At 42.2% G+C, this 288,358-nt stretch overlaps 1 protein-coding gene across 1 annotated transcript; it reads left to right on the plus strand.

Annotated features, from left to right (window-relative positions):
• Positions 1-14,608: 14,608 nt before the first annotated feature.
• Positions 14,609-190,329, plus strand: grin2aa (glutamate receptor, ionotropic, N-methyl D-aspartate 2A, a). The gene is made up of 13 exons (XM_068003756.1): positions 14,609-14,671; positions 16,410-16,826; positions 91,357-91,949; positions 106,119-106,233; positions 132,466-132,671; positions 137,400-137,568; positions 137,733-137,886; positions 142,239-142,364; positions 145,193-145,422; positions 150,515-150,675; positions 165,042-165,229; positions 174,901-175,139; positions 186,900-190,329. Exons 1-13 carry the CDS (start codon positions 14,609-14,611, stop codon positions 188,700-188,702), a joined length of 4,464 nt encoding a protein of 1,487 aa, XP_067859857.1. The 3' UTR covers positions 188,703-190,329.
• Positions 190,330-288,358: the final 98,029 nt, after the last annotated feature.

Below are 288,358 nucleotides of genomic sequence, written 5' to 3' on the forward strand. Positions count from 1 at the left end.
AACAGAAACATCAATGCAGCCAGGAAGACTGTGCACCAGGTACTCATCCAAGATAAATTCAAGTGCCTAGGCTGTCCCTTTAAGGAACCCTTCTGTCCACATGTAACTAAAAAAAGTGACTCAAAGTGAGGCCTTCAGTTTTACCTTCCCCTACTCCCTCAATACTCCTGTTCCCAATGATGTCTAGGGCTTGTAGTTAAGGGCATGTAGTGTTGGACCAGTTCCGCTCTATTCCCTTCTATTATATCTAATCTTGCCCTGCAAGCAGCCTTAAGATTTTGTAAGTTTGGGCAGCATATACAGTGACATATATCTACCATCTTGCAATTCACTGACCCCGATATTCATCTTCATTGCACCTCAAGAACGATCAGTTACCATGTGCTGGAGAAAATGGAGCAGAGACTTGTTATGTCAGGTCTTCAACCCCTTTAAGTTGTTCCGGATTTTTGGGGCTTCTGATCCTGTGCCTGCACAGGCAATGGACAAAGATAAACACAGAGATGAAGAAATCCTGACCCACCCATCTCCATTTCCTCCTTCTGCAATGGAAGGACGCCCATTTTGAGGAACACCTATGTTAGGCCTTGTGCCTGAGCCCCCTCAGATCAAAGGATCTGAGGGAGCAGCCAATGAGGCAAGGGGGAGCCTGAGAAGGTATGTGCAATCTTCCTTTAAAGCCTCCTCTATGATCTTTGGCACTGGAGACCTTCAAGGCCCCCATGCTGGTGGTAGTCCCATACCTTCTCAGGCTTGCAGCTGCACCTATATTCCTGCCACTGTTTCCAGGTACTAAGTCCTGCCAGAGGTGGGCCTGTACTGTGGGTGTGACCGGGCAATGCAAATGGCTTCGTTCACCAAATATGAGCATTCTGAGGTCTGGGCTGTGGCAGTGTACATTGGGCCTGCTATGCCAGTCCAGTGCCTAGACAAAGGTTGGAGGGGCACGGAAGAATATTGAGGCCATTCTATCTGATAGAAAATGATGCATGCATCATGCAGCTAAGTTGACTAACAGGAATTTCCTGTGTCACTTCATTTCTAAGTTGCTGCTCGCACTTATCCCATGCTCCAATATGGCCATGCATGATCAGCATTCAGTGGATGGTTTCATTCCTGGCAGACTTCACAGAATAAGTTTTTATGAACATTTAGGATTAGGAAGTACTAAATGAGTTGCAAGTTATAAGGGTAGACTTTGTGGCGTGCATAATTGGAGCAGATACTAGGCATAGAAAGCTGTTCTGTAGCCTTACATTGGCAGCTTACTTCAGGTCAGTCATCATCTTTGTGACCTATATGTAATTCTGCTGGGTTGTGTTGTTACATTGACCCTATCTACTATCTGCTGCCAGGCTTGATGCGCCAATTGCTTAACTTCCCTCCCTTACAGGACAGTGCTTCTTTCTTGCAATTCCTGTGTTATTACAGAATCATCAAAATGATTGATTTTCACTTTATAGGCCCCCATTTTCCAGAAATACTAACCCCCACCTTCCTTTCCCCTGCAAAAATGAATCATAAGAACATGAGAAATAAGAGCAGGAGTAGGCTGTATGGCCCCACGAGCCTGCTCCGCCATTCAATCAGATCATGGCTGATCTTCGACCTCAACTCCACTTTCCCGCTCAATCCCCATATCCCTTGTTTCCCCTAGAGTCCAAAAATCTATCTATCTCAGCCTTGAATATATTCAATGTCTCAGCATCCACAGCCCTCTGGTATAGAGAATTCCAAAGATTCACAACCCTCTGCGTGAAGAAATTCCTCCTCATCTCAGTCTTGAATGACTGATTCCTTAACCTGCAACTATGGCCCCCTAGTTCTAAACTCTCTAGCCAGGGGAAACAATCTCTCAGCATCTACGCTATCAAGCCTGTCAAGTCAGTTTAAACAGAAAGAAAGAAAGAACTTGCATTTTATATAGCACCTTGCACATCCTCAGGATGCTCCAAAGTGCTTTACAGCCACTGAATTACTGTTCTCATATAGGGAAACGCAGCTGCCAATATACGCTCAGTAAGGCCCCACAAACAGCAATGAGATGAATGATAAGACAATCTGATTTTGGTGTTTCTAATTGAGGGATAAATATTAGGCAGGACACCAGGAAAACTGCAGCTTTAAAAAAAATAATGCCATGGGATCTTTTGCATCCACCTAAGAGGACAGATGGCCTCGGTTTAACATCTCACCTGAAAGGCAGCATTTTTTTTTACTATATCCATTCTCGGGATGTGAGTATCGCTGTCAAGGCCGGTATTTATTGCACATCTCTAATTGCCCTTGAGAAGATGGTGGGGAGCCTTCTTCTTGAACTGCTGCAGTCTATGTGGTGAAGGTACTCCCACAGTGCTGTTAGGTAGGGAGTTGCAAGAATTTGACCCAGTGACAATGAAGGAATGGTGATATATGTCCAAGTCAGGCTGGCGTGTGACTTGGAGAGGAACGTGGAGGTCGTGCTGTTTCCATGCATCTGCTGTCCTTGTCTTTCTAGATGGTGGAGATTGTGGTTCTGGGAGGTGCTGCCGAAGAAGCTGTGGTGAGTTGCTGCAGTGCATCCTATGGGTAGGATACACTGCAGTCACGGTGCACCGGTGGTGGAGGGAGTGGATGTTTAAACTAGTGGATGGGGTGCCAATCAAGTGGACTGCTTTGTCTTGGATGGTGTCAAGCTTCTTGAGTGTTGTTGCAGCTGCGCTCATCCAGGCAAGTGGAGAGTATTCCTTCACATTCCTGAATTGTGCCTTGTAGGTGATGAAGAGGTTTTGGGGAGTCAGGAGGTGAATCACTCGCTGCAGAATATCCAGCCTCTGACCTGCTCTAGTACCCTCAGCATTTATGTGGCTGGTCCAGTTGAGTTTCTGGTCAATTGTGATCATCAGCATGTTGATAGAGGGGGACTCGGTGATGGTAACTGAATGTCAAGGAGAAGTGGTTAGCGTCTTGTTGGAGATGATCAATGCCTCGCACTTGTATGGCACTAATATTATTTTCCACTTATCAGTCCAAGGCTGGATGTTGTCCAGGTCTCGCTGCATGCAGGCATGGACTGCTTCATTATCTGAGAAATTGCGAATGGGGCTGAACACTGTGCAATCATCTGAAAACAGCCCACTTTTGACTTTATGATGGAGGGAAGATCATTGATGAAACAGCTGAAGATAGTTTGGCCTAGGACACTGCCTTGAACTCCTGCAGCGATGTCCTGAGACTGAGATGATTGGCTTTCAACAACCACAACCATCTTCCTTTGTGCCAGGTATGACTCCAGCTACTGCAGAGTTTTCCTCCTGATCCCCATTGACTAGGGCTCCTTGGTGCCACACTTGGTCGAATGCTGCCTAGATGTCAAGGACAGTCACTCTCACCTCACCTCTGGAATTCAACTCTTGTGTCCATGTTTGGATCAAGACTGTAATGAGTTATGGAGCCAAGAAGTTCTGGTGGAACCCAGACTGAGCAGCAGTGAGCAGGTTATTGGTGAGTAAGTGCCACTTGATCGCACCATTGACGACTCCTTTTATCACTTTACTGATAATTGGGAGTAGGCTGATAGGGCGGTAATTGGCAGGGTTGGATATGCCCTGCTTTCTGTGGACAAGACATACCTGGGAAATTTTCCAAATTATTGGAAAAATGCCAGTGTTATAACTGTACTGAAACAGCTTAGCTAGGGGTGCGGTTAGTTCTGGAGTACAGGTCTTCAGCACTACAGCCGCAATGTTGTCAGGGCCCTTAGCCTTTGCTGTGTCCAGTGCACTCAGCCATTTTTTGATGTCATGTGGAGTGAATTGAATTGGCTGAAGACAGGCATCTGTGATGGTGGGGACCTCAGGGGGAGGCCAAGAAAGATCATCCACTCGGCACTTCTGGTGAAGATGGTTGCAAATGCTTCAGCCTTGTCTTTTGCACTTGTGCTGGGCTCTGCCGTCATTCAGGATGGGGATGTTCATGGAGCCTCCTGTTCCCGTTAGTTGCATAATTGTCTACGACCAATCTGTTAGTTGGTCGTAGACAATTATGCATTCACAACATGTTCTGACAGTGGGACACTCCCTCAGTACTACACTGAAGTAACAGCCTATGTTATGTGCTCAAGTCCCTAGAGCATGGCTTGAACCTACAACTTCCTGACTTAGAAGTGAGTGCTATCATGGAGCCAGAGTAAACACAAATTGCTGTTTTATAGGTGCAAATGCTTCACTGGCCAGCTCGCCATGCAGGCATGCAGGAGCTTGCATGATTTACATATGATTGAGTAAGCAATATGGGGCTAACAGGCAGGGGAACATTCTCTTGAAAACCTCATGAATGCACTTTAAATCTCCCATTAGCACAGGTACAGCAGTCTTGAAGGTTTATATCAGACAATTAGGGTTTAGATGGCTGGTCTGAATTTGATGTTAAACCTGAGATTATACTATGCAATTGACGTTATAAATAGTAGACTGAATAAGTAGGATAAGATTTCTTTTAGGAAATTACCTTAAGCAGGATTGGTCTTTCATATTGTTAATCTTGAAGGTGCTGTGCTGCACTTGGTACTTTCAAACAAGCAATACTAGTTTAGGATTTTGGTCCTTTTGTGCTATTGAATACCACATTCTTCCGCCGTTCAATTTTAAAAAAACAGAATGGATGAGAGTTATTTCAAATGCATCTTAATAAACCCTACAAGGTTCAAAATGTATAGAAGCTTTAAAACAAGCTTAGCACAACACATGGCTTTCACAGGTGAAATACTGGGGTAGAGATTACGCCAGTAATATCAGCGCAATCCGGGCAGAATCGGCCGGACCAGTGCAAAAGATCGTGGAATTTTAAATGTGAGTTATGCCCAAAACCACTTATGTTCGTGTTTTCTGCGCTCTTTTACGCTGGTTTAAGATTCAATTTGCCGGATCAGGCCCCACCCGCAAAACTTGCCACGTCCCCAGGTCGAAATTGTTGGATTCCGCCAATTGCATTGGTTAGGAAAGGCTCTTTAAATTGCACTCATTTTCTTAGGCGCACGGGCACTATTAGGCACATTTTTAAAGTTTTTCAGATCAAAAAGTATTTAATTTACTAAGAAACTGACCAAATGAAACTAGTAAATGGTCCAGTATAGTTTTTTAAAGTCATTTCAGTGATTTTAAATAAGGTCACTCACAGGTGGAGGACTGAACGCTCTTATTAAAAATGCTTATTTTTGGTGATAAACCCGTTTTCAGCTGTATTAATAAAACTGCACTAGGTTACCACTCTTAAATACATCAAGGAATACTTTTTAATGAAAAAAAAGAAACAATTATGATTACGCTCGCTCATTGAAGGTTTTATGTTTGTGATTGTGCAAGTGAATTTTGGCAGAAAGCTGAACTGTAACCTAACCAGTGCAATTATGAGTGCAATTTGGGTGCAATTTCCCGATTGTGCCCAAAGCGGAAACTCTACCCCACTATCTACAATGCCAGATATTAACTAAGAACAGGTTTTATTTGCACTGCTGATACATTGTTATTAACCGCTCTTGTTCTAATGTGATTGTTAAGTTAAAAATCCTATCGTTTGTTTACAGAAACAAGGGGGCTCAATATGACATCTATTGTGCAGGTGTTATCACCAACGTTAAGATAAATAATTTGTGGCGACCAGCCAAGATAAGGGTCGGAGCCTCCACAGGGCAATAATTTAACTCCCCTTGCCACTTAGGTTAGCAGCAAAAAATCATGAATCGGTGTGGGATTTTTAGGCACCTATTAAGTGCCTTAATAAACTTAATAATTGTAATAAAAAGCAGCTGTGACTGTTGACACAGCTGTATAGCGTGACCGAACAGGAGAGATTATGGCTGCTAACTGAACAAAGAAAGTGCAATTTACTGACTGCACTATGGCTATCTTATAGATGAAGCGCTGGCTCACCAGCAGCAAATTTTTGGGCCATTAAGGTCTGTTGACTTGTACATGGGCGTGTCAATGGTATGTTGGCAATCAGGAGTGATATCAAGGAACTGCGGAAGAAATTTGAAAAACCACTAAGGTAAGTGATTGCAAATTGTACTCTGTACTGTAGAGCATTGTATTTTGTTCAGGGTTAGAAAAATCCCGTTGCTACAGCAACAGCTGGCAAATATATGCCGTAAGAGAAAAAAGATGAATGAGGCTGTCATCTCAAAGCAAACCATATAGAGATGGGTTCAGCATTTGTGAATGAATGAACCAATAAAGGCTAGGTGAACCTGCAAACTTGGTGCATATAATGGGAAGACAATGTAATATTAAAATTGGTGAAGGCCTCCAAATCCCTTCATTCCTGTGTGCAATGTACACAGTTGTAAATGGCAAACAGAAATCATATGAGCAGTTGCAGCACAGTTAGACCAAATAGCACACAAGATAGAAATACATGCAAAATGTAATCTTGTGTGCCATAATATGTGTTGTAATGATGTTGATGCCATTCTGCTGTTGAGGCCATGGAAGGAACTGGTAATGGCCATTTCTTTATAAAACCGCTGCACCCTTGGTAAGAGCACATGGTTGAATTTAATGGATAAGCGATGCCCACTGCAGATTGATCCCAGATGTGGAGACGGATCGGCAATCACTAAAGGGTATGTCTGTGTAGCAATGGTGTCTGATAAGAGGACAGTAGGCCTGCCCAGCCTTCAAAAGCACAAAGGTCTGCTTTCCATGGTATTGCATCAACTACAAGTACTTAGTATGCTACATTTTATTTTTGCCCTGTGTTTTCACAACAGCTGAAGTTAGTGCCCCGGTAGTACAGGAGGCACAGAACTGACCAGTCAGGCACATCCACGCACCCACAGTCACAATCGAAACACAAGGTGTTGTTGTTGCACTGCACTACCATCACTGGGTGAAGTGTGCTCTTGCTGACAGGTGCTAATGCTCCAAGAATGAAAGGAAGCGCTGTGTGAAAGTCCATGGGTCTCATTACAATAATAGCGACAAAGATGCGAGCACCATTCAGGCACCCCTACACAAATGGGAGTGGGGTGAGTGCAGGCCGACAACGGCCCGCAGTTTTGCTGTAGAGCCAGGAGGAGCACTCCTGTTCCCGTTGGCTGCACATCAAAGTGAGTAAAAATGGAAAACACTACCTTTTCATCTGCAGCCTCCAGCTGTCCCTTTTAAAGACTGTTGGTTAGGCCGCAGCATAACTGGAAAAATTAGTCTGAACAAGCACTACGCAAGCTCCACCTCGTTTTTCACAAGTATTGCAGAAGGGTCCTGAAACAGGCACAGACCCCTTCTTTGCATATTTAAATTGGGCCAACATTGCTTTCAGGTGGCGAACAGGGATGCCTAAAAACGAGAACCATGCTCCTAGTGTAAATTGGGCGCAGAACCTCGAGCCCAATAATTGGTATAAATTGTGCCTGTTTTACACTTGAAAATGAGTGTAATGCATATGAAATTCCCCCACATTGAAGCTGGAGGACAAAAACATGTGGCTGGGGAGGGGGATGAGTCAGTGACAAGGGAGTGGAGTTTGTAACAGGGGCTGAAGATTATTTGCCTTCCCAATGCAAGTTCACCCCACTCCCATTTGTGTAGGGGTGCCTGAATGGTGCTCGCATCTTTGGACCCAAGACAGCCTACAGAGAGGACAGCAGGCTGTTTGTAGAGATTCATGTCACCTGTTGGCACTCCTGTGTTACCTAGAGATGGAGACCTCTGTGCAGATCCATTGGAACAGATGATGCTACGACATGTTGTATGCATAGAAAAGTCACTTGACTTCATGGATCACAATTTGAGTGGAAGTATTAGTACTTTGCAGGACTGCCTGACCCAGATAGCCAGTATAGGCCAACTAGCTATGAAATTGGATCACGGTTCTTCCAGGCACATACTGACATGGTACACTTTGCATCTGGAATCTCTAAAGTTGCATACGCAGCTGTTTTGGATCTATACATGTCAGAATACAAGAATCTTTCTGGCTTTGATTCTTTGGAAGAAAACGTGAAGAGCCTCAGGAAAGGAATGCATGAACTAGTGCAGCTACAATGATCCCTGCTAATATAAGTCCAAGCACTGTCTGAGCCCCTTTTCTCTAGTTTGCAGAGCACACAGCATGTCATGATTGGCATGTCTGTTGGTGAACCTCCTGAAAAGCCGCAAAGTTCTGGACAGCTGCTTAGTTTACACAACTCCAAATCCTTGCAAGGAGATGCAACAGCCGGCGTTAGACTGGTGTAAGGCCTTTCCGGTTGCTTACGCTCAGAGGCGACAGATCTTCTTTGTCCAGCTTCCTTAGATGCCCCCTAGGGCAAAGAAGTACTTCGAGATGGAGCTAATGGAACACTTATAAGATGAAATACATGTTACAGATCATGAGGAGAGGGTGACCGTGCAGATGAGGGAGACTTTCTGGCCATCCATCACATCCTTCCACAGAATAGTATGATCCTCTATCACAGAATCTAACTGCCTCTTAAATAGCTCTAGAGGTTTTGCCCTTATTACGCTATCTCCACTGCTTCAATCTCTTCACATTGAAGGCACTGTAACTTAAGCACTTGATGACTTAAACACAATGTAACACCTGCACTTCCTGTATTGGCAGCATGCAGTAAACGCTGCAAACTAGTTTTGTGCATGAAATAGATAAGCACGTTGACCCTTTCAAACACCAGCATGGATAGCCTCTTGGAACGAGATCAGTGGCATCCCATGGAAATGTTGGGAAACACTTGGCAACTATCAGCTCTAGAGAAAGACCATACCTCTTCCATAAATTACAAGCCTGCGTCAACGGTGAAAAGAGTGAGCAGAAGTGACAGTCATCATTGTCTTACGACATTTCAACAGTAACAGTGGTGGACCTCAGCTGAAAACTATTGCAGTGATCTGCTGACTCTGCTAGCTGCTTGACAATAACGTATCATTGACAACCTTGAGTCCCTATTCATCCTGGGAGACAGCAGTCCGTGGGTCGCCTACATGCTGATGACTGCTAATGATATTATGGACCATACAACATACAATCATGATTTGGGGAATAATTCAAGGAGCCACCTGTCCCCAGTGATCTAGGAATTATTACTTCAAGACCCCAAAACACTGCTCAATGAATACCCTGTTGTTGGCTTGAACTTTACCATAGCCTTGTCACAGTGACTTGTGTCATCAGCCAAGATTAAACATCGCCTAGGGGCCACCTATCCAGCCTGCTATCTGCCCAGAACAGATCGTGAATGTTGAAATATTGCAGTATGTCGAACTCATGGCAGCTCCTAGGATACCTGGCGTTAACGCGGAGGATGCTCAGAGTGACATCACACACTATATGGACATTAAGTAATGTCTTTTTCATTTTTGTATGGTATAGTTTGGCCTGATGGAGCCCATTTGGGCTCATGCGTTCAATCAGTGATGCTCTGCATCCTTGGCAAACTGCCAATAACAAAAAAAAAACATTGCATAGAAATTCGTGAACGGTGGAATGCGCCGTTAAAGGCTTGAGCAGGTTCCTAACATGTGGCTTCATCTTGGTGGCGCATTCCAGCTTATCTGAGTAAAATAACACGTTGCAAATCAGACAACGCATAATCTTCAGTAATGAACAAGGCCAAGGCGGCAACAGCATTATTTTAACAGACTATTTGCTTTCGATTTTATTCAAACAGTAGGACTGTTGTCAAAATAATGAAGCGCTTATTCTTGAACGGGATATAATTAATTCCGTTAAATAAATCAATAACTGCAACCTTTAGCAGTGCTGCATTTGATAGAAACAAAGATTATATATTAACACTGATTGTAATTTGTAATTTAAGATTAGAACAGCAACACACCTTTATGGGTGAAGATTTGTATTACCACATAGCAAATGATTGTTTTACATTCAGTCCACGTTTTGCGATGTGTTGTCATTTGTCACAAGAGGAAAGCTGGTGGTGCTGAAAGTGACAGCGCCGAAAGCCGGCTCGGGCAATTTGTTCTGGTCTTAAAGAAACTATGTCGCTTTGGGGGGAAAAAAACGTACGAATGGCAGAATCGGTTTGGCTGCGTGTCCAATACATGGTGACTCACATCGAGTCTACCACAGTGCTCGTAATAATTTTTGAACATTTTCAAAAATATCACTGCGCCCCGATACTGCATCTCTGGGTCCACTTACAATCACTCATTTCCATTTGTATTCTCATTTACAACCTCCTCCCCCCCCCCCCACTCCTCCCGAAGATATGGCGTCTTGTACCTTTGATTTTGGCGTCCGTGTTTGGTGTTTAAAACTTCTTTAATACCCTCAGTGCCAGGGGAGAACTGCGGATTTAGGTGCGATTTCGTTCTAGGCACAGTGTACCAAGAGGAGGACCCACCCTGATCCGGACTGTAAACTGGAGAAAGCCGTTAAACTTTTCAGTCACACATCTTTGTGCGAGCCACAAAGAATTTCAGTGAGCATGAATCAAAGACCACACCCACACCCTTTGTGTATTATATTCTGTCTAATACATTACGATTGACTACCGCTTGATCCGATATTTCAGATAAAACTTTTTCCACTCAGCCTGGTAATGAGGGCACATTATATACTGTATTCCTAATGTACAGACCTGTGCTATTATATTGTGATGTGTGTGTGTGTGTGTGTACAGGGAAATTTAGACAGTTGACGCATTTTAAAACGGCACCTCTATATTTTATTCGGATTACTTCTGAGAGTTATGGACGAGTGACAAATTCCTTTAACTGAACATCAGAAAGACGGAAACCATTGCTTTCACCCCTCACCATAAACTTTACTGCCTTACTATTGACTCCATGCTCGTCACCGGCCACTAGCTCAGTCTGAACCTGACCATGTGCAAGTTTGGGTCTTGTTGGACGTAGAAGTGAGTTTTTTTTAAATATCCCGCTTAGATCACAAAGACCACTTCCATTTCCACCTGCATACAGTGTCTGCCTCCACTTCCACCTCAGCTCTCGCCGCTCAAATTCGTATCCCTATTTTTGTCACCTCCATTATTGTTAATTCAATGCCCTGACCTCCCGATCTCTATCCTCCATAAGCTCCGAGCTGTCAAAACTCAACCACCCATAATCTGTCCCACACCATGGCATGCTCACCCATCAACTCCCAACCTTTCTGACCTATCTCCAATTAACTTTAAGATCCTCATTCTTGTCTTCAAATCCCTCCATGACCTCACTTGGCCCTATCTCTGCAAGCTCCGCCAACTTTACTTCTCCTCCCACATCTTTAGTTCTCTGGCCTTATGTGCATTCCCCCTCCCTTCAGACCACCAATGGTGTCCAAGCCTTCAGCTGCCTCTGCCCTTCTCTCTGGAATTCCCTTCCTAAAACCTCTCCGCTTCTCTCTCCACCGTTAAAAAATCTTCTCAACTTTTTTTGACCAAGTAATTATTTCGATCCTCCCTCCTTAGCTCCGTATCTGTTCGATATATTTCCATTTCTGAAGCGCCTTGGGATGTTTAACAAGCCGAAGGCCTATATAAAGGTCTTTGTTGATATAGCACTCTGATACAGTTCCTTTGAAAAGGTATTAGTTTAATTCAATGGACAGAGTTGTATATTATTTCGCTGCGGGCTGCCGACTCTGAATATCTCTGCGGATTCTATTATAGGTTGCCCTATGATCATTTAACCCGGGGCCATTTTCTGTACGTAAACAGATTTTTCAAAGGTGTCTCTCAGACAACCACAATATAAATTAGTATTAAAATCTATGAAACAAGTGAAAGTGGTGAAGTGCATTGCAGTCTGCTTTACTGGAGTTCACCCCCCGCCGCCCGCACACTCAAGTTATTTTAAGTTGTATTATGAGCTGTCCCCTGACAGTGCACTTGGAAATCACAAGTACATAGGAATCACTGGTTCCTATGAAACTGACCTGAAATCACTAGATCAACCATGGAAAAACGGGACTTGAAAGGTTTCGCTTCCATGCCTCTGCTTTGCATTGCTGCTTTTTTTGTATTCCTGCGATACCTCCCTGTGACTTTTCACGCTCGAATGCATTAAGGCACTGGCAGAATTAAAATAAATAAATCTGTTTGCAATGCAACAGACGACTGTAGATTGGATGGGGCGCATTGCACCCTATCGTAGAAAGTTACGGCACGGAAGGAGGCCATTCGGCCCATCAGCCGAAAAACAGCTATTCAGCGTAATCCCACTTTCCAGCACTTTGTCCGTAGCCCTGTAGGTTACAGCACTTCAACTGCACATCCAAGTACTTTTTAAATAAGTTGAGGGTTTCTGCCTCTACCACCCTTTCAGGCAGTGAGTTCCAGACCCCCGCCACCCTCTGGGTGAAAACATTTCTCCTCAGCTCCCATCTAATCCTTCTACCAATTACTTTAAATCTATGCCCCCTGGTCACTGACCCCTCTGCTAAGGGAAATGAGTCCTCCCTATCCACTCTATCTAGTCCCGTCATAATTGTATACACCTCAATTAAATCTCCCCTCAGCCGCCTTTGTTCCAAAGAAAACAACCCCAGCCTTTCCAATCTTTTCTCATAGCTAAAATTCTCCAGCCCTGGAAACATCCTCGTAAATCTCCACTGTACCCTCTCTAGTGCAATCACATCTTTCTTGTAATGTGGTGACCAGAACTGTACGCCTAACCAATGGTTTATACAGTTCTAGCATAACCTCCCTGCTCTTATATTCTATGCCTGGGCTAATAAAGGAAAAATGTCCAACAAAGACAGTTATCCTTTCACAGAAACACATCTTCCCGTTGTAGGAAGGGGACTGCGGGCTTTAGACAGTCATGATCCATAAATATATCAGTGCTGTGCACACATAGTATTGCAGCATGCTACTGAGCTAGTTGTGGGGCTAGAATTCATTCTCAGCGCGTATAACTAACTTGTAACCATCCTTTCCCGCAGTCCCAACTCACTTCCTGCCAACCTGGGAATGTTGTAATTGGATTTAGGAAATGTTGAAATGCATGATTTTTTTTTAAAAATTGCATTTCTTGATTGAGCATTACGCAATAAATAAAACCCATTGACAAAGGTGGGGGGATATAAAATGACTTGTGTTACACGAAAAATTTCGTAGGAAATCTGGAAATAATACATTAACCGATCACTTACACTCTCGGCTGCATTAATGATTGATTCGTGTTTTTATATATATTATATAATATATGAAAGGAAACGACTACACGAGACGCCCACGGTACGAAGGGGATTGAATGAATGAGATAAGCGGTACCACAATATGAGAATCCGTCAGCCGCAGCCAAAAAAAGAACTAGCATATTGTTTTCAAGGGAGAAATTCCGAGGTACGTGAGCAGCGTTGTAATATGTCAGGAAAAGGAAACGACGTGTTTTAAATGCTTCAGGGTCCCCTTTTCAAACTGACATTGGTGACAAACTGCCATTTAAATCGAGCCACCGAGGGATCTCTTGTCTTGTGTTGAATTGGGGAAAAAAATAAAAGCAAAGCCCATCCGTTGAGATCACTGGTTGGTTGATTTTAAATGGTGTGAAACCGACAAGCTGCATTCGCCTATTATCGGCGAGAACGTGGATTTTGGTGAAATCAAACGAATGCTTTTAATGTCGGTCTTTGGATTTGAGACCAGGTTTTGTGAGCCCACTAACGTCCGCCTTGGCATTTCATTTCATAAATTCTCCAAGAGTCTATCAGATCTCCCCAAAAAATAGTGGTCCCGATGTTTCCTCTTGTTTTCACGAAACCTTATTGTGCCACCCTCGGTGGCGCCGGCATCGCACCTGCGCTTACCCGCTCAGTAAAGTCCACTCTCATCGTTTAACCAATGAATGTCCTTTCTTTTGCGAAAAGGGTTTGAAAGAAGTCGGAATCTGATCTGATGCAGTTAACAACACTCTAGTTCTAGCGGTTGATTAGGTTTTAGTAGTTGGTTCCCAATCTATGCGGTTGTCAGGAGTATCACAGTTGAAGGGGATACCTGCAATTTCAATGTTGATCTGAACTACGGCGGAGCGATCTCTATCTCGATTCTATTTCCTTCTGGATTCTAGTCAATTGATACAACGTGTTGTTCATTCCAGTGGGAACGTTGGGCTAAACTGTCCTTTGTTTCTGAAGTTGAGATACCCCCAAGAATTTGGAAACAGATTTGTTACGTGAAGTGATTTGATGTACGTCAAGCAAGCCGTTTTTATCGTAACTTTTCAGTAAATGGGACTTTGAAGTCTCTCTCTCTCTCACACACACACACACACACACAGTCTTTCACACACATGCTGTAATTCACATTGTCTCCATAAGGATGTGTTGTTGACTGATTTCTCAAACAGAGAACCCAGGAACCTTTGAGTATTGCAGTCTCTACAGAGGCAGACTGGAGGATTTAGGCAGAAGCTCCTGTGTACGGCACCGTAAAATATAAGAGTTCAGCTAGTGTGATTGGTTTTACTGCTGTTTCAAGATTCATTCTCCAAGGTAGCTCTAACAAATTCTTCGCCTCTAATGGGAGTCATCTGCACGTTCACATTTCTACAATGAAAGCCAATGGTTTCGCAGCATATTTTAGGAGAATGTTACATGGATGCATTAACAGGCGAGTCGATCACAGAAATATTCGTTGGCGTTGTTCCGGTGGGCTTCAGTACAAATGGGCTATCTTGCAACCTCGTTTTTAAGCATACGCGCTGCAGCTATGTGGAAGAATGATGCTGTAAGTATGTTTGCTGCTTTTCTTGTGTGTGTGGTCACCCATCTCTTGTTGCAGTTGTTATACTTTGCTCTTTACAGCAATTACTCCGAAGCATAAGATACGTTCATATGATTTCATTTTCTACGTTGCAGGTTTTTGCTTGCACAATATACCATCTACTGGGTCTAAGTCACGCTATGTTGAAACTGAGGTCCATTTGTCCTTGTGTACAAATCAGCTTTTCTCATTCCTCCGAACGTATGCACTGCTAAATGCAAATAATTGATCTAAAACCACATCGATAATTGGGAATTTGCATTATTGGTTTGACGAAACTAAAAAAAAAAATGGTGCAAAAAGATTGAAGGCACGTTTATTTTTTTTTAATCGGGCTTACTGCATTTTATGCCCACTGTAGAGCAACTTTGCATACTTTCATACTTCGTTAGTTCCTGGTACAAGAGCCGCTGCTGAATGCAAAGGAGATAAGCTGGAGCTTAAAGTGGCATTCTGTGGAGATGCAGGGATCCACAAAATAACCCTTGGCGTTGAGAGCCAAGACATGCAAACCCTTCCAACATGCCAGCAAGGAAATGCATTTCGTGATATTCAAGGTATGTCACATATATACGTCTCATGCATCATGCTTAAACCTGCCTATAACAATTGCAACTGCAGGGGGCGCTGCAGCTTTCTCCTCTCAAACGACACCAATGCAGTTCATGTGAAAGAATTTGGCTTTAGAATGAACTTCATCCCGATTTATTTCATGTAGCTTATCGGTTCACTTAACTCATCAGTTTTAATGTCTATCCTACCTTCTACGTGTCTGTCGAGAAACCTTCGAATTAAGTAGCAAAAAGACTGCATATATGCTCATTATTAAAACATTATGTTGTGTTAAAAAATGTCTTTTACGTTCGTTAAGATTTGATTTAAAGTGTTTCAATGAGATTAATAATAAATAAATTCATGGCAGTTAATTTAAAAAAAAAATCAACATGGAATAGACCACAACCCAAAACGATTCATCCGTTTAACATTGCTATCGCCCGTTCGGTCGAATGCTGTATTTCGCGACTTCAAACAGTTACTAAAATAGTTCCTCATTTGCCGTCGAATAAGTTGATATTCCGTTACTACCGATGCAAATCAGCCTGGCACTCGGCGGGAACGTACATATTTTACTAAACCCCCCCTCCCGGCACGTTAAGTGAAACGTGCTTTCTTAAATTACTACCGAACCATATGGTGCATTGTTAAAATATGACCAATTTTTGCATCTATATGTTGCATTGAATGTCAGATTGAAAGAGACAAGTTAGCAAACCTTCCAGTCGCACAGTAAAATGCATCAAAAACCCCAGTGGCGAGCAATCATGATTGATAGTGGCACAGGATACGATGTCTTTGTGAGATAGAAGCAAAAAAAAACCCCAGATGATTTAGCAAAACTAGCCACTAATTATTTGTGACCGAGGGTAAGGGAAAGATATTCTTATAGAACCTGTCCTGAATACTCAGTAGTATGTAAATTAGGTCAGATGCCTTTTTTGGGTCTTCGTGACGAGAGAAAAAAAAAACCTCTCGGAATATGCGGAGACTGCGGTTTCCTTTGCCCTTATTTGGTGAATAGGTGAACTTTTCCATGTTGATGCCTTGTAGATGCTTTAAAAAAAAATCTAAGAGGGGAGAGGGAAAGAAAAAAACTGTTTGTTTCGGTGCAATCTGCAGATTTTGGTAATCTTCACCTTTGCAGGGGATGGAGCTTCCAAAAATGGGACGCCTCGGCTTTCTTGCGGTGGTGGTACTCGACCTCCTCATCTTCCACTTGGATCTAATCGGAGCGCAGCGGGGTTACCCGACCCTGAACATCGCCATCATTTTGGGCAGGAGCCCCGACAGCACGGGCTTTAGGGATGTGTGGATCAAGGAAGACGCCCCCGACTTTCCCATTGATGTCAATGTGGTGACCGTGGCGGTGAACCAGACCGACCCGAAGAGTATCATCACCCACGTGTGTGACCTGATGTCAGGCACCAAGATCCACGGCGTGGTGTTTGGAGATGACACGGACCAGGAGGCGATCGCTCAGATTTTGGATTTTATTTCCTCCCAGACTTTTATCCCTATCCTGGGAATACACGGCGGCTCTTCCATGATCATGGCAGATAAAGTAAGTGCGGTGGGACTGTTTCTCGTGAGATTCTTTTTTTACAGGAGTAATGGTCGTTTTCTTACCAATTGAAAAGTTCCTTCAAAGACAGAGAAATAAATGAATGTTGATATCCTGAGGAGGTTGTGGACAGGTAAGGCGATGGCACAAGACCAAAGAATCATCGCAGCCTCTTCCAATTTAAATGTGTTCAAATTTCTATTTTACCTGGGATACATTTTCCTGTCGTGGCTGGTATTGTTTTATATGTACGCGTGTGAGAGTGGCACGTTTAAAACTCACCCACAGGTTCTAAATAATCAGCAGTGCAATCCCAATTGTACTCGGGTCATTTTCTACTTTGGAAGCAATCGATTTAAACAGACAGTGGGTACCGATGCCATATTCTCGACTTCGCCATGTGTTCCGATACTTAAAATTGCCAACCATTTATCGTTGTACCACTTTAAACGAATGAGCCAGTCGAATTTCGAGAGTGTTGCTGTGGTCCTGAGAGTGAGGGGGCGCAGTGGAGTTACATTTCACTGAATTCATTCATGCACTCAAGTGAGTCAGTCCCGGATTTGCAAACGAATCAACTTCAAACTACTATGGTTGCCAGACGGCATTTTAAGGCAGCAATTCAAATAAATTATACAAGAACCAAGGATTAGCAGCAAAGATTTTTATTTAAAAAGGTGGATTGTTGAGAAGCAAAGTAATCTCATTTGGACCACAAGTCAATTACCATTTGTCGAAATGGTTCCAGATTAAAGGGGACTGTTGGCTAAAGTCCCAAATTACAGAACGATTTACATTCAAAAGTTAATGTTCTCATCATCCAAATGTTACCTCATCCTTAGTTGGATAGGAACAAATACGGTGGCAGAAATTCAAATCCATTTTGACCTTTGCCATAATGTTTGGCGAGTTTAATTTTAGTTTATTTGAACTTTTGTAATAATCACACATTCTCAGCGATTTATTCAGCACTGCTAGTAAACTTTGTGGACTAATGTCAGCAGAAATACATTACAAAACATTTGACATAAGGGAATGAAGGATACTGGTCATGTAACTGGTGGAAGAGTATTAAACATAATTGGGAGTGAGCAATAAGCTGTAAATTAATCTCAGACCAGAAATGATATAAAATACAGGAACATGAGAATCTGCATTAAAAACAGAAAATGCTGGAAATACTCAGCAAGCCAGGCAGCATCCGTGGAGAAAGAAACAAGAGGCAACGTTTCAGGTCGACGTTCCTTCGTCAGAACAGGAGTCCGTTCCACAGAGGCCACCTGACTTGCTGAGTATTTCCAGCATTTTCTGTTTTAATTTCAGATTTCCAGTATCTGCAGTATTTTGCTTTTGATGAGAATCTGCATGACTGGAAAAGACAATTTAAACCCATCTAGCTGCCCCCAGAATCAAACCCCCCATAATACATGGGTCATTAACCATATCCCTCAATTGATTTTTCTCACCAAATACCTGACCATTTGAACAAAGTTTGAATAGTTCATTATGGATGTTGTTTGATCCTGAGATTAAATTATGGCATTTTATTCGCTGTTATCTATAACGTGTACAATGTATCACTTCAGTAAAATCAAGATATTGTTCTTCATATTTAGAAGAGATGAAACAATATTGAATTAGAGTTGTGAAAGATTGTTTCTATGACATCAATGCAGAATGATGAATCACATAGGGACAGCAGTAGGCCATCCAACCCCTTGAGCCTGTTCCGCCATTCAATCAGATCATGGCTGATCTGTATCTCAAGTCCATTTATCCACCTTGGATACATATGCTTTAATAACCTTACCTAACATGACAGAGGAAGGTGCAATTAAGGAATTATTTTACGTTTATAATCTGGAATTGTCAGGGAATTAAGAGTGTGGCCTACATTAAAATGTCATTTGCTGTCAAATATAAGGATAATTATAATTATGAAGTTTGGAGGAAAGTAAAGGAACAAATTCAAATGAATATTTCTTGAGGACACTATTATCTATATCCTTAAAGGTTTTGTGTCTGGTGTTTGTCTGTCAGGTGCAAGTCAGACTTTTTGCCTCCAATTTCACATTCAAAATTGTATTAAAGATACAAGACAAGTATATACAAAGGGGGGAAAAAGTGAAAGATAACCAAGCAGACAACAAAATGAATTAAATTAAATTTGAAATTACAAAGTCTTTGGGGAAAAAAGGGAAGAGATGAACTGTGAAAGGAAAATAGGAAACCATTAAAACACAGTAAAGGAGGAGGTAGTAGAGATATTGGATAGGATAAAGAGGTACTTAAAAGGTTGGCAGTACTCAAAGTAGAAAAGTCACCCAGTCTGGATGGGATGCATCCTAGGTTACTGAGGGAAGTAAGGGTGGCCACAATCATCCAATCCTCACTATATATGGGAGTGGCGCCAAAGGACTGGAGGTTTGCAAATGTTACACCCCTGTTCAAAAAAAGGAGAGGGATAAACCCGGCAACTACAGGCCAGTCAGTCCAATGTTGGTGGGAGGGAAACTTTGAGACAATAATCCCGGACAAAATTAATTGGCACTTGGAAAAGTATGGGTTAATAAATGAAAGCCAGCATGGATTTTTTTTAAAGGGAAATCATGTTTGACTAACTTGAGTTCTTTGAAGTAACGGAGAGGGTTGAAGAGGGTAGTGTGGTTGATGTGTAAATGGACTTTCAAAAGGCATTTGATAAAGTACCACATAATAGACTTGTTAGCAAGATTGAAGCCCATGGAATTAAAGGGACAGTGACAGCGTGGATACGAAATTGGCTAAGGGACAGAAAGTAGAGAGTAATGGTGAACCATTGTTTTTCAAACTGGAGGGAGGTATACAGCGAAGTTCCCCAGGGGTCAGTATTAGGACAGCTACTCTTTTTGATATATATTAATGACCTGGACTTGGGTATACAGGGTATAATTTCAAAGTTTGTAGCTGACACAAAACTCAAAGGTAGTAAACAATGAAGAGGATAGTAACAGACTTCAGCAGGACATAGACAGATTGGTGAATGGGCAGACACATGGCAGATGAAATTTAACACAGAGAAGCGTGAAGTGATACATTTTGGTAGGAAGAATGAAGGGAGGCAATATAAGCTAAATGGTACAATTTTGAAGGGGGTGCAGGAACAGAGACCTGAGTGTTTATGTACACAAATCTTTGAAGGTGGCAGGACAAGTTGAGAAGGCTGTTAAAAAGCATATGGGATCCTTGGCTTTATAAATAGAGGCATAGAGTACAAAAGCAAGGAAGTTATGCTACACCTTAATAAAACACTGGTTAGGCCCCAGCTGGAGTATTGTGTCTGACTCTGGGCACCACACTTTAGAAAGGCCTTAGAGGGTGCAGAAGAGATTTACTAGAATGGTACCAGGGATGAGGGACTTTAGTTACGTGGAGATACTGGAGAATCATAGAATAGCTACAGCACGGAAGGAGGCCATTTGGCCCATCGAGTCCATGCTGGCTGTCTGCAAGAGCAATCCAGCTAGTCCCACTCCTCCGCCCTTTTCCCGTAGCCCTGCAAATTTTTTCCCTTCAAGTACTTAACCAATTCCCTTTTGAAAGCCATGATTGAATCTGCCTCCACCACCCCCTCAGGCTGTGCATTCCAGATCTTAACCACTTGCTGTGTTTAAAAAAAAAGTTTTTTCCTCATGTCACCTTTTGGTTCTTTTGCCAATCACTTTAATTCTATGTCCTTTGGTTCTTGACCCTTCTGTATCTACTCTGTGTCTAGACCCTTCATGATTTTTGAATACCTCTATCAAATCTCCTCTCAACTTTCTCTGCTCTAAGGAGAACAACCCCAGCTTCTCCAGTCTATCCACATAACTGAAGTCCCTCATCCCTGGAACCATTCTAGTAAATCTCTTCTGCACCCTATCTAAGGCTTTCACATCCTTCTGAAAGTGTGGTGCCCAGAACTGGACACAATACTCCAGTTGTGGCCAAACCAGTGTTTTATAAAGGCTCATCATAACATCCTTGCTTTTGTACTCTATGCCTCTATTTATAAAGCCCAGGATCCCGTATGCTTTCTCAACCTGCCCTGCCACCTTCAAAGATTTGTGCACATATACCCTCAGATCTCTCTGTTCCTGCACCTCTTTTAGAATTGTACCCTTTAGTTTATATTGCCTCTCCTCGTTCTTCCTAACCAAAAGTATAAAAGGCATGACAAAGTTAGAAAAGTTTAAGCTCTTCAATCTAGAAAGAATACGCTAAGAGGGGATCTCTTTAGTTTTTTTTTCCTTGACTGAGTTACCTCTCAGAAATATGTACCAGTTAATTTCCTTCAGTGCACTCCTCATTTCGCTGAAGCTTTTTTTAAATGACATTCAATATTTCTGTCCTGGTCCTCAATGATACTGTTTGCTAGATGATCTTAAAGTTGAATAAATCATGGTCGCTCACCTCCACAGGTTTTAGTACTTTTGTATTATGGATACTATTGTAATTACTTGCAAAACCAGGTATTGTGTGAGTTCCCCATAAGGGGTCCAAGACACATTGTGACAAGAATCAGTTTTGTACCACATTTTCTAGTGGTAAAAAATAAGTACCAATAGTAAATGTGGTACAAAACTGTTTTGTCACCACACTTCCACCGAGACATTCCCAGTTTATATTTGGTTGGTTGAAGTCACCTGTTATTACAACATATTATCTGCACTGACCCTTCTTATCATGTAATTTAAGATGCTGTTATCTTCCTTTACTTGTCCTGGATTCCTCAGTTACTAACCCTTTCCATGGGCTGCTTTTCTGCTCTTTCCAGACTGAGATAGCTTTTCAATTTCCTTGTCTATAGAGGGAATGGTACTGTAGTAGTTATGTTAATGGACTAGTAATCCAGAGGACTAGACTAATAATCCAGTGAGTGAGTTCACAATGCCATCATGGTAGTTTGAGAATTTGAATTCAATTTCCTTGACTTCCAAATAATCCTAAACATCGAAAGCTATCCTACCCCCTTATCTCTCTGCATGTTAAATTCTCTGGTGTGATCGATGGTTTCAAAATATATTTACTCTCTGCTACATATGCTCTCAGTTCCAGCATTTATTCCTAATGTTTCTACCAATCAAGGAAAAGCTTTAATTAAGTTTTGTTTTTACTTATGTCTCAGATGTCGTAGTCTCTGTTTGTTTACTATGCCTAAATTTATTTAGGCTTTCTTATTTTGTATATACACAATGGGCCAAATGGCCACCTTCTGTACTGTATCATTCTATGAATCTATGTATAGTTACAGTCCCCCCCCTCCACCTTCCATACCTAGCTGTGTAGATCCTTAAGTCTGTATTATTCGTTAGCTGCCTTGTTCCAATTTAGAGACAGCTCATCTCTCTTGCATGAAACAAGCTTGTCTGCAAAACAGTTAGTTGTAAAACCAACACCACTTAATATGTCTCAAATAACCAGCCCTCATTTAGTCCTATAACGTTTCTCACAAACTCAGTATCTCTTCCACACACAAGCAATAACCTGGAGAGCACAAGGTTATATTCTTTATCCTGTATTTTCCAGACAATATATATATAAAGTCACTTTTGAATGCCTCTGACTCCTCCCCCTCTGTCAGGCTGCTCTAGTTATTCCACCCTCTCCTGTATATCCCCAAACTTAGCCTTCAGAAGACTAATCAGAGGGCTGTTTGCTTTATTCTCACTGAAAAAGTAACTGTTCACAAATCTCACCATTGAATCCCTTTTTCTCCCTACAGATCTTATTTTTGTTTCGAACTTTCTCCTTTCCCTTCCTGTGTATTCCTCCCAGTGCTATTCACTGCCTGAAACCTATTTATTACTCTTCCTAACTAACCCAGACAGACAGAGGGAGAGAAAAATAACTAATTAAACATAAAGAATGAGAGTGGAGACAGTGACATGAGAAAGAGACACAAATTTTCTTTTTCTTTTTGTCCATGAGCTAGTATATTGAAAACTGAATGTTTTAATTAAGTTTTGGAAATGCATTACACTCATTCTATGAGATTTAAAGCTTCTCGTATGACAATTCAGATTCAGAATGGAAAATGCAACTTTGTTACTGAAGTTATTTGCCTATATTGTACTGGATGAAAAGATATGTGTGAGACAAAAACGGAAGACATTCAACCCCAGACTGAAAGACTAAATCAGCCTAATTCAGTCATTTCTGCCGACGTATATGAAATGATTCTCATCTCAGTCCATTACATCCACTCTGTCACACTGTTAGAATGTGTTGTATCTAGGTGCCTGAAGGGCAAATACATTATGGGTAATCTCTATGTGTGACAGTGTCACTTTTCAGCTATGTTTAACAAGCAAACATGCAAATATGAGGCTCTCCCAGATGTCGTTTTCCCAGGTATATGGAGAGCCTCATTAATCATTGATTGTCAAACCCATCACTTAATCAATTTTTTTAATACAAACTTTTTTGTTGCAATTTTAGTTGTTTCCCTTGATTCCTACGCCCCCAAAATGGAAAAAAACAAAGCTGCTGGATCCTTGCTCACTGAAATAAGATGGCACAATCTCTACAAACTCTGTTAGGAATCATACTGAAAGGAATTGGGAAGCAATCTTTGTTTGAGTAGTTTTCCCTGACCTGGTAGAGTCTGGCAAATTCATTCCTCTAATGTGACATTATAATGTAATATTTTACATTGTTACCATTCCGATTGTGCACCTCACAAGCACCAAATATGAAGCATGATGCTGCTGATTTCCTAGAGATCTGAAAAATAGTCCTGGATTCAGCTGCAGTATAACAACGTGACATTAGAAAAAATTATCCCAATGACACACACCACGCAGCACCCATTGGCATCACAAATACAATACATGTGCACATGCTTATACGTGCATGTAACGTTGAGTGTCCAAGCATTTATGCAGAGGACCTGGGCCTGCAGTCTTCAACTCCCACCAAACAGTGCCAGTGGAAGTATAACTGCACTATCTGACCACACTTTTCTGAGATGGACCGGTACCAACTGTATGAGAGAAACCCAAGTGGAAACCGCATTGAAAATTGGGGTCAAATTCAGATTTCTCAATTATTGAATGTCCACTGCTCTAGTGTTATAGTGACTGGGTCACTCACTCAATTTCTCTTTAAAGGTACAGCAGCTTTTCTCCTGGGTCCTAGGGGCATTGTAGGGGTTATTCTACAATGTGGTGTCCCCAGTGCAGCGTGGCACCCACAAAAAGTGTATGTCAGGGAATTGAGTGACTTTTCTGAATCGCATTGAGTGCCACTTCCTGCTGAGAGTGTCATACCATGGACTCATCTCTTATAATAACATTAAAGGAATACTGTATACTTTTATATAGCACCTTATCACATCATTCAGAACTCCTTGCTCTTTACGAAATAGTGCCATGGGATTGTTAATGTCTACCTGAACGACCAGGAAGGTTTAATGTCTTATCCAAAGAACTTTACCTCCAACAATGCGATACTGCCTCAGTACTGCACTAGGGTGTGAGCCTAGATTATGTGCTGAAGTCAAGGAATGGGGCTTTAACATGCAATCTACAGGCTCAGAGGTGAGTGATTGTGGAAATACTGCCTTCCTTTTGAACTGTCAGAGCTAATTACTGCACCACTGTGAGTTGTGTTTCATTTTATGGAACGTATATTTTAGGTAAAATTCAGAATACTTCAGCCTTCCTACTGAGGTGTGCAGAAGCATGTTAATAACGAAAACCCATTCTGTATAACAGAAGATAATGGCGTCTTAAAGGACATAGTAACTCTGATTTACATGCACTCTTTCATTATTGTGCACATACCTAGGGGGATGTAGGGCATAGCCCTAGAAAATTGTTTTTTTATATTAAAAATGGTTCATTTTGATTAATTTTAGAACTCTTTTACTTCACAGTTGATAGATTTTTAATTTTTAAAAAAAGCACTGATTGAATTTATGTATGGTTGATAACTACAGTACCTTGAATGAGACATTCAGAGTTATGAAGGCAGAGGGCAATTTTGTTAATGGCTGACAATGGCAGGAATGTAAGCTGCTATAGACACAGTGGGGTAAATTTTCATCTTCACCATCTGAGCAGTAATCTGGTGGAGCGGGTCGCCCGCCCATTATGAACCCTTCCGATTTTCATTCCATTGACATCGGACAGGTTCTATAACAGGCAGGTGATCCGCTCTGCCAGATTATTGCTCATGTGGTGAAGACAAAAAAAATCCCAGTAAGTATGGAATCAATGACTGAGACTATTTGAAATTTGCTTGAACAGTAACATCGGAAAAACATTGATTATATTAAAGTGCTGATGGCATTTCAAATGAAATTCCAATTCTAGAAGGGGTGCTGTTTTATCAGGAAGGAATTAATCTACATATAGACTGGACAAATCAAATTGGCAAAAGTAGTCTGGAGGACGAGTTCATGGAATGCATTCGAGACAGTTTCCTAGAGCATTACGTCATGGAACCAAGCAGGGAACAGGCTATTTTAGATCTTATGCTGTGTAATGAGACAGGGTTAATTAGTAATCTCACAGTAAAGGATCCCCTGGGGAAGAGTGATCAGAATACGTTAGAATTTCACATTGAGTTTGAGAGTGACGTACTTAAGCCAGAAACTAGAGTCTTAAACTTAAATAAAGCCAATTACATAGGTATGAGGGACGAGTTGGCAAAGGTTAGATTGGGAAATTAGATTAAATGTTTGCCATTGCTTATCTACTATCATGCCCTTTAAAGAAATATTTCAATATTCTCAACGAATACACATTGCACTGAGAAATAAAAACTCCATGGGAAAAGTGATTCATCCATGGCTAACTAAAGAAGTTAAGAATAGTATTAGATTAAAAGAGGTCTATAATGTTGCCAAGAAAAGTAGTAAGCCTGAGGAGTGGGAGAGTTTTAGAAACCAGCAAAGGATTACCAAAAAAATTGCTAAAAAGGGAGAAAATGGAATATGAAAGTAAACTAGCAAGAAATATAAAAATGGATTGGAACAGCTTCTACAAGTATGTAAAAAGGAAGGGAGTAGCAAAAGTAAACATTGGTCCCTTAGAGGCTGAGACAGGAGAAATTATAATGGGGAATAAGGAAATGGCAGATGTTAAACAAATATTTTGTATCTGTCTTCATAGTAGAAGACACAAAAAGCATACCAGAAATAATGGGGAACCAAGGGGCTAACGAGAGTAAGGAACTTAAAGTAATTAATATCTGTAGAGAAAAAGTATTGGAGAAACTAATGGGACTAAAAGCTGATAAATCTCCTGGACCTGATGGCCTACATCTGAGGGTTCTAAAAGAGGTGGCTGCAGAGATAGTGGATGCATTGGTTATGATCTTCCAAAATTCCCTAGATTCTAGAAGGGTCCCAGCAGATTGGAAGGCAGCAAATGTAACCCCGTTATTTAAGAAAGGAGGTAGAGAGAAAACAGGGAACTATGGACCAGTTAGCCTGACATCAGTCATCAGGAAAATGCTGGAATCTACTATTAAGGATGTGGTAACAGGGCACTTAGAACATCATATGATTAGACAGAATCAACACGGTTTTATGAAAGGGAAATGATGATTGCCAAATTTATTAGTTTTTTTGAGGATGTAACTAGCAGAATAGATAAAGGGGAACCAATGGATGTAGTATATTTGGATTTTCAAAAGGTATTCGATACGGTGCAGCATAAAAGGTTGCTACGCAAGACAAGGGCTCATGGGGTTGGGGGTAATATATTAGCATGGATAGAGGATTGGTTAACGGACAAAACAGAGAGTAGGAATAAACGGGTCATTTTCAGGTTGGCAGGCTGTAACTAGTGAGGTGCCGCAAGGATCAGTGCTTGGGCCTCAGCTATTTATAATCTATATTAATGACTTAGATGAAGGGACTGAGTGTAATGTATCCAAGTTTGCTGACAATAGGTGGAAAAGTAAGCTGTGAGGAGGACACAGCCTACAAAGGGATATAGACAGGTTAAGTGAGGTGGACAAGAAGTTGGCAGATGAAGTATAACGTGGGGAAATGTGAGGCTATTCACTTTGGTAGGAAGAATAGAAAAACAGAACATTTTTTAAATGGTGAGAAACTATTAAATGTTGTTCAGAGGGATTTTTTTTTATTCGTTCATGGGATGTGGGTGTCGCTGGCAAGGCCAGCATTTATTGCCCATCCCTAATTGCCCTGGAGAAGGTGGTGGTGAGCCGCCTTCTTGAACCGCTGCAGTCCGTCTGGTGAAGGTTCTTCCACAGTGCTGTTAGGAAGGGAATTCCAGGATTTTGATCCAGTGACGATGAAGGAACGGCGATATATTTCCAAGTCTGGATGGTGCGTGACTTGGAGGGGAACGTGCAGGTGGTGTTGTTCCCATGTGCCTGCTGCTCTTGTCTTTCTAGGTGGTAGAGGTCGTGGGTTTGGGAGGTGCTGTCGTAGAAGCCTCGGCGAGTTGCTGCAGTGCATCCTGTGGATGGTACACACTGCAGCCACTGTGCGCCGGTGGTGAAGGGAGTGAATGTTTAGGGTGGTGGATGGGCCAATCAAGCGGACTGCTTTGTCCTGGATGGTGTCGAGCTTCTTGAGTGTTGTTGGAGCTGCACTCATCCAAGCAAGTGGAGAGTATTCCATCACACTCCTGACTTGTGCCTTGTAGATGGTGGAAAGGCTTTGGGGAGTCAGGAGGTGAGTCACTCGCCGCAGAATACCCAGCCTCTGACTTGCTCTTGTAGCCACAGTATTTATATGGCTGGTCCAGTTAAGTTTCTGGTCAATGGTGAACCTGAGGATGTTAATGGTGGGGGATTTGGCGATGGTAATGCCGTTGAATGTCAAGGGGAGGTGGTTAGACTCTCTCTTGTTGGAGATGGTCATTGTCTGGCGCGAATGTTACTTGCCACATATCAGCCCAAGCCTGGATGTTGTCCAGGTCGTGCTGCATGCGGGCTCGGACTGCTTCATTATCTGAGGGGTTGCGAATGGAACTGAACACTGTGCAATCATCAGCAAACATCCCCATTTCTGACCTTATGATGGAGGGAAGGTCGTTGATGAACCAGCTGAAGATGGTTGGGCCAAGGACACTGCCCTGAGGAACTCCTGCAGCAATGACCTGGGGCTGAGATGATTGGCCTCCAACAACCATTACCATCTTCCTTTGTGCTCGGTATGACTCCAGCCACTGGAGGGTTTTCCCCCTGAAAATCAGGACTGATGTCAAAGCAGTCTTAAGTCAGCAATTTGGGGTCCTTGTCCACAAAACACAGAAAGTTAACATGCAGGTACAGCAAGCAATTAGGAAGGCAAATGGTATGTTGGCCTTTATTGCATGGAGGTTGGAGTACAAGAGTAAGGAAGTATTACTACAACTGTACAGGGCTTTGGTGAGACCTCACCTGGAGTACTGTGTACAGTTTTGGTCACCTTATCTAAGGAAGGATATACTTACCTTGGAGGCAATGGATCGAAGGTTCATTAGATTGATTCCTGGGATGAGGGTTGTCCTATGAGGAGAGATTGAGTAGAATGGGCCTATATTCTCTGAAGCTTAGAAGAATGAGAGGTGATCTCATTGAAACATACAAGATTCTGAGGGGGCTTGACAGGGTAGATGCTGAGAGGTTGTTACCCATAGCTGGAGAGTCTAGAACTAGGGGACATAGACTCAGGATAAGGGGTTGGCTATTTAAGACTTGGATGAGGAGGCATTTCTTCACTGGGTGTTGTGAATCTTTGGAATTCTCTACCCCAGAGGGTTGTGGATGCTGAGTCGTTGAGTATATTCAAGGCTGAGATAGATAGATAGATTTTTGGACTCTAGGCGAATTAAGGGATATGGGGATCGTGCTGGAAAGTAGAGTTGAGGTCGACGATCAGCCATGATCTTACTGAATGGTGGAGCAGGCTCGAGGGGCCGTAATGCCTACTCCTGCTCCTATTTCTTATGTTTTTATGTTATCAGATGAAAAGTGAATCAGCAAATGGGTACAATGCTCCTGCTACTAAGGGGCACAAAATATTTTAGTAGACTAGAAACAAGAGGTCCCTGCAGCAAAAAAGAGAAACAGAAATAGAGGCATTCTACTAATTTTCTGCTATATTAATTGGTGAAAGGGGATTCAAACTCATTTGATCTTGGATACCCTTAAAAGTTGAATTCCTGATTTTCCATTTTAAAAGTCAACATAAAGGGATAAATTGAAATAAATTCGGTGGTTTATTATGTTTCTCCACAAAATTTATAAATTACTAATTCCAAGTGGCCATATTGCTACAATTGGGCCTGCAGTATCTTAAAGGGGAGGTGTATTTTTCATCAGGAACAGAAACAGGCAACACTGTGGAATGGCAGGTAATACCATAAGACCTACAGCAACTACTACATAAGATCTGTTAAGGTGGAAAACACACAGGCGGCAACCAGAAAAATGTCTCCAAAAGCTCCATCCAACTTTAATGGACAGCAGCTGAGGATCCCTTTTAGCTGGAAATGGCCGCCTCCTGTCTTATTTTTTTTTTATATATTCGTTCACGGGATGTGAGCGTCGCTGGCAAGGCCGGCATTTATTGCCCATCCCTAATTGCCCTCGAGAAGGTGGTGGTGAGCCGCCTTCTTGAACCGCTGCAGTCCGTGTGGTGACGGTTCTCCCACAGTGCTGTTAGGAAGGGAGTTCCAGGATTTTGACCCATGGTTGGTGGGTGGGAGCAGGAACTGGCGGTCGTCAGGCGGGCAGAGATGAAAATGGCATTGGGGTATAAATGACTTATTTGCAATTATTCATGAGGCTACCGCCTGTTTCCAATGGGAGCTCTGGCTGCCAGGATGTATTTCTGCCTGAAAATCAGGACGGATATCAAAGCAGTCTAAGTCGGTGGCACCCCATACTTCAGTTAAGTTCAACTGATAGCATTTAAAGACACAGGGAAGCTTTTGAGGACTATGATTCAGAATTATTTGGGTGCAATGTTAAGTGATGACCCTTATTGCACTTTGAAGTCCATAAACCTGGAGATTCTACTCCACTGAAGGCTGGGGTCTTTAGAGGGCCTCGAGTAGACTGATGTCAGATCTCCACTGGTGTGAGTTCCGCTGAGGTACTTCAAGGTGTAATGGCAGGAATTTCACAGACAAACCTAGATACTCCCCCCCAACACGCCCTTTGATGTAGGGAAGGCAAGCTAAAGATCCTCCCATGGCCCTTCCCAACAGGTACAGAGCAGATCGCTTCTCAGAGCGATAATGTGACTGCTGTGCAATAGCACTCCTTCTATTTCTCAAATTTCCTTTATATTTCCTTCTCTCTCCTACTATCCCTTCAATTCATACTATTCTGCATAGCTGGAAAGGCTGAGTGGCCTGAACCACAGCATTGTCACAAGTCTATCATTGCTGCTCCCTGGTTAATATGCTCAGAGGCAGTCTTCAGTAATATTGGTGAGGACAGTATCCTGTGCCCTCCCAGCCCCTACAACAACTGTGATTTCTCTACCTGCCTTTTCTGATCTGCTCTGGCCAAGAATGGCAATCTCACCCTCTATAAAGGGAAGTCCAAGCATGAAGATTAGTTTAAAAATGCACCACTTTATTTGGAAAGTGAATAATTGCAAATCCATCCCACAAAACTCTGCATATCCATGAAAGCTATGTACTTGAGCGGTTGTTGTCTGTCGTCTTATTGGCCCAGAATTGCTGGAGCGGGGCATCTCGTGGCATGCCCTGTGAGTTGGATTTCTTTCCTTTCCTTTCAGCTCAAAATTTTTGCGCCCCAAATTGCTGGAAATGTGAGCTGGTAACGGGCATCTGGGACCTTGGTGAACGACGGGACCAACAGCCTATCTCCTTAACCAATGAGATTTGAGGATTGAGAAAGAATCAGAGGAATGACGGAGAAGGAAATAGGGTGAATTAGAATAAATTGTGGTGCAGAAAAAGAAATAGAGAGGGAAAGACAGATTGGATTAAGAGAGCGAGAGAAAAAAGAGACGAAGGAAAAGTAAGACATTTTAAAATTTAAAACTCTCCAGGAACAACTTACTACCTGCAAGAATGAGATTGCACAGTTTCAATTGTTCCCTCTCTGGGCCGGAGAGGTTGAGTGGCATTGCAGGAACAAAATCTTGTCATTAAAAGAGTCCTTATGCTGTTAAGTACCATCCCTAATTTTCTGCGGTGAGTTTAATTGGCAATTAATGCGCAAATACAGCAATTTCTTGAAACTCACGGGGAGGTTGAGTGCGTGCTGCTGTTTTGGCGAGGCTAAAGGCAGAGTAGCGCAAATCATCCAGCAACTTGGGGCAATTCGTAATTCACGGAGTGTCTCTTCCTCGCCACAAGTTGCTGGACGATTTACAAACTAATAACGGTGAGTGCCGTTAAACTCGCCATTATTTTGCTAGCAAATTCTGGCCCATTGTCTGTAGTGTGTCTTTGTGCAAGGTTGCCAATAAATATTGGGGGCAATTCTAACTACCCACTGGCTGGAAACTGCCACAACCAACAAGGTAAGTTTTAAAAATATACTTAATACATTAAAAGTACGCTGGCCATTGTCAGCTGCACCCCCCCGCCCCCCCCGCCGATCACTGCTCCGCCACCCCCCAATCGCTGCTGCTCTGTTACCCCCCCCCCCCGCAATCGCTGCTCTACACTCTGCCAATCGCTGCAACCCCCATCTCTGCTGATTGCCGTTCTGCGCCCCCCCCCCCCGATCGCCGCTGCACCCTTTGTTCACCGCTGTTGCTCCATTTTCCCCCCCCTGACCTTGCACCCCCTTCCTCACTTATCTGAGGGCCGTAGCAACACCAGCAGCGGCCCGATCTTCAATCACCCCACGCCGACGAGATTCCTGCTACTCTATGCAGCCCACCGGCTCGATGGAAATGAGGCCCGAGGCCCAGTACCGGGGTGCCTCAGGCCTTACCGATACCCGCGCCCAAGTTTCTAGACCTATTTCTCTGGGGGGTTTTGCCAATCTTCCACTGATGTTATGGTTGGAGATTGGGAGAACTCCTGTAGAAATTCCACCCCAGTGTCCGTTACCTGATCCATGCTAATTGTCCTTTAACATGTTATGCTTTTATGAGCATTCACTAGACCTCAATCATTTTCAAGACTTTCCCTACGGCAAATGTTATGGTCCATAGTTGCCAGGTGCATTTCCTACGTTATGCAGGAAAACACAATGTATTTTACTACTACATTTAAATAGAGGAATAACAAAATGAGGCAGTGTGTTACAATTTATTAACATATTCCAGGCAATGTTACATATTTAATGTCATTTTACAATGCTGTTATGCATCTGGCTGTGGCACACTGTGCTGCAGTCACAACTGAGCAATCAAATAAACTTTATAGCCTACTGTCCTTTGAATTAAACCATGGTAAAATAGTAATTCTAAACTCGGTGACTATATCTAACTCATGAATTTAACCCCAGTCTGATATTTTCTGACTGACTAGTAATTGAATGACGTTGGCAGAGTAAAATTGATGTTCTCATTGGTAGTATTACAAACTTTAAATCGCAAATAATAAATAAGCACAAAATGTACAAAACTGATTTATTCTTTTAATATGCCCAGTTTAAACAAAATAAAAATGAATGGAGCCATACCTGTCCCTGTGCCAGGCCCATCTTGGAGCATAGCCAACACAGGTAGATGTGACTGCAGCCTCCTCTCCCCCATGCCTGACCTAGTTTCTTTATTAACAGAGACAGATGTGGGAAGGTTCCTACTGGGTCTGTTGCCTTACCTGTGTATATAGGAGCACAAATGCTGCACACTTGAGGGTTCACTCCTAATTAAAGAAACCACAATTAAAATCAAATGATCTGTTTAGGAGCAAATTACGTTGGACAACTGCTTTTAATATTGAAATTTACCTTTTTTCTTTCTATAGCACTAAGTTTAATAGTACTTAGATGTAGGTTGCTTGATTTGGTGGGATTCTCACAGAGCTCACAAGATTTCAGATTGAAGTCTTTCTTGGGGGATAATAGCTTTTAGATAACCTTGTTACCCATTGGGTCATTAGGGCTCATTGCACTGCTGGAGATGTTGAACTTCAATTTGAAATCTCCAGCAGTGCAATTGTCAAATGGGGCAGCAAATGGGGCACCTTATTGCTGCCCCATTTGACAATTCCTAACTCCGACAGTACTCCCAGATTAAACCTAGGATCTTCCCATCTGCATGGCTTAGTAGTCCACTGGGTGGTACCTTTTTACTCTTCAAATGTACAGTATTTAATAAATTTACAAATGGCTGCTACTGGACCTGATGGACAGTAAGATTCGATTGACCATTCCTGAGCCTCAGGAGCCCATCACACATGAGGTGTGGCATTCATTCAACTACCCTGCTCAAGTTTGTATTTTGTTCCCCATGCAGTTTGTCCTTTCCTCTCCTGAGGTTTGGTTCCATGGGGTTTGGTCATCCTGCGGATGAGTCAAGTAGACATTCTTCATATGTGAGCCCAGGCAACAAGTGTTGGCAGGCTGTGGGATGTAGTGTCCTCACAGCTGGGTCCAATCATGTCCTCAACATGTATGTACTTTCCAGTAGGGGTCACTGAATAACAATCAGGAACATGAATCTTGGCTGATTTGCCCCCTGCCTAGCCCAACGGCACTGAAGTCAATCATAGCACCTTATTGCTGCCCCATTTGACAATTCCTAACTCCGACAGTACCCCCAGATTAAACCTAGGATCTTCCCATCTGCATGGCTTAGTAGTCCACTGCGTGGTACCTTTTTACTCTTCAAATGTACAGTATTTAATAAATTTACAAACAGTAATCCTTTCCAAAGGTACAGTTATTTTATCACATCAAACCATATCCATTATCATTCCTAAAATAACAGCATTAAAATCTTATGCGCAAGTTGCTTTCAGTCTTGCAGGTTTTGCGTCTTGTAGAGGGCATGGTACTGTGTGGTTATGTTAATGGACTAGTAATCCAGACGCCTGGACTAATAATCCAGAGAGTGTGAGCTCAAATCCCATCATGGTAGTTTGAGAATTTGAGTTCAATTTCCTTGACTTCCAAATAATCCTGAAGATCTAAAGTTATCTTTCCCCTTTATCATCTTCCTGCATGCTAAGTTATGCCGATAGGGTTAGATGAAGATGGATGGGAGGAGGCTCATGTGGAGCACAAACACCGGTATAGATCAGTTGGGCTGAATGGTTTGTTTCTGTGGTGTACATTCTATATAATTCTATGTTTGCAACAGTGTGTACAATCTTTTGCTGCTAGCTTATGTAATTTTTTAACAATAGATCAAAAGTACTCATGCTGATTATTGAAAGAGTTTGGTGAAATTCAGATTAATTTCAATATCTAACACTAATCTAGTAAAATGGATTTTGTGTCTTTAGTCTACTGTCACAGCTCTTACTGTGGCTTCTTTGCAGAAGCTAATTGTTTGCTATTTGTATGGCCAGTGAACATAAGCATTAAAGTCATCTTAGTTAACCACAGTGGCTGGATGATCACACGATGCTGGATAAATTGCCAGTGTGTCCTGATAAATATTCTTGGTTGCTGTTGTTAAAGACCTATTTATAATGTTTTCCACAAGAAAGCATTAATTTGCATAGAAATGGTCATCGATCTGTACAGGACGATCCGTTTTAATACCCTCCTGAGACAAATCACCAAACTATTATTGCTAAAGTCGAAACAGGCATAAGAAATCTGAAGTTAGACAAAATGGCTTCGTGAAAATGACCTTCACGCTGCAGTATGTTATTGCTGCATTAATTCACTCCAAGTGAATCGAGAGGGAGCGAGACTCAATTCATTTGAAAGTGATAGATCAGGCCAACTCTGATTGTTTTAGTAGAATTGTGAATAGAAGAGAATAAGTATAACAGATGGTGTTAGTGAGAACAACAGACGGTGAAGTCAGCCTTATACCGTGTGATGAATTTCTTAGTGTTTCAATTGGAAAAGCACAAGGCATTTACAGTAGTTTATTGCTTAAAGAAACAGTTATTCTAATGTCATGCAGCAATATTTGTGTATAAAACTGAACAGTGAACATGGCTGGATTCATATTAGAACTACACTGTGTCATTCATTGATTACTGAAGGATTACATTACAGGATTCATAAAATTATTATTTTAAAACTGACCAAAAAAGTATTCATTTCTGTGGCATAGCTTCTGAAAATCCCCACCTCATTTTAACTTTTCTCTTTTTCTGATTCATTACCTTACAGCAAATATTCAAAACTTGTCTGCAGTTGTGGCATTTCCAAGCAGTTAAGAGAACTTCATTTGTAGTTTTGATAAACCACCTAAAGTAAATGCCTTTTGAGTTTATAACAGTGCAACATTTCAAATAGATCATATCAGCTTGGTCTAGTAGAGGCAATCTCATCTTATGGCTGAGTCTGTCAATATTTGCAGGCTGTCTTCCACAGGAAAGCTTGAAAACAAGGTAGAAATTCATCCATGCCCGGTTTCAGGCACAAAGGCAGCTTTGCGCCTGCAACGCACTCCCGAACCTGGAGGCCCAAGGCTGGCCCGAAATTGGGCCACATCCAAATAATCTGGGTAAGGTGTCAGGGCCAGTTGCACCTCCACAGACAGCTTGCCCTTCCGCATGAACAAATTTTGAGCCAACTGCCTCACCGGCAGCTTCCTCAGGAAAGTCCCGGGGCAGGGGGGAGGAGGAGGAGGAGGAGGAGGAGGACGACGACGACAGTGGAAGGGGAGCGACCGTGGCTGGCAGCAGCCATGAGGAGTGCTGTAAAGCCAGGAGGAGCACTCCTGTTCCATATCAATATTTAATAAAAAACATTTTTATAACTTACCTTTTTGGTGGTTGCTGTTTGCTAGGTTGCATCCAAGCCAGCAAAATGAGGCCTTAGGGGAGCCCTAAATTAAGCATTAGGCCCCTCATTAACTTAGACAAGAGGCCTAACGCCTGCTTTAGACGGCCACCCCAGATGCCTGAAAAAGTACCGACCCGATAGTCAGGTTACCTTGGCGCGCAGGTCGTTGGTCCTCGAAATTGGTCCTTGTGCCCGTTTTATGCCCATAAAGGAAGTCCAGTTTCTAGGCCCAACTGTCTTAGCATGTGCAATTCGATAGAGATCTGTGCGTTTAATTTCCTCTGTGGGCTGCTTTTTGCACACAGATGAAATTTAACATGTTTGGATAAATTCTTATCGGTGCTATTTTAGCATAATTATTAAATTATTTATTTTAAATGCGTTAACGATTTCATTAAATAGCACAGACAGCAATTTATCTGAATGTGTTAAGACGTGTGCAAAGAATACCACATGGGAAAATTAAACCCAGTAGTGGCAACAAAAGTGTCGTTTACATGAAAGGAAATGAAATTATGGCTTGATAGGTGAACTTTCAGTCTGTAACATCTGCACTATACATTAAACAAGTGAAAGGGCTGAAGTGCCATCATTAATGTAGTCCTGTTTCACAGCTCTTCATTATATAAAAGGGACACCATGGGGCCGATATTAGGAGGGCGGTGGGTTGGCAGCGGGGGGTCGACTGGGCGTGTGGATAACGCCCCCAGTGAAATCGGGGTGCTCTGCACGTGTTTGCAGCTTGATTGAAGGTACTTACCTTTGCTTTCGGGTTTTGCGCTGGAAAGCTGCGCAGCGGGCGGACTGTGCACCCGCAACATGGGCTGTCAGCTGGAGGAGCCCTATTTAAAGGGGCAGTCCTCCACTGACTGATGCTGCAGAAAATAGGAAAAATTACAGCATGGAGCAGCCCAGGTGGAAGGCTACTCCCAGGTTTAATGATGCCTCACTCCAGGTCTTATTGGATGGGGTGAGGAGGAGGGGGAGGACAGAGATCTTCTCCCCAGCAGGCGGGAGGAAGTGGCCTGCCTCTGCCACCAAGAAGGCCTGGCTCAAGGTGGCAGAGGAGGTCACCTGCACCACCAACATATCGCGCATCTGCATACAGTGCAGGAGGCGCTTCAATGACCTAAGTAGGTCAGCCGAAGTGAGTACACTTACTCATTCCCCTACACTCCGTCTGCCACATCACCTCCCCCACCCCACATCTCCTTTTGCACTGCCAACACTACTCTATCATGTCACTCCTCACACCCACTCAAAGCTCATCCTCATCTTACCTGCACTTACTCACCTCGCCAGTACTCATCCCACCACTACCACTCAACCCAATCCTCATACAATCTCATGGCTCTATCTCATACTCACCCTCTCATGCATCTCTTTCACGGTCAGCCTCACTCAACCTGCCACTACCTGTGCTGCAGCCACAGGGCATGCATCACATATGTGCAGTAGGCAGCGTAAGGCAAACGTGTCGTGAGCATGAAGGGGATGCACAAGGGTGTTTGAGGGTTTGTCATGGTTTTTACTTATATTTAATTTCTGAGCAACTCACATTACATATTATATTGTCACCACTACTGCCACGTCTTTGCGAATCTTGTCTGGTTTGTGCAATAATGCCCTTTCCTGAGGATCACAATGAAGACCCACAACTGATGCCACCCATTGTGTCACTGCAGAGTGGGCGTAGGTGTATTTGCAGGGCTCTTTTGTGCAGACGACTGAGAGATGTCGGCGATGTCCCCAGTGGCACCCTGGAAGGATGCGAAGGAGAAGTTGTTGAGGGCAGTGGTGACTTTGACAGTGACAGGTAAGAAGATGGTGCTCGGGCCAGCCGGGAGCAGCTCGGCATGAAGGAGGCTGCAGATGTGCACGACTACATGTCGAGTGACTCTGAGCCTCCATGTGCACTGCTATTCAGAGAGGTCCAGGAAGCTGAGCCTTGGTCTGTGGACCCTGTGGCGAGGGTAGTGCCTTCTGCAACGCATCTCTCTCGGCCGTTGCCCTCCCTCCTGCTGTACAGGTGGATGTGTCACAGCACTGTGTTGTGGAGCTCCACGTGTCAGAGGTGAACAGCGTGGATGGCGAGGCTGGTGATGCTGTTCGTCCTCCGAGGAGGTCATGACTGCAGCTACGGCGGCCCCCATCCGGAAGATGTACATTTGAGGGGGTCCGCAAGGTAGGTAAATGTGTCTGGACAACGGGGTAAGTGTGCAAGTTTGTGAATTTTATTGTTAGGAGGAGGGTGGTGGAGGCCAAACTTTGTCCAAAGTGACAGAGTGGCCTCCTGCAATGAGTGAAGGTCCCACCCCTCCCCCCCCACCCACCTGTCAAATGGACCTTTGCAGCTGCCACAGGCTGATGGCTGCAACACGTCCATTTGAACTGGGAGTGTTTTCCCCAGTACGGGAAACAGTCCCAGTTGACTTGAAAATCCCACCCCTCCTAAAATATGAGATCAATCAGGTCTGCAAACGACCTGAAGTACCTGGTTAATTACTTCAAGTGGCATCCTGCCGGCTTTAATTGCAGGTGCTGCGCGCGCATGTCAGCGCGTCACTGGGGAACCTGGAAGTGGGCGGGTTGGAGCCGGGCTCCGGACCCGACCCGGGAATCCCCGATTTTTGCAGGCCCCCCGCCACGAACGCACCCGTTCGGGAGTGCGAAAATCGAGCCCCATGACTTCCAATTCTTCAAATTGTTGTAGCTCAAGTTTTAACTTGGAGAATTAACCTAGATACCCCTAATTCAACAAGTGACCTAGCAAAACCGTGAACACTTTATTCATCCACCTCTTCTTTTTTTAATCATAAATAAGAGATTTTATTTAGAAAGTTCATCTTGTACTTCAAAATAGAACTATAATACATCTGAAAGATATATTTGGCCTTAACTTAACCTTTTTAGGTACCATTATGATTTTTTTTCTTTGTCAGCATTAATGCTTACATTAGTTTTATTTTGCAACATGTAGAAATGTCATTCTTGTATTTGTACCTTGCTGGCTATCAATAACACCAACAACTTGCATTTATATAGCACCTTTAATGTAGTAAAACGTCCCAAGCTGCTTCACAGGAGTGATTATCAAACAAAATTTGATACCAAGCCATTTCGAGATATTAGAACAGGTGACCAAAAGCTTGGTCAAAGAGGTAGGTTTTAAGGATTGTCTTAAAGGAGAAGAGAGAGGTGGAGAGGTTTAGGGAGGGCATTCCAGAGCTTAGGACTTAAGTAGGCACAGCTGCCAATGGTGGAGTGTAGAAAATCGGGGATGCGCATGAGGCCAGAATTGGAGGAGCGCAGAAATTTCGGAGGGTTGTAGGGCTGGGGAGGTTACAGAGATAGTATAACTCGTATCTAGAATCTTTCCTTGGAAAAATGGCCAAGGAATTCTGAAATATCTTTATAAAGGAAGGGCTACCATTATGAATGAAATTACATTTGAGAAGACAAGCAAATCTTCAGAAAAACATGTGTGCTTTAGTCCTAGATATAACCTAATGTGTGACAGCCTTGATGGTAAATCTGGCCCCAGTTTCCTCTGTGGCTGTTTGAAGGTGGTTAAGTCTGTAATTCTAAGAATAGGAGCAGGTCCTATGGCATACTAGAAACTTTTTCAATATGCTCTTCATACTCTTAAAGATCAAGGGATTGCTGGGAATAGGCTTCTATGTTATAAAACTAAATTGACTAAATCCAATGATCGCAAACTAGAAAAACAGTGGACCTGTAATTCCACCAGAGTTCTCCTGGATTCCCACTGTAACTGGGAAACCCATGGGGAAACGACATCAATGGCCGTTTTCAGCCATTTACATCATTTCATTGGGGTTCTGCTGGAGTCCTGCAACAGTTATGGCAGGAGACTGGGAGAACCCTATAGAAGTTCAAGGACACTGTTTAGTTCAGTCGTGTGATTCCCCAAGCTATTCATGCCTTGTTGCTTGGTTTCCAATTTCCCTATGTTCTGTTACAAGAAGTATGCTTTATTGCAACACCCTATTGCTAGAGGTCAGCAAACACAAGTGTTTGTTGGGCATATATGCCATATTCTGCTGTACTTATCAGTAACACTAAAGAAATGTTCTGTACTGAAACAAGATCTGGTACAAGTTCCTTTTGCTCCCTGATGCATTGTGTAGTTGTCCATATGGGAAAGATAGCTAATGGTATGAAGTACAAAATTTTTCAGTTTTTACTTTGAGTGGATTGGCATTCAAGATTTTCCTCCACATTATATATATACATATACAGAAGAAAATGAAGGCAGTCAATTGACAGAAAACCAAACTTAGCAAATATTTCCTCCACTCATGTACATATTAACTCCTTAGATCATATCATGAGAGATACCATTCCAGGAATCTTGGTTCTGCTGTTCCTGACCTACTGTTAATATCCTAGATTGATAAATTATTGGATAAATCTTTCCTTCCTTGTCATCTTTTGTCATTTAATGATAAAATAGGGACAATCTCATTGAATTCATCACTGACTTGCTTCAATTAGTAGACTGTTTATGATACAGTTTTCTTCCTGGCACATAGAAAATTTTGAAGCTGTTTTACCATTGGTTAGAAAAATGTTTCTGTGATCTTGAATTGTGATTGGAAAACTTTGCCCAAGAAGAAGCGTCATAAAATATACCTCAGTTGAATAAACCTTGTTGGAAATTTATAGCAGTTGTACTGATTCCTAAGAATAATACTCAATAATTTTCTTTGTGTTTGCCTTAATGATTTATTTACGTCTCAGCCAATGTGGATCATATATTTCACCACCTTGGGTTAGCTCAGTTAGCTTTGTCCAATATATCCATTTTCCAATTAAATGTCCTTCATCCAACTCTTTTTTCTAGCAAATAATCTCTCTTCTCTTGCCCTCAGTTAGAAACTCTATGTTCTATACCTTCATTGATCTAATCTTGTATTCAAGTCTATACACAACATTTATACCAGCATTTGGGTTCACTCGCTTCACACTCCAGTAATATTTTCACCAGTGATTGACTACCACAATCTATTATTTCCATGTTAACCATAACATTTTAATTAAATTTTCTTCAGTACTCTGAATTTCCTACTGAGTAGCATAATCTATCATTAACTACTGACAATTTTTTCAACATGGTTCTTTAATCACAGGATTGCTCTTTAGCTCCAGATGCAATCTGTCTCCCCCTCCAGCAGAAATCTTAATGCAGCTGAACTTATCATAGCATGTGATATTTTGGTTTAATCACAGAATACCTCTACCGAAAAATTATAACCTCCCTGGACAGGTTGTCGCTTCATCTTATATTTTCAGTTCCCTTCTGATCCTGCCTTCATTAGACTCGCCCAAAATTCACCTGGCATCGTGTAGAATCCAGCTGCCAATCACAGTATCTCTCTTGCGCAAATGCCGAACAGAGTCCCGCTCTCCCACTCATCTCTTCACCTCACTTTCTTGACACAACTATGCTTGTCTAAATTTCTGTGGATTTGCTTTAATTTCTTAAGAACATACCTCAAACTTATTGAGTGTATGTGGACTCAGCGTGCAATTCCAACCATCTTAAAACACTGTCATCACCGATGTGCAAAACTCGTAGGCCATCAGGTAATTTAGTTAGTGGGCATGATTCAACAACGTGGGACATGGTTTGTATTTGTCTGCAAGGACATTTGTCATCGTCATGAAGGCTCCATAGGTGAAAATTTGAGGTGCATTGTCCCTGTCCAGTTCGAAAGTGGTTGAGAAACGCCGAACTACAGTGCGACCAGTTGAATCCTGGTTGATGGTCTGAGGGTCGAAGATGAAATGATTTATGGGAGCATCTACTGTCCACTATTCATACCAGCGAGTTGGTAAGGAAAAGTCAAAGGAATCAAGAAAGGTTGACCATATTGAATGTCTCAAAGAGACCCAAGCTGCTGGTGGTTAGAACAAATCAATGAATTGGCAACATGATTTACCTCAAATTACCCCCATCCTCCCCGATCTCCACTGGCTCTCCATCCCCTAGTGCATTGATTTCAAACATCTCATCCTTATTTACAAATCCCTCCTTGGGCTCATCCCCTCCTACTTCTGAAAATTTTTCCTGCCATATATTCCACCTCTCACTTTCCTTCCTTCATTTTCCTACTCTGCGCAAACTTGAACCATGTGTAAAATCTATTGAATGTTCATGTGACTGCACTTTCAAAAGGTAAGGTGCAGCAAGTCCTCTAACTTCACTTGGACTTAGTAATATAAGTTCAATGCCACAGTGCATTCTTATACATATTTAGCATGTTTGCTGTGTCTTAGTTACCTTCTGAAATTCCACCCATTTTAAAATAGAGTGGCTCTTATACAGGGAGGAAAACTATTATTGCTGCTTTTATATTGATCTTTGACCGCTGGCTTGACTAGCCCGGGTCTTCCTCAGATGCTGGTTGGATGGACAGTAAAACAGGCAGATTTTGTTAGGTGGCCAGGAAGACCTACTTTTTTTCCTTAGTGCCGGTCACTGGCGTAACTGTGGGTAGTAAAGATGCTGTACCAGCAGCAGTGTTATTTGAAACGAAACGTCCCACCCATCCCCTGTACATGCATTTTAAACACATTAGCACATGCCTGCCTGCCTGTCTCGTGATGGTGCCATGACATAATGGACTGACTTTGTGACACATTAACAATTTACCCGGGCAGTGGCCAATTTGTCAAGACCAACCTGTGCATTTGCTACCGGTCTCCCTGTGACTTGTGTAAATTTAAGAGAACAGTTATCAAGCCATTAAGTAAATGCAATAACATTTGAAGACTGTAGCAAATGTCATGTGACCGAATGGCATATGGCAGAATGTCTTGTCACCAAACCTCCAGGAATAGACTCAACCAGAGTTGGCAACCCTACTTAAATTCCAAGTGTAGTGTCAGTACAAAGTGGTTTCGTCTTCACGCTGGCACTAAACTTGTGGACTGTGAATTCACCCTTACAGTCTCAGGTCTGAACTAAGGTGGGAAAGTTCACAGTTTATTCAATGGGAAGCCAAGAGTGGCATTGATTAGTTACAAAAACCTCCTTCACAAGTGAAATAACTGCCATTATCAGTATCAATCCTGTAATTAACTAGTGCAGCATTATAAGACCCTGGAATAATAATCCAGCATGTTTGTTTTTGAATGTTAGCTCTGCTCTCAAGGACGCCTTTGCGTAACCTTCTGCTATAATGACTTTTATTTAAGATGCGCTTCACACTTGTTACCTCTGTGGTTAGACATTTAGATAGCTTTTAAAGATTTAGGGCCCGATGTTACCAGGGCTGCGGGTTCTCGGCGGGGGGGACTATCGGGCGCGTGGGTAACGCACCCGGCGAAATCAGTCAGCTCCCCGCGCGATCGTAGCATAATTGGATCCACTTACCTGGTCCTCTGGGTTCCCCACTGCTGATCTGCGCGTCGGGCGGGCTGCGCATGCGCAGTAAGATCTGTCAGCTGGAGGAGCTCTATTTAAAGGGGCAGTCCTCCACTGACAGATGCTGCAACAAACAGAAAAAATTACAGCATGGAGCAGCCCAGGGGGAAGGCTGCTCCCAGTTTAATGATGCCTCACTCCAGGTATCAATACACGGGGTGAGGAGGAGGGGGAGGACGGAGATCTTCTCCCCGGCGGGCGGGAGGAAGCGGCCTGCCTCTGCCACCAGGAAGTCGTGGCTCGAGGTGGCAGAGGAGGTCACCTGCACCACCAACATATCGCCCACCTGCATACAATGCAGGAGGCGCTCCAATGACCTCAGTAGGTCAGCCGAAGTGAGTACACTTACTCTTTCCCCAACACTCCGTCTGCCACATCACCGCCCCCACCCCACATCTCCTTCTGCATTGCCAACACTACTCTGTCACATCACCCCTCATACCCACTCAAAGCTCATCCTCATCTTACCTGCACCTACTCACCTCCCCAGTACTCATCCCGCCACTACCACTCAACCCAATCCTCATACAATCTCATGGCTCTATCTCATACTCACCCTCTCGTGCATCTCTTTCACGGTCAGCCTCACTCAACCTGCCACTACCCGTGCTGCAGCCACAGGGCATGCAGTATGTGCAGTAGGCAGTGTAAGGCAAACGTGTCGTGAGCATGAAGGGGATGCACAAGGGTGTTTGAGGGTTTGTCACGGTTGTTACTTATATTTAATTTCTGAGCAACTCACATCACATATTACATTGTCACCACTACTGCCACGTCTTTGCGAATCTTGTCTGGTTTGTGCAATAATGCCCTTTCCTGAGGATCACTATGAAGACCCACAACTGATGCCACCCATTGTGTCACTGCAGAGTAGGTGTAGGTGTATTTGCAGGGCTCTTTTGTGCAGACGGCTGAGAGACATCGGCGATGTCCCCGGTTGCACCCTGGAAGGATGCGGAGGAGAAGTTGTTGAGGGCAGTGGTGACTTTGACAGCGACAGGTAAGAAGATGGTGCTCGGGCCAGCCGGGAGCAGCTTGGCATGAAGGAGGCTGCAGATGTGCACAACTACATGTCGAGTGACTCTGAGCCTCTGTGTGCACTGCTGCTCAGAGAGGTCCAGGAAGCTGAGCCTCGGTCTGTAGACCCTGTGGCGAGGGTAGTGCCCTCTGCGATGCATTTCTCTCTGCGGTAGCCCTCCCTCCTGCTGTACAGGTGGATGTGTCACAGCGCTCTGTTGTGGAGCTCCACGTGTCAGAGGTGGACGGCGTGGATGGCGAGGCTGGTGAGGCTGGTGATGCTGTTCGCCCTCCGAGGAGGTCATGACTGCAGCTACGGCGGCCCCCATCTGGAAGATGTACATCTGAGGGGGTCCGCAAGGTAGGTACATATCTCTGGACCCCGGGGTAAGTGTGCAATTTGGTGACTTTGACTGTCAGGAGGAGGGTGGTGGAGGCCAAACTTTGTCCCAAGTGACAGAGTGGCCTCCTGCAATGAGTGAGGGTCTCCCCCCCCAACCTGTCAAATGGACCTTTTCAGCTGCCACAGGCTGACCGCTGCAACAGGTCCATTTGAACTGGGAGTGTTTCCCCCAGTGTGGGAAACAGTCCCAGTTTGCTTTAAAATCCCACCCTCCTCACATAATCCCTTAATCAGGTCAGTTAATGACCTGAACAAGCAAAATAAATATGTTCAATTGGCATCCCGCTGGCTTTAATTGCCTGCGGGATTCCCACCAGCGGGGGCTGTGCGCGCACGCCGCCGCATCAGTGGGGAACCTGGAAGTGCGCGGGTTCGAGACAGGCTCCGGTGCCGCTCCGGGATTTCCCGATTTTCGGGGCCCCCCCCGGCAGGAACGCACCCGATAGCGGGTGCTAAAATGCTGCCCTTAGTTTGTAAATTGGTGAGTTGATTTTTTTTCTTACAAACTACTGAAACAGGTACAGAATCTAATGGCAGAATTGTGCAGAAAGCATGGGGGTGATTTTAACCTAACCCACCCAGCGGGAAACTGAAGGGATCTGATTGGCCGCCTGTTTTGCACCCTGCCCGATTTTACTTTCCATCGAAGTCAGCAGAAAGTAAAATGGGGCGGGGTGCAGAAGGGGCAGTTGTTTGGATCCTGGCAGGTGGGTTATTTAATCCCCTTTGGACTGTTCCCATTTCAACACTGAAACTGGTATTGTGTAATCTTCATTGTCATTAGTAACATTGTTTGGCCATGGTTCTCCGCAGAAAATAGATAGCAGGACGATTAAGTAGGCACACAGCTGTTTCTTACACATCTGATGAGTGCACTATGAAGAAACCAAAGGAGTAACTTTATAGCTTTGCATTCGATTCCTCATTATGCATTCTTTCAATCAGTCTAGAAATGCTTATCAAATACTTTCAGATTGTGTGATCCCTTTTAGGCACAGATTGCAGGATCAATGCATTGACTTTAGAGATCATTGATCAGAATTTTAAACATTGATATCCACAGAGAATTCAGAAAAGCAGATCAGCAGGGATAACTATTTAAATGAGTGTTTGCGCTAAATTAGACTGTTTCAATAACCTTATCTCCACAATAACAATTAAAAAACAATTAGAAAATGTTATTCATTCAAGAATTCACAGCTTTGTTTAGCAAATCAAATTGTATAGTTGTCCCAGAAGACTAATCTTCCTGTCTGGATTAATTTAAATCCCAGTGAGGGTAAAAAAACTAGCCAATATAATTAAATGAATGCCAAAAGCAAATTGTGTTCTCCAAGTCATTTGATACTTTTAGAGGAGAATGCAGCTCCTCATAGAAAGCAGTAAATTTTAACAGCCTACTCAAACACAATGTGGAGAAATGGGGACAAAATACTTTTTTGGTGAAAGGAAAAGTTCCAAACAATTTAACTGGCTGCAGCTTGCACCAATGGCCTCTCGTACCGAAGGTGGAGCTTCACTTTGGAAACCACAGAGAAATGGGGAGAAAATTTATTGTGGACCATTTTTGGGCCCATTCCTGATGGCGTATTTCAGGCATCTTTGAGGCATGGGACATAACCCGTCAAAATTGGTCCTGGAAAACGGGCGCAATGAGGTCTAATTTCTATCCTAGATCTTTATTGCAATTAGTAGCCCAAGTGAATAATACATAAGGAATAAAGTGAGTTGGGCAACAATAAGTCAAAATCTCTAGTGTGCATTAGAGCTTGCATCCATGGAAGTGGATTTGCATTGTTTCTATGACATGCCACCAAGCTGGTATAACTCAAGTTTGCATATCACATCTGTCACCAGGCAACTCTCCTCACTGTCTTTGAAATTGCACTATAACAATGACTCTTTGGTGCCAAATTAGTACATTCTCTTGTTTAAATCATTTACTACTGGAACTGGAGTTGGAGGGGTGATTTTCCCAGAACAGGCATGAAATAGGCAGGGCATCCCCTATGCCCGCCTGAACCCTTGCCATTTTGAGAAACCTACGTCCTTTCCATAATAAGGGTGAGTTGTTGGTGCTACTCGTGCTTATAATTGACAGCTTTCTGGGGCTCCTGCAACCTAAAGGCAGACTGCACCTCTTAAACTGAGGTGCCATTTATGAATAGTGAATGATAGAACTGCTGCTGCAAGCAAAGTGTCTGCGTCGTCTCTCGGGACAGTACCATGGAGGTAATGGTGGAGGAGGTGGCCAGAAGGAAGGAGATGCCATTCCCTGCAGATGGGCACAGAATGCCCTGCCAGGTAGCCCAGCAAAAGTGGGCAATGGTAGCAGAGCATGTGACTGCCAGTAGTTTGACACCATAGACTTGGCAGCAATGCAGGAAAAAATGTAATGAGCTGACCAAAGCTGCTATGGTAAGATTCCCATTCATAGCTTTCTTATAATCTGTACCACTCTATAGCCCCAGCACTAACAAGCCTTGCCACCTCTGCTTTCCATCTCTCACATCTCTTCCATCATAGCAAGACACATCAATGTACCTCCTTCTGCTTCCACTTGCACATTCTATACCTACGAATGCCCTCACAATAACTGGGCCCTCTTACCCACACCTGCTTCTTCTTTCTCTTACCATGTAAACTATGGTAAACTCAGAGAGCAATCTGTTATGGACGCTCCACTCAGTAAAACCTGCTGGAGCAGATTCAGAAGCCCCAAAAGGTTAAGTACAAAACTTATCTTTATGGGGCCAGGAGGAGCACGAGTGCTTCTCTGGACTCCGTAAGGAAAGTTGGGCTCCTGCTGCCCAGGGGTCCCCTACACCACACCTACCAAAAACCGTCCTGAACGCACCCACCAGCGACTTACCTGAGTTCTGGAGGCCTCCCGATCTTCGTGGCGGAGCAGCAATTTTTTATGCCCTTTTCATATGGGCAATGTTAGCCTCCAATAGCAACTCCTGGATGGGAAGTCCAGCGCCTCTCCCAAGCTCGCTGCCCGGGAGTTAAAATCCCCGGTGCAAACGACTCCTGACAACTGCAATTGCAGTTGGTATTTTGAAGCAAACCGAGTGGCTTTACTGGTGTGAGCACAGTGTCATATTTTGAAAGACTTAGGATACATTTATATTGCACCAAACAAATTGAAAGCAAATCACTTCTGAAAGTTGAGTTACACATGGTTCTCCCACAAACCAGTAACACTGTGGGTTTAAAACGGCATGAAAACTTTACTGCGTGTGATGTGTGCATGATGACTCGCGCACACGACGATTAGTTACATTTATTAGCAATGATAAACCTTTCCTGCAGTATCCTCGAGGGACAACCAGTTGCTTGAAGAGTTTTCCTTTGCAATTTTAACTGCAAAGTTGCAGCCATACCCTCTCTCTACTCTGCACTTTTGAATGCAAACTGCAAAATATTGCTTTCACACCGTGCTTTGGGATCTGTAGCTCAGGTGTGAAGCCATCAGCTCCTGATGGGGTTCACCTTGGCATCTCCAGTGCGACCCACTGAGATTGCTGGATCATTTCAGGATCACAGCACAAGAGAAACCACTTCACTACAATGCTGAAGCTGATGTGTAAATGCATCCCAAAACTAATTTTGATAAGAATCAAAAAAATGTGACCGATTAAGTTTCAATGTCGGTGAGGTTGAAATTGTTGGTATGAGTTGAAAGACATTTTCAGAGGAATCTGGGGGGCACAGAGAGTTAAGCCCCAATGTTTGTGGGGAGGGGTCATAGCGGCCGGGAAGCCCAGAAACACCCGAATTTAATGGCAGGACCTCATTTAAATCTTTTGTTTCCCGGCCGGCATCCAGCCAGATTGAGAGGCTGGCTGGCTGTTGGGCGGGAAGGCCCATGGCACCAGGCCCCAGCGGGGGAGCGGAGAGGAGGGAGGGAGGGAGAGATCAGAAAAGCCGAGTGGGTGAGGGTCAATCGGAAAGGCCTTGGGGAGATCGGATCGTGGGCAGTGGGGGGGGTCGGCTGATCATAGGGAGAGAAGTAGGTTTGCTTGCTGGGCCGGGGGGTGGGGGAGTAGTCCTGCTTCTCCTGGCCCACAAGCAGTGCTGAAAAGGCATTTACCTGTTGGATCCGGCAGTTCTCACCTCCATCCAGCTGCCGGGTTTCCTGAACCTTCGGAAACCCGGCCCACAGGCGTTAACTTTAAAAGCCTGCTAAAATTTGAGGCACGCAGCCTCATTAAAATATTTAAATTACGGATCTGCCTCTCGAGAGCAGGTTTGTCGCCTGCCCCCCTAACCCACCTCCCCTAAAACCGGAAGTGGGTGCGCTGGAGGCGGGTTGGGGCTGTGTTTCCCATTTTTGAAATTTTAACCCCCCCTCCGCCCCTCTCCCGTCCTGGGGGGTTAAAATTCCCGCCTAGTATCCTATCCTTTCATCAATTGCACCTGGGTGGAAATTTGGTCCAAGCTGTTCCAATTTGAGTCTCTGCTCTCTGAGCTCTGAGGGTTCCAAGTAAAATGGATTTTGAGGATCTCAACCAAAATCTTATTGTGCACAGGTCAATGCCCTGAATTGACAATAAAAATAGAGAATACTCCGCATATATTTCCATATCTTTTGCTGTAGACTGTAAGGGAGATGTACTACTGCAGTTGGACGTGCACCATTGGGGTTATGGATTTTGCTGGGACACGGTATCAGGAGCCTTACTCTGCACTTGATCTGTGCTATAAGCTTACTTAAGATTACAAGATGCCAAAAGTGGAAAAATGTTCCATTTTCAACACAAAATTCCATAAGAATGAGAAATATATTTAAAAGATAGTATGGAAATGTAAAAAAAATAATTGAATCAGGTAGGGGACAGATGTGTTCATATATTTCCACTGGTGATGATTACCCAGTCATTAGTCACATTTACACTGGGGAACTGATTTGATTATTAAGCCATTTAGGTAAACATATCACAATTAACCAGATATTAGTTGTGACCCAGTCTCAGTGTGCCAGTTTCAGACTACCATATCTGCAGTGTAAATTGGAAAGCAGATCAACAATGACAGATGTGGCCCATAAGGCTGCTAACCAGTAGATTTTTGCATTAAAATATAAAAATCATGGCAAGAATTCTAATATTTTAAAAATGTTTTTATGCACGCACATATAAACTGCATGCTAGGAGATCACTTAGCTATTTCTCTTGTGGTGCAATATGCAATAAATGGGATGGCTTATAGTTAAATTGACCAGGATCTGCTGTTAGCTGTGCTCTAGCTCTCAGTATAAACGATTACGCTAATCACAAATGAAATAACTGCTGCTTTCCCTCCCTAAAGGAGTGAAGTTAAGGGAGCAGACAAAAAACATTGTGCCTCATAGTCAAACCTAGCATCCTCATCTAATCTTAATTTTGTGGTTCACACAGTAAAGATAGTATCCAACAGTAAGGTTATTTCCAGGATTGAATACTCCCATTGGGTCAAGCACCAACATGCATCACGAAAGCGTTGAGGGAAATTGGAGCTGACCCTTCATGTATAGTTAAAACAAAAAGGTGGCAGGCTAATTAGGAAAGATCGACTGCATTATTTAAAAACTTCAATTAAGCTGAGTCTAATTGCTCATTTAAAATGCTATATAATGTCAGTATTACTACGCTCAGTCTCCATTAAATTTTAAAATCCAAACAGAACTACTTATAGCAAATATCAAATAATTAATTTAGGCACAATGAAGCATTATCTTCTCAAAAGGTGTTCATGAGAGATGCAGCAATGTTTACATGTGAGTCAACTCAAACAGTAAAGTAATTTTAGTGCCTAAAGCTATAAAAATAGAATTACATTTTCTGTGTCAGCAATCTGCCTATTGAATAATATGATGTATTAATAGATTATTTTAAAACTTTAGTTCTTACTGCACCCTCAAAAGTAATGAAAAGAGTAAATTATCTTGTATTCGATTGCAGTAAGTCTTTGAACTGTTGAGAACCATAATAAATGGAGTCACAAAATTACAGGAGAGATTTAAAAAATGCACATAAGTTGACAGTGATGCATTGACAGGAATTATGCTCTCCACTGACTGTAACATAAGAATGTGTGTAAGTGAAAATTCAACTCTTTTTTGCACTTTTTAAAAATTAGAAAATACATTTACACAAATGCAGCTCTTTAAATTATTGGTGCTGCTTTACTTTAAAGCTTATGCTCTCAAATTGCCCCATCATCTAATATGATATTAAAAGGAGTATCCACTTACTTACTGGTTCCTTTCAGATACCCTTTATCAACTTAAATTGTTGATCAGAGACAACCTGGAAGCAGACACTTTGGTGGGGGGACGGGGGGAATTTTAACTGTTAGCTGGTTTCCAGCAGAAAACATCAGGTTCCTGTTAGCCTCATTCTGCACAGGCAGGCAAGAATCTATGGTGATTTTACCCATCGGGCCTCATTAACATGCCACTTTCCGACTTCCCGGCTGTTCTAGGATGCTTCTTGCATCCTGACCCATACTAAGCCTTGCTCGCCTATGATTGCTATGTTCACTGACCGATATTGGATCCCAGTTCCCCAATGATCAAATTCAAAACCCTCATCCTCATTTACAAATTCCTCCACTCTAAATCTGCAGTCTTTACCAGCCTTAACACCCTTGCAAATCCTCTGGTCCTTTCACTATGGCCTTCACTTTTCAGCTGCCTCAGTCCTACTCTTTGCAACTCCTGATCCTCTGCACCTCTCTACTTACCTCCCCACCTTTATAAGTCTTCTGAAAAGTCCTCTTCAATTTTGGCCATATCACCTAACCCTTCCCCAAACAACACTATGGGGGCAATTTTAACCTAACATGTCTGGCGGAAAAATGATGAGATCAGATCAGCCACTCATTTTACAATCAACTGAATTTAAAATTTCAATGGATAGGAAAATCGGACAGTGTGTATAATGTGCAGCTAATGCGATATTGCCCCTTTTACACCAGATGCTGCCGACTGTTTCTACGGAAATGTTGAGCTTGCACATATGTAGGGATGACAATGGGCAGCTGTGGCCTAAAACATGGCTGTATCTTCTTGCAGGTGTGCAGAGTGCTGACCTATGGGATGGTGCTGGTGGAGTGGTACAGAGGAAAGCTCTCCTCTCAAGTGTCTCATGCAGCGTCACTTTGACTTCACCAGCCATCAAAGAGTGCTGGGTTGTATCATCTGCAGACTCATGCCTGCACCTCCGGGTCCCTTTGCCTTCATCCTGGCCTGCCACTTTTTAACTCCATGCCCCTTCAGCCTTGGCAACTGCTGCTGATGGGTTGAGATGCCTTTAATGATTTACCCTAAACTTTTGTCCGCCTCCTTGTGACACCCCCTTTAATTGTCCCCATTTTGTTAAGTTTGCAATTGCATGCAATTTTTCTCTCCTACCAGTGGTGGCATCCCTAGACCCACCTGAGTTTGCACCTGGAATTGTGAATAATTATGCAAATAAGCTTAAACTGGAAAATTGAATGCTATTAGCAATTGGGATTCTGGTGGGTCTTAAAGTAGTGCAAACCAAATTAGAACTGGTTTGCACCTGAAGATGAAAATTGCCCCATTATCTTTTCTTTTTCGAGATGCTGAAGGACCTGCATTCTTTTTCCTCTTTTTATTTGCCCATCATATGAACAGGTATCAGTTTTTAGCTAAATTGCCATTTATTGGGGCTGATTTTCCTCATCTGGTGCTAATCATGTCTAAAAGGTTAAGAAATAGTGCTAAATCTGCATGGGTGGTAGGGGGTGAATTTCCACGTGATGAAATGTGCTGCTGTTACACCAATGGAAAAAGGTTTTGTCTGCTGGTGGTCAGGTATTTGCACAAGGGTTTCCCAGGTCAGCTCATTTCCATACCCATTAGCGTAATGACTGACCTGAATCCAGTGTCAGATGGTGTAATCTGCTGGGGTGCATGGAAATCAAAACTATCAAGCTGCCTTTAAAAAGACAGTTGAGCCTGAACACTTCAGTAGAAGATTAGGGACAACCAAGTAAGGAAGGAGCAGTACGTGGCTCACTCACTTCACTCTCAGATAATTTCACTGCATGTCTCATCAATCTTTTTATCATACTTTTCAAGAATGTCTACAGGAGGAACCACTGGAACAAGCAGCCAATCAAGGCAGCAGTGCAAGGCACCCATGCTTAGAAGAAGAACCTAAAATCTTACAGACTCGGACCTCCAAGCCCTCCTGGAGGACATTGAATTAATGAGACACAGGTTCCTGGGTGTCAGTGCCAGCAAGCTTGCCAGGAATGTCACTCGAACCACCTGGAGGGAGGTGGCACTGGCACTGAGTGCCAATTCTCTCATCCAAAGGGCTGCCAACCAATGCTGCGAGAAGTTCAACAACCTCACCAGGGCAGGCAAGGTAACACTCTCCCTTTTCTGCCTTCTCCACCCTGGGCATCAGCACACTCTTCAACCTCTTAAAGCAACACTAAAGCGGGTGAGCTGGCATAGGCATGATAGGCTGCATGGCCTCCTTCTGTGCTGTATGATTCTATGATCCTGTCAGAAGCAGTGAGAAATAAGTCCAGGACTATATAGGCCAAATGGCAAAACAAATTATTGCAAAAAAATGTTTTCCAGTTGCAAAAATTGCTAGTCAAACTCTTCGGATGCTTCAGGATCAGAAAGTCCTCACTTCCTTCTATCTCAGCTGATCCTCGCAGTAATTGTTCTTTATAAATCTCAGTCTAAGCTCCCTCTTTGTGAACGACGTATCTGTTGCTTCCCTTTACCACCACCCACCACCCCCCCCCCCCCACCGTTCTCTTTTTTAGTCTTACTAAAATGACTGCTCATCTTCAGTGTTCAGTTCTGATGAAGAGGTACGCAACCAAAAGGTTAATCTGTCCTTTCTCTTTACAGATGCTGACTGACCTACTGTGTATTTTCAGATTTCCAACATTTGCAGTTTTTTTAACTTATACTCTTTACCAGGCTAGTGTGCATGTGTACATATCCATTATGTGGGGATCGATTTTTGTTAGTAATTTTGGAACAAATGTAACACTTAATTTACGCAGATGACATTTCAGAAATGTTTATATTAAAAAAAACAGCAGTGAATTTTCTTGAGGCTACATTTTATGTTCGAAGTGCTGTAAATGGCAAGAATATCAGATGCATTTTGAAACTAAATTATGTTACAGGCCAGGAGCTAATTACAAGGTTTTCTACTCTGGTGTTGCACTCTACTGCAAAATGTCATGATCTAAATTTGAGTATTTTTATACATAAGTGAATAAATATGAACCATTTCACCTTTTCTTGCCTGAAACCATGTTGATAATGACTTTAAAACCATTTTATTTTGCAAACAGTTTGCAAAGGAACAGATGACTACCCCAAGCTCCAAAGTGCCATTTAGTACATAAAATATTTTTTCATTATCTAGTCTCTAATACCAATGTATTTTTCTAGTATTTCATTTGCATGATATTAAAGGAAAACAAATTTCAAATGATATCCACATAGAGTTAATCGGTTAGTGGAATTGATGATGGATATTTTGCATTCTAGTGAACAACCACTAACCAAGAGGTGTTCTAGTAGAGAAATTACTGACTAAGAATATCGCAGCATACTCATTGGAAATAAAACCCATCTATATGCAAATTTAATAGAGAAAATATTAAATATTTACTGTCCTTGACATTGAGCTTTTTTAAGCTAATGTTTAGCAGTTTGCTGCAATGTTGTTGAATAATTTGTCGATTTGTACATGTTTCTTTAGCTCTGCTATAGCATTAAAGTAAAATATTAACATTATATGATTAAAAGAATTTTTTATCTTTGATCTTTTCCTCTTTTCTCCTCTGTGGTCACCTCACTTGGCTGAGAAGAAAGGCTTGTAGTCTCCTCCAAAGTACCTGCAAGTGATGCTTTGTTATCAGCCTTTAGCAGGTGCAGGAGAATAGGTGTCTGAGAAAGAAAGAGATGGAGTAGATTCCTCATCCATGTAAGGTCGCACCTGGCCTCCACTTACTGCATTCCTACAACAGCAAATCAGAAATCTGGAACTCTGCATGTGGAAAATCATAAGGTTGATCCTGGATCCTTTCACTTCTTGGCAAAGCATACTGTAGTCTCAATGCACTGCTGCTCTACTCTATTTTATCCTACATTCTTTTGTAGAAACTAGTAGAAGTAGTATGACTGAATGCAGAAAAGGAAAGCAGAAAAGTCTCTCTACCGTCTCGTTCACACTGAAACGCTTCACTCTGATTTGCAGAAAAATCCTACCACCCACTAGCCATCCGAGTGGACCTTAAAATGGCCGACCATTCTCCCGCTCGAAAAGGCAGGAACCTTCTTTTAAATATTTAAATCAAGGTTTTATGCAGGTGTAGGAGCCGATGGATTTTTCAGGTACCAATGGGTGGACCATGCGCTGCACACACTTCATCCCGTGGTACCGGATGTTGAGTGGTTTAACCAGCAGTCCTTAAAGGAACCACTGCCATTCTTTCTGAAAATGGTGCAAAAGCCTGTATGCCACATGATTTTTATAGGGCCCGAAGGACCATGAAAGATCTTCTGGTCCGACAAAAATCTTTTCACCCACCGCTGGCCGCTCATTGCCTCCTCGGGATTGTCTCCCCACCCCTTTTAAGGTTTAAGTTCTGGCTTGGCTCTGTGGAGGAATTGCTGGATTTTCCAGATAGGTGACATACATGTCAGAGCAAGTTGAATGTTTACAGCTCATGAACAAATTCAAATGAGGTGACCATGAAAATGGTTCGGGCCTCTTGTTAGTGCCATCGGGTGGGCAGTGCGATAGCTTTAGCCATCGCCCATGTGTTGTACATTATAATTAAATATTGGCTCCCACATATTTTCCAATGAGGACCCATGAGTCCTCATTTCTGTATTGGTATCTGGATTAACTCTTTTAGACATGTCCGCCTCAGGTTCTGCAGTGAAATAACTTGAAACATTCAGGGAAATTTAGTATGGTGTCTCTAGCAAAAAAGACCAGGAGGATGATGTGAAGCAGCACATAGAATGGTGGGGGGAAAGAGAGGAATGGAAGGCAAATCTGACCAGGTCAGTCTGGATTACTAGAAGACCAAATCTCGCCCAACTAGAAGCAAAAGGTACAAAGGCTGTATAAAATATTGGGGTAAAAATTGTGTGCCTTTATTTGGTTAAATAGAGTCTTTGAGTTAGTCTGTACATGATTAAATTTTCCATGCAGCCAACAAATTGTGGAGTCTTTAATGATACTAGAAATATTTGACTCATTTTACCTATCAGACACTGTGGCAGTTGAATGACTTCCAGCTTGGCCAAAGAAGAATCATCATCATCCTTGAATGAGGTTGGCATGTATATTGATGGTGTTGTCTTTATCTTGGCTTCTTGGCATAACTTTTATAGTGTGTGGCTATTGATTTCTAGCCATATAATTATAGGCAGTCTTTTCATTCCCAGTCATCTTTGCTCTATCATTTTTTGTATCACTTTATTACTCATTTTTAACACAATCTTTGGCGACATCATTGGTTGAAAGCACCTAGCCCAAGTGCTGTTAGTATCTGCATCTTGTTCCAATATAAAAATTTCACTGTTCAGAGCAATTCACGATTTTATTTTTACCTTCAATGCACGAAGGATTTTAAAAAAACAGCCACGTTATCAATCCTGTTTTTTTAAATAAATAGTTTGACCTTGTCTCTTAGTCAATAAGAGACTGATGTTTATTCAACGTATATTAATATGGTTATTGTGCAGACTAGCTGTTGGCGCCGGCAACAGAGATTTAATAAGGTTATTACTTTGGTTCTCTGCTGGAAAATAAGACCCAATCATGTGCCTGTTCTACAGCTATTAATAAATAATGCAGTCTGATGCATGGTCCCTTTAAGAATTCTTGCAAGATTTCTTCAAATTACATTAATTCTTAAAACTTGGGTCTCTACGTGGATGGGGGATTGATATCTGTTCAATCAGATCACACTATTTTAATGAATTTATGCACTGATGGTTTTTAAAGTTACTTGTAAATAGCACTGAAGATACAAATGGTAACCCACAGGCAATTAAATTGAAGTCAGTGGATTGACAATGGCTGGTTGCTTCTGCTGGTACTAATGAACTCCCATTAGGCAACTACAAACTTTTCACTCATGTTTATTAGCTGTACACAAAAAGAATGCGAAGCACTCCAGGGAATGTAAAAACCTCAATAATTTGATTGCATGCACATGAGATGTTTCATGCGCGAATGAGTCAAAAGATGCTGAAAGTCCACAACTGATGTCTGTTTGGTAATATAAAAGATGTAGCGAGCAGCTATTTCCCACAGATATTTTAGGTTTGGCTATTGAAATATTCCACTGCATTCACACGATACTCTCAAGGCTCGGTTTGCACATCTGTTGAAGAATCATTTCTTGTGAGCTCGAACAGTCATGAATGAAAAGTCTTTTGTTTTTGTCCTGAGTCAAAATATAAGGCTGTAGCTATGAGCAACAACTATGCAGGATGCATAGATGGAAATCTGGAAACATTTCTACTGTATGCAACATGAGTTTGAAAGCAGACATGAAAAGACAGAGATGTAACCTTTCAGAAGAAATGGTCAAATAGTGTTTTAATGAGATGTTTTATCTGACTGAGCTGTCTAAAATTCACCAACTAAGAGCACGACCTCTTCAGATTTAATGACTGAGGGGGAACACAAAATTATTTGTCGGTGGGTGGGAAATGAAACATTAGATGAAGCTCGCTATTTTGAGTAAGAGCAATCGTGAACAGCATGGAGTCTGCTTCTCAAATCTTCTGGCTTAAATTTGGGCTTATCAAACTGTCACTTTAAAATGACATTCCTACACAATTTTATACAGGTGCCCTCCTCTTACTCGTGCTGACCTTCTGTGAGAAAATCCTCTTGCAGTGTAACTATCTACTGCTCAATTTAATGATGAATATGGAAGAAAACAAGGCAGTGACGGATATGTTATTACATGGTTTGAGATGACTTTAAAGGTTGCTAATTTCTTTGCCCTTTAAAAGAAATCCCACAGGAAACGCCAATGGAATTATTTTTATTACTTTGAGTGCAATTAGTTTAGACCTTAATAATATGCTCGCTGGGCAATAGACGTTCTAAAGAGGTTCCAAGGGTGAAGTTCAACTCAGGGCCGCCATCAATTGAAAATCAGGGGGGGAAGGTTTCACAGCTGCCCCTTTGACACCCAAAGCTCACCTGAAGCGATATTCATCAGTACTTACACCGTGCAGGCTCCCCAATTGTACCAGACATTGAGCGGCCTTACCAGTGGTTCTTAAAGGGACCATTGCAGGCTGCTCAAAAAATGGCCAAAGAAATTCTTCATTTTTATTTTTGTGGGTACAGGTCAAGCAAGAGTGCACTGAGCCCACATAAAAACTCCAGCCCACTGCCAGTGCTTTCGAAGCCGCTCTCTGAATCCCCTCCCTCCAGTCCCAACCTGCCACTGGCAACGGGTGAGCCGGGTGACTTTCTGCCTTCCCCGACTGACGAGCTACAGTGGGTATCCTTTTGGCGCCCACAGCTCACTAGCAACATTTAAATGAGGTTCAAAGCCCAATTTGGCTGCCCGGGGTTGCCTACTACTACTGAGCAGGATCAGTTAAAATTGACCCTAAAATAGAACATACAGAAAGATCAAATTAACAAACAAGAATGGTGTAATGGATTTCTTGACTGCTGGTGCAGCGATTTACAGCATTAGAGAATAAGCTTTGCAAAGTTCCAGACAGCAATTTGTCAACCACTTTAGAATTAACCTACAGTCTTCTTAAGAAATGAATGTCTTCTTGGGTCATAATAGATGCACAATGGATATAACTGGTAAGTGTATAGGGAGTAGCAGAGATCAGTCATCAGTCCTATTTAATTAGCCAGGTTGGAGAATTGAGGAAGTTGTGTATGAAGACAATGAATGGGCAATAAAGGCTGAGATAAGGAGGAGATTGGATAGAATAAAACTCTTGGAATGAATTGAAATGTCCTTGACTTGCAGAAGAACGATTTCTGCATCACTTCTCAATTACAGAGAATTGTTAGGAAATGGCAAGGATCTCAAAGCTTAAGGGTCAGAAGCAAGGTCGATTTGGAAGGTCTGTTTTAGTACGGACTAACAACTGGAAAATAATTCATGGAAAATAAAATGTGAAGTGTTGGAATGAAACCAACTGCTCCATAAGTGAAACAGCGCTAATTTACTGGGAAAGATCCACAAGATGGTGATGAATGGAGTGAAGAATATCATGACAACGGTGTTGTTTTACATGAATTTGAGAATGAAAAGGCATTTTTTTAACTGATGAAAAGTGATAAATACAGGGGAACCACAGGTTAACTACAATTGCTAGTTTGCAGTGAGACCGTATCTAAACTACTGACTACCGTCATCTTCAATTGCTGAGACAATAGATTGCTTCACTGTAAGTTTCCCAATGTGGAGAGAATAAAGTGATATTTAGTTTGAAGATAGGAAAGCACAAGTGATTTGTGTTTATGGTAATCTTTATTTGTGTTATCGGGATGTGAATGACACTGGCAAAGCTGCATTTATTGCTCGTTCCCAGTTGCTGTGAAAAGTAGTGGTGGGACCTTCTCCTTGAACCATTGCAGTCCTTATGGTGATGGTGCTATTTTTTTCTTAGTACTGAAATTTGTAACGATTTTTTTTACAACTGGATGGCTTGCTAGGTCACCTTAAAGGGCATTTAAGAGTCAATCAGAGTGGGACTGGAGTCACAATTACACAAACTGGATAGCGGTGGATGGCTACCTTCCTGAAGGATATTAATGAACTGGTTAGGTCTTTACAACAATCTGGAAGTTTTCATGGTTACACATCTGGAGCTAGCCCATAAATTGCCAGATTTATTGAATTCAATTGCACAACTTGTCATAATAGGAATTGAATTTACAATTTGTGGGCTGTTATTCCAGTACCACAATCACTAGGTACCATACCTGGTAACAGTTATGGTGATGAAGGAAAAAGAATATCTGGCAAAATCCAGAATGAGCACCATTAAGGATAAATGGCTTACAGGGGTGTCGTCAAGCTACCACATGAAGCTTTACAATACATGTTAACATGCCTCAATGCGATTATACCATTTTGGGTATCATCACATACTGTCCTTGTGTGTCAGTTAACTAAATAACATTTATTTGGAATTGAAGTCACTATAGACTGTCAACTGCTGGGAAATGTTTACACTGTACCAGACAGAGTCAGCTAAAATGGAACCATGTTCTCTCTATCTTGCAACATAAAGTTGATTCCAATAAAGATCGTGATGGCTCTACAGCACAAGCTTTCCAGCATGTGAGCTTATCCACAAACTTTTCAACCAGGTAAAAAGCCATTTTAGCCAAAGAAAAGCTGGACATTATCTTGTTGAGTATAGTTAAAAGAAATATAGAACTCAGCTAATGCAAGATCAGCCTTTTTTGAAGTAATCAGAGTAAATTGAAAAAAAAACTGCAGGTGTATTATTCAGTTATGGTTTTTGCTTCATTAGTAACCTTAATGTTGTGAAGGTTAGGGGGGGTGGAGGGAGGAAGGAGGGTGGGGCATGATTAACACCAAAATGCTTCTAAGTTAAATCGCTCATAATTTCCACTGGGAGAAATATTGGCTCTTTTTGGAGTAAAAGTAAACGCTAGAAATTTGATTGACCTGTGATGATGTCAGTTTCATATTTCTGAAGTGGTTTAACAATCACTTATTTGGGAAAAGTAACACCAAAGTAAGAAATGATATTACTTTATCTCAGATTCTAAAGCACTATGCACACTGTAATGTAAGTGTACGCAACCATTCCAAGTATTGCCGTAGATCCGTTTATAGGTTTTGCGAAGAACCATAGTGACATGCTGAGGAATGTTAAGTGGGTGATTAACAGGAATAATTGAGAAGATAGGAAAGTTAAAGGACATGCAGAATAAAGCTTGTGCAATGGGGCTGTACAAAGACATATGTGAACTGCTTTAAACAATGTGCGTTTTATTTTCTATTGACTGCATATACTAAGAAGAGTAAGGCTGTGTCTTACTGCTACTTTGGCATATGGCTTTTGGGTGCACATCAGTGTAAAAGTGGCAGTATAACTCAGGAGACTATGGAACGCACTAAAGCCCTGAGATGTGAGATTTCCTTGCAACAACAACAACTTGCATTTATATAGCGCCTTTAGCGTAGTAAAATGTTCCAAGGCGCTTCACAGGAGCGCTATCAAACAAGGTAGACAGGTGGCCAAAGCTTAGTCAAAGAGGTAGGTTTTAAGGAGCGTCTTAAAGGAGGAGAGAGAGGTAGTGAGGCGGAGAAGTTTAGGGAGGGAATTCCAGAGCTTGGGGCCTAGGCAGCTGAAGGCGGGCCGCCAATGGTGGATGTACAAGAGGCCAGAATTGGAGGAGCACAGAGATCTCAGAAGGTTGTAGGGCTGGAGGAGGTTACTGAAATGGGGAGGGGCAAGGCCATGGAGGGATTTGAAAATAACAATGAGAATTTTAAAATTGAGGCATTGCCAGACCAGGAGCCAATGTAGATCGGCGAGCACATGGGTGATAGGTTGGCTCACACTGAGGCAAGTTCTCTTAAGTGTGCAGCATAAATCCAGCTTAAATGTTTTTTAAAAAGTGATAAAGAACAAAACAAAGAAAACATTGGGATCATGCAGCTTTCAGCAGGGATTGATAAAACTGAAGTAGGGCACGATTAGAGGATCTGGTGATTACCCCTCATAGGGGAGAGAGTACAATATCCTCTGCATCAAAAAGATGATTAATGGCTTTGGTAAGGAATGATCAGTAGTATCCTGTCCTACAGTTTTCACTGCCAAGGTGGCCGTTGAACTAAAAATCAGCAAAAAAACATACAGATGACAGGCAGTAAGGCATTGAGATCGAAGGCATCACAACAAGAATGTCCTGAAAGAGTGGGGTGAATAACGACACAAAGCTCTTTAAAGAATGCTGACGCTAGAATTTTTAACTCCAAACATAAATCTTTACAAGATCACTTTAAATTTTATTTATTGTGACGCGAATCTTGGCTGCTACCACAAAATGCTGAACAAGCAAGGTCCTTAATGATTGATTGCCACTAAAAGTTTTCAATCTAATTAATGAATGGAATAATAACGTATATAGTATTTGGCAATGTATGAAACAGACCCCTGAAAACTTAGTCTAAGGGATTATTATACTTTATTGCCAATTCCACTAGAATCTAAGTACCCTGTTGCCAATTTAATTTTTAGCCTGCTTACTGATCTTCCTGGGATAGGCACCTCCTGTCTCAGAGAGTATGGCAGCAAACCTGCTGCCAGGTGACTTGTCACATGTTATCTTTATCTGACTGGTAAGAGGCACGTGGGTGTGGTTTTCAACTTGCCTCCCGGGTGTCAAAACTGGTATTGCGGATCAGCCAATATACAAACCCACCAATTTTTCATTTCCAAATCGGGCAGTTTCTATAATGGACGGCCGATCGGCAACACTTGTTTTATGCCTAGGAGGCAAGTTGAAAATCAACCCCTTTAAGTCACTCTACAAGCTGTGTTATTTAATCTTTTGATGGTAGATTTTTATTTTCTCTTGGTGTCAGCAGCCTCCCATAACTGAATCATGTTGGGATTTACATCACTACATGCTCCAGGGACATTACATAGTGCATATTATAATAGGTAAGGTAGTGCGCTGTCACCAGCTACAATATGATCACTGGGTAACAAAAACTATGCATTATGCAGTGAATCCCTGATAAGATCAATTTCATAGTGTTATGAAAAAAAGAAAAGCTTGCATTTATATAATGCCTTCACGACCTCAGGACATCCCAAAGCTCTTTACAGCTAATGAAGTACTTTCGAAATGTAGTCACTGTTGTAATGTTGGAAACGTGACAGCCAATTTGCCCACAAAAAGCAATGCGATAATGACCCGATCATCTGTTTTAGTGATGTTGGTTGAGGGATAAATATTGGCCAGGACACTGGGGAAAAAAAACTCCCCTGCTCTTCTTCGAAATAGTGCTATGAGATCTTTTATGCCCACCTGAGGGGGACAGATAGGATCTCATCTGAAAGACAGTGCACCTCCAACAGTGCAGCATTCCCTCAGTACTACACTGGAGTGTCAGTGTAGATTTTGTTCTTAAGTATCTGGAGTGGGACTTAAACTCACAACCTTCTGGCTCAGAAGCGAGAGTGTAATCACTAAGCCAAGGTTTATTAAAAGGACTGACACCCAATTAACAATAAAATATTGGGTCATCAGAATTGAGATAGTTGATATTAAAATAGGTTTGAGCTCGATTTGTCTCCCTTTTATACCAAGGCTATTTCTTTCCAAATTATTTCTAAGAGTGAAAAGCACATTATAAAGGCAATGTGGTAGCACAGTATCCTTCCAACTAAATTCAACTCAATTCACTCCTTATTTGACAATCCTCCAGATTACAAAAATACTACTGAGAAGGGGCTGAAAAATTCCACTCGCCAACTAGCCCAGGACAAGTTACTCCCCAGCTTGGCTGATCGAGCTGAACAAACAAAGCAACTCTCCAGGTGACATTGATGTGTTTCTTTCTCCATCTCCAGTTTCTCATTGTGTCTCTCTCCACTTTCTTGCACCTGAACCCTCTTGTAGCAGCTCATCCCTACCCCACAGACCAGCTCCCCCTGTGTACCAAGGATGCATTATTTTTTTTATTAGTGCTTGTTTCCTCTGTTCTGACGTTCAAATAAAAGTTTGGTGAGTGAGAAATTATTTTAGATTTTTTTTAAAAATCCAATTTTAATTTTATCCCCTGTCTTTGTTAGCTAATTATAATAAAAACCTTCTACCAGACTGAAAAAAAGTCTGCAGTAGGATATCCTTCTTCAGAATTTCTGGACGTGTGAAGTAAAGGACATATCACAAAATAAAATATATAAATAAATTCTTTGCTCATTTAAAAGTGTCCAGGCCATCCTTTAAAGCTGCTGAAGATGGAACTTACAGAAGAAAATTCCCATTCTACACGGCCCATATATTCTTTCTGCTTAGGGTGATGTCTCTTGGTGTCAGAGTGCTATCTGTCATCCACTTTACTTCTGCTAATGCAAGGGGGCTGCTTAATTACTTGATTTGTTTTCTGCTTCTGGCTTTTCTGTCACAAACATCCTCTTCATGGTCAATTTTTTCTTCCTATTTTGTGGTGAATCTTCAGTTTCATAATATCCAATATCTCAACTAGCTCTAAACTGACCAGTCAACAAAAATATAGAAATGAACCTTGAGATCTCATGATTCAATATAAATAAAGTTTTCAAATATAGGAATTGAATATGTTTCAGTTAAAGGAAGAAAGCAGCTGTATCATTTCATTAGTTCATTCAGAAATCTAAACACTGACTGAATGCTTTCCAATCTTTAGAATCACATATGCTCAAATCAAAACTAGGAAAGCAAATCCTGCTGTACAATATACTACAACAGAGAGGAGGCTAAATCAAAAGCCATTAGTGGGTTATTGACTGCAAGGTAATAAATGTGTCTTTTTGCTATAGCTCTGCTGTAACATAATTGCTATTCTGTTAACTTTAGGTATATGCTTAGAGCAGCCAGAACTTGGAGCCACAATACCATTGTCTCACCAGCCACCTGTGTTCCAATGGGAGAATTTAGATAAACAGCCTTAAAAGATAGCATCTGTTTCTGGGCAGAAATCATTTGCTTCACTTGGATGAAGCGATTCAGCCCAGTTCCAAACAAAGCACTGTTAACAGTTCTAAATTTGGTTAGTTATGTGCCGGTGCCCTTGTATGTAATTTGATTACATGTGAATGGAAAACGGAACCATGAATGTGAAAGATATTGCACCATGATGAAGCAAATACTTTGCATTAAGTACGATAGGTCAATAAATCCTGTAAGGCACCAATATAATTAATTGCTTTGGTGATTCATTCTCTTGGATGTGATGCTGAAATAACTGATATCTCTTTATTTTGGTGCTAGTAGAAATTTTATGGTAGTATTTTAAATTACAACCTTTTGGGGGGGGGAGGGATACAGTCCTCTTGTGGTAGATAACCTTCTCCTCAGAAAATTAAAGCCAGTTATTATTTTGCTGTCATATTATAATGATCATTATAAACTGGGAACAAATTCAGTTTCAAGAATGTGATCTGCGGACCATGTTCTAATTATTGTATCGAGGCTGATGAGACTGGTAAGATCAAAGTGAGCCAGCCTTCAGGGCTCTTAACAGTTATGGCCTTTCGCACAATTGCAATTAGATCTAAATTTGTTTCCATTGTAGTGTCAACAATTGTATTAAATACCATTCTTCTGATAATGCCAGCATTACATTGTGTGTCCCTAAAATTTCTTTATTTCATACTGCAATCAACTGCAAATTATTTCTCAATTTATTATATTGTCATTCCACAGCTGTTAATGCTTTGGTCTGAAGTCATACTGAAGTGATAATGTGGGGTGTTCCAGTAATTGGAGTCCATTATTTCAACAGGGAAAAAAAGCAGACCCTTTGTTGAACAAAGTCATCCCATTAAGTATGTATGTAATTTAAAAATGAAAACAAATTCCCGATTGTTATTTCAAGATGGTGGGGTAGATTTTAACTCCAAGCATGGAATGGGCTGGCAGCGGGTGGGATGCCTGACTATTTGTGCCAGCCAAAGGCCTGGTCCATTTCAAGGGCTGGACTCTATTACTACCCCACTGATGAGCTGCATGGCCTGAAAGGATACCTTACTGCAGCTCACTGGCTCATGGCTGGTGCAATATTGACCAGACTGGCAGTCAGGTAGCTCCGGTCAGGGGGCGATCGGGGCAGGAGGTCTGGGCGGCAGCAACTCACTTTATTTTTGTGGAGCCCGGAAGAGCACTCCTGCTCTCCCAACCCCATAAAAATAATTCTGATCTTATGTTTTTAGGGCCTATACTTCTTCACCGCCCAGTTCAACTGGGTGGAGCATACACATTGCACGCTCCACCCATTGTATTTCTAAATTGCACTGGGGTCCTACGAATGTCACAGGACCATAATTTTCATACAGTAATGAGGCTCCCATCCATTTCAGGTGGGCACCTAGGCCGCCCAGCAGAAGTTTCCAATTGATATGGTAATGGAGCAGTAAGTGGTGCACGGCGATTTTAACTCTATCGCCCCATTGCCACTGGGCGGGCCAAGGTAAAATCGGTGCTAGTAATACTAACCTTAGAACTGGCTGCTAGGAAATGCACGAGATTGTCTTCGGTTGGCATTCTTGCCGACTGATTTTTCCCTCTTCCTCTGTGGAAATATGCCGCCTCTACTGACTGGTTAGCTCCACTGACAGTCGAACTGAGAACTCCGCACAGAATGGCAGGCAAAGTCTGTGCTGTGTCTACATCTTACTACCCTGTGGTGCATCGTGCTGCCAAGCAGAACTGATTCTGATTATAAACAAATAAATTAATTTGTAACGTGTCCTAAATAATGCATCAGGCAACAGAAATTTTGGATTGCCTCACTGAAGCTAGGTACACTTTGGACTTGATTGAAGTTTTAAACCTAGATATTTTATTTTTTGTATAAATACAATTGATTCAGCTTGGAGACCACTTCAGTATGAAACCCTACTGCAAGACAGAAGAAAGCATCAAAATGAAATACAATAGAAAAAAAAATCTTATAAATATATTCTGCTATTATCCAGATGATAGTGCCTGTGTGACAGTTTTCTCTTTGGGAACATCTGTGTTCTCCTTTCTAGTTAGTTATTTTTAACTGTTGTTATTCATCAATCCTATTATGCAATTCCTTTCTCCCTATTGGAAAAAAAAAGTTTTATCCAATGACATTTCAGTCAAAAAAAATTCTCCGATATACAGCTGCCATATCACTCCTACTCTGGCTCAGACTGAGAGGAAAACACTCAGTTAGAAATTCTGAAGTGAGTGGATTGCTCATAGGAATAAAATGCGAGAAAGATTACTTGCACAAACCTAGAACTCCACTTACAACATGTAAAGATGTATAGATACCTGAGCTCCACAAACATTAGATTCGATTTAAGGCCTTTGCTTCATACCTACCTCTACCTGGGCTTCATTCAAAGGCTTCACCTTTTTCACTTTCTTTTATTTTGTTTCTTCTATTAAATCAACCCCATCTCGCCCAACCCACCTCTCTAACACCCAGCCCTGCTAACCGCACATCTCACCCTAAACCTTCATCCTAGCCTTCACCTGTACTCACCTCACTCTACAAACACTTTGACCTCTTAGTCTGTGAGCAATATCCTGGGAGATCCACAAAGATATATGGTTCTGTGTTTTTCTTATATTAATATCTATACTTCAACTAAGAACATCTTAAAAAAAGAAGCTGCAATGTTAGAAGTCACCATGGTTGATGTTATACAGTAAGGATCAGATCTTCTGTGACATTGCTTATGATGAGTCAAAAGATATAGGGGTATCAATCCATCCTGGGTGGTAGGGCAAAGTCAAAACTGTAAATCAGTGGCCTTGATTATAATTACATGTTCCGTTACCTGTGCTCAATTTTCCTCTCTAACTTTTTTTAAAGTCTGGTGTACTCAGCAAGATAGTCGGCCAGATGTACCAACTTGGAGGTCGGTACCTGTCCTTTAGCAGCAGGGCCCTGGGGTTTAGAGGTAATGGAGAGGTGGGTACTAGGGTTTGGCAGCATGGAAAATGGGGGGGTGGATTCTAGTGTTAGGCACATGTGCACCATTTAGCCCCTTCATCATCATTGAAATACTTCAATCAAGTATCCCCATTTGGTTGATTCGCCTTCTACTTTCTTTTACTGCTAAGTTGTTTTCATTGTTTTTCATTGATCGTTTTCTAGCTGCTTTTCTCACTTTTTCGTTTCATATGATTTTGACTCTTCCTCCTCAGTTCTGTTTTGTTGCTGTTTTATTTTGAGCTGATAAGTGTGATAAGCACGATGCTGGCCATGTGGCAGAAAAGGAAGTGCACGTTTTTGTACCAGTTTTATTATAAAAGTGAATTTCCCATGATGCACCTCACGGATTTGGCAGAATCGCCATTCTATAAGAGAGGGAACATTATACTATTCAAAACACCAATACACCATTCTGCTGCTAAAGTGTCCCTTTATGTCCACAAAATCCAGATGATGTTAAGTAAACACTGGGTGAGTTCATATACAGGGGTCAATTAACAAGCTGCAGAAACTATGGCTGTGGTATGCTCTGTTACTGGAATGCTTGTACATTCCAATAACTGCCTTTGTTTCATTATACTTTTATAAAGCGTAACACAGAAATGTTCATTAGACAGTATATGAGACTTGAAGAGTCAGGAAGTGGTGTATATGTAATATATATCAACTGATTCTACAATGTCCATCACCAAGAGTGGCTCGGTAGCACCACTACTGACCGAAACGTCAAGTCTTGAAGGACATAACTGCCAGGCTGGGCCTGCGGCAGGTGGTGAGCGAACCAACACGAGGGAAAAACCTACCTGACCTTGTCCTCACCAACCTACTTGTCGCAGATGGGCATGCAAAGACCAAATGAGATGGCTGATTTGGTTTGATTTTTTTCAATGAAATATTAGTTTGGAAAGACTTACAAATTTGCATGTGAAAATTACGAAGTAAAGTCGCTTTAAAAGTCCACAGTTAATGAAAGAAGTTTGTAGAGTGAAATGATACACATTTACAGTTGTTTAATCGGAATTGAACTGCAGAACAACTGGAGGAAGATTTACCCAAATTAGATTGAATGGTGCAGCAATTTGTGCCAGGAAATGACCTTGCCTTATAATGTCTTCCTGATGATCGCTGAAGCAATTGAGTAAATAAGAAGCGGCAGTATTCCTGAAGCATTTCCATTTATATACTAGAATGTCAAGTTGAAGTTTATCTCTCTCAAGCAATGGAAGCCATCTACATTTTTCTAACACACTATAAGGAGGAGAGGAGAACAGAACAAACCCATCCAGCTGAAACCTGATCGAAGCATAACTAGTTTGCCAAGAAATGTTGCATTTGCATCAGGGTGCCAATAAACTGCAGATAAAAATAGCTTGCCCTTTCCAACAGTGCTGGGATCATCAAAATATTGTTCACTCACTAAAGTAAACCATACCATGCTAAGAGCTTAGCTTACTTATATAAATGTGACTCCACTTCAAAAAAGCAATTTACTGAATATGAAGTGCTTTGGGATATTATGAGGATGTGATAAGTGCTATGTAAATGCAAATTCTTTTCTATATGAATGCAAGTATTATTTATTTTCTTTTATGACATATATTTGAAATAGCCCTGAATACCTGCAATGTCCATATCTCAGTATCCTGAAGCTGTGGTTATGAACTTAATGACAAATCAATATGTCAGTTTTGTGGTAAAATATATCTCTCTAGGATTGGTTTACCAAGCCATCTAAATGCTCACCAAGGACATGGCCAATCTTAAAACTTGAATTTTTTTTTGTCATTTTTCTTTTTTATGCTGAGAAATAATCTTACTCAATTAGCAAAGGATTGCCTAAGGGAAGGAGTGCTGGAATTCAAAATATATTCTTCTCCTCCTCCTCTAGGTGTCCCGGTGTCCATCCTCAATTGAGCACCCTTCATCAGCCACTCTGACAATGGCAAGCACTAGCACAAATATATCCACTCTGGGGGTGGAGGGTTGTGCGGGCTCAGTTATTGAGTTGCAGAAAGCGGCACTTGGTGAAGCGCAGAGCGTGAATGAAATGCAGGTGGAACTGGAGTAGTCTCAACCTGAAAGCCATTTTAATGCTCCTTTAGCTGCTGAGTTCAGGGACTTGCAGCTGACAGGGCCTGTCTATAATCACAGTTTGCGTGACCATCTGACAAAGTTGCAGACCACCGTGGACAGCGTCGTCACTGCAGGGCCCTGTGCAGTGGAGCCCCCTTTAGCAGAGGCCCTAAACTTGGGCACAGCTTCCATCACAAATGCTTTGGTTAGGGCTCTAGAGACCACAGGCTGCATTCTACTGCAGTCAGTCCTGTCTTGTCGGGATTCACCAAATTGATCAACGCAGGGTTTCAATGACTTCATTGCTACCCAGTATTATGCTCCCATGCAGATCTCTGGTCATGCTGAGTAAACATCCAGCAGCAGAGGAATTGTAAGAGCTGTCACAAATGATGATGATGTCTCTCAGGGTGAAGCCACATTCATATTACCCATTCAAATGACTACCAATGTCTCGCACAGTATTTATGCCCAGGTGGAAAGAAAGAATTTGCATTTATATAGCTCCTTTCATGTCCTCAGAACATCTCAAAATTGCGGCTCATCTAAGACTGGATGTCTGACAAGCAGCCTGACATCACAGAGGCAGTGGAGGGGTTGGGAGAGCTGGTGGAGAGGTAGAACTGGGTGTTGTCAGTGGTCTGTGGAACCTGACCCCATGTCTGCAGACGATGATGTCAAGTGGCAGCATGAAGTTCCATTAACTTCAGTGGGGAAAAAAAACAGGGGCTGTGTAAAACGGGTTGCCGATTCGCCATGAGCTCGTTTCGTGCTACTGGCATGGACCAATTTCAACCCTAGTGTGTTTTCCATGGGAAAGTAGATCAGTTGACTGGCCTGAATGAACTGCATTTATGACCTGCATGAGGCAACTGTGCATTGCTGGTTGGGAGATTTAGCAGATATCTCCTGCTGTTGCTTGGAAAGACCCAGTGGTGTAAAGGTTCCGAGCAGCTGTTGCCATCATTAACAATGACAGTCATCCTTGTTGTTAAAGTGATCTTTAAGGTCTGGCTGCAGGAATGTTCAAAATTTAGTCCCAGCTTTCTTGGGGGAATTGTAATCTTGGCATATATTTTTTCTGACACGTCCTGATATAATTGGCTGGCCCTGTAAAGACGGCTGCCAGCATAAAGGCAGGTCCTAATTCATTTGCTAAGGTGGAAATGCATCTGTCTGCATGCCTCCTCCGGTCCTCCTCTTCCTTCAGCACATGTAAATACAGAGGGATGCCCAGAGGGATACCTATACCTCCTATACAAAAGGCACACAACGATTCTTCCCTGGGGATGCAGGCACAGAGAGCAGTTGACTGAGCGTTTCAGAAGATCTCATTAATTTATTTTCTCCCAAAGGAGCAATATAGCAAAGAAGCAGTGAAATAATTGCTTGTAAAGGTGTACTGCTATTTTCGGGATGATGTTTGTAGCTGCTTGTAAGCAGCAACCCAACATAAGGGAAGGAGCTTCCCATGCAGGGCTTATTTTATATGGGTGCCGATCATCTGGAGCACTGTTTTTGCACTCTTGAAGCATTACGTTTTATAACTGTTATATCTTTAGCAACAGTAATTTATAATAGTGTTCAACTTCATACTTCTGGTCCAAATTTGTCAGATTATAATTAGTATTTTGGTGTTTTACAAATGTCAAAATACAAAGTAAATTTGGCTTAGCCTCATTTGCGATTTATTCAGGCTTTTAATGAGCCTAGAGCATGACAGGTGTGCAGGCACTCAGTGCCACAGGCACTTCCCAGTCTGATTATAGCTCGGGGGGCAATGAGCAGGTCTCAGGCTTCAGTATCCCATGATAAGTGGAGGTGGCACCTGATGGACATCAACACTACAAGCACTGGAGATCTGATTACCTGCTGCCTACACAACTGTTGGACACTTTAGTTTCCCTATATCCTCCTGGCCAACATTAGGATTGCTTGTACTGACTACAGTAACAGGTAGAAATTTTGCTTTTAGTCAGCAAAACGTAACCTCCTCACTCTCTTCTACATTTATTTCATTCCTTTATTCTCTGCGTTCTTTTGCCTGTCTAAATATTTTTATACTAATGCAAGGAGAATCAGTGAAAACACTGACAATATGGACAAAGGGTTGAGAGGATGTGTTTGGGGTAAGATGTGGAGCTAAGATGACTCAAAAGGGATGATTTCAAATGCACGCTCAGAAATTTGGCTGCTGGGACTGAGCATGCAGAAAATCTGGGTGCAATCCCTACAATTTGCTGACAATAAATTTTTCTTCATAAGGAAAATTGACCCTTAAATGGTTCTTAAAGATAAGCCTGTTAAACTAGGTGGGACAGTGACATTGGGCTCGATTTTACCAGGCCTGCGGGTTTCCAGCGGGTTGGGTTTCGGGAGTGTGGTCAACACGCTCGGTGAAATTAGTGGGTTGCCCGCGCGATCGTAGCAGGCAACACACTAATAGGAATCAATTACCTGCTCCTCCGGGCTCCGCGCTGCTGGTCTGCGCGTCGGGCGGGCTGCACATGCGCAGTACGATCTGTCAGCTGGAGGCTCTCTAGTTAAAGGGGCAGTCCTCCACTGACAGATGCTGCAACCAATGGAACAAATTTCAGCATGGAGCAGCCCAGGGGGAAGGCTGCTCCCAGTTTAATGATGCCTCACCCCAGGTATCATCAGATGGGGTGAGGAGGAGGGCGAAGACAGAGATCTTCCACCCGGCGGGCGGGAGGAAGCGGCCAGCCTCTGCCACCAAGAAGGCCTGGCTCGAGGTGGCAGAGGGGGTCACCTGCGCAACCAACATATCGCCCACCTGCATACAGTGCAGGAGGCGCTGCAATGACCTCAGTAGGTCAGCCACAGTGAGAACACGAAGTCTATCCCCTACACTCCATCTGTCACAACACTGCCCCGACCCCACATCTCCTTCGGCACCGCCAACACTACTCTGTCACATCACCCCTCATACCCACTCAAACCCCATCCTCATCTTACCTCCACCTACTCACCTCGCCAGTACTCATCCTGCCACTAACACGCGACCCAATCCTCATACAATCTCATGGCTCTATCCCATACTCACCCTCTCGTGCATCTCCCTCACGGCCAGCCTCACTCAACCTGCCACCACCTGTGCTGCAGCCACAGGGCATGCATCACATATGTGCAGTAGGCAGCGTAAGGCAAATGTTTCGTGAGCATGAAGGGGGTGCACAAGGGTGTCGGAGGGTTTGCCATGGGTGTTACCTATATTGAATTTCAGAGCAACAAACAGCACACATTATATTGGCACCACCACTGCCATGTCTCCGCGAATCCTGTCTGTTGTGTCCAATAATGCCCGCTCCTGGGTATCACTATGAGGACCCACCACTGATGCCACCCATCGTGTTACTGCAGAGTAGGTGCAGGTGTATTTGCAGGGCTCTTCCGCGCAGACGACTGAGAGACATCCGAGGTGTAGCCGGCTGCACCCTGGAAGGATGCGGAGGAAAAGTTGTGGAGGGCAGTGGTGACTTTGGCAGCGACAGGTAAGCAGATGGTGCTGGGGCCAGCCAGGAGCAGCTCGGCATGAAAGAGCCTGCAGATCTCCACGACTACATGTCGAGTGAATCTGCGCCTCCGTGTGCCCTGCTGCTCGGAGAGGTCCGGGGAGCTGCGCCTCGGTCTGTGGACCCTGTGGCGAGGGTAGTGCCCTCTGCGACGCGTCTCTCTCTGCGGTAGCCCTCCCTCCTGCTGTGCAGGTGGGCGTGCAACAACCCCGTGTTGGGGGGCTCCACGTCTCTGCGGCGGACGGCGTGGACTGCGAGGCTGCTGGGGCTGGTCATGCTGTTCGTCCTCCGAGGGTGTCCACGCACCACCCATCTGGCAGGTGTTGGTCTGAGGGGTTGTGCAGGGTAGGTGGGTGGTTCCTCGGACTAGGGCTGCAGTTTCGTGTCAGTCTGTCCTCTGGCTTGGCGGGGGGTGGTGGGGAGCAGGGGTTGCCCTATGTGACGCGGTGGCCTCCTGCGTGGGTGAGGGCTCTCCCCCGTGGGGTGCACCTTGGCACCTGCCACAGGCTGCTGGCTGCAACACGCCTGGTTGGAGAGAGACTGTTTCCCCCAGTGTGGGAAACACGCTGCGATGCAGGTGAAATCCCACACATCCTCTTTTGACAGCTGATTCAGCTCATTAACTGACCTCAACAAGCAAGGTAAGTACTCTCAAGTGGAACCCCGCTGGCTTTAATTGCCTGCGGGATTCCCACCAGCGGGGGCCACGCACGCAGCCCCGCACGTCATCGGGGAACCCGGAAGTGGTCGGGATCGCGGCGCGATCCGGTCACGTGACCTCATCGGGATTTTCGGAGCCCCCCCCGCTGGAAACCCGCAGGAAACCCGACCCTAAAATCGAGCCCATTATTCCTAAGAGATAGTATAATGGCTATTATAATGATGCATACTATTTTGTACAGTCCACAACACTTATGGATTTATGAAGCTGCACACACTTTTTAGCTTGTGTTTATATTCATGTATGTGATGATAATTTAAATTACACCAATGTCTGCAAATTGTCCAAAAGCAGGTGTTATTTTACTTCTCTTAAAATATGTGATGAATTCCTTCAGGTCCTTCATTCCTCGACAGCCCTCACCAATGCCACAGTAATCTTTCTGTCGTTTATATTTGGCATTTCTTATGCCGCCACTCTATGTTGCAAAGAAAAGTGTAGGTTACCTGTTCTCATCTTACTGGAGTGAAACAATTGTTACTTTTTTGGGTTGTCAAACCAAAACTGACCAGGGTCTGTTGTAGAACCTTCCAGAATGCAATAAATTTTTAAATCGATAGTGTAAATTAAGTGATATTGAATCGGCAGCCCGTTTTACATCTCTCCTGATTTTTATTTCCATGTAAGACGGGCTGCTGATTCGCTATCGTACAAAGTCAAATTTACCCCTGTAATTTCCAGCAGGAGTCACTCTTTAGCAATCGCCAACAGAAATCCTGACTGATTTTTTTTCCCCCCCCTCCCTAGGTCAGGAATTTTGAGGTCAATTGTAGCATTCTAACAGCTACCAAGGCTGAAATCATGGCCCCGATATTTCTGGGGAGGGAGCGGGGTGGGAAGGGAAACCCGGAAATACCGGAGGTCCTGCTGAATTTAAGGGTAGGACCTCATTCGAACTTTTTTACTCTGTTTCCCTCGCGGCAGCCGGCCAGATTGAGAGGCTGGACGCTACTGGGCGTGAAAGGCAGCTGTAGAAGGCACCAGGCGGGGAATGGATTGGAGGGAGGGAGATAGTGGGGGAGTGGGGGGAGGAGAGATCAGATCATGGTTGGGGGGGGGGGGAGAGAGAGATTGTGGGGGAAGAGAGATCGGATCGCGGGGGGTCTGAAGATCGTATGGGGAAAGAGATCAGATCGCGATGGGGTTGTGGGGGGGGTGGTCGGCCGATTGCAGGGAGGGAAAGATCGTAGCAGGTTTACTTGAGGGGCCGGGGGGAAGCTGGGCTACTCCTTCTGGCCCACAAGCAGTGCTGGAAAGGCACTTACCTACTGGATCGGGCAGCTCCCACCTCCCTTCAGCTGCTGGGTTTCCCGAGCCCTGGGAAACCCATCCCGCAGCCATTAAATTCAAATGGCTGCCAAAATCTGAGGCACAAAGCCTCGTTTAAATATTATGATCACTCACCCACTTCTCCAGCGCGGGTTACTCGACCGTCCCCCCAGCCTGCCACGGTAAAACCGGAAGTAGGCATGTTCGCTGGCGATTGGGGATTGGGGTCGGGTTTCCCATTTTTAACAATGTAACCCACCCCCCACCCCAGCCACTGTCCCGCCCATCCTAGGGGGTTAAAATTTTTCTCAGATAACGCTCCTGTGAAGCACCTTGGGATGTTTTACTCTGTTAAAGGCACTATATAAATGCAAGTTGTTGTAAAAGCTGACGGTTCATTCCCATCTGGTAATGTACCGCTTGTATATAATTCAGTGGCCATTCATTTTATGGACATGCTGTAAACTGCATGAATGTCTGGCTACCGTAGTAAAGGATCTCATATTTAGGAATGCAAATTATTGTTGTTGGAGTCGAATTCATTTCTCCTGCATAGAAGGTAGCTGCATAATTGGTATAAATCACACAGAACAAATGTTGTATGTCTCACACATGAGTGGCATACAGCTCCCTGTGTGAGATTTAGTGCTACTGTCAGCTTCAGCTTGTCATATTCTGTACCTACTCTACAATATAGCAAAGCAAATTGAAAGATCTTATTCTTGAGCTTGTTTGAAGAAATAGAGTGCCTTTTATGCCCTTGAATCCATATAGATTGTTCAAAAAGCTACTGAAATCATTTCAGATGACATACCTGCTTTAAAGCTAAATAGGATCAATTTTTCTTAATGGCGTTTGATTACTGAGTTGCCGTCAGAGAATTGTAACAGAATGAATCTCTTCAAGAATGTGGATTGCTGATTCCAATAGATTTTCATCAAGTTATCAATTAAAATTATGCTGGGTGCAGTCGGAGAAAATGGCCAAATAATATTAATGCAGTTTCAGCAGTTATTGGACTATTGTGTCTTCAGATGGCACAAAGGAAAGTGCCACACAAATAGCAGGGATTATAGTCACTTCATTCATTCAAAGCGAAGTTTTGTCTTCCTAGAATGTACTCATTCAATTGTAGTCTGTAGTTAAGAACATAAGACCATAACAAATAGGAGCAGGAGCAGGCCATATGGCCCCTCGAGCCTGCTCCACCATTCAATAAGATCATGGCTGATCTTCAACCTCAACTCTACTTTCCAGCCCGATCCCCATATCCCTCAATTCCCTGGAGTCCAAAAATGTATCTATCTCAGCCTTGAGTATACACAACGACTCAACGTCCACAGCCCTCTGGGGTGGAGAATCCAAAGATTCACAACCCTCTGAGTGAAGAAATTCCTCCTCATCTCAGTCTTAAATGATCGACCCCTTATTCTGAGACTATGCCCTCTAGTTCTAGACTCTCCAGCCAGGGGAAACAACCTCTCAGCATCTACCCTGTCAAGTCCCCTCAGAATCTTGTATGTTTCAATGAGATTACTTCTCATTTTTCTAAACTCCAGAGAATATAGGCCCATTTTACTCAATCTCTCCTCATAGGACAATCCTCTCTTCCCAGGAATCAATCTAGTGAACCTTCGTTGCACCGCCTCTAAGGCAAGTATATATCCTTCCTTAGATTGGTTCGAAGTGCATAAAGCCAGCAGTTGGACTGATGTCTATGGATTTTGAATCCAACAATTTTCAAGTGTGACCTTAACCTACATTATGATTTGCCTTTATTACAACACTTCAAAAGTACTTCCCTGGCTGCGAAGTGCTTTGAAAGGTCCTGAGAATGTGAAAGGTTCTACAGAAATGCAAGTTCTTTCTTTCTTGCATGCCAGGGAAATGGAAGAAGTTGTGTAGCATTAGTGATGATGTAGTGACTGTAAATCCATTATACTTTGGCCAAGGCCTTTTAAGTATAAAGAAAACTCAGACAGTAAGAAGCATCATTCACTGAATCCGTCCTCTCTAAGGTTCACTCAACGTTTCTGCTGCTCCTCAAGTTCTGATGCACAAAAAAAACTTACCAACAAATTAAATTGAAGATGAAAGGTTATGAAACTCTCTACTCCAAAGCTGATATCAATTCTTTTTCCATAACAAACTCTTAGGCAGGTGGAATGAGTGAAAGGGCACCAGAGGCAGAGGCAGGAAAGGGAATCAAGCATTGAAGTGGGTCTGAGGGAGACTTGGGCATGTAAGTGGGTTGAAAGGGAACTCAGGTATATAAGTTGATTGGAGAGCTCAAAAATGATCTGCCCATTAGAAAATTATCTTGGTTACTTCATGTTTCCACAGACACATTACCATTCATTATTGTTAAGCCTTGCTTTGTGATTTGAATTCTGTATTTTAATAATTAACTGAATCAAGCTAAAAGTACCAAAATCGATCCATCTTGTTCCACTTTCATTAATTTTCTCATTAGCTAAGCTTGGTTTTCAATCCATCATTTGAATGCAGACATTGTTCTGAGCAGTTGAAAAAGATTTGTAACCATATGTAAAAGGATGAGTTTAAAAGCCTCTTCTTCTACTTTTGTGCAATCCATTATTTGCCCAGTAACGCTTGTTAATCATTTCATTATGATGTTGGGTTCTATAACTTATAATTCTCTGAAGTTCTGGACCAAAAGAAGAAACAATAAATATATCATATAATTCATCACTTTCAGACGAATCAACCTAATCAGCAAAGATCAGTTTTTCAGTTATCCTGTAATATTAGATAAGAAATTACTATATTACAAAAACACCTAATGGTATACTGCACGCCACTGAGAGTGCTGGACTCCCTATCTATCATATATACCTCTTACATGCAACATTAAAGAAAACATCTAAGAGGATTAGGTTGTGCAGAGGGTTAGACCCAGATCTTTCATCTTTGGGACCTAGGCTTGAATCCAGCCCAGACAGACAGGATGGAAGTCTCTTCTGTCTGTTGGCTATAATAATTCTAAATTAAATTGGTTTGGCTTGTCTCAATCCAGTTCTCAATGGGGTTCCTTCAATTTGAACACAAAATTTGACATTTTTCTTAAACCACTTCATTTCAGCTAAGCCTTTGCAATGTGACGTGATGTACCCAATTAATAATGAACACTTGGATGAGATGTTAAAACTTTACTGCAAAAAGTTGACAAGTCTTGAATTATAAACATCTTAAAGCATTCAAATTTCTTCAGAACTGGCCGAAATCCCAATACTAAGTAAATTACATTCATTAAACCTTAGGACAAGAACAAGTGCCCTTGAATCTTAAGCACATTCACTCCTATTTATTCAGTTTAAAATGATGTGGTTAAAGAGCAATTTCGCATTGTGGACAAGAAATTCGAACAATTAGTAAGACTAAAAGCGTAAGTTCCCGATAAAGCTTGCTTTTAAATGAAACTGTGTCGACCTTCCCCTCGATTCGAAACAGGTATTTTGTTCTTTTCGAGAGTTTTGCTGCAGTTAAAATTCACATTTAACCTTTTAAAGTTAAATTAGGTAAATTATAAATGGCTTTATCAGCAACTTATTAAACAAAATCAACTTAGTGCAATTTATTGGTGAATCATCACAAAGTGATAGACTTATGCTTGTGAATTTGTTGAAAATTTGTAAAAATCATTTCTTAATAATTGATTCAGCCACATTTTATATGATTTATTAGAGAATCATTCCAACTCCAACGTCATTGGGTTTAATTCTCAAGCTATTCTGTTGTTATCATAGCTATTAGACATTTCATCACAATGTTGGTTGGTTTGAGTTATAATGGTGGCTATCACACTGATGGTGGCTAACCAATATCCATGGTGAGTTTAAGCAGTTCTGAGCTGTATTATTAGATGAGGCATTCATGTGAAGGAAATGCTAAAATTACCAATCTTGCCATATGAAAAGATTGATCTACTCATTGATTTATGAGACAGAATTGTCTTCGAAGACTGTGGATGAGTCTGCTAACCCATTTGCCCACACTCTCAAATGTTATTTTTAAAAAAAGGGGAGGAAGAAAATAAAATAAAATGCTGGAAAATTCCATTCACTTTATCACCAGGACTAAGCAACATCCCATCTTTGCTGAGGTATGAAGTGAAGCAACTTGTGTGCTTTGCTCTTAAACACCATTAACCTTTCTCTATCTCCGATAATAACTTTCTCTCCTTCCTGTTCAATTGCCCTGTTCTTTTGCAGACTGCTGTGAATGTTTTATCTCCCCTTTCCAAAGAGATCTTTTATTTTTTTCTGAGGACTAATTTGCTCCAGTTCAAATTCATATAACACCTTTTTATTGACAATCAAATGTTAATTTGGGTAAATGATAAAAGTCTTACTCAGCCTTTTGCTGAAAGACTTATTTAAAAGGTGCCTTCATGCTGATACAGTATGCTGTTTATCCAATGACTGCACCATAAAGTGATGGATGCTGGCTTGTGCCCTTGCTTTGCCACATGCTGAATTTGTGATCACAACCAGGCCATCTGTGGGTGGAACCAGCAAGGTCATTTCCTGCGGGGTGGGAGTGAGGAACAATTAAAAGCTGAATGAACCAACATCCACGCAAGTGTCTTCTTACAGTGTAGCAATGGAAAGGCCACACTGGTCACTGCACATGGTGTGGGAAGAATTAAAGCCAGTGAAAAAAATAAATGTTTTACACAATGTTGTGCAGTACTAGAAAAATAATTCTGCTCTTTTATGATAGTGCAGAATGGCACAATTTTATTCCTGCCTTCTAAAATCCCTGCATATCATCCCTTTGGTAGGGGTTGAGATGTTGGCACAATAGTTGATGCAATGAATGCTCTTTAACGCAGTAATATGCTGATATAATTTATCAATATGCGCCAATTTGCAAAGCATGCAGGCGGCTCCTCTCACCTGCAAGATGACCAAACTCTTAACAATTAAATCATCATGTCAAACTACTTATAAAGCCACATTCCTGGCTTGCAACCTAAAAAGGATACTTGGAGTCCTTTTAAAATGTTGGATTTATAAAGGAATAAAAAAAGAGCTTTGATATCAAAAGGAATAACTTTACACAAGACTAGTTTCATGTGACATGTTTTACATGAGTCACTCCTCAAGAAAGGTCATCTTTCATGATGGCGTTTCTCTGTTTGCTATCAAACTCCTGCAGACACAAACTGACAAGGGAATTGGCTACTTGCTTTCTGTTATCCTGCTAGAAATTGGGCATTGATGTGGATGCAGCTTTCACATTACTTAGCTGTCAGTGAAAGGCTGAAGATTTTTCTTCTTTCCTGTAATATTGGTTTATTGTTTTAACAGGGTTATGTCTTAAATTAGCATCAATTTATATTTGTATCATATAAGTAGAAATGAGATAAAACATTTAAACATAAAACAATGCCAGACTGTCATGTTTTGGGATTTTTTGACCATTTGTCACAAAGGATTTGGAAAAAGTTACCTTTTAAATGTTGGATTTTTAATGTATGCACAGATAAGCAAAAAGCACCTAGACGAACGTTGGTTAATATACTAATGAAAATGGTTTTCCCCAAAGATTGTAACCCATAACCAATTTGTTAAGTCCTAGAAATTGATAAACATCTCATACTTACTGTTGGGAAGTCTCTGGTCCCTTCTAGCTGTGAATAGAGGGTGATAATAAATAGTGACAGAGACACAGACCATCAGTCAGGTTCAACAAAGACTACAAAATCAGTAAAGCTTTAAACAGAAAACCGTGAGAGCAAGCTTTGGCCAGGCTCAAAAGTTTAGTGAACAAGAAAATAGTTACTTTGTTTAAGTCAAGTAAAATGATTCACTGATGTAGGGAAGCATTGTGTGTTCATTATTTTGTATTATTTATGTGAAGACAAGCTGCACTCTTTAAATTAAGTGAATCTGATTATGACTGTTGCTCTGTATGATAACTGACTCTGAAATAAAGCAGCTTAATTGGGCTGTTAACAAATGTTTTTTTTCTCAGCTTGTCTTCAAAGAAACTGAAGAAGTACACATGTGATAGGCATGAATATCCCGTTCAGATCACAAGGAGGTACTATTGTTATGCCCTTGGTTTATGTTGTTGTCTAATTAGATATCGGGCAGTGCAGACCTTAAACATAAAATACTCAGATCGTTTACAGGATTGACCAGAACTACAGTAATCTGAGAGATTAAGTAAGGCAAGGCCCTAAACTTGTAACACAGAACAACACACAGGAAGCAGGTACTTGAAGGAATTTTGGTAAAAGTTTATTTGATAAGGATGTAGCAATAAGATTTTTGGTTATGGTACAATAATAGATTAATTTTTTAAAATAGTGGACATTTTATCCTCTAAGGTTAATAATAAGATCAAATCCTGCATAAAAATAAATTCTTTAACAACAATTTTAATTGCTTATTTTGATTTTATTTAACATTTCTACAAAGTATACAAGAATGAAAGTACAAAATTAGCACTTAGGGGGAAATTAAAATGTGGAATCAACTTTTAAACAGATCACACAAGCAATGGTACTCCTTCCAACATACCTGGAATTACCTACACTTAGAGCATTGATTTGTGGCTGGTTGCTACAATGTCTCCAAACAATCAAGGTTCATTAATGTTTTGAAGGGGTTTTACCTTATTCTGAAAAGGCAAATGAAGAAAAGAAAAAAAGCAAGAAAAAAGGCTTGCATTTTATCATGCCTTATCACATCTCTCAAAAATGCTTCAAAGTGCTTCCCATAAACTTTGATGTTGAATGTAGGCAAATGTGGCAACCAATTTTCACACAGCAATATTCCACAAACAGCAATGAGATGAATGCTCAGATGTTTGCTGGTGTTAGTTGAGGGAGGAATGTTGAGCTGGACACCTCTCCACTCTTCTTAGATTAGCACCAAGGGATCTTCAATGTCCACAGGAACAAGCAGACACAACCTTAGTTTAATGTCTAATCCGAAGGATGAAGCTTCCAAAAATCCGTCAGTACTGCACTGAAATGTCAGCTTGGATTATGTGCTCTAATCTTGGAGTGAGTCTTGAACCCACATGTGAGACAAAATTGCCAGTAACTGAGCCAACCACTACCCAATAAAACCCAAGTTCAGACTCAAGATAAAGGAGTCAGTTTCCATTCCAGCATCAAAGGAGTAACAGCAGAAACAATTATATGTGACTAACACAGAAAATAAGAGGGCAGAACACAAAACTCGAGAACTCTAGGTCCCATCAGCCACTATCAATCCCACCAGTGGCAGATATAATGAGGGGAATAAATAACCAAGAAAACTAGCTGGAATTTAACTATCACATACATTGTATTATTTTAATATCTTGATATCTTTATCACATAACACTATGATATGTATTAATACTTTATGTTAAGACAAGCTGCAACAGTATTTGTAACAGTATTTTAACTAGATATATTGTCTGAGCTCTCAATAACTTGATGATCAAATAGTAAAGTCTTGTGTGAATCCATGTTAAATGATGAATGTGTAGTTCTACAGCGAAAAAGTTATGTTTGTATGGCCTGACTGAACCAAAGTATTGTCTGCAACTGCATGCAAGGACCAGTGTAGACCAAAGTTTTCTTCATACCTGAAGGTTGGGTTCAAGATCCACTCCAGAGACTTGAGTACATAATCTAAGGGTACAAGCCTGGAGCACAAAGCTGCCCATAATTTGATAATAATTGCTACTAAATTAGCATTGTCAGAGAGGATATGGCTATTACTGGTGTATGGAATGGAAATGCCACACTAATGCATTAGTGGGTGTAGTTCTGACCTTGGGTTAAAGCACATTTATTGGGTCAAAACTGAGTGTGCTTTACTTTGCATCTAACGTTTTCTATGCTTAACGTAAGAGTGCTTGGTGCTGACACTGAGTGCTAAATGGCAGAAAATGATTTCATTTCCCACTTAATGAGGGCAAAATTTCTCCCCTCAAAACAAAGTGCTACATTATATTACAATAGCCTTGACTCTTTAAATATAAAGAGCTAAGACAAAGTGAATCACAACAAATCCTTACATTTCAATCTAGAAAAGTGCTAAAATTTGGAGTTCCTTCAATGTTTGATTTTAGATCAGTGCAAATTTTAATTCAATTACATGTTCAACTTTTTGTTAGTTAATTCATTGTATTGATTGCATTGTTCAGTTTTAACCCTTATTTATACTATATTAAAATTGAAAAGGGCAGACTGCCTTTGTTGAAATGTCATTCGCTATGTTACTTGACATGTACAATGCTATTCCCCTTTGAATTCACATTTACATTTGATTGATAAACCTGAAGGCTGTTGAACTATTTCTACACCAATAAAACCCACTTCACTTTATGCAGCAATTTAGAAAAATTCAATGGTTCCACGTGGCAGATGAAATTTAACGCAGAAAAATGCGAAGTGATACATTTCGGTAGGAAGAACGAGGACAGGCAATATAAACTAGAGGGCACAACTCTAAAAGGGGTGCAGGAGCAGAGAGATCTGGGGGTATAAGTGCACAAATCGTTGAAGGTGGCAGGGCAGGTTGAGAAAGCAGTTAAAAAAAGTATACGGGATCCTGGGCTTTATAAATAGAGGCATAGAGTACAAAAGTAAGGAAGTTGTGTTGAATCTTTATAAAACACTGGTTCAGTCACAGCTGGAGTATTGTGTCCAGTTCTGGGCACCACACTTTAGGAAAGATGTGAAGGCCTTAGAGTGGGTGCAGAAGACATTTACTAGAATGGTTCCAGGGATGAGGGACTTCAGTTACGTGGATAGACTGCAGACGCTGGGGTTGTTCTCCTTGGAACAGAGAAGGTTGCGGGGCGATTTGATAGAGATATTCAAAATCATGAAGGGTCTAGACAGAGTAGATAGAGAGAAACTGTTCCCATTGGCAGAAGAGTCAAGAACCAGAGGACACAGATTTTAAGGTGATTAAAAGAACCAAAGGTGACATGAGGAAAACCTTTTTACACAGCGAGTGGTTAGGATCTGGATTGCACAGCCAGAGGGAATGGTGGAGGTAGATTCAATAATGGCCTTCAAAAGGGAATTGGATAAGTACTTGAAGGGAAAAAATTTGCAGGGCTATGGGGAAAGGTCGAGGGTGTGGGACTAGCTGGATTGCTCTTGCATAGAGCTGGCATGAACTCGATGGGCCGAATGGCCTCCTTCCGTGCTGTAACCTTTCTATGATTCTATGTGTTTTGTATTTCTCTTAAAAAAAACACCTCACATTATTCAATACCAGTCACTTGTAAAATGTTATTTTTTTGGAAATATGAATGTGACTGAATTGTGTATAAGTTTTTGCGAACTGGGAAAGGCATTAAGTAGTTAGTATTTATAAGTTTATTCGTATAAGCTATTTGTTTTTTTTTGGTTGTATATTGCTTGTGAAACTGTGGGATTTATGTGCTGCAGAACTAAATATATCTTCTGTTGTACTGTGTTCTTGATTGGTTGAAAAGCATACTTTGCTGGTTCTTTAGGATGTTCTTAACAGCAAGAACCACAAAATGGAATAGCTCAATCATTAGCTCAAAACCATCTGTACTGTTCAAATGGGGGCTAAGGTGACTGACTGAATGCTCAATTCAACAAACTTTGTTCAGTAATAGCTAGCCAGGCTTCCTGGATGGCTAAATTGATGAATGCACCACCTGATATGGTACTGAGCCATTCAGACCGGGAAGGACCTAGGTTCTATCCTTGGCCTGTTCTGACCCAGCTGATCTCAACCATGCAGTTCTGGGAACACTGAAATTTGGATAAGAACAGCAACTGATGAAGGAATCCTAAAGATGAATTGCTGTGTTTCATTGTGCTGGTATATAGAGTTATTACTTTATTTTGAATTGGTCTTTTTGGAAATGTTTTTTCACTTTATTTTTGAGGTTCCTGGGTTCATTTAGAAGTCTCTCTTGTTAGGAGAATTTCCCTAAACTGAAGAGGAAGGCTGTAAAATGGGTTTCCCCATGGGGATTCCTCTGGTACTGATTTATTTGTTGAAGGAGGGAGATGAGGCGGAACGGTAGACAAACCAAGGGGCCAGGCTTATAAGGAGGCACTACAAAAAATCTAGACTCTCCTACAGGTACCTAGCCACCACGGAGTACAGCCCCAGAAGATCATTTCTCAATAGATCTATGGAGTTATGTGTCAAGAAACCTGAGTTCTGTGGGACTTTTGCAGAAGTTCCTTGAACTACCATTTACTCCAGGATGCTCTGCTTTGTAGAGATGTCCTCTCTGATAGGCTGCAAAGGTTGATATTCAACTCCACCGCCATCCCTGCCATCTGCTGCACATCTTTGGAGAGTATTTGCAGTGCCTTATATGGTGCTGGTGTTCTGCAGGCTTTTGTCTTTTTCATGACAGGACCCCTGAGATCATAGGATGAATGCTTAATAGCCAGGGTCTGACATCTTCTGAGCTTCCCACGGGTACCTGACGCTTCACCTCCAATACCTCATCCTCTAGCTTGCTTGTGATTTGCGAATCACCCTAAGTCAATTCCTATCTGGGAATAATTTTCATCTTCAATTATCAGAATGAAAATTGGGTCGGTTCTACAATGGGCGGGTGATCTGCTGTGCCAGGTTACTATGCTAGTTGTGAAGTTGAAAATCACCCCCTCTATCTCACCCTAAGTTACTGGGTGGTGAATGCAAGTGATAGGGTTCATGCCCAGAGTAGGCCAATCTCTGCTGGTAGTGCCAGGTGCTGAAGGTTCTGGTATTGGCTCCTCTCTCTCTGCAGCATTTTTCTTGCTTCTGTGGAGATGAGAAGAATGAGAAATGTAATGAGCTCCCTGCTGTCCACTTTTTTCCTCCCTCAGTGTATGAGGCTCAAAAAAGAGAAACTATTTCTGATCTTTGGCCATTAGCACAGCCTATCTGTGGTGCAGCCCTCCTGTGTCTCCCATCTTTTACAGCATTAGCTGAAGGAGTTCCCAGGATTTGCTTTGCTTCTCCTATTGCTATTTCTCCTCCTGTAGCCTGTCCTTGGGAATTGTGCACAATCTTTTCCTGCATGACAAAATGCTTATTATTGCCAGTCACAGACAGTTGAATTTGACAACCATTTGAGAACTCTCATCACTTCTCTCATGGAATTCCCACAGAGGTAGTGAAGCTTCAGTAGGCATGCATGCATTGCTGGATGCTGAGCGGCAGCTTGCAGTCATAACACCTACCCTTTTCTAACAAAGAGTAGTAGAGATTTGGAACTCTCTTTCCCCCAAAAGGCTGTGGATGCTGGGACAATTGGAGCCTTCAAGACTGAGATCGATAGATTTTTGTTAGGTAAGGTTATCGGGGGATATGGAGCAACGGCAGGAAAAAGGAGTTGAGGTTGCAGCTAGGCCATGATCTAATTGAATGGCGGAGCAGGCCTGAGGGGCTGAACAGCCTATTTTTGTTCCTAATGTTCTGGGCCATTGAACGGATGGAAGTCCTGTCCCAGATCGCGGGACTCGGAATTCAGAATACCAGGATTTATTTTACACGTTAACACCAGTGTAAAAATAGGGTGCAAATGAATGTAACACAGACACATTGGGGTAAATTTTTTATCTTTACTGCACGGGTGATAATCTGGTGGAACGGATCGCTTTCCTTTTATAGAATATGTCTGACTTTCATTCTATTAAAATCAATAGAATGAAAATTCAAACGGGCTCCATAACAGGCAGGCAATTTGCTCTGCTAGATTACTGCGCATGTGATAAAGATGAAAATTTACCCCATTAAGTTTTCATATATGAACTTTAGCAATTTATCCTTAATTATTCCATTTTCCACCTAATGATCACATTAATCACTTTTAGATCAGATCCTGCTTTGCTCAGATGGTAGAGATGATAACATCTCCATAATGATGTGTATATTCTCCATTCTTGATTAGCCTGTCCCCCTTTATGGATGAATAATTCTAATGGATAACATGGAAAGAACTGGGGCATTAGTTACAAATCTGTTGACATAATATACTGTTCCCTTCAACTGCTTGTGTTAACTTGCTAATATTCATAAAACCCAGAAGAATTCATCCATCTGCACTGTCATGCCATTCCCATTTGCCACACAATCTGTCATTATGGTCTCTTTTAATGAAAGACAATGCTCATTTGTGCCATATCTGAGCATAATTTTGTGCTTTAGACTTTGTCAGTTGGAGCTGGCTGCCTAAACTTATTTCATTTGCAGCCCTTAACAATTTTCAGGAAGATAAGGTTTTCGTTTAGGATTGAATGTAACTCAAGTCCCAAGGGTGAAAGAATAGAGTTCTATAGCCTATTTATTCTCTTCTCCTAACCTCATTACTTTGAAAAATTGAATTCAACCCATGTAATGCTGCATGAAGCTGTTGCCAATTGGAACACTTAAAAATAGAGCTGACTGACCTAGAAATACAGGCATGTGACAATTGTTTACTGCAACAATTTTACCAGAGAAATTTTACCACACTACCAATAAAAATACAAAAGATAATCACCTGACATCTACTAACCAACCGTAAAATACAGCATCCCTCAGAATCTCAAGGTTCCATTTTGAAGGTGAACAGAACCTCACTCAATATGACACATACTAGCTAAGACCAATTTTTCCCAATGCTAACCGTAAAATTGTGCAAAACAAACACTCGAGTAAAATCACACAGCACAATAGTGAAATTCATCAGAGTTGCTGAGTGCTTGGCAAAAATCCACGTACACACTCACCCACATGACCCAGCCTGCGGCCTTGCAATTTATTTGGCATATGGAACATGTTTATTGTCTTATAAACTCAACAGCCCAGATGTATATTGCTTACTTTGGCCTCCAATACAAAGTAGAGTTGATTCTAATTTTATTAAAAGGTAATTATATCACATAATGTATATTATTGCACATTCCTTTATCTAACCAGCGTTTTAAGTTCAAGAAATCAAAATGATGTTCAAATGAGCATAACTTTTTTTAAAAAGACATTTGTAAGCGTATTATACAACATGCTGAGATCACAGAACAGGTTGCAAGCCCAGAACTAAGATTTGCAAATGTGTTTCTTTTAATGCAAAAAAAAAAGTCTGTGCTTCAAGAATACAGTTAAAGATGTACAAGAAATGAAATGGGTTTAGAAATAAAAATGGACATTCTATTCTTGGACGGGATAATGTAAAGGGAAAATATTCATTTGAAACACCAGCAAAAGTCAAACGGGTTTGATGGCATCTAATTTGCATTGCAAATTTGCTACAATACAGATTGTATTGAGTCAAATCCTGTGAAATGTGTGATGTGTAGACTTTTTGCCAATATGTTATGCCTCACTAAACTTAGATCTGCAATATACAGCACCATTTTATCTTGGTCTGGAATGAGCGATATACAGATGCTCAGTTTATTCTTCCAATACTTCATCAAATGGAGATAGAAATACTCATCAGAAAGCTGATGAAAACTCCAGAGGGCAAGCAAATACAATTTATTCTTCAGAATATTACATTATTTGCTCTGGAGTAGTTCATTTAATGCTTTCTGCAGGGTAAGCAGCTGCCAAGTAATTTTCATTTCTGTTTAGAATTGCTTCATCTCTTGTGAAACAAAAGTCTTGGAAGGTCACCAACTATTATTACATAGATCGTACATTTTCAAACCGGATTCCCCAGACCCTAGAGGTCCATGAAAAGAGTCCAGGGGATCTGTGAGGTCATTAGATTTCTGTCTCTCTCATCAGATTTCTGCATTTTCCTTATTTGTTGATTTGCTACCATGTTATTTTGGTTGCTGCATACTAATAAATAGATATTTCCTGCACCTGAACTGTAGCACCATTTTCATTTTGGTTACTGATGCTGTCTTTTGGATGTTAGGACAGAGACTCCCCAGGAGTGTCTCAATATTTGCAAAGGAAAGTTGGATATCACTGACATGGATAATCATGAGGAATAATAATATTGGAATGTAAAATTTGTTTACAATGTTCAATTTAAAAAAAAAATGTCTTTTAATTATTCTGATTTTGAAAAGGGCAGTGAATTAAACTTCTGCAAAGGCTCTGTGAGCTTATTCAGCGAATAGCTTAGCTGTACAGATAGGGTTAGTCCCAGGTTCACTCACCAGTGCTGAATTAGCTGATATCAGCGAGGGCAGCATAGGGTTGCATTAGGTGGCCTCATTACTCCTGAGTTAACGAGGAGGAAAAACAGCTCAAACGCCCACACTTGAACACTACTGGAAGTACGAGTGTGTAAAGGTTGGCCAGAATGTGGTTGTGCTCATGATCTCCACCATTGAATAGCCTGCCAACACTCACTGAAGATTCACGTATATTCAAAATTTTACTATCGGTCTTCTGTGTTTGGTGATAATAACCCCGATTTTAACTCGGGGCGGGAATCGGGCTAGCGAGGGCCTGACCTCGGTAGCGTGAGACCTGGGAGATTTTAACTGCTGGGCCTTATCTGCATACCCCCGGTCAGTTTCCCACCCGAAACTGCTGGGAAATGGCAATTGGCCGGTGGGCGGGTGTGCAATATTGAGCAGCAGGAGACCGCTGCCAGGGATCGAAGGAACGGTTCCTGGCACTTAGGTAAGTCGATTGTCGGGGCAACCCAGGTTAGGGGAGGCCTAAACTTTCCTTGGGGGGGCCCAGAGGAGTTCTCTAAGTCTCACGAGGACAATAAAAAATAAATAAAACCTTTTTGGGCCTCTTCTGGCCCCCGACTTCTCTTCTCGCTAAGTTGACCTGTTGGGAAAGCCACAACCACTTTCCTGCTCAGGCAACAGTTAAAATAGCAGTCGGGTCCCATTGACATCATCGGAGCCTGATCTGCTCAGAAAAGCAGGTTAAAATTATGATCTCAGTGGGGGGTGTCAGCAGGTGAGTCGCACAGATAATTTTAACTGCTCGCCCACCCGGTTTCCATTGGATGGGAAATGTTAAAATTGACTTTTAATATTTTCAAAATGACATTGGAAAGGGATTATTATATTAAATCAACAGTACTATGTTTCTTTTTGCCAAAGATGGATCTTGAATCCAAAGTGATTTGGTTTAGTCCCAAATTTGGACATTCAGAGGAATCTGAATTTTGACCCAATTAGGACTTTTGGGGCTCAATTTTAAACCTAAATTGGGGGGGGGCGGGGGGCGCGGTGAAAATTGCAGAAATGCAGAGCGGGTTCGGAAGCCGGCTCCAACCTGCTGACTTCCGAGTTTCCCACAGTCGCACCTGTGCGCGCTGGCGTCCCGAGTCCGGAAGTCCCGCCATGATAGTTAAAGAACCAAATGTACCTCATTGAGGTTTTTAAGGCACTTTACTTGTGACATATTAGGTAGTTAGAACGATTTTTAACTTAACTGGGCGGCTTTCCCACGGTTTCTGATTCATGCCTGGCATGAAGGGCCGGATCAGGCAAAAAAGAAACAAAATAAATTAAATAACAAACCGTTGCACAAAGTTAAAGCACAAAATCAACCTAGCTTTCCACCCTGCTCCGATGTCTGATGTCTCCCTCTCCGATGTCCCCCGATATTGCCCTCCCCCCCGATCTTCCCCTCTTCCCCAGCCCCCCCCCCCCCCCCCCCGATCTTCTGTTCCAGCGCCGGATGACGTCTTGCCTCTCTCTTTCTCTCCCCACCCCCCCTCACTTTGCGTTGCTGCTCCGGTCGGCAGCCAGCCTGTCAATCAGGCTTTATTCGGGCTTTCCACGTGCACCTTCACCCTCCCCCCCCCCCCCCCCCACCGCTGCCAACCTGCCACCATTTCAAAATTGAACCCATGGATTCAGCTGTGCAGATCTCCTTCAGCAAAATGGTGCAGTGCATGTTACAGTTTGCAGATTTGTGTATATATTCCCAATGTAGCTTTAAAATAATCTTAAGATCTTTGCCCTTTTAACCGATGCCAACGATTGCTGCTAAATATTTTTGAATGGATCTTGAGAAGCTCCTTCTCAAGTATTGGTAGCAGAGTATAGTGAAAGGCGTAATGAATTAGGCAGGATCAATCGAGAGCATAGCGACTATTATTAATACAACTTTATTTTGCTTAATGGAAAATTGATCTTTGTGCTCAAAGGTAACAAAACTTGTCAATCACGATCTGTTGAACAGTGGTGATTGTAGCCACTGATTGGACAATCAAAACAGTTCCACACCAGATTGGTGTGCTGTTGAATGGGAAGTTGACTTCTCCATCTCTCTCCTTTTAAGATACTCCTTAAAACCCACCTCTTTGACTGAGCTTTTGGACACCTGTCCTAATATCTCCTCATGTGGCTCGGTGTCTAATTTTGTTTGATTACGCTCCTGTGAAGCGCCTTGGGACATTTTACTACGTTAAAGGTGCTATATAAATGCAAGTTGTTGTTGTATAATTTTGCATTGGATTTTTAATTGCCTGCTGGATTCAGTGAGTCTTATTGACTGTGTTTCCTTTTCAAGTGTTATCATTAAAGTACTTCTTAATTAAAATTGCAGGATCAGAAGTCAACATTTTTCCAGTTTGGGGCTTCCATTCACCAACAAGTTGGAGTGATGCTAAACATCATGGAAGAATATGACTGGCACATGTTTTCCATTGTAACCAGCACTTTCCCTGGATACCATGAGTTTATTAGTATATTAAAAAGTACAGTTGAAAACAGTTTTGTGGGCTGGGAGCTACTCAACACCATCACATTAGATGCTGTCGATGGGGATTCAAAGGCTCAAATCCAACTGAAGAGAATACAGTCGTTGGTCATTCTTTTGTACTGTTCGAAAGATGAAGCCGTTTTCATACTGGAGGAAGCCCGTTCGCTGGGCCTTACAGGCTATGGTTTCATCTGGATTGTGCCCAGTTTGGTAACAGGTAACACAGACATCATACCGGAGGAATTTCCAGCTGGGATGATTTCTGTGTCTTACGATGAGTGGGACTACCCCCTTCCAGAAAGGGTGACAGACGGTGTTGGGATAATAACAACAGCCGCTTCTGCCATGATGGAACAATATGGATACATTCCTGAAGCGAAAACAAGTTGCTACGGCCAATTGGAAAGGAAGGTTCTTCCATTTCTTTCACTACACAAGTAAGTTTTTGATATATGTGTTTCACAGTTTTGCTGAAAAACTACATCACTCAGTATTTAACACTTTTATATTCAATTCTTTATTAATGACAAACTGCTATGAGGTAAAGAAAACAAAAATACAAGGAATAGATTTGGCGTATAGATAATGCTTCTCTTAAGGCTGAGCGGTGTGTGCTGTTGCTGCGCATTGGATTTCTGGCCTGCTGTACAATAATATTGTAGGACCTGACTTCATGGCTTAATGTGGGTTTCTGATCTGACTGATGTGATCAGGAGAGCTACCAACTGCTTCCACACATGCGAGAAGGCAAAATAAGAGGATTTTTTACCTGAGGGTACTTTCTAACAGCCAAGGTCAAAACAGTAATTAGAGAATCTTTGAACAGGCCATTGACTGTTCTCTTCGTGGGGGAACTGGAGTATAATGCCACGAAACCCAAAAGAGGAGAAGGAGGGAAATGTAAAAATAATGGAGGTTAAATTGGATAAACCCCCAAAACCGTGCGCAGGTATCGCGATCCGTGATTAACCCCCGCCTGGAGCTTCCTGCGCAGGACTTACCTGAGAGCAGCGTTGAAAACAAGGCCCAACACGATGATTCAAGTAAATGCTCACTTTCCACCAGCAGGGGGAAGCCCCAATCTCTTAAAAGGAGGATATCTCTTAAAATCCTTTAAAGGTAGCCGGTACCTGTTATTTGCTAAAAATAACAGTCTGTTGTCAGCACGGAGTCCGAACGGAGATCAGACATCGCACACGTAAAACACAGATGCAGGTCCCGTCCCTATGTTTACAAGCTGATGAGTTATGTTCAAACATTGAATAAAGGTTGCGCACTACTAAATCCCACATCCTCCAATCTGCATGCCAGACCTCACCAATCTGCCGATCTGAGTTTGTACCAGGCCTGTGAGAGTGCGTGCACCAAGGTTCTCTGCTGATGCACCAGAGGCTTTGGTGCAAGAGGTGGACAGAAGGAGGGACATCCTATATCCCCGGGGTGGGGTGGGGCAAGAGACCCTCCAGACATATGCCCAAAAGGCAGTGGGAGGCAGCGGGGGGGGGGAAAGTCAATGCCATGTGCACAGCACCACGAACATGGATGCAGTGCAGGAAGAAATTCAATGCTTTGACACGAGTGGTCAAGGTGAGTGAGGTCAACTGTCAAGTGGTGACTTCTATCAACTGCACCACGCACTACACCCCCCATCTCCCACATATCAATAAACTCTTTCCATCAGTACTCAACTCTTCCAATCAGCTGCTTCCTCTCACCCTTACACATTACCACTATTGCAAGCTGCCCACCCACAACTCACAGGCCACACACACTGGCAGCTATTCAACCATGACAGGCACATCAGACACACGTCCTGCTTTATTGCAGGAGAAGGTGGCAGCAAGTGGCAGTGGCATTTAGCCCCTCGCCAATGAATGAGATCACGGTGAACCTGTGACCTAACTCCATGTACCTGCCTTAGCCCCATATCCCTTAATATCCTTGGTTCACAGAAATCTATTAATCTCAGATTTAGAATTCGCAATTGAGCTAGCATCAGCCACCATTTGCAGAAGAGAGTTCCAAACTTCTCCCACCCTTTGCGTGTAGCAGCGTTTCCTAACTTCACTCCTGCATGTCCTGGCTCTAAATGTTAGGCTATGTCCCTGCGTCCTAGTATTCAAGTATAGGAGACCTCCAATAACAGTTACAAATGCAACAGCAGCCAAAAGCAATAGTCCAGCCACTAACCTGTAAATCCTGAATGGTCCCTTTAAATAGCGCTGGTGGGGGTCCTCCAGGCACTCCAGGACATGTTCAGATGGTCGTGGTTAAGACTGTGCGTTGAGTTGAGGGTTAAGTCCCAAAATCATGTCTATCACTTTAAATCACTGTTGCACACTGATAGTATCCATTTTCTCCTCACTTTACATGCTGCTGGCGATCGGTATTTGCGCATGCGCTACTACCTATACCAAGATGGCGTCCGGCACACGTTGCGCTAGAAATGTGCGTGCACAGCCAAGACGCCATTTTGGCACTTCAAGAGGCCGCGTAGCGCCGAAACAACGGGCTACCCAAGGTTTTTAAAGAAACTGCTAAAACCACATTTTACACATGGGGTGGGGAGATGGGCATGAGTAAAGAACATGTTGAAGGGCAAGTAAACAACTAATCCACTCTAAGTCTAGGTTATCTGAAAGGTTACCTTCCGTTAAAATCAGCTGTTGTTTCACCCGTCTGAGTAATACAGTTTGTTCTGCAAACATTATGGAGTTCCATTGAAAACTAGGCCATTGCCAAGGTAGGATCACCTTGAGAAGTGTTGACATAGTTAAAGTTTCTAAGTTTTGCTGCGGGTGTTATGATTTCCTCTAAATTTAGTAATAAACTTTATTTTTAAAAAAACCTACTGTTCTGGATGACAGTCGCCAAATTGCGCCTGAATCATCCTTCCATCAAGAAAGGAAGGCAAAACAGTGATGCCCTGGATTCAACAAAACTCAAGAGAATTGGATATATTGTTGAAAAGGAAAAAATTGCAGGGCTATGAGGAAAGAGTGGGGGAGTGGGACTAATTGGACAGCTCTTTCAAAGAGCTGGCACAGGCACGATGGGCCGAATGGCCGCCTGTGCTCTGATTCGATGAATTATATATAATTCTGGGTCTGATTTGCTTTGCTCAGTTGGAAAATAAGTCACGTGACATTTGTCGATTTGTCAGTCCAACGACGGTTATGCTGTAGCTTATTTGCCCTTAAAAAAAACAAGGTTGCTGATTGAAACTATGACCCTCTGATAGTTTGCAGCACATTTCTGCTACAGTTTTGCAAATTATGCCGTTCTCTCCAAATCCCTAAAAAGAGCACATGCATTCTGTGTGTAGTTTCTAATGTGATGCAGAAGACATATGGTATTAATCAATGTTTGGGGAACTGTGGTTGAAGAGGAAGGTCAATGATTTATGGTGAGGATTTATTGAGAATAAGTAGTGACGTTAGGATATTTAAATTTTAACTGCTGAGGTGCAAATAACTTATGGCACCCACATCACAAGTAGTTTATTTTTAATAAACCCACGGATCACTGTCATGCATGCTGTTCACGCAGTATATTTCCTTGCTTCAAAGGCAACTGAGAAAACCTGGGTAACTGCAGACCCAAGGAAGGTGATCCATCTGAAGGCAACTAGTAAATGGCAGTCAACATGGGCGGGGTATTTTCCGCTGTGGTGGAGTCCGGCTGCAACTGTGGCAGGCAGTGACTTCCATCGACCTGACGGTGCTTTAACTGACCCTGGCCGATTTCCCAGGTTCAACCTGATTTGGAACAATTTGGTGTGCTCCCAGTGGGATTTCTGGCTGTGTCAGGGAATCCTGTCTCGGTGGAGGGAAGAAAGTGGCCGCTGCAGGCCTTGGGTGCTTTTATGTGGAATCCTTATGTGCCAGGAAGAGCAGGAGTGCTCCCCATGGCCCCGCAAAGAGTCCTAGAGTTTCCCCAGCCCTGGCCTTGCCTCTTCTTTCCATGACCAGCATTAACTCTGCAAACCCCCGGCCCTCAGCACTTACCTTATGTGGGAGACCATTCCCTTGGGTTCCTGACAGTGTCTAACTCCCACCCTAAAAAACAATTGAAATGAGGCTCGGCCATTAAAATCGGCCAGGCCTTGCCTCCTTCATGACTTCCGGGTATGCCGCCCACTTCGGGCCCCTCACGCACCGATCACACCCCCCGAGTTAAGATCCTCATAGTGTCAATATTCGAAAAACTCGGACTCTTCAGCCTTGAAAGAAGGCGAATGAGATGGTGCTTTATAGAGATGTATCGGATGCTAAGTAAAATAAAAATGTGAATCTGGAGCAATATTTCAATTTCAACCACAACTATAGGGCAAGGGGTCATCAGTACAAAGTAAGAAATGGCAAGTTCAGGGCTGATTCAGCAAGTACCCGGCAAAATGTGTTCACTGAATGACATGAAGAGTGATGAATGGTGGAGGCAAGAACTCTGGATTCATTCCAATTAGATGCTCTGATGTAGGTTTCCATGGAAGGATAAGCTGAATGGGTTGGATGGTCTCCCTCATCACTATGACTTGTAGAAGAGTCTTACAAGATTTTCATAGCTGATTTCTCTATCTGCTGTTTTGACGTTAAGATAACAAGAGAATGTAGGCATCACTATGTGATATCGCACAGTGTAATTTCCAGGCTTCTGCTTTATGTAACGTGTGTGTGTGAGCACCTAGGAACTTACAAACATTGGCCGCAACATTCTTGGGGCTGGAGAGGGCGGAAAGCCTGATTTCTGCCTGGGAAGGGGAGGCCAGAATTTGGGCCAGATCCTGGTTAAGTGGGATTTCATCCTATTTGTACTGGTCCTTTAAATGGTGGTGAGGAGGGGGGAGGGGTGCTGTGGGTGAATCTTCAGTCAAATCAAGGGGTATGTCGGGGGAGTTCCTGGGGTTCCCTGTAAATTCCACCCTTTGTGCACTTAAAAGACCTCAGTCGAACGAATACCAGCTGACAGCTCATGTGAGTCCCTTCGAACCTTTTTAAAAGGCCTCAAACCTGGACTATGTAAACCGATCCTGAAGTGGATCGATTACCTCCTCTAGAGGCAAAATGGCTCCTTTTGGAATACATATTGACAACTTGTATCCTTCTATACTCCTTCCAATGGATGAGTTAAGGGAAATATCTATCTATTATAATAATAGATTAAAAATCTTAGCCCGGATTTTAACTTGGGCTGGGAATCGGGGATGCGGGGGGCCGAAGGAAGTGGTGAATCATTTGATCCCCCCTCCCCTCCCCACCTCGGAGTGTGAGGCCTGGAAGATTTTAACTTCACGGCTTCAGTTACAGGACCTGACACCGACTCTCACCCGAAACCAGTGTGAATGATGTCATCGCCGGTGGGCGGGAGTCAAGGTTCATGAAGGGGGGTTAGGCTACCGCAGGAGAACCACAGAAACGGTCCCCAGTAAGGTAAATAAGGATTTGGGAGTGGGGGAGAGGGAGGTTTGGCAATCGAGGGCAGGGGGGAATCCCAGGGCAGAGGAGGCCCACGGTAGCCTCATGGTACCAGGAGTATTCCTGCTCCTCCTCGTTATAAATTGGATAGCCAGGCAGTGAAGGTTTTTTTTATTCATTCAAGGGATGTGGGCATCACTGGCGAGGCCGGCATTTATTGCCCATCCCTAATTGTCCTTGAGAAGGTGGTGACGAGCTGCCTTCTTGAACCGCTGCAGTCCGTGTGGTGAAGGTTCTCCCACAGTGCTGTTACATAGGGAGTTCCAGGATTTTGACCCAGCGACGATGAAGGAACGGCAAAATATTTCCAAGTCAGGATGGTGTGTGACTTGGAGGGGAACGTGCAGGTAGTGGCGTTGCCATGCGCCTGCTGCCTTGTCCTTCTAGGTGGTAGAGGTCACTGGTTTGGGAGGTGCTGTTGAATGAGCCTTGGCGAGTTGCTGAAGTGTATCGTGTAGATGGTACAGTCTGCAGCCACGGTGAGCCAATGGTGGAGGGAGTGAATGTTTAGGGTGGTGGATGGGGTGTAATTCAAGCGGGCTGCTTTGTCCTGGATGGTGTCGAGCTTCTTGAGTGTTGTGGGAGCTGCGCTCATCCAGGATAGAATACTACAGCCTGGTCTTCAGTTGCTTCCAAGCCTTTATTCACAGAGATCCACATTACACATCGAGCACCCGCTAGATAAGCTCTCTCCTATCAATGGATACAAGAGAGCCCCAATTGATACCCATCACCTGAATACAATTAACACTAATTGATATAAATCACATGGATAAAATTAACACTCCTGGTCTACATGGCACCTTTATTAAAAAAAAATTAAGAATAACTTACCTAGACCTCCTGTGCTAGGATCCTTACTACCGTCAGCTTTCGCTGGCAGGTCGCAGACTTAGTCGGACTTAGTCAGGCCCGAGTTTAAAATGGCGCCTGCGTCCCGATAATGACACCGGGAGGCGGCTTTATCATTGAAATTAGACGCCCTGCGCCTGTGGTATGGACGGCATTCCCATGCCTGAATTCAGCCAAGTTAAAATGGTGGCGGCGGGAATGGGGAAACTGTGTTAACAGCCGTTTCTCACGGGTTTCCACCAAAGTTACGGCTGGGGATCAGGAGAACCCCTGTGGAAATTACTGCCGTATATTTTCACGTGAGATAGCACCAATATATAGAGGTGTGCAGTGCAATATGCAGCTTACGTAACTGATGAATTAATGACAATCACAAGCCAACTGTGATTTTTAAAAAAATTTGCCGCTGAATTGGACAGTTCCTCATGCGTTTCTTGATTCCAACAGCGTTCAGTATAATTTCTGCTTGCCTGCACTAATGTAACATGAAAGCAGAGCAGTGGTGGCTGATACTACATCATGAAGTCTGCAGCACATTCATTGTAACGTTTAAGGAGGATTGACACTACACAAGGAGTCTGGCGACTTTGGTGATATCTTTTTTATCTTTTCACACCTATGGCCTGTCACAGCCCACAGTGAGATGATAAATATCTTCACTCAGGAGGCTGACGATGACCCACTTGTAACTTTGCCGCTCATGAATTATCCAGTCGGCTAAGTTTGGAGACATTAATCATATCAGACTGCTGGCCTTGTTCTCTCTGTATAGTTGGATTGAAGGAATAAATATAGGCAACCTCAGTGGCCCTTAAAAGTATCCTCTGTCTCTAGCAATAGTTTGTTGTGCTATTTTTCTCTTCTCTAGATTCTTGTGGAAGCTTATAATGCTGAGAATGCAGGGCAGCACACCTAGATTTAGACACAATGGGGTGGATTTTAACTCAAAAGGTTTCCTGCAGGAAATCGCTCCATCGAGTTGATTTCCTGCCTGGCAGAGGCACCAGGAGGCTGTGGCAATTTTAACTGCTGGGTTTGATTTAAATGTCGCCAGTCCACTTCCAGCCCAGAACGGGCATGAAGAGGGCACAGAATGACTGCCGGTAGGCGAAGATTGGGAGCCCTTGGCTGCCCGCTGACTTTCAGGTAAATGCTCCTCCTGTCCTACTAAGGACAGTTTGAGACGTACCAGAAGGGCCTATAGACCAGCCACAGACTTGCTTCAGCCCAGCAGGAAAGCTGCAGGAGCTTCTCCGCTCAGGCCCCGGTTAAAATTGCACAGGGGCCCTATTGACGTAATCGGTCCCCGGCTCGCGTAAATCTATGAGGCTCCCGGCCTGCTTTAGGTAGCTGCCTCATCTACCTGCAAAGCCCTGGAGGTTAACATCGAAAACGGTCGGCATCTGAGCGGGTTAGTAGCCTGCTCGTTTTTAACTGCCCACCCACATGGTTTGCACCGGGCTCGTCAGGTTAAAATCAACTCCAAAGCCTGTGTCATAGATTTCTGGAAGAAAAGAGTTTGGCATAATTTCTCCACATGATTTAAATATTTCAATTAATCCCGGCTATGAAGCCATCAATTGTGGAATAAGCCATGGTGCTGGAGTACATTCTTGTGTACAGATTGTATTAAATATTAGAATCCCTGACAGAATGTGTGTGAGACTTTTGTTATTATTTGCTTAATTATTCAATAATTTATGTAATGTTTCATATGTACAGTAATATGTGCGATTCCATTGCAAAATACAGTGACATTAAACCCTGTATCTATGCAGTTCAAAGTGTGTGATTCAGTTGCAGGGGTCTACTGTCTGTTACTGTCCATCATGACACCTACTACTGAGGGGAAAAAATAGCTTGATTTAAAAAAAAAAGCATAAAACTGCCCCCATGGACTCCATGGACCTGTATATGTTATGTGAACTAATGCCAACTGGAGTATGCTTCAAGGACATAATCTCATTCGGAGTTCAAATGAGGTTTACAAACTGTACGAGCTTTGTTCTCATGACTTGTAACACCATCTGAACCCTTCAGTATTGCCTGATAACACTGTAAAAAGATTATACTTTCAATAATTTTACTCACAAGAAAGGCCTTTATAATTCAGTTATTCTGTTCTGCACAAAGAATAAATTCCCTACTCCACAACTCTCCATTTAAGTGCCCTCTAAGTCTTATTGCTCCTTGTTGCATGAAATCTATATTTAGATAAAAAAGTAAGAATCTAGTAAATCTACACTCGTATCTGATTCAACGTGACAGTCACTGATGAGGGGACCTAGGTGCATGTTGCCTTTTAGTTTGCTGGAATGCTACCATTTACGTAATAAGTAAAAGAAAAACAGGCAAAGATCCAAACTGCAGCATTGGATGCCAGACAAGTGGGTTTGCAACATCCTGAGAAGTCTCTAACGTAACAGATGACATTGATCATCAGACAATCATTCTTATGCAATCCTACTCAGCTTGCTTCCTCCTCCTTGCGGATTACTGTACACGTACTGATGAACTGACAAGCCCATTACCTGCTATCCATAAATCCCCGTATTTGCCAATCATTTTATTAGAATAGTGATACTGTATCTTAGTAGCATTTTATATCACTCTGAGAATGCTGAAGAACTTTGAACATTATTTTCTCAGCAAAAAAACACCTCTCATTTGCCATGACATTTTAAAAGGGCACTGTCACCATGGTAATGGATCTTGTGAGTTGCTTTGCAGTGTTTATGAATGGAAGACAATGCAATGGTGATGATCTATTTCTTTTGTATTTTAGTCTTATTAAAATCTCAGGTTGAAATGCAGAACCATGCATTAAAGTTTATGCAGTGTGACCTTTCCTGGTGATAATATGCAGTACCAGCAGCTGAGCCTGCCTGCACAATCCCCAAAAAGACGTCATTTTCCAATTGTGATCTGCAAATAACTTGATAGAAAATGTATAAATTATAAAATGCACAGACTTGGGAGTATCATAGGTGCATTTGACAAATATTTCAAAGCACAAACCCATTCTGCTATGCTGCAAGTTTTAATGATATTCTTCTCCATTCAGTTCTGCGCAATTAATGTTAGGTAGGGTGGAGCAAAGGTGGTACTAATATAATAATGGATATTGGCACTGAAATGTTATGAGATTTTTGCTGGCACACCCTCTTCAGCAGGTGTAACACAGAGCCACAAAATATTTTAATTTATTCCTTTTAAACATCCTGTGGATTTTGTTCTTCAGAAATCAAGAATCTTAAAGGTGAACTGATTCGTGCTCTTAATTAGAATGCTTTCCTTTCACCTCCAGGACCTTTGTTTAAATATAGCTCTGGCTCTACTGGTTGTGAGGGATCCACATAAAATAATGCTCGGAGCAGTCTCAACCTAGTTCCTGGTGGGCACAAGTCCACGAAAAGGTGCCAAAAATTTAGCACTAAATTGATCATTTTGCCTGGAGACCACGAGGATAGCTGTGGAGAAATGGAAATGTCACACGATGGGTGTGGGAGTTGGGTTAAGGAAATCAGTGGGGCAGAGTGAGTACACAGAGGGCAGAGCAGCAAGGTATAGAGTGAGAAAAGGGCATTCAATTTATTCATTCTTTTCCTTCCATAGACCATCTGCAACTTCTGCTATTATGGAACCCACTTATTTAACTTCTTGAGGAAATGTTTTGCAAAGTTATTCCCTCCTCCAAGGGTTGTCAAAAATTGTAGAATATCTGTGTAACCATATATTATTATTCATTTTTAACCAGTTCCCAAAGAAGGGACTTTATCTTCCATTTATCCATACTATACCTGATGTTGGAGTGCCTGATTCGGGCACTGAGTGTAAAAGGTAATATTTAATTCCCCATTGTTGATGTATCTCACCTCAGCGGGAAAGAGTACAAAGACAAGGCATGTGTATGATAACAACTCTACCAGATTCAGAAGCTTTATGAGCCTTGGTTCTTGTGTTCAAATCCCTCCACAGCCTCGCCCCTCCCTATCTCTATAACCTCCTCCAGCCCTACAACCCTTCGAGATCTCTGCGCTCCTCCAATTCTGGCCTATTGTGTATCCCCGATTTCCTTTGCTCCACCATTGGTGGTTGTGCCTTCAGCTGCCAAGGCCTTAGGCTCTGGAATTCCCTCCCTAAACCTCTCCACCTCTCTACCTCTTCTTCTTTAAGTCGCTCCTTAAAACCTGTCTCTTTGACCAAGCTTTGGTCACCTGTCCTAATATCTCTTTATGTGGCTTGGTGCCAAATTTTGTCTGATAATCACTCCTGTGAAGCGCCTTGGGTGGGATGTTTTACCTCGTTTATGTTTCTATATAAATGCAAGTTGTTGTTTGGTTGTACAGTAGTTTAGCTGCTATCCAGATTAAACTATTGTGAAGCATGTTTTATATTTTTGGAAGTTTGACACACCTTTGGCTTCCTCTCAGTGGTTTGTACTTGCATCTGCCAGGACCTATAAACATCCTTGATAATTAAGTTTCAATCTGCTGCATAATTCATCAATCTCTGTGGACTTTTAGCAGCTATTCTAATGTACTGAGTGCCCTTGAGCAGTTTATCTTTTGACACGTACGGTTTCTTATTGTACCCTCCTGCAGGACAAGCAATCCAAGCAAGTGTCAGATTCATAGCGTGCGGCAAATGGGTTTGCGTGTCCTGTGCAATTCTAGGGTCCCAATGTGGAAGTGCATGACTTTGATTGTCCCTTTACCTTATTACTGACATTACTCTTAAGTATGTATAAGCAGCTCTCTGCCTTACGACGCGGTTGTGCAGAGAACATAAATGTTTTATCATTTCTTTTTGTAATGAAACTATTGGCAAATACCTTGTTGGCAGCAATAGACTGGCACCACAATTTGCTGGTGCAGCACATTTTGAAGTAGCTGCCAGAACAAGTCTAGTAACAGGGCTATCAAATGAGTTAGTGATGCATTGTAATATCGTCTGGTATAACAGTAGGGAAGTGGCAGCTCATAACACAAAGAGAGTAGAAGCTGAGTGCTGATCTGGTGAAAATGATGCACACAGGGAGGTACATTAGAACCATTAGATCCCTCTTTTCTTCAGGTTTCACTGTAGCAATGTATCTTCTTTTAAATATATATAATCACACAGGGTTGCAATGGCCTACTATAGTTACAAGAGTTAGCCACAGATTTTAATCAGTTTATTGCCTTCACACTTAAGACATTACTGCATTTGTGATGTCTCTGTAGCATAGATAAATAAAGATGATGAAAACGACTTAAAAGTTCTAATGCCAGCAGGGACCCCAAAAATGCTGGGTTTGTGCTCCGCCACCAGGAATGTGGTGGGCCAGGACTTACATTTGCCACCAAATTGCGGGAATAGGTCATTTACATAATTGGGGCAGGCGACCCACAGCTGTGGAAGTGCAGCAGAGGTGTCCACCTCAATGAGGTACTGGAAAATTGGAATGTCACCCTGCTGTTTCAAGGAAGGGAGCTTGAGGGCCTTTCTTATTGGGCCGGAGATGTCAGTGCCAGAAAAATATTTTTTCCCAGCAGTGCGCAATGGGATTGCAGCCAGAAAGACCCTACAGTCCCCACATCACGATATCCCCTCTTAGTTAATTCCAAGGTTTTCACCCCAGAGTTCTGTCCTAAAATCCATTCTACCTGTTGATCACTTCCTGACATCAGTCCAAAATGTTCCTTTTACTAATTTTAACCTGTGCCTTATTGTCCTACTCTCAGTTTAGTTTGTAGTCACATTATGAATCTACCTTTTCAATACCATTTACCAATTAATACACCTGTAAAATCACCATTCAGTTGCCTCCTTTCAAAGCTCAAAAGCCCAAGTGTTACAAATTCAGGTCTGTTGTAGGTACCTTCTCAGGGTCAGTTGCGTCAATTGGTCCCTTAAGCATTTTAAGCTTCTTACTTAAGTGGGAGTTGACTCACACTGTCCTGTATCTACTTGTACAATAGCATAACCTAGGGATGTCACAATAGCATTTTAATGGGATCTGAGCTGGATCCTCATGTCTTTTGCATCTCTCTGAAAGTGGACCAGATTAGATAAGGTGAGGCTTGGTTCAGATTGTTAAGCTGCTTTGTTCCACTGTAAGGTTAACATAAAGAGCAATAGTTATGATCAGATTTACTTAGTTCAATCGATACAACTTAGCTCCATATAATGATATAAGACTAATGAATGCACCATGCTGCGTCACTTTAGTCAGTCATCTTGCTTATCATAAATAGACTAAATCTGTAATCTGACCCTGAAATTCTTTAGGGGTTATCCCAGTCTGCCATCATAATTCTGGTGGGAGACTGGTAGAACCCCCAGAAAAATGATGTAAACAGCCATTTTCAACCATTTCCTTATTTCCCTGAGAATTCCACCAATTTCAGAAATCTGATACTGCTAAAGATATAATGGGGTAAATTTTGGTCTCCACCCTCTGGACAGTTACCTGGTGGAGTGGATCACCTGCCCATTAAAGAACCTGTCTGATTAATGGAATGAAAATCAGACTGGTTGTGTAACAGGCGGGCAATTCGCTCTGCCAGATTACTGCTCGTGCAGTGAAAAAGAAAATTTACCCTAATGTCTACTATGGTGCAAACTTTGGTGACAGCAGAGTTCTTCGAACATGTTTTTCTGACTCTTCCAGGCTCCAAACACTCTGAGAATGGAATAACATTACAGTGTCTGCCCTCCCTGGTGGATGTAAGCGATCCCATGGTACTACTTCAAAGAAGAGCAGGGGAGTTCTCCCCAGTGTACTGTCCAACATTTTCCATCAACATCACCTAAAACAGATCAGCTGGTCATTATCTCATTGATGTTTGTGGGACCTTGCTGTGGGCAAATTGGCTGCCGTGTTTCCTACATTACAACAGTGACTACATTTCAAAAGTACTTCATTGGCTGTAAAGTACTTTGGGACATCCTGAGGTTGTGACAGCTGCTATATAAAATACAAGTTTTTCTTTCTTTTTGTGGAGACAGTTTAAAAAAATAAACAGATGCTAAGAAAAGTTCCATGACTGCTGGAATCCATATGGGGTCCTTTCAGGACTGTTTCCAATCACTCAGAATAGGGAGTGATCATTTTTCCTTGCCCTTTGTTTTATATCAAGTTGATTTTACCAAAGGGCTGTCATGTGAAACAGAAGTTTCTATTATTACCAAAGTCACACATATAACAAACCATCCAATCGATTAAACCTCTTCAATGTGATAATCTGCGCTGTATTTGACTCCTGATAAAAGCCTGGTGCAAAAGATAGTAGAGTTTCAAATTGATCGTTCTTAGAGGTGTAAAATCTTTTATCTGTTCTAACAAAAATTTCTGAGAATTGAAGTAGCATTTCCACACCAATTATATTTTTAGATAAAATAAATCCTTTTTATTACAAAGTCCTGCTAGAAGATATTTTTTCAGACTGAAGCTACATTCTTCGTCACTATAAACTTTAATGATCTGAATCTCTGATCTGAAAATCATCTGCCAATACAACAAAATCACATCTTTTTGTATTTATTTAGTTACTCTGAACTAAGATCTTATATTCTTCTACTTTACAACATCCAACAGTAGAAATGTAGAGAAAATTATTTAAATGATTTAACATGCACACAAAACATTACAGTTCATCTGTTGTAAACTAATAATTAACATTTGACAAAGCAATGATACTCCAGCAATAAAAATGAATTGTTTGTATAAAAAAATAACATTTTTACCATAAATAATTAATACATGCTTGATTAAAACTGTCAAACCACCGTAATTATTCATATATTAGTAGGCCTGTTAACACATAACACAACCACCGTGTAAGTACTGATAACATCATGTGAGATGATTTATTTTTGCATGTTAAACACTGGGAGGCCAAAAATCCATTCTTCACGATCCCAGCAGTTATGCCAGGGTTGTGCCCACCAGTGCCCGCCAGCGATGAAATTGCAGGGTCAATGGGAGGGCACCTCAATACCATGAATTGATTATACTTTATTTACAGCTTAGATGAAATATTAAGAATTAATTTAAGTGGTGTACAGACTTTTTTATTGATCATGTTAATTATTTATAGCCATGTTACTGCAGCATTAGCAAAAAGAAATCAATTTTTTACAGCATGGATTGTGGACCTAGGTTAAACAATGCGGACTAGACTATAAAGCATATTTAAAACACAGCCTGTCTTATCATTCAAAGCTTTCGACCCACACGATGGACAAGTTAACATCAGCTGTTTTCCATTCATTTCTTACACTGTTTTCTTTCAGGTTTATGATGAACGTGTCCTGGGATGGCAGAGACCTCTCCTTCACACGAGATGGATATCAGGCCAACCCTAAGCTAGTGGTGATAGTACTGAACAAGGAGCGTACCTGGGAGAAGGTTTGTTTGGCATTTCTTCCTTTCTATTTCAGGACACAGTCGTTGGATTTACTGGGTCATCTGATTATAATTTATATTCTTATACGAGACTAAGCATCACTTTAATCATCATTTAATTTTGTTTAAATATTTGCTTTCTCACACATTTACCTGGATGGGTAAGTTCAAGATTTGGGATAGGAATTCTCCACAGCTACCACTAATAACACTCAATCGTTGACTTATGACAGGACTAGATGGAAGATGTATTTCCATCTCTATCTTCTCCACACTGCTATCAGTGTTCCCATTGAGCTGCAATATTGTCTTATTGCAAATCACTCCACTCGGTAAGTTGCTGGTGAATAAGAACACATTCAAATGGCAGTTAATTTTTGTTCTATTATCAAACAATAGCCATGTGAATGATATAGATATGTGCTGTGCGTTAGTCAGTTAAACGTGCTTGATACGCCAATTATAGACTGTTCATGTAGCACAGTAGCGTTGAACTTAATTTTCCTAGAAATTACTTTAAATACATTGTACTTGATTGGATCACATTTTTTTCTTGAAATGAATATTGCCATTAGAGAGTTTGAGGAAAATGTTCTGATGGAAAGTATACAGTTATACTTGTGTGTGATGTCACCTCTTTTACTCAATTTTCAGAGGATTTCTTAATAGCCAGTGACCTCAGCATTCCATATACCACTACATACCGGGTAACCTGTTATAAACAGGAAATGTAACTTTCCTTTAATCTGTTATCTTAAACTCTTCATTTACTTTCTCATATTATAATGTTTGATTCAAGTGGTCCAGAAGTGAAGTAGTTCTACATTGCAGTGATATAAAATAAAAATGCTTATTGTCTTTTTGCTGGTTCAGTTCCAAAATAATTTCAACCTGAAGACTTCCAACAATTCTCCTTGCTACTGCTACTGGACTAATGAAGCAAACCTGTGTGTAGTCTGGGAAGTAGATCCTTTGAAGTGTTTCACACCATTCATAGTAAATTCTATTCATACATTCTTGTTGTCATGTAGGCCTCAGGGGAAATCCTATAACACAAGTTATTACACTCAGGGAGCCTTGCGATTCCTCAAGTAAAGGTAATTGCATGTCAACAAAAAGCAGTTCTTCAGTAGACTACGTCATTGGCAATCTCTACATTGCCGATTCAGGTTCAGTGTAAGTACGTGCAATACCAATTTTCAGAAATGTGTCTAGTTTTATCTTGCCATCAGGAAGGCAGAATTTAAAAAAAAATACACGCACTATGCTGCTAAATCCTAATTTTAAAAATTCAATATAATAAATAGTTTTATAAAAAGGAAGGGCTCATATTCCTCGCTATCCTCCCATGTGGCAAGAGTCCATCAAAACACCCTCTCTATTTGTTTTAAAAATTAATGTTTCCAACAGATAAAATGTAGGAAGCACATTGACTGAGCAGCAATTCCAATAGATAAGGAAATAAGGGCATTGATGGCAAAGGATACTGCATGGCACATCATTTTATTTTTAAGATGTAAATATGGAACAGGCACTAATTTATGGGGAGGGAGCGGGGGCGTGGCCAGGAAACCCAGAAATACTGGGAAGGAGGAGCTTCTGCCGAATTTAAAGGCATGACCTCATTAGATTGACAGGCTGGCCAGCTGCCAGGCAGGAAAGCCTGCAGTAGAAGAAGATTGGGGGTTTATGCAGGGGGTGGGGGGGGGGTGCTCAGAATGTGGCAGAGAGAAGGGAGAGTGGGCGAGATTTTTAGGGTGGGGAGGGGGAGGGGGAGGGGGAGATCGGGGGGTTCTGAAGATCGCAGGGGTCGGCCGATCACGGGGAGTGAGAGATCACGGCAGATGGTTTGCTTGAGGGGCCGGGGCGAAGCATTCCTGCTCTTCTTGGCCCACAAGCAGTGCTGAAGAAGCACTTAACTGTTGGATCTGGCAGCTTCCGCCTCCCTTCAGCAGCCGTGTTCCCAAAACCTGAGGAACAGAGTCTCATTTAAATATTATAATCACTGACCCAACTCTCCAGAGCGGGTTACTCGGACACCCCCAAACCCGCCACGGTTAAACCGGAAGTAGGTGCGTTCGCGCAGGTTGGGGTCAGGTTTCAGATTTTTTTAAAAATCAATTTACCCCCCCCCCCCCGACTCTCTCCCACCCGTCGTGGGGAGGTTAAATTTCCCTCAATGGGTCAGAAGGCCTCCTTCTGTGCTACAATGTCTCTGGTCCTTTGGCATTGCCAATATCAGTTGCATTGCGGAATAACACGTTTTTACTCAAAAGCGAAATGGGCCAATGGGGACAGAAGTACTCATTTTGCTGTTGATCACTGTAAAATGGGCTCCAAAATGCAGATGAAGAGCTTAATTTAAAATTGAAGAATATTGCAGAAAGAGATTATTTTTGCTGGAAGATCAGGATAACTGCAACGCAGCACTCAAATAGACAGGAGATCTGTCACTGATGCATTCATTTGCATGAGATTTTGTATCATATAGCCAAGCTCATTGGAAAAGTGGATTTTACTGAAGAAATAATAGGAGACAAATCTCTGCTTAACACTTCTATTGCTTCACCAATACAATGGGAAAAATATTTCTATAACAACAACTTGCATTTATATAGTGCCTTTAATGTAATAAAACATTCCAATGCACTTCACTGGAGAGTTATCAAACAAAATTTGACAATGAGCCGCATAAAGTGATATTAGGACAGGTGACCAGATGACCAATAGCTTGGCCAAAGAGGTGGGTTTTAAAGAGTGTCTTAAAGGAGGAGAGAGAGGTAGAGAGGCGGAGAGATTTAGGGAGGGAATTCCAGAGATTAGGGCCTCGGTAGCTGAAGGCACGGCCGCCAATGGTGGAGCAATTAAAATCAGGGATGCGTAAGAGGCCAGAATTGGAGAAGCGCAGAGATCACTGAGGGTTGTAGGACCGGAGGAGGTTACAGAGATAGAGAGGTTTTGGTCATACAATTAAATGCTATGTACTTTAACACGAGAAATGTCTACCTGTCCGCCTCTCCCTTCTCCTTTAAGTCGCTCCTTAAAACCTACCTATTTGACCAAGCTTTTGGTCACCTGTTCTGAGATCTCTTTATGTTGCTCAGTGTCAAATTTTGTCTGATAATCGCTCCTATGAAGCGCATTGGGACGTTTTGCTACATTAAAGGTGCTATACAAATGCAAGTTGTTGTTGTTGATGACACGCATTGTGTCCTTTTTCTCTATTAGTGGCTCAATGCTTTTATAAAAAGACAATTAGAATACAGAGCTAACCCTGGATACACGCACAAACAGAGCAATACTTCATCACATTTACATAGGCCTCACCTCTCCTTATGACTCCTGCGATGTGTTTTCCCTTTTGTAGAAAAAGTATTGCTGTGGTCGCTGTCTGTAGCGGCATCATAAACATGATCATTTTGAACGCATTCCCAATGCCACTACCCATTACAGCCATTGGAATTATTTTCCCATTGTGTTACAGTGAAGCAGTAAAACATCAGGAAGCTGGTACTTTGCAGTACACCCTCAGGAATTGGTGCCCCTGAATCTTTCAGAGGAAGGATTTAAAAGGTTGCCAGGATTCAGTGTTTCTATTTTTTCTGAGCAATGTGGCAGGACAGTACATTATATATATTCAGGCTGTACTATTATTAGCAAAAACCTTAAGGCATTTGCCCCTAATTTTTCAATCCTGGAATTTGTTGTATACAATATAAGATGGTTCACAGACAATTTCAACCAGAATAAATATTCTAGATAGGATTAGATACTTTTCACATTGTTTTTGTCATTTACTGCCAACAAATATATTATTTTACATTGGCAGTTATTGCTGAGAAATACTATCGATTAAAATTTACCAAGAATATGAAAAATCTGAAAGTTTATAATAAACATAACACTGTATCATTTGTAATAGATGATTTACAGTATTTTAATAAATTACACAACCATGGCCAATAACAATATATCCCACCAATGTCCCCAAGCATGAATTCATTGTTTCCTGTAAAGGATGTAGGAGTATATAACCAGAAGAACAATGGGCTACCCAGGTGAGCGGTGATGAATAGAATGGATCTCAAACATTTGTAAGCAATTTCCAGAAAAAGTGAGATTTTTTTAAAAAAAGGTTGTTTTTATTTTCTCTCTTTATTATCTTTAAGGCAGCAATTGGTGTGTGGCACTGAAACAACTGCTGGATAATAGTATAAGGAGAGGCCAAGAAAACATAAATTGTATTTTACGGGTGATGTGTGAAGCCATTCTTTCAGTTTTGAGAGCACAGTTTCTTGACCACCTCGTCCAGTATAGAAATCTTTGGCTGAGACTTCACAGTAGGGGTGAGAGGGTTTTTAACTGCCTTTGCTAAAACCAAGAGCTTGCTGCCCCTCCCTGCTCCAAATTCTGGATTAAATTCTGCTGACATTGTGTTTGAAAGTTGGAGCCCAGCAATGCACTTAAAAATGATGCAGGAAGTTGAAGGAATATACTAAGGTCCTGGATATAAAAGTCAGAGGTGGAAGACCTTGACATGAGATCTGAAGGCAAATTACTTGAATTTGTTAATGTATCTGTCAAGTGACTTTCGTTGTCTGTGGTCACAGAAAGTTGGTTCTGCCGATAAAACCCTAAAAGTCAGATATTTTCAGTTGAAGGTGATAGAGTAAGGCAGAGCATGAGAGAGAATTATAAAAGAACTTGAGGAGACATACAATGCCAACAGAAGCATTACACTAGAAATATCTGATGAGGAGCCTTAGGGATTGTTGGCTACAAACCACATATGAGGCCTTGTTAAATTTATGATGTTCAATGGAATCCTTTTTATTGCATGAGTGAGGATGGCCCAGGAAGTCACAAGTGAGTTCTGATGGCCATATGAACATAAAGGATATTTTATGTTTCTTAAGTCAGTATTTTTTTTAATGCCACACTTCTACTGTTTTCAGTAAAAAATAAAAACAAGGAAAAAACATAATTTATGCTAGTTTTCAATTTGCTTACAAAACAGTGAAGCACTGAAGTCAAAGACAGAGTAATTAGTGTGACTTCATACAATACTTAGATTTCATAGACGATAATAACATATCTAAACTTTATCCCATTGAAGTTAAATAATTGTGTGCAGTAAAAATCAGAGTTAAAAAGAAAAGAAACTGCAAATGCTGAAAATCTGTAATAGAAACAGAAAATGCTGGAAATACACAGTAAGTCATAGAATCATGCAGCTCAGAAGGAGGCCTTTCGGCCCATCGTACCGGTGCCGGCTCTTTGAAAGAGCTATCCAATTAGTCCCATTCCTCTGCTCTTTCCCCATAACCCTGCAATTTTTCCCCTTCAAATATTTATCCAATTCCCTTTTGAAAGTTACTATTGAATCTGCTTCTATCTTCCAGGTAGTGCATTCCAGATCTTAACAACTTGCTGTGTAATTAAAATTCCCCTCATCTTCCCTCTAGTTCTTTTGCTAATTATTTTAAATCTGTGTCTTCTGGTTACCGACCCTCCTATCAGTGGAAACAGTTTCTCCTTATTTACTCTATCAAAACCCTTCATAATTTTGAACACCCCTATTAAATCTCCCCTTAACCTTCTTTGCTCTAAGGAGAACAATCCCAGTTTCTCTAGTCTCTCCACACAATTGAAGCCCCTCATCCCTGGCACCATTCTAATAAATCTCCTCTGCATCCTCCAAGGCCTTGACATCCTTCCTAAAGTGTGGTGCCCAGAATTGGACACACTACTCCAGCTGAGGCCTAACAACTGATTTATAAAGGTTTAGGATAACTGCCTTGCTTTTGTACTATATGCCTCTATTTATAAAACCAAGGATCCAGTATGCTTTTTTAACAACCTTTTCAACTTATCTTGGGCGCCTTCAAAGATTTGTGTACGTAAATACCCAGATCTCTCTGTTCCTGCACCCCCTTTAAAATTGTACCATTTAGTTTATATTGCCTCTCTTCATTCTTCCTTCCAAAATGCACCACTTCACACTTCTTGTCCATCTTTCTTGTGCAAGTCCTTGAGCATCTAAAAAGACCAAAGACGGGTAACCATCTTATATAGAGACACTTCAGCAGAACTATTCTGAATAGGTTTCTGTGTCAAACTGTGGAAGCTGTACATAATCAGTGCTTTTTCAAATCTATTTCACTTATGTAGTCTTTACAGATTCTGATGGACCTGCTGTATAACTCCAGCATGCTCTGTTTTTCTTAAAATTTTAAATTAGCTTCTTTGGTTAACATGAAAGCGAATCATTTACCATTAGAAAGATAAAATGTTGTTTCAAAGTCCAAACTTTTGAAAGGATGGTATCAAAGTATCATAGTAGATATAGTGCAGGAGGAGGCCATTTGGCCCATCGTGCCTATGCTAGCTCTTTGAAAGAGCGATCCAATTAGTCCCACACCCATGCTCTTTCTCCACAGCCCTGTAAATTTTTTCCCTTCCAAGTATTTGAAAGTTATTATTGAATCTGCTTCCACCATCCTTTCAGGCAGTGCATTCCAGATCATTACAACTCGCTGTGTAAAAAAAAGTTTCCTCGTGGTGCCTCTGGCTCTTTTGCCGATCACCTTAAATCTGTGTCCTCTGGTTACCGATCCTTCTGTCACTGGAAACAGTTTCTCCTTATTTAATCTATCAAAACCGTTCATGATTTTGAACATCTCAATCAAATCTCCCCTCAACCTTCTCTGTTCTAAGGAGAACAACCCTAGCTTCTCCAATCTCTCCACATAACTGAAGTCCCTTAGCCCTGGTACCATTCTAGTAAATCTACTCTGCACCCTCTCTAAGACCTTGACATCCTTCCTAAAAAATGCAGTGCCCAGAATTGAACACAATACTCCAGCTGAGGCCTAACCAATGTTTTATAATGGTTTAGCATAACTTCATAAGAACATAAGAAATAGGAGCAGGAGTAGGCCATATGGCCCCTCAAGCCTGCTACACCATTCAATCAGATCATGGCTGATCTTCGACCTCGACCCCACTTTCCCGCCCAATTCCCATAACCCTTGATTCCCCTAGAGTCCAAATATCTGTCTATCTTATCTTTGAATATATTCAATGACTCAGCATCCTCAGCCCTCTAGGGGAGGGAAGATTCACAACCCTCTGAGTGAAGAAATTCCTCCTCATCTCAGTCCTAAATGGCCGACCCCTCATCCTGAGAGTTTGCCACCTAATTCTAAACTCTCCAGCCACGGGAAACAGCCTCTCAGCATCTACCCTGTCAAGCCCCCTCGTAATCTTATATGTTTCAATGAGATCACCTTTCATTCTTCTAAACTCCAGAGAGTATAGGCCCATTTTACTCAATCTCTCCTCATAGGACAACCCTCTCATCCCAGGAATTAATCCACTGAACCTTCGCTGCACTGCCGCTAAGACAAGTATATCCTCCCCTAGATAAGGGGACCAAAACTGTACTCAGTACTCCAGATGAGGTCTCACCAAAGCCCTATACAATTGTAGTAAGATTTCCTTACTTTTGTACTCCAACTCCCTTGCAATGAAGGCCAACATTCCATTTGCTTTCCTAATTGCTTGCTGTATAAACTGCATGCTAACTTTTTGTGTTTCTTGTACGAGGACACCCAAGTCTCTCTGAACACCGACATTTAATAGTTTCTCACCTTTTAAAAAAATTCCATTTTTCTATTCTTCCCACCAAAGTGAATAACCTCACATTTCCCCACAATATACTCCATCTGCCACCTTCTTGCCCACTCACTTAACCTGTCTATATCCCTTTGCAGACTCTATGTCCTTCTCACAGCTTACTTTCCCACCTAGCTTTGTATCATCAGCAAACTTGGATACATTACACTTGGTCCCTTCATCTAAGTCATTAATGTAGATTGTAAATAGCTGAGGCCCAAGCACCGATCCTTGCAGCACCCCACTAGTTACAGCCTGCCAGCCTGAAAATGACCCGTTTATCCCTACTCTCTGTTTTCAGTCCATTAACCAATCCTCTACCCATGCTAATATATTACCCCCAACCCGATGAGCCCTTATCTTGTGTAACAACCTTTTATGTGGCACCTTATCAAATGCCGTTTGAAAATCCAAATTTACCACATCCACCGGCTCCCCTTTATCTACCTTGCTGGTTACATCCTCAAAAAACTCGCTTGCTTTTGTACTCTATGCCTCTATTGGATGCGTGCCGTTTCTGAACATAAGTCTTAAATGCAAGCAAGCCTTAAAAATGTAAGTCATGTTGCCTGCAGATGTGATGAAATATAGTTTTGGAATGAGTTCTACTGCTGTTTGAGGAACCTGTTTCAATATTATTTCAAAAACAGTGCTCAGCGAAAGACCTAAATTGATCGGTACCTGAAAACTAATATTCAGAAATGGGGCTCGATTTTCAGACATCTGAGGCGGGGGGGGGCTCCGAAATTTGGGGTTCCCGGGGCGGGTCCGGAGCCTGGCTCCAACCCGCCCACTTCCAGGTTCCCCAATGATGCGCTTAGATGCACGCACAGCCCCCGCATGCGGGACTCCCACCGACAATTATAGCCGGTGGGATCCCACTTAAATCAACTAATTGGATACTTCAGGTCGTTAGCAGACCTGATTTGTAGGATATTTTAGGAGGGGTGGGATTTTCATCCAAATTGAGAGTGTTTACTGTACTGGGGGAAACACTCCCAGTTCAAATGGACGTGTTGCAGCCACCAGACTGTGGTAGCTGCAAAAGTCCATTTGACAGGTGGGGGAGACCCTCACTCATTGCAGGAGGCCACTCTGTCACTTTGGACAAAGTTTGGCCTCCACCACCCTCCTCCTAACAATAAAATTCACCAACTTGTAACCTCAACCCCGGTGTGCAGACACATTTACCTACCTTGCGGACCCCCTCAAATGTACATCTTCTGGATGGGGGCCGCCGTAGCTGCAGTCATGACCTCCTCAGAGGATGAACAGCATCACCAGCCTCGCCGGCCATGCTGTCCACCTCTGACACGTGGAGCTCCACAACACAGTGCTGTGACACATCCACCTGCACAGCAGGAGGAAGATGAGTCGCAGAAGGCACTACCCTCGCCACAGGGTCTACAGACCGAGGCTCAGCTTCCTGGACCTCTCTGAGCAGCAGTGCACACAGAGGCTCAGAGTCACTCGACATGTAGTCGTGCACATCTGCAGCCTCCTTAATGCCGAGCTGCTCCTGGCTGGCCCTGTCGCTGTCAAAGTCACCACTGCCCTCAACAACTTCTTGTCCACATCCTTCCAGTATGCCACCAGGGACAGCGCTGGCGTCTCTCAGTCGTCTGCACAAAAGAGCCCTGCAAATACACCTACACCCACTCTGCAGTGACACAATGGGTGGCATCAGTTGTGGGTCTTCATGGTGATCCTCAGGAAAGGGCATTATTGCACAAACCAGACAAGATTCACAAAGATGTGGCAGTAGTGGTGACAATATAATATGTAATGTGAGTTGATCAGAAATCAAATATAAGTAAAAATCATGACAAACCCTCAAACACCCTTATGCATCCCCTTCATGCTCACGACATGTTTGCCTTACGCTTCCTACTACACATATGTGATGCATGCCCTGTGGCTGCAGCACAGGTAGTGGTAGGTTGAGAGATGCATGAGAGGGTGAGTATGAGACAGAGCCATGAGATTGTATGTGGATTGGGTTGAGTGGTAGTGGTGGGATGAGTACTGGCAAGGTGAGTAAGTACAGGTAAGATGAGGATGAGGTTTGAGTGGGTGTGAGCAGTGACGTGATAGAGTAGTGTTGGCAGTGCAGAAGGAGATGTGGGGTGGGGGCGGTGATGTGGCAGACGGAGTGTAGGGGAATGAGTAAGTGTACTCGCTTCGGCTGACCTACTTAGGTCATTGAAGCGCCTCTTGCACTGTATGCAGGTGCGTGATATGTTGGTGGTGCTGGTGACCTCCTCTGCCACCTCGAGCCAGGCCTTCATGGTGGCAGAGGCAGGCCACTTCCTCCCGTTCGCCGGGGAGAAAATCTCTGTCCTCCCCCTCCTCCTCACCCCATCCAGTAGGACCTGGAGTGAGGCATCATTAAACTTGGAAGCAGCCTTCCACCTGGGCTGCTCCATGCTGTAATTTTTCCTATTTTCTGCAGCATCAGTCAGTGGAGGACTGCCCCTTTAAATAGGGCTCCTCCAGCTGACAGCCCATGATGCGGGTGCGCAGTCCGCCTGTTGCGCAGCTTTCCAGCGCAAAACCCGGAAGCCAAGGTAAGTGCCTTCAATTAGGCTGCGATCAAGTGCGGAGCACCCGGATTTCACTGGGCGCATTATCCACGTGCCCAGTCGAACCCCGCTGCTCACCCGCCTCCCTCCTAATATCGGGTCCATGGCGTGGAATTCTAATTTTATTTATCAGGAGTTGGCCTAGAATTCCTAAAATTAGTTTACATAGTAATCAATAATATAGGAAGAATGAGTGCTGCCTCAGAATGATGTGGAGATGCCGGTGATGGACTGGGGTTGACAAATGTAAAGAATCTTACAACACCAGGTTATAGTCCAACAATTTTATTTGAAAATCACAAGCTTTCGGAGATTACCTCCTTCGTCAGGTGAGTGAGTGTGGGACTCCTTGAACGTTTCGCATTTATAGTCAGAGAACAATACCTGGTGATTACAGATAATCTTTCCAACTGCCCGTTGTCAAGACAATCAAAGTGAGGTGTTACCTACAGGACCACCGAATACACAAACGGCCAGAACACAAGACAGAGAGAGAGAGAGGGAGAAACTTCCGAAAGGAAGAGAAAGACAGAGAATGACCCGTTGTATTAAAAACAGATAACTTTTATTCGCTGGTGGGGTTCATGTCACGCTACACGTAACCCCACCAGCGAATAAAGGTTATCTGTTTTTAATACAATGGGTCATTCTCTGTCTTTCTCTTCCTTTCGGATGTTTCTCCCTCTCTCTGTCTTGTGTTCTGGCCGTTTGTGTATTCGGTGGTCCTGTAGGTAACACCTCTCTGTCTGAACACTTTGATTGCCTTGACAACGGGCAGTTGGAAAGATTATCTGTAATCACCAGGTATTGTTCTCTGACTATAAATGCGAAACGTTCAAGGAATCCCACTCACTCACCTGACGAAGGAGGTAATCTCCGAAAGCTTGTGATTTTCAAATAAAATTGTTGGACTATAACCTGGTGTTGTAAGATTCTTTACATTTGCCTCAGAATGAACATTCATCTCCTTGCTCCAAGCGCTCCCTCCTTCGATTTAAATATGATGTGGAGATGCCGGTGATGGACTGGGGTGGACAAATGTAAGGAATCTTACAACACCAGGTTATAGTCCAACAGTTTTATTTGAAAATCACAAGCTGACGAAGGAGAAAGCCTCCGAAAGCTTGTGATTTTCAAATAAAACTGTTGGACTATAACCTGGTGTTGTAAGATTCCTTCGATTTAAATAGTTATACAGCAAGTGAAATGAATTTCAGAGAGCATTGCCGACTTCCTTCTCCCCACCATTGGCAGCCATGCCTTCAGTCATCTGGGCCCCAGGCTTTGGAATTCCCTCGCTAAACCTCTCCGCCTCTCACTCCTCCTTTTAAGATGCTCCTTAAAACCTACCTCTTTGACCAAACTTTTAATCACTTGTCCTAATAGTTCCTTCTTTGGCTTAATGTCAATTTTTGTCCACTTACGCTCCTGTGAAGCACCTTGGGGCATTACCTACGTTCAAGGCACTATATTAATGCGAGTCATTGTTGTTGTCTTAAACCATAATACTGGACTAGGGGGGACAGTGAGGCACCAGGAGGGGTGCTCCTTTTTTCATAATGCTTTGATCCTGAAAATACTATAAATCAATTTTAAAATATTATCTTTTCATATTATTTGTTCTGTTTTTTGGTTCCTCCAGCCTTATTGGGGTTAAAGGCCAAACTTTTCATTTACGCAATAGAGCAATTCAGAATAAATTCCACTTGGAACTTTTTCAGTTAGAAAATACTTTTTGGTGCAATTAAATGCTTGCTCTCTGCTTTCTACAAGGAGCGCTTCAGAACAAGTCAATAAAGTATTTACCTCCTGAAGCCAAGGAAAGGTGGTAGCAATTTTTTTTTGAGATGGCTTTGAATAATTTATGAAACTTCTTTTGTTGAAATGTTTTATGCAATTCCATACTTGAAATACAATTGCCACAATTTCCTGGTACGTGCCGACAAAGGGAAGAACTGGCAGCGTCTGGCTAGGCCAGCTACATGGATCGAATGTAACTTGGAGCTTGAGCAGAGAGCGTGACTAAGAGGAGATCACAAAATCTTGCGGGTGTGTAGCCTTTAAAGGGCTGCAGCTCAAATTTTTTTTATTCGTTCATGGGATGTGGTCATCGCTCGCAAGGCCAGCATTTATTGCCCATCCCTAATTGCCCTTGAGAAGGTGGTGGTGACTGGCTTCTTGAACCGCTGCAGTCCCTGCACAACCCTATTGTTTTTCAGTGCAGCTCATGCACATCCATAACTCAGCAAGGCACAGAGTCAAGATGGACAATATACAATGTAAAATTGAAAGTCTTGCCACTGCCATAGCTTTCCTAAAGCTTTACATTGTACCACAGTGCTGTTAGGTAGGGAGTCCCAGGATTCTGACCCAGTGACGATGAAGGAACGGCAATATATGCTCTTCCTGGCAGTCAGCGCAGAAGAATCTATACCATAATTCAGTAGTCTATTTCACTCTTAGCATTGTGGGCCACACATAGATGCCATTGATTTCTTTTATGTAAAGCATCCCCTCAACACTAATATGATAATGCAATGCTTTAAAAAAAATACCTTGATCTTTCCTCCCATTCACTTCATATACGAAAGGAGTGATGGGTGAGATGAATGGGAAACCCAACGTGAATGCATGAAATGTAGTGTATGAACGAGTGGCAGAGTGGTGCTACATCCGGCCAATTTGATGGGTTTGATGGCCAATGAGATGGATATGCAGCTGCATGAGGTGAATCTGAGGAACGTTACCCTCCTTGGCACTATCTGCCAGAGGGTGGCAGTGCACCATGCCTGACAGTAGGTGATGGACAGGTTCAACATGGGGAGATAACGGCACTGTTTAAGGAATCTGGCAAGGTAGGACCACATAGTAGGTAGATGGCCCAAGATTCCTTGCCACTGCCTGTGAACCCATTCCACATTTACTGCTTGGGTATGCCACGCCCCTGCACAACCCTATTATTTTTCAGTGCAGCTCATGCACATCCATAACTCAGCAAGGCACAGAGTCAAGATGGACAATATACAATGTAAAATTGAAAGTCTTGCCACTGCCATAGCTTTCCTAAAGCTTTACATTGTACCACAAACCTAGTTACTTACTGCCACCCAGGATGGGCTGTAGGTTGGTCATCTGATGCCACTAATGACCCACACTTGCAATTGTTTAGTGACACTGGGCATCTGTATCGTACTATTCATTAGGAAAGGAAATGAAAGTGCTGGTCAAGTGTGGGAAGCCTATTATCTGATAATGTAGTGCAAGCTGGAAATGAGCCAGAAACATAACAGTTGAGGGCAGTGGTAACCTTGCCAGCCACTGGCAGTGCTGTCGCCTTGTTGTAATTTGGCTGCAGGTGTACTTTCTGCAGATGGCAAAGCTCTGCAACTGGCTCCCTGCAGACCTGGAGCAAGCTGAGGCAATTGTCCTCGGTCATTGGCAGGTAGGTGTGCCAAAGCCTTCAGATATAGTCTGATGCCTGCTGATCTTACTGGCTTTTTTCTTTCATCTTGTGCCACTTCAACCTAAGGAGCTAACTGTAGTCACACAAGCAAAAAAAGGAGCAACAAAGCCAGAGAATTGAGCTAGGTGTTCATTTAAGTATTTTTGCATAAATCTTGGACCTTAATAAGGCTAAAGCATGAAATTGGCAGGAACACTTCAGCTCACAAAATGCAGCACACTGCAGAATTGCAGCCCAATAGGATATGGGCACAGGGCCTGCTCTCCCTATTCTGTGATTCTGTTGCACACCTGCTCTTCCTGGCAGTCAGCGCAGAAGAATCTATACCATAATTCATTAGTCTATTTCACTCTTAGTATTGTGAGCCACACATTGATGCCAATGATTTCTTTTATGTAAAGCACCTCCTCAACACTAATATGATAATGCAATGTTTTAAAAAAATACCTTGATATTTCCTCCCATTCACTTCAGTGGTAGTCCAGATTGTTTTAATCCAAGGTGCTGGAATTATACCATGAGTTCTTAACTTGCAAATGGTCAGCACATTTGTCATGAATTCCTTTCCCTGCTATATAAGTGCTAATGTGGTTAAAATAAATGGTCCGACACCTGCAAATGGTTTCAATGAAGTACAAAGCTGAGGCTGGAAAGGAAGCTTTAAACGTAATGTCAGTAAACTGTAGTTAATGACCAGACTGATAAAGCTATCTCACGGAATTGGATGATGCAAGGACTAGCACAATACGAGAGTTGGGCACAGGCTAATGGGACAATGGTCTCCTTGCAGCTGTGAGGGGAATATATATGTAATGAGTTTGGACAGTCTTAATTCACATGACCCTTAAAGTTGCATCATCTACTATGCAAGGAGAATAGTCTTGATTCTTTTGCACATTCCATATAATGTTCAATCTCTCACTGGCAGGTTGAGGAGCTGCCAAATCACAAGGATAAGATTGCATTTATCACCAGACAGAATTCTAACAATTTGGTGTGATGCCCTCGTATTCTATAATACTCCACCCACCATTGAGCAATTCACGCATAGGATACAATGTAATTGATCTTGGTAATTATGCCTGATTGAACTTGATGACATATTTGTGCCTGTAAGGCTGAGCTAGGCCATCTGCAGCACGTATTTACCAGGTTCCATGCTGATTACTTGAAATTGAATCTTGATAGGGAGACAGATAGTATTCCTGGAATGCATAGCTGGTAAGCAGGGAGTGTCAAAGAGTCCTGAAAAAAAATGAAAATAATGAACACCTGGCTCAAACTTGGCCTAAAGAAGTACAGGGATTCTTGGATTTGTGCTTGTTCAAGGTTCAGCTTGCGTTTCGCAGAAATTGCCAAACTTTTCCATTACTACAATGGGAAAAGATAATGGATTCATCTTTTCATGAATGAAAACAAGTACTTATTGTTATGTCCAAAATTATAATATTTGTATCGGTAGGGTTTTGTCCACAGTCATAATAAACTGAAGAAAAACCCATCACAGCAGGATACTCAGTGCTTTGGAAGATGCTGATACACTAACAGGAGGAAATTGTTGACAGCTGTGAATGATGTGAATTACTTTGAGTTATCTTTATGAGCAGAAACTCACCACCTGGCAGATCACACTGCTTTGCAGTGGCTCCTGAAGTTTTATAACCTTGGGAGACAGCCCAATGGTTTCAGTTATTGCACCAGTATGACTTTAGCATCTACCACCAACCTGTGAAAAGACAGGAAATATGAATGCGTCTTCCAGAGGGCTGTGCCTGGAGGAGCAATTTAAACATTGTTGCAAGCAGAAAGAAAAAGACTTAATAGTCAACTTGCCCGCATGAACATTTATACAAGAGTGTGAAACCTCAAATCCCAGAAATTGAGAGAGCTTGAGCAATTCCTCCTAGAAAAATGCAAGACCTTTCAGTCGCCAAAGGAAAAAGCTTGTCTTTGGCTGAATTTAAAGAGCTTCAGGTAAATACTCTTAAACAGGAGTTATCTACTAGTGGATATCTACAGGTATATGACCTACTTCAGAACAAGTGCAGCATTTTGGGCAGAATGGTGCACTACACCATCACTTGGTGATTCCGATGGGAGATGGCTATAAATGTCAGTGATTTGGGCATTATTAAATCGAAAAAGGTCCCCTAATCTCTTCAAAAATTCAAAATAGCAGGTCACTAATGTCACTAACACTCTGGTAAAACTACAAAAAACATTTTGCAGTGGTACAGTATTTGATTTCCAGTGAAGAGTGGTGTTGCAATTTACTTTAACTGCTGAACACAACTTCAATTGACACATAACTTACCACTCTCTCCCCACCATCAACACACACATTACCCAGTGTTCCAAATGGGTAAAAGTAATATTAACAAATGGAACAAATTTGAAAGAAAAGGATCTTAATGACATGAGTTACTAGGGATATATGGCTAAGAAGTCATGTGTATGGAAAATATACATAACTCATGACATCAGGCTTCAATATCACTTGATAGTTTGTCTTTCTATATTCTGTTGCTGGCTTTGTGATCCCTTGTATTCCTTCTGGAAAGGCCTTTAATTGCCCAAACAAATCTTTGTTAATGTTCTTGATAGCAAGGTGCTTAATGCCTCACTTGTATTGATCTGAAGAAAATTTTGGCAGAGTAGCCCTGTTTTTGCAATGTATATTATAGTGTCAACTTAGCTCATTAGTACCACTGTTGCCTCTGAGTCAGAAAGTTGTGGGATTAAGCCCCACTGCACATAATCTAGGCTGTCACTTCAGTGCTGAGGGAGCGCTACACTTTCGGAGGTGCCGTCTTCTGGATTAGAGATTAAACTGAGGCCCGCCTCCCTGTTCAGATGCATGTAATAGATACTATTTGAAGAAGAGCCGGACAGTTCTCCTAGTGTCCTGGCCAACACTCAACCTTTAACCAACACCATCAAAACAGATTAACTGATCATTTGTCTCTTGCTGTTAGTGGGACCTTCCTTGTACACAAATTGGTTGCTGGATTTGCCTATGTAACAACAGCGACTACACTTCAAAAGCACTTCATTGGCCATGAAGCAGTTTGGGAAGTCCCAAGGATGTGAAAGGCACAATATAAAGTTCTTTCTTTTGCACACTTGTTTTTTGCTTGGGTAAGAACCCCCACACCATCCCAGTTTAAACTGAAACCTAATTGTAAGAAAGACTTGAAATAAAGACTTGCATTTATATAATGCCTTCCACAATATCAGGACCTCCCAAAGCGCTTTACAGCTAATTAAATACTTTTGTAAACTGGTCCCGAAAGTTCTGAACTAATGTATTGTGGTGTCCCTATATGTCTCACGTGAATTAAAGTTTCAGCAATAAATCAAAGAAAATATGGGAGACTTTAAGCCCACGTAACACCGGATCTGCCACATTTTGAAAATCTGTCAAAAAGCACCAGCTCCTACAGTAAAATCCACTCTGATTGATTATATTTATTTCTTGTGTGGCTATTTAGTTAGCAGCTTGTTACTTGGTTTCTACATAAAGCCTATAAATGTACCTTGTTTGCTTCATAGAGCAAATCCTTTGTTCAGAGGCCTGTGTAATTCAACCCAGTCTACCCAATATAAGAACACCTGAAAATCATGTAGAAGTGTGCTTCGTATGTTGTATGAGGCAGACTGTGAGCGGTATAGAATACTGTGGTTTATTTCTGCATTGATGGCTTGGAGTTGCTGCTAAAACACGTTAACATATTCTTTTTTGTAGGCTGTGCTGCTGTGTAATCCTATTTTCTCAATCCGCATGTAAAAATGGGAGTTATCAGTGCTGAGAAATGGAGTACTTTTGCCCTTTTTGCTCAATTGCACTATTAGACTGTCTCAGGTCAAGCACAGTGCAGTTAATACCAGTGCAGAGTTCCTTTGAAAGGCTTAAAGCAAAACTTGGATGATCACCCCTTACTAATGTAACATTTCAACTTGCAACACTCACTCTCCTTGTTGGCTTTGAAGAATGCGAAAACTGATGCGAGTTAATGCATATATTTGTATTATTTTTGTGCTGGGTTGGCCCCAGGGAAAGTTTGTGCTGTGGAATGTGTTAAATCAGTGGTTTATCACTTTTTTAAAGTCTTACTTTGTACAAAAACTGATAAAATATGAATACTTTATTGGGCACTCCGATGGAACTCCAGTATACTGTGCCACAGACTGATAGATTATTAGACCGCACACGATTCTCTACACAGTAAGTTGTTTGTCTCAATGTAGTGAATAGTAGCAGCGACAAAATATAACTTTTTGCAGTAGTTGTTAAGCTTAGCTGGCTTTGTGTAGTAGAAAGAAATAACTAGTTCCTATTTGCTGTGCTAAGCTGTGATATAAGTAAAATTCTTATGTAACAGTTCTTTTCCTTTGCTCACCATCTGTGGCAGGTTCCTGTCCTGACTATCCCACTACAAAAATGTTATCACTAATTTGAAAAGGCCGACTAACACATACTTTCCAAAAAATGGCAGGGACCAAGCAGAATTTATATAACTGTTGAATTCAGAAAGGGTTGCCAATCAAGCACATATTTGAACAAATCACACAGGGCTGGATTTTCTACTGCTTATACTGCTCACTCTGGTATAGTGGCAGAAAATCAAGTTGTAATTGGGTAGTGGGCCTCTCGCCAGTGCAGTGGCAGTAGAAGTGATATTGATTTCACACTTCAGCGTCACGTCAGGAAATCTACATAAGCAGTGGCATTCAGAGAATCTTCGGACCAATTTGGGAAGCTTGAGTGTGCGTGGATATGCTTGATAGGTTGACAGACAACATGATGCTGAATGAGTGAAGCACATTATCTCTTTATTTTCCATCTCAGTGTTTCTAGCACTGCAGTATTTGCTTTCATATAGTCCTTGGAGACAGCTTCACTTTCTGAATACTGCACTGAAAAAAAACTTATAGCTTTCAGAATGTTGCGTACTTTCTGTCATCATAGTTAAAAAGAGTAAAAGAGAGATGTATGAAATCAGATGCTAATCAATTCATACTGAATTGCTATCATGATTTCGAGAGGCTTCTGTTTGGGACTAATCAGGATCTTTTCCCCCCTCCAAAAAAAAATCATTTACAATGCATTGTAAATGCAACATTTATTTTTTTTCTGTTTTCACTAAAACAAAACTGTATTAAAAGCACTGACTTCTGAACAAACATTTAATATAAAAGGATCCGTTTAATTAACAAACTCTGGAACGCATTTATATAGCACGACGGGATGTCCCAAAGCACTTTACAGCCAATTAAGTACTTTTTGAGGTGTAGTCATTATAGTAATTTAGGGAAATGTGGCAGGCAACCAATTTGCGCACAGCAAGGTTTCACAAACAACAATGAGATAAATGACCAGATAATCTGTTTTGATGATCCTTGTTGAGGGATAAATTTTGGTCAGGATATTGAGAGAATTCTCCTGCCGATCTTCGAAAAGCAACATGGGATTTTTTACATCTACCTGAGAGGGCAGAGTCTCGGATTAATGGCTCATCTGAAAGACACCACCTCCGACAGTGCTGCACTCCCTCAGTACTGCACTAAAGCATCAGCCTGGATTATGTGCTAAAGTTTCTGGAGTGGGACTTGAATCCGCAACCTTCTGACTCAGAAGTGAGTGCTACCCACTGAGCCAAGGCTGACACCACTGCTACAAAATGCTTATAAGTGTAATGTAATTTCAAACATTTTCACCTCAGTGCTTCTTAACTGTCAGATGCTGCTGAGGCATTCTTCATTTTCTGTTTCAAGCTAAATTTCAACATCTGTGAGCAGATGATTTAATCCAATTGTCTCATTTGCTAAACAAAGGAATGATTGCTCAGTGATTATAGGTACAATCGGCAATACGTTTATTTTATTACTTCTCATATAAACTGGACAAACACTATTAGCAGAACATAAATTTTCGTAGCATAGGTCCAACACTATTGCAATAGTATTTTTCCTGTTCAGTTTTGAAAATGCAGCTTCTTGCAAACACTGCAAAGAAAAAAAATGCAGATCATCTAAATAAGACATTGTTGGGAGGCGAGAAGGAATGACACGCATAACAAACATAATCCTAATGAATGCGATTTGCATGTGAATGAACCACTAATGGGAGAAATCCTTCAGCAATGTTTCTTATTAAGCCGCTACAATTAATGATTCGAACATTAGAATTTCATTTAAAATATTCTTGTGAGGAACTGCTGACATGATTAAATGTATCCTGTGAAAATGTCTCTAGGGTGATATCTTTTTTTACTCCAAATAAATTACTTGGGGCGAGATAGCTACACATTTCTGGTCAGCATCATTAATGGATTTGGCACCAGATGGTGCTTAATGTTTCCCAATTAAATGGAAATCACCTAAATGCGCTACTGTGATATGACTCCGTCACCAAAAATAAAATCAGTACTAGGAAGGAAGAGCAAAGCAAAAAAAAAATATTTTGAGAATTTTTTAAAAAGCAATTAGCGTAAATCTAATTTTATACATTAAGAATCATGTATTAGTAAAGATGAAATTGACCTAACTTACTGTCAATTATCTTTTTACTGGCTCTCTTGTTTTAATGAGCAACTCATTGTATAAACTGATCAGTAAATTGAATACTACAAAATATCCAATTAGCAGCTATTTCACTGGGTTTGATGGCTTATTTGGGCTGTTCGGCCATTTTCAGTGAGATTACAGCTGTTTCATAACATGATTTGGAGGGGGGGGGTTCAGTTGTGCTGTAAATGGAAAGCTGTCTGGGGGCCTCAGTTCAAATTCAGACCTGCTACTTGGAAAACCTCTTAAATCATTTTTGCACGTCTTTGTGTCTTATCACATTGAAATATCTTAAATGCTTCACTGCTTGGGCAGTAAACCAGTGGAGCAGATAGCCTATCTGTTATAGAACCTACCCGATTTTCATTCCTTGGGAAGGTTCTATAATGGGCTGGTGATCTGCTTTGCCATTTCACTGCTCAAGCAGAGAAGGTAAAAATTACCCACAGTGAGCTAATTTTGAAGCGCTGTGACTGTTGTTATGTAGGCAAACACTCTTTTCTCTGTATTAAAAATAGAAAATGCAAGAAATACTCAGCAGGTCAGGCAGCATCTGTGGAGAGAGAAACAGAGTCAGTGTTTCAGGTCGATGACCTTTCGCCAGTGACAGAAATTAAAATATTAAGCATGTTACTGATGGACAAGGAGGAGAGGGAAATAAATATATCTTTAACTCGAGAAGTTAATATATGCCATTCTGATTAATACTTTTGCCCATAGATTTGATTTTTACCTCTTGTATTCCCACCAACCAAGGTTAAATATTTTATAAAATAATCCTCGTTCAAAACAATGCTAGTTAGTGTACTATCAATCTGGGGCTTACTTATTAACGTCTTTCGAATGAGACGTTAAACCGAGGCTCCTCCTGCCCTTTCAGGTGGACATAAAAGATCCCATGGCACTATTCAAAGAAGATCAGGGGAGTTCTCCCCAGTGCCCTGGTCAATATTTATCCCTCAACCAACATCACTAAAAACTGATAATCTGCTCATTATCTCATTGCTATTTGTGAAACCTTGCTGTGTGCAAATTGGCTGTGTTTTTTACATTACAACAGTGACTGCACTTCAAAAGTACTTCATTGGCTGTATAGCGCTTTGGGACGTCCTGAGGTCTTGAAAGGTGCTATATAAATGCAAGTTCTTTTCTTTTACTACAATTATCACACTGGTCAAGAATGATTGTGTTGTCAGTGGATGAAAAGTATGTAATTTTTTTCCTTTTACTTCACTGTCACCATTCGCCTTATTGAGCACAAAAAGAAAACGTTTTTTGTTGTTGCCAAAAGATTGCCTGGATCCAGGAACCTCTTATGCGATATGTCTACTACACATTTCATGCACTAAATCACAGAACTGATCCTCCTCCATGTCTTATGTTTGTGTCAGTGGCGCTCCACTGCTCTGTAGTTGTTCGGTTGAGTGTACTTTGATCTCCACCCCATGATTGTTCTGTATCTACATCGATCATTTGGTGAAGCTTACCTAAAATCTCTTTGTTGTGTATATTACTAATGATATATCATTACAAGTGATGCTTTGGGTCAATATGCGTACACTGCTGTAGCAAATGTGTTTAAATGTAGCCTTGCATATTTTGTTTTATTCTTTCCTTTTGCTCTCTTGATATATCGCATTGTTCTTCAGCTTGTTCTGGTGCTCCTGCCCATGCTGCTGTTTGTAACTGGATACTGGGGATGTGCATGACGTACTGGGAGTGAGATTGGTCTTTGATGGCAGCGCAAAGTGGGTAATAAAGAATCCGTGGCCTGTTTTACACCTCACCCCATTCTCTTTTCCATTGACTTCAGATAAATTTTACAAGTTGCGCCAAAGATCAACTTCACCCCAGCTGTTTCTTTTCCTACTTTAAGAAAGTGCTTAGCTTTGTTTTGTTACGTTCTTCTGACCTGATGAAGAGCAGAAGCTCACTGTGCGGTCCTGGTGCATGACCCAAAGTTGTATTCCTCTGTTGGGTTTGGCCAGTGATTAATGTGGTACAATAGATTTCACATGCCTGATCCAATTGTAGTATCCAATGTATTGAACCTTCTTCCTAGTCTCATTACACTATATATATTCCCAATATACTAAATCCTTTACATTCACATCCACTGTACAGAATTCCATTTATTTTAATTGTATGGATGTCCACTATTCTAACCCCTTTCTGCTGACTCTCATTGAGTTAAATTGCAGTATGGTGGAATCCTGTTATATGGATCATTGCTTGTAATGATCAGTTGTTTATAATAATCAAAATTTGCATTCCAAAACTACACTCAGCTGATATATTATTCCAATCATTTATGGTGACCAGTGTAGTTAGGCTGTAGTGACCATAGTACCCCATTGTTGAAAACAATTGCCTTAGTTGCAACACCAGAAATCTACACAATCTATCATTTCAATAGATTGGGATATTAATCGACTGCTAATTGTTTTTGACTGTCCACTGGATTCTGAGGATGATTTAAAGATATATTGCTGCTCAGCACTCACTAATACTTTACACAGCTGAGCAATGCCCCACTCAGGATGCCAGTTTTGGGTTGAGAACAATGAATGTAACAGAATAAAAGCACTAAAATGCCTTTGAAGCTATAGCTGTTGAATCAGCTGAGCACTGTTTAGTACACATCATGGATCAAGTGATCAGCAGCACACATTGGGATTGCTACCTGCTGCTTGACTGATCAGTTGGATGTAGTGATTATTTCAGCTACTGACCAAATCAATCGCCTGATCAAATCATAATCCCGGCTGTATAGCAAGGTGAATTTCTAAGCTGAAGCAGCCAACAGCTATCTTAGATCTATAACTCCATCATCTGGTGAACAGACTGATCAATTATGTGCACCCATGTACGTATACATATGTATATAGTACTAGCCACTGCAAGGAATTCATAAAAGCTTAGAAGTTTCAGCACAGACAAGCCACTCAGTCCATTCCCCCAATTCTGCCATTGTTAGCTTCACACCAGAACCATTGGCTCTGATCCCAGTTTTCCCTGCTCTTTCTCTATTATTTTGCATCTTTTGTAATGTCCCCTTCAATTTTGCTTCTTACTGCCTTTTTTTCTTGATCGATTTGGCTTCAATAGAAACTTGAGGTCATGCATTCTATATTCATAGAATCATAGAAGTTTACAACATGGAAACAGGCCCTTCGGCCCAACATGTCCATGTCACCCAGTTTATACCACTAAGCTAGTCCCAATTGCCTGCACTTGGCCCATATCCCTCTATACTCATCTTACCCATGTAACTGTCCAAATGCTTTTTAAAAGACAAAATTGTACCCGCCTCTACTACTGCCTCTGGCAGCTCGTTCCAGACACTCACCACCCTTTGAGTGAAAAAATTGCCCCTCTGGACCCTTTTGTATCTCTCCCCTCTCACCTTAAATCTATGCCCCCTCGTTATAGACTCCTCTACCTTTGGGAAAAGATTTTGACTATCTACCTTATCTATGCCCCTCATTATTTTATAGACTTCTATAAGATCACCCCTAAACCTCCTACTCTCCAGGGAAAAAAGTCTCAGTCTATCCAACCTCTCCCTATAAGTCAAACCATCAAGTCCCGGTAGCATCCTAGTAAATCTTTTCTGCACTCTTTCTAGTTTAATAATATCCTTTCTATAATAGGGTGACCAGAACTGTACACAGTATTCCAAGTGTGGCCTTACTAATGTCTTGTACAACTTCAACAAGACATCCCAACTCCTGTATTCAATGTTCTGACCAATGAAACCAAGCATGCTGAATGCCTTCTTCACCACCCTATCCACCTGTGACTCCACTTTCAAGGAGCTATGAACCTGTACTCCTAGATCTCTTTGTTCTATAACTCTCCCCAACGCCCTACCATTAACGGAGTAGGTCCTGGTCCGATTCGATCTACCAAAATGCATCACCTCACATTTATCTAAATTAAACTCCATCTGCCATTCATCGGCCCACTGGCCCAATTTATCAAGATCCCGTTAGAATATTCTAACTATTCTTTTGTGTGTCGAGTACTCCTACATTTAGGCCCCCATGTTATGGTTTTGACAAACAGTGGAAATAATCTTCTACTATTTATCTCTTAATATTGTGGGCTTTAATCTTCGCAAATCTCTTCTGCGGCTCTTTCTCAAGTGCTTTTCAAAGCCTAAGTATACCACATTCACTGCATTCCCTTAGTCTATATGCTTCATTCAAGTTAAATTAGTTGAGCATAACTTGACTTCTACAAATCCATGTCGACAGTCTTTGATTGGCCCATACCTCTTTAAGTGCTGAAATAGAACATCCAAGCCACCAAAGGCTTTTACAAATAAAAGGTCCTTGTTTAGAAATACAGCCTAGCATTTCTGCTTGGTGATGTAAAGAGCAAAAAGATAAACCTGGAGTCAGAAAAGTAATGATTCTGTACAAAGTCAGGGAAAAGTAGAAAAGGCCACAAGAAGTCACTGAGGCTGAGGTCAAATTTGCAGATGTTAGCAAACCAGGTGAGGCAACTGAACCCCAGGATACAGCTCAGAAATTACAGAATAAGTTGGATAAAATATGTATGTGGGAGGAACAATAGAAAATGAAATTCAGTACAGACAAATGTAAAATACTGCACATTGGTTGGAAAAATGGATGACACATACCCCTTGAATGGTGTTGAAATAGCCAAGGATGAAGCTGAAAGAGACCTACAAGTCTTTTTTGATTTGATGCTCAACGTCGAACTGTCCAACAAAGACAGAGCAGCAATCAACAATGATAACGGAATGCCAAACTATATAGACAAAGTAGTAGAGTGCAAGTCAGTGGAAGTCATGATCAAACTGTACAGTGCTCTGGTCAGGCCTACATTGAGTACTGTGTCCAGTTCTAGTTGTTGAGGTACAGGTCAAACATTCAAGCACCGGAGCCAGTGCAGAGAAAAAAAGAAAGACTTGTGTATGTATATAGCGCCTTTCACGACCTCAGGACGTCCCAAAGCATTTTACAGCCAATGAAGTACTTTTGAAATGTAATCACTGTAGGAAGAGCCACGAGGCCACTCCCTATTGTCGATGGTCTGAGTTACAAGGTAGAAGTGCTGCTTGTTGAGACATGTATTTCATTGTATGTATGCTCTGCTGCTGTTGGAGGTGTTTACATTGTTTTTCCGGGTTTTCCACGGCTCTTCCACCAATGATCCTGTGGACAAGCAGGAGAACCCCGGCAGTAAAGCACCCCATTGTGCTCCACTGCTGATTCCACCAAAGTTGGCGGGGACAGAGGGGAGGTCCCTTCATTGATGTATGAATGGCAGATGTCCGCATGGCTAGGGATACATCTCGTGCATTTGCTTGACCCAGAAGGCCAGGAATTCCAGCTGAAATCAACCTACATGGGGGTGGGGGGTCACAGCTACTTGGAGGTATGATCTCAACTTGAAGACCCAAATAGTACAGTTAAGCTATAACAGAAAGTTTACACTGTACTGTATAAGGATGCATTCCACATTAGCGTTCTTGGACTCCATGGCCTTTCCCCTCCCTATCTCTGTAACCTCCTCCAGCCCTACAACCCTACGAGATCTCTGCACTTCTCCAATTCTGGCCTCTTGCACATTTTCCGATTTTCATCACTCTACCACTTGTGGCCGTGCCTTCAGTTGCCTAGGCCCTAAGCTCTGGAATTCCCTCCCTAAACCTCTCCGCCTCGCTCTCCTCCTTGAAGATGCTGCTTTAAACCTACTTCTTTGACCAAGTTTTTGTTCACCTGTCCCTAATATCTCCTTATGTGGCTCGGTGACAATTTTTTTCTGATAACGCTCCTGTGAAACACTTTGGGATGTTTTAATACGTTAAAGGTGTGATATCAATGCAAGTAGTTGTTGTTGTTGCTACCATCTGCCTTTATCTTGGGCAGCCCAAGTGAACATGTAAATGACTTTGATATCTTCATGTTACAGGTTGGGAAGTGGGAAAACCAAAGCCTGGCACTGAAATATCCTGTGTGGCCAAGGTTTAATTCCTTCGTGGACAGCGAGGTAGATGACAGCCACCTAACTATCGTCACTTTAGAGGAAGCGCCGTTTGTCATTGTGGAAGATGTGGACAAATTGACTGGAACCTGTGCAAGAAGCAATGTGCCATGCAGGAAAAAAATTAAAACTGAGTGAGTATAGTTCGGTTTCATTTTCATTCTTCCTGTCGGCCACTTCATTTTTACAATGTGAGCGCACTTTGTTTATCAGAAGGTGTGTTTTCCAGAATCTTCCACACTCTGCATTTTTAGGAACAACTCATAATGCTTTCTAATGCTTCATGTTCAAGAAATTTGAAAGCATGAAGTTTTTTATGTATCAAACCAAACCATATTTAAACCTTTCTGTGTCAAAGGATCCACACCCAAAACATTATTAATTTCTCTTTCTCTCCACAGATGCTGCTGAGCATTTCTAACATTTTCTGTTTTTTGTTTCAGATTTCCAGCATCTGCAATTTTTTGCTTTTTGTTTAAACTTTTCTGTGCCTGAAAAGAAGGACTGTTCATTCATATTTAGACAGTAGTCTGTCAGTTACATAGAATTACATAGAATTTACAGCACAGAAACAGGCCACTCGGCCCAACAGATCTATGCCAGTGTTTATGCTCCACGTGAGCCTCCTCCCACCTTACTCCATCTCACCCTACCCACATATGCTTCTATTCCTTCTTCCCTCATGTGTTCGTCTAGCTTCCCTTTGAATGCATGTACGCTATTTGTCTCAACCATGTTGTAGCGAGTTCCACATTCTTACCACTCTTGTACTCCACTGTTGCACTCTGTGCCTTACCACATGTGCTGTTACCTTGCCTGAGCAGATCCAGGTTTTCTGTCTAGAAAAGAAATTAAGTGGTTTGGGGAATTTATGGAAGCCACAGGTATCAATAATAATAACAACAACGATAACTAGTTGTAATTATGTAGACCTGGAACATAGAAAAATGTCCAAAGACACTTCACTGAGATGTAAGGAAAAAAATGAATGCTGAGCCAAAGGATTTTTTAGGAAAGGTGACCAAAAGCTTGGTCAAAGAGGTGGCTTTTAAGGCGGTTCTTAAAGCAGGAAAGGGAGTTGGAAAGTTGGAGAGATTTAAGGAGAGAATTTCAGAACGTGGGACCTGGGTGGCTAAAGGCACAGCCTCCAATACTGGGGAGAAAGGAGGACGGTTACGCCAGAGGCTGGAGTAAAAGAAATGGAGAGTTCAAATGGAGGATTGTAGCTCTGGAGAAGGTTACAGAGTTAGAGAGAGGCGAGACCATGGAGAAATTTAAAGACAAGGGTAAGAATTTTAAATTTGACACGTTGGGAAGCCAGCCAGGAGAGCATTGGAATAGTCAAGTCTAGGAGTCACAAAACCATGGATGCAAGTTTCATCAACAGATGGGGTGAGGTGGGGCAGAGACAGGCATTGTTACGGAGGTGGCAGTACGCAGCCGTGGTGAGGGAGAAGAAAGCTCAGCTCAGGGTTGAGTAGAACGTCAAGGTTGCAAACAGTCTGGATCAGATAATGAAACACACTGCATCACTGCTTTTAAGATCCATATACTCTGATGATATGAACTTTTATTCACTGAGCTAACACTCTGGCCATTGACATATTTGCTCAAGAGAGGAGGGAGAAGAATTTTCCGATTTTATAAATCAGTTAAAAAGTTTGTGAAAAGCAAATACCTTATTCAGTTGGATTTTACAAAATAATTCAGTTAAAAAAATTTTTTAAATGCAAACCTTAATTATAACCAGCCAATTCTGTAATTTAGATCAGCGTCCCTGTCTCCTGACTGCAACCTATTAAGAACACTGCTCCCAAAAGTGAAATTAGATCTATTCATGACACTGTGATTAATTTTGTGCAATTCAGCAATGCCTTGAGGGAATCTCTTGTCCCTACACAATAACCAGTGGCACAGAAACAAAGCATTGATTGTGGCTGGTCTGATGCAAAGCAGAAATACATCCCTCTCCCTGGCCACTGTCTGAGGCTGAACCAGACCATTTGCAACCTTGGCATCTTCTTTGATCTGGAGATGAGCTTCCGACCACATATCCGCTCCAACACCAAGACCGCTTACTGCCACCTCCGTAACATCACCCGTCTCCGCCCCACCTCAGGTCACCTGCTGCTGAAACCACCATCCATGCCTTTGTTACCTCTAGGCTTGACTATTGCAATGCTGTCCTGGTCGGCCTCCCATCTTCTACTCTCCATAAACTTGAGCTCATCCAAAACTTTGCTGCCCATATCCTAATTCGCACCCAAGTCCCGTTCACCCATCACCTGTGCTCACTGACCTACATTGGCTCCCGGTCCAGGAATGCCTCGATTTTAAAATTCTCATCCTTGTTCACAAATCCCTCCATGGCCTCACCTCTCTCTATCTCTGTAACCTCCTCCAGCCCCACAATCCTCTGAGATCTGTGCGCTCCTCCAATTCATGCTTCTTGCGCATCCCCGATTTTAAATGCTCCACTGTTGGCGGCTATGCCTTCAGCTACCCAGGCCTTAAGCTCTGGAATTCCCTCCTTAAACGTCTCTGCCTCTCTACCTCTCTCTCCTCCTTTAGGATGCTCCTTAAAACCTACCTCTTTGACCAAGCTTTTGGTCAACCTGTCCTAATATCTCCTTATGTGGCTCGGTGTCAAATTTTGTTTGATAACGCTCCTGTGACGTGCCTTGAGACATTTTACTATGGTAAAGGTGCTATATGAATGCAAGTTGTTGTTGTTGATAGACCCAGCCCGGTTGTTTTTAATAAAGCCATTCATGGGCTTGATCTTCCAAGTAAGCCTAGATATGCTGAGGTCGGATTTCATGGGGACATTGGGGGATGGGGCTGGAAGATCCACAAATACCCTGGAGAAATGGTGTAGAATGTGTACTCCGGCCTAGAAATTCGATTGCACAACGCCTGTTTTTTTGGTTGCTTAATGGCCTCCTAAGCCTCCAATATGACGGGCAGGAAGTGTACGCTCATTACGAACCCGAAGTACGCCCCCTGCCACATTGGTAAAGGCCAAAAAAATTGGTATGCAGTGCTCACACCCGAAACCGGCGGTAGGCACTTTGCATATGCAAATGAGGGGCCTAACAGATGTTTGAGGCCCCCACTGAAAGTTTCGTTTGCTCTGAGGCAGCCGGCGTCTGCTCCACTCAGGAAAACCAGGTCACAACCAAAAAGGTTAGTTTTAAAAATGTGCTTACCTGAATGTGGAGTCAGGAGGAGCAGCAGTGCACATAATGGAGCCTTTGAGATCTGAGATGACACGTTTCAGTTTCTGAGGGGCCCACAATTGTTAGCCGTTCTCTTCCTATGTCAAGGGATGCCAGGCCCAAGTCTGAAGCTCCCTCATGTTATCACTAATTCTGGGCACAGGCTCGGTTATGTAACTGGTCGGTGTGAGAACAGACCGAATTGTCCCGATTAAATCCTGGAAGCCCTGTGAAATTGTTATGCTAAGGGTGACCTTCAAGGCATCTATTGAAGCAGTGATAGCTGCCATTCCAAAAGACACTACTGTCACTCCTAATGTCACCTTGTTGCCAGAGATATCTCCTCGACTGCCACTCTCTCCAAGGTTTTCTGCATGCCATGATAGACGTCCTATATAATGTCGCAGATATGTGTAGTGGACTACAGCCACTTTTTCATTATCTTAACTATATGCGTGGAAACTGTCTCCATTGCCCGCACATGGGATCAACATACCCGAATCTTGTTCTATTGAAGACTGAGATCTTAAGATCTGGGTCTATGGGTTCCTCAGCCTATAATGGTCATTTCTCCACCCTCCTTGGAGGAACGACCTGCTCCCTCTCTTCCATTTCCAGCTCCTCATGTTCATTAGTGCTCCTTCTTCATACAGTGCCCTCTAACTCCCCAACTACTTCCTCCCAAGTGGACGTGTCTAGGTTGGTGCTACAGGACATAAGAACTTAAGAAATAGGAGCAGGAGTAGGCCATACGGCCTCCTCGAGCCTGGTCCGTCATTCATTAAGATCATGGCTGAGCTTCGACCTCAACTTCACTTTCCCGCCCGATCTCCATATCCCTTGACTCCCTTAATAAGATGCGATGACAGAGTTGGTGAGGACAGGACAGTACTGGTGAAGCATAATGTGCCCAATTGCTCTTCTGGCTGGTTCTCCTTTTGCTCTATGCAATACCCTAGGAGATTTAAAACACAGGACCTTCTTTAGCTGTGTAAACAATCACGTCTCTGAAGAAATAGCAGCTGAGTCAGTGCCCACTTACAGATGTTGAAATTCCACATAAAGCTGAAACCAAGGGAACTCTTCCTCTCCCTACCTTTAACCAACCTCTTGGCAGTTTGCCTGCAACTTTCTCATCTCCCTTAGCCTCTCCTGTGTTATTCTCATAAGCTGCAATGCTTCCTCCTGGTGTGCACCAGAAAAAAACATTGATCGGAATGTGACCAGTCACATTTTTGATTGATTGCATAGATCTTTATTTTACACAGTGCAGAAAGGTTTAGTTAAGATTGGAAGTCACACATAGAAGTCTGGAATTTATTGTGATCAATGTTATCATTTGGGCACTCAACACACTTGTGTCAAATTCCTCTAACCACCAATTTAACTGTGTTAACATTACCCTGCTTACTTTAACCCAGTGATCCCTTCACTAAAATAGCAGAGAAGAATTTGATGAGCGCCTTATGCAACCACATGATCCACTGATTTCCAGATCAAGGCAATTAGCCCTAAATCTAACATTAACTATTTCAGCCTGGTTTGACAGTGGGATCAAATGGCAGAGTCCATGTTTCTGTAACGGGGATTTATTTGCTATTGTTGTCTCACAGCTTACAAATGTTTATTTTCTTCCGTTGGCAGCAATTCCACCAAAAAGGAGCTATATGTGAAAAAATGTTGCAAAGGGTTTTGCATCGACATTTTGAAGAAACTTGCGAGGACTGTGAAATTCACGTATGATCTGTACCTGGTGACAAACGGGAAGCACGGCAAAAAAATCAATGGTGTATGGAATGGAATGGTTGGTGATGTAAGTCGCTTTAGGTAATAAACAGTCGCAAGAAGTTATGCAACTTTAGGGTTAGAATCTGTTCGCGAACAAAAAAAAACCCCAGAAACAATGAAGAAAAGCTCCACAGGCTGTGTGTTTTAACCTGATTTCATCTTTTCTTTTGTTGCCTGCACTACTTCCAGGTGATGTATCAGCGAGCGCATATGGCTGTTGGTTCGCTGACCATTAATGAGGAGAGGTCTAAAGTTGTTGACTTCTCGGTACCATTTGTGGAAACAGGAATCAGTGTTATGGTGTCTCGGAGCAATGGCACGGTGTCCCCCTCTGCGTTTTTAGGTAAACCGTTTTGAGATGTCTTACCCGTGCCGTTCGTTCTCTTGTCTGTCGTAGCCCAGTAATAGCAGGTGTGTGATCTCACTGACGTGTAGGAGCAATCTGGCTTAATTAACGTTATTGTGATGTTAACGCTCGTGTGGAGCACAACCACCAGCATAGACCTGTTGGGCCGAATGGCCTGTTTCGGTGCTGTAGATTCGATTCTGACAACAGCAACCTGGCGATTACAGGGGCATCTCCAGCATTGGAAAGTGATTGGCATAGCTTTCCAACTGCGCTTATGAACAAAGTGATACAATGATTTAATTTGCATAATGATGATGAAATTCACTGCACTGTAAAAACATCAAGTTCCTTGATGAGGACAAATAAATTAGCAACTTTTCTGGCCTCTTTTCCTTCCTGAAACAACTACAGTCCATTTTAAAAATGATTTCTTTTGTCTATTTTTCAAAAACACATTCCTATTACCCTGCCATGTCTGCTATTTTTAACATGGCATGAAAGATTAAAGTTTTAAAAAAAAACATAATGGGAGGCAGACAATTGATAAGTCACTGATGTGGCAAAGGAAAAATAACAATTAGCCAGACTGGGAGTGTTGCAGTCCTGGATAGGTGGGGGATGGAACTACATTCTATTTCTAACCTGGGTGGGCAAACATACTGTACACTGACAAGAGGAAAGGAGTTTATGATTATAGTCTAAGGTGATAATTGTCAGAAATCAAATGAAAGTAGTCTAATCACAAATCCATGTTGAGAGTGCGTGCTCAACCCCACCTCAGACATTGCACGATTTTTGTCAATGTTCTGAGCAGTCAGAATAATAGACGGCAGGATTGTGCTTTCTAAAAGTTGCGGGTTTGTTGGCACAGCGCATTCCCAATTCCCCATTTTATCCATCATAACTGACCTGAGAGAGATGGCAGGTTCAGGTCAGTGGAGTCATTTTGCACTATTCAGGGATTTCATGTACTTTGAAATGTAGGCCATGGCTTACATTTATAAAGCTGTTTTATTTTAAGGTAGTTTTGAAATCTCACTTGTTTAGACTAGAAATATTAAGGATTTCAAAGCTATGAAAGCAAATGAAAAAAGGTTAGTAATATTCCTCTAATTTATTAGAATGTAGTTCCATCCCCCACCTATCCAGGACTGCAACACTCCCAGTCTGGCTAATTGTTATTTTTCCTTTGCCACATCAGTGACTTATCAATTGTCTGCCTCCTGTTATGTTTTTTTTTACTTTAATCTTTCATGCCACTTTCTCCTCTTTGCACAGAATAGGCCACCTCTGATCACTTCCTTTTATCCCTCACCACTCACATCCGCCTCCTTCCTTTCAACCCCACTTCATTCTGGGTCCACGCCTGGAAAAAACTCTCCCCCCAAATCGCTTCCTACACCACTTTCAAGCTCCCAACAGTCCAGCCTTTGGCCCTCTGTTCACCATGATACTTCAGCAGCTGTCGACTTGCTCAATCATTTCCTCACCTCCACCTTTGATGTCTTGTCCTTAGTAAAACCCTTACTCTCTCTCAGCCTCGTCTTTCTCCCTGGTACTACCCCCATCTTTGCTCCCTTAACTCTAGAGGACCCAGACATGAATGCATATGGTGCACAACTGGTTTAGCCACTCATCGCCAGATTTGGCTGGGCCAAATCAAGCACTATCGGGCCCGGCTCTCCTCTGCCAAAATGGCTCACTACTCCAGGATCGTCCTGGAATGCAAAGATAGCCCCCAGCTTCTATTCTCCATGACCAACCATTTCCTTGAGCCCCTCTCCCTTGCCCCCTTTACCCTCACCTCTAACAATGTGCAAGGAGCTCATGGACTTATTTGTCACTAAGGCTGAGACCATCTGTTCAGCTCCCTCCCTTTCCCTTGCTACCAAGCCTAACCTCCCCCAAAGTTTCCCCCAGACCTAGCCCTGAACACGCATTTTTTACATCTATTTTCTCTCCTATCTCCCCTCATACCCACTCCGAGTTCGTCTAGTCCATGAGACTCACCTCCTGCTCTCTCAATCCTATTCCCACCAAACTGCTGATCACCCAACATCCCTTCCTGGTCCTCATGCTAGCTGATATTGCAAATGGTTCCCCCTCTTCAGGTACTGTCACCTTCCCTTTCAAATCTGCCATCATCACGACCTCTTCAAAAAATCCACCTTTGCCCCCTCTGTCCACGCTAATTACTCCCCCATCTTCCAACTTCTCTTTCGTCTCCAAAGACTTTGAACATGTTGTTGCCTCCCAAATCCGTGCCCATATTTTCCACCACTCCAAGCTTGATCCTCTCCAATCAGTTTTCTGCAGACTGTGGTGCAATATCCCGCCTCGTCATTCTTTATATTTCTGCAGCCTTTAACATGGTCGACTACGCCAATGCCTCTCCTCCATTGTCCAAGAGTTGTTTCGCTTTTGCTTCTCAAGTCGTAGCCAGAGAATCTCCTGCAATGGCTTCCCATCCTAACCCCCGCCGCCCCCCCCCCCCCCACCATTACCTCTTGAGGATCTATCCTTGGTCCCCTTCTATTTCCCATCTACATTCTGCCCCTCGGCGACATCATCTGAAGATATGATGCCAGGTTCCATATATACGCTGACGATAGGCAGCTGTACCTGACCACCACCTCTCTCAACCCTCCATTGCCTCTGTGTTGTCAGCCTGCTTGTCTGATATCTAGTCTTGGATAATCTGCAATTTCCTCCAGTTAAACATTGGGAAGACCGAAGCCATTGTAACCTTCTCCAGCCCATCAACCCTCTGAGAACTCTGTGTTCCTCCAACTCTGGTCTCTTATGCATTCCTCACTTCCTTTGCCCCAACATTGGCGGCCATGCTTTCAGCCGCCTCGATCCTAAACACTGGAATTCCCTCCCTAGATTCTCCGGCTCTCCACTTCTCTTTCCTTCTTTAAGATCTTTCTTAAAACTCACCTCTGACCAAGCTTTTAGTCACCCCTCCTAATAACTCCTTCTTAGGCTTTGTGTCAATTTTTGTCTGATTACGCTCCCATGAAGCATCATGGAACATTTTCCTACTTTAAAGGCACTATATAAATGCATGTAGTTGCTTTTTGTAGTCCCAGTGGTTTCTTGGGTTTTTCAGTTGAGAAAGTGGCTGGTAATTGTTGGCATCTTCACAGCTTTCACTAATGCCACTTTCTAGACTCCTTGGGTACTGAAGTGCATCCTCAGGTGGCACCCTGGTTATTTTTCACCTTTTCCCTTCAGTAAGATCTACCAGATGTCTCTGTCTGATAACCCAGTCCAGGTTGGCAACTTGCCATCTGGGGTGGGATGCCAACCAAGATTAGAACTTTCAACCATAAATTCACAGTGTGAGGCACAAGATGTCCTTCATGTAAGGGTCAACAGTTTATTATTTTAATTGTTCAAATTAGCTTTCTTGTGAGCCAATCAATAGCTGTCATTGTTTTTACACAAACACAAAGAGATTGTTCACTTTGGCCCTTCATAAGAACCTGTATAGTGTATTGGGGCAGTACATTGAAGGACTAATGTGCGGTGTAATAGAAGGGCAGGATGCAGGCTGTATTCCCCACACCACTGACTTCTGATCTTCGATATGTCACTGTGAGAAAGTATCCAGCAAACACAAGGTTCTTTCATAGGAACATAGGAAGGAACATAGGAACAGGAGTAGGCCATTCAGCCCCTTGAGCCTGCTCTGCCATTCAATTAGATCATTGCTGATCTGTATCTTAACTCCATCCTTGGTTCCATAACCCTTAATACCCTTGCCTAACAAAAATCTATCAATCTCCGTTTTGATGCTTTCAATTTTCCTAGCCTTAACAGCTTTTGGGGGGAGGGAGGGAAAAGTTAAAAAGAGAGGCATCTACAGACAGTCATTGTTCATGTCCTTATGGTTGGTTCAGATAATCAGTGGCAGTGGCAAATACAGAGACCTAGAAGCAGACCATTCACTCAAGGGAGACTAGCAGAAAAATAGATAGCATTTATTCTCAAAATAAATTAAAATACCTGAGGCTATCACTCCCATCCTCCCTGGGAACTTTGGATGTGTGTGTAAATGAGGACATTTATAGTTGACCCCTTATTTTCCAGAGTTGAGTGATCAAAGTCTTTTTATTTTAATAAAAAATAGTTTTCAGTACAGTTTGCTGCAATAAGCTACAGCAAATTAGCATAATATATTTTTAAATGGAATGATGATATTCAAAGTTTGTGTGCTATTCTCTCATGCCAGCATTGTAGGGCCAATCTGGTCTGTATGTCTTCTCAATGCCTCTGTTCTATATTATTTTCAATGGATGATGTATTGAATTGTTTCAAGCTTTTTCTCTGTTTTCTTCTAGAGCCCTTCAGTGCTGCTGTATGGGTTATGATGTTTGTCATGCTCCTCATTGTGTCAGCCATTGCTGTTTTTATATTTGAGTATTTTAGCCCAGTTGGGTACAACAGAAATTTGGCAAAAGGGAGAGGTAAGCTGAATGCTTTTATCTTGTTTTCATCTTTTTCGTATAGAATTGTGAAAAATGTACACACTTCCATATGTCATGGTACATTACAAATTACATGGTCGGTGCCGATATATAAATTTTGGGGTGGCATTGTCTGTTGATGGCACTGGAATCCATCCTTAGCAAAGCACTTGGGTTGAGTTAAAAAAGGTCATAGTAACGCGTACATGAGATTGGTTTTTTACTTCACAGGTTTAGAATGGTTCTTGTTTCATCTTATGTTCAGAAATATGAACCGATCACTATCAAGCTCAAGCAGCTGGCAGGCAGGGTTATTATCTGGTTAAGGTGTCAGCCGTGGCTTAGTGATAGCACTCTTGCCTCTGATGTTAGAAGGTTATGGGTCCAAATCCCACTCCAGGAACTTGAGCACAAAATCCAGGCCGACACTCCAGTGCGGTACTGTCGGAGGTGCCGTCTTTCGGATGAGACGTTAAACCAAGGCCCCATCTGCCCTCTTGGTTGGATTCCATGGCACTATTTCGAAGAAGTGCAGGGAAGTTCTCCCTGATGCCATGGGCAACATTAAACCCTCAACCAACATCATTCAAACAGATTACTTGGATATTATCACATTGTTTGTGGGACCTTGCTGTGTGGAAATTGGTTGCTGTGTTTCCTACATTACAACAGTGACTACACTTCAAAAAAAGTACGTAATTGGCTGAAAAGTGCTTTGGGACGTCCTGAGGTTGAGAAAGGTGCTACATAAATGCAAGTCTTTTTTTTATCTGGTTAAGAAGCAGGCACCCTCCTGTCTGATTTACTGGGCTACTGTGAAAATGATACATTTAATTTGTAAGTACTGCAGAAAATATTATTAAAACATAGCACATCCTGTGATTTCCAAATCCTGAATGGTATGTCTTATTCAGGAGGTATAAAGCATTATTCTAAACAGTTTGTTATGAAATTCTAAAGTCAAATTAGCCCCATGCTGCCAGCAAATGCCTTTTATCCTCAAGCTGCCATCTGGCTCAGTAATAAAGTATTTGTACTCTTCAGCAAAAGGCAGCTTGTTAAAGGACTAGCTGCATTCCAAAAAGAAAAAACCTGTGTGTAAGATTTTACTGATGCTGAAATTAAAAAACATCTTTCTTTAAAATCTTGTTGGAAAGTTATGCCATCCCGGGTAATGGAATCATATAATTGAAATCTTTGGTACAAGAAAAATTGCTGCCGCACGTGTATTTCTATGATACAATGACAGATTCCTTATGATTCATTGTGATGCTTGTCAGCTGCATGTTTCATCGCACACATAGCCTTATAGAACACCGATTCTTCTTCAGGTTTAAAGTTTTCATTCCCATCAGATGTGTTTTTATAAAGTAGAAACATCTCAGCTTTATTTAATAAACTCTGAAAACCAGGACTCAGAAGCCCCACTAACTCAGTCAGTGCTACAAAACTCCAGTTTAATGAAATTATACATAGGCTGTATAAATAAATAGAATACATTGGCTGAATGGTAAGACTACTCCCTGTTTGTATGGGCATTTTACTATTTATTCCCAATCTAGGGAGGGAAAGAAAGACTTGCATTTATAAAGTGCTTTACAGCCAAAGGCTTTTTAGGTTCTTTTTCCCTTAGTTCTTTTTTCTGTCATTGTCTATGTTCTTTCCAACATTTGGTGACTTAAAATGCTGGTTTAGCTGAGGAAGGGTCGGCAGAAAGAAGAGACTAAAGAAATCCATAGTAGGAGGAGGGGTGAAAAAGGTACCAGGCAGAGCTGTGTTGAGAATGGGCAGGAAGGAGAATGATTGGGTCAGTCAGTGGTGGAGTGCTGCAGTGTCAGTGAGTCAAAAAGACATTTCTCCCAAGGTGCAAGACCATTTGAAAGAATAATACTTCCTAACATTTAGGACAGATTAGAGTGAAGTTGGTGTTGGAAAAGAGTATGGAAGTTCTTCCTGCCTTCAAAAGTGGCAGTTGGCTTGAAGATAGCTGCTTTCCAATTTAAGGCATATCTTCAGAGTATGATCCTGGTTACCCTGACAACATGACCTAACCTCTTTTGCTTTTCTTCAGTTCTGCAGCCACTGGCTGTTCCCTTCCTGTTTTCCTGCTTCCATGTTTGTCACATGCTACTCAAATACACTTCATAGATTATCTTGAGGCATTTCATTTCCAAGCTGTTGAGCTTCCATTCATCCGCTTTCTTTGGGCGACTTTATTCTTGCTATGTACTGTGAGATTGTCATTGCACTGTCAGTGATTTATCTTTGTTTTTGTGGCCACCTTATGTTGTTTTCCACCCAGATGCATTTGGAGGCTCATCTATTTTCATTTTAAGGGACTGAGAAAATAAAAATTGTTTATGCTAGTCATTAATCACTGACACTAACCAAATAAGAAGTTGCCTCAAAATTCAAGTTATCTATTTATCAAGGAATTACTATAGACTGCAGTGAGAAACTCAGTTTGAAACACTGCCATTCAAAGACATTGACACCTGGTCACCAGCTTAAAAGTGAGGAACTCTTTCAGTTAGATTTACAAGAAGATTAAAACAGTAAAGGAAAGGTACTGGCAGTGAAGAATTCAATGCAATACCTATCTGTGATTGTACTGAGCTACAGAGTTACCTTCTCCTTTAAGTATAATGGTATAGGCTTCTAAAAGTGCAGTCTGAGAAAACAAATTGGAACTGGCGTTATGAAACTTTGGTGAAATAAAGCTTTATTCATGAAACCAACTTCCTTTATTAAGTGTTTTGAAAGTTTCTTTCGGAAAATCCCGAGCTCTTAGAAAGCACATGTTTATATACTTTGTTCTTTATTTGCAGATCCACATGGTCCATCCTTCACAATTGGCAAAGCAATATGGCTCCTTTGGGGCTTGGTCTTCAACAACTCTGTGCCTGTGCAGAATCCTAAAGGAACAACGAGTAAAATAATTGTGTCCATATGGGCCTTCTTTGCTGTAATATTTCTCGCAAGCTACACTGCCAATTTGGCTGCATTTATGATCCAGGAAGAGTTTGTTGACCAAGTGACTGGACTTAGTGATAAAAAGGTAATCATTGCTTTCACTGCTAATTAGCGTAGTCCCATACTGACAAGAACTCAAGTCCACCATTGAATGGCAAAACATATCCTTAAATGGCTTTGAACAGATTTGCCAACTAATCATAAGCCTATCCTTGTGCAGTACATGTTTTGTTGTTAGGACTCGAGATTCTGATTGGGCCCTGGGTGATTCTCTGGTGGGACGGCCAGATGGGGACTGGAAAATGAGGCAGAATTTGGTTATGTTGGGATTTCTTCCCCTTTCAGCAGCTGAGAAATTTTCTGGTGGGTGGAGGGAGGACAAGTCCTGCACCTGCGCCTCCACATCAAGGGGGCATGTCTGGGGGAACTCCTGGGCTACCGCTGAAATTCTACTCACAACGCCTCTTGCCAGCTGAGAACTCATGAGAATTCCGTTAAGGCCCTTGATAGGACCCCATGTGTATCTCCGACAAAGGTAATTGATCCTGGAGGAAATCAATTGCCTTTGTTATCCATTAGAAGCTGAAGATTTTTAAAACTTGCCTCCATCTTCAGCCCAGGAAGGTCTTTGTATCTCTTAGCAGGCAGCTGCAGGGCACTCTGAGTTATGACGGTGGTTTGGGCCGGAGAGAAAGTCCGGTTTCTGGTGGACCGCACTCCCATTGTACTTCCCCGCCCCCCCCAATTTGCTGCTGGATATCACCAGGAGAGGAATATCAGACCTCAGGACCTGACTATTCCAATGCTTCTCTGGCCTGCCTCCCATCCCCCACCCTCTGCAAACCTGCTCATTCAAAACTCTGCTGCCTGTATCCTATCCTGCACCAAGTCCCGTTCAATCATCTTCCCCGTCCATGCTGACATACATTGGCTCCCGGTCCTCTAAAGCCTCTGATTTAAAATTCTGATCCTTGTGATTAAATCCCTTCATGACCTCGCCTCTCCTTATCTGTGTAACCTCTTTCAGCCCCACAACCTCCCCAGCTCTCTCTTTCTCTAATTCTGGCCTTTTGTGCACCCACTCCCTTCCTCCGTCCCACAATTGACAGCCGTGCCTTTCATCCGTCTAGGTCCCACACTCTGGAATTCCCTCCCTAAACCCCTCCACCTCTCTGCCTCCATGTCCTCCTTTAAGGCCCTCCTTAATACCCACCGTTGACTAAGTTTTTGCTCACCCGTTCTAATATCTCCCTTTTTGACTCGGCGTTCATTTTTGTCTGGTTACGCCTCTGAGAAGTGTTTTTCTATGTTAAAAGCACCTGATAAATGCAAGTTGTTGTTATATTTCTTATGTTTTCCCTGTTTTGGAATTCCTGAAAGCTCTACGTGTTGCAGGGAATTTACATAAACTTCATCTTTAGCAGTGCAGGAATACCAGAAGTTTGCGGGATTGTTCATCCGATTGTCCTTCCTGCCGTGATGAGATCCAAATCTCAGGCTAGCTTTCAGGGAGAGGTGTAGACCAAAGGTCAGACTCTGCCCCATAGACAGAGCAGGAAGGAAGACTAAAATGTGCACTCTTGTGTAACCCCTAAATGCCTGGTTTCGGAGCACTATTGGCAGAGGTCCATTAGGTCATCTGCTCAACTTCTCAGTTGAGGTATAATGTGCGGTATAAGGAGATGTGGAAGAGGGGAATGAGTTGAAAAAAAATAGTTTCTGCTTCTACTGCCTCATTTCCACTTTGGCGTTGAGATATTTCTGGGCACCTTGGCAGCCATATTGAGACATTCAACCAAGCTGGGAATTTTCTTGGAGCTCTTCCGCTCCACCGTGGTAACTTTGCTGGAAGTGTAATGGAAACTCCATCTGCACATACAAACGAATTTCCGCTGCATTTCCAACGAAGTTACGACAGTGGAGCGAGAGCAGCTCCAAGGAAATTCCCAGCCCATATTTCAATGATCTGCACACCATGACACAAGATAAATCATAAAAAATTCTAACTGCATATTTATTTTATTTTATGTTATTGTACAACATGTATGAAAACCATCAACATTTGTGTGAATTTGAGATTATTTTACATTGTAAGATCTGACTTGAAATGACCTACAGTGTAAAAGAATCATTACAGTATAATCCAATGAGGAAGAACAATATTGAATCTGATGGGCCCATTGATATCCAGTCTTGTAGAGGCATGTGTCCCAAGTAGCGTTCCTCTGCTGCAATTCGGGCCACTCTTAGTAGGATCATTATCCATGGGATGAGGGGGTATGCTTTGTACCCCAAAGCCATCTGTTGACATGATTTTCTTCCCTGTAAAGGTCACTGAGGGCCGCATTTCAAAGGATGAATGCATCCTGACAACTTCCAGTATATCTGGCATTGACATATAGGATCCTTTGCGTGTTGTCACACACAATCTGTACCTTGAGGGGGTGGAAACCCTTCTTGTTGAGGTAGTTGAGGGGGTTTTCTGTAGGAGCTCGCAAAGCCACATGATTGCCATTGATTGCACCCTGGACCTTCAGAAAGCCAGTATCCTCGGGAAAACTAAGTGCCCTTTCTTGCTGCTGTCTTGCTGTGATGTCAACGGGATGAATTCCCCAGCTTGCCTGTAAAGTGCTTAAGTCACCTGTCGAATGTATTCCTGTACTGCATTCTGGCTGATATTATGGAGATTCCCTGCGACTGCCTGAAATAAGCCTGTGCCATAAGAGTTGCGGGTGGTCGCCACCTTCATGGCCACAGATAGAGTAGTATGGGCAGATGGTCCTGGCTGTAGAAACGCACACAGTAGGTGACAGCGCTGCCCCGTTGCTCCTTTGGTGAATTGCACTCTTCTTACATACATACAGCTGAGCTAGAGGCTTGGCTAGTTCTGGAGCACAGGTCTTCAGCACTTCAACCGGGATATTGTTGGGTTCCACAGCCTTTGCTGTGCTTTGCCTCTCCCAGGAGATTACATGGCTGCAGGGGTGAGTGGGAGGTTGGGGAGAGGGAAGAAGTGTTTAATCATGATGCTCTGGCTTTCATGGTTTGGGCCAGGCTTGATGGACCAGCTGATCTTTTCCTGCCCGTCAATTTTGTATGTTCATATGTTCGTACCTCTTCACTAAAGTCCTTGAATGATCTGTGCTGCCTGTATATTCTGTGTTGGAGGAATCATATCTGGTGGGCTGCATCTTCCTTAAATGCTGCCTGACTCTCCTTTCTGACATCTTGTGCTGCTCCTTCTCCATGATAATAGCATAGACGGGTATGCCCATAAAGAATGCCATATCTGCTCCTCCAAAGCCCTCAAGGTGGGTCAGGGGCACGGGGGAGAAGGTGGGTGAAAATCTCCCATTAGATTCCGAAATGGACCTTAGATGTAATTTCACATCGAGACTGTTGTTATTCCAGTCCATGAAGGACAATTTCAACTGATCGCTTAGAACGCAGGAATTCTTTTTGCAGCCTTTGCTATAGCTAATCATCTAGCGGCACAATTGTGACATTTCTGGATTGAGTTTGACCCATTTTAAGCACTGTTATATGCAGATAGAGCTTATCTATTGTGCTGCGCAGTGTGGAGGCTATGATGCTGCAGTGCCCGCAATTTCCTGTGGTGACAATGATGAATAGCTGTGGTCAGACGGGCAGCATATCTCAACGGCGACACTTCTTTAATAAAAAACTTACTTGAGTCACCGACAGATATTTCATAGGTTTCAGCAAATTGGTTTTAAACCTGTGAAAATGAGAATGTTTCTGATATTAAATGCTGGGTATCAGTGTGTTACAATGTGCTTGCGTTTGATTCACTGCAGCAGCGATAGGTTTGATGCCCTTGGTTCCTTACACCATGAGTGCTGTACCATTGAGGTTAGTGCCAAGTAAACAGTAGGCACTTCCACACAGGAGGGAGGGAATTCAGAGGGAGAGTGCCCCACTGACGCCCTGGCGTATCTCCTTGCCGTGAGCTCAAGAGATTGGCAAATGCCTGGGGTCAGGTGTCGACTTGCTATCTCGATTAGGTAATGTGGTGGGCGGTGTGAAACGACCTAAAGGAGAGTGGAAACATACAAACAACGGGGAGGAGGAGGGAGGAGGTTGTCGTTCTGAAGAACTAAATTAAAACGTAGAAGGATGAGGGAAAATACTCTCTTGCATCTGAACCTCTGTTGGCTGGAGTGAAATGTTGTTGCAATATACAGTGGCAGAAAAATTTAGGCAATAATGAATAAGGGAGAGTACATATATATGAGGATTTTACTATACTGATGAGTGTTGTCATTACCAAAAGCCCAGTATTAAGACAATAACTGCCATTAACATGGTGAAAGGAAACTGTTATAACAAATGGACTTCACAGTATAGAAATTACACCTGTACTTGGATTGAGTAATCTGTCAGACCTGCACTTAACTGAACGTTTGCACTGCGATGCAGAGATGACACAATGAAACAATTTAAATGCAGATCCTCAGTGACTGTACCAACATTTTACAATGCTGTGATAGCCAGTCACTGCATTGATAAGGATCTTGCTGAGATTTATATTCATCATTAAAAAATCATGACAGCCTAAAGGAAAGAGGAAGGTGCAGTGACATATTAGAATATTTACTTTGAAGAGGAATATTATTAATGTGTAAAGCACTGATATGTGTGTGCACTGCATTGGTTTCCCTCTTAGATTCTAAGAGCCATACATTTGAACCTAGCGTTTATAATATGAATATGGTCTGACAGTATGGGGGATCAGATTGAGTTTTACTCTATAACCCTCAGCTTGTAAAATAAATTGACTTTTAATACATTTAATAAATCTGATTAGCTATAAAACTCAGTACTGGCAGGAAGACACTGTCTTTTGGGATGCTACTGTCTTTCATCATCGGGTTACACTATTGGATTAAAATGTACAGCTCTTGGGCCCTTTGGCAGAGTTAACAAAGAAAACCATAAGTCTGATCTTGAAACCTGCCTCTGTGGGAGCTTTCAATGCTTTACACATAAGTACTTAACCAAGAACTGGTGCCCTTTGATTTCTGGATCTCTTAATGCTTAACACGGGAATGCTGAAACTGTTTAGAATGAAAAAGACTATTTCTTTCTGGTGTTTGAGAATCACTGCTGAAAAGTCAATCTAAAGCTGATCACCATGACTTTTATATTTCTTGTAGTTTCAGAGGCCGTATGACCATTCGCCGCCTTTTCGATTTGGGACGGTTCCAAATGGAAGCACAGAAAGAAATATTAGAAATAACTATCCAGATATGCATGCTTATATGTCCAAGTATAACCAAAAAGGAGTGCAACATGCCCTGGTTAGCCTGAAGACTGGGTAAGTATTAGATGGCACCCACTTCTTCATTCAGCACCAAACTCAAGTCGTTTTTAGATATTGTTTGTTTTTTCCGAAGTATTTTCTATTTGTAAGCAAATGCTCTTCAGTTTTGATTAATACATGGAATATGCAAGGAGGTTATAATACACCTTTATAAACCACTGGTTAGGCCTCAGCTGGAGTATTGTGTCCAATTCTGGCACCACACTTTAGGAAGGATGTCAAGGTCTTGGAATGGGTGCAGAGGGGATTTACTAGAATGATATCAGGGATAAGTGACTTCAGTTATGTGGAGAGACTGGAGAAGCTAGGATTGCTGTCCTTGGAGCAGAGAAGGTTAAGGGGAGATTTGAAAGAGGTGTTCAAAATTATGAAGGGTTTTGATAGAGTAAATAAGGAGAAATTCTTTCCACTGGCAGGAGGATCGGTAATTAGAGGACACAGATTTAAGAAAATTGACAAAAGAACCAGAGGGGAGATGAGAAGAATTTTTTTACGCAGCCAGTTGTTATGATCGGGAATGCACTGACTGAAAGGGTGGTGGAAGCAGATTCAGTAGTAACTTTCAAAAGGGAATTGGATATATATTTGAAAAGGAAACATTTGCAGGGCTATGGGGAAAGAACAAGGGAGTTGGACTAATTGAACAGCTCTTCCAAAGAGCCGGCACAGGTAAGATGGGCCAAATGGCCTCCTTCTGTGCTACATGATTCTATGTACAATGTTTACATTAAGTATATTCATTTAAAAATAAGTAAGGCTGGGTGACATAGGGGTTTCTACACAGTTGCTTCCTCTCTGTGCTTGGGCTCCTCTCTTCAGCTGGGAGCTGTATTGCGCGTTTGTGCAGTCTTTACCCATTTCCAATAGATGTCACATTGATGGAGTTGGGGATTGCTTATCTACGGTTGGGCTTAAAGCTCGTTGCTACAAGAGTAGATAGAACTTTACTACATATCTAGTCTGTGACACCTGACCTAGGAATGCTTCATGTTATTGGTTTCAAAAGTATTCTTCTTCCAAAAGAGGATGAACTGTTAAGAGAAATTCTCTCTGCTAAAAAGGTGCCAATTATTTGAAATTTGCTCGTGACGCACGAGCTGTGGATCATTCCCTCACAAACAGCCGTACTCTGTTCTGTAATTGCTGAGACTGGATTCATCGAGATGTGGGGCATAGTATGGAATTGAAAAGTGCTTTTTAAAATCAATAAGTTTAGTCCAGAGTCAGGTCCCGTACCTCAGACAAACTAACTCAAACTGCCAGTTTGTCGGGGATGTGCGGACTACTGCTTTCTATTAAATTGGATTAATTGTTAATTTATATTAAAACAAGCCTGAATTTCATGCTATTGCTGAGTATTGTTAAAATACTGAGAGCTCTCCTTTTATGCTGGAGTCCGGCTAAATGCCAATTACTTTGAAAGCATTTGACCTGAATGCGGTTTCTTCAGCGGAGGATGGGTTAGCAGAAATAAGTTGTACACATAGACATGAATCTTTTTTTGTTTCCAATTTTCTCTCTCTCTCAAACTCATGCTGGACTGCAGTTTCATGGGCACCAGTAATCCCTTAGTTCCTCAAACATGCATCAGCTAAGATAGTCAGGGGCCGACTTTCATCCCTGTTTTTTGGCTGGGAACAGGGTGGTAGTACAAGGAAAAATTGGACAGCAGAGTTCACTGCCCCGTGTCACCGTTGCCTGGGTAGCCGCCATCTTGGTGGGGTCCTTGAAATAGGTGGCCCAGGTGCCTGCCGAAAACAGGTGGGCACCTTATTAGCCCATGTAAATTAGGGTCCTATGACATTGGTAGGCCCCCGATGCAATTTTCAAGTCCCGATGAGTGGACCATGTGTCACGCACACTCCGCCCAATGGTACTTGTGTTGAGCGTCCTAACCGGTGGTCCTTAAAGGGACCGCTCAAAAACAGGTATGTTACATTTTTTAAATGATTTTTGTTAGGTTGGGAGGACCGTTAATGCTCCTCCTGATCCTAGTAAAAAAATGATCCCCGAGATGCCTGACCCTCTGCTATCCTCCCCCAGATTGCCTCCCTCCCAATTTACCTGCACATGCTGGGTTCCAGCAGCTGGAATTTTGTCCCTCTCCAATCGTGACCCGCTCACTGACAGCATGGAAATGTGGCCTGACCGTGGAAATTGGCCAGATAGATTTCATTGGGGCCGGGGGGGGGGAGGGCTGTGCTTGATGGAATCAGGCATGTGATAATCTACCCCTGTGTATCAGCACGCTATTATTGATTATGGGAGTTTGTTCCTATCCTCACTCAATGTCCACATATATGCATTTACCAGCAGAGGTTACTGGATCAAGGAGGGGATTTTTGGTTGATTTTCCCCTCCTTCCTACCCCAGCCAGCGCAGAGACACTGAAGCTGATTGTAGTGACTCCACTGCTACTGCTAATTTGGCACAGACTAGGGATCAAATCTGTGATGCTCATGGGCTTTATGGCCAATACATCACTACACAGTCAATTAAGACAATGAACTATTATAAGAACATAAGAAATAGGAGCAGGAATGGCCAAACGGCCCCTCGAGCCTGCTCCGCCATTCAATAAGATCATGGCTGATCTTCGACCTCAACTCCGCTTTCCTCCCCTATCCCCATATCCCTTGATTCCCTTAGAGTCCAAAAATCTATCGATCTCAGGGTAGCAGATGTGAATGTTTAACAGGGAAGGAAGGTCTAGAGGTAAGTCCTGTGAATATTTAGATACTTAGCCCTAGATAAGCTCCATGTGTTCATTTCCCCCCCAAAAATGTCGATGAGAATAATCTCAGTTTAAGCTCTCCTCCGTGAAGTCCTATATCTCTTCCATTTCCTTGGTGAATCAGTTTATTGGATTGGCTACAGTGTCACTGGGCAAGAGGTTCCCTGTGACAAGTGTCCACTTCTCACTATCAATGTTAGCACATTTTATCCGGTAGCAAACAATATTTTTTTAAATTATTTTCATTCAGGGAAACACCACACAAATTTTGTGAGCTCACTGTGTAGCTTTGCCACGGAGGATTTTATTGACACTTTGGAGTTGCCGATACATGCTGAAAGCAAAGCGCTGTTTGTGGGGAGAGGTAACTTGTCCGTGAGGTTCGGCATCTCTTTTTTAAACTCAGATTCTATGTCTCCTGATTTTTTTTTCATCCTAAATAATTACAAAAGGAGATTGAAGTTGTGTAAGAACCTGTGGCTTTATGAAAGTTTCCAGAGATGAAGGTAACATTAAAGGGGCATTGCCGCCTTACAAACTCTCTTGGAAGTCACTGCATGAGAATTGTAAACGGAGCCACATGCAGTGTGAGGAGATTGTTGAAGCAGTCGTGTCACCAAATTGCATCTGCTCCTTGCCCCTTCCTCTCCCCCCCGCCCCCCCCCCAAAAAGACAGAAAAGCCAAAGATTTACCATCTGCTACAGTACGAACTTGCCCCAGAAGCCAAGATGGGAGGGGTGGGGGAAAGAGGGATTGCCATTGCACACTCCGTGTAATGACATCTTAAACCTGTTCTGTATAAATCTTTCCTATGGTAAAATTTGAGCTTAGTTTTTGGCACAAGCTGTCCCACACCGTTCAGGCGATTTATTCTGCACAACACACTGGTGATATCTCCTGTTGAACAAGCCACTGCTGCAGCCTTTACGGTTGTGCAGTCTTGGTGGTATGTTTCCATGTGAAAGCATACCACTTAGGTTTAAGAACAGCTACAGTTATGCTAGAGATAACTGGCAGTCCTGTTGCACGCTGTGTGCTGCATTGCAGCTCCAGAATGCAGCAAACTGTTGCAACATATAAATCTCAGTGACCACTAGTGGTCAGTCATTAATCTGGATTTATTAAGATGCCGCTGGTCATACATAGCACTCATTATTATGTATGCACTCCACAAATAGATGCACTTTCAATTTATTACTTTCAAGCTGAAATTACTGATTAAAATTCCTTATGAGGAGAATTCCAATATAATGGGGCCAATTGGTTAAAGGGGAACATCCTGTGTTCTGTGCACATGCACTTTACAGAACAAAGCCATTATCTCATCATCTTGGCCAGTATTCAAGTGTATTACATGATAAATTGTTAGCTAAGTGGGATAGACTGAAACCATTAATAACTTTAAGCACCAGCACAATCCGGCGAGACTCATACAGCGCTCTGAGGGATAGTCATCCCAACTGATTCTATAAATGAAACCTTGGGATCTAAAATTACAGCACGATATTAGTCTAGCTGCACAGCTACTTAGAATATTTAATCTGTGAAAAGAATTTAAACTGACCCTAGAGTATATAATGCATCAGTAATTAAAGTTAAACTAATTTAGAACATCTATGAAAATCCCATCATTGTCAAACTATCTTAAAAAAAAATCAGTATTATCAGCTAACTTATGAATGGAAGAAGAAAAATATTGATTGTAACCCTAAATAAAAACTATATACTGCCCCAATCGCTCAGCAAGTTTATCCAATAGACCAGGATGGTGCCAGGTTCCAGTGCCGAGTTGGTCAAACTTCAACCAGGGCAGCCCTGGGTTAGTGCCCTTGGCTTTGTGACCCTGCTCCTGATTGTTATCCAGTGACCCCCCCCCCCCCCCCCCCCGCTGGTGGCCCTTGTTTGGATGTTGGATTAGGATAGAATCAGTCTCTATGATGTCCTCTCATGGTCAAATACTCACATGTCCAGGCTCACACATGAGTAATGGGCACTTGAGTAAGATTTGAGTGAGGTACCAGAGTACAATCAAAACCCTTTAAACAGTACCCAAACAAGCAGCCAAAGTCTTCAGAAGGTGAGAGGAGAAAACTAGCAAGAGGAAAACAAACTTTAAAAATAAATACCCAAGTATTTAGAATGGGGTCATTCTGAGATTGGATTCTCCAAGCAAGGATTCCCCAAGCAGGTTCTGAAGATAGGGTGCAGGCCTGCACCCTATCATTTTCCATCCATTAATTTTAATGGAAGCCACAGGCCCACAATTGCCCTACCTGCACTCGATGGGAGTTCTTGATTGCCTAATCAGCCAAATAATACCACCTGCTCAAGACAGTATCCACCTTCATTCCTGAAAAGATTTTAGCTCAAACCAAATGACATTAGACTTGTTCTATTATTGTTAAACACCATTAATTAATCAAATACCATTAATGTATCTCAATAAAGTCATGACAGAGGCTTTTTTGAAGTCTCACTGGATTCTTCATCAACATCAACAACCACAGCGTTTTCAACAGACATTAAATCATGGGAAGTGGCAGCAACTGATGGCAAGTAATTGTTTATTGTTTTAAATCCTAAAACAGACTATCACAGAGTTCCCACTGTGCTTAGGGCCTGTCATTTTTGACAACTTGTGATCTTATAAAATGAATGAATATATATTTAATATTGATTAAGATGTGTCTTTGTATGTTTGTCTCTGTTTCTGCCTGTCTTATATGCGTTTCTCTCTCCTCCCTCTATTTCTGTCTCTCTGCGGGCCTTCTGTGTGTACATCTCTGTCTCTCTTATTTCTCTTTGTCTGTCTCTTTGTTCACATCCTAGTCAACTCCTGCATTCTCCATGGTTCAGATCTCTGTTTTAATTCTTGTCACTTTTCTGCTTCACTCTGTCTCACGGCTTTGCTGTCAAGTCACATTCGTACGTTCTCAAATATCCCTCTCATGCTCAATTACTAACTTTCATGCATCCTCTCTCCAGTCTGCCTCTGCTATCCTCTGGCTTCTTCAAATTTATCTCCATGCTGGAGTTCCTTTACTTATTTTGCTTTCCCCTGTCATGCTGTGTTCACCTTCCTCGCTAATCACTGACTCCAGCTGCTTTATTGCTGTTGTCTGCCTCTGCCCTTAATTTATATCCCTTTCTTAAATTAGTCTCCTTATCTCTCCTTCATAGTACCTTGCTTTTTTTCCCCCCAAACCTCTTTGTCCTGTCTCCTGTGGTAGTATTTTTCTTCCCTTGCTCTGCTCTGTCTGGTCCAATTTCTTACAGGCTAAAGAAAGTGCTGTATAATTTCACTAAAGAATTCCAAGCCTTTCATGGTCCTCTATCTGAGGAATAAGAAAAAGAAAACCAAAACACCTGCATTAGCCAGGCCTCCTTTGTAGAACTATGCTGTGAACTTACTGAAAATTAATTTGGGAAGTTTTCAGGAGCATTGCAACAGTTAGAAACAGCCCATTTCAAAACCTCAGTAATGAGTTGGACATATTGACTATCAGAGTAAATCGGTCCTATAGTGAAACATCTTATTTGCTGCAGCATAACTTTTTCATTCTTCCAAGTTAAATCAAACTTAACATAATAAAAGCATTAGTGATGCCAGGCTGACGAACATAATAACTGAAGTAGGCCATTCAACCCTTGGAACCCGTTCCGCCTTTCAATTAGATCATGGCTGATCTATATCTTAACTCCATTCATCCGCCATGGTTCCATATCCCTTGATACCCTTACCTAACAAAAATCGATCAATCTCAGTTTTGGAATTTTCAATTGACCTATCTTCAACAGCTTTTTGGGGGAGAGAATTTCAGATTTCCACTACCCTTTGTGTGAAGAAGTTCTTCCTGATATCACCCCTGAACAGCCTAGCTCTAATTTCAAGGTTATGCCTCTTTGTTCTGGACTCTCCTACCAGAGGAAATAGTTTCTCTCGATCTACCCTATCAAATCCTTTAATCATCTTAAACACTGCAATTAGATCACCCCTTGATCTTAGAATCATAGGTTATAGCATGGAAGGAGGCCATTCGGCCCATCAAGTCCGTGCCGGCTCTATGCAAGACCAATCCAGCAAGTCCCACTTCCCTGCCCTATCCTAGTAGCCCTGCAAATTTTTCCTTTCAAGTACTTATCCAGTTCCCTTTTGAAGGCCGTGATTGACTCTGCCTCTACCACCCACTCTGGCAGTGCATTCCAGATCCTAACCACTCGCTGTGTAAAAAAGTTTCTCCTCATGTCACCTGTGGTTCTTTTGCCAATCACCTTAAATCTATGTCCTCTGGTTCTTGACCCTTCTGGCAATGGGAACAGTTTCTCTCTATATACTCTGTCTAGACCCTTCATGATTTTGAATACCTCTATCAAATCTCCTCTCAAACTTCTCTGTTCCAAGGAGAACAACACCAGCTTCTCCAGTCTATCCACGTAACTAAAGTCCCTCATCCCTGGAATCATTCTAATAAATCTTTTCTGCACCCTCTCTCAGGCCTTCACATCGTTCCTAAAGTGTGGTGCCCAGAACTGGACACAATACTCCAGTTGTGGCTGAACCAGTGTTTTATAAAGGTTCATCATGACTTCCTTGCTTTTGTAGTCTATGCCTCTATTTATAAAGCCCAGGATCTTGTATGCTTTTTTAACTGCTTTCTCAACCTGCCCTGCCACCTTCAATGATTTGTGTACATATACCCCCAGATCTCTCTGTTCATGTACCCCTTTTAGAATTGCCTCTCCTCATTCTTCCTACCGAAATGTAACACCTCGCATTTTTCTGAGTTAAATTTCATCTGCCACGTGTCCGCTCATGCCACCAGCCTGTCTATATCCTCTTGAAGTCTATCACTATCCTCCTCACTGTTCACTATACTTCCAAGTTTTGTGTCATCTGCAAATTTGGAAATTGTGCCCTGTACACCCAAGTCCAAGTCATTAATATATATCAAGAAAAGCAGTGGTCCTATTACCGGTACTAGTATTTTCTACACTCAAGTGAATACAAGCCTAGTTTATGCAACTTGTCCTCATAATTTAACCCTTTTAGCCCCGTTATCATTCTGGTGAACGAACAGCAGGTGGCATGCATGGTAGTCAGCTGATATCTCACACAGATGTAATGTCCCTTTGTTTCACCCGTTTGAAATATCGCCCAGAGTCACAGTGGAAACATTAAAAAGGAACATAATAAAACTTGGAAATCACTTCCATTATAGTAAAATACCTGAATATGTCACTGGCTGATATTAAAATTATTAAGGTTATTATCTATCCAAAGGGGGAAAAAAATCACAATGTTGAACAATTTTCACAATCTTGGAAGCAAAAGAAAAAAATGAAATTAGTCGTTAATTATTGAGAAGAGAGAGACCCTTTTTTTCCAACAATCTTTCATTCCTTTGGTAGCTGGCCTACATTGGAGGAAAAATTAATTAAGTTGGCAGTAGGTTTGGCAATCACATTAGCTGCAAGCTTGAATAAACTGACATCTAATTTATCAAACTCTGGTCCTTTGTTAGGTGCTGAGGCCTTAAGTTCCTTTTAAAGAGTAATAACATTAATGGATTAAAAGTTAAATTATTTTCAGACAATGCTTTGCAGCTTTGTGCGGTTTTGCACTGTGGACTGTCCCATTCTAGTTTGATGTGGCAGAATGGTGCCTACCGATCCATTTGAAATCATCTCCTTGACGTGCGCCTTGCATTTTAAACTCAGAGACTTCTACAAATGTTTTGAAATCCTTAAAGAAAAATATAGTCTAGGGGCATTGAGTCACCACTTGCTTGTGCGCTATGGAGTACTAATTGCAGCATCCACACAACAACAACTTGCATTTATATAGCGCCTTTAACATAGTAAAACGACCCAAGGCGCTTCACAGAAGTGTTATCAGACAAGATTCGACACCAAGCCGCAGAAAGAGATATTAGGACAGGTGACCAAAAGCTTTGTCAAAGAGGTAGGTTTTAAGCAGCGACTTAAAGGAGGAGAGAGAGGTAGAGAGGCGGAGAGATTTAGAATACACTGTAGTAGTCGCCACACGGTAACCTCCTGATCTCAACTGAATCAGTCGGGGAAAGCTCTGAGTGGAAGTGAGGGAGCGAAAATCTAAGGAAGAATCTCCAGAGGGGAAGACCACTATTGCACATTTCCAGGTGGTTGACTATGGAAGAGTATTGGCAGAAGATGTCCGCTCTCTCATTGGAAATACAAGAAAGTGGCATGGGGCCTAAAGGAGGGGGAATAAAATATCTTTTGTAGTAGTAGAAGCATTTCCACACTTGTGCATGAATCTCACATTTGTCTAAAATGTTTCTCTTCTCATCTGGAATATGATGATATCTGCAGAGATTTTGACATTTTGGCCAGACTTTTCTGATCACTTTGAGGTGGGATGGAGGCAGGGGAGCTGTTCTGTCATCTCTCCATATTTGGGTAGGCATATTGAAATGAAATATTAATAATGGGAATATTCCCATTATTTCCCTTCATTAACACCTTAACAATGCCCGGTGATGGGAGAGCTGTTGCCTTTATGACGTCTAGCATTGCTAAGGAAATGGAGGGGAATTTAAAAATTAAAGTTGATTGCACGAGCAAGGTGTGCTTTGTAAATAAGAAAATGTTGACAGCCCCAGGCAGACAACCAGGCAGGGCTAATTATACCACTGGGAGTCTACTGTAAAAATTATAATTAGATTGACGTCGGAAGATCTGTTGGGGTCAGGATGGAGGAAGATGGCGGTTGCAGTGAATGCACCATCACCAATCTGACAGATTGGAAAATCCAAGCCAATTGTACCCTTTCATTTATTCATTCTACCTTTGGGATGACTAAGCATGTCACACATCTCTGTGTTTTCAATTATGATCATTGCCCTTTCTCCAATACCCTTTCTACTTGGTAACTGTGCCCCGTGTGATTAATGTCACAAAAAATATCTGTGTAGTTTGCTTTGGGCCTGAAGTGTTTAGATTTTGGTTCTTTGTGATGTCAAATGGTTTCAAATCTCTAGATTTCCTGAACAATTCCCTGATGATAAATGAAAGGTCACGTGCATTCTACTGAAAATGTCACAAATCACCAGCTGAAATCTGACTGCACAGGGTTCTAGTGCGTCCCTGTACCTCAAGAGTAAAAGAGTAATACAACTGACATTGATTGTTTTAGGCGACAATGGTAAACATTGTCTTGAAGGTTACTAAAGGCTTCATAAAATCCTCCTGGCGATTTCTGGACTATCAAGAGCACCAGTTTACTATGGTAGCCCTGAATCACAGTAAAATTTTATGTAATATTTATATGTATTGGAACATATGGAACTAGTTGGCTAATTTTACTTAGGAAGGTGGACTGAAATCGTGCCATAAGATGGATGAGGAGCAAATTGATATTTTTTAGGCTTGAAAAGTATAAAGTTTAACTGGAAATTCCCAATTTAAAGTCAGTGTCAAGTAAAGTTGATTGTCTCCCTGTCCGCACAATAATGTCGATATCTGGAAAGACATGAGAACATAGAGGTAGAAATTTGTCTTGGACAATAGCGCTGAACAGATGCTATTGCATGGGCTGCCTGTTATACATTACATTTGATATTCAGTTCTATTGAGGTCACATCCAAGGACATAGGACACAATGGTCTATTTATGTGAAGATGCAAATTGTTAGGATTATCAAAAAAAAAACACAAAAAATTAAATGTAATGGCATAGGGTAGTTTATTTGCTAATGGGTTATTTAAAAATTATTTACTTAAGAATCAAAATATTTTTGTAAAGAGCTTATATTATTGGTCTGATTTCTCCAAACTTTGGAACTTATCAGCATTGATCATAATCTGAATATTTGGGCAATAGTACATGTAATTGTCTGAAAATCTATGCCAATAGTGGGCATAGTTCTTCCAGGAGTACATCAGAAGGGGCAGAAATTGGGCCAGCACCTGAATATACTAAGTCCCAGCCTCCGCTAGTAGTTTCCCCAGGGCATGTTAGGGGCTTAACCTCCATCTGCCCAAACATCAGAGGAGACAGGACTGAGAGGGAAGGAATTTCCTCATCTCCAGGATATGCTGAGTGGCGGGTGCACCGGGCTCAGTGAGTTGTACTGACCCACGGCCCAGTGTAAGTAGGGTCCATCTGGAGTTCCAGGACTGGGTCCTGGCCTGGACCCTCGAAGAATATCTTGGCATTGCCAAGAAAACGGCCAGCATATTGGCCCTTTAAATATGTTCTACGTTGCTGGTGGTGCCAGATTTGCCCATGAGTGGCGGTCCAGTGTCCCATTGCCTGTGCCTCTGCCCTGGCGGTGCTTAAAATGCACCCATAGTGGTGCAGGCACCTGCCAGTTACATGCACATTGGGGAACTTCATCTTACCACTAGTGTTTCATCGGGGTCAGGAGTAGAACGCGCACCTATACTGCGTGAGCATTCTCACAGATTTCCGGGCCCACAATGTATCGTAAATAACACATGGGTCCCAGTGTGATGTTCAGTGACATTTGAACAATGAACATGTAACATACAGGTCACTAAATCAAATGGAATTAATGTTTTATTAAATTAGATTAAATTAAAATCAATAATTAAAGTGATGAGAGAATGGTATATCCAATCCACCCCACTTATTGCAGGGCTACGCGGAAAGGGCGGGGGAGTGGGACTAGATGGATTGCTCTTGCATAAGGCCGGCACAGACTCGATGGGCCGAATGGCCTCCTTCCGTGCTGTAACCTTTCTATGATATCGTATCACTTGGAACTTATGGTATTTTATATATTCAATAGTAAAGTAATTGTAGTTGTTTTAAACAATATTTTAGTGTATTTTTAATGATGAAAATGAAACAAGTGGAGGGCAAACCTAATATTTATGCATAATTTTGTGAATAAATGCAGTAATTATAAAGCAGTTCAGTTATTCCCTTAATTTAGTTGGGTTTGTGTGGTGTAAGGCTGTTTCAGAGATTATAAGCATTTTTTTTTCTGATGTATTTTTTAATGAACCATTTCCCCGTGTCTCACTTTATCGTTATGGCTTATTTCTTAAAAAAAAAATTCTCCCGTTCTTTGTTTTAATCTGAAATTTCTACCTAGAAGTGTGAAATCTGGTCACATGATGCAGCTCCTAACAGTCAAAAGTAGCTCATCAAAAATTGTCACCACACGGGTGTTATCACTGTTATTGCGTAAGAAGAGGTGTTTAATTTTGTCAACCAGATGTGTTGTTTTCAGTAAACAAGGTCAATAGCACAACCCCCCTCCCCCAAACAAACAAATCATACCAAATAGAATAGAACAGAATAAATGACAGAAATTACAGCACAGAAGGAAGCTATTTACTCGCTCACACTCCTGCCAGTGATAGCCATTTAACTGGAGTTATCTACTCTAATCCCATTTCTCCTGCCCCTTTCCCATTTATAGACATAGAAATAACAGCACAAAAGGTGATGGGGAATGAGGGGAGTACAGCAAAGAGGACTGGATAAGGAAGGACAATGGAATAACAAAAATGAAATGGAATGGGTCAGAAAGAGAATGATTTTGAGGGGCCTGAGATTACTGTTTAGCAAAAAGAAGTAGGAGACTGCTACTGATGATCCACTAAATTAATGACCCACTAATGAAATCAAGAGGCTTGAAAACGTGCAATTTCTGAGTATGTGATTTGTTAGTGAGACATTAATTACTGAGAAAAACAGACACTCTCCCAATTTTCAGTATATTATTAGTCATAGTTAAGTAGCAAAACTTACAGCAATTTGAAAAGCAGAGAAGTAGAGTTGATTGGAGCACAGGTGCCTTTCCGCAGTATAGGTTGGGGAGCTGGGTGGCAAAAGTGAGGCGCTACAGTGCCATCACTGGCAGGAGGGTATAATTACAGCATAGCGCATTTAGATAGGTAGTTTCTATTTCTATAATGGACATAGGAATTTATAATGGAAAAGTTAACACAAAGAAGCGACAGTAGACAGTAAAGTTCCCAAGACAGAAAGTGTACACGGCTGGATTGGGCTGGATTTTTCTCTGAGTGGCGAATGAACGGTGCCCGCCACTCATTAGACATGGACTTGTCCTTAGACTTTTCATGGGCTTTTACACTGCAAGTTCCTCTTAATGGGCCCTCAATTCAGCATGGCGCCCTCTCCCAGGCGACTGGGACCTCTGTGAACAGGGCAAACTGCTGTGTATCCCCTTAACCAATCAGATTGCAGCATGTTAATAAGCCACGCAGACACAGAACCAGGGAGTATAAGTTGTAGTAGTATATTCAATGTAAAATCAGTTACAGAAAGCAAAATAGAGAGGGTAACAAATATTGAATTAAAAGACAGAGATAAAAGAGACAGAAAGAAAAAGTAAAAAAATAAAAATAAAATGCTTTTTTTTAAATGTCCAAAAGCAATTAAAATGTGAAGGAATGATACTCCACACTTGTAAAAGTAAATTTCCAGTGCCAGAGAGGTTGTTTGGCAGCCAATAAGATTTACCACGCCGTTAAAAGTTTGCTTACACTTAAAAAAAAACTTGACATACATTTTTCTGGTGAGATTATTTCGTTTCCATCAGGGCAGTAGAGAAACTTCACACTGTTGCAGTCATTTCAATGGTGAGTCAGCCAGTGAGATCTCCTTCCCATGAAGCTTCTGGAGGAGCAGGGCATCCAGTACAACAACCTCCGGATTTCCGTGTTTAAATGCGCATGAGCAGTTGCCGGAAGTTGCTGTACGATTTGCACTGAAATGACAGTGATCCCTGTTAAGCTCGCTGTTATTTTTAGAGCAAAATCCGGCCCAACATATTATAGACATTTTAACTTTGCTAACTTCAACCAAGTCATTATTGTGAGGTGCAAGGACAGGTCACTCTGGGCCATTCTTATGAATTACCAGTGTCTGACAAGAGCACCTCACAATAATGACATGGTTAATTTAGAACTTGGATATTGCCACATGGATCTTCATGGCACAGTCTGACGAATCATTAATCACCATTAATTGTTTATTAATTAACCATTAATTGTTTATTTGTGCTATTCTGAGTGCAAAACAGATTTAAAGTTACCATAATCCAGCATGGACACGATGGGCTGAATGGCCTCCTTCTGTGCTGTAAATTTTCTATGATTCTATGATAATACTGGTATTAGATGCCCTCAAATGTATAACTGTCCAATGTGATTTTCAAAAAAAAACTAATGCTATTGCAATGGTTATAAATGTAAACTTTGTGAGATAGTGACTGACTGGAAAGCCAATCGTGCTGTCCTCTAGGCACAATCCTTCGATCTATGCTCTAAGGAGCTTCTTCACATAAAATGTATTGTCAAGAATGTACTGGAATACTGTTAAAAGCACTCTGATCATTTTTGCAAATGTAAGTCGGATTAGATTAGCCAAAGGCATTACTTAACAATACAAAAAAGTCTGTGCATTGCACGTTCAAGGATTCCTGACATTTGAGCTTAACCTGAGCTGATAATATGCAGCAGTCATCTCTCTTCACATGCAAAGAAGTGCTTTGAAATTTTGGCGATGGTGCATGAGTGTTTGCTGCGGGAAATACCTCCTGTCAAATCTGGCAGTGCTGTTTCAGTAATTTCATTTCTTTTATTTTAGAAAGTTGGATGCCTTCATATATGACGCGGCAGTGCTGAATTACATGGCGGGAAGAGATGAAGGCTGCAAGCTTGTAACGATTGGCAGTGGATATGTCTTCTCGACCACCGGTTATGGAATAGCTTTGCAAAAAAACTCACCTTGGAAACGTCAGATTGACCTGGCTCTCCTCCAGATTGTTGGTGATGGTATGGGTGCTTCATGTTATCTGTTAGCTCATGAATTTCTGTTGAATACCCATGCTTATTTTTCTCTCTTAGTTAAATTCTCCTCTATTATGCAGTTCCTGAAACATCATTAATTGAAATAGAAAATTATATTTAAAATTAAGACTTCTAATAAGAGATTTCTCTGCAGTACAGGTTGAGGACTTGGGAGATACAAAACTAAGGCGGGAGAGTGTAATTACAGCATCACAAGTTTGCACAGGCAGTTCCCATTGTAAATGTGGACATAAGAATTTATTGTGGAAAAAGTTGACACAAAAGTGTGACAACATGAAGTAAGGTTTCCCAGACAAGAAGTGCATGTAGATGTAAGATTTTTAATAAATTAATAGATTGATACACTGCTGTGGAGTTTTGAACCATGTCCCATGACATAATTAAAAAGATTTCTTTTCCATATTATATTATGTTTTTTAATGGGGATATTTGGAGTAAGTTTCCTGATTTTTGTGTTTTCATCCCCTGTCTTTGTCCACTTGGTCTGACACTTATAGCTGAGAGGATGGGTTCTGACGAAGGGTCATAAGACCTGAAATGTTAACCCTATCTTCTGCTCTCCACAGGTGCTGCCTGACCTGCTGAGTGTTTCCAGCATTTTCTGTTTTTATTGCAGCATCCGCAGTATTTTGTTTTTTGGTATAAAGTCTGCTCTCAAATTGCGCCAATTACTTCAGCACTACATCCTATTAGCTTTGGGTTCCAGTGCTATACCATTGTGCCTAATATTGAATCTGAACTACTTTTGAGATTAAGCAAATAGAACTTGGAATATTTTGGAAGATAAACTCATTCTTTTCCAGTTACTGTTTACACTATATTTGTATCTCTTTTAAGACATTGATTTATGGGCTGGGAATTTTAACCAGGAGTATGGTCATTTGAGTTGATTTGGATTAGATTGGCTGATCCTGTTAGGACAGTGGTGCTGTGCATGCAGTTGGGAGAGTTTTCCACTGCACTGTCATGATAGAGATTTGTGTGTCTCGATCTTTCATGGGGTTCTGATATAAGTGATTGAAAGGCAATGAGTGATGGGCAGGTTTTTAAAAAACAGTAGCAATCTCTTAGTTTAGCAATTTCTTAGTCTCATCCATGCCAGCGAAGCAGTGGGAATGGGGGTTGGGTGCCAAATATAATTGAACTTGTACCTCAGAAAATTTAGTGGCTCATTACTCTGGGAATTGGAGGAGGTGGGAATGGATTTTTATTTTGTATTGATGTCTGTGTTACAATCTACGTGAAGCACTTAGAAAGACCATCGCCTATTAATGCGCGGTACATAATTTCCAGGTGGCTGGACCTTAATGGGACTAACCATGCCAAACAAGTGTCCCTGGTTTTGAGGATTGTTTGGGGGTTGGGGGTTGGGGGGGGGGGGGGCGGTTGCAGGTGGAGAGTGGAGAGAGCCTATCCATGCAGTACACCTATGTCCCTGCTATAATGAGGGTGGATTATTTATACTTGGTACCTGATGGTCTCCATGCTAACCCTTAATCCAGCTCTTTTTTATTCTGACCTTGAAAATTCATTTTTGTTTGGTAAGGGTATCAAGGGATGTGAATCAAAGGGGGATCCATGGGGTTGAGATACAGTTCAGCCAAGATCTGATGGAATGGCGGAACCGGCCCGAGGGGCTGAATGGCCTACTCCTGCAATTCAGTGCAATTAATATCAACACCCATCTTTTCAAAATTATAAACTCACTGTGGTAGAAATTAAACCTCATTGCAACAAGGACCAATTTTGGGGACTAAAATCCCGTGCCCAAAGGACGCCTCAAAGACGTCCGACTCGATATTGGGTTGGGTGATTTTTCAGAAGTTCCTGGCGACTGCCTAAAACAGCCGTGAGGCCTTTTACATATGTAAATGAGGGGTTAAGCAGTCACTGGGCGACCGCCACCAAAAGGTAAGTGTTTAAAAAGAATAATACAAAATAAATCATTGCCATGGAGCCAGGACGAGCAGGATTGCTCCCCCAACTCTATAGTGGACCACTTTCCACCCCCCACTGTTGCTGCATCACATCTCTCCTCCCAGGACTTACCTTCATGCCACTGCCGACGAGGCAAGCGGCCTGCAGTTCATTTCTTCAAATGGGCATGTTGCCTGTGGAGGTTCGCGAACCGTCGGCAGCTTGCCCAATTAATATTAATGAGGGTCGAAACCGGGCGATGAGAAACTTGTGCCTCACTGTGCCTGATGCATTTTCAGTGTTGTATTTTTATGTTTTAGTGGAGATCAGTAACAAAGACACTGCTACAACTGATTCAAATGAAGGCATTCTGAAGAGACTGTAGCTACTATGCTACCTTCTTTGTCAACATAAACATAAATTGATTTTTATTGTATGCACCCTGCAAAAGTTGACTACTTTCTCACATCTGGCGCAGCATGACTTGTATTTATTGCGATGTTAACTCCTCATTTACATGTTGTAAATCTCGATATTTTCTGCTTTCCACAGGAGAATAGCTGATATTTGAGAGTAGAATATGCTGTGTTTTGTGATGAAGGAGCTAGAATGCATTTGTCCAGCATGAGCGACAAGTACAGCAGCCGTATAAATTGTGTACTGTTCCCATACCACCATCTTCTAGAAATGGCATACGTTTCTTTTTATGAAAATGCTGGTGTAATCTTTTATACAACATCTATTGTAATTCATTGGAAATATTTAAGTTTGATGTGAGGCAATCCATTCCTAGTGCTTTCATTTGGACTTATCATAAGAAATATTTACCAGCACAGCCTGGTAAGCTTCATAACAGGGCACCAGAGTGCCAACAGTGCTCTTCAATGCATTAGTTTTAGAATGTGGTTGTCACAAATGTTGTTGATTCAGATTTACAGAGGGTATTAGAACACAGCAGATGCTATCTCCTTCTCACTCTCTCTCTTTATTACCAACGAGCTATAGGATATTTGGGCTCTTCTTCTCCATATAAAAGGAGTCCCATTACCCACAACACTTGCAGTCATTTAAGGTTGGCGTACAAGATCCCTATGAGTGTCTTCATCTCCCTCTTCGTGCTGAGCCTGAATTCCTCTATAAGGAATTTTTAAAAAAATGGCTATGATTCTGCAACACAGGAAAAGGTTCAGATAATGTCAAGCTGTGAAAGTGAAGCAAGAGGATTTTATTCATGTGATGAGAGACAGATTCCTGAGATCCTGTTGTGCTTATTCACACAGCAGATGTACTGATTATTAAAGTATTATGTCAGGGAAACATGGCCGAAGCTTGGAAACTTTGCACACACGTGCAAATTTAAGCGGGTGGGTGGAGCATTTTCTACAGAGGTTGGCTTGATTGGACAGAACTTTGTTTTAAGAACATAAGAACATAAGAAATAGGAGCAGGAGTAGGCCAATCGGCCCCTCGAGCCTGCTCCGCCATTCAATAAGATCATGGCTGATCTGATCCTAACCTCAAATCTAAATTCATGTCCAATTTCCTGCCCGCTCCCCGTAACCCCTAATCCCCTTTACTTCTAGGAAACTGTCTATTTCTGTTTTAAATGTATTTAATGATGTAGCTTCCACAGCTTCCTGGGGCAGCAAATTCCACAGACCTACAACCCTCTGAGTGAAGAAGTTTCTCCTCATCTCAGTTTTGAAAGATCAGCCCCTTATTCTAAGATTATGCCCCCTAGTTCTAGTTTCACCCATCCTTGGGAACATCCTTACCGCATCCACCCGATCAAGCCCCTTCACAATCTTATATGTTTCAATAAGATCGCCTCTCATTCCTCTGAACTCCAATGAGTAGAGTCCCAATCTACTCAACCTCTCCTCATATGTCCACCCCCTCATCCCTGGGATTAACCGAGTGAACCTTCTTTGTACTGCCTCGAGAGCAAGTATGTCTTTTCTTAAGTATGGAGACCAAAACTGTATGCAGTATTCCAGGTGCGGTCTCACCAATACCTTATATAACTGCAGCAATACCTCCCTGTTTTTATATTCTATCCCCCGAGCAATAAAAGCCAACATTCCGTTGAATAACGTACTTCGCACCAAAGTTGGGTTCAACATGGACCAACTGGATTGATTGACTTTGCAGAGCAATTACTTGAATTCAGGGACAGTTTGGCTAACTTCTATTTCTTGCTACACTTGAGAAAACTGGGCTGCTGTTTTCTTTTTGTGTGTTTGGAATCCTCTGTTGTAATGCATCCTTCACATGACAGGAATCAAGGATGTGGTGCATTGGCAGATTGCTGACTGCAATGGCACTATAGGCTCCCTTACAAGCTATGGTCTTCTATGTACTGATCTTGACACCGAGGATGAGTGGCAGTGTATTATGAGGACATAACATCGTCAATGTTTTCTAATTATATTGATTGTGAAAGTACAGCTTAAGTAGTTTTATGCATTCATTAAAACCCTCCATCATTCTTTCAGTATTTTGTAACATATACTTTATCTTATATATTGAATCATTCAGGTTCTTGAGTGTTTACCGCTGGCAACGATTCTGTTACAGCTATTGTTATAGTGACAGGGTTTTGTTGTGCATCATTACATCCTGAAAATTCTATACCAACATAAGGAAAGTTCTACTGAAAAATAATGTTTCTTTTACAGCAGGCTTTGATTATCCTGAATATAGATTTTTTTCATATAGTTATTTTTGCCCTTCCATAAAGTCTGGTGTTTCTAGATGAACTTATTCAGGTCCTAGAGCAGGGCAATTCATGCTGTGGCTATCTACATGACTACCACTGATGACTGGGAGGGTGAGCATTGGGCTGAGTACAAGGTTTTACAGGGCAAAAAGAGAGATTGGGGCACCAAGAGAAAACTGGAAAGGAACATAGCAGCAGATGCAAAACACAAAACCAAATAATTCTTCCATAATCGGAATAGGTGAAAGACAGTGAGAATAAGAAGTTAAAACCTTGGGTGAGTTGAACGTGTGGATGATGAAAAGATAGTAAATGACTACTACTTGGAGGTTTTTTTACTAGGAAGGATATATATGCCACTAACATCAGATACATATTGGGGTGATTTTAAACCCCAAGAACGGGTGGGTTGGGAGTGGGTGGGAGTTGAAAATAGTTGTTTTTTTTGGGTCGCGACCGCAAAATATTTAGACTTGGCATTCCCAGTGGGAAGCCTGTACTTTTCCGCGCCGACGTTAAACCCGGAAATAACGCCGGGTTGCGGTCGCGACCCAAAAAACAACTGTTTTCAACTCCCACCCGCCCCAACCCACCCGTTCTTGGGGTTTAAAATCACCCCCATTGTGTTTGCTCTGGCACTTTGACACTATTGAAACAGAACAGAAGAATTTCTGCGGGGGTTGTCCACTTGCCTGCAGTAAACCTGGAAAAACAGAGTGAATAGTGTTTTTCGTGGCTCTTGTACTGAAGTTCTGGTGTATGAACAGGAGAACCCCTGTGGAAATTCACCCCCCCCCCCAACCGAGTTTATAGGTTGGAAGATGGGACTGAAAATCAATCAATTTCCAGGATGGATAAAATTGCACCCTTGGGTACCTAGAGAGACAAGGGAGGAGATTTGTGAGGCACTGACAGATGTTGTTTTAAGAGTGTCAATAAACAGTGGCAAGGATTTGACGGAATAAAAATAGGAAAATATGGTTCCCATATTTGAGAAAGGTGATCGAGGCATATCTGACAACTACAGACCAATTAGCCTAATCTCAATAATCAGACAGCTATTGGAATCAATAATCAGGAGATTATTGCCGATGCTCTGCAGAGCTGAATCTGCCAGAATTTGCAGGGCCAGTTCATTTAAATATCCATTGGCACTTCTCTAGTGCAAATCCTGTGTAAAAGCAGGGGTACTGTGCCGTGGCAGCAGGTTGGGGGCACAGCCGGTAGTAGGAAAGAGCTTAGCTTATTGAGTTCACTGTCAGGTAGCTGCATTGGATCGCTCCTGTGTGATTTTGTTCCATTTTTCAAGAATGCTTCATTGGAGAATCTGGCACAGACAGCTGAAGAGGGGAGAAGGGCATTGCAAAGAGGAACAAAAGAAAACCTCACAATTTCAAAGAGATGGACCTCCAAACACTACTTGAGATGCAGCAAAGGAGAACCTGCTGGGTCTCCATGGGAGGAAACTGCCGGAAAATGGGGTCGTAATTGAAACTTGTGCCCATTTTATGGGCATAAAACGGGCACAATGAACGCCAATTTGGGGAGGGGGTAAATCCCATGCCAGATCAGCGCTAGGAACACAGATGGCTGCCCAGGTACCTGCCTGCCTGAAACAGGCAGTAGGCATCTTATATCTGTAAATGTGGGCTTAATTCCTGTTTCAGGACCCATGATTTTTTTTTAATGTTTGCGGATAGGTTGTAATGTGATGGAAAATTTAAATTACGTGCAGAAGTTGATCATCTTGGAATCTGAAAAGTAAAATCTAGTTTCTATTAGTGAAATCATCGCTGAGAGGTTTTTGTTTACAAAGATAGGAAGCAAACGTTGGCTTATGTAAGATATTGAGATGGTAATGGGCTGTATGAGCTTACATAATTGGACCATAATTAAGTGCAATCAATGTTGATTGGCAAATTTGAGGACTTGCTGTTTCATAGCCACAAAAGCGAGTGAAGGAACTTAATTAAAGAAGCAAGTCCCAATTAACTGGAGAATTCATAAACTCTCAGTCCTACACTGAGGTCAACACAAATTGTTCCAATGGGAGAGATCATAACTCAAGAAACAGGGATGAGTGCTCAACAATATTTGGACTTCAGATTTGGAAGGTTAAAGGTATGGATGATGTAAATCCAAGTTTTAAAATCACAAGGTATATCATCTGGAAAGCTCCCTTCTAAATTATTGCAAAACTTCTGAGTGCTCCAGCTTTCTGGAGACAATTTCATTGAGTAGAGAGTTGCCTGAATGTCTGCTCTGAACTTTAATGCTTACCATTCCCATGGCACATTTCCACAATGTTCCAGGATGATTTCACACCGCGTTAGAATCACACTGGGAGACTGGCTTGTCATTACGTTGAGAGTACTTTTGCTCAAAGTCCTTCCTGTGCACTGAAACTGCTCAACTAATATCTCATCATTCCAGAGTACCGCATGGAGCCTTATGAATGCATTTTCATCACAAAGGTAAATTTGTCATCATAAAGTCAAATCTGATTGCCAAAATGTTAGACACATACTGGCACAATGGGTGTCTGCAGGTACCCCAGATCACCATTAAACAACCAGGCAATTAGATGTAAACAACCTTTCAGAGTATCGCAAGACTAACAGGGAGTCAGATACATAAAGAACACTCTACGATTCACTCCAGGATAGCCGAAATTGGACATGTATAGTACTGACCAGATACAATACAAACTCACTGGGCATAATGCATTGGATAGATTTCCATCGAAATGAAAAATGAATTAATAATCATTGTACTTTGCTTAACTAACTATTGTAGTGATGCATTACAGATGGAATGAATCAAGTGAATATAATAGTATCCTTTATGACAACTGAAATGTGTCACAATATATTTTAAGTCTACTTGAAACATCCAGAATATGAAAACATAATCAGATTTGTAAAGGCTGCTCCACTGAAGGTCAAGCTCTGATTAAGAGCATGCTGCAAGCACAGATTTTATATACCATTCATTTGTATGGCCCTAATTTCCAACAAGAGCAAGCTATTCTCCTCCTTTTAACATTTTTTTTAGTCCGATTCCAATTCACAGACGGAGACACTAATAAAACGAGATATCATCTGAGTGAGATGTCTAACTGAAAACAATATAAATGATTTTATTGTAGCTTTTAGACAGTCGCTGTGCTTTGGAAGCACCTCCATTTAAAGGCATGAATAAATTTACTCTTTTTAAGGTTATAATACCTTTTAATTTAAAAAGGTATTTCTCTAATTTTCCTCTCTTGTCTCATTGAGGTGGGGGGGAGGGGGGCAGGTGGGTAATTTTGACTTTGTGCGATCATGTAAAACAGGTGCTGGGGAATTGACAGCCCATTTTACACCTCTCCTGATTTTTATTTCCATTGACTTCAATGGTGACGCTATCCATGGTGATTTGCTTTGAGACCTTCATCGATACGTCTGTGGAATCAGTTGCTAGGATATATACAAGAGTAGGTAGGAGCCACTCTTGTCTGTCTGACAATCCCTCCCCTGGGAGGCATCTGGCCTCTGCTTGGTGGCTATCCACAGTGGCATAGCTCAGCTCAGACACTCAGCAGGTGGGAGATTACAAGCATGAGCCTGCATCCTACCACTCTTTGATGCCATGCACTGGGGATCCAACATCATTCCATGTTCACAGTATCATGCGAACACCTGATGCTAAAAATAATGACTGATGTGAAGAGATTTTTCTTGACAAATTCTGTTCTTTTGTTCCTAGCAGGAATCACTTATAGTTAAATGAGTAATGCTTCTAATTATTTTCAGCTAGAAACATATTGCAATCCACCTGAGGTAAATCAAACTTCAAGAATACATCAACAATATTACAATACGCTTATGGTTTCTGTAAGAACTACCATTTCAGAAGCAGTCAGCAGTGGCGAATGATAAGATGTGCTAAGGTTAATGCTGCCTTTCAACAACTTACAGATTTTCATGCAGATAATCTATTTATTGAACTCATGAGTGCCAGGTGTGCTTTGACTGGCCTTGAAAAGCAGCTGTGCTCATGGTTGTCAGTTTCCATTTCACATTTCCCGACACTGTTTGTGGTTTCATTATATTATGGCTGTTCTTAAGAGACAATCCTGATGAGCTCAGAATGGCTTTAAAACTCACAATAAATCTAGTTTGCCACATCCCTGAAGCATTTAAAAGAAATCTCAAGACTGAGATCGATCGATTTTTGTGGGTAAGGGTATCAAGGGATATGGAACAAAGGCGGATAAATGGAGTTCAGGTACAGATCAGCCATGATTTAATTGAATGGCGGAACAGACTCGAGGGGCTGAATGGCCAGTCCTGTTTCTATGTTCCCTTATAACCTCTGTTTAATACACTAGCTAATTGCTTGGACAAACTGACAGCTGATTAAAGCATGGAACAAATGAGTTTTCTGTCAGCTAAACCTCACAAAAGGTCTTGGATTACACGTTGCAACCATATTAAAAGCATATAATTCAGTTAATTATTGTTGGTAATTCTTTTACCAGTGTAATATTTACCACAAATCTGGCACCCCTTTGTGTACTTGTGATGATATTATGGTTTGCAAGCAGTATTAAGCCAGTGTGGCATCATTTGGTGACAACTGCCTAAAATCTCTACATTTTTGTTAATTTATCTGTGTTTCATTTACCTAATAGAAGTCGTTGGCCTTGAAATAACGTTGTGCGAATATTACTGTACAAACATTCAACGCACTCCTATGAAATTCCTTTGTGCTATTTTAATGCAGATGTTAACCCAGTTATTTTAAACAGGTTAACGCCCCTGTTAAATGGTAGGATAAAGGAATTTTATGCAAATATGTTAAGTGTCGCAGGCTAATATTTGCCAGCATAAATTCAAGGCAAATATTTTGCTCCCATTGTGAGGTGAAGATAACTGGATGGTTTTCAAATCTACTCCATTCTGTGGATAACTTTATACATATACTGAATCTAGACAAATCTGTGATTCACCTGCAGGTGAAATGGAAGAGCTGGAGAGTTTATGGCTGACTGGTATCTGTCACAATGAGAAGAATGAAGTGATAAGTAGCCAGTTGGATGTTGACAACATGGCAGGTGTGTTTTACATGCTGGCTGCCGCCATGACACTAAGCCTGATAACCTTCGTGTGGGAGCATTGGTTTTACTGGAGTCTGAGGCACTGCTTCATGGGAACCTGTACTGGAAAACCAGGACTACTCTTCTCAGTAAGCAGGGTAAGTAAAGAAAAATGTAGCCTGCCTACTTCTTTTTGCTGCCTGAACTATTTAAATATCTTTCTTCTTACTGCTTGGCGTATTTGAAACCTAACTTCAAGAAGTAAAGACGCTTTAAAATGTATCTAGTTTTGGGAAAAGTAGGGCATAATCTAATAATTTTACGGGCAACATAATTACCATGGTTCATTGTAAATATCACCATTAAGTTGCACTCAGTGGTGGGGCATTCTGCTGACAGACTAAAAGTAAAGTAACTTGCAATCCAATGCTTACACAGAGTGGGGGTAATTTTAATTTTTGGCAATGCTGTAAAATGTGCGATATTGGATCAGCCACCCATTGTACACTCCACCCGATTTTCCTCTTCATTGAAGCCGAAAGGTAAAATGACCCCCAATAAGTCAGCCCATGATGATTATTGGCAGGATAAATGGAGAGTCCTATACCACATCATTCAGTGCACACATCTAGAATCATAGAATCAGCCAGCGCAGAAGGAGGCCATTCGACCCATCGTGTCTGTGCCGGCCCTCTGAAAGAGCTATCCAATTAGTCCCACTCCCCCACTCTTTCCCTGTAGCCCTGCAAATATTTCCTTTTTAAGTAGAGATCCAACTCCCTTTTGAAAGTTACTATTGAATCTGCTTCCACCACCTTTTCAGGCAGTGCATTCCAGATCATAACAACTCACTGAGTAAAAAATGTTCTGCTCATCTCCCCCGTGGCTTTTTTGCCAATTATTTTAAATCTGTGTCCTCTTGTTACCGATCCTCCTGCCATCTATTTTTAGTTACTACAGCATTTTCACACCTTATGCTGTTAACACAAGTAGAATCTGAAGCTTTGAGGATGTGGGTTTCCTTGATTGTGGCAGCGGAGAAAATCATTCTGCGTCTGATAGATTGAGGCATTGGCCAGGGCTTTTCCACTTCTGCTCTCACCACCCACTATTTCCCTGTCCATCAAAATGAATGGGGAAAATTGCAGCTTGGCCAGTGCACAAGTGGAAAACCCTAGCCGATGAGCCACTGACAATAATGTTGTGACAAGGCAGGTAAGTCAGTGTGCTTGTGAGGAATGTTGATTCAGGCACAGAACCAGAATGAAAACAAACATTGAGAGAAATACACTGGGGAATTAGGAAGAAACATTTGAAATATTTCACTGTATATTTTATCCATAGAATTGAATGTCAGGTAATTAAGAAGTAATTAAGCAAATAGTTGCAAACATTTTTTTTACTTTGGATAATGTGCCATATCCTGTGAAGGATGCTTGCATGAAAAATAGGTTGTTCAAAAATTTACATTTCCATCTCACTATTGAATGGGTTGGGCGGCTCTGATCATCCAATACATCGTCACATCTTGTGGTGAGTTCCCAATCTCAGCAGTATTGTCAGATGCTGGGAAGGCATTAAGTGCACCAGAGGTACACAGAAGAAAGATAAAATTGCTGGATCAGTCACCAAGGGCTTCTCTCACATGGCTCCCACCTTCATGTTAAGAACAACATTGGCAAAGACCTGGGAACAGGTTACCTGCTGCCCTCTTGGCTAGAGAATTGTGCCCAGCCATTGTAGGAGTACAGAACAACCATAAGGGAATGGTGCAACATGTGAAAATAATTCACTAAAACATTCCTTCTCCCTCATCTCCAAAACTGGATTATTTTCAAGTATTCAACTATCCCCAAATCTATTATCATAAAAACAGAAAATGCTGGAAATACTCAGCAAGTCAGGCAGCATCTGTGGAGAAAGAAACAGAGTTAACATTTCAGGTCGATGACCTTAAAGGAAAAAAAAATCCACGGTGCAGGCATCTATTGCTCAATTCATACAATGTTAGGAGCAATGTGAACATTCAAGGGACTTAATAGCAAAGCACTCTCTACTTTTCAGAATGTACATGTGGTAGACTGTAGAGAGATAACAAATGTCCAGGACAAAATAAAGAGAGTTAGTGAACACAAAATAAGTGGCATTGTTTGCACAATTCATTCTCACCATAGTCCAGCATAGAATCCGAGAATCATAGTCATTTAAGCAAATTATAGAAATTTCAGCACGAAAGAAAATCATTCAGCTCATTATATATGTGCTATTTCCATACTGAATCCTATTTTTGTTCCCTTTCTTCATACTTTTTAATATTTTGCTTCTTTAGTTATTTTTAACTCCCTCTTGAATGTTGTGATTGACTGAGCTTCAATTCCTACGTGCTTATAATGCATCCCATATTATAATAACTCTTCTGTGTGCAAAACATTCTTTCTACCTCCCCCTTCATGATGCTAGTACTAATCCTAAACTGATTCTCCCATGTTACCGATGCACAAATTAGTTGGAATATCAGCCTAGATTTTCCTCAGTTGGCGTAGCTTAGACCTGAATGGCTATTGGCCAATTTTAGACAGACTCCTGGGTCAGCTCATTAGTATAACTTCAGGTCCAAATTTGGGTCTAGGTCTAGGGAACACACTTTTAATGGGAATGAATAAGAATGGGTGGAAGTGAAATTTAAAGGCATGGGGCCAATTAAAGGGGAGTGTCACGATAGGGTGACAAAAATTCTGAAAACCTTTGGAAAGTCTCACAAACCCATTTGCACACTTTGCCAAGGCTGACAGGGTCAGACAAAATTAAAGGAAAATAAATCCAAGGTGCAGGCATGAGTCTGAAGGCCAGTGACAGATCAGCACAGCACATGAGCCCTTGATTAATGGCTGCTGAAGTGGACAATTGTAAACAATTTTACAACACCAAGTTATAGTCCAACAATTTTATTTGAAATTGGACCATAACTTGGTGTTGTAAAATTGTTTACAATTGTCAACCCCAGTCCATCACCAGCATCTCCACATGCTGAAGTGGAGGTGGTGCTGCATGAAGTTGTTGCAAGTGTGGCCATCCTCTGTGGCAAAAAATAAATAATTTACAACAATTGGCACAAAGGCTTAGAAGAACCTAAGTGCCAGCAGGAAAATAAAAAAACAAATGAAGATAAACAAATGGCTGAAATATGCTTACCTTAATATTATTGTGTCCTTTCCATAACCTCCGGTATAATTATTGCCCCCTAGTAAACCTGGACACCGGTTTACACAGGTGTGATGTACGCCTGGTGCCCTGTATACCTGATGTCTTGCACACCAGAATGGCAGGAAATAACATGCAGAACTGACATGACTTCAAATTAATATTTAAATGAAGTGACCCCCCCAGGCAGACATTTCCTTCGCCATTGGTCTCACACTCAGTAAATTGGATTGAGACGCAAAATGGGTAGGTTTCTGGCAAGGTGGGGTTTCCATCAATGTTCTGCTCCCGAAATACTCTCTGCCCAATGCATAAGGCATCACAACTGTGTGGTACAGTCTGGGTGGACCAGTAGGTTTATTCCTGGCTTCACTTTCATACGTTCGTATGTATAGCCGAGAATGTATTTAGATTTGTGGTTGTCTGCTGCATGCTGCATAATAATGAGTGACCAATCCTTACCACCACCTGGGCAGCAAGAAGGGCAGGTGGAGGAAAAAGAAGAGGAGGAGGAAGAGCAGCACGGAGAGGAGGAAAAACGAGAGCCGCGTCGACCACCAGAGTCCCTAGCTGCCAGAGCTCTTGGAGAGCAGCTCATCCAAGAACGTTTCACATGAACCATCCCTCCCATCCCCAATACTACCACCATCTGATTGCTTTCCTTCAGTCCAGCCTTATGGGATTTGCCCTCACTTCACTACAAGTAATAACACCAACATCAAATACAGAAAAAAAAATTATCCAACAACTCAATTCCATCTGTGTATAATATTTAACAGGAATACATAAGAATCACCCTTGTGCAACCCTTTAGTGCCTATCTTGTGTGCTCGTTTACCTTTCCTAGTGTGCCTACGAGGTGTTTTCCAAGTGGCTCCAGTTTTGGAGATGGAAAGCTGTTGAGCTTTCATTGAGGACACTTCAGATGGTCGTGTTGGGTGACCTCAAGCAGTTCTGGCTCTTGAAGGCTCAGCTGCAGATTGCAGCATCTTGGCATGAGCTGGCTGTGTGGCATTAACAAGAGCATTGGCAGAGTATGTGGCGAGAGAGTAGGCATGCTGTTGTCCAGTGTGAGGACAGCAGGTGCCTCTCCCATGGAGCCAAGGCCACTCTCCTGGGACTGTGCCTCAGCACAAGAGCAAAGTGAAGGAGTAATGTGATGCGTTGGAAGCCTCTGTCAAACTGGCCTCTAGACCCAAGATGGCAGCCATCTGAGCTTCCATGACAGCAGTGTGAGCTGTCATGGAAGCTGTCAGAGCTGTCTGCAGAGGCTCCATCATGGTGGGTGTCATTGTCATGTTCATGGAGCTGACCACTCACTCCACGATGGACAGAATGGTCTCCATGCTCTGCTCAAGCCCCGACACAAGTTGGAGCTGGATTCCTCCATGTTCTGAGCCATTGCACTCAAGCTTACTGGCAGACTGCCCAGTGCACCTAACATTTCCTGGTGCGCGCCCATCACCCTTTTTCAGAAGCCTGAGACCTTGAAGTCAGCATTTAAGTCCTGGTGAGCTGGCACTTGTGGCGACCAATCCCCCTGCCCTAGCTCCTGTGTATTTGTGGCCAGTGATTCACCACATGAAGACCTGTCTTCTAGACTAGCCTCTAAAATACGTGTGGAGCCAGTCTCTGAGCTGTTGCTTGCTAGGGACAGATCGAGTGACGGTGCATCTTCAGGAAGGCTGTTCTCCTCTTCCTGAAATGGCTACATTTTCAGCACCTGAAATGAAACAAGGGTTAGGTTTTAGTTTGAAGGGAGAACAGAAAGTGAAGTGGCTGGTGAAAGTATCTGCAGTTTGCCATGCAGATGTGTAGGGAGAGATAGAAGTAAGAAGGGAAAAAGAGGATAAAGTGTGAAGAAACCCTGGCCGACATCTCCTCCATTGCCACTCACCATGGCCGTGAATCTCCCCCTGCCCATGATGGTCAGCACACTTTTTTCCACAGGGGTGGGGCTGTGTTTATCTGACCTGTCTCTTTAAGGCTACGGACCTAATTGCTGCAAATAAGCATAGTCCTGAGGTCAATTGGAGTTTAGCTGTTGTTGACAAGGGAAGGGGCTAAAAAATTTCCAGCTCCAGGTCAAAAGAAACCAGCATGAAACAAAGGACTTGGCAGGAACTTAGCATGCAATAACTACCTTTCTTTCTACTTTTTTTTATATCCTTTTGACCCTTTAAAGCATGACGATCTGAGGCATAACATCTGAGGTGTGAAGGATACTCTCAAAGATTAATAATATTATTGCACGGAAAAAAGTAGTTTGCTTTCAAGTAAAATATAGAATGAGGTTTTATCCACTATCAGTCTTGGCCCATAGCGATGGACTAATGATGGGATGCTCGGTTCTTCAAGGGAAATGCTCACAATCTTTGTTTCTAGCTATAAACAGATTTAATATTCTCTAAAATAAGTGTTCACGTATACAGGAGTATAGACAGCTCAAATCCACATCTCCTTTGTTCCCCTTCCCCTTACTTTGTTAATATTCAAAACTTTAAAAAAAAAATTAAATCACAGTTGTGGTCTCGTTATAACTATTTATGTGGGTGCAGATTCTTAAGAGCAGCATAGCAATGTAATGGATCAAATTCCCCTTCACAGCGATTTAGTGCAGAGTTGGGCTACAAATGCCAGTACTGGAAGAGTACATTGTTTGTCCCAGAATAGGAGAATGAATGAAACATTCTGAAGAAAATAAAGAAAAGGATGATAATTTCCACACAAATACATTTTTTTTGCTTTTTGTAATGGCACAATGGAAAGAAATGACTTCAATCTGAAGTATCTGTTTCTTACAGTTTAATTATCTGTTAGTACAGAAGATCACCTCCAACATTACCTTTGAGAGCAATACAAAATGCACGTACAATGTGAGGCCCGCCACACAATAACTTATGGTTTCTCTGTTACTGAATGTGATGCACACAATGAATGTTGTGGCTTCAGTAAATTAGAGAACATTGCAATGAGGGACAATTGCAGTTAGATTAGGGAACAAAAATGAATACCAAAAGTACCAATTTATTTTATTTTGAAGCTTAGCTGACAAAAAATGAATATTAAATTGGGGTTCTCAGAAAACAATGTCTTCATTTAGTATGTGTTTGCATCCCAAGAATCCTACATTACAACAGTGACTACATTACAAAAGTACCTCATGGGCTGTAAAGTGCTTTGGGACGTCCTGAGGACGTGAAAGGTGCTTATATAAACGCAAATCTTTCTTTCTTTAAGACTTGTGTTTTATATAAGAATTATATTCTCCGTAATGATTTTCAAATTCAGAACAAAGGAAATAAATCAGCCTCTAGATGGTTAGATATCCTAAAGAATAGGAGAAAATCTTCGTAATGAGGAATGTTTGCTATTTTTAAAAGAATATGTTTAATGGAGATAACTGTTTCAGACTGTACAAATATGATAGCTCTTAACTTTTGTCCCAGCTTTTCAAAAGTCTCAAATTTGTCTCAAATGTTTGAAAACATAAATTCTGCAACTTTTATTGCAAGTACAGATGACATGAAGTTCCAAGCAAATAAGATAATCTTTAACATAATAATCCCAATAAATTAGCAGCTAGCAGCATTGATACTATTTGATAAATATATCATCATTGAACCACTGGGAGAAAGGATCAGAGCACTGATCTGGTATGTCGGCTAGCTTTCTCCACATCATTTTTCTAAGTGCATAACACATAGCCAGTCAAAAAAGTCTGAGGAATAAAAAGCAACTAGAATAAAATCCCATATATTCATATAGCTTTGACGCCTGATAATACTTTACAGAGAGTTAATTAAAAGTCTTAGACAATCATTTTCTGCAGTTCTTGATGTGAATGGAGTGCTTCTCGTTTGTTCTTAATGAGCAGCAATTTTTATTGCAATGGACAGTATAAACCACAGCTCCTACAGTGGATTGCTGACATCACTCCTGCTGTTGGGTCATAGGCAGAATTGTTTAATTTATTTCACTGAAATGTTGGCCAATGGCCTGTTATAGACTCCTCGCTTAAAAAGGAATAACAAGAAAAACTGTGAATGTTGGAAATCTGAAATAAAAGTAGAAAGTACTGGAAACATACAGCAAGTCCGTCAGCATCTCTCCCTGCCCCCAACCCCCCGCACCCCCCCCCCCCAAAAAAAAAACAAAAGTTGGTGTTCTGGTGTGGAGAATTTTTGTTAGAATGAAAGGACAAGTAAAAGTCACAAATATGTTAATTATGATGGAGGAAACTGGATCTCTTTAGCTTTGAAAGGAGGTGACCTTATAGAGGTGTACAAAGAGACGAGTTTCGTGTTCTTACTGCCCCTTTTGCACTTAAAAATGGGGCAGTAGCAGGACCAAAATAGCGCATGAAAAGACTCACCACCAAGTTCCTATCTGTGCCATTTTTCAGGCGGATCTTGATCCAGGCGGTCAAAGCTTCCACTGGAAACAGGTGGGAGCCTCCGGAATAAATGCTAATGAGGATCAAATGACATAGCCCCAGCCCCCCCCCCCGGCAACACAGCATTTTTGTCTTCGCCTGCAAGATTACTCTCAGTTCCTGCTCACGACCGCCAAACGTGGGCTGGTACAAGTCAGGAGGTGGCCATTTTGAGCTTCCATTAAAGGGATCCTCAGCTGCCATCAGGGAAAGCTGGATACAGATTTGGCATGTCTTTTATGACAGTTGCTTATGGGTTTTGAGGCTTAAAGTATTCCACAGTCCATGCTGCCATAAGTGCTGCAAAAATTTTGCCTGTTGCTCTAAGCTTATGCTTCTTTTCACCCCTCCCGTTACATTTATTGCTATAGTCCCTTCGAATTTAGCCACACCACCAGATTTCCCACCCTCCTAATCAGCGAGGTGCCTTTGGATAGCACATATCACGCTGGCAGCTTGCCAGCACTCCGGCTATGTAAACATATAAATTCCTCTTTGTTGAATCCTTTGGTGAATTCTTTAGTATACCCAATCCTAATGTGGGATCTGCAAGATTGAATTAAAAGATCCCAGGATCATAAAATGTATTTGGGATTGATTGCAAAGCCTAGGACTGAAAACTGCCCTCACACTGTTTGTACTGTTTAGTATTCTGAACATTCTTACCTGCAAGGTAACTGTTACTCCGTAAAAGGAAAACTTGCTGTCATGGACTGGAGAAAGATGACCAATCATTTAGCGTTGCATAGATTTAATCAACAGCTGAACAGACCCTAAATTTACAGTGTATATATATATATATATATATATGTATATATATAAAAGAAAAGAATATTTAAAATATTTTGCTATTTTGGGATATTTTCAAAGGAACTGTCCAAGTCATCAGCTCAGTTAAAATGTAATACATTCAAAAGTCATTTTCATGCTTTAAATGTTAACTGTATAGAAACAGCCTTTTAGGATAAAAGCTTTAAAGGTTAAGCACTTTTCAGCTGTTTAATTTTTAAAATGCGGTATTTATGGGATGCTGCAGTTTATGAAAAAGTGGTACCATAGGATTTGCTGAGCATGGCAGTACTGCAAAACCTTTATGAAGTGATAGAAAACTGGAAACCTAGAGTGAGCTACAGCCAGAAGAGCCTGGGGAATGTACGATTGGGATTCACATTCATCTTTTATTTTTATTTTTGGTTTCTTTTTCAGTGTATAGTTTGTGCATGTTCCGTGGAGTTTGAAGGTCAAAAAATTGATACCAGCAGTGCAAGTGAGGACAGAACTCTAACCTTTGCAATACCAGTGAAAGAGTCAATGATTCATGGAAGAAGGAAGACAATTAACTATATTGCATTTGGCAAAGTATAATGTAGAAAGATGTTACATCACTGATACAGAATCATCAGTTTCCATTGATCTTCTCATTGCACTTAAGTTTAATCAACTAATTATTTGTCTAGTCTGCATTTATCCTGACAGAGTAGATAGCAAAGTTATTAAGAAAAGTGAATGTGGTCATTATTTCAGATATTTATGCATGGATTTTATGCTGAATCCTCTCCAAGGAAGTTTCATTTCATTAGCAGTCATTAAAAGGAGGATGGATGAGAATGGAAACTGTGCTGCATATATTAATAGTCTATTTCAGTTAGGATTTCTTCCAAAACTTAGTTGAGCTGTTCTATATTGGAGAGAAAGAAAGTCTTGCATTTATATAGCACCTTTCACGACCTCAGGATGTCGCAAAGCAAGAGATGCATATGACAATGAAACATTATGGACTAAATTCTTGTCTTTTCTGCATGGGTAGTAATCTAGCAGAGCTGATCCACCCCGCCAGACTGCTGCCCATGCATGAAGACAAAAATTTACCCTTAACAATAACTTGCATTTATATAGCAAATTTAACGCAGTAAAACATCCCAAGGCACTTCACAGGAGCCTAATAAGTCATAAAAGATAAGAACACAAGAATTTTTAGGAACAGGAAAAGGCGATTGGGTTCAACAAGTTGTCCCTTTTCCATATAATAACCTGTCTTTTCACTACATCGCTCAATCGCTTTTATCTCCATAAGTGCATTTTGAATCTATTTTTGCTGTCCACTTTATTGGTTTTCTGAAATTCCACAATTCTATTACTGTTTGGGTGAAAATGTTCTGTCAAACTCTCCTTGTTCCTGATTTCCTAATTTTTGCATCCCCTGCTATTTGAAGCATTTGCCACAGTCAACAAGTTACGTGGATCAGTTTTCTTCTTTCATAAACTTGAAAACTTCAGTTGGGTCAACCCAAAGTCTTCTGGTTTTTTAACAGAAAGCAAATCCAACTTCCTCGATAGCTCCTCATAACTTAGATTCCTGATACTCAAATCAACTTTATTATTTACCATTGTACCCTCTCGGCAACAATAATACTTCTCAAAGGTATTTATACTGGTATGACCAATGTATATTCCAATGTGTAACCTGGTCTTTATTTTGCATTATGTTATTTCTTAGCTCCATAGGGACATCATTTATGCTGTAGTTATAAAGTTAGTTAGCACACTTAATGCTGACTTTTCACTATTCAGTACTGGAACTTTCTTGTTAGACTTGAACAATAATGGATGTACATTGTCTATCAGATAAGAAAAGCAAGAATATGCATGATAATAGAAAAACATGACTAAATGTCAAGCCTACCAATCGTGCTAACTATCTAGGACGACACATGTATTTTCTATGATTCATGCTGACTCTACTATTCAGCACCTAACTGTTGATTATCACTTGTAAAATTGCAGTGATTACACATCTGTTAATCCTGCAACATGAATGGCATTGTGCATCAGCACCTTGGAGCATATTAATTCTGTATCTACCGCGGCAGCTCCAATTGGCAGCAAAAAAAAATAGCAGTGACCCAAAATTAAATAAAACAAATTGAAGTAATGGATACCCTAGAATGATTTCAAGACTGTAATCTCAGATTTGGGATCAGATGATAGTCACAGAATGCTGAGGCTTTCCTCTTGATGCTTATGATGCCACCTGTATGTCTTGGTGAGGTGACTGCCTTTTAATAATGCCAAGATACCTATTATTCTCTATTCATATCTTAAAGATTGTTATTGCAGTATTTACCCCAGTATTTTTAAGCCTTTTATTTCTTCAGGTTTTTCAGAAACAGTGCTATGATCTACTACAGGTTTGTGGTGTTGTCAGTAGTTACAATAGAGCTAAAAGACAGGTAGATACTAAATTGAAATAAGCCAAGTATAATAATACTTTGCTCCAAGTGGCTGACCATGTCTTATCCAAATGTTCTCAGACTCATCAACTATTTGTTTAGATAGCATCCCATCCCACTACTTGTATGACATCGCCAAGGCAACTCAGTCAAGTTAAACTATCCTGGTGCAGCAGTTGAGGAAAACTTTAAGCCACTCAGGTTATGATAATTATAAATGGTGGTATCACCAAGGAAAATATAAATCTTCCTCATTTCCCACTCATGGGTTCTCAACTTCACACTTGCTCTTTTAATTTAAGCTTAAGCAATTAAACCATGGATTTCTTCATCAATTTGATGTCATAGCTTTTTTCATCCTTGACAAACAAATGTTATACTTACTTCAGGATGGACTTGCAATGTCATTTTTCTTCATCTGAAGATGATTCTGGTGCTAGGATATATTTCAGTTCCTGCAGGAATCCAACTAAGAACTGGTAAAAGACCTTTTGGTTGTGATAGACAAGTGTCAAAAGACCATATCCAAGTCATGACCTCAGAGTTAGGAATTGAAGATATTTAAACTTGGCTTATGTGGAGCATAAACACCACCATTGGGCTGAATGGCCTGTTTCTGTGCTGTAAATTCTATGTAATTCCCTTACTCCCTCTAGTGGAGAAACATTCAGTCTGAAGAATAACTGATCCATTCGCATTTCAAGTGACATCTCAAGGAAAAAGAGCGTTTGATAATTTTTAAAAAATAGCAAGCAGTTTACCTCCAAATATTATTGTTGGTTTGAATTTTGATCCTGATTCAAATATACATATTTAAGAGAGGCATAATCATTTATGTGTTTTCACAGTTTATAACTGCAAAATATTGTAAGACAGTTGACATGTATTTTTCAAGTCTATAAAAATGGTCATTAGATTACTTGGCTTTAGCCTTGTTGGTTACACACTGTGAACTCTTTGAGAATATGTAGTTCAAAGTATTGCACGACAGCCCCATAATGGCATGTGTCAATGCAGCTTGTGCTAATTCTTCCTTACTTTTTGTTTTGCAGGGAATATGGAGCTGTATACATGGTGTGCCCAATGAGGAAAAGAAGAAATCACCCCACCTGGATTTAAACAGTCCTCAAACAAATATTCTGAGGCTGTTTAATACAGCAAAAACAATGGCCAATATATCAAATCTTAATGCTTCAAGAGCAAACTCCCCTAAAAGAACTTCCAATTTCATTCAAAGAGGGTCTTTACTGCTTGATGTGGTTGATCAAAAGGGAAATTTCTTGTACTCTGATAACAGGCCCTATCAACCCAAGGAGACGGGGTTCAATGACAATACCAGTGAAGTGTTGACATTTAATGTCAACCGCCAAAAAGATAACCGCAACAATTATATACTCCAAGGGCAGCATCCATTGACTCTGAACGAAGCAAATCCCAACACTGTGGAGGTAGCAGTTAGTTCAGATACTCCTAAACTTAACTCCAGGCCTAGGCAGTTGTGGAAAAAATCTGTAGAAACTTTGCGGCAGAATCAGGGATCAGTAGTAGAAAGTGTCAATGTAGAACCCAAGCAACCTGTTAAAAATCAGAGGTACCTCCCAGAAGAAGTTGCCCATTCAGACATGTCAGATTGTTCAAGCCGTACTACTTCCTACAAGGACCCTGATAACAATCAGAAACATCATAAACATAAAGAAACTTTCAAAAAGAAATCCATGATGGCCAAGTATCCTCGAGACTGCAGTGAAATAGAGCTCTCTTATCTTAAAGCAAAGGAGAGACAGCAACTCCATCGTGACAAAGTCTACACGATTGATTCTGAGAGGGAGTCCAATTATCATGCAGATCAGCATCATTACAGAGAAAATGTAGTGATTCCAGAAGATCTGGACTTCCCTCCAGCGTATCATGATCAGAATGAGAATTACAGGAAACAGGAAGCAGTTCTGCACCTAAACAGGACTCCTCAGCATAATGAGGACAGCCTTACCAATGCTGAAAATAAATACAGCCTGTATAATAAGCACTACAGCTTGAAGGAGAAAAATATTTCCCCCGTAGAATTCAATGATAGGTACAAGCAGCCCATTGCGCACTGCAGAAGTTGCCTTTCCAAGCTGCCTAACTACACTGCGCACTATTCGGTCAGGTCTCCGTACAACAGATGTGATGCTTGTGTGCACACAGCAAACTTGTATGATATTAGTGAAGATCACATGCTACAAGAGCCAGTAAGCCCCATGCGCCCTGAAGAATCCTTTTCCCATCACTGGGCCTCTTCTGAAGCTTCTAACATGCAAAAAGTGAACAGGCTGAGGATTAGCAGACAGCATTCGTTTGACAATATCCTTGAAAAGCCTAAGGAAGTGGATCTCGGAAGACCTGCCCGAAGTGTGAGCCTGAAAGAAAAGGACAGATTTCAGGATGACCCTTATGCACATGTATTCAATATTAAACCAGACAAACTCTTTAGCACCAAGGTTTCCGTTTTTGACCACAATCTGGAAGAAAGCAAGCGGAGTAAGTCATTGTATCCAGATCACGTCTCCGAAAATCCATTCTGGCATTCCTTTCGTGAAGATCAGCATTTGGTCCACGGTCGAAGTTCTTCTGACATATATAAACAATCTGCTGCATCAAAGGCACGCAACGATAATCACTTTAGATCATCTATTAAGTCGACAACATCATACTGCTCCAGAGATGGACGAGTCCCTAATGAAGTGTACATTTCAGAACATATTATGCCTTATGTATCAAGCAGGAATAGTATTTACTGTGCTCCCAGGGTTTTGAATTCTTCCAGCAATAGACGTGTGTACAAAAAAATGCCTAGTATTGAATCAGATGTTTGACTCATCATTTGTTTGTCTAATTCTACATTAATGCCATTCATTTGCTGTAGCTAGTGATGTACATAGTTGCCAACATTCTGAAATAGGAACTTAGGAGACATTAAGGGGCAGCTTTGCCAGATAGTCGTTGCTAACATTGTCTTCTTTCTCCTATTTTCTGTTAGATAGGGCTGACTGGCCTTTCCTACTATCTGATGGCAAAGGAGCAACAGAAAAGAGATACATGTTGATGATCATACCAACTGGTTAGCTTTGCTGCAAATGAAGACTGCATAAAATGACCTAGTGGAATTTATGTCGCCCTTTTTCAGTGCATTAATCTATAATAGACTACACTAGGCAGGTCACAGAATCTTAGGAGAATTCTGGTTATGTAAAGTAAGCAAGAAATAGATGACAAACTCAATATTACTGTGTAAATGTAGGGAGTTGGCAACTATGCTATTATGTGTACTCCAATTCTGTATCTGCTGATATTTTTTAAGTCAACTGTTTTCCAAAGTGAAACCCTGAGCTAAGCAGCTAATGGCATACTTTATAAATTCTGAAAACAAATGGAGCCCCTACTAAAGCCATAATGTTTTTCTTTAGAAAATAAATCAAAATCCTGACTGCATAGTTCATGCTGTACAGTCGACCCCTCAATTGTTTGAACTAATCCTTGGGGCACTGACCTGGTGAGAACATCAGTAGGATAGGGTACAGTGAGGACTACAGCACTGATTTTAACATAATATTCCCACACCATAAATATCAGCATATTATTCCTTCAGGAGAAAGTGCTACTTGAAATATTTTGAGCCACGTTCTCTATTATCCCATCTGATAATTTGTCCCAGCCTTTATTGCTTACACAAGTTTATTTACCTGATGACATTGTAGACCAGCAGTCCGATGTAGAAACCAATGGATTAACCGCTGGGGAGCAACAGAAATTTGCTAATAAAATGCATGGCATGAAAGTTCAGGGATTTTGAGCTTCTGAACATTATAGATTTTTAATAAATCCCAGTAGTTGTAAAATGTAATATATAAGCTGTTAGCTTGGGGATTCACTTCAACTGAATTGTTTAACTCTCCCCAGATTTGATAGACATCCACACATGAATTGTGAAAAGGTTTGATAGTCCATCTCTTTGCAGTATATTCTCATTGTATTATATATTTATCATGTAAGCTTGAACTGATTATTTTGAATATGGAAACAGGGATATAGAAAATGCCTGTAATCTGGCAACGAACATTAGAATGTCACCATTATAGAAAAGGAATATAATTATTAAAACTAGTATACGTAAGTATCTTCAGTTAACTCTAGATTTCTACCAGTGCTGAATTTTGCTGCTTGATAATTAAAACATGCCCACAGCTTTGGATAAGAACCTCCATAACTACTAGCACATTATGGGCAATTTGTATGTTGAAAGGGCTGGAACTTATGACTTCAAGTACCAGTGATATGCTTAAATTATAAAAATTATTTGTCCATTGAATATATCCATTTAAGGCTTAAAAGTATCTTTTTTTAATGATGTATCCTTTTTTTTTCACAATATCATGTGAATGACGTCACACAACCATCGGTTCAGTGCTGTGTCCTCTAAGGTTTTCTCAGATACACCATCCAAATAATGAAGAGATGAGGTTATCAATATATAGTAAACTAACATTTCAGAACATTATTATACAGTTGGCCCCTATTTAATTCTGAAAGGCCATGTTTTACTCTAGTCCATATCTAATTGTAGCCAAAAGGACACTCCTTTAAAATGTCCATCACAAATATTGTGTGTGTGTTGCTTATACGTGTGATAAATACAGGGACACGGCAGCCTAATTGATCAGCCTTGCCCATTATACAAATATTGTTTTATCACAGGATATCAGGGAATCCATTTCCAATCTGCCAGCAAACCCATGAAATATTAGTCAAATTTATTGAGGATGAAAATCTCAGCTTAAAAGCAAAATGAACCTGCTAACGAATACACTAAGAATCCTTGAAGCTGGCACAGAAAAAAATCAAATCAGATAAAGGATTCAATAACATTCTACACTTCCTTAGACATCACCAGTAGGAATGTGCCAATCTCAGTGATTACTACAGAGTTTTATCAATGTTAATCCCAACTTTGTATTGTAGTTTTAATGACTGTGACCAAAGAATATTCTTAGTCACTGCCGTTTAGTGGTAAAGTTATGGCGTCACATTGAATGGTCAGTTCTGAGAAATTCACGGTTCAATGAATGCAGTCTCCCCCTGCAAGTGATTGGAGGCCAGGGCTACATTGTCCAAGCAACATAAGGGAGCCGATCATTGCATCTGACCTATGCCATGCCTAGAGCCTCATTGCTTGCAGTATCACAAAAATAGAATGCACCATTTCCAAAACTTTCATTCCGTGCATCTATGAAACCCTCAAACACATTAAATAACAAGATAATGGAGAAAAAATAAAATTGTCATGTTAATATTTACACTGAAAGATTGTACATTAATGCTTTGGTAGGAATTCTAAAGCTCCGCTGGAGATTTATACTTGACACCAGTACATTCTTCTCTTGCACCAGATCTGTAAAGTGTCAGCAGAATGATGAAAAGGAGGTGATAGAATACATTTCCAACACTGCTTCCATGTTTCTTAATACAATATTACTTTCCACTCAGAACATAATGGCCCAGAAATTGCTACTAAAATAACGGTGAGCTCAACAGCGCTCATCATTATTAGTGGCGAAATCGAAAAGCAAGTTCCGGTGTCCGCACATGCGCAACTAAACATAGAAATCTGGAACTTGCTCTTCCTGGTTCGCCGGCAATATGACAGACCCACGTTAAAGGGACCTCAATGGCTGGAGTCACTGGAATCAATGGACCAGCGCCAACTTGCTCTCCTGCCCAGCTGGAAACTAAATAATATCAAAAAGGTACGCTCAAAAATATCAGCTCTAAATTAAGATTTAATAGCGTGGTAAGTCTTAATGACTGCCAAACAACCTCTCTGGCACTGAAAATTAAATGAAAAAAAAGTGGAGTCTCATTAGTTGTGATTTTAAGAGTTTTTAGACATTTAAAAAAAAAAAAATTAATTTTTTACTTTTTCTGTTTCTTTTATCTCTATCTTTTAATTTGATATTTCTTACCCTCTCTTTATTTCACTGTCTCTGACTGTTTGTTTTTACAAGTTTTTAAATTTTTTACCTTTCACTTCCTGGTTTTGACCCACTGATTGTTCGGGGCTTGTCAAAAATGCTGCAATCTGATTGGTTGAGGGGAGAGAGCGATCCTCTCGTTGCTCGCATGGTCCTAACTCCGCTGGCCTCTTTTCGGCTTTGAATTAGAGGAACTTCACACAGTAAAGACCGTGGTAAGTTTGTGGGTGAGAATAAATCTATGGAGCAGCGAGCACCGTTTGTTCGCCACTCGGAGCAATTTCTGGGCCAATATAATTTCAAGCAATAATATAATTTCTGTAGAAAAACGAAATAGTAAGCTCCATTAAAACTCAACAACTTCCTCCGTCCTGACAGGGGATCTTTCCAGCAAACGGAACCTGTACTAGAACCTGTAGCACGCCAGACTTTTTAACATGCAGGCTACCAGCATCTACAGCATATATATAGTAGCATTTGATAATGTCTTGTGCATGAATAGGTCACTTCCAATTGTTCAGGAATTATGTCACTTTTAACCTGTTATCTAAGGAAGAGCCTAATTTTACAATCACTAATTACTTGACATTCCCATCAAAACCGTCCCATTTATAGTAGCTTACTAAAATAATTTATACTCTATCCTCACTGAGTATCGTTTCACCATATGAACTCTCTGAAGCCAACTATTTATTTTCTCAGTCCCTAAGCAAACTAATGATAATGAAATCATTCAGTTTCCTTTTGTAACTGCTGGTTTTTATAAATACTCTGCTTTTTAATGATATTCTTTTGTTATCGAATAACCTAGTGCAGAACAAACTACTTACATTACTTAACAATATCTTGAACAGTTGCCAGATTACTAAAAAACAGTTTAGCCTTCTGCCACAACGTGAGTGTAAATTAATTATTGTGCTAAAGTAAGGAAAGACCTTTCAAATTCTTGATTATTTTATCATTGTCTGAACACTTTTTTTTATATAATTAAAGACACCAGTGATATTTCAGCTGTAAATTGTAATGAGCTTCTGTATTATAGTAATGAATGTGAAAAATAGTTAGTGAAAATATAAACTACCGTTTACATAACTGATTAAACAAAGCTGAGACTATGGTAATTAGTGCAGTTATTAATGTAACAAGACATTGTACATTTCAACTGCACAAAGCAATTAGTAGTTTCTCATCCCTATCCATGCCCATTAATACTGGACCTTTACCTCTATTTTATAGAGAAGTTACAACAAAATACTGCATTATATATTTAGAAGAAGAATATTAATTGCCTTTATTATAATTTCCCTTATTTTATTGCTTCCTTTTGCTTAGGATGATTTTTAAGATTAGAGGAGTAACATGATATTGTGGAAACCTCATTACCACAGCACTTTTAAACTTCATGTACAACAAATACAAATTGTGCCTGGCACTATTTTAGTTCCTGGTTTGCAAAAGTGCTTTTCTCAATTGAGGAAATTGGGAAGCAGCACAACACAGAGCAAAACATTATCTTTTATACATGTATTTTTTTTTTGGTTTTTAAAACAAAATGTGAACTGTTTTGTGTTCTGCAGTTAACAGTTCACCAGAACAGTTCTGTTGAAATGAAGAGATCATACATTAACTTTGTGAAGTGAATAAGTTTGAAGAGAGCAACAGTAATGCAAGCAACACACACGTCAGGCTGCATTAGTAAGAGAATTACAGAAACAAATTCAATAAGGTACACTGCAAGAACTGGAAAATGAAAAGCATAGAGAATTTTAAGATATATATTTTGCAAGACAGGGTGAATTAAAGCTAATAACCAAATTTTTGGGTCTGAAATGTTCTTTGGATGTGTGCATGTTGTCCTCAACCCATAAAGTATGTGTTATGCTTACCCAGTTTACATTTGTGTGCAACTCTAAAGTCAAAGCATTGGAACACACATCCCACCTTGCTTAACATCCACAATGAAATTTCATTTGATTATTGGTACTAAAGTAATTTGATTCCTGCCTATTCCTTCATTAGATGAGAAAATACTAATTATTTCTTTGTGACAATATAGATTTCAAACATATCCGCTATCGAAATCTGTACTTACATTTGTTTTGATCTTTATATGAATTCTAACTGTAATATTTGCCAAGGTTGTCTTCAAAACTGTACTAAGTGTTTTTTTCTCCCGTTGTAGATGTGTAGAAATTACAACTGGAATGGATTTAGAATGTTCAAAGTGTTTCCGCAACAACATTTGATGTAAATAGGTTGTCAATTGTGCCAGGAAATCTGATGTAAAAATGTAAATAAGTAAAAGTATCATTTTTCTAAGGAAGACTATTTCTGCCACTTTATATCAAAATTAAAACTACAGTCACTTAACTTTCTTTAATACTGTGGTTATTTCATATGAACCTCTCTGCGTTAATGGTCTCCTTTATCAGTCTCTGCATTGGAATCTTAAATACTTTATTCAAGGACAGTTATTCTTAGCAGCTCAGTAGCCCTAATATTAGATGGTTTACTGACTTTCCAACATTAGGAGTTCAATGGGCTAGACATTTGTGTCACTCTTACACTGAATGTTCACTTAGATTTCCATAATCCCAGGCTATAAGATGTAGCACATTGAAAAAGTACATAGTCTGATTAGCTACCTGTGAGAAAAGCATCTACACTTGCCTTCTGAATGTTTACCAATCTAGTATTGGATTCTATACTTAAAAATACATGAAAATAATTTACACTGCTGTCTGCAAATGAACTATATTCTTTGTTGAGCAAAGTCTGAGGATCATAGATTCAAGAACCATTGACTTCTCAAAACTAAGAATTTGCTTTTCCCAATGCTATCAACAGTTGATTGACTAATGGGTTAACAGACCTTCATTTATCAATAATTTTTGTGGATATTAAGGAGATCAAAAATGATAATCACTGCAGAGTGAGAACCTAATTTAACTGTTTAAACATGATGTCCTTCAGTTGCTCTTGTTGAGAGTTGGGAAAAGACTGGACAATGAGATAGAAAGGATATTTATGGAGGTAATTGGCAAAAGAACCAGAGGCGAGATGACCCAGGCCTCAGCCAATTAAGTAGCCATTAGAGGGTGTGGCTTGATGTGATCCAACTGCCCATTTTGCTTTCCTTCCTGGTTACAAACATTTGGCCTCCACTTATTACCTCTTTCTGATAACTGGATGGGTGGAGATAACCTTTATGTCATTTCATTCTAGTGCATTAGAACCCAAATATGCTACATCATAGGGCTGAACAATTTAGTGCTACATGTGCATCAAGATGCCTTTTGACCTTTCCTTTCTGTGTAGTTATGGAATTTATTAGCAGTTAACATACCAAAACAGGATGCCGCCATATTTTGTTAAAGGTTTCCCATGGAATTGGTTGGGACTCAAAGGTATGATTTCTCAATTTCTAGAAGCAGTTTTGTTAAGTAATTTAAATCAAAATTAGTAGAATTGTGGCTTTTGATATTGCTTATGGGCAGTCTGTGGTCTGAAGTACAGTTTTAGAGGGAGATTTTCAGGCCATCCTCTGGCTGAAATGGGGTCCCAAAAATGGGGTATGACTTACTGCATCATTCCCACCCAAGGTGTGGACGACACTACCTTCCCAAGGGCCTATTGCTGGTCGACCGGAGGGCATGTCTGAGTCGAGCGGTAGGCCCTTTTAATGGGCAAGTAAAGGTCCTATGATGTGCATACGACCTCTGATTGCTATTTTAGGACAGAACTGAATGGAGCGTGCACCGTCCGCGCTCCACCCAGTTTCAGCAAGTGGTCCAGCCAAAGCCGAGCCCAGAAAGTAAGTTCTAATTTATTTTTGTGAGGCCAGGAAGAGCAGAATTGCTCCTCCGATCTCCACAAAAACAACCTGAGCAGCTGCTGCTCCGGGTCCCCACCCTTCCTGAGAATAGACTCCCTCCCCCCACCTACCTTTTCCCAGGCCTGGAATCTTGCCTGGCACCCTGATATTGTGGCAGCCCGGAGCCAGCAGATTGCCTTGAGGTGCTCGTTTTCTGCCCACAGCCCACTGGGACGTTAGAGGCCCAGCTCTCACAGTGGACCAGGCTTGCCATTGGCACTATTGGGCTGCTGGCCGACTGAAAACCACATGGAGGGAAAATCCCTAAGCTGGAGCTGTGTGTTACTTGGCCTGCCCCTTTAAGAACTCCGTGTGGGAAAGTGGCCTAAATAATTAAATACAAGTAATTGTATCTTTGCAAATTTGTGACTTCAGGTCAAAAGGAACTAGCATTAAATGATCAGCTTTCTTTCTCTTGTTAAGATTGTTCTGTAACAAAGTATAACACTTCGAAGTCTGATGGCTGGACTATGAAATCTAAAGTGTGGTGGATGCACACTAGATGCAAAATGCACAATGGGTCTCTCGGCATTGCTCATGGTAAATTGGATGATGTGTTTAATAACAACAGGAGCACAGTGCATAATTCTACTGCTAGGCCACAATTATGGCCTGTCCCTTTAAGGCCACAAACTATAAAGTGGCAACATGCTGGGATCATTCAGAGTTTAATTGTTGTTTAGCCAGGGAACTTTGCAGATTGGAATGTACTCATCAGCTTCAGGCTGCATGTTTGCATCTTTAACAACGATTGACGTCTAGAGCATGATGTGATGGGATTTGGCCCTGAGGTTTTGCGGCAAAGAAGAGGATCCTGAAGTTTAGTAGCGCGTGGAGCTGGGTGGGTGGTTCTGGAGTTATGCAGCATTGTGATTGGAGCTGTGGAGTTTTGTAGCATTGGTTGGAGGGCGAGGAATCCTTGGGATTAGCAGCACAGGAGGTGCTGGGGGATTGTAGGCTTGGGTTTGTAGGACCAGAAAGAGTTATGGGGAGTATGTCACTGAAATTTGCATTAGACATTATGTGGCATCTGAAGTGTGATGGACAGGAGGTCTGTATATATGTAACATTTTTATAATACAGTATAGATTTAAACATAATAGATGTGAACACTCACTCTTTTGTCCCTGAGGCAACTGACTATTCATATAAAGCTGCTTCTCATACAGTATGCATTGCTGATGATTCTTGCATTAATAAAGATTAACAAAATACCCTTTCTATACAACATGCCCTGCAAGTGTGATTCTCAAAGGAAGCACTTTTGTAGAAACATTAGTGTTATATTCTAACCATCTACAACCATGCACTACATAAGAACATAACAAATAGGAGCAGGCCATACGGCCCCTCGAGCCTGCTCCGCCATCCAATAAGACCATGGCTGATCTTCGACCTCAACTCCACTTTGCCACTCTATCCCCATATCCCTTGATCCCCTTAGTGTCCAAATATCCATCGATCTCAGTCTTGAATATACTCAATACCCCAGAGGGCCATGGGTGCTCAGTCAAAGAATTGCAAAGATTCTCAACCCTCTGAGTGAAGAAATTTTTCCTCACTTCTGTCCTAAATGACCGACCCCTTATCTTGAGACTATGACTCCTAGTTCTAGATTCTCCAGCCAGGGAAACAACCTCTCAGCATCTACCCTGTCAAGCCCCTATGGATTTTATACATTTCAATGAGATCATCTCTCATTCATCACAGGTATGTTGTGTAATTAATTCACCAGGAGTGTATTAGACAAACAATGACTGGAATACAAAAAGTGGAAAGTTCCATTTCATAAATTCAGATGAATTCAAAAGCCTGATAGGATGTGTGTCTGGGCATCACTTTCACAAAGTGATAGATATATGAAAATTCTAAAGTGGAATATATTTATAAATGTTATTATCCAGAATTTTTCTTCTATTTAGAACATTCAGTTGGACATTGACTGTCTAACTTGCTGTGGCAGAGCATCTAGCGGCATCTGCCGTTAGTTAGACTTGCCCTTGCATGTTTAGGTTTTAAAATTTTTTGCGTGGCAAGGTACTGAAAGTGTGAGCTGATAATGTCATAGTGAGGGAAACAGGGCATCTGGGACCTGAGGTGAACAGGGCAAGCAAATGGGTATCTCCTTAACCAGCCAGATTGAAGAATTGTAAATTAACAGCGCAAGGGCTGAGAAGGAAGTGTAAGTTAGAGGGGATGAATTCAATGTCAAATCAGTTACAGAAAGAGAAATAAAGATTGAATTGGGAGAGAGAAAAAAGAGACAGAATGGAAAAGTTTAAGAAGAAATAAAAAATGTTACATTTTAGAATCTTCAACAATTAAAACCTGAAGGAATGAGACTCCACACTTGAATAGTTAATTTTCAGTGCCCGAGAGGTTGACTGGCAGTAATTAACACTTATCATGTCGTTAAAAGGGTACTTAGACTGAAACGGACAAGGCGTAACTTTCTGTGGTGAGTTTAGTTCGTATCTACCGCTCAAATACAGCAACTTCACACTGTTCAATGCATGTCAGTGGTGAGGCAGACAGTGAGATGCTGTTTTCGCGATGCTAATGACGGAGTGGTGCAATTCGGACAGCAACTTTTGGATATTTGAGTTTAACCGCGCATCAGCCCCTCGCCTGAAGTTGCTGCACCACTTGCGCATAAATAACGGCGAGCGCCATTAGCTTGACTGTTATTTCGACAGCAAATTATGGCTTGATATCACACTTTTGATGTCACTAGTCTATTGGCACCAACAGTCCCCCTTTTTACTTTATTTCTTTTATCCTCCTTGTTTTTGGCTTTACCTCGCTACAGGAGCCAACAGTTGTTATGCTAGCTCCCTTACCCAAGGTTCTCTGCCAATCAGCTCCTTAGTTTTCCTGTATAACTATTCATTCTTCTCTAAGTTTGAACTGGGCTTTGCAATGCAGCAAACCAGCAGTTGCATTTCTTTATCCCCCTCCCCCGACACAGACCATCCCATCACAGCAGAGCGTTCCATCTGATGACTTGGCTAAGAACTGATGAAGGAAATCCCAACAGTGACAACAAACTCAAATAATTAGCTCACTGCCATCTTCTGGTTGAAGTGCTCTAATTTCATTAACTATGTTACCGATCTCTCTCTTTTATAGTTGTGCTTTTCTTAAAAAAAAAAGTCAGATTCTAATATCAATGTATTTGATGTTTGCAACAAACAATAACAATACTCATTAAGGAGCTTTCTGAAGCCTGTAATTATATCTGCAGTGACCCATTTTTAGTCATTTTCAAACAGAAAATCACTCCTGGTATCAATTCCTTATCAACTGGGTAGGCAGGTGACAAAGCTTCCAAAGCTGTACTAGTGCCAGGGTAGATGGAGCAACTTTCTGCCATCTGTTTGGAGATGCTCATCCTGTCTCTGGGGAATGCCATTTTTTTTCATTTAATACTACATCAAGGTATGAGCCAGTTGAGTTTTTTTTCCCTTCCTTCCACCCCCCCCTTGTCAAGCTCCCTGAGAAGACAACAGAGGCACTATCATGAGCTTACAGTGTGGGCAGTTGGAAGAAATCTATTCTGTAGCACACTGCATTTGAGCACCAATAAACTGTACCATTTTTTTTTAAAGTCACTGGATAAAACAGGAGTACAACAGCTAAACTAAACACAATCATGTTCCTGGCATGACTACATTTGAAGATATTCAATGGATGTAGCAGAGATATGAGAACCAGCTGCATATTTAGTGCACTCATCTGTGCTCGTTCTCCTTTTGATTCCCACACTTATGGACAAGAATTTGGGTTGTATAATAGAGGTTTCTAACCTCTTAAGTATTTTTTAAAAATCCAGCTCTATATCTTTTGAGATAAAGTGATTATCTGAAAAAAAAAATCAAGCTAGAAACCTAAAAGCCCTTTCTAATAGCAGCTTTACCTGTACCCTATCCAACATTGTCTAATGGGGCCTGCAGATTTTATGCAGTAAGAGGTCATGTACACAGCCCCTGCAGCTGCTGTGGAGCATGTTATTTGAAATTAGAATCATTATATCAAAATTAAATTACGATGCATAGTGTGCTGGGTTGGACCAAAACGCCTCCTTTCTAACAGGGCTGTAATCAGCAACAGTAGCAACTTGCACTTTTAACATAGTAAAACGTCCCAAGGCACTTCACAGGAACGTAATTGGACCAAAAAATTGACACTGAGGTCAAAGAAGGAGATATTAGGACAGCTGACTGAAAGCTTGGTCAAAATGGTAGGTTTTAAGAAGCGTCTTAAAGGAGGAGAAGCGGAGAGGTTTAGGGAGGGAATTCCAAAGCTTAGAGCCTAGTCAGCTGAAGGCACCTCTGCCAATGCTCGGGTGAAGGAAATTGGTGATGCACAAGAGGCCAGAATTGGAGGAACACAGTTCTCGGAAGGTTTTAGGGCTGGAGGAGGTTAGAGATAGGGAAATCCTCTGCCAAATAGGAGGATGGGGTTTCATTCTGAAGGTTTTAGGAGCAAAACTAAGGTCTGGTAACAACATGCCTATAATAAAACTTTTCCAGTAATTTTAATCGTAAATATACTAATTTACATTACAAGATTACATCAAAACTACAGCACAGAAACAGGTCATTCGGCCCAACTGGTCTATACCGGCCTTTACGCTCCACATGAGCCTCCTCCCTCCCTCCCAGCAGGATTTTAGTAGTCCTGTATTTTCAACTTCATTGATTTTAAACAAATTGTGACCAAAATAAATCTTTACAAATGACGAAATCAGAGTAATTATTAACCTGGTTCCAACAAAGATACATCGACTGCGCAAGTTGGTGAAATTCATGGGATATAGATGGCAGATGAAATCCAAGACCTCCTAATGGAGTGGATTCCACTTGTCTGGTCAAACAAGCCTGACTTATTTATCATCTGGTACACAATATGCTGGAAATCAAGTGGATTTAGTAAAAGTTAATCACTTCATTATCTTAAGTGGATGTGGGTGCCGCTGACGAGGTTGGCGTTTATTGCCCATCCCTAGTCACCCTTGAGAAGCTGGTGGTAAGCCGCCTTCTTGAACCGCTGCAGACTGTGCGGTGAAGATGCTCCTACAACGATGTTAGGTAGGGAGTGCCAGGATTTTGGCCCAGCGATGATGAAGAAAAGGCGATCATACGTCCAAGTAAGGATGGTGTGTGACTTGGACGGGAACGTGCAGGTGATTGTGTTCCCATGCACCTGCTGCCCTTGTCCTTCTAGGTGGTGGAAGTCGCGAGTTGGGGGGTGCTGCTGAAGTCGTGGTGACTTGTTGCAGTGCATCCTGTAGATAGGACACACTGCAGCCATGTTATGTAGGTGGAGGATGTTTAGGCTGGTGGATGAAGTGTCAATCAAGCAGGCTGCTTTGTCCTGGATGCTGTCAAGCTTCTTGTTGCAATTGCATCCATCCAGGCAAGTGGAGAGTATTCCATCACATTCCTGACTTGTGTCTTGCGGAGGGTTTGGGGAGTCAGGAAGTTAGCAGAATACCCAGCCCCTGAGCTGATCTAGTAGCCATGGCATTTATGTGGCTAGTCCAGTTGAGTTTCTAGTTATTGGTGAACTCCAGAATGTTGATGGTGGGAGACTCGGTCATGGTAATGCCATTGAACATCAAGGGGAGTTGGTTAGATTCTCTACTGTTGAAGATGTCCATTGCCTATCACTGTGTGGGACAAATGTTACTTGCCAGTTATCAGCCCAAGCCTGGATGTTATCCAGGTAATTCATGCGGGCATGGACTACTTCATTATCTGAGAAATTGCGAATGGAGCTGAACACTGTGCAATCATCAGTGACCAGCCCTACTTCTGCTTATAATGGAAGGAAGGTTTCTTTATATTCATTTTTGGGTTGTGGGTGTCGCTGGCATTTACTGCCCATCCCTAGTTGCCACAACTGAATGGCTTGCTAGGCCACTTCAGAGAGCGATTAAGAATTAGCCATGTTGGTGTGGGATTGGAGTCATATATAGGCCCAACCAGGTAAGGATGGCAAGTATCCTTCCCTAAAGGACATTAATGAACCAGTTGGGTTATTATGACAATCTGACAGTGTCATGGTCACTTGCACTAATACCAGCTGACAGCTCAAAATAGCTTTGACTATAGCGCTATGACATGTGAAAAGGAGTTCTATTGACAAGCCTACATCCCAGTGCACTGTTATAACCTAAACTGCAGATATACTCAACATTCCATCACTTTTATTGTGGTGCACAAAAGCACATTAGCAGCAGTGCTGAAATTATTAAAGGGGGAATGTGAGTGCTTAAGGCATGAGATTTACTTTTATCTGGGAGCAACCCCTCAGAATATTTTGATTTTTGGCACTTGTTTTGATGCATTTATTGGCATTTTGGAACCTACTGAAATTCTGAGGGGGTTTTCAGTGTAATTTTTAAATTAAGTAAAATGCAACAGCAATCCAACCCTATTCCCTGTTTCATTTCCAAGCTCCAGCAATTCCACAAGTACAATGACAGCAATTGTCAAATAAAGCCAGATAGTGTTATTTACACCAGGGGATGTCAACTTTATCCTAAAGATTGCTTGTAGCTTTTTTTAAAAGAAAGTAAACGTTCACATGAGACAACAACCAGGCATGCCCCAAAAATTCCATAGCGGAAGATAATGTTTCAAAAGCTGCAAGTTAGCAGCTTAATTGATGTACATTTATAGTTTTCTGTGGCGGTTCCCCAATCTCCAGCTGTAATTTCAGCGGAAACTCCCTGAACGGGTAGAAACAGCAGATGCAGTTTGAGTCTGGATCTATGCTCCTCATAATTGGGGTTGGGGCCTTCTGGGTTTTGCTTGAGAGCAGCAACCAGTAAAGCCTCAAGACCCACAGATCGTCGTTGGGTGGGGTGGGGGGGGGAGAAGAGAGGAAGGAGAGAACCTTTCCTACAGCAGTCTGGGGCTTCTCTTCCCATCTTTGGCCTGCCCCAGGGACAGATTTCTCCAGATGCCCCAGCCAAGGGCAAGCAATGGACGGCTGAGGGGGAAAGTGAAGTGGGAGGCCTGCAACACCGATCTCACTAGCATAACATCACTGGGCCTGGGCCTGGGCCTGCTCCTGTCACAGGCTCAGTGATGTAACTTTGGCAAGCCCCAGGAAATCCTAGAGCATTACAGTGGAGAGAGATGGAGACCTGACGTAGTGGGTCTCTGCTCCGTTTTCCTCTTCACTGCACATGGAAACTAAGCATTTCCCCACTGCAGTAAGGGGAAAATCCATCCTCTGATCTTTTACGTGGGCTTTCTCTATTGGCATTAATCTAGTTCACTTTTTTTTAAAAATTGTCCCCAGCTGGAAGGGGAAACATTTTGACATTTATACTAGTTAAGTGGCTCATTAGCTTTTTGGGAAATGTTAAAACATCTTATTGCTGGTGAATTATGATTGACTTTCTTTAACTCCTGCACCATGCACTCCTGCGATTTTTGTTAACAGGTCATTAATTTTGATGGAAAGTGGGCATTTCTCCTATTTTCCTCTCCTTGAGGAAAATACACCCCAAGGAAACCATGATGATCTGTTCACTATTGGCTGATGTCTCAATGACATTGCCCTCACAGAATGAGAATTAATGGGGCACACAGATTGTTTGAATAATTTCTGCCTGAAATCTTTTTGTCACTTGTCAGATTTACTTGAGTTGGTTAATGGTTATAAGAAAAATTCTCATAACTGACCCTAATGCATGGAGTTTGTAAGGGGTTAGGTAGTTGAAATCACCTGGAGGTTGGCATACGGTAATATTATCAAATATCTATAGTTTTACACTTTTAAATACACAGGCTGTTGTAAAGATTGGACTTTATACCATGATGCACTCCCGTCATGTTACAGTATAAAACTTTATAACGGGACTTGAAAGGTTGTATTAAACCTAACATATTAAGATCAATGTGAGAAAGTAGGATGGATTTCTTTTAAATTTCATATTCATCTGATAATGTGACAATCAAAACAATAAGAAGGCATGAAATGGTGATTACAATATGTAGAACTTTGGTCTTTTAATCTCTGAGATCTAAATTCAAATTCAGCCCAGAATGATTGAACAAAAGTCCCATCTCTGACAGATAACTTCAGTTTTGGAGATTCAACTCAGGTTCCCATGCACAAGGTGACAGAACTTAAACCACTTGTATTTTGACACCGATCGGGTAATTTCACGGAGAGAAATTGAAGGAAAGATTGGTGTGGGAGATGACTGATTGGTAGTGCTCTTCCAGAGGTTGGAGTTAAAAGGTGCATTGTCGGAGGTGTGCAGCCCGTAGACGTTTATAGCACAGAAGGTGGTGCAATCAACTCACCGTGTCGTGCTGGCTGTTTGCTACAGCAATCTAAAACTAATCCCACTGCCCTGCTCTCTCCCCATAGCCGTGTATCTTCTGTTTCCAATGTTTATCCACTTTTCCTTTTTAAAAGATGTAATGGTCTCTGCCTGTATCATTCCTTGTGGCAAAGCATCCCATTCTCTCAGTGTTTAAAAAAAAGAGCTTCTCCTAGTCTCTTTCCTCACTCTCTTAGTGACAATTTTAAATTGAGGACTCGTTACCACCGACTCTCGGGCCAGAAGAAATAATCATTTTCTATTCACCCTATTAAAAGCCTATCAAAGTTCTGAAGCGCTATTTTATCATTGCTACACATGTGACCTTGAAATAAGTGATGCTGGCTGACAGTAGATGCAAACAAATTGAAATGTTTCTGTCTGAGTGTTGTCATTATTCCACTTGAAAAACTCAAAATTTATCCAAAAAAATTGGAAGGAAGTGTCATTTCCAACTACAAAAGCAAATCAAACTCTGTATTTGCTGAATGACTGCGGTTGTAAATGTTGATGTACCGTCACCGGATTGCTAACAGGCAATTCTTATTTCAGCCTCGGGACTAGAAATACAGCAAGTCAGTCAGCACCTTAAAGAGATTTGCCTATAATTTCTGTGACGGATTCTTTCAATCTCCCACTGCTCACGCTGTTTCTCCCAAAGTTACAGCAGGAGGTCGGTAGAACCCCTACAGAAATTCCAGGCCACTAACTTTGAGTTGGACCATTCATCAGAACTGGTCCCTTTTAATGAAATTACTAAGAGTGGAGGGGAGAGCAACCAATAGAATTAAGAGTGAAGATATATTTCACAAAGAAGCAACTAATTCGGCTGTAATATTTTAAAATGCAGGAAGAAGGTGAAAAGGACTGTATACTATAAAAAGGTTATCTCAGTCAAGCACGTGAAAAGCTATTAGGAAGGTGAAATGCTAGTTAAATATGGCTCCAAAATGGAAGGGAAAACAGTAAAATCTGGATGCGAGAATCCAGCAGGACAACTGAGGAAATTTAAGTTTGTTGAAGTCACTGTTTAGATCATGGACTGAAGAGAAAGATGCAATAAGTCCTATGAAGAGCCCACCTTCTCAGCATGTTCTGATGTAGGGTCCTACCTCAAACTTCAACATGTCTTTTATTTTGAGAAGTTGACTGACCAGTTGTACACTTCCAGCGTTTGCAGTTTTCCTTTCTTTCTCAAATCCCTTAAGTTTAACTCAGCACCATAAAACTCTCCTTTTTTATAGATTCAAATGATCCAAACAGAAAAATGGATTTTGTCTGCAGTAATTTGACTGGATGGTTTATATTTACCGAGCCAATCAGGCAAACAGAACTTCATAAACTCACTGTTAGATTAGGTTGCTAAAAGATATAAAATAATTTCTCCTGCAGGTAACATAATTATTGTAATAAGTTCCTACTGTTCAGACAGTAAAGAGAATTTCCTGAATAAAGTTTTTATTTTTAACCTTATGTTTTTAGTAATGTTTTTGTGCTCATCAAAATAAACTAATGCTGAGGAACGGGACTTTTGAACACACTTGTTGCCAATGGTGAAATTTTCCATAACATCTCGCCACCAGTGGGCTCTTACAGTTATCATCCATGGCTCAGTGGGTAGCACTCTCGCCTTCTGAGTCAGGAGGTCATGGGTTCTAAGCCCCGCTTCAGAGACTTGAGCACAAATTCTTGGTTGACACTCCTGTGTAGTACTGAGGGAGTCCTGTGGTCTCGGGGGTGTCGTCTTTCAGATGTGATGTCTGCCCTCTCAGGAGGATGTAAAAGATCCCCTGTCGTTATTTTGAAGAAGAGCAGGGGAGACCAGGCCAAGATTTATCCCTCAACCAACATCACAAACAGATGATTTGGTCATTATCTCGTTGCTGTTTGTGGGACCTTGCTGTGTGCAAATTGGCTGCTGCGTTTCCTACATTACAACAGTGACTACAGTTCAAAAGTACTTCATTGGCTGTAAAGCGATTTGGGAAATCCACAGGTCATGAAAAACGCTATACAAATGCAAGTTCTTTTAGTGGACAGCTTATTATAAAATTGCAAGTGAATTGTTAGCCATAGTCTTAAAAGAAATAACTTGCATTTCTAAAGCAGCTTTCATGATCTCAGGATGTCCCAAAGCACTATGTAGTCACTAATGTAATGTAGGAAATGTGACCGCCAATTTGCACACAGCAATGTCCCACAAACAGCAATGCAATAAATAACCAGATAATTTTTTTTAGTGATTTTTGAGCAGGATACCAGGAAGAATTCTCCTGATCATCTTCGAAATAGTGCCATGGGATCTTTTACGTCCACCTGAGGGGGCAGACGGGGTCTCGGTTATAGCCTCATTCCAAACATGGCACCGCTGACAGTACTGCACTCCCTCAGTACTGCACTGGAGTGCCACTAGATTATGTGTTCAAGTCTCTGGAGTAGGTGTTGAATCCATGACCTTCTGACTCGGAGGTGAGATTGCTACCACTGAACCAGTAGTCTTATAAGAACACCCCTTATGCTTCCTGCATCAGTCATCCTCATGGCATTCCTGACCAAGATTGCCAATTTATGGGCTGTGTTAAGTCGTGGGACATACATCAGGTTTTATGGAGTGCTACACACACCTGGTTGGAAATTCACTTTGTCCCCTGTGATATATTGCCACTGAATCTTTCACATGTCCCCACTCAACTGCTACAGCCCACTGGGATCTTAAATTCAACCACATGTTGCATACACAAGCTTATGTCGGTAAAACACTGATGAAAATTAGCCATTTTGTATGTTATTTTCAAAGATTGCACTGGTGTGAAATACGCTGACTCCCAGTCTCAACTGTTCCTTCTGATCTAGAATGGAAGGGAGCCAGGAACAAATGGAGCCTGAAGGGGTCCAATTAAATTAAGTGATCTTTGTAGGTCTTTTATATAAAAGAATTGTCAGCTCTGCTCGGATTAAGGAGAAAGAAGAATGCAGAACAATGCAGACGCTCACCAGCCAGCTTTTATTCAGAGTCGTCGGAGGCCCACATCCACTGCCAGCAGAACTGGAGAACTCTCCTCTTTCAACTACAGTAACTTGCATTGATATAGCGCCTTTAATGTAGTAAAACGCCCCAAGGTGCTTCACAGGAGCCTTATCAGACAACATTTGACACTGAGCTGAGCAACATAAGGAGATATTAGGACAGATGACCAAAAGCTTAGTCAAAGATGTAGGTTTAAAGGATCGTCTTAAAGGAGGAGAGAGAGAGAGAGAGAAAGAGAGAAGTTGAGAGGAAATTCCAGAGCTTAGAGTCTAGGCAGCCGAAGGCACGGCAGCCAGTGGTGGAGAGATAAAAATCGGGGATGCGCAAAAGGCCAGAATTGGAGGAGCGCAAAGATCTTGGCATGTTCAAGGGCTGGAGGAGGTTACAGAGATGGGGAGGGTCGAGACCATGGAGGGATTTGAAAACAAGGATGAGAATTTTAAAATCGAGGTGTTTCTGGACCAGGAGCCAATGTAGGTCAGCGAGCAGAGGGATAATGGGTGAATGGGACTTGGAGTGAGTAGGGATACAGGTAGCAAAGTTTTGTATGAGCTCAAGTTTACGGAGGGTGCAAGATGAGGGGCTGGCCAGGAGAGCATTGGAATCGTTGAGTTTAGAGGTAACAGACATGGATGAGGTTTTCAGCAGCAGATGAGCTGAGGCAGGAGCAGAGATGGGTGATGTTACGGAGGTGGAAGTAGGTGGTCTTGGTGATGGAACGGATATGAGGTCAGAAACTCAGCTCAGGATTAAGTAGGACACCAAGGTTGTGAATGGTCTGGTTCAGCCTCAGACAGTGGCCAGGGAGAGGGATGGAATCACTGATGAATATTACACATGAGTGGCAGATGGTTTCAAAATACATTATTTGACCAAACTTGCTGTTGATCTGCTAACGAAATGAATCGAATCATATGTTGGAATCAAAAAACTGTCTTAGTTGTAGATCTGTCACTAGCTCAGTTGCCTTTTACTATCAAGCATTTTTAGCATGATGAGGTGTCATCATGCAGAGAGCTGTTTCATCTGTGTTCAAGAAAGCTGTCAGCATTATTTTAAAAAATAAGACAGGCATATTAAAATCTGAAAGGTTCAAATTAGGTCAAAATTCTTTGGTGGTTTGAGTTAATCCAATGTGGACCATTTGGGCCTAGTTTTGGGATCATTAGCCATCCCTACCCCTTATTCTTTGTACAAAAGAAAAAGATTCTTCCCCAATAAAAGGACAAAATACAAACCTTACATAAATAACAGCTTAAGAAGATACTAAGTTCTTAATAATTTAGTGGATAAGTGCACTGCCCAGTAGGGTACTGACTCATACAGACCTGGAGCATCCCACAGTCAGTCAGCTGATCAGGGCTCAGTCAGCTGATCTCATTTGGGGTTGAAGTAGGGCACTACAAATGTCCACAGAGCCTGAGATCAAACTTTTCTATTGTGCCCTACGCAAAAAAAAGAGAGGTGACCCGCGGCAAAGTGAGAAGAGAACGCCGTACGTTGTTGGTGTGCGCTAACCAAAGCGGCTCGGACATGGTGAAACCTCTCGTGGTCAGGAAAAGCAAGAACCTTCGCTGTTTTACAAACGTGAAAACTTTTCCAACTACTTATCAAAGCAACGCTAACGCTTGGATTTTCAGAAAGGGTGCGTGGGGCGCAAGAAGGTGATGCTTTTGATAGTTAACGTCACTTGTCGTGCTGCAACTCTTAGTCTTTCATGCATGAGGGTCCAATCATTACCATCCAACACCACTTCCATCATCCAGCCCCTGGACCAAGGCTTCATTCATAGCACGAAGCAACACTAGAAACAATTCTCGCGCTTTAGATTCCACTGAGGAAACTGTTGTCTCACAGTTTGTGGAAAAACTATAGCGTGTGTGATGCTCTGCACTTATCCAGTAGATCTTGGAACCCATTGACTCCCAGCTGCATCAGTAACTGCTCTAGAAACTGCGGTTTGGTTTCTAGTGAGGAAAACAATGACCCAGGCCAAGCTGAGGAGGTTGATGGGCTTCCCAGCGGCTTGAGTGAGGCAGAGTTTGATCTTTTTCTTTCAATGCATGACGACCATGACATGCAGAGAAACGATTGAATCAAAAATCGTTTCTTCTCTGAAAGACTCAGAAACAGGGGCTACAGAGGTTGTAAATGAAGACGTTCCAGAACTGGAAATTCCCAAAGTTAGAGAGGTAGATTCTGCACCTTTTTTGTGTTGATTCATCGAGTGAAATGTTTGATAAATTTTATGCACTGGAAGGGGAAGTGTGGAGGCTGATGACTTCTGATCATCAAAATAAAATCTCACAATTCTTTGCAAAAAAAAAAGACAAGTGTTGATTTTTCTTGCTATCTGCTGTATAGAAATTCCATTTTATCTGGTCATTATCTCATTACTGTTTATGGGACCTTGCTGTGTGTAAATTGGCTGCGCATTTCCTACATTACAACAGTGACTACACTTCAAACAAGACTTCATTGGCCTGTAAAATGCTTTTTGGGCGGTCCTGAGATCATGAAAGGTGCTATATAAATGCAAATCTAGCTTAGCTTTCCTTTTCTTTCTTTGGTGAAAGGGTAAAAATGAAGGAAAAGCAAAAAAGAAACAGCAAAGCATCCCTTGTGATGTGATTAGCCAGGGTGGGGGGTGAGATGGATTTGTCTGACAGTTTAGCAATTGCATATGTGCCTATTGATTTAGTGGGGAGGATGCATCCTATGTTCCTTTGCAGAATCCCCACCCCCTACGCACTGTATCACTATAGTTTGAAAAGCAGAAGGTAACTTGGTTTCCATGCTTTAACTATATTTAAGGTAAACACAAGCAATCTGGTATTTGCCTACTGCCATTCCTGAGAAGAATATTTTGCTCTTTGTAAACAAGGTTGGTTTTTACAGATCAACTTTTAAAAATCCGTATCTACTGTGAGCGTTGCTTAATGAAGTATTGTACTATGATCCACTTACTTGCCATCCCATAAATTAATTGTTTATACTGCAGCATAATCATAACCGAACTATAAATAAATATTACCACAGATTCCTGTGGTACAATTCCTATTATCTTTGATTAGATTTACTTACTTAAGTTTGGATGTGGAGATGCCGGTGATGGACTGGGGTTGGAAGTTATAACAAGGAAGTTGTTATAACTTTGGAAGTTATAACAAGGAATAGCTCTGTGAATTATGACTTCTTTAAAATGGATCATTGCAGCCAACACAGTGAAAGACCATATCCTGGGTATGGCCATTTTAACCGAATCATTCTGGTGTGAACTTCACGCATGCTGTTCGATACTTTTATTTGTTTGAGTTTTACAGCACAGATGGCTTAATATTATTAAATTAGTTAGAAAATAATGAAACTTCATAATAGAATTTTGTCAGTACTGATGCAGTTATATTTTCCACTGCCTCCTGAATCGTGACTTAAAGCCCAACACTGCCAAATGTCACATCTGCTAAAGTTTCTCTTTCAAGCTCTAGTTCCCAGTCAGGATTAGTTAGCTTGACTCAGCATGAGGCTCTTTTGAAGGCCTAAAATATGGATAGTCAAGTCAAGCTGTTACATTTGTCTGCTGCTGAGCCCTCCCAAGAAATAACATACAATGTACTGGATTGAGAAATGGTATGATGTTAGTTCACACTGGCCAACCCTTGGCAAGTTCCTGATCTAATCTGAATGATAAAAGAGAGGCTTAGATTGGGGACTAGCCAAGAAATCTCCAAAGGCATCTCTTGGGGATTTCCATTAGTTGGTTGCAAATTCAATTTGAAAGAGGCCTAAAAAAGAGGCTGATTGTCTACTCGCTTGGCTAAGGAATGGTACATAATACTGGGATTTGAACTGCCCGGGTCTTATCTGCAAGTCCCTGGTCAGTTGCTTGCCTGAAGTGTCAGCTGGCCGGGTGGCAGGATGCTACCAGTCAGAACTGAAGAAATGAGCTCATGTAAGTCACGAGGAAGGGGGGTTTCAGGAGGGCCTCGCAATCGGGAAGGAGGGGCTTGGAGGACCATTCCTGCTCCTACTGGCCCACAAGGAAAGTTTTTAAAAAAAAATTTACTTGCTTGGACCACTTCTTCCCCCACCTCTTCTTCCCATAAAAGTTTCCCTGCTCAGGCCACTGGTAAAAATAGCAGTCGGGCCCCGATGACATAATTGGAGCCTAATCTGCATAATTAAAGACACTTGGTTTCCAGCAAGTGTCCTTACCGCCTGTTTAGAAGAGAAGGTGAAAATTGAAGACCCTGTGCTCGCTGATCTACATTGGCTCCCGGTCCGGCAATGCCTCAATTTTAAAATACCCATCCTTGTGTTCAAATCCCTCCATGGTCTCGCTCCTTCCTATCTCTATAACCTCCTCCAGCCCTGCGACTCTGAGATCTCTGTGCGCCTTCAATTCTGATCTCTTGCACATCCCTGATTTTAGTCGCTCCACCACTGGCAGCCGGGCCTTCAGCTGCCTAGGTCCTAAGCTCTGGAATTCCTTTCCTAAACCTCTCCACTTCTCTACCCCTCCCCTCCTTTAATTCGCTCCTTAAAACCAATCTTTTGTCACCTGTCCTAATATCTCTTTATGTGGCTTGGTATCAGATTTTGTCCGATAATGCTCCTGTGTGTTATAAACTGGATAGCCAAATGGTGAAGTATAGAATACTAGAGTCTGGTCTTTAATTGCTTCCAAGCTTTTATTCACAGAGATCCACATTACACACACCACACCCTAGATAAGCTCTCTATGAAAAGGATACAGGAGAGTCCCCAGTTGACACCACCTGAATACAATTAACACAAATTGATATAAATCACATACAATTAACACTGAAGCACCTCAGTATAAAGTGGGGTTGTTTATATTTTTTTATTATTTGTTCATGGGATGTGGGTGTTGCTGACAAAGCCAGCATTTATTGCCCTTGACAAGCTGGAGGTGAGCTGCCGCCTTGAACCGCTGCAGTTCGTGTGGTGAAGGTTCTCCCACAGTGCTGTTAGGTAGGGAGTTCCAGGATTTTGACCCAACAACGATGAAGGAACGGCGATATATTTCCGAGTCAGGATGGTATGTGACTTGGAGGGGAACGTGCAGGTGGCATTGTTCCCATGTGCCTGCTGCCTTTGTCCTTCTAGGTGGTAGAGGTCGTGGGTTTGGGAGGTGTTGTCGAAGAAGCCTTGGCGAGTTGCTGCAGTGCTTCCTGTAGATGGTACACACTGCAGCCACTGTGCCAGTGGTGAAGGGAGTGAATGTTTAGGGTGGTGGATGGGGTGCCGATCAAGCGGACTGCATTGTCTTGGATGGTGTCGAGCTCCTTGAGTGTTGTTGGAGCTGCACTCATCCAGGCAAGTGGAGAGTATTCCATCACACTCCTGACTTGTGCCTTGTAGATGGTGGAAAGGCTTTGGGGAGTCAGGAGGTGAGTCACTCGCTGCAGAATACCCAGCCTCTAACCTGCTCTTGTAGCCACAGTATTTATGTGGCTGGTCCAGTTAAGTTTCTGGTCAATGGTGACCCCCAGGATGCTGATGGTGGGGGATTCGGCGATGGTAATGCCATTGAATGTCAAGGGGAGGTGGTTAGACTCTCTTGTTGGAGATGGTCATTGCCTGGTACTTGTCTGGCGCAAATGTTACTTGCCACTTATCAGCCCAAGCCTGGATGTTGTCCATATGGGTGGTGTTAATACCAGTACGAATTATAGTCAGCTCTATTAGTGCTAGAGGGCTGATTTTTAATAAAATTGCACTCCTGGGTCTAATATTGAGCTACGTAACACCGTTTTTTGTTTAGCGCTAAGTGGCCTTGCAAGCCTACAAAATGGCGGGCAGGAAGCGCGCGCTCATTATGAGTCGGAAGTGCGCCACCTGCCATATTGGTAAAGGCCAAAAAATGCCTGAAAGGTAGGGCCAAATGCCTGTTTGAGGCCCCCACTAAAAGATTGGTTTGCCTTGAGGCAGCTGGCACTGGAAAACCAGACCTACATGTGGCCGAACAGGCGGTCCTTAAAGGGATTTAAACTGCTCCGAAAATGGGCGCGTCCAGTGTTTCTGGTGTGGAGCCTCACCTGCCAGGAGCACGTTGGGAAATCGCACGTGAACTCCCAATGACTTTTCATCTCTTCATTTTAATGGCCACCTGTGAAAATATGAAATCCTAAAAAAAATAATTGCCAGGTCTTTTAAAGTGCTGAATAGGATTGGAATGTTTTTAAATAGCACTGAATACAATTTGCTGTTCAATTGCATTGATGTCCAATGAATATTCATGATTGGTGCTGATTAGCATCAATTGCATATGAATAGCACAAACAGCATTCCTGATGAGGTGGGAATTGCTCTGTTTAACATTGTAAACTTAAGGGAATTCAAAACTGTGATGAAAGACAAATTTTGGGATTCAACCAAAATAACATTTTAGAAGAGTGTTACACAAACAGAAAATGCTGGAAACACTCAGCAGGTCAGGCAGCACTTGTGGAGAGAGAAACAGAGTTAATGTTTCAGGTCGATAACCTTTCGGAGATGTACAGAGCCAGAGAAAAAGGGGCATGGAAAGAACAAAAGGGAGAGGGCTGGAGGTTGGAAGGTTAATGTGTGATTTTTATTCAGTGAGGAGCAAAAGTATATTTTTCATACATCAGTGGAAACCAGTTACAATGTCAAAACTGTTGGATACTCACCTGACGAAGGAGAAAGCCTCCGAAAGCTTGTGATTTTCAAATAAAACTGTTGGACTATAACCTGATGTGGAGATGCCGGTGATGGACTGGGGTTGACAATTGTAAACAATTTTACAACACCAAGTTATAGTCCAGCAATTTTATTTTAAATTCACAAGCTTTCGGAGGCTTCCTCCTTCGTCAGGTAAATGTTCAGGAGCTCCTTGAAGCCTACGCATTTATACATCACAGAACAATACATGGTGTTTACAGACTGCCCCTGCAACTGCCCGTTGCCAAGGCAATCACCGTGTTCAGACAGAGAGGTGTCACCTGCAGAACCCCCGAATACACATTCAACAAAAAAACAAACAGGAAAAAAAACAGAGAGAGGCAGAAACATCCGGAAGGCAGAGAAAGCCAGCAAATGACCCATTATATTAAAAACAGATAGCTTTTGTTCGCTGGTGGGGTAAGGTGTAGCGTGACATGAACCCAAGATCCCGGTTGAGGCCGTCCTCATGGGTGCGGAACTTGGCTATCAATTTCTGCTCGACGATTTTGCGTTGTCGTGTGTCTCGAAGGCCGCCTTGGAGTACGCTTACCCGAAGGTCGGTGGATGAATGTCCATGACTGCTGAAGTGTTCCCCGACTGGGAGGGAACCCTCCTGTTTGGCGATTGTTGCGCGGTGTCCGTTCATCCGTTGTCGCAGCGTCTGCATGGTCTCGCCAATGTACCATGCTCTGGGGCATCCTTTCCTGCAACGTATGAGGTAGACAACGTTGGCCGAGTGGCACTATAACCTGGTGTTGTAAGATTCCTTACAAATGTCAAAAGGGATGATGGTGCAAGGCAAAAGGAGGTGATAATGAGACTAGTACAGAAACAAAAGATTGCTCCAGAGGAGGTGTAAATGGTTACAGCAGAATAAGAGGAGAGGGTTACTGTGGTCCTGGTATAGAGAAGAGTGTGTTGTATTGAGGAGTGGATATAAGAGGGCGTGATTTGCGAGACATTTAATAGTGTATCTGCTTAACATTGTCACCTTATGGTTGTGATAAGCTTTCTCCATCATTTGCTTCAGTCCTCTCTCCTTTTCCACTTTTCCCCTAAATTGGAAGTGCTGTTAAATTCAACTAAATTCATAACGGGGATGAAATTGGCCTTTGGTGGTAGTGCAAAACGTGCAATAGCAAATCGATATCCCGTTAACACCAGGCTGATTTTTCTTTTCCACTGAAACGTTATGTATGAGCATTAACCTTCCAATTTTTATTCAGTGAGGAGCAAAAGAACGTTTTTCATACATCAATGGAAACCAGTTACAAAGCGCTTAATCTCTGCCTGCACAATGACTGACTGATTCTCTTAATTAGGCATTTAAAAAGCATTGATTCAAATTTAGCTACAGGAAACAGTCAATCACAAGGTCACAGTCCTTTTCACAACGAATGCAAGTCAGCTTTAGGCTCACAAACTGATGATGTGGACAATATAATGGGGTAGAAATTGTATACGTTGTGCTCATGTATTAGGCGTAAAATGGACGCAACGATGACAAATTTAGAAATGTGATTGCTCATGCCAAATCTGCTCGGGCCACTGCAAAATTCAGCAGGGCCTTTTTCCAGGCAAGCCTGGTGGCTAACTCCACCCCCCCCCCCACCCTGATCGTTGCTGCAACTTCCCACAGCTCCCCCTCCTCTTCCTCCTCCTTCCCCCACCCTGCCCCTTCACGGCCACCGCTTCCTTCAAAACATGATTTTTTTTTTTTCTCCACTGCTTCCCGGTCGCCCCCCTTCATCACTGACCTGAGGGCAGCCGCTGGCGTCACAGCAGCCTGATCATCTAACCCGCTTCGCCGGTGTGTTGCCTGCTACTGTTCGCAGCTCACCGACCCGATGGTAATCAGGCCCAAGGCCCAATATCGGGTGGGCCTCGGGCCTCCCCAGTCAGGCACAAGGATTGTCCCATGCGCCCCCCACTTCCTCACAACACCCCAAAATGGGTGCGCCTGAATTTCTAGGCCACGATCTCTTCTGACAGCCAAATGTACATTAAAATATATAAAAGGCTGCCCAGCAGACTCTACACACTAAGCCAATTGTATGTTTTCAGCTCTGGCAATGGGCAATAGATGGTCCATTTCTTAATAGTGACTTAAACCTCCAAAAGGCAAAAACATGCCAGCAGTGCCAAGAATAGAACTCCATTGTCATATCAAAGCAGAGAGGCTTTTCTACTGAGTCCAATTTATTTTGACAGCCATTACTACTCCCCAACAACTTTCACGTAACCATTTAAAGAAGGAATTTGTTTGGTGCATTAGAATGAACGCCAACCCCAGTGGTGGTTACCTGGTGCGAGGAACCACTGGGAGTAGGTAGGATTGGAAACACTATTGGAGCTAGGATTCTAAAGCTTCATTGGCATTACTGTCTAATTCTGAGCCGTTTGCAGAAGAAAAAATTGGTCTCGTAATTATGTTCTGCCCGTAGATGTCTTTAGCTTGCTTTGAAACGATATGATACACTACTTGCTAAATGTGACATCTATGGACATAACACCAATAATATGCAAACCTTTATTTTTGTCTTGACAGGCTGTTCAATTTTATAGACATCCGAGGGTCGTTTTTTTTAACTCCCTCAGCCTGGAAAACCGGGCGGTCCAAGAGTTAAAATCAAAATGGCCCACTATACGCCCCGCTTGATTTTTCCTTTTAATTGAAGTTGATGGGAAAGAAGATTAGACAGGATGTATAACAGGCGGACGATTCAATATCGCCTGTTTTACACCCCCGCCGAAGTTGAAAGTTCCATCCTTTATATTTGTAAACCGCATTTCCACTTTTGCCCCAATAACCAGAATCAATCGCTCTTTATCATTCTATCAATAAATCTGAGCCCTAACTTCATCCCTTACTCTTCCTTTTTCCACACTTATTAAAGCTTATTTAAATGTACTTGTCCCATGCTCAAGGTGCCTCCCTTTCTTCCTCTCTGATGTCCTGGGGGTGAATTCCTGAACAGGTTGTCCCGTTCGACCGCTATAACTTCTGTGGAAGAGCCACACTGTAATCAAGAACCATTTACTTATTAAAACACAATCCCCAAATGAGTGTGTCAGACCAATCAATAAAGCAAAGGCAGTGCCTGTAAATCTTGAGGGTTGCCTCCCAATCCTTATTTGATCAGACCTGTAGCACCAATGGCCATCAGCTATTTTCAAATTGCTTAAAACAAGCAGCAAAGAGCTATTTTATACCCTAGGCGTAACTTTCTGATTTCACACTCCCGGGAGGGGGCCTCATCTACTGGGAGTGTAATATCGCAAACTCAGGTACACAGAGCATGTGATTTTCTGACTCTTCGTTTAAATGGCCGTTAAATCAAGCACAGCGCATGCTTGAATTTCCGATATATGCTCCCTGGACAAGACTCCCTGCTGACGTGCGCACACACACGCACATGCGATCAAACAAGCCCAAATGTATTCAGATATGGAACAAAAGGCAAAATGCATCAGAGCATAACAATCCAGAGTTTAACACTCACTGATTCAGCTACATTTGTGACGGCAGTATAACCATTCAATAAAAATAGATTTCCCTGCTAGAGTTTCTGTATTCAAATCATTATGGTTAATTTATGCTGTAAAATGTTATGCAGCATTGGATATCTGTGCTCAGTCCTAATGTTTCCTTTTCTTCTGTCAGCTTCAGCGCACACAGATCACTGCCTGAATAAAGTGTCACTATAATACTCTTTTAGTCTTTAAAGCCAAGAGAACAGAACAAAGGGAAATGAAAACAAACAAGCTGTAAAATACACTAGAGTTTTCTGCTACTGCGCACGTCAGCCCGAGACTTTCTGCCCATTCCCTTTTAATTGGTGGAATACCGCAAATTGGCAAGCTTAGAACTGGAACATCTCGGGCAACAGATTTACCAGCATCATTCCATATAGAGAGAAAAGGTAAGTCAATGAATCAGATGTAGGAGGAGGCGAAATTGGGCCATGTAGTGCCCGTTTTGAGGGCCCCTAAGCCCCAAAAATGCGTCCTGAGATGCGCGCGCATACTTTTGACATGAAGTACGCAGGATGCCATCTTGGTAAAGGTGGTTGTGTGTGCGCACCTAATGACCGCTGGCAGCATGTAAAGTAGGGAGATTATGATGTAAATCAGCCTGCAACGCTGATTTGAAGCAACTGGTGGCATTTTGGAACTCCAAGCTCCAGCCAACGCATTCTTAACCTCACACAGCTAAACAGGACTTAAACGGCATGAAGGACCCCCCATCATCAGTGCTGTTTAACGGATCATGCAGGAGTTACAGGTTAGTTGCTGGATTAGTTATTCTGGCTGCTGGTACAATTGTGTATGTTTGTGGAAGTTTCTTGCACTTGGAGAAAGTTGCTATATTCTATAGAGAGTGGTCTGACTGGTCTTACAGTACTGTTAGTGGCATTTAAAATTGTGCGCTGAACAAAGCTATTTCAGAAGTCCAGTATTTGCAGTTTGTTTTAAACCAAAATTAGGGAACATAAGCTAAAAACCCATAGGGATGCCACTTATTGAGCAACTGCTTTACCCTTAAGAATTGATAAGTAATAGAATAAACTGCCACCTAAAGAAAGAAAGAACTTGCATTTATATAGTGCCTTTCACCACCACAGTATGTCCCAAAGCACTTTTAAAGCCAATTAAGTATTTTTGAAGTGTAGTCATTGTTGCAATGTGAAACACGGCAGCAAATTTGCACACAGCAAAGTTCCACAACCAGCAAGGTGATAATGATCAGATAATTTGTTTTTAGGTGTTGGTTGAGGGATAAATATTGTCCAGGACACCGGGGAGAATTCCCCTGCTCTTCTTCAAAATAATGCCATGAGATCTTTTTATGTCCACCTGGGAGGGTAGACGGGGCCTTGCTTTAACATCTCAACAGAAGCACAACACCTCGGACAGCGCAGCATTTACTCAGTACTGCATTGGAGTGTCAGCCTAGATTATGTGCTCAAGTCTAAACCTAGAACATTGAGCTCAGTTGAAGCATTCAAAATGGAAACAGGCAATGTGCTCAGTCAACAGGCAGTAAAGGAGTTTGATACTACAGCAGGAAGGAGATGAAGAAGGGTTGTGTTCTGGAGCAGCATGGACCAATAGGATGAGATGAATTATCTCCTCATTTTACCAGAATAGCCAAATGCTTTTATTCTGAATTGTACAGATTGTCTATTAGTGCAAATGACGCAGTTGATGAGTCTAACAGACACAGAATCATTAGTTTCTGAAACCACAGAATGTTTCTCTTCATGTGGAAGACTGTTTAATGAACCAAAAATAAATCAGATCGCTCTGTGTTACCTTCCAACACACTCCTTGATATTTAGTCTAAGAATGGATCATTATCCACAATCTCTACATTTGCTTCTAACTTACCTTGAGCTTTTAATGAGTTTGTTGCATTAGGAGTCCCAGTAATAACAATTTTAAAAAAGCTTATCTTTTTTTTTATTCGTTCACGGGACGTGGGCGTCACTGGCGAGGCCAGCATTTATTGCCCATCCATAATTGCCCTCGAGAAGGTGGTGGTGAGCCGCCTTCTTGAACCGCTGCAGTCCGTGTGGTGACGGTTCTCCCACAGTGCTGTTAGGAAGGGAGTTCCAGGATTTTGACCCAGCGACGATAAAGGAACGACGATATATTTCCAAGTCGGGATGGTGTGTGACTTGGAGGGGAACGTGCAGGTGGTGTTGTTCCCATGTGCCTGCTGCTCTTGTCCTTCTAGATGGTAGAGGTCGCGGGTTTGGGAGGTGCTGTTGAAGAAGCCTTGGCGAGTTGCTGCAGTGCATCCTGTGGATGGTACACACTGCAGCCACAGTGCGCCGGTGGTGAAGGGAGTGAATGTTTAGGGTGGTGGATGGGGTGCCAATCAAGCGGGCTGCTTTATCTTGGATGGTGTCGAGCTTCTTGAGTGTTGTTGGAGCTGCACTCATCCATGCAAGTGGAGAGTATTCCATCACACTCCTGACTTGTGCCTTGTAGATGGTGGAAAGGCTTTGGGGAGTCAGGAGGTGAGTCACTCGCCGCAGAATACCCAGCCTCTGACCTGCTCTTGTAGCCACAGTATTTATATGGCTGGTCCAGTTAAGTTTCTGGTCCATGGTGACCCCCAGGATGTTGATATCTGTAATTTATATCGAGTTCATTCAATGACATCATAGATTGCCTTGCAGTCCCTTGGGATACTGAGCCTCTCCAATTTGCAAAGAAGGAAAACCACCCTCACAGCCACTACATTGAGACAATATGATACTATGTATGTACACCGGCTACTACTGACCTCCAGTTAAATGATTTTTTGTAACAAGGACAATCTCTGAAGGCCTGAGGAAGTTGACTTTGGGTGACTCGTCGTTGAGACATTTTATAGTTTTCCCAAACCTGTTATCAGGCCGTTTAACAACCAACCTGATAGAATCTTCCTCTGGGATGCCATCCACAGTGACCCTGAAAGGGAAGGCTATAAACAGAAGATTCAATTAAACAGTTAGCGTACATGTGAGTACATTGGATGCAAAGACAATGCATTGTCTTACTACATTAAAGGCACTATATAAATGCAAGTTGTTGTGGAAATATAAGCTACGAGATATGATACAATTGGGAAAACTGCTGGATCAGTTTGGAAGGGTATTTTGATACAGGATACCTCAAATTGAGACTAGTGAGCCTCGTAAACACATGAAGGAAAAGCAAATTATTAGACATTTATAGCCTGTTATTCAAATTGTTTCAAAGCACAGTGTTGAAAAGTGCAATTCTTCAGAATGCCTGATCTTGAGTAAAATACTTGATTTGACTGTGCAGCTGCAGATTGCTAAATGAGTTCATCCTTAGCTTTCAGCAAGGCTTATCAGGCCAAAAAACCCCAGACGTGTTACTCATTTTTTATTGGCAATGTTTGTCGATTGGGTAGGAATTCTCAGAGCAGGACTGATTGTGGACAAGTAGACCATTAGCACATTCTACCAATGTTGCACCACTTCTTGCCCACTTCTACTATCCCACTAGAATTAGCAAACAGAATAACGTTGGTCCTTCACAGTGTACAAGCAGGGTACTGATCAGAGAATCTAAACATATAGGTATCACCTTCTCACTAGGAACTATGGGGCAAGCTCACTTTCAGACAAAGCTAGGGACAGAAATGATAGAGCAGATGGCAAAGAACTTTTTTATTGTCAATTTTTGATTTATTGGGCCAGGTTTTGCTGTGAAAATAACGGTGAGACTAACTGCGCTCAGTTATTTCTGTGTAAATAGAGCGGTAACTTTTGGCTACCACACATGAGCAGTTAAACGCGGAAATCGGGAAGTTGCTGCTCGAGTTGCGATGCTCCTCCAAAAGATGCGCGAAAACGGCATCTCTCCGTCTGGCTCACTGTTCAAATGTATTGAACGTCATGAAGTTCCTGTACTTGCCTCATAGATATGGACTAAACTCACCACAGAAAGTTAAGTCAAGTCATTTCAAGTCTAAGTACCCTTTAACCCGGTGTGGTAAGTCTTAATTACTGCCAAACAGCCTCTCTGGCACTGAAAATTACCTTTTACAAGTGTGGAGTTTCATTCCTTCACCTTTTTTAATTATTGGACATTTAAAGAAAAAAGTTAAATAACTTTTTTTCTTACTTTTTCTTTCTGTCTCTCTTATCTCTGTCTCTTATACCAATCTTTCTTTCCCTCTCTTTATTTTGCTTACTGTACCTGATTTGACATTGAATTCACTATTCTAACTTACACTTCCTGGTTCAGTCCTTGAAGTGCACATTAACAATTCTTCAATCTGATTGGTGAACGAGATACACAGTTGCTTGCCCTGTTCACACAGGTCCCAGATACCCTGCGCTGAACAGGTCTCTAACTTACAGTAACTTGCCGTGCAAAAGCTCATAGAAAGTCTATGGGCAAATGCAAGTCTGACGAATGGCTCGTGCTGTTCAGTGTTCACAGCAAAATCCGGACCAATATTTTCAAAAGGTTGGAGCAACTATGATAATGCAATATTATTGCTGCATTGATAAGGAGATTGTACTGTCTTCTCTGATAAATTGATTGCATTGCAAGTTCATCTAGCAGATGACTATGGTTCTTTAAGATGTAAATTTGTAAAACCTTTCCTCTACAAAGATGGACAATCTCTTGTGAGTACAATAGCCAGGTGTTTTAGCTAGTGCCCATGTGACTGTGCAGTGAAACACATCTGGAAATCTTAAAGGGATATTATTAACACACTGGGGAGTTTTACAACAGGATATACTTGAACAGGTAGAGACATCCCTCTCCCAAAATCTCCATTCAAATACCACCATCAAGCTGAAATGATTATACCTACATTGTGCAAACATTTTCAGACCTTTTCTTTCATTTTGAAGCTTTAAATGATTTTTAAAAAACAATTTCCGTTGAAGTCATTGAAAATCAGGACAGATGTGTAACGGGCAGCTGAATCAATAGCGTCCATTTTACATTATCGCCCAAAGTCAAAATTACCCCCAATCAGTCTTGTGATGATGACACCCTGTCGCCGAGCACTTCCTTGTGCCTTTCCCTTTAAATAACATTTCTTGTGGCATCCAGCTAACATATTTGTGATTGATGAAAATAAGACTTTATCCTTTTAAGGCAATATTAGGATAGCCACGCCCTCAAGCAGCTCACATGCCTTCTCCTACGTCTTGCCAAGGTTTCACATGCTGTTTCCTACACTGCATATGAATGACAGATAGAGGCCACCCCTAAAATAGGTGTTCTCTTTTCAGCACTAGGGCATAATGATATCCAGTGAGACCTCGGAGAAAGTGGCACAGGAACTCATTTGACACAGGAGATCATTTGCCTTGCAAGCATAGATTCTTTCAAGGACATAGGGCTCCTATAAAGCATCCATGCAGAGACACTTTACCACTAAAAACATAAAATATCTCTCAAATGAGACAATTATAATTGCATTACAGAATGACTTTGTCACAGTTCCTAGTGCAGACATCAAAATAAATAGACCTCAGTGGGGTCCTGAGGGAAAGTGGACTCTATAAAATGGATGGCAGCAGGCAACCAGCTAGTATTGGTAGCAACTGGCCCACTTACAGTTTCATGGACCCCTAAATAAACAGGTATTTATGGCTGTTCACTTCCCTTCAATAAAATTTTTCCCTGTAACATTAGTACTTTTAAAAATTAATGTAAAAAAGGGAACATTTTATATACCTAGCAGATATCTGGGTGGTTTATTGTGAAGGTATAAAGCTGAAGCTCCCCTGTTTTCTCAGTGGCTAAATGCACCTTTGTAGTGTGGTACTACATCGTACAGACGAGGACGTCTCAGGTTTATGTTCTCGTCTGGTAGAGGGACGCTACAATTCTTCTCTGTGTTCTTTGTAGTAAGCGATAGGAAGAAAAATTCTCAAGAGCTTTGTCTCCTGTCTAATATCTGGTGGCTCCTGTTGAAAAGTGTGTGTATGTATCAAGTGGGGACAAAACAGGGTTTGGTATAGTCCAATACACTGGCCAACACTCATTGCCTAGATTCGTACATGAAAAATGGTCACTTGGGTGAAATACCATAAGGGAAAAGAGATTGGAGGTGAAATCAGTCTTGATAAGTAGCGCAAAACGGGCGCTGGTGAATTGGCAGCCTGTTTTACGCTGCACTGTATTTACTTCCATGCGAAAGAAAATTGGACGGATCGTAAAACATGCTGCCGATTCGCTAGAGCCCATTTTGAGCTACCGCCAGAGACGGATTTCATCCTCGTTAGTTTTAAAGTGGTTCAGATTTTCATATTTTCTATCTATTCCATCATATTTCTGAATACTACATGCATTTAACTTGAATAAGGAACCAAAGGTGCGCCAAAAAGGTATTTTTGTGATAATCCTTTTATTGTAAAAATTGTGCACCGTCTTTCCACGTTTGTAATCCTATTGCTAGACAGTGCATACGCACAACCAACCACTATCCTAGCAATGCTTTTCCCCATGTTACCTCATTTAATTAATTGTATGGAAATTGCTTGAGGCATTTCTGAGAGAAGTGACACAGAAAGAAATTATATTTATAAAACTCCTTTCACGTCCTCAAGATGTTCCAAAGTGCTTCACATCCAATGAACACTTGTTTTTGTCGGCAAGAGACAATGAATTTGTGTACAGGAAGGTCTCACAAATAGCAAGTGAGTTTAAATAATCAGTTAATCTGTTTTGATTAAGCTTTATTTAAGGGACTAAAGGTGGTTAGGACGATGGGACAACTCCCTGCAAGACCTGGTTTGATGTCTCATTTAAGGGATGACACCTCCCAACATTACAGCATCCCTCAGTACTGTTCTGAAGTATTGGCCTAGATTATGTGCCTAAATCCTGCAGTGCTACTACCGAGCCAAGCTGACTAAGATGCTACATAAATGTATTCATACAACACACTATATAAATGCACGCCTGCCTTTCTTCCTCTGTACCATGACAATTCCAGTCACTAGCTCTAGTCTAATTGACATCAGCTGCACATCTGACCACAGAGATGTAAATTGAACTTGAAGTCAGAGATTAGAGCTCAGTTACTGATATCAATTTTTAGAAAGAGTTAGTTAGTTACAATCTCCTGTACCTAGTGGCATATGAGACAACCCATTTCTTCCAATGCTTTCTGTCCAGAGCAAGATATTTGACTCCGATTGGAGTTTCATCTTGCCGTACACCTGGCAGATCATTGTTTTCCCCAGTTAATGTTTGTATTTGCAAGTCTGTAATACTCAGCTTGTCTCTGGGTTGTTTCTGTAACAAAAGGCATTTTTACATGGCCAGGTCATTAATCTGCCTCACAACTCCCTACCAGAGGACAGTGGACTGTCTTTAGTCTGGCTCCTACCATTCGACCTGTCTGGCTTGGAAGGCCATACCAGGAGTTATACTCCTGCCAGCATAGCTCTCTGGGTCATAGAAGCACACAAGCCTTGCCACCACATCAAGGTGTAGTCCTTGGGGAAGGTCTCCGGAAGAAGAGAGTGAGAGGGAGCAAAACTTATCCAGAAGCTTATACAAGAAATTCTTTCTCAATGATCAGTCAAATCAAAGCGTAGCTTTTGCTTAAAGCATGTAATGTGCTCCATATAATCTTTCTCATTTTCTTTCATTGATATTAATTAAACGTCAACCACTTCCAAACAGTTTGTGCCTGTAGCAGAAATAATTGAACTGAGAACAATTAAAACTTAAAGCATTCAGGTAAGGTCATCAGAAATAATTAATAACATTTTATTTTCACGTTGCTTGAGGCAATTTTGGGATGGTTGAAGAATTCATTGATATGAGTTGTTACACATCAAAGCTAAACCCAATATTAGTCATCTTTTGTTTTCAATGAGGACTCAAACCATTGAGTACTGTTATTAGTTTTACTGTGTATAGACTTTTGTCAATAATAGTCAATAGTAGGAACCTGTATGTTAAAGAATTGACTTTTTAAAATAAATTTGCTAGTATAATGTGTGCATATGTGGAGGAGGACGGCACCCTATCTCATGTCAGTCTATGTCTGCGTCTCTATCAATCTAGTAGTAAGTTTGTATTAATATTTCAATAATGTAAAGGATAAGTTGAGAAGGCTGTTTTAAAAAAAAATAAAGCATATGGGAGCCTAAGCTTTATGAATAGAGGCATAGAGTACAAAAGCAAGGAAGTTATGCTAATCCTTTTTAAAACACTTTTTAGGCCTCAGCTGGAATACTGTGTTCAATTCTGGGCACTGCACTTTTTTTGGGAAGGATGTCAAGGCCTTAGAGAAGGTGCAGAAGAGATTTATTAGAATGGTACCAGGAATGAGGGACTTCAGTTAGATGGAGAGATTGGAGAAGCTGGGGTTGTTCTCCTTAGAACAGAGGTGGTTAGGGGGAGATTTGATTGACATGTTCAAAATCATAAATGGTTTTGATAGAGTAAATAAGGAGAAACTGTTTTCAGTGGCAGAAGGGTCGGTAACCAGAGGACACAGATTTAAAGTAATCAGAAAAAGAGCCAGAGGCGACATGAGGAAACTTTTTTTTATGCAGCTAGAGTGTAATGATGTGGAATGTATTGCCTGAAAGGGTGGTGGAAGCAGATTCAATAGTAACTTTCAAAAGGGAATTAGATAAATACGTGAAGGGTAAAAATTTACAGGGCTCTGGGAAAAGAGTGGGGGATGCGACTGATTGGATAGCTCTTTGAAAGAACTATTCACAGGCTCGAGGGGCCGATTGGCCTCCTCCTGTGCTGTACCCACTATGACATTATAATACTATGATAATGAATCAATATTTTCTGGCAGCCTAGATTTGCATTACTGTGATCTGCATCCACATTTTTGGACCCCTCTGGCCAAACCCCTGGCTGTATAGTGTTGGTTTTGTGTCTATATTCCTTAGCAGTTGTAGTATGCCGTGTGCATGTTCCCTGTACGGTGTGCTAGCTTACGGTAATTAGGACTGAGCTCAGCTGTGAAACTAACAGAATAATATAGCTTTGAATCCAAAGTCCTAAAAGACTCAAATACCATTCCCCAGGTTTGGGAGAGTGAGGCAAGGATGTTAGCGCTGTGCCAACAGAATATATTTGCAGTATACAGAGTTTCTTTATAAAAAGCTTTAGTTGCAATCTTATTTAATATTCCCAGACAATGTAATTCTAGCATAAAATAAAAATTTCCCTGCTAAACGTATAATTGAAAGTGTGTTGTTGTATTGAGAAGTGTTGGAAAACTTCACCACATGGCAACCTCATCTTTGTATCAACGCATTATCATGTTCCTTTCAAAAATAGCTTTGGCAAATAGATCCTGGCAGGCTTTGGAGTATATGATCTGGCAGCACACTGTGAATCTGCCACAATCTGTTCATTAAGTCTGTGTTTGAAGTATTCATTTAGCAAAACCTTGAGAGGACTAATGATGCAGTGGGTTAGAACGCTCTCATCTTTCAGCTCTAGGACCTTGGCTGGCATACTGATGGCATGAAAGAGGCCCAAGTAGTTTGGATTTGGGCAGTCTTACCCTACTTCTTAGTTGATGTAAGTCCATAGCTCAAAACTGCCCATTATATGGGACAACCAGGAACTAAATTGACAAACTCGCTCAAAGATCACAATGATAGCTGAGAAATGGAACAGTTACATGGGTGCAGTAAATGGTATTCTTCAGCTGGGTTTATGGTATGCTTTGAATGAGGCTTGAGGTTTATTTGATAACCGATGCCTCACTTGGTGTAGGAATGCTTCATGCTGATATTCCTTAGCACTGACATCCAACACCTTGATAAGTAAAGAAGTATGGATCTTAATATATCAAAGTGGAAAAAGATCCCAACAGTAATATTTTCCTTAGTTGCCAAACATTGAACTTTTATGTTGAATTTTCTCTCTAATTGCCTATTATTTCGTGGGACATCAAAGAACAGACTTGACAGTTAAAATATATTTTGGGCTCGACCAGAATTTGCATTAAAAATGTGCCTTTAAATGGAAAGAATTGCAAAAGAATTATAAAATATTGGTGACTTTTCCTCTTAAGCTAGGTACATAAAAAAGGTTGAAGAAGAGCATTGTGGATTTAAGGAATATAGAATATTCAGAAAGACTTGCATTTATATAGCACTTTTCATGACCTCAGGACATCCCAAAATGCTTTTACAGCCGATGACGTATTTTTGAAGTGTAGTTACTGTTGTAATGCAGGAGGGTCTGATCTAGTCTGGACAAAAATGGAAATTGGCAATGTACAGAATGAGCTGGTGAACTGCCACCCAGCAAAAGCCACACAAACTAGTGTAAGCATTATTCTTTCAGTTCATTATTTCTTTCCTTGCCTTTTGGGTCACTTGTCATGCTTGATGGGACAGTCTTTTACCATCCATCCTTCTCATATGGCCGTACCAGATGGTGCCTTATTTTCCTGCTTCTATAAAGATGGTTCACTTAATTTTCATCTCTATGTGATGGCATAATTTCAGAATTGAAAGTACAATTTGGACAAATTCATACAGCTGTCATTTCCCTGATTTTGGTGTCTCTATTTTACACCCTTTCCCTTTCATTTGTTGTGCCCTTAGCTAGTCAAAGTGCGCTGTTAGATTTCCAAATCTTCCCAAGATGACTGAATGCTACAATACAAGTTAAATTGCTAAGTATCTTCTGTACTACTTCCATCTTCTCTGGCCAAAACACTAAGATGTTAAAACCTTCTTTACGTGGCCAAGCTGTTCTTAATTTTACACTTCATTTCACATCACGACACTGTGTATTTCATGTAAGTAACCTTCTATTTTTCTTACTGGCAAGTTTTTTTTGAACCATTCTATATACAAGGTGTCAGAGGTTATGAATCATCTTACATATAAAATTCATGCTGTCAGCATGTGATGTTTCCATTTATATTTACTTCTGTTATGCTTGTGCCTTAACCATTTTAAACAAGATTATGGCCCAGGTTTTGCTGGAACAGGGCATCTCGTGACGGGCCCCATTAGTTAGACTTGTTTGTGCAGGTTTAGGTTTTAAAATTATTTGCCCACAAAGTTGCTGGAAGCATGAGCTGATAAAGGTGCAGCCAGAGCAACAGGGCATCTGGGACCTTGGTGAACAAGGGGACAAACAGAGATTTAAGGATTGAGAAACAAAGAGGAAGGACTGAAAAGAAAGGTGAATTAGAGTGGGTGAATTCAATGTCAGATCAGGTACAGAAAGAGAAATAAATAAAGGGAAAGAAAGATTAAGAGAGAAAAAGAGTCAGACAGAAAAAGTTTTTAAAAAATTTTAATTAAAAATTTGACGTTTTTAAAATCTCCCGAAACAATTCCCAACCTGAAGGAATGAGACTCTACACTTTATAATTGTTCACACTCTGGGCAAGAGAGGTTGATTGGCAGTCATTAATTATTGTCACATCATTAAGAATACTTGCGCTGTTAATAGATTTAACTTACTGTGGCGAGTTTAATGGGCAATAAATGTGTAAATGCAGCAACTTTATGAAAATGACGGCGGGGGTTAAGCACGAGATGCCGTTTTTGCGAAGCTAACGGCGGAGCAGTGCAAATCGGCTAGCTGCTGGCTGAATTGTGGATTAATAACATCGTGCATCATTCAGACACCATGGGCTCAATTTTCTAATGGTGGCGGGATGTCAACGGGGTGGGGGGGGGTCAATGGGCATGTGGCAAACCCGGATAATAAAAACTTACCGTTCCCCATGCAATCGCGACTTATTTGATGGCCCTTAACGTGGCTTCCGGGTTTGCCGTCCGAAAGCTGCGCAGTGGGCGGACTGCGCACCCGTGTGACAGGCTGTCAGCTGGAGTGGCTCTATTCAAAGAGCCATTGATCCAATGGCTACAGCTGGAGCAAAGACCCATAAATCGCAATGGAGTAGCACATGGGCAAGGCTTCCACAAGATTGAATGATGCCTCACTCCAGGCACTACTGGACGGGTTGAGGAGGATGAGGGAAATGTTTTACCCGGCTGATAGGAGGAAGTGCCCTGCCTCTGCCACCAAGAAGGCCTGGCTCGAGTTGGCAGAGGAGGTCACCAGGAGGAGCAACATCTCCCGCAACTGGGTCCAGTGCACGAAGTATTTCAATGACCTAACTAGGTCAGCAAAAGTGAGTACACTCACTGATTCTCCTGCATTTTGTGTTCCACATCACCCCCCACCCCCCCAACTCATTCTGCACTGCCAAGACTACTCCATAAAATAACTCCTCACACCCACCTAAGGCTCATCCTCAACTTCCCTTCACTTCCTCACCTCCTCCACATTTGTGACCCCACCACTACCACTCACCCCAATCCTCATCCAATGTGATGTCTCTGTCTCATACTCACCCTCTGATGCATCTCTTTCACGGTCAGCCTCACCCAAAGCAATGCATTCATCAGTTGGCCACTTCACCATCACTCGCTCACACGTCTGTACTTTCTCCCCTTCTAGGAGAAGGGAGCTCAGAACGCACGTGAGAGGGCGAGGACTGGAGGGGGCCACAACAAATAGTGGTCCTCACAGACGTGGAGGAGGAGGCCCTGCAGATCAGCCGCACCCTCAAGTGCCTGTCCGATGGGGGCGCTGAGACTGGCACCCCACAAATGTCAGGTGACACAACTTTAACATTCATCACACACAACATGAACTGATGCTAACAAAGCTTGGCATGTTGAACACATCAGTATGCTCATCGCAATATGACACATCTGTGATGATGCTTAATATTGCCTTCTGTTCTCTTACAGGCCATTCAACAACCTCAGTGACGGCAGAGGGTGATTCCTCAGAGGAGGTCCAGGCCTCTGAGGGTGCACCGTCACATCTTAGCGAGCCATCCACCAATGCAGATACTCACACCTCGGTGGGTCCTAATAGTCAGTTAGTTGGTTTGGCACCTGGTGAGTCACCACACACAAGTGAGCACGAGTAGACACTGGTGACAGGGGCAGCTGTGGAGAGTCCGTGTCGGTGGGAGCACTGCTCTCCAGGCTCTGCTCAGCTGGACACAGATGCTGAACCATGGGGCCCATCCTTTAAAAGGAGAAGGATCGAGGGACAGCAGCACATCTGCGAGTACTGGAACAGGTGCCACGCGAACTCTCCACAATAGTGCAGAGGGTGGAGGAGTCCAACTCCTGCATGAGTGGAATGGTGGCACAGGTACGGGAGCCATCAGTTTGAGGGGATCAGGAAAGTTGGTGAATATGCGTAAACAGAGGAATTCTGAGTGGAAACCAAGAATTTTCAGTCTAAACACACAGAACTTGCAGCCAAAAGTTTGTCTGAGAGAACTGAGTGCCCTGCTGCAATAACTCACCTTTTATCCCCATTTTTCAAACAGGCATTTAAATGTCCAAATGTCTGCCAGCTGAACATCTCCTCCAACATGGAGTGTTTCCCACAGCACAGATAACAACACGCTGAGGCTGAATGAAAATCACTCCCCTGCCTCAATCACTATGAAATTAACAACTTCAACAAGTTCAACGACGTTAATAAGTGCTTTAAATATCAGCCCGCCGGCTTTAATTGCCGGTGGGACTTCTGCATTCCTGACGCGCGCACACGCATACAGATGTGTCCGTGTGTGAGACGTAGAAGTCGGCGGGTTGGAGCCGGCTTCTTTACCCGCTGGGGATTCTCCCAGCCCCTCCCCCGCCCCCAACGCACCCGCACTTTGATTTGAAAGTCGAACCCCATTATTTTTTCAGCAAAATCTGGCCCAATGAATAAATACTTTAATACGTTCCACTCTCTCTCACAAAGACATACTTGTCTCTGTTTATGATTACTGCACTTTGTCATAGATCACTTACATCATCATGTTCAAGTGACATACTTGGCTCAGTGGTGGTATTCTCACCCAGTCGCACACCATAAAGTATTAGTGAATGTCCTCGCAGAACTCTATATGGTACTTCATTCATTTTTCTGCTATGTGAACTTTATTGCCACAATTGATATTAATCAGATATTTTAAAATTAAATAAGACTTTAGTACACCCACACTTGGATTACTGGATCCAGTTTTGTCCCCACGTTTGGTGATGGATGGCGAGCATCTGGTGGGAGTATGGTCGAGACCAACAAGAATTAGGATTATTTATTTTGCAACAATGTAGGCTGGTGGGAGATGTGATTATGATTTTTTTTCAAATTATAAAAGGATTGGATATAGAAAAATAGAAATTTTAGTACAGGAAGAAGCCATTTGGCTCGTTGTGCTTTTCCTCCTGTTTTTTTGCTTCCCCCAGAGGTAGTGAGGGCAGTGTATGTGGCTGTACAACTGGTGATTGGGGTGTCATCGATGGGCTTGATGTTGTCCTGCCGCCCTTTTTTGTGCATTTGCAAGGGCTGAATGTGCTATCTTATTGGAAAGAAAACGTTTTCGGGAAAGTGGAGTTGAGGTAAAAATCAGATCAGCCATTGTCTCACTGAATGGCGGAGCAGATTCGAGGGGCCGAATGACCTCCTCCTGCTCCTATCTCTAATGGTCTATTATGGTTTTAGCAGATTACCTGAGCTATTAATGGGGGCGGGGTGGGGGGAGCTGTACAGTTGCCTGTACACTCAAAGGGATGCTTGGATATAAAAAGGGACTATCAATGGATCAATATCCCAAGTTTCTGTGAAGAGAAGAATCACTGAAGCATCAAGCTAAACAGACAGGCAGTGTTTATAGCCAGTTAAGAGCTCAGTTAGCATTGGCAGATGAGTGAGTTCAATGGGTTTAATAATGTATGTAGTGTGGGAGTTGCTATTTTATTTTGCAGTCTAAATTACCACAGGAAAAGTGATATCACTTGACCTGGCCATTGCACCCATCATTGTTCATGCAACTGAAGCCAATACCATCAGTTGTCTGAAGAAAAAGCTGTAATTAATCATCGGACAGCAAATCTCTGTTAAGCATTGTTGAAATTCCAATTAACAAGAAGCTTTAGCTTGACACTATCATGTAGATCCAGATGTCTGATTTTAGTTGGGTAGGTTGCACTTACGAGATAATATAACGTTATACCGCTGACCGCATCCTGCACTGGCCTTAGAGACAAAGGAGCTCTGCATATTCATGGCTGTATGCATGCATGGATCTCTGCTTCCCAGGCAGCTAACTGTCAACTCAGGAGAGTGCGGGCAGGATTGTCTGTTTTCTCCAAACATTAAAAACAGTGAAAAATGAGTTTATAAAGTTCCCTAAAGATCCAGTCCACTGCCTGTTACTTTTCGAATGCAACCTCACATTGGACAATGGCCAACCTGGTTCCCCAGTTATACTGCCAAATTCATACCTGGAAAAACCTTTGCCCGTCAATGCAGAAATGGCTGTGCAAGTGTAGCCTTCATGAAATTGGAGTAGCATCACTACCAATTTCTCCTCTTGACTGTAACTCAAATGTCAGATATCCTAACTAGAAATTCTGTTTGATAAACAAAATACATTATAAATATCAACTAATTAAGAAAGGTCTTAATAACATCAAAAGAGGAATGTTTGTCTAATTTGTGATTTAATTTTAATGATTATACAAGCTCACCATTGAAAGTGCTTTGCTAACATGCTGTACATTTTAAACAGTGGCCATTACTTTATAGTTAGGAGTTAATGATCCAGAAAACAGTGTTGAACCATATTGAGGAATGCAGAAAATCTGTGGTGTACACAGATAGTAATGTAAAAATTAGTGTAAAAACCAAACCTCCAGTCTGAAACTTAAATTTGCTTAAACACTCTGATAACTCCGGGGTGGTGCAGGCTTAGTGGTAGCACTCTCACCTCTCACCTCTGAGAAGGTTGTGGGTCCAATCCCCACACCAAAGACTTGAGCACATAATCTAGATTGATACTTCAGTGCAGTTCTGAGCAAGTGCTGTATTGTCAGAGGTGCGCTGTCTTTTGGGTGAGATGTTAAACCATGACCCCATCTGCCTGCTCAGGAGGACTTAAAAGAGCCCAGGGCACTATTTGAAGAAGTTCTCCCAGTGTCGTGGACAATATTTATCCCTCAACCAACACTTATCAACCAACACCAATTGGGGGGGAAACCCCCCTCAGATTATCTGGTCGTCATCTCATTGCTGTTTGTGTGACCTTGTGCATAAATTGGCTGCTGTTTCTGCCTACATTACAATAGTGACTACACTTCAAAACTACTTCATGGGCTGTGATGTGCTTTGGAACGCACTGAGGATGTGAAAGCTGCTATGCAAATGCAAGCTCTTTGTTTTCCTGTAGCATCCATCGTCCAGCAGAATTACCACAGTGTTTCATATTTGTTCCCACTAAAATAAGATTTAAATTTGCTTAAAACCGACAATTCTGCGAGACAATTTGCGTACCCGAAATCTGCCATGTAAGGACAATGCAATTCGTGCTGTTACCATCGCAGCGGCTAATGCCCATCTTGAATAGTGGTTTTGCTTATTACATTAACTTTTTCCACTGATAAGGATGGAGTAAATGTACCATGTTACTATAATTACATAAAAAATATAATTTGGTTACTGTGTAGTTTGCTTCATTCCAGCATTTTGCTTTTAGTGACATCTCACAGTATCTGGGTTTTAAAGTGAGGAAAGTCGTGAAGAGAAATATAACGAATTTGAAGCCATCGTCTCTTCGATATGCTATTCCAAGAATAATCTGGATTACTCGAAGGAACCATGCAACACAAACACCTCACTGCTTCACATTAATCAAAATAACAGCACTCTTCAACATAATGCATTTACATGTATAAGTTAAAAATCTTAAGGCTAAATGAAAACCCCGATCACAAATTCTTTCCTCTAAAAGAGTCCCATTTAGCTGTAATTCTATTTCTTACATCGTTAAAAATTGTGCATTATCATCTGGCATACAGTTCCATTCGAATAAGAGTTCCATGAAGCCATTCGCTCACACTGCCTTCAAGGCATAAACAATAATAATTCAATTGTCATTCTCCTGAGGCGAGGGCCTCACATGAATACCTCCAATAGGCAGTGAGAAAAAGGGGATTTAAAATGACACGTTCTAAACGAGCAAACTTATCCTTGATTAATTGATTGGTCAGGAGATGGATCCGTGTTTTGAACATGTTACCTATTAATTGTCACCTCAGTGGTTTGTGTTTTCATAACTTATCCAAAAAGAAAGTGACGTTAACTCTACAATGTGAATTCCTTTCCCATCTTGGAAGCATGTGCGTTCGTGTACTCTACCATTAGCAATTTATCCTTTTCTTTATTGAATATTTCAATCATGGCCACTTTCACAGTGCTCAGTAGCCGTTTACCTCATAAGTTTACATTTCTTTTTATCCTCCAATATTCTCCTTTCCACTCTTGAGGGTGGTGGAGTATGTCAGCCCTCCAGTATCTAAACCAAGAGGCTGTTCTACATATGTATGCCCAGAGAATGAGTGTCGACTGGCAACTCAACCGTGGGGAGCATAACATGAGTCCATCCATGTCCTCACCTGACATTCACACAGATGCACTGTCCAGCTTGCTAACTACTGTCTTCCTCAATGGCCTACTTTGGCTCCCTGTAGAGCGAGTCACATCTACCGCAACTGTATTAAGCAGTATTTTCCTCCATAGTTGAATAGGCCACTGACATTTATAGTCCAGGGTCACGCATGAAAGAAAGAGCTTACACATATATAGCACCTTTTCATGTCCTTAGGACATCTTAAAGCGCATTACAATCAATAGATTATTTTTGAACTGTAGTCACCGTTGTTATGCAGGCAAACATTGTAGGCACTTTATGCACAGTAAGATCCCACAAGCAGCAAATGAACCAATGATTGGATAAGATGATAACGTGGCCCTTCTACGTCACAGGCTCAATCCATGCCGCTACAGGTGACATTAGCAACATCCGTCAGTTTGCTGTCCATATGGATATCAGGTAGGTCATAGAGTCATAGAGTCATAGAGTTATACAGCACGGATAGAGGCCCTTCGGCCCATCGTGTCCGCGCCGGCCATCAAGCCCTGTCTAATCTAATCCCATATTCCAGCATTTGGTCCGTAGCCCTGTATGCTATGGCATTTCAAGTGCTCATCCAAATGCTTCTTGAATGTTGTGAGGGTTCCTGCCTCCACAACCCTTTCAGGCAGTGAGTTCCAGACTCCAACCACCCTCTGGGTGAAAAAGTTCTTTCTCAAATCCCCTCTAAACCTCCCACCTTTTACCTTGAATCTATGCCCCCTTGTTATAGAACCCTCAACGAAGGGAAAAAGCTCCTTAGTATCCATCCTATCTGTGCCCCTCATAATTTTGTACACCTCAATCATGTCCCCCCTCAGCCTCCTCTGCTCCAAGGAAAACAAACCCAATCTTCCCAGTCTCTCATCATAGCTGAAGCGCTCCAGCCCTGGTAACATCCTGGTGAATCTCCTCTGCACCCTCTCCAAAGCGATCACATCCTTCCTGTCGTGTGGCGACCAGAACTGCACACAGTACTCCAGCTGTGGCCTAACCAGTGTTTTATACAGCTCCATCATAACCTCCTTGCTCTTATATTCTATGCCTCGGCTAATAAAGGCAAGTATCCCATATGCCTTCTTTACCACCTTATCTACCTGTTCCGCCGCCTTCAGGGATCTGTGAACTTGCACACCAAGATCCCTCTGACCCTCTGTCTTGCCTAGGGTCCTCCCATTCATTGTGTATTCCCTTGCCTTGTTAGTCCCTCCAAAGTGCATCACCTCGCACTTTTCCGGGTTAAATTCCATTTGCCACTGTTCCGCCCATCTGACCATCCCATCTATATCGTCCTGCAGACTGAGGCTATCCTCCTCGCTATTTACCACCCTACCAATTTTTGTATCATCAGCGAACTTACTGATCATACCTTTTACATTCATATCCAAGTCGTTAATGTAGACCACAAACAGCAAGGGACCCAGCACCGATCCCTGTGGTACCCCACTGGCCACAGGCTTCCAGTCACAAAAACAACCTTCGACCATCACCCTCTGCCTTCTGCCACTAAGCCAGTTTTGTATCCAAAGTGCCAAGGCACCCTGGATTCCATGGGCTCGTACCTTCTTGACCAGTTTCCTGTGCGGGACTTTATCGAAGGCCTTACTGAAATCCATGTATACCACATCCACTGCGTTACCCTCATCCACACCCCTAGTCAGCCCCTCAAAAAATTCAATCAAATTAGTCAGACATGATCTTCCCTTGACAAAGCCATGTTGACTATCCCTGATTAATCCTTGCTTCTCCAAGTGGAGACTAATTTTGTCCTTCAGAATTTTTTCCAATAATTTTCCTACCACTGATGTTAGGCTCACTGGCCTGTAGTTCCCCGGTTTTTCCCTACTCCCCTTCTTGAATAATGGTACTACATTAGCGGTTCTCCAGTCCTCTGGCACATCCCCTGTGGCCAGAGAGGTTCTGAATATATGTGTTAGAGCCCCCGCAATCTCCTCCTTTGCCTCACACAGTAGCCTGGGATACATTTCGTCCGGGCCTGGGGATTTATCCATTTTTAGGCCTGCTAAAACCGCCAATACCTCCTCCCGCTCGATGTTAATATGTTCGAGTATATCACAGTCCCCCTGTCGTATTTCTATGTCTACATCGTCCTTCTCCATAGTGAAAACAGATGCAAAAAATTCATTTAGAACCCCTCCTACATCTGCCGGCTCCACACACAGATTGCCATTTTTGTCCCTAATGGGCCCTATTTTTTCCCTAGTTATCCTCTTACCCTTAATATACTTATAAAACATCTTAGGATTTTCCTTTATTTTGCTCGCCAGTGTTATTTCATGGCCCCTCCTTGATCTCCTAATTTCTTTTTTAAGTATCCCCCTGCACTTTTTGTACTCCTCTAGGGCTTCCTCCGTCTTTAGCCTTTTGTATCTGCCAAAAGCCCTCCTTTTTTTCCTAATCCATTCTCGTATATCCCCTGACATCCAAGGTTCCCTGGAGTTCTTGGAACCACCCTTGACCTTTACGGGAACATGTTGCCATTGTATGGTCTCAATCTCCCTTCTGAAAGACTCCCATTGCTCCGATGCGGATTTTCCTACAAGCAGCTGATCCCAGTCCATTTTGGCCAGATCCTGCCTTATCCTATTAAAATCGGCCTTCCCCCAATTTAGAACCTTTATTTCCGGCCCCTCCCTGTCCTTTTCCATGACCACCTTAAATCTCACCGAATTATGGTCACTGTCACCAAAGTGCTCACCTACCAGCACTTCTTCCACTTGGCCGGCCACATTCCCTAGAATTAGGTCCAGTACCGCCCCCTCTCTTGTAGGACTTTCTACATGCTGGCTCAAAAAGCTCTCCTGGATGCACGTTAAGAATTTTGTACCCTCTAAGCCTTTTACACTCTGAGTATCCCAGTTAATATTGGGGAAGTTGAAATCCCCCACTATTATTACCCTATTATTTGCACAATTTTCTGAGATTTGCCTACATATCTGTTCCTCTATCTCCCCCTGACTGTTTGGGGGCCTATAGTACACTCCCATCAAAGTGCTTGCCCCCTTTTTGTTTTTAAGCTCCACCCATATGGCCTCATTAGAGGAACCTGCTAATATATCATCCCTCCTTATGGCAGTAATTGATTCTTTAATTAATATTGCGACCCCCCCTCCTCTTATACCTCCCCCTCTGTCTCGCCTGAAGATTCTGTACCCCGGAATATTGAGCTGCCAGTCTTGCCCCTCCCTCAACCATGTCTCTGTGACAGCAACAATATCATACTCCCATGTGTTTATCAACACCTTCAGTTCATCCACCTTATTCGCAAGACTCCTTGCATTAAAATAGATGCCATCCAGCCTTGCCCTCACATATTTGCCCTGTCTTCCAAGCTGACTTGTTTTTTTCTCTATATTTGGCTGCACATCACCCCCTATTGTAGCTCCACTCTGTATCCCATCCCCCTGCCAAGTTAGTTTAAACCCCCCCCCAACAGTGCTAGCAAACCTCCCCGCAAGGATATTTGTCCCGCTCTGGTTCAGGTGCAACCCGTCCGACTTGTACAAGTCCCACCTTCCCCAGAAGCAGGCCCAGTGAACCAGGAAACTGAAACCCTCCCTCCTGCACCAACTCTTTAGCCACGCATTCATCTGTTCTATCCTCCTATTTCTATACTCACTAGCCCGTGGCACTGGGAGTAATCCAGAGATTACAACCTTTGAGGTCCTGCTCTTTAATCTGCTACCTAGCTCCCTAAATTCTTGATGCAGGACCTCATCTCCCTTCCTACCTATGTCATTGGTCCCAATGTGGACCACGACCTCTGCCTGCTCACCCTCCCCCTTGAGAATGCCCTGTAGCCGCTCAGTGACATCCATGACCCTGGCACCAGGGAGGCAACAAACCATCCTGGAGTCACGTTTACGGCCACAGAAACGCCTGTCTGTTCCCCTTACGATAGAATCCCCTACCACTATAGCTCTTCCACTCTTTTTCCTCCCAGCCTGTGCAGCAGAGCTACCCCTGGTGCCAGGAAGTTGGCTGTTGCTGCCTTCCCCTGATAAGTCATCCCCCTCAACAATATCCAAAGCGGTATATTTGTTTGAGAGGGGGACGGCCACAGGGGACCCCTGCACTGCCTGCCTGCTCCTCTTACTCTGCCTGGTGGTCACCCAATTACTTCCTGCCTGTACAACCTTTACCTGCGGTGTGACCATCTCACTAAACGTGCTATCCACGACGTTCTCAGCATCGCGAATGCTCCATAATGAATCCATCCGCAGCTCCAGTGCCGCAATGCGGTTTGTCAGTAGCTGCAGCTGGATACATTTCCCGCACACATGGTCGTCAGGGACACCGGAAGGGTCCCTGATTTCCCACATAGAGCAGGAAGAGCATAACACGGGGCTGGGCTGTCCTGACATGACTTACCCTTTAACTAATTAATTCAAATTTCACTTCAATTAAAAGGTATACTCAAGGGCCCTTGCTGAACAGCAGTCCCCCACTACACAACAGAGACCCGAGAATCCACAAACTCGAACCTTAGACAAATTCAGCAGGAAAATACTCACCAGCCAATCACTTTACTCTTCCTTGGTGACGTCCCACTTGGATTACTTTTTGCTTCTTATTTATCTTAGGTCCAGGAGATAAGTCCCTGAAAACAAAATATAAAATCGAACCTACCCTTTAAATTCCCTCTACCCCCCAAAAGGTTAGAGGAGGTGGGAGGGTGGGAGTCACTACTAGTGTAGTGTCTCGGGTTTAGCAACCGCTCCACCTATATACGGGGACCAATGAATTGGCCCCGCCCCCTGCCTTTGAAAAAGCCGCAAAGCTCATCCCCACTGGGGAAAAAGACTCACGTAGGTGAGTTTAATTACTCACCTCAGGTCTCCGCTGCTCCCTTTATCGACTCGCCGCCGCTCCCGCCGCTCCAACCAGGTCCGCTCCTCCTTCCCCGCTGCCGACCGCTCTGTGGGAGAGAGAAAGAAAGGCTCCTCCTCCCCCGCTGTCTACGCTGGTCTGGTGACGGATAAGCTCTTTGCAAGGAGACAGCAATACATCACCTTCACCATAGAAGCCGCTGACCAGGAGGAGAGAGGTCTCTGATTTGCCTGCATTGCTGGATTTCCCCAGATGCAGGGAATAATTGACTGTATAAGAACATAAGAAATAGGAGCAGGAGTAGGCCAATCGGCCCCTCGAGCCTGCTCCGCCATTCAATAAGATCATGGCTGATCTGATCCTAACCTCAAATCTAAATTCATGTCCAATTTCCTGCCCGCTCCCCGTAACCCCTAATTCCCTTTACTTCTAGGAAACTGTCTATTTCTGTTTTAAATTTATTTAATGATGTGGCTTCCACTGCTTCCTGGGGCAGCAAATTCCACAGACCTACCACCCTCTGAGTGAAGAAGTTTCTCCTCATCTCAGTTTTGAAAGAGCAGCCCCTTATTCTAAGATTATGCCCCCTAGTTCTAGTTTCACCCATCCTTGGGAACATCCTTACCGCATCCACCCGATCAAGCCCCTTCACAATCTTATATGTTTCAATAAGATCGCCTCTCATTCTTCTGAACTCCAATGAGTAGAGTCCCAATCTACTCAACCTCTCCTCATATGTCCACCTCCTCATCCCCAGGATTAACCGAGTGAACCTTCTTTGTACTGCCTCGAGAGCAAGTATGTCTTTTCTTAGGTATGGACACCAAAACTGTATGCAGTATTCCAGCTGCGGTCTCACCAATACCTTATATAACTGCAGCAATACCTCCCTGTTTTTATATTCTATCCCCCTAGCATATACACGTCGCCCCTACATTCTGCCCTTCGAGAACCAGTATGTTTTATTCAGGAAGGGGTACCAGTTCCTGAGCGTGAAACAGGTATGTGACCACAGGCAGCAGATAATGCATTCTGTACCCGGTCTCCTGGTAATAGTCACGATAAGTTCATACTCAGCCAGACCTCAATTCCACCCCCCCCCCCCCCACCCCCTCACTTGTCTTTGACCCAGACCAGTGAGTGTCAGACTGGAGATGGGGAGTAGCCTCTCTAAACCTGGCTCATGATTCCTGTCAGAAGCCTGGGCACAGTTGTGGAGTGCTGATACAATGAGAGCCACACAAGAATAAGAGTTCTCATTGTGCAAACCGTAGGCGTCCTCAAACATAGGTTCTGAAGTCTGGTCTACTCTGGACGAGTCCTACAGTGCAACCCCGAGTGAGTCTCCAGATGTGTTGTGGTTTGCTGCATGCTCCACAGTTATGCCACCCAGAGGGGCCAAGCCATGAAGTTGCCACTGGAGGAACATGTGGAGAAGGATGAACAATAGGATGAGGAAGCAGAAGATAATGAGGAAGGCCAAGGCCGAGCAGTGCTGGCAGCTACCAGAGCTGTAAAACTAAAAATTGTTGAAGAAAGATTCTTTTGAGCAATCCCACCCCTCCGCAGCACATCAACATTCCCATCTGATCCAGTCCTTCCATCTACCTTCTGAATGCCCTCTAACACTACTACCTCATGGATGCTCCTTGTACATAACTAAGAATGCAAACAAAAGAACCCCTCTTTACTTCACATCTTGTACATTCTAGATTTAACAAATTTTTGTTCTCTTAATGGTGAACTGAAATCACTCCAGAGAGGGCCAAGGATCAGCATTTAGTGTCAAAGATAAACAGAGGAAGTTGAGTGGCTGCTGAAAGCAGCTGCACCTTGTCACGCAGAGTGCGTGAGGGTGAGATTTAAGTGAGAAGGGACAAGTGAGATGGCCAAGGCAGTGTCCTCCAGCCTCGCCAGTCGCCATGCTCCTGACACGACCCATCCCCACGATCTCCAAGATGTCCTCCTCGACTGTGAAGATGATAATGGATGCTTTACCCCCTCCTGCCCTTGCACCCTCCCTGTTATTGGTTGTTGCTCTACAAGAAAGGAGACAGTAGCCTTGTGAAATGCTTTGAGAAAGTGCAAGTCAAGATGGAATAGTGGTACTGGTGTGAGGAGGTGGAGAAGGTAATAGTGAGGAAAGTAACGTGCACAGTCTGGCATTCGGAGCAGGAGGAGGTGGTAGGACGCTTGTTGCAGTGATTGAAGGAGATGCTGGTAATCGGGGGAGGGAAGAGTTATGAGAACTGGGGCGACAGTGCAGGGTTAAGCAGAGAGTTAATGTGAGATCTAAGTTAGGCGTCTTATCTTAGCAACCTTGGTTAGGTCATTAAACATCTTCCAGCACTGCAGCCAGGTCCATGGCATGATGGTCCTGGCGCTGACTCGCTCTGCCACATCTACCCACTGTTGCTGCTGAGCAGCTTGTATGGAGACCTTCCTGCCACCTTATGGGAAGAGGACGTCCCTCCTCCTGCCAATCTCCTCTACCAAGACCTCTAAAGCAGCTTCTGAGAACGGGGGGGGCCCTTGCAGCTTCTCTTTTGCCTGACGTTGTGAGGAACTTTCAGTGATAGTTGCATGCAACCAAAGTGCACCTCCCCTTTAAGAGGTGCAGGTTGTCTTTAAATAGCATCAGGGATACCCTACATTACTGTTACCCTCCGCGCCCCCCCTCCCAATTAGGCAATCTCTTTCTCAGTCACACATTCACACCCACACACACATACCTGTAGATTTACAGGTTTTGTATTTTCTTTCCTATTTCCAAATATAGGCAATTTTTCTCTTGTAAAATATCTTTTGCGATGTCCTCCTACATTTGTTACATACTGAAGCCCTGTTAAGTTTAACGCAAAATAGCCTACATTTTTTTTTATTCTGAGGGGGATTTGTTTCTTGTAAATCAGCAAGGAACTTCATTGATGCTCTAACATTAATCGAAGAGGTGCTCCAAATTTAGGAGAGTTCGTCTGAAAGAGCATCCTGGACTAGATTTAGAAAGCCATTAACATATGAATCATCTGCAGCCAGAATCAGATGACAGATGCGCTTACTGTAACGAGAGCACTATATACTTCATTGTCAAAATCAGGTTTAATTGGGAAATAAATGGATTCCAAAAAGTGGGTTCAGTTGCAGCTGTTAATGCCTCCAGCAGTTTATCTGGTTTTCTGTATTAAGTCGTTGGAAAAATTCACAGCTTCGGCGATTTGCAAAATGCAAACATAGTCATCATAAGCTCTATCATCAACAAACTCTTTTGTTTTTATTCCAATGAGCCGCATCTGTTCAGAGCAGAAAAATTCAATTCTTTCCACTATTGTGAACAATAATATATCTGCATTTAAAAAGAGATTGCCAGGTCATTTCCGTTCTGGAAAAATAGATGCGAAACATTATCAACGCAAAGATCAGTCCTTACACTGGAGGCAAATCTGTAATTCTTTTCTGGTCATTTAAGTAACTTTTATAACATAGAATTACATAGAAATTACAGCACAGAAACAGGCCATTCGGCCCAACTGGTCAATGCTGGTGTTTATGCTCCACACGAGCCTCCTCCCACCTACTTCATCTAACCCTGTCAGCATATCCTTCTATTCCTTTCTCCCTCATGTCCTTATCTAGCTTCCCCTTAAATGCATCTATGCTATTCGCCTCAACTACTTCATGTGAGAGCATGTTCCTCATTATAACCACTCTTTTAATATTAATTATAATATAATATCCTTATTATCTTTAAAGAATAAAATTTAAATAAATGACCAGAAAAAAAAAATTGTATCTTTTTATTTGCAAAGATTCTCTATGCCCCATTGCAAGAACAGAAACATGGGCCCTGGAATTCAGTGGGGGGCCTTCTGGTCTCCCCCTTTAACTCTGGCACCCCCAGGGAAACAGTGTAAGTAGGATGAATATGACCCTTTACGTCACTTCATCGAGTTTACAGCACATTTGGCCCAACTGGTCTTTGCCGGTGTTTATGCTCCACATGAACCTCCTCCCACTCCTCTTCATCTAACCCTATCAGCACACTCTTCTATTCCTTTCTCCCTCGTGAGCTTATCTCGTTTCCTCTTAAATGCATCTATGCTACGTGCTTCAAATACTCCTTGTGGTAGCGCATTCCACACTCTTACCACTCTTTCGGTAAAGAAGTTTCTCCTGAATTCCCTATTGGATTTGTTAGTGCCTATCTTATATTTATGACCTCTAGTTTTGGACTCCCCCACAATTGGAAACATTTTCTCTATGTCTACCCTATCAAACCCTTTCATTATCTTAAAAACGTCTATCAGGTCACCTCTCAGCCTTCTCTTTTCTAGAGAAAATAGCCGCAGGTCAGCCTTTCCTGATAAGTATATCCTCTCAGTTCTGGTATTATCCTTGTGAATCTTTTTTGCACCCTCTCCAATGCCCGGAGGTCCACAGGCCTCTTAGCAGAGTTACGGTGGGAGTCCACGAGAGCCCCTGTAGAACACCAGGGCCGTTTTTCTAATCAACATATACGTGTGATGAGATTGATAAAACTGGAGATTGCATGCCTGTTAATTTAATTAATTTATTTTACTACAAGTTCCCCTCCAATTCTTTCTCCTGACTCATGCAACTTACCAATAAAGGCCAATGAGGCAGATAATATAAATGGGTTTAAGAAGTAGTTATGTTGCAGTTATACTGGACTATTGGTCTGAGAGTATCCATTCAGCCAACACACACACACATGCACAGAGTTCCACCCCGGCTGGATAAATGTTGAATGTTTTGAGAATGCAGTGAAAGTATCAACGTTCTCAAAATGTTAAAAAGATTGATCTGCCCAGGAGATCCAACCAACCATCGAAGCACTCTTTTAAACCCAACTCCGCATTGGAATTACATTCTACGTTGTTCCAAGACCAAGTTCTATGTAACGATCTCGCCATGAAGGTCCCTCAGCTACACAATCCAGGTTACAGGAACCCAAAAGTTGGTATGTTTTAGGGGGAGAAAGGGATGAAAATATATGATGAGAAGTAAATTGAACTGTGCTAAAGAAATGGGATTGTTTGGGTCTTGCAGATTTTTCCACTGGCTATTTTTCTTCTTTGTTCTTAGGCTGGCTATTTAAAGAACAGCTCACTTCAATATTCCATTATGCTACTCTGGTCTACCGACCCCACTTTGAAGTCGCCACCGCACTACTAATGCCAATTTTGGCAAGTTAAATGGGGCCTCATCTGAATAATGCTCCTTAATTTCAGAGATGTCTCTGAGTGTTTTACAAAGCTTTGAACAAAAGGTAGACACCGAGCAGGAAGGGCAAAGGAGAAAGTAGGATTGAGGGTAGCAAAAAAAAATCAATAAAATGGGAACAAGGGAAAATAACAACCACAAGAACTTTCATGCTCCTCCTGGCTACACATTCAGATAAGTAAATTGTACCTTTTTGGAAGCAGCCTCTTTAAGGACTGTTGATTTTGCAGCTTCAAGGCCTGAGAAAAACTCACGGTGCGTGCCGTGGTCAGAAATGATCCAGTTTAGCAAAGGGGCCTGAAACAGGTGTTAGGTCCACATTTGCATAGGCATGGGATGACTGAGGGGCACCCGAAACAACATGGTGATCGATGCACTTCTTGTGTGTTTCGGACAAAAATTGCTGGGTTTTGGACTCGTTTCGTGAGACAAGGTCCAATTTTGCTTCCATGGTGTTAATTAACATCCAACATCTTGTATTGGATCAAGCCCAAAAATTATGCCGGTATCATACCAACAAAAAGGTTCCAAAAGTTAACCCTCAAAATCTCTAGACACCATTGACCAGCTGACATAAAATTCTAAGACAATCTGTGAGGACCTTTTCTTATAAATTCCATCACAGCATAGTTTCTCAGCTTCTTTAAAATCCCATGATTTTCAAATTTTTAAAAATTTGATCATGGGATGTGGGCGTCGCTGGCGAGGCCAGCATTTATTGCCCATCCCTAATTGCCCTTGAGAAGGTGGTGGTGAGCCGCCTCCTTGAACCGCTGCATTTCGTGTGGTGAAGGTTCTCCCACAGTGCTGTTAGGAAGGGAGTTCCAGGATTTTGACCCAGCGGCGATGAAGGAACGACGATATATTTTCAAGTCGGGATGGTGTGTGACTTGGAGGGGAACGTGCAGGTGGTGGTGTTCCCATGTGCCTGCTGCCCTTCTCCTTCTAGGTGGTAGAGGTTGTGGGTTTGGGAGGTTCTGTCGAAGAAGCCTTGGCGAGTTGCTGCAATGCATCCTGTGCGCCGGTGGTGAAGGGAGTGAATGTTTAGGGTGGTGGATGGGGTGCCAATCAAGCGAGCTGCTTTGTCCTGGATGGTATCGAGCTTCTTGAGTGTTGTTGGAGCTGCACTCATCCATGCAAGCGGAGAGTATTCCATTACACTCCTGACTTGTGCCTTGTAGATGGTGGAAAGGCTTTGGGGAGTCAGGAGGTGAGTCACTCACCGCAGAATACCCAGCCTCTGACCTGCTCTTGTAGCCACAGTATTTATGTGGCTGGTCCAGTTAAGTTTCTGGTCAATGGTGACCCCCAGGATGTTGATAGTGGGGGATTTGGCGATGGTAATGCCATTGAATGTCAAGGGGAGGTGGTTAGATTCTCTCTTGTTGGAGATGGTCATTGCCTGGCACTTGTCTGGTGCGAACGTTACTTGCCACTTATCAGCCCAACCCTGGATGTTGTCCAGGTCTTGCTGCATGCGGGCACGGACTGCTTCATTATCTGAGGGGTTACGAATGGAACTGAACACTGTGCAATCATCAGCGAACATCCCCATTTCTGTCCTTATGATGGAGGGAAGGTCATTGATGAAGCAGCTGAAGATGGTTGGGCCAAGGACACTGCCCTGAGGAACTCCTGCAGCAATGTCCTGGGGCTGAGATGATTGACCTCCAACAACCACTACCATCTTCCTTTGTGCTAGGTATGACTCCAGCCACTGGAGAGTTTTCCCCCTGATTCCCATTGACTTCAATTTGACTAGGGCTCCTTGGTGCCACACTCGGTCAAATGCTGCCTTGATGTCAAGGGCAGTTACTCTCGCCTCACCTCTGGAATTCAGTTCTTTTGTCCATGTTTGGACCAAGGCTGTAATGAGGTCAGGAGCTAAGTGGTCCTGGCGGAACCCAAACTGAGCATCGGTGAGCAGGTTATTGGTGAGTAAGTGCCGCTTGATAGCACCATCGACGACACCTTCCATCACTTTGCTGATGACTGAGAATGGACTGATGGGGCGGTAATTGGCCGGATTGGATTTGTCTTGCTTTTTGTGGACAGGACATACCTGGGCAATTTTCCACATTGTCGGGTAGATGCCAGTGTTGTAGCTGTACTGGAACAGTTTGGCTAGTTCTGGAGCACAAGTCTTCAGCACTACAGCCGGGATGTTGTCGGGGCCCATAGCCTTTGTTGTATTCAGTGCACTCAGCCATTTCTTGCTATCACGTGGAGTGAATCAAATTGGCTGAAGACTGGCTTCTGTGATGGTGGGGATATCGGGAGGAGGCCAAGATGGATCATCCACTCAGCACTTCTGGCTGAAGATGGTTGCAAACGCTTCAGCCTTGTCTTTTGCACCCACGTGCTGGACTCTGCCATCATTGAGGATGGGGATGTTTACAGAGCCTCCTCCTCCCGTTAGTTGTTTAATTGTCCACCACCATTCATGACTGGATGTGGCAGGACTGCAGAGCTTTGATCTGATCCATTGGTTGTGGAATCGCTTAGCTCTGTCTATAGCATGTTGCTTCCGCTGTTTAGCATGCATGTAGTCCTGTGTTGTAGCTTCACCAGGTTGGCACCTCATTTTTAGGTACACCTGGTGCTGCTCATAGCATGCCCTTCTACACTCCTCATTGAACCATGGTTGATCCCCTGGCTTGTTGGTAATGGTAGAGTGAGGAATATGCCAGGGAATGAGGTTACAGATTGTGCTGGAATATAATTCTGCTGCTGCTGATGGCCCACAGCGCCTCATGGAGGCCCAGTTTTGAGCTGCTAGATCTGTTCTGAATCTATTCCATTTAGCACAGTGGTAGCGCCACATAACACGTTGGATGGTGTCCTCAGTGCGAAGACAGGACTTTGTCTCCATGAGGACTGTGCGGTGGTCACTCCTACCAATACTGTCATGGACAGCTGCATCTGCGACAGGTAGATTAATGAGGACGAGGTCAAGTAGGTTTTTCCCTTGCGTTGGTTCGCTCACTACCTGCCGCAGGCCCAGTCTGGCAGCTATGTCCTTCAGGACTCAGCCAGCTCAGTCAGTTGTGGTGCCTCCAAGCCACTCTTGGTGATGGACATTGAAGTCCCCCACCCAGAGTACATTCTGTGCCCTTGCTACCCTCAGTGCTTCCTCCAAGTGGTGCTCAACATGGAGGAGGACTGATTCATTAGCTGAGGGAGGACGGTAGGTGGTAATCAGCAGGAGGTTTCCTTGCCCATGTTTGACCTGATGCTATGAGATTTCATGGGGTCCGGAGTCAATGTTGAGGACTCCCAGGGCCACTCCCTCCTGACTGTATACCACTGTGCCACCACCTCTGGTGGATCTGTCCTGCCGGTGGGACAGGACATACCCAGGGATGGTGATGGAAGAGTCTGGGACATTGGCTGAAAGGTATGATTCTGTGAGTATGGCTATGTCAGGCTGTTGCTTGACTAATTTGTGGGACAGCTCTCCCAATTTTGGCACAAGTCCCCAAATGTTCGTGAGGAGGACTTTGCAGAGTCGACTGGGCTTGGTTTGCATTTGTCATGTCTGGTGCCTAGTGGTCTGATGCCGGGTGGTCCGTCCGGTTTTATTCTTATTATGACTTTTCGTAGCGAGATTTTATAACTGAATGGCTTGGTAGGCCATTTCAGAGGGCAGTTAAGAATCAACCACATTGCTGTGGGTCTGGAGTCACAAATGGGCCAGATCGGGTAAGGACGGAAGGTTTCCTTTCCTAAAGGACATTAGTGAACGAGATGGGTAATTGGAATGACTCCGAATTACAAGTCCCAGGTATAGATTGTAAGAAGGCTAAAATTAGCCTTTGGTCTGAATGAGTACTCTGTCTTTTGTGAAGAGCCATCTATCCAATGTGCAAGTCAAAAGCAATGGTTCTTCCCCTATGCTGCATCGCCATTTCACTTACTCCTAAGGAGTATGACTAAGGACCACCATTTTGACTTGCACAACATAGACTGGATAGACATTTGGGAGTGGTTGGACATTATTCGGGAAGGCAGTGGGGAGGGCTTACACAGTGGAGTCAACGTGGGCCCCATGCAATTTTCTCAGTTGGCCCTGATTTTGCCCTGCTAGTTTAACACCCGTCTCGAAAATCACGCCCAGTCTATCAATATCCATTTCTGTCCCATCCCTTCATAATTTTAAACATTGCTATCAAATCGCCTCGTAATCTCCTCAACAATCTTTTAAATGATGTGCAGCCTGCGCGAAGATTAAATCTATGACTTTAGTGTTAACAGCAGCACCCTCTGACCAAATAATGTTTTGGTGCAATGAGAAAGGGCTCCGTTTTAAGAAGGCCAGTGGAACTGTAGGACCGGTCAAAATGTCCATTGGCAAATGTGGAAAACGACTTGGCTGCAATAATCCATCATTCACTAAAGGTATTCATTCTGTAACACACCTCAGTGATCAGTGGTAGTCCGGTATCAGGCTGAATCCTGAAGGCAAAAGAGACAAAGGGGGAGAAATTTGTTTAGGCCTGTTGTCGGGCGCAAAATGGCCAGTGCGTTCGGAGTGCACGTCAGGAGCCAGGGGCCTGAGGCTCACCCCAATTTGGACCGCGGGCCTCATATGAAAATTTCTGGCAAGCTGCAGACGCCAATTGAATATCCAGCGGCAGCTTGACTGGTTGCTGCAGGTTAATTTGGGTCTACTGCGATTTCCTCAGATAGGTACTGGAGGTGGGGGAGGTGACCGGGAGGGGCGGGCGAGCGGGGACTGGCTGTAGCCTGCGGTATTCCTAAGTTTATAAGTACTACTCTTATAAAAGGAGAAACAAAAAAAAAGGAAATTCCGTTCTCTGTCTTCCTTTTCCCTAAAAGATTTTGTTGAATAGACTGATTAGCAATCTCGCTGAAGGAAGTTGACATCTTTTCACATTCTATTAACTTGACGAAAATAGCAGTCCTATGAGAGATCAGTGCAGATATAACCCCGTTATGGAACTTAAACAAAGGAGCAGCATATTTAGATCAAATTAGAAAACTAAACAATCTAAAACTCTGAACCATGTCATTGAATCTTGGATGCTGTTCGAAGTATTAAAAGATGCTGGGTTAGAGCTAGCGATAAAAACCAACTGTATTTGACCTAGCAATAATTTAATATTGCTGGTATCAATACAGTAGGTTGTAAGTGCACATGAAAGATGGAACTGAACATGTTTTGATTATTTTTATTAAATTAATGTCTTGTCAGATATTTGTCTTTGAGTTTGGATTCTTTTTTGTTTCCTACTAGTGGTGATTGAATGTAGATATTCTAGCCTAGAAATTCGGGTGCGCCCATTTTTGGGGTACGCAGGGGGATGCAGGGTACGATTCCTGTGCCTGAATAGTGAGGTCCGAGGTGCCCCTGGTATTGGGGTTTGTTAGCTTGTGGGTGGGTGGGGTGGGGGGTCACTAGCCGGAGGGAACGATCGGTGAATGGATCGTGGAGATCGGTAATCGGGAGGTGGGGAGGGGCCCGCGTTATTTTAAAGTGTAGCTGGGAGGAGCACTCCTGCATCTCCCCACTCCACATTCAGGTAAGTATGGGGGGCTTTCCTGATCGTTAGCCCTACGTGCTGTACTGAGGCAATTCAAATTCTACAGTGGGTCCTGCATGTAACGCTGGACCCTACTTGCCATCAATTATTCTTGACCTTCAATGTTTCGTGCGTTCCTGCCGCCAGCGCAACCTCCTTTCCCAATATGGCGGGCGGCGCACTTGCGGCTGGAAATGTGTGCGTCCGAAAAATGGGCACTTGCATGGCTGAATTTACGAATGAATTTGTCGGCCATTGAATTTGAGACCAGCACATTCCCTGCTATCTGATGAGACATACCAAATACTACAGAAGAAATCCAAAGCCAGGCAGCCCCACGATGACACTGAACGCAAACTGCTACAAGGCCTTTTTGGGGCAAAAGCAAAATGGAACAGAAGGTCCACTTTGAGGACCTGGCAAATGAGACAGGAGAAAGAGCCAGAACTAATAACCTACGACCTGCAAATAAAGCTATCCAATCACTGGAAATGGCACAGGGTTAATGCCTATAAACAAGGGCGATGGCAGCGTGTGTTCAACTCAAAAGGAAATCCTGCAAAGATAGAAAGAACATTTCTGTTTTTTTACTTTTTCTTTCTGTCTTTTAATTCAATCTTTCTATCTCTCTCTTTATTTTGCTTTCTATACCTGATTTAACATAATTCACTATACTTCCTGGTTCAGTTTCTGCAAGGCTTATTAACATTCTTCAATCTGATTGGTTAAGGGGATAGACAGTTGCTTGCCCTGTTCACACAGGTCCCAGATGCCCTGTAGAGGTGCTGTTCTTTTGGCTCTCTCATTTAGAGGAAATTGCCATGCAGAAGCTCATAGAAAGTCTGTGGCTCACAGCAAAATCTGACCCATTATATAGAAAATAATCCAGAAGTTTGCAAAAGCATCATACCACAATAGTTGGATTAGGATTCATTCACACAATTCCCCACATTGAGTTTCCGATCTTGGGTGCGCCACCAATGGTTGCAAAGGACAGGGCCCAGCTTTGAAATAAATCATCCCCATTCTTGTACACTTCCAAAGGCCAGCTAAAGAATAGCATTGGGGGCCGCTTGGGAGCAGACCTGTGTTTTCAGCTAATCAATGGTATGTTGTGCAGGAGAGCATAAGAAGGAATAGAACTAAAACGAGCAATCCAAATAAAACATGCTTCTTTGCAGCATTTTTTATTCTAGGGAGGTGCTGACTACCTAATTTTCTTCAACGCGCTTTCTCCCTCCTCTTATTTGGCTCCTCTCAGAAAATGGACCAACTGGGGCCAAGAGGACGGGTGGGTACCTGCTGCTCTGCCTCTATCATGGTGCTCTTGAGCTGGCCACTCGGAGATATGTGACAGTAGCTACATTACAACAGCAACTACACTTCAAAAGTACTTTATTGGTTGTAAAGCGCTTTGGGACATCCTGAGGTCGAGAAAGGCGTTATATAAATGCAAATTCTCTTTTCCTACTGTTGTGTGAGGAAGGGCCTGTCCTTGGGGGTGGTTCCTTCCCCGCGGCAGAACAGTTGACATGGTCAGCTCAAGAGAGTGGCAGAAGATGGCTGTGGAATGCAGTTGATTCTATTTGCAGGTCTTCTATTAATCAGAGCCCAGGGACTGAAGTGAATGGAATTGTTGGTTACAGTAATGCGACCAGAATATTGCTCATGAACCAGTTCTTTCTCCAACATTGATATCAGTACTAAGTATCACATGTACCTTTGGACACCCCATTTTGCAAGGAATGTTGGCAGCTAAATTTCTAAATTTAGGTTCTGCTGCATTACAGCTAAACGAGACAGCATGAGTCATATCACTAGCTTTCCATTTCAGAGAATCTGGAATGCTTAAGTGTATATGTCAGGGGCATCATTTGTTAAATCAATTATGCTAAGCACTTGGAAAAAAAAGTATCAGCTTAGCAGCACTCTCAGCGTGTCTTAAGTGCCAAATTTACATCAGTTTTGCTGTGCTTGTTTTGTCCAGGGACAGCTTTTGACGAGATACTATAAAAGAAAGGGCTGTATTTACAAAGTGCTTTTCACGATCGCAGGACGTCCCAAAGCGCTTTACAGCCAATGAAGTACTTTTGAAGTGCAGGCTCTGTTGTAAAGTAGGTAACGCTGCAGCCAATTTGCTCACAGCAAGGTCCCACAAACAGAAATGTGATCGGGTCATCTCTTTTTTAGTGATGTTGGTTGAGGGATAAATATTGGCCAGGTCACTGGGGAGAACTTCCCTGCTTGTCTTCAAATAGTGCCATTGGATATTTTACATTCACCTGAGTGGGCAGACGGGGTCTCTATTTAATGTCTCATCTGAAAGACGGCACCTCCGACAGTGCAGCACTCCCTCAGTACTGCACTGGAATGTCGGCCTAACTTTTGTGCTCAAGTCTCTGGAGTGGGATTTGAACCCAAGATCTTCTGACTCAGAGGTGAGAGTGCTATCAACACAGTAGATGTACAATGAGAGCCATGTTGCCACATGGATCATCATCGAGCACAACGTAGGCATCCTCAAGCAACACTTCTGCTGCCTGGATCACTCTGGAGGAGCCCCTCAGTACTCAGCTGAGTGGTTATCAATATTTGTCGTTTTATGCTGCATGCTGCACAACTTCGCCATTATGAGGGAACAGCCCTTGCCATCGCCTAGCTGGCAAGAACCTGAGCCAGAGGTGGAGACGGAGGAGGAAGTGGAAGAGAAGGAAGTGCAGCAGGAAGTGGAGGAAGAGGCAGGGAGGCAACAAGGTAGACAGGCTCATTCTGCCTGGGCTCTGCATGATCAGCTGATTAATGAGCGACACCGGTAACCTCAACGACACCTCCCCATTCACCAACAGTCCCACACTTCTTACTTTTCCGCTCCCACGTGACCATCAAATTGTCCTCCTTATAATTACACATTGCTTCCTCCCTCAGCCCATCGCAGAAATGAAAACCAACACCAAATGCAAATTCAAATCCACGTTTATAAATTGACACATGAAATTATGCAAACAAGATGAGACTATTCACGCTTGTACATTCCCTTAGTGCCTGTCGTTCATGTGTCTTTACCTATCCAAGTGCTCCTATGAGGTGCATCCCCAGTGGCTGGAGCATGGGTGGTGGAAGGCTGCTGACCTTCAATTGAGGAGAGTGCAGATGGCCTTGGAGGACAACCTCGAGCAGCTCTGGGCTGGGAGGACCCGGCTTCAGACTGCACTATCTCGGCCTGGGCTGCAGCAGTCTGGCCTGGCCGGTTGACAGGCAAGTGCACCGGCAGAGTGGCAGTGGTGGGAACAGGAATGCGGTCATCATGAGAGAGGACAGCAGGTCCGTCTCCCATGGTGCCACTACCACTCTCACGAGGCGGTGCCTCAGCAATCCATGGTGATCTGCTGGAGAACAGATTGCTGGACTGCTGTGATGCCCTGGAAGCCCCGTTCCACAGTGGAACCCAAACCCTCACAGCAGCAGTCTGAGCTCCAAGCGCAGCAGTCAGACCTTGGATGGCAGCTGTTTATACTGCAATGGAAGCTGTGATATAGGTCATCAAACGCTGTTTCATGGTGGGTTCCACAGGTGTGCTGATGAAGGTGACCACCCGTTGCATTTGAGAAAGGATGGGCTCCAAGCTCTGCGCAAAGCCCTGTGCCAAGTTGGAGTTGGACTCCTCTATGCCCCTTGTTATGTGCGCAGGCTTTCTAGTGCACCAAGCATTTGATGGGTTCGTCCATCTGCCGCCTTCTGTAGCCTGGCCCATCGACGTCCTCATCTGACCCCTCGGCAGCAGAACCAGTGAGCGACGTCGTCCTCCGGCGAGCTGGCACCTGCGGTATCTGTTCCCCCCGCCCCGGCTCCTGTGCACTTGTGCCCGGTGTCTCACCACGTGCAGATCTCTCCTCTAACCTAGCCTCTAGAGTGCTTGTCTCTGAGCTGGTGGCTGCGAGTGTCAGATCGAGTGACGGTGTGTCTGTATCATCACTGCCATCTTCCTCTGCCTCCTCTGATGGTACCAGTTCTGGGTCTTGGGTATCTGAAATGCCAAAGGGACACGGGTTGAGTTGTGGTGCGGGGAGAGGAGAAAGTGAGTCGTGCATGATGACACCATCTGCAGCATGTGAGTCAAGAAAGATTGTGGGGAATGAGAAGGAGGATTAGATATGCAGAGACCCTCATCATCGAGACCTCCAGCACCAGCGGTGGCCACGGCCGCAACGACAGCCCGCCCAATGATCGACAGCACTGTCTCCTCCGTGGGGGTGAGGAGGTGTAGGTGCGCCTTTCCAGGTCTTTCCTGCTGCCTGTCGTTTTGTGCCACCTTCTCCTGCAAGAAAGAGGGAAGTGTGTCAGTGCGTGTCCTGCAAGATGGTTGGGTGATGTGGCTGTCATGGTTGAATAGCTGCCAGTGTGTGTGAGTTGTGAGTGTGCGGCTTGCAAGCGTGGTAATGTGTGAGGGTGAGATGCAGCATCTGATTTGAAGAGTTGGATACTGATGGAAAGAGTTTGTTGGTAGGTGGGTGACGGGGTGGGTGTAGTGTGTGGAGCAGTGGATGAGGCTAGTGGTGCAGTTGGTAGGATATGCCACGTGACAGTGGAAGTTACTCACCTTGACCACTCATGTCGAATCATTCAACTTCTTCCTGCACTGCACCTATTTGCGTGGTGCAATGCTCCTGACATTTATCTCTGCCACAGCCTCTTCAGCACCTGTCTGGAGGGCCTCCTGCCCCTCTGCGGGTAAAGGAGACCCCTCCGTGCGTCCACCTCCTGCACCAAGGCCTCTAGTGCATTGTTGGAGAACCTTGTGCATGCTCTCCTGGAGGCCCAGCCATTCAAGTTATTAAGGGGAACTGATAGGGTAGATAGAGAGAGACTATTTCCGCTGGTTGGTGAGTCTAGGACTAGGGGACACAGCTTAAAAATTAGAGCCAGGACTTTCAGGAGTGAAGTTAGGAAACACTTCTACACGCAAAGGGTGGTAGAAGTTTGGAACTCTCTTCCGCAAACAACAGTTGATACTAGCTCAATTGTTAATTTTAAAGCTGAGATTGATAGATTTTTATTAAGCAAAGGCATTAAGGGATATGGGGCTAATGCGGGTATATGGAGTTAGGTCACAGATCTGCCATGATCTCATTGAATGGTGGAACAGGCTCGAGGGGCGAAATGATCTACTCCTGTTCTTATGTTCCTCCGTATATTCTAGTACAGAGTTAGTTGCCACACCAATTCCAGGTCTCCCTGCAGCCACAGCGCACCTCCCCTTTAAGAGGTGCTGGCTGCCTTTAAGTAGTGCTAGCCACACCCGATATCGGGGTCCTCTGCTACCTGCGCTGCTAATTGGCTGCACGCAGCAATCAGAGAAATCATTAGACACCATGAATGTTACGTGCTGCCTGCATCTCAATGATTGGCCGTGAGTTAATCGTGCATCACGATCCCAACGCCTGTTTTCGGGCGTTAACTAATTTAAACCCCTGTGTGTTTTAAAAGCCTGACAACCCTTTAAGGTCAGTATTATCCATCTAGCTTATTTATTTAATAATCTAGATATCTATCTGCAGTATAATGTCTTCAATCCCGAAACTCAGACTTCTCCATCAGTGTCACTGAGGGATCTGCTAATTATTATTACTGTGTTTGCAAGTTTTCAAATATCTTTGTTTAAAAGGGACACAGTTAACCCTTTCCATCAAACGTCTTTTGTTAAAGGGGTTTTGAACCCCACATTGCACTCCATTGTGTGGAGCACTTTGAGATGTGTCGACATGATGAGGTACTATAACTATTATTTATCCAAAATGTTCTATATCCAATAATGTAGCAATTCCATGGGGATTGATCTGTGGAATTTCAGCTCTGCCATAGGTTTCCCTTGTTTTCCATCCCCAAGCAGATGTCCCCATTGTAATTGTATTGGAACCAATGCCTGTGTGCCAACACAAAAACCAATACCAATATCAATACCAATACCAAGTGTTCTGAGTCCAAATACAGGTGAATTGTGCAAGTACGAAATGCATGGGGATTATGCAACTGTATTGATCTCACATGCTTAATCAGCTGGTTTCACGACAGCACTGACTCCAATTAAGCAGTCAGTCATACGAGGTTTGAAATGCATGGGCTGGCACTTGTACCGTTTAACTCTGACTCTCTCTCCACTGATGCTGCCTGGCCTGCTGAGTGTTTCCAGCATTATCTGTTTTTACACCTGCTGATACCATTTGGACTGAGAACACCAGTTTTGTATTGGCATTGGCGATGGGTATCTGTCACTTAACCCCTAGCAGTCTCACCAGGCCAGGTGAAATGTCAGGTGACGTAGCGAGGAGTTAAATGGCAACTATTACTGTAAACAGCTAAGCATCACATTGGAACTCAATGGCTAAGCACAGCAACCTGCTTTTAAGCATTTAATTTTTTGAAACAAAAAGCAGTGTTTTAGTGCTGCTTTTATATGTTACTTCAAAAAGGAGTTGTATTGAGATTGAGTTTGTCCTTGAACTTTGGACTGACTTTCGGCAGAACCTATAATCTCATGCCACACAATTCCAGGGGGCCCTGGTATTTACTGATTTGGTCAGAGGTTTCCTGTGTTTCTTTCCAGGCTGTGGGTAAACCAACGGTTATTTTGTTTGATTCTATGGGGTAGATTTTGACCTTTGGTCGGCCGCCCATTCCCATGGCGAAATATCCCCCGCCATTTTGAGGCTCCAGCCTCGTTTAAATTCGCCAGGGGAGCTGCAGGGGCACTAAACAGGCACCCCGCGCAGCTCGCCGGATTGAAGCCTGAAAATCGGGCCTGACCCACCGCCAGCCAAGTAAATTGTGGCTCCTGCTCCTCCGGGGCTCACAACAATAATTGAACACTTACCTATAGAGGGCCTCTTCTCTTCCATTGCCCGGGGAACTGTTCGGAGTGTGCACTGCGCAGATTCCGACCTGTTCCTACTAAGATAGTAATCGGGGTCCTATTTACATCATAGAACCCCTATTTCCATATTAAAAGGGGTCTATCACCTGAGTCAGGTGGCTGCTTTGGACACCCTTTCCAGATGGAGTCGGCCGCATCACCAGCGTTAATGGGACAGTAAGGCTACCTACCCCACTTTGAGACTGTTACTGCCTCGTTAACACCAGACGAGGGCACTCAAAACCGATCCCTATGTGTGCTTGTCCCTGAAAATAGACAGCAGATTAAGTCCAACATTTTGTGAAACTGTGAATCTCTTTTTCCCCTTCTGTCACGAGACCCTCAACAAGCTAAGTGATCTGGCAGTATGCAAACAATTACATTGCCTCTTTAAGGGTATTTGGAACAGTGAGTGAAATCTGTCAGATAGAGGTAATACCTCTGTACCAAATGATTTTGTTAGCTTATCTTTTGATTTCTGACTTCCTCACTAGCCCAACAGTGCTGGACAGTGAGTGTAATGCCTTTCCACATTCAGCACTGTTTGACTAGTAGGGTTGGGGGGAAGGAGAAATCATGAGAAGTTAGGTTCCGGCTTCTGATCACTATCCAAGACCAGGCTCGGTTGTGATGCTGCCTATAACCAAATAGTCTGTTGACACTCTCAAATCCAGGCTCACACATGACAATTGACCACTTGTGATTGGAAATAGAAGCCTTGGAATCCCAACATGAGCCACTCAGAAGAGTTGGCCAGAAAATTGGGGAAATAAAAGTCAGTTCAATGACATTCTTTGAGCACACACACAATCTAGATATCAGATTCCATTGTCCTTATTGTCTGAATTTATTTTAAGGAATTGCATAATTGTCGTGCCCTCACTGCTAGCCCAGTTGAGAGGCTAACTCTACATCTGCTCGATTATCTAAATATATTTTATATATATATCTTTTATTTGTACCATTAGCTTCTTTCCCCCAGACAGAGAGCTGTTGTACTCCTATTAAACTAATGGAAGTTTCACCTTGAGGAAAGTAAAGCCATAAGCAAAAATAATGCCCAAGGGAGAGATCTGTCTTAAGAAGAATACATAAGAATAAAGCAATACTTGGAAAAAAAACCCAAATCAATAGTCCTGACACAGCCAGGCAAAGAACGAGGGAGAGTGTTGCTTTCTCTTAGTGATGTCACTTGCCTTTACTTTGTGTCCAATGTCTGACTTTGTACAGAAGAATTCTGATCATACGCAGTTGAAAGCTAACCGATGAGCAGGATTTTCATGCTATCAGCTTGGCTCCGCTGGTAGCATTCTTGCCTCTGAGTCAGAAGGTTATGGGTTCAAACCCCACTCCAGAGCGTGGGTACATAACCAAGGTTGATACTTCTGTACAGTACTGAGGGAGTGCTGCATTTTCGCTGAGAGGTTAAACCGAGGCCCAATCTGCTACACAGGATGTTAAAGATACTATTTGAAGAAGAATGAAGGGTTCTCCTGGTGTCCTGGCCAAAGTGGATTCCTGAACCACCACCACCAAGAACAGATTAACTGGTTATTCATCACATTTGCTGTTTGCAAGACCTTGCTGTGCATAAATTGGCTGCTGTGTTTGCTTACACAACAATAGTGACTACAATTTAAAAGGTAACTCATTGCTTGCGAAGCAATTTGGGACATCTTGAGGACATGAAAGATGCCAAAGAAATGCAAGTTACTTCTTTCCTTCTTTGAAAATCTAAAAATTTAAAAACTATATAACATAAGAAGTACAGAATATGAGAAGGTTTCCAGCAACATCATGCTGCCTCCTTTCAATGAACTATGGTACACTTTGCACCATCAGGGACTTTGATCTTCCAAAGTGGGTGACTAACCACAAGTGAAACGATCATGGACTGACATTCTGCAAAATTCTTCCCTGTCGCTGGTGTTAATTAGTTTATCAGTTGCACGTCGCAGATGATATTGTCACAGTTTCAACAGGAACAGAACCATAATATTAGATAACTATTTGATCATTCATATAGTATTCTAGAAACGTACAGCACTCGTTCTCTGAAAGAGCTGTGTACTTAGTCCCATTCCCCCACTCCATCTCATACCCTTTTCAAATATTTATCTGCTTCCCTTTTAAAAGCTAATTATGGATTCTGCTTCCACCACTGTTTCTGGTAAGGTATTTCACGTCCTCTGCATTTTAAAACAAATCTCCTAACCTCACCCTTTGTTCTTTTGGTGCTGATTATAAATTAATGCGCTAAACTTACTGACCCATGCAAATAGTTTTTCCCGATTTACTTTACCAAAACCCCTCATAATTTCGAAAACTTCTATCAGATCTTCTCTGCACTTATCTCCATAATCTAAACCCTTCCAATGTCAGATATTTGTGTAGCTTCTTTTGAAAGGGGATAATTTATGCAGCCATTTGGATGGGAATCCTAATAAACGAATTCTAGGGGCGGGAAAAGGTTCTTAGGCCCAAACGCGGAGCCCATATAACTGCCCACTCACCTCAGTTTTCTCTTTCCTCAGAAGCACCTGTAATTGAACTCGCTCAGACTCTCGGCTTCAATGACCTTCATTAGCAACCTGTTCCACAACTCGACCGGTAAATAAATATCTACTACTCTTGTAGGAAAAATTGTCCTAATTTTCACCGTATAAAGTGTACACTGAGTCAACTCCATAATTGCAGAATCATTCCTTCTACAACTGGAGTTGATTTTTTTTATGGCTGTTACAAACCATAATTTCTGATGCTCATTAATGTGTCCAAGTTGAAAAATACTGATGACCAGAAGAATTCTGAATGATATATTTATGGATGGATAAACATGGGCTGAAGGAGTTATGAGTTAGTGATGCTCTTGCACTTTTGATATCATCTGATCCACAAGGTGTATTGGGGCAGAAATTGCTCGGAGCAGTGAATCAACAGTGCTCGTCGCTCCATAGATTTATACTAACTCATTAACTTACTGCGGTCTTTACTTTGTGCACTTTCTCGATTAGGAAGACGAGAAGAGTCCACAGTCAGTTCAAGCGAAGTTAGGACCTGTGGGAGAAGTGGGAGGATCACTCTCTCCCCTCGACCAAACAGATTGCAGCAAGTTGCAAAACTCTCCCTGCAGGCTTCCAACATTAAAACCAGGAAGTGAAAGGTACAATGTTAAAATCATTGTAAAAATAATTATAGACCGTGAAAAACAGAGGGTAAGAAATAATTGAATTAAATAAGAGACAGAGGGGAATTTTTTTTTAAAATATTTTTTTTAATGAGCAAAAACTATTAAAACAAGGAGGAATGAGACTCCACATTTTTAAAAGTTAATTTTTAGTTGTTTGGTAGTCATTAAGATAATTAAAACTTAGTTCAGAACTGGTATTTTTAAGTGTACCTGTTTTGTGGCGATATTAGTTACTTTCCAGCGGGGCAGATGAGCAAGTTGGCGCTTTTTCAATGATTTTGCTGATTGCAGCGGCGATGGTCCTTCAATTCGAAGCTGTTCATATCACTGGCGAACCACTAGGAGCAAGTTCCGGATTTCCGCGTTTCACTGCACATGTGTGAACGCCGGAACTTGCTCCTCCGTTTCACCACTAACAACGGAGAGCGCTGTTGAGCTCTCAGTTATTTTGCAAGCAATTTCTGACCCATTATATCCGTATAATACACTCCCTCAAACCTGTACTATTGGAGTGGAAGTTTATGGAGGAGGAGATCTGATGGACAGAATGAACCTGTGATTGAGTCAATTGATAAAGCATTGATGATATTGGATGGATTTTCTGATGGGGCTATACCTTTGGCAGGTTGGGACTTCCACACATTGAAACGATTAGCCCCTTCACCTCCACCTGTATTTCTGGCGTTGTGATCATCTGCACGCAGGGGGCAGGCACCCTTGCCTTGGCCAAGGTATCACACCATACTGGGGGGTGGAGACTTTCCATGAAAGACCTCGGGGGGGCTGCTGGAGCAGGAGGAAGAGGCAGCTGCCTGCAAAAGATAACATTTCTGTTAAGAATTTTACCTGCTGTTGGTGAGGTCTGTGCATAGCCACACTCTGATAGCACTTGCACAGACCCTCTCCATTGGAACCCCCGCAAGACCCCCTCTACCGACCTTATAACATTGCACACCGCACGGCTAACAAGCCATCCCACCATCCAGCATTCAATTGGAGTGGCGGGAAATATGGCACAGGCTGTAGTTCCCTCATTTTAATTTGATTTGCTTGTGATTGCAAGCAAATATGGGTGGGCACATTTAAGAGTATCTGGTCCACTCACTGGGAAATGGTGGGGAAGTGGGACACGGAGGATACATGTCCTGAGCAAGTTTCTGCCTGTGCCTGCAGTTTTAGGGCACTGCAGAATGTTACAGCAGAACAGCATTCTGGATCTTTCTATTTACTCTGGCTCTCTGCTGTTAACCTCTCTGAGATACAAAAGCAATCCTTAGTTAATGACAGACCAGAGGACATGTTCAGAATTGTTTACTCTCCAATAATACTGCATTTAAATGATTACCTCTATCTTTCCTCACAAAATACTGACATGTTAAGTTTGCAATACTCTATTTCAGCTCCGTTTGGGAAGAGTAATGCTATTATGGAGTAAAAATCAATATCCATTTTGTTTTAATAAAGTCAAACACAATATTCCACTTTCTTCATTTTCTTTTTTCATTTCATATTGTTTCAAATAGATTTACTTATTGAGCACTTTAAATAAGTCTTTTTGCTGCATTCATTACAAAAAGTGCATTCAAATTGTTGCGTAGCATTTAATAGTCAACTGTTCCTGGGTTCAAATGGATTGTCGTCTTTGTGTTTGCTATTATGACTTTTTTCAATTAGTTCCCAATAGACAAGTAGTTCCCATTAAGGACAAAACTGCCCTTAAATTTAAACAATTTCAATTGGAGAGGCTGTTGCATAATGTTAAGAGAAAGTGCTTGTGAAATTTAGTTGAGTTTGAGACTCGATGTGGGAGATAGAATCACGCAGCATGCATTCTTGTGATTCAGGATCAATGATGTTACATTCTGTTTCCCCCATTTCTCATCTCCTCTCCTGGAAGCACTTATCCCACATTCCACTGGGCCAACAACCCTCAGGTTCCTTGCCTAAGTGGCCAGCCTTGCTCCGTAAGTCTGGACAGTGAGTCTCGGAAGGCTATTTATAGAGGTCAAGACACCTGAGCCCGATCCAATCTTGCCCTCATCCAACATCCACACACATACAGGTGGTAATTTTGACTCAAAATGAGAGAATTAGTTTTGTGACTCGATCAATAAAGCTGACAGAGCTCGGTGAATGTTGGAAATTATTTATACATATTTTTAAAAAAATACTGTAATAGGACTTGCAAGTCACTTTATGACGGAGAGCAGATTGGAAGAATTACAAAATTCTCAAACCATCCCACCAGGTAATAACATTTATTCAGTACCCTCTGTAGAAAATGAATTGCTTTTCATTTTTTAATCACATTCTTTGAGTATTGGATAGTTTGGCTGCTTCGAATTTTATTCTCCCGTGGTGACAGGCAGAAGCTGTGATAATCTGTGCTGTCTTGCTGTACTTAGGTACTGTCCTCCTGGATTTCCAAAATTGGCGCAAAAATTCTCAAAGGCTTTTTGTCATTGTGATTTTACTTCCCTTTTCAAAGGGACTGGGTCGTGAAGATGAAGTGAAAGGGGCATGAAATTATGGTTGGCAGCTCCATGACATAACATCACGGATCATTTCTGTCACTAATGGTTATTTTTCATTTTATGGGATAACAGATAGATTGCAGTGCATGACAAGATGGCAGCACATTTAGGTCATTTTTTTTTGCTTCTCCCAGGAGATTACATGGCTGGGGGTGGGGGCTGGTAGGAAATGCCTGGTCATGAAGTATGGGTCAGGCTTGATGGACCAGTTGTTCTTTTCCTGTCCATCATTGGAACAAGAGTAGGCCATTCAGCCCTCTGAGCCTGTTCTGCCATTCAATTAGATTATGGCTGATCTGTATCTTAACTCCATTCACCTGCCTTGGTTCGGTAAACCTTAATACCCTTGCCTAACAAAAATCTATCAATCTCAGTTTTGAAATTTTCAATTGACCCCCCAGCCTCAACAGCTTTTAGGAGGAGAGAGTTCCTGATTTCCACTACCCTTTGTGTGAAGAAGTGCTTTCTGACATCAACTCTGGACAGCCTCGCTCTAATTTTAGTTTATGCCCCCTTGTTCTGGACTCTCCCACCAGAGGAAATAGTTTCTCTCTATCTCCGCTATCAAATTTTTTAATCATCTTAAACACTGCAATTAGATCACCCCTTAATCTTCTATACTCGAGGGAATACAAGCCTAGTCAATGTAACCTGGCCTCATAATTTAACCCTTTTAGCCCTGAGATCATTCTGGTGAATCTGCACTGCACCCCCTCTAAAGCCAATATATCCTTCCTGAGGTGCAGTGTCCAGAACTGAATGCAATACTCCAGATGCCGTCTTACCAGAGCTCTGTACAGCTGTAGCATAACTTCCACCCCTTTGTGATCCAGCCCAGATAAGGGACAACATTCCATTCGCCTTTTTAATTTTTTTTGTACCTGTCCACTAGCTTTTAGTGATTTCTGTATTTGGACCCTTTAATCTCTCTGCTCATCCACAGTTCCTAGCATCTTACCATTTAGAAAATACTCTGATCTCTCTTTCTTAGGTCCAAAGTGGATGACCTCATATTTCCCCACATTAAACTCCATCTGCCACAGTTTAGCCCACACACCTAATCTATCAATGTCCCATTGCAACTTTCCGCTCCCATCTACACTATTTACTGTGCCACTGTGAAGTAAACCTTGAGATGTGTTGCATCCTTGATATACACGCCTGTCTCTATTGTTTGTAATATTTGCAGATTTAATCAATTCTTAGCATTTGAAGCTCGAACGAGGATGAACAGACTGCAACCTCCTGTGGAGGAATTGAAGTGACGATTTCACTGCATGTAAGAAGGAAATTTCAGACACTGTGTAGATTCAATAAAGTCTAACCCATAGTCTGGAGTGTTTTTTGAGGCAATAACACATCAAGAGGCTGAGCAGGTATCACATTATAAGAACAAAGCTCAGGAAAAATAATAATGCCTCCTGAAGACCAAGATATGATACTTCCTTAAAAAACCCTCTAGCCTCTGTTATTCTGCGCATCTCACTCAAACAAAGTTCTTGAGAAGTGGGATGGGATATTTTATTCTAAAGTTTTTTTGCTGGGTGTCACTGTAGGTGACAGTCGACATTGGATTCTATGATTTCATCTTTTTTTAATGTAATTTTTATTGCATGGGGTAATTTTTGAATTTCAGTGATATATCGTTCTGTTTCTCTGCATGTTACGGGGAAATAACATACCCTGTGTGTATTAAGATGTATGTGAGTGTATTGTGTAGTAATATGTTGCTGCAAAACAATTAACAATATTGCATTCTGATGTTATTTATTGAACTCGCATTATCTGGCTCCATGTGATGCTATTTGTCTTCAGGCCATGGATTGTGTGTTTATACTTATTACCCTTTTAGTTATATGATGTCAGCCTGGTGACTCATCAATATATTATAAAAAACACATCAAATGTCACGTTGAAAGACTATTTTCGACAAGGTATGATTTTTTTATCCAATTGTTTTATAATACATGGGGGAGATATTTCATATACTGAACTCCTCCTCATCTAGCTACACACACACACATGCTCCTGCTGTAAGAATTATGGATACACTCCATATCTATTCAATGTCATCTGGGTGAAGCATAAGTCTTACACTGGGATTGGCAAACTTAAACGAGGTTCTTTTTAGGCACCTAGAGATAAAAATTGGACCTCGTGCCAGTTTTATGAATTTCTACCCCCAATCTGTCTCTCGCCCTGTCTGACAATATTTCTTTTTAATAATGGCCTTCTGAAGTGAACTCCGTATCAATGAATTCAATGCCCTCTTCACCTTATCCCTAGGTAAACCGCGCAACTGAACCGCGCAGCCCAAGCCTGGCCCAAAATTGGGCCTTGGGCCCCCATCTAAATAATCTGGGCGAGCTGCAGGCCCCTGGCACTCCTCCAAGGGCAGCCTGCCTGACTAGGGAATCGAATTGTGGGCTGCCTACCTCGCCAGGAGAATGGGAGGGGGTCCGATCGCGGGCTAGCAGGAGGGTTGTGGATCTGGGAGGAGCACTCCTGCTCCTCCTGGCTCCACAATAGGGTTGCCAACCCTACAGGATTGTCCTGGAGTCTCCAGGAATTGTAGATTAATCTGCAAGACACTGCTGCAAGCAACCCAGGAGAAAAATCACAGTGGTGTAAAATATTTGTTTTCATTTTCTTTGAACATTTTCATTTATTAGGTGTAAAAATATTGGAGATGGGGGAATAAAGGCTGTTTCACTAATAGTCAAGATTAATCCAACTGGGTAACAAAGCTTCTGCTCACTTTCCAATTGGCCATGGGACGGCAGTGTGCCTGGAGGATGGACCAATGGCGGGAGTGTGGGGGCAGGATGGTTCGAGGCGGGAGGTCATGTGCTGAAACCTCCAGGAATGCACCCACTCAGAGTTGGCAATCCTATTCCAAAGGAACGTTTTTTAAAAAATGCCTTGTTCAAAAAAACACCTTACCTTTTATTTGCAGCTGTTGCGTAGGTCGTAGCAGCGACTGAAGGATCCTGAGCAGGGCACGGCTCGACACCTGCCCCACTCATTGCAGACCAATTTTGACGAGGGGGCCTAAAACAGGCATTAGGCCTCTCATTTACATATGTAAGGGGCCTAATGTCTGTTTTAGATGGCATCCAGGAAACAAACCAATTTTGGGTGGGACTTTTTTCAGCTGTTCTTGGGGCGCAAGATTTTGCTCGCTAAAATTGGGTCTCGTTGCACCTGTTTTATGCCCACAAAATGGGCACAACGAGGTCCGATTTCTACCTCTGTGCGTCTGTGAGTAATTAATAGGCTCAGCAAGTCCAACCTAATCTTGTAATCAGGGTCACACATTTGCTGATTCAGCTCCTGCTGTGTTGTGAAGTAGCCAGTGTCTCTTCAGAAGTGGAAGTCCCAGAAACTGAGCCTGGTCAAGATTCCATACTGAGGTAAAAACAAACTTTTAAAAGAGATTTCGAGAAAATGAATGAGTCATGAAAAGGATTTTGCACTCCAAGCTCTCTCCCAGACTCAGAATAAAGCGAGGATGATTGTTTTATTCTATGTAGGGATGGAAATTTCCAAAGCAAAAGAAGATACTTAGCAGGACACGATTTTTAGCAAAACTAAAAATAAAAATTGCAATTTCATTTCCACCTTCTAAGGCCTCGGACCTTTTATGCTACAAAAAACTATGGCCATTTTGGATAACAGTGTTGTAGAGGGGCAGGAGGGAAAGGCCATTTCTGTGCCTGGAGTTTATTTCATTTACACAAACTGGAGCCAATAAGCTTTTCCTTAAACGCCTTGCTGATTTGCAGTGGAGCTGACTGGCAGTTCAGACAGCTAATGTGACATTTAATATGAGTAATTGATTGTTAAAGGTTAGGCAATTCTTATTGACAGTATGTTTGATTTAATTACTTGCACTCCAATTGCAACTGGTTTTGATTTCTCAACCGTTAGTAAAGCTTTGGAGACTTAAAAAAAAAACTGCATAAAAATAAGTTGGGTCTGCTAAAAGCCCACAGTATAAAATATTTCAGTGCGCTTGCTGTCTGTGAACTTGACAATCATGGTATGGTTTTACCTTTCACAAGTTTTAAGTAAAATAAAAACAGAAAAGCCTGGAAGTATGCAGTGGGTTTGTAAGGTTAGCGGTTCAGATGGGAGTCATCATCACTTTTTTTTCAAAGCAGTGTTGGCTGTACTTTTCTCTGATAATTTCACTGAAAAGAAATTGCATTTATATAGCGCCATTTATGACCTCAGGACATCCCAAAGCGCTTCACAGCCAATGAAGTACTTTTGAAGTGTGATCACTGTTGTGGCTGCTGCATTTTCTACATTACAATTGCGCACAGCAAATTGGCATAGGATAATTCCAGTAGCCAAAGTAATTAACAGAAAGTTTTTCTGTTCATTATGCTGAGTGTAATATCAAAAGTTTATCTAGGTATCAAGGTGGGTGAGGATATTTTTGAGATCAATGGGAGTCGGAGTTCACCCACGAGAGTGATCTAAAATACAGAAGCAATAAAATCTAGAGCAAAAAGGGTGGAAAGACCTAAAAATTTAACAATTGCAACTTTGAGTTTGGACCCCAAAGGTCCATAGCAGAAATAGGAGCACTGAGAGGAGATGTTCCTACTGTACCAATGGCCTGCATAACTGAAGTTTCCAGTGCAAATTCCACTGGTGTTGCACTGTGCTCAATGGCAGACCACAATGAAAGAAAGACTTGTATTTATGTAGCACCTTCCATGACCTCAGGACATCTCAAAGCGCTTTACAGCCAATGAAGTACTTTTGAAGTGTAGCCACTGCTGTAATGTAGGAAACGTGGCAACCAATTTGCGCACAGCAAGCTCCCACAAATAGCAATGTGATATTGTCCAGATAATCTCTTTTCGTGACACTGGTTGAGGGATGAATATTTGCCAGGGCACTGGGGAGAACTCCCCTGCTCTTCTTTAAAATAGTGCCATGGGATCTTTTGTGTCCACCTGAGAGGGCAGGCAGGGCCTCGGTTTAATGTCTCATCCAAAGGGTGGCACTTCTGACAGTGCCGCACTCCCTTGTTACTGCACTGAAGTGTCAACCTGGATTATGTGTTCAAGTCTTTGGAGCAGGACTTGAACCCACAACCTTCTGACTCAGAGGCATGGGTGCTACCACTGAGCCACTGCTGACACTGGGAAATTACAGCACATATTTGGTTATTGGATGCATACACAAGATCCAGACCACCTTCCAATGTAGTGCACAAGAAGGCAATGTTCCCTCAATTAGAAAGCAGGCCTATTAAGGGTTAATATTCCCATATGATTTAGCAGGGGTGTTCAGGCCAGTCACAGTTGACATACCCGTATATGAATACAGCACCAATGAATGTATAATACACACACTAACGGAGAAAGGCAGAGCAGTGACAGCAAGTTCCTTCGGGTCAGACTGGAAAATAAATGCTGTAAGAAATGACCAATTAATAAAAAGACTGCAGAGCTTCTTACTGTTCGAGTTGGGTGCACAGTGTATGCTGCCATACATATTGTGTAAAATTAATTAATGTTCCCCTTTTGTTGCCATTTGGAAACACGGATGGACTTTATACACTGCTCACGTAAACATTTAATGAATAAAGTACTAGAGTAAATGTGCTTGAAGCAGCTTCAGCAGAATTTGGGAAAACATCAATTATTCGGACTTTTCTTTTGTTAAATGGAACTTACGATCCACCTGCATACTAATAAATTCACAATTTTTTTTCTTGTAAAAGCATTTGTCTCCATGACCTTGGTTGCAATCTTCCCCAAGCCCAGCTCAGCAGACAGAATTAAAACTTCAATTAATCTTATATAGTGCTTTTTTAAAATTTCAAAATATAATTTATTTCATAGAATTTAAGGATACACACTGTTCAATGTAAATATCACAATTCAAAACCAGTACAATTCAAACCAAAACAGAACAGATCGTACACAAAGCGATCTCATTATTAAAATTCAAACACAATATTTCTTCTGAGTCATGGTGCACAATACAAGGTGGGGTGGCTTTATACAGTGGCCTTTCCCCAGGGAGCCTTTTTGTAGGTCACACCTTGCCTCAGTGTATGCTGCAGCACATACTCCTGGACCTTGGAGTGTGCCAGTTGGCAACGCTCAGTTGTGGGCAGTTCCTTCAGCTGGAAGACCAGCATGTTTTGGGCGGACCGAGTTGATGGTCTTCCAGGTAGGTGATGTCTGTCTCGGTGTGTGTCCTGGGGAACAGCCCATAGAGCACGACGTCCTGTGTTACTGAACTGTTTGGGATAAACCAGGACAGATACCAACGCATCTCTCTCCATGCTCTCTGTGCAAAAGGGCAGCCCATCAGGAGGTGGACGACTGTCTCCTCCTCACCTCAGCCTCAAGGGCAGCTCACGGTGGTGCTGATGTTCAGTGCGTGTAGGAAGGACTGCACTGGGAGGGCCTTTCTCACCACCATCCAGGCTACATCCTGGTGTCTGTTGGTCAGTTCTGGTGACGAGACGTTCTGCCAAATGGTCGGGGAAGAAACCGATTGAGTCCACCCTCTTCGTTCCTTGCAGGACTCTGAGAATGTTTCGTGTCGACCACTGTCTGACGGCCTTGTGGTCGAAGGGGTTCCTCCTCAGGAACTTCTCCACCTGGGACAGGTGGGGGGGAACAATCCAGCTGGACGGGATGTCCTGCGCCTGCTTGGCCAGTGTGTCCAGACCCAGCCTTCTCAGTGTGTTGGACAGGTAGAAACTCAGCTCGTAGTGACACTTGGGGTTTGCGTACTGGGGCTCTGCACATATCCTGAGACAGCCACATTCAAAGGTGGCCATCAGGATCAGAGCGGTGTTGGGGGCACTCTTCCACCCTTTGTCTGGGCTCTTGTACACGGTGACCCTTCGGACTCGTTCTACCTTGTTCCTCCAGACAAAATGGAAGATAGCTCAGGTGACTGCGATGGCGGAGTTGTGGGGAATGGGCCAGACCCTGGCCATGAATCTTATTCTGTGCTTTTTTTGTTATTTCAATATATACTTTATTTCATAGAATTTAAAGGTACGCACAGTTCAATGTAAATATCACAATTTCAAACCAGTACAATTCAAGCCAAAACACTACAGATCGTACACAAAGCTATCTCATTATTACAATTTAAACACAGTATTTCTTATGACTCATGGTTTATAATACGAGGTGGGATGGCCTGACACGTTGGCCTTTCTCCATAGAGCCTTTGTGTAGGTCGCACCTCGCCTCAGTGCGTCGCACAGCACGTACTCCTGAACCTCGGAGTGTGCCAATCGGCAACACTCGGTCATGGACACCTCCTTCAGCTGGAAGACCAGCAGGTATCTGGCAGATCAATCTTAGAGAGTGCTTTTTTCTTATATTTCAAAATAAACTTTATTCATAAAATTTGTAAAGGTACATACAATACAATTTCAAGTTATCCTTCAAACAATACAATACAGGTCATACAACTTACAATGGTACATTTTAAACAGTCCCGGTACAATCACTGCAGTTACACACCATACATTGTACATATAGTTCATGGCACCCTTGGGTGCCTCATTGCATTACAGTCATTACCGCTTACAGATACAGTACAGTTCATGGCACCCTAGGGTGCCTCATTGCATTACAGTCATCACCGGTTACAGATACAGTATATTTTGTTATGTTCATGTATCATTTACATTCTGCCCGAGGTTTTTTTTCCCCTGATTCCAGCCCCTCGGTATACAATGGCGGGAGGGCTCTAAACGGTGGCTTTTCTCCATAGAGCCTTTGCGAAGGCCGCACCTCGCTGAGGTTCCGTGCGTGTAGGAAGGACCCCAATGGGAGAGCCCTTCTCACCACCACCCAGGCTATATCCTGGTGCCTGTTGGTCAATTCCTTCGACGAGATGTTCTGCCAAATGGCATCGACTTCGAAACGGTCGCAGATGCCCATCAGTGTGTGGACCGACTGCTGGTCAGAGCAGAAGACGGTGACGTCGTCCACGTACAGGGAGGCATTAACCTGAAACCCTCCGCTGCCTGGGATCGTCACCCCACTGATACCTGCGTCCTTCCTGATGGACGAGGCAAACGGCTTGATACAATATACAAACAAGACCGCGGGGAGAGGACAGCCCTGCCTGACTCCAGATCTGATCGGAAAGTTCTCCGACTCCCACCCGTTGATTAGAACTGCGCTATGGATGTCCGCGTAGAGTAGTCGGATCCAATCGCGGATTAGCTCCCCAAAACCCATTTTGGACAGCACGTCCATCATGTAAGTGTGGGATATTCTGTCAAAGGCCTTCTCCTGGTCCAGGCTGATGAGGCAGGTGTTCACCCCCCTGTCCTGCACGTAGGCGATCGTATCCCTGAGCAGCACAAGTCTATCAGAGATCTTCCTGCCGGGTACAGTACAGGTCTGATCGGGGTGGATCACCCGCTCCAGACCAGACTTGAGCCTGTTGGCGATGGCCTTAGACAGAATCTTCTTGTCATCATTTAGCAAGGAGATGGGTCGCCAATTTCTGATTTCTTCCCTCTCCCCCTTCCTCATGGACTCTGACATGCTGCCTGCCAGAAGCATACTGCTGTACACTTCCAACAGGTCTGGGCCTATCCAGGCCCACAGAGCTGAGTACAACTTGACTGGTTAGCAGTCGCTTCCGGGAGTTCTACTCTTCTCGAAGGAATGGACGGCCTTTGTCAGTTCGTCCAAGGTCGGTGGTTGATCCATGCTCTCCCGCTCGCTGTCCTTTAAGACTTCCGTGATCGAGGACAGGAAGGACTGGGAGGCCATGCTGTCTGTGGGCTTCGCGCCGTACAGTCCAGCACAAAAGGATTTGCAGATCCGCAATATGTCGGCCTGTGAAGATGTCACCGAGCCGTCTTCCTCTTTCAGGCTGCTGATCACACAGGTTTCTCTGTGCAGCTTCTGGAAGAAGAAGTGCGAGCACTTTTCGCCCTGCTCCACGTAGCGGACTCTGGACCGGAAGATGATCTTTGAGGCCTCGGAGGCGAAGAGCTGGCCCTTCACCTCTCGGAGTTCCGCCCCGACAACGACCTCCATCGACTGCAGCTGGAGCAGATTCTGCATGCTTTTCAGGAGTTGTGACACTTCCCTCTGTCTCTCTCTCTGAAGACCTTCTGAACACCTTTGCAGATGAAGAACCTCTTGATGTTGGCCTTGATTGTTTCCCACCAGTGCACCGTGGAGTCGAAGAGGGGTTTCATGGTTCTCCAACCTATGTAATCCCTCTTTAGTTCCTTGATGTTCTTCAGGGTCAACATTCTCATGTTCAGCTTCCATATCCCCCTACCCACCCTCTGGTCCTTCTGTGATTGACAGTCGGCAGAACACCGGCTGGACGTCGGTGGCTCTGACCTTGAGCATTGGAGACACAATCAGGAAGTATCTCCTGGAATGGACGGACTCATCTGGCCTGGACCAAGCATATCTTTGCGGTGCTCTGTCTGCAAGGGTTGCTGAAGACGTCACAAAGCTTTGCGTCTTTCACTGCTTCTATCAGGAGTTCGGATGTGGTCTCCAGTATAACGCTGCCTCTGCTGGATTGTCCAGCCATATTGATGATACAGTTAAAGTCTCCAACGAGAATGATGGGTCTGGAGGTCGCAAGCAGTATTGGGAGTTGCTGAAAAACCTCCATCCGCTTGCTCCTGGGGGGGCAGGGTATACACATTGATCAGTCGGAGCGGGGTGTTCTTGTACAGAACATATATAGTGCTTATATGCATCATTAATGGACTACAAAAATCATGTGAGACAAATTGGAAGGTTTAATCTGGGACATCTGCTTCGATGCACATTTAAGCCAAACAGATCTGACATGAGCTTTAAGCACTTCCTCATATAATACATTTAGTGGGATAGATTCTAACTATCAGGCAACTGACCGGGCCACCCATCCGATAGTGCCGGTGGGAGGCCCGGTTTATTTACATCATAGGACCTCAATTTGCATATTTAAAGGGCCTACTGCCTGAAACAGGCGGGACATTCGTCTGCCTAGCGATAGGCCCCTCTCAGGATGGTCTTGGGCGGATCAGGAGCAGGAATGGGTGGTAAGTTCCTCCCCCTGTTTTTTGGGGCACTACTGCCCTGGTTCCGCCTGGTGGAGCCAGTGAAAATCTCCCCCAGTGTTTTCTGTGTCCCAATTTTCCCGTTTTGTTTGACAAGTAATTGGTTTTGGACAAAATTTTATTATATGGAAAGGCGAGAGAATGAAGATTTACATAAGGGGGGATGATGTGTGAAACTTGTCATCTTGCTGTCAAGGTGTACTTAAAATAAGGTGTGAATTTTGCCCCCAGAACAATGTGATTAGTCCTCCAGATACATTCAGATCAAGAAACCGATTCAGAGTCCATGTCTAATTTTCAGGAGTCCACGACTGGATTTAAGGAGACAAGTTGGAGAAAAAGTTGGTACAGCAACGATCTTTGCTCATAGATATCTTTAACAGAATTTAAAAACCTGATATGGTCTGGTATTTATCAAATATGCTAGTGACCTTTAGTGGGAGAACGTCAACATTGTACCAAACTTTATCTTTTTATTGTATTGATGGCTCTCCACTTTAGATGCCTTTGATCCACACTGTGCATTCCAGTTAGAATGTCCTTGTCCATTGGATGTTTGGACAAATGCCTAGTTCTGAAACTGCCTCTAGCATTTTTTCAAAGCCTAGCGTAAAGTATGTCGAACTCTCAATTTCTGATTTCACTTCAGTAAGGAGAAGTATGACTTCCACCCCTAACCCCTCCTCTAATGATCAATTACGTAACTGTCCTCTCTTCAATAGCATGTACGGTGGGGGCTGTTCACACTGAACCTATAACCTAGCTTGGAAATTTGAGTCTCTGCAAAAGTGTGCTTGAATCATATAAACCGTATTCCCTATCTTCAAAAGAAAAAATGGACTAGAGAAGAGTGACACAAAGTAAAATGGGGACATGTGGGATGAACATCCTCTTGAGCAGCAGATGGAGAATGGGTCATTTCCCTAGTACTAGTTAGAAAATACAGCTTCAGTCATGGTGTGTGACAGTATTAAATGATTACACTTTCTTGATGATGGATGGTGGGGAGGAGGGGTTGAGGTCAGATGATAATTTAACTTTTCTGATGTGAGGCAAGGCGAACAGAATTCTATTTCTTACTTGAAGGCAGTGAGTGGAAAAAGTAAATCTCCTCACCTCATTTTAAAATCATACTGTTTTATATATAGAATAAGCACTTATGATCTCATCAGGACAACTAGTTGGGAGGAATTACTGAGCTCCACAGTGCAAGGACTGATAAATTGAGACCCGCACTTGAAATGACACCGATCCCTGAAGCACGCTGGTTTCATGTTGACCTCCCCTGATACTAATTCTGCTTTTCCAGGCTGTCAGGCCTGTTTCTCCCCAAAATTTGGCACCATGAAATTTAATAGCTACAGGTCCCAGAGCAAAATTGGCATAACAAATAGCTTTCTTTAAATTAAAAGATATTACACTATTTAATTCAGTTTCGGTGCTAGGGAGCATTTTCTTCTAGAAATAGGGAGAAGCCAGTACTTTATGTTTATGTGATTTGCATGGCATTTATTTTATATGGGCTTGATGTTCAATGTGAGCTGCCGCTGTAAATGCAGGAGGTTTTGAAAAGAATAAGGGGACTATTATTCATTATTCTCTGATAACCTTTTCACAAATTGACCCCCTGTAAAAGAAGACAGTATTATACTTACTGAATACCCATGTATTTTGTTCTTTTCTCATCATTCCACTGGGAAGTGCCAAGGAAAGGTGTTGGGGTAGATGCTCGACTTGAACAGTAACGCAAAGCGGGCGGCATCGTTGTACGCCCGTTATACGTCCCACCTAATATTGAGTTCCACCGACTTCAATCGAGCTGAATATTGGGTGAGGCGTATAACAGGAGGCCGATCATTATCTGCTAGCGCCCGAGACAAATTTCTGGCCCTTTGCGTCTTCCTTGAATATTACCGTTAGTTCTCTTTATAGGATGCACAAAATGTAGTAAAAATAAAGGCAAGATATGGAATATTTTGCAATTTATATTTTATAACAAATCCAACTATGTCCCTGGTATTCACCAATTTTAACACCTTTAGGAGAGAATGGGAGTAGAAGAAATTGGTGAAGAAAATGTATTTTATAAAACAAAACAAAGCAACAAGCAGAATAATGCTAACCATGATCCTCTTTAACTTTTGAATTTCCAAAACAGAACTCTGAGGGTAAGATTCCCGCTTTGAAACACTTTAAATAACTGCTGGAACCACATGGGTTACAAACTGAGGTGTACTACTTCATGCTTTCTGAACTGTTCAAACACTGATACAGCCAAGAAAATAACAAACTCTACTAAGCTGTGGGGTTTGGAGTTCCATTGGTCCCAGCCCTATCCACGATGGATCCAAACTTCAAAAATGTCCATTAATGATTCTCAGCAGGCTTTTCGTTATTTTTCCCTTTTTGACAGTGAGCTGCATAGGTTGACAAGCAATGTGGGAGGGAGGGAGGAACGATATAAGATAGAGATGCAAAGAGAAAGAATGAAAGGAAAGAAAAGCAGGTAAGTATTACATATAAAAACAAGACTAACCAGAACTCGAAGGGGAATGGGGTATACAAGTCGAGTCACCAGCAGATTCCCTACATTACAACAGTGACTACACTTCAAAAGTACTTCATTGGCTGCAAAGCAATTTGGGATGTCCGGAGGTAATGAAAGGTGCTATAAAAATGTAAGTTCGTTCATTCTTTCTTTCTTTCCTCCCTTCTTTCTTTTCCTTCTTTCCATCTTTCCTTCTTTCTTTCCTTTTTGAAATTGGGGCATGGCATCAACTCTTTTCCTTCCCACTCCAAAGCCCAAATTCTTAGTACCAAAAAGAGAAACCATAAATAATTCAATTCATCTATAAAATGCACATTTATTTCATTCAATCAAAACTTCCACAGGGTAAACAATACGTTGTTTACAGTTCACATAGAAATGCGGAAATGTTTAAAAATAAAATTAGAACTTGACTTCTTGCCCAGTTCTTTTTATACATAATAACTGACTTGAAGTTTCAGTACAATGAATTTCTCATAAAATGTTCATTCTAAAATATTCTGTTTCTTGTCTTTACTTTTACTACATTTTGTGGATGCTATAAAAGGAACTAATGGTAATATTCAAGCAAGATACAAAGATTTCTTTGGCAGTCCTCAGTAGAATGATGAGAAGAGTGCAAAATACATGGATATTCAGTAGGTTTAATGCTTTCTTCATTTACAAGAGTCAATTTGTAAAAAGGTTATGAGAGGATACTGTCGAAACCTCTTGCAGTTACAAATTGCAGCAATAGCCCACATTTAACATCGCGCCCATATAAAATAAATGCCATGTAAATCCCACAAATGTAAAGTACCTGTTTTTCCCTATTTCCAGAAGAAATTGCTCTCAAGCATCAAAATTAAATGAAACAGAGTAATATCTTCTAATTTAAAGAATCTATCTGTTATGCCAATTTTACTCTGGGACCTGCAACGATCAAATTTCATGGTGCCAAATTTAAGGGGCTTACTGAGTTAACAGATTTATTGATTGTCAGTGAGGGTGCAAGAGCACAGTATAAGGAAGATTGAGAAGTTTATCTTTCGTCAACATGTACCTGCAGTTCTACAAATAGTTTGGAAGGTTTAGCTTAGTCAGTGACTAAATATTTTCCCTTAAAGTCAGAATCTGTCTTCTGCTCTGAAAGAGGGACTTTCACCACTGATAGACTCCCCTAAAAGTAAGTTCAAAGATTTTCCATTAACTTTAATTTTCTGTTGATTGATTTCAATATTTTGGTTTATATCTCAGCTCCATTTACATAAGGCTACTTTCCTGATAAATTAATTGTTAGTGAAGATTTCAAATTGTTTAAGTGGTTTACCGATACATTCATCAGATTAAGTGGGGCAAATGGCATTCAATGGTTCAATTGCTAAATTACTGAGGAATTCCAAAATCGAGTTATTTATAGTGCATTGGGATTTATTGATGGAATGGCTAGCAATGTATTCATGGTATCAACAAAAAGGCTGATCTGCCTATAAATCTGTGGTAATGAAGACACAATGTCAAATAATAAAAAATATAATTTCACACACAGACATATTTTATATATACATATATTAATTGATCTCCTGTGGTATTGCACACAGTAAGTTTGAGAATATAGCCTCTCTCTCTCACTCCTGTCTCTGTTGTCTTTGCATTGCTGATTCTATCTCTGTCTCTTCTATTTTGCTTCTCTTTCTTTTTCTTTTTGCTTCTCTCTCTCTCTTATTTTTACAGGTGGTATGGTGTGTGGCTGTAAAAGGAACCACCGACAGCTGCAGGCTGCATTTGGGAGGGGGAAGTGGGATTTATGAGGGAAATGTGGCCCTTAGTGGTTTCATTCCCAAGCCCCCCCCCTCCAATCCCTGATGTTTCCTCAAGCCCTCACTTCCATTGTGATTCCTAGCCCTTCGCCTTCCCAGTATCCCCTATCCTTCCTACCAACCTCTCAATCCTATCACTACCCCTACTGTTCCCCTGTGAACTGCCCCACTTAATTCCCTTGCTCCACTGTCACCCATCTCACCCTTAACCCTCCATTCTCCTACTGCCACCCAAACTGCCCAGTTGGCAAACCAAAGGCAACCTGACTCTCAACCTGTTCCCCTCCTCCCTTTCTCTCCAGCTTCCCTTTCTATCTGTTTCCCTCAAAGAAGCTTTATTTGCTTCAAAATTCAACTTAAAAAAAAATCAAATTACAATGAAGAAAGTTACCATCTGTCTGTCGCTTTCACTCTGTCTCATAGGTGTCAGTAGTTAGAACATCTGTCTCACACGTGTAATCCATTACCAATTACATTTTCTAACTGTCAACAAAATACTGGTGTGATAATTAGTTGGATTCAAAATTCAACGTTTTTTTCAAAGTTGAGCTAGTAGCATGTTTCAATCTTTCTTTCTCTGACCCCAGTTTTTCTCTCTCTCGTCCTCTCTCTCTAGCCCTTATAATACATTTCTCTGAAGTTTATGGACTTAAAACAAAAACTATGACAGGTGGATAATTAATAAACTGACATTTTTCACATCCAATTCACATGTGCACACAAACACATACGATGGACATAGGCAAAAATAAAAGCATAGTAAATTTAAATGTCACCTTTTAAAATGTGTTCTCTTCCTTTTCTTCAAATAATTTTGAAGTGAGCAAGAACTGCTAGAGACTCAAGAAAACTGTCCCATCAGTACAGCTAACTAAATGGTACTGATGCATCCTGGGAAATTAGATACACAGCACACATTGAGACTGATTCAGCTCACAGTATCACAGCTCTGGACAAAAGTATCAAGTCTAAATCCGAACTTTTGAAAAGGCTGAAGCATTCAAATAAAATCTTTAATGAAGACATTAGGAGACACAAAGGACGATTCCATGGATCAATTTAATCATGTTATCATGAAATAGATATATTTTTGATTTTGTTACTTTACTCAAACCCTTATTTTTTGGCATAGTAATTTCAATTACTGAGAAAAATGTGACAAATCAAAACTTTTCAGGTGAAAAACAGCTCCCATTATAAACTAGCAGCTATTGTGTGACAGCAGGCAGGAGTGATTCTGATGCAGGCAGCCATGACACTTTTAACATTGGAAATGCCTATCAGAGCACCACCTGAGCAGAAGCACAGAGCGAACAGAGTGGATTGTGAACAGAGTGGAAACTTGAGAATTTGGTGAGAGGGGGTCTCTGTTAAAGTAGTGGGTGAATTGAAATTAAAATTTAGTTTAAAATTTAACATAGAACTTTAAAACTTCCAAGAAATTTTAAGTTAGAGACCAAAAAGGTAACCTATGTGTGGAGGCGGAAGATGTTGGTGCGGTTCTTAATGAATACTTTGCGTCTGTCTTCACAAAAGAGAGGGACGATGCTTAAGGAGGAGGAGTGTGAAATATTGGATGGGATAAACTTAGTGAGAGAGGAAGTATTAAGGGGATTAGCATCTTTGAAAGTAGATAATTCACCAGCGCCGGATGAAATGTATCCCAGGCTATTAAAAGAAACAAGAGAGGAAATAACGGAGGCTCTGACCATCATTTTCCAATCCTCACTGGATACAGGCGTGGTGCCGGAGGATTGGAGGACTACTACTGTTGTATCATTGTTTAAAAAGGGAGCGAGAGACAGAGCGAGTAATTAGAGGCCAGCTAGTCTAACCTCGGTGGTGGGCAAATTATTGGAATCAATTCTGAGGGACAGGATAAACCGTCACTTAGAAAGGCACGGAGTAACTAAGGACAGTCAGCATGGATTTGTTAAGGGAAGGTCATGTCTGACTAACTTGATTGAATTTTTTGAGGAGGTAACAAGGAGGGTCGACGGGGGTAGTGCATTTGATGGAGTGTACATGGATTTTAGCAAGGCTTTTGACAAGGTCCCACGTGGCAGACTGGTCAAAAAAGTACAAACCCATGGGATCCAAGGGAGAGTGGCAAGTTGGATCCAAAATTTGCTCAGTGGCAGGAAGCAAAGGGTGATGGTCGATGGGTGTTTTTGTGACTGGAAGGCTGTTTCCAGTGGGGTTCCGCAGGGCTCAGTACTAGGTCCTCTGCTTTTTGTGATATTTATTAATGATTTGAACTTAAATGTAGGGGCGTGATTAAGAAGTTTGCAGATGATACAAAAATTGGCCATATGGTTGATAGTGAGGAGGAAAGCTGTAGACTACAGGAAGATATCAATGGACTCTTCAGGTGGGCAGAGAAGTGGCAAATGGAATTCAATCCGGAGAATTGTGAGGTAATGCATTTGGGGAGGGCAAACAAGGCAAGGGAGTACACAATAAATGGGAGGATACTGAACGGTGTAGAGGAAGTGAGGGACCTTGGAGTGCATGTCCACAGATCCCTGAATGTAGCAGGACAGGTAGATAAGGTGGTTAAGAAGGCTTTTAGAATACTTTTCTTTATTAGCCAAGGCATAGAATATAAGAACAGGGACGTTATGCTGGAACTGTATAAAACACTGGTTAGGCCACAGCTTGAGTACTGCGTACAGTTCTGGTCATCACATTACAGGAAGAATGTAATTGAACTAGAGAACTGGAAAGTGGGATTAGGCTGGGTGGCTCATTTTTGGCCGGTGCGGACATGATGGGCCGAGTGGCCTCCTTCTGTGCCGTAAATTTTCTATGATTCTATGATTCTAGTTAACAGAAACTGCAAGTCAGTGGCAGTTAACAGTTAACAGTCAATTAGCAGTAAGTGGGTAATTACTGTGAGCTGGAAGCTGATTGAACAGTTGTAACTGCTGTTCTCAAAAGTCGAAGGTATCTGCTGAAGCACAGAGCGAACAGAGTGGAAACTTGAGAATTTGGTGAGAGGGGGAATTATGTATGGAGGGAGAAGGACAGTGAACAGAGAGAAAGAGCTCTGAGAGCAGCCGATTTGGGAACTAGAGCGGCAGAAGCAAGTAAATAAAAGTCAGGGATCGAAGGCTTAAACTCACTTGGAGCAGCAGAGTGCTAAATCTTCAGGATAAATTTTGTGGGATCGAAAAAGAAATCAAGGAGTGACATAAGTGTTTGCAGCTCAAGGAACTTCAGCTCAGAAGAGGAGTTACCTGGACACTTTGAACCAGGAGGCAGTCACACCCCTTAGATTAGGTAGTAGTTTAGATTTGTTCAGTGGTTAGGACAGAAGGGTGTGGCTGTGAGTCAGGCAGGCTATGGTTACCCAGGATCTAGTGCTGCAGGAACCTCAGCCCTTGACATGGTCCAACAGGTACGAGATACTTGCTACCTCATTACATGAGGCATGAAAGAGAAGGCCCGGGAATCCCGTACCCCCAGGGTTGAAATCAGAAACTTTGGGAAAATGGAGGCCCGAAGCCTCCTTGAAAGGTTTTAAGGACCGATCTGCCCCTCGTCTCGCCCCGGTGAAAACTAGAAATGGGCGGGTTGGAGGCGGGTTTGGGGCCGGGTCTGAAATGATTGCAATTTTCAATGTCCCCCCCCGACCCCCGCCTCCAACTCATCCGTTCTTCACTGTTAAAATCGTGCCCATGGTTGCAAAGTGATCAAGATTGGGAACTAAATATTCCAGGGTACATAGCTTATAGAAAAGAAAGGCAGAATGGAAAAGGAGGGGGTGTAGCCCTAATGATAAAGGATGACATAAGGATAATGGTGAGAAAGGATCTCGGCTCGGATGATCAGGAAGTAGAATCAGTATGGGTGGAGAAAAGAAATAACAAGGGGCAGAAAACACTGGTGGGAGTAGTTTATAGGCCCCCTAATAGTAGCTATACCATTGGACAGAATATTAATCATGAAATAATAAAAGCTTGTAACAAAGATTATAAAGTAATTATGAGGGATTTTAATCTTCATATAGACTGGGCAAATCAAATTGGCAAAGCTAGTTTGGAGGACGAGTTCATGGAATGCATTTGAGATGGCTTCCTAGGGCAATATTTCATGGAACCAACCAGGGAACAGGCTATTTTAGACCTTGTATTGTGTAATGAGACAGCGTTAATTGGTAATCTCACAGTAAAGGATCCTCTGGGGAAGAGTGATCATAATATGATAGAATTTCACATTGAGTTTGAGCGTCATGTACTTAAGTCCGAAACTAGAGTTCTAAACTTAAATAAAGCCAATTACATAGGTATGAGCGGTGAGTTGGCTAAGGTAAATTGGGCAATTAAATTAAAGGGTATGATGGTTGAAAAGCAATGGCAAACATTTAAAGGAATATTTCAATATTCTCAACAAATATACATTCCATTGAGAAATTAAAACTCCATGGGAAAAGTGGTCCACCATGGCTAACTAAAGAAGTTAAGGATAGTATTAGATTACTTGTAAAGAGGAATAGTAAGTCTGAGGATTGGTAGAGTTTTAGAAACCAGCAAAGAACGACCAAAAAATTGATAAAAAGGGAGAAAATAGAATATGAAAGTAAACTAGCAAGAAATATAAAAATTCATTGTAAGAGCTTCCACAAGTATCTAAAAAGGAAGAGAGTAGCAAAAGTAAACGTTGGTCACCTAGAGGCTGAGACAGGAGAAATTATAATGGGGAATCAGGAAATGGCAGATGTGTTAAACAAATATTTTGTATCTGTCTTCACAGTAGAAGACACAAAAAGCATACCAGAAATAACGGGGAACCAAAGGGCTAATGAGAGTGAGGAACTTAAAGTAATTATTATCAGTAGAGAAAAAGTATTGGAGAAACTAATGGAACTAAAAGCCAATAAATCCCCTGGACCTGATGGCCTACATCCGAGGGTTCTAAAAGAGTTGGCTGCAGAGATAGTGGATACATTGGTTATGATCTTCCAAAATTCCCTAGATTCTGGAACGGTCCCAGTGGATTGGAAGGTAGCAAATGTAACCCTACCATTCAAGAAAGGACGGAGAGAGAAAACAGGGAACTATAGGCCAGTTAGCCTGACATCAGTCATCGGGAAAATGCTGGAATCCATTATTAAGGAAGTGGTAACAGGGCACTTAGAACATCATAATATGATTAGGCAGAGTCAACATGGTTTTATGAAAGGGAAATTTCATAGAGTTTTTTAAGGATGTATCTAGCAGGGTAGATAAAGGGGAATCAGTGGATGTCTATTTGGATTTTCAAAAGGCATTCGATAAGGTGCCACATAAAAGGTTGTTACGCAAGATAAGGGCTCATGGGGTTGGGAGTAACATATTAGCATGGATAGAGGATTGGTTAATGGACAGAAAACAGAGAGTAGGAATAAACAGGTCATTTTCAGGTTAGCAGACTGTAACTAGTGGGTATGCAAGGATTGGTGCTTGGGCCTCAGCTATTTACAATCTGTATTAATGACTTGGATGAAGGGACTGAGTGTTATGTTTCCAAGTTTGCTGATGATACAAAGCTATGTGGAGAAGTAAGCTGTGAGGAGTACACCAAGAGTCTGCAAAGGGATATAGGGTTAAGTGAGTGGGCAAGAAGGTGGCAGATGGAGTATAATGTGGGGAAATGTGAGGTTATTCACTTTTGTAGGAAGAATAGAAAAACAGGATATTTTTTAAATGGTGAGAAACTAATAAATCTCGGTGTACAGAGAGACTTGGGTGTTCTGGTACAAGAAACACAAAAAGTTAGCATGCAGGTGCAGCAGGCAGTTAGGAAAGCAAATGGCATGTTGGCCTTTATTGCAAGGGGATTGGAGTACAAAAGTAAGGAAGTCTTACTATAATTATACAGAGCTTTGGTGATGCTTCACCTGGAGTACTGTGTACAGTTTTGATCTCCTTATCTAAGGAAGGATATACTTGCCTTGGAGGCGGTGCAACGGAGGTTCACTAGATTAATTCCTGGGATGAGAGGGTTGTCCTATGAGGAGAGGTTGAGTAGAATGGGCCCAAACTCTCTGGAGTTTAGAAGAATGAGAGGTGATCTCATTGAAACATATAAGATTCTGAGGGGGCTTAACAGGGTAGATGCTGAGAGGTTTTTTCCCCTGGCTAGAGAATCTAGAACTAGGGGGCAGAGTCACAGGATAAGGGGTCAGCCATTTAAGACTGAGATAAGGAGGAATTTCTTCACTCAGGGTCGTGAATCTTTGGAATTCTCTACCCCAGAGGGCTGTGGATGCTGAGTTGTTGAATATATTCAAGACTGAGATAGATAGATTTTTGGACTCTAGGGGAGTCAAGGGATATGGGGATCGGGCAGGAAAGTGGAGTTGAGGTTGAAGATCAGCCATGATCTGATTGAATGGCAGAGCAGGCTCAAGAGGCCTTATGGCCTATTCCTGCTCCTATTTCTTATGTTTTTGTGTAACAGGTATTGCAGGTAATGGTTTTTTTTAAAGTTTCAAAGTTGACATAAGAATTTTCAATGAAACCTATGCGCCATATACCAAATTTAAAAATATGGAAAATTATTCACCAATGATAACGAGTTTGAATGCCAAGAGAAGTAAGTTAAAAATCAGGAAGTTAAGAATGAGGAGAGAAGCCTGTCAGAAATGTTTCAGCCAAGAGGTATTAGAGATGTGGAATAAGTTTTCAGGGAAGAGCATTGAAGCATGTAGGGTTCCAGAGGGAAGTACATGTGCCTCTGAAAAGAGAAGGGATTGAGGGATATGACAAGAAGGTGAGTAGATGGTGTTGAGATCTATCAGTAAGGGATGAAATCTTATACATCAAAAAAATAAACAGCAATTTGACTAAACTGCTTAAATATTCACCCTGGTATGGATGTTACTACTGAGTGCTGATGGTCTCAGCGGGAAATTGGTCTAGGAGTTACTGAGCATAGCAATGTAAAGTAGTTCCATTAAAATGAAAGGTCAAGGTTACTGAAGTATGCTGGATTAATAACCATGTTGCTGCAAATATTAACCCATTTAAACAATGGATTTGCACTGCGGTTTGGGGTGGAACTAACCTGTCTGCAGTAAACGTTGCTCCTGTTTGGCTTACAGCAGAATGGCTATTCTTGCCATTAGACCGTCTTTTGGTATTATTACTATTAAGGCACTTTTAGCACAGTTAGTTAATCACATGGGTAATACATTCACATACAAGTAGTAAATCAATAATTTTTAAAGAGCTGGTCTGGCTAAGATAACCAACCACAAATTTTCCACTACCCTTTTTGTCTAAAAATCAAGTGCAATTAAAGCATATCTGAAGTAAATGCCAACCCAATTATAAGCAATGTTTCAATTTTACCAAACATTATATTGTGCATTATAGTTGAAGTGATATTGATATATACTACAGAAATGGAAACTGCACTTTATCTAACTGTTTTAACGAATTACCTGTCACAAAATAAACCACTTTCTCCATGTATATATTAAGGAAACAATGACCCAGAGAACAAAGACACAGCACAGTTTGTACAACATTCCAGAACGTGAAAGCATAGGGCATAAGCCCAGCTTATAGAACTGTCTCCAACTTTAAATTATTTTTTTGAAATAAATGAAATAGAGCAGGGCCAGAATGCAGAACTGATGAATAACAATTTTAGTTAATAAGTCTTCAACAACAGCAATAGCAACTTGCATTTCTATAGCACTCTTCGTATCAAGAAATTGTTTTCAGAGCACTTAATAAGGCAGGATAAAGGTGAACATCAAAAAAGGAAAAGAAAGAAAGACTTACATTTATATAGCGCTTTTCACGTTCTCAGGATGGCCCAAAGCGCTTTATAGCCAATGAAGTACTTTTGAAGTGTAGTCACTGTTGTAATGTAGGAAATGTGGCAGCCAATTTGAACACAGCAAGGTCCCACAAACAGCAACGTGATGACTAGATAATATGTTTTAGTGCTGTTGGTTGAGGGATAAATGTTGGCCAGGACGCCGGGGAGAACTCCCTTGCTCTTCATTCTAATAGTGCATCGGCATCTTTTATGTCCACCTGGGAGGGCAGAGGGGACTTTGGTTCAACGTCTCATCCGAAGGAAGAGGGGAAAAGAATTTAGGAGGACGAGCTGAAGGAATGTTGAAGAGAAGGGTCTTAGGAGAGTTTTGAAGGCAAAGAGGAAGATGACAAGGTGAAGTAACTTGGGAGCAATTCCAGGAGCCAGGGACTTGGTAACTGAAAGAGCAGCCACTTGTGATGGATTGAAGGGAGTGCAGAAGAGTAGTGTCCGAAGAGTGGGGGCTGCTGTGGAGATAACTGGCTGGAGACGATTGTTCACATAGAATAGAGCGAAGCCAGGACAAGAGTTAAAAACAAGGACAAGGATTTTGAAATCAATGCTCGTGGAATGACCAGGAGGCAATTATTGTCTTTTTCCAGATTTAATTTTTTATCGCCTTATTTTCTCCACGCAACGCTTGAAGCCGCATCAGAGTATTTGACGTGTGACACAAGGAAATCTAATCAAAATATTGTTGCAAGAAGACTGCCAGTGTCATTTAGCTGCTCCCCAGTTGTCAAATTACATTGGGAAATAATTAACTTCTGGGCCAGCACTCTGTACTGACTGATATTAGCTCCATAGTCACCACTGGTCTTCCCTTTCAGTGAAATCTCATCACAATAAACTCTGTTAATATGAAAATTTCATCAGAACTATCCTGCTCCCTGGCCTTGGCAGAAGCTTGATTCAACTGAGTAGTGACATCATTCAATACTTTGTAAAATTGAGAGCATTACTGGAGTGATCGGCAAAAAATATTACTTTTACCAAAATGAAAAACGTCCTCACTCATCCACTGTAATATTCTATGTGTAAGTAAAATCATTTCAATCCAAAATGTAGAAAGTCGTGCATTTTAAAAGTGATTAGAACCTACCTACGTTGTTTTTAGTTTACTCATCTCACTCACAGCTCTGGTGGTTAGTATGTGCAGAATACTGATTTGGTATTTGAGACTTGTGTGATTACCCTTTCGTTTACATGAAATATTGTCCTGATACAGTGAAGTCATTACGATCACAGTGACATCAATGTGTTACTGAACTGTGTGAGGTAACTAACAACCTGCTGAAAGTTGGTACACTGCTTCTTGCAAATATGCGAGCATCCCTCTCCTCAATGGTTCTTCCTTGTGACTGATGCATGTGGTTGCTTTAAATTCCAGCTTCAGTTTTCATTACTTTACCTGATCTTCTACTCAGTCTTTCCAATTGCAAAACTTGCTCATTTTTTTTTACTCCTCGATGGTCTACTGTATTAACCTTTAAGTTTAAGTATTAGCCCTTTAGTCCTGCAATTATATAGGACCTTGGTGACACCGCACCTGGATTATTGTGTACAATTTTGGTCTCCTTATCTAAGAAAGGACGTACTTGCCATAGAGGGAGTGCAACGAAGGTTCACCAGACTGATTCCTGGGATGGCGGGATTGTCGTATGAGGAGAGATTGAGTAGACTAGGCCTGTGTTCTCTGGAGTTTAGAAGAATGAGAGGTGATTTCCTTGAAACATACAAAATTCTTACAGGGCTCGACAGGGTAGATGCAAGGAGGATGTTTCCCCTGACTGGGGAGTCTAGAACCAGGGGTCACAGTCTCAGAATAAGGGATAGGCCATTTAGGACTGAGATGAGGAGAAATTTCTTCACTCAGAGGGTGGTGAATCTTTGGAATTCTCTACCCCAGAGGGCTGTGGAGGCTCAGTCATTGAGTACATTCAAAACAGAGATTGATAGATTTCTAGATATTAAAGGCATCAAGGGATATGGGGATAGTGCAGGAAAATGGCATTGAGGTAGAAGATCAGCCATGATCTTGTTGAATAGCAGAGCAGGCTCGAGGGGCCTATTTCTTATGTTCTAAGTGCTAAGAGCTGACTGGGAGAAGGGGCTCATTTGTTGAGTGTGGTGGTAAGGGAGAAAATAAAATTATTGCGGAATGACTCATTTGATTCTCGCAGATGGTTACAAGGTGCCATTGGCAGAGGTATAGAAGCAGGTCTGGTCATCCCTTCAACTGGCCAATGGTGAGATGACTAAAGAAGGAGAAAAAAGAAACTAGTTTCAGTTTTTCTAGGCAATGATAATAGTTGTGAGTTGGAGTAATGAGTGCTAAAGCTCGATTTGAAAATTCTCATCCATGTTTTCAAATTACTCCATTGGCCTCGCCCCTCCCTATCTCTGTAGCCTCCTCCAGCTACAACCCTCCGAGATCTCTGCACTCCTCTAATTCTAGCCTCTTGTGTACCCTCGATTTTCATCGTTCCACCATTTCATGCCTTCGGCTGCCTTGGCCCTAAACTCTGGAATTCCCTCCCTAAACCTCTCTGCCTCTCTACCTCTCTCTCCTCAAAACCTACCTCTTTGACCAAGCTTTTTGACACCTGTCCTAATATCTCTTTATGTGACTCATTGTCAAATTTTGTTTGATAACATTCCTGTGAAGCGCCTTGGGACATTTTACTATGTTAAAGGCGCGATATAAATGCAAGTTGTCGTTATGTGTGCTGGTGCACTTCCCTCCATCCCACCGCCATATGTGCCCTTGTGCTTATTATTGTCGTTAGATGCTCTGCCCTATTCGTTGATCTGCGAGCTAAATTTAAAGAAAACTAGCTGAAATTAAACATTTTATTAAGATGTTTAAACCTCTAAGTACAGAGCCAAATGATTTCACACAGCATTTAAATCACAGTGACAGTCACACCAGAGGTGATAAAGGCTTTACACGGAGGCTTGCAGGGAAGAAGATTAAATCTGAAATCTGTATTCGGAGACAGTATTGGTGGGGATGGGAGAGAT

Source organism: Heptranchias perlo, chromosome 22, assembly GCF_035084215.1.
Source record: "Heptranchias perlo isolate sHepPer1 chromosome 22, sHepPer1.hap1, whole genome shotgun sequence".
Taxonomy (NCBI): domain Eukaryota; kingdom Metazoa; phylum Chordata; class Chondrichthyes; order Hexanchiformes; family Hexanchidae; genus Heptranchias; species Heptranchias perlo.

What these genes read in the sequence shown, in the direction of transcription:
- grin2aa (XM_068003756.1), top strand. Translation starts at nt 14,609, where the DNA reads ATGGGCTATCTTGCAACCTCGTTTTTAAGCATACGCGCTGCAGCTATG. An exon ending in AGGAGCGTACCTGGGAGAAG is followed by an intron (nt 106,234 to 132,465) that starts GTTTGTTTGGCA and finishes TTCATGTTACAG; the next exon opens with GTTGGGAAGTGGGAAAACCA. An exon ending in GTCCCCCTCTGCGTTTTTAG is followed by an intron (nt 137,887 to 142,238) that starts GTAAACCGTTTT and finishes GTTTTCTTCTAG; the next exon opens with AGCCCTTCAGTGCTGCTGTA.